A 288,358-nucleotide genomic window follows, 5' to 3' on the forward strand; every position below is an offset into this window, starting at 1 on the left:
CAGTGGGTGGGGAGTGAGGGCGGAGGGTGGGGCGGGAACTGGGAGGAGGGGAGTTATGGGGGGGAAAAAAGAGGAACAAATGTAATAATCTGAACAATAAAGATTTAATTAAAAAAAAAAAAAGAGAGAGAGAGAGAGAGAACACAGTGTATCCACTTGGCCTTTCCCACCAAACACAAAACACAAAGCAAAACAGTGTAAAAGTGACATTTCAAATCAGGGGAAAATGTTAGCCACATAGAGAAAAGAAGGTGGGTCCATAGCTCACATCTTACACCAAAGTAAATTCCAGGTGAATCTGAGAGTTAAATGGGGTGGGAGTGGGTGAAGAGAACCTTTAAGTACTAGACTAACACATGGGAGAAATTGGTTTTTATAACCTTGGAGTGGGGGAAGTCTAAGTATGTCACAAGGCAAAGAAGTCATAAAAGAAAGGACTTGGAGCCCTAACCGGTTTGGCTCAGTGGATAGGGCGTTGGCCTGCGGACTGAGGGGTCCCAGGTTCGATTCCGGTCAAGGGCATGTACCTTGGTTGGGGGCACATCCCCAGTGGGGAGTGTGCAGGAGACAGCTGATCGATGTTTCTCTCTCATCGATGTTTCTAACTCTCTATCCCTCTCCTCTCCTCTCTGTAAAAAATCAATAAAATATATTTTTTTTTTAAAAAAAGAAAGGACTTGGAAAATTTGATGACATAAAATTTTAAAATTTTGCATGACATAAGAAAAATCATAAATAAAAGCAGATAAATAAATACATAAATAAAGCCAGACTAAAACACCCAAAAGTGGAAGTATATCTCCAACTCATATCACCCTACTTAGAGTGGCTATAAATAAGAAAAAAAGAAAAAGAAAAAAAAATCAGCTACCCTGCAGAAAATCAAGGGGTATGAATAATTAATTCATTAAAATAAGACAGGTAGCCCTTAAATATATAAAAATAATCAACTTCACTTAGAATAAGGGAAGTATATAGCGGTCCCCCTCTTATCCATGGTTTCACTTTCCACGGTTTCAGTTATCCAAGGTCAACCTCAGTCCAAAAATATTAAATGGAAAGTCCCAGAAATAAGCGATTTGTAAGTTTGAAATTGCACGCTGTTCTCTGTAGCGTGATGAAATCTCTCGCCGTCCCGCTCGGTCCCAGCAGGGATGTGAATCATCCCTTTGCCCAGCGTCCCCACGCATATGCTCCCTGCCTGTTAGTCACAGTAGCTGTCTCGGTTATCAGATCGGCTGTCAGAGTTGCAGTGCTGGTGTCCATGTCACCCTCTTCCACTTAATAATGGTCTCAAAGCACCAGAGTAGTGATGCTGGACATGCCAAAGAGCAGCCGTCACGTGGATCTATGTATAGGAAGAAACACAGTATCTACAGGGTTCAGTAACCGTCCATGGTTTCAGGCTCGGGAGGAGGCGATTTGGGATGTTCCCCTGTGGATAAGGAGGGAGGGGAAACATAAGTAAATTAACATTACAATGAGATGCCGTTTAGTGTCAGGTAGCAAAGAGGAAATTAGATTGAGAACTATGCTGGTCAGGGAGCAGGGAAACAGGAATGTGTATACCTTGGTAGTGAGAGTGTAAACCCATTACTACAGAGAAGCAAGTTAGCAATATCTTTCAAAATTGTAAGTGCACACATCATTTCACTCGGCAAAGCTATTTCTGGGTGTTAGTCCTGCAAATACTCTTGCACCTGCGGATGTGTGTAAGACAATCCAGTGCTCAACCTTGGTGTAAGACTGTCATAACAAATGCTTTTGTTCTCTTTTATATATGCTTCTCTGTTCAGTGTCTTCTTCCAAAAACACAACCTAGTGAAAATGATTAATAAGTTAAAACTTTAGACTTAGCCAATTGGCTCAGTGGTTAGAGCGTTGGCCTGCGGACTGAAGGTCCATTCCAGTCAAGGGCACGTACCTCGATCCCCACACTGGTCGGGGCATACGCAGGAGGCAACCAGTCTATGTGTCTCCAATTGATGTTTCTCTCTCCCTCTGTTACCTCCCCCTCCCTTCCATTCTAAAAAAGTCAATAGAAAAAATATCTTCGGGTGAGGATTAACAACAACAAAATTTTAAAAAAATACCACCAAGAATCAATAGGCTATCTTATCAACATAGAAAAAAAATCTACTGACATTTGCTTTAGTTGTATTAATTTAGTATAGCATTAGTACATGCCAAAATTTTCCAAACATTTACAAATTTACCTTTAAAAGATATTAAGGTTATGCCAGAAGGGTACTAAACTTATAGGGGTGATCACTTCGTAAGTTATATAAATGACAACTCACTATATTGTACTATTGTATACCTGAAACTAATGTAATATTGTATGTCAACTATAATTGGAAAAAAACAAGGATGCTGAGGTTACAGGGGGACCACTGAGAAGCTTTGTTGAAGCAGTCATGAACTGTGGAATGGCTGCCTTCTCCAGAGCCCTGTGCTCTCTGCCTGAGTTACTGAAGGCATAATGAGCGGTAAGAACTTTTATTTTTTTATTTTATTTTTTAAATATATTTTATTGATTTTTTACAGAGAGAAAGGGAGAGAGATAGAGAGTTAGAAACATCGATGAGAGAGAAACATCGATCAGCCGCCTCCTGCACATCTCCCACCGGGGATGTGCGTGCAACCCAGGTACATGCCCTTGACCGGAATCGAACCCGGGACCTTTCAGTCCGCAGGCCGACGCTCTATCCACTAAGCCAAACCGGTTTCGGCCAGAACTTTTATTTTTATCTACAGAGTTGCCATTCCCAGTGCTGCTCATTCCTTTGAGTATATCCAGATTTCCATTTGGTTTCATTTTCCTTCTCATGAAGGATTTCCTTTAATATTTCTGTGCTGCAGATGTACTGGCGATGATTTTTTTCTGCTTTTATATATCTAGAGTGTTTATTTTGCCTTCATTTTTCAAATCTTTACCCAAGGATATGTTTGTTTGTTTTTTAAATAGATTTTATTGATTTTTTACAGAGAGGAGGGGAGAGGGATAGAGAGTTAGAAACATCGATGAGAGAGAAACATCAATCAGCTGCCTCCTGCACACTCCCTACTGGGGATGTGCCCGAAACCAAGGTACATGCCCTTGACCGGAATCGAACCTGGGACCCTTCAGTCCGCAGGCCGACACTCTATCCATTGAGCCAAACCGGTTAGGGCCAAGGATATGTTTTTACGGATTTTTTTTTAAGAGAAAGGAAGGGAGAGAGAGAGGGAGAGAAACATTGACCGGTTGCCTCCCATCTGCGCCCGCCTGGGATGGAACCTGCAACCTAGGTATGTGCCCTAACCATAATTGAACCGCAACTTTTTGGTGTATGGGACACCACTCCAATCAACTGAAGCACCCAGTCATGCCTGCCTTCATTTTGTTGTTGTTGTTAATCCTCACTGAGGATATTTTTCCATTAATTTTCAGAGAGAATGGAAGGGAGGGGGAGAGACAGAAAGAGAAATAATCGATCATTTGGTTACCTTCTGTGCATACCAACCAGGGCCAGGAATCCAGCCTGCAACCAAGATTCATGCCCTTGATCGGAATCAAACCCAGGACCCTTCAGTTCATGGGCCAACACGCTTTATTCACTGAGCTAAACTAGCCAGGGCAGGGCTGCCTTCATTTTTTTTTTTTTTTTTTGGCCTTCATTTTTGAAATGTACTTTCCTTGAGCATATAGTTCTAGATTGAATTTTTTTCTTTTCTTTCCGTTCATAAAACTATTGCCACACTGTTTGCTTGCATTATTTACAGAGAGAAGTATGCCGTTATTCATATATTTGTCCCTTTGTACATAATAGGTCTCTCCCCTCCTCGATGCTGTAAAGAGTTTTCTCTTTATCACTAGTTTTTAGCGATTTTATTGTGATATGCCTTGGCATAGTTTTCTTCATGCTTTTTGTGCTTGGGATTCATTAAGCTTCCAGGATCTGTAGGCTTATAGTTTCCCTCCAATTTAGAACAAATCCAGCCATTACTTCATATATTTTGTGTCCTCCTTTGGGGACCCCAATTACATGTATATAATGAGGTGCTTGAATTTGTTCCATGGCTCAGTGATGTTTCTTTGTTCCCCCACAGTCCTTTTATCTCTTAGGCTTTCATTTAGAAGTTTCCATCACTGTGTCTTCAAGTGCACTAATCTTTTCTTCTGCTGTGTCTAATTTGCTATTAATCCCATCCAACGTATTTTTATTTTCAAACATTGTAGTTTTCATCTCTAGAAGTTGGGTCTTCTTTTTTTTTTAAATCCTCACCCAAGGGTTCCCTTTCCATTGATTTCCAGAAAGAGTGAAAGGGAGGGAGGGGAGGGGAAGAGAGGGAAAAAGAGAGAGAGAGAGAGAGAGAGAGAACAACATGAGAGAGACACATTGATTGGTTGTTTCCCGCACAACTGGGGCTGGGGATTGAACCTACATCCCAGGCACAAGCCCTTGACTGGGAGTCGAACCTGCAACCGTTTGGTGCACAGGCTGATGCTCTAATCACTGAGATACTGGCCAGGGCAGAAGTTGAGTCTTTTAAATATCTCCCATATCTTTACTTAATATATTAAATCTTTCCTCTACCTTCTTAAGCGTATGCAAAATATTAATAACATTTGAATGTTCTTCTCTACTAATTCTATCATTTGTATCATTTCTGGGTCTGTTTCTATTGACTGATTTTTCCCCTCTTCATTATGGGTAGTATTTTCCTGTTTCCTGGTAATTTTTGATTAGATGACAGACACTGTTAATATTACATTATTGAGTACTAGATATTTTTGTATCCCTAGAAATATTTTTGAACTCTTGAGGCTTGCTTTTAAACTTTGTCTATCTTTAGGCTAATTTTGCCCTATACTGAGGCAATAGCCTTTTGAGTACTTCACATGAAATGAAGTGCTAGCCCTAACCGGTTTGGCTCAGTGGATAGAGCGTCGGCCTGCGGACTGAAAGGTCCCAGGTTCGATTCCGGACAAGGGCATGTACCTTGGTTGTGGGCACATCCCCAGTGGGAGGTGTGCAGGAGGCAGCTGATCGATGTTTCTCTCTCATCAACTCTCTATCCCTCTCCTTTCCTCTCTGTGAAAAATCACTAAAATATATTAAAAAAAACAAAGAAATGACGTGCTAATTTCATTGATTTTACTCTTCCCTGCCCTGTGTGAGCGCCAAGTTTTTGTTTTCTCTAATCCTCTGCTTCTTCCCAGGACTTGGGTAGTTTCCCCGCAGACATGCACTCATCAGCTATCAGATGAAGACTCGAGGGAGACACTGAAATCTCCAGGTCTTTCTCTCTGTACAGCTCTCTCTTATCTTCAGTCGATGAAAAGAATATCCATTATTTATTTAGCACCTACTGTGTGCCAGGTACTATATTAAGGGCTAATATCAAATGAGTACAATGTGCTGGGAGTTTTAGCCTCTTTCACCTCTCAGCTACATCAGCTCAACTCAGGAAGATTCCTAGACTCCATCTGGCTTCCCCTTCCCTATGCTGCGGCTGGAAACTCTCTCCAGACAGTAAGCTGGGGCAATTATAGGGATTACCTCATTTGTTTTCCATTTCTCAGGAGTCACTGTCCAGTGCTGCCTAATACCCAATGTCTAAACACCATTGTTTTATATATTTTATAAAATTCAGTGTCTCTTACTCCATCTTACAAAAAATATATTTTTTTATTGATTTCAGAAAGGAAGGGAGAGAGAGTTAGAAACATCAATGGTGAGAGAGAATCATTGATGGGCTGTCTACTGCACATCCTCCACTGGGGACCGAACCTGCAACCTGGGCATGTGCCCTGACTGGGAATCGAATCGGGACCTCCTGGTTCATAGGTCGATGCTCAACCACTGAGCCACGCCTGGCTGGACCATCTTACTCCATTTTTAAGGTTAAAAATAAATCACTCTCGGACAGTGATTCTCAACCTTGGCTGCACATTAGAGTCACCTGGGAATCTTTTTAAAATCCTGATTTCTGGGCCTCATCCTCCGAAAATTCTGTTTCTTTGTTACTAATGTTGTGGCCCCACCCCATAATAAAGAAACAGAATTTCCGGAGGATGAGGCCCAGAAATCAGGATTTTAAAAAGATCCCCAGGTGATTCTAATGTGCAGCCAAGGCTGAGAACCACTGCTCTAGGAGGTAAGAAGAGTTTATATGAGTTTATTAGCTGGATTAAAGGATCAAGTATCCTGAAAGAGGAAGGAAAGGAGAAAGGAAAGACAGTTTTATCCCATGCCTCTTGTTTTCTACCCTGAAGAATAGCTTATGGAACGGGGAAAGCTGCTTCTTTTTTTAAAAAAATTTTTTATCCTTACCTGAGGATATTTTTCCCATTGATTTTTTAGAAAGAGTAGAGGGGAGAGGGGAGGGGAGGGAGAGAGACACATTGATTGGTTGCCTCCTGCAATGCTCCCCAGGGATTGAGCCTGCAACTGTGCAAAAGCCGCTTCTTTAATTTCTATCTATATATGAAAGCCTAAGTGATCATTGTGGCCAATCGACTGAACGACTGTTTGACCGGTTGCTATGACACACACTGACCACCAGGGGGCAGATGCTCAATGCAGGAGCTGCCCCCTGGTGGTCAGTGCGCTCCCACAGCGGGAGCGCCACTCAGCCAGAAGCCAGGCTCACGACCGGTGAGTGTAGTTGTGGCAGCAGTGGGAGCCTCTCCTGCCTCCCCGGCAGTGCTACCAAGCTGCGGCAGCAGCAGGCACAGCGGGGCCAGGATGAGTGTAATAATAAATATAATACCCTTAATATTTTTGTAGAATTGTAAAAGCAAGACTGAAAAGTGAATTACTGGTTTAAGCAAATAATTTTCCAATGAGTTATTGCGATCAAAAAATTATGCTGTAAAATAGCCCCTTACCCAGGGCAAGTAACTATTATGTCAATTAGGATATAAAATCTCTCATTTACTCCTTTTACCATATCCTTTTTTAAAAAATCCTTTTTACCATATTCTAATTGTTATGGGCTGGTAAATTTTGTAATTTTAAGACTGTGTGAAGCCTTCTGGCATGGTTCCTGATCTTAAGGAACTCACTTTCTTTTGGAAGAGAGACATGTAAGAATTCGTTACAATGCAATCGTGAGAAGTGCTAGTTTCTGGCAGGGGTTCCCAAGATTCTTCAGGTGAAGCAACTGGGCATTTTTGTGAAATAATGACATTTTAGTAGAAGAAACATGACTATATTTTCACAGTTATACCCATTTGCAATAAAATGACAGGCTCTGCATTTTTTAGTTATTATTCAACCAAGAACTTCATTTTGTCACCAACTAGAGCCTTCTAGCAGCAAGAAAGTGAAGGTGGAAAACACTACGAAACATTATTAGGAGAAAAATTTAGGAATTAAAAAATTCCTCATAGTCAGAAAAGACGAGCATTAATGTCGGCAGTATCAGTTCAACTTATGAAATGCAGAATTTGAAGGCCTTTACGCTGCTTTATATCCTACTTAGAATGAGATGGAGTAGAAATAAACCTAACGCATTAAGCAATCCAGCTGGATAAACAATGGAAAAGTGACCAACCTCAGGGGTGGGGAGAAGTCTGGCAAGGCTTTCCAGAGGGTAGGGACGCCTGGGGGGAGAGCACTCAATTTGAAAGTCAAAGGGCTTGTTTTGGATACTGATATTGACTAACCTTGTGATTATTGACAAGCTCCAATCTCTCAGGGCTCATTCTCCTATTCCTAAATGAAGTCAGTTGCCACATCAGTGATTTTTAAACAAATATATATTTTATTAATTTTTTACAGAGAGGAAGGGAGAGAGATAGAGAGTTAGAAACATCGATGAGAAAGAAACATCGATCAGCTGCCTCCTGCACACCCCCCACTGGGGATGTGCCCGCAACCAAGGTACATGCCCTTGACCGGAATCGAACCTGGGACCTTTCAGTCCGCAGGCCGACGCTCTATCCACTGAGCCAAACCAGTTTCGGCCACATCAGTGATTTTTAAAAAAATATGTTTTTATTGATTGAAGGGAGAGGGAGAGGGAAATAGAAACATCAATGATGAGAGAGAATCATTGACTGGGGATGGAGCTCGAAACCCAGGCATGTGCCCTGATCCCGGGCCAACTGTGACTTCCTGGTTCATGGGTTGATGCTCAACCACTGAGCCGCATGGGCTGGGCCACATCAGTGATTATTTAAGCTTTGTTGCCTGGGGACCTAAGATTCTCCAAGGTGTACAAGAGATGTCTTGAAGGCCTAAAAGTCGTTGGTAGAGGCACTCAGACATTCCCACTACTCCCCTTTAACTGAGTGACTCAACTCATTCAACTAGGAGGAAAAAAGTTTGAAAACCATTTAATTTACCCAACTCCCAGAACTCAATGGTTTGCTGTGTGTTAGGAAGGAATGACTATCAATGGTGGTCAATCTGAAAATGGAAATACAAGGATCCACAGAAGTCAAGACATTCCTGATTTTAGCAAGCTAGAGAATACAGTAGTCCCACTTACCCATAGTTTTGCTTCCCAAGGTTTCAGTTACCCATGGTCAACCTCAGCCCAAAAATGTTAAATGGAAAATTCCAGAAATAAACAATTCATAAGTTTTAAACTGTGTGCAGTTCTGAGTATCATGATGAAGTCTAGTGCTGTCCTGCTCCCTCTGGCCCATGACATGAATCATCCCTTTGTCCAGAGTACCCACACTGTATTCACTACCTACCCATCAGGCTCTTAGTAGCTTCTTGGTTATCAGACTGACTTGTGGTATTACAGTGCTTATATTCAAGTATCCCTTACTTCCCTTAACAATGGCCCCAAAGCACAAGAGTAGTGATGCTGCAAATTCAGATATGCCAAAGAAAAGCCATAATGTGTATGTGTGTATAGGGGGAAAAAAGTATATTTAGGGTTCAGAATGATCCATGGCTTTAGGCATCCACTCGGGGTCTTGGAACAGATCCCCCTTGGATAAGAGGGGGCTACTGTGGTGATAAATATTGTCTGATGAATATATCAAACTTCTTTAAGATAAATTCCAGGGGGTGGGGTGGGTGGGAAGAGATTAATGAAAGAGCTTATATGCATACTAGTGGCCTGGTGCACGGATTTGTGCACATTGAAAAGAAATTAATTAGAAGAAATATTTTAATATTGCTATTCGCCCTTCATAATAGAAGTGTCAACCAAATTCATGATTGACAATGACTGATCAAAACACACGTGTGCGATTGGCGCCAGCGAGAGCTTTATATGTGTCGCACATGAATGAGTCAACGTTTATTTTTAAATTGCCAGTGTGCATCATATGTACCGGCTGGTTGGTTGGCTGGTCGGACAGTCGGACATATGTACGGTGGTCACTTAGCCTTTTATATATATGGATATGCATAACCCATGGACACAGACAATAGTGCAGTGAAGGCCTGGGTGGGGGTGTTGTGGGGTGGAGGGAGTCAATGGGGAATAAAGGGGGGACATCTGTAATACTTTCAACAATAAAAATAAATTTTAAAAAAGATACATTCCAGAACAGTGTTAATGATCTTTAGTTTGTTGACTATAGAACCATTAACCATACAGTTTGAATGTTTCTCAAACTGGGATCTGAGGAAATAGACTTGGGTGGTTTGAGTTCTCAAGTTTGAAAAACATTAACAGATTCTAAAATCATCCTGAAAATTTTCAGGGCTCATTAAAATCTGCTAAACCTGATTGCTGAAGGCCTCTCAAAATCTCGAGACCCCATAAGAATCTATGGACAGACCTGTGTGTGCATGTGTCTGACTGAGGCAAAGACGGCCCTGGGGAAACACTTCCAGGCCACTCTGCTTCATCCTCCTCTAATCCAACCGCCAATGTTGTGTGCCAGGCTAGGTGGAGGGGTGGGCCCCAGGTTTAAACCAGGAGGGCATCAAAACAGACGGTTGTTGAGTTCCAAAAGTCTTTGCTGGATCTAGATTCAGACCTGTGGTGGTTCAATGAGATACCAAACTCTGAAATTAGCAAAGGCCTATGGGCGTTGGCAGATGCACTGAACTATGCCCATTCACTCACACTGCCAGCCAGTAGTGGGAAAGAGCTATGGGTATTAATTACAACTCCGTGATAGTGGACTAAAAGACTGACTTCAAATATAAATAGACCATCATCTAGAAATTAAGAGTATAAGACAATATTACAGTGCTACCCTCAAAGCAGGAATCTTATCACATTCATCTTCATATCCCCAGCAAATAGCACATAAACAGGTGTAAGAAATACTGAATAACTATCCAGAATTTAAATATAGGGCAGCTTCCCTGGCAGATTTGGCACAGTAATTACAGCATTGGCATGCAGACCAAAGGGTCTCAGGTTGAATTCCTGGTCAAAGGTTCCCCAGCCCTGGTAGGGGCGCATGTAGGAGGCAACCAATCGATGTATCTTTCTCATATTGATGCTTCTCTCTCTCTCCCCCACTCCTCCCTCCTTTCCACTCTCTTTAGAAATCAATGGAAAAAATACCCTTGGATGAAGATAAAATATATATATATATATATCAACTGTACTGTATGCAAAGATTGTGCTCCTAAAGTCCTTGCATAATTAAAAATGCACATAATTCTAGATTAATCCTGACAAAGGTTATAATTTCTGAAACTCCATGACTATTGAAATTTAAAAAATATATAGAAAGATAGATACATAGATAGATATAGATATTTCAGAGAGGAAGGGAGAGGGAGAGAGAGATAGAAACATCAATGATGAGAGGGAATCATTGATCGGCTGCCTCCTGCATGCCCCACACTGGGGATTGAGCCTGCAACCTGGGCATGTGCCGTGACCTGGAATGGAACCGTTACGTTCTTGTTCACAGGTCGATGCTCAATCACTGAGCCACGCAGGCCAAGCATCACTATTGAAATTTTACAATTTCTGATGACTTATAAATATATTAAATTTTTTATGTCTAAAAATTTTGTTAAAAAAATTTTAGATGTAGTAATGAAATTGGGACTTATTTTTTAAAAGGACTCTATCTTTTAGAGATCCATACTGAAATAGGTATAAATGAACTAACATAATATCTGGGATTTGCTTCAAAATAATATAGACTGGAGTTGATTATATATTTTTTAATAACTGAAGAATTTTACTTTTAAAAAATGTTTTTTATTGATTTTAGAGAGAGGAAGGGAGAGGAAGTGTTAGAAACATCAATGATAAGAGAGAATCATTGATTGGTTGCTTCCTGCACACCCTCTACCGGGGATCTAGCCTGAAACCAGGGCATGTGCCCTGACCTGTGACTTCCTAGTTCATGGGTCGATGCTCAACCACTGAGCCAGAATGGCGGGGCACGGAGTTGGTTATTAAAAACATGGAATTCTGTCTCCCACACCCTCCAGAGATTCTGATTCACCAAAAATCTGGGGCTCCTCTGGGGTTTTCTCTCTGACCCCTGAGGTTAGTCACCCTTTTGTCCCAGGCGATAGTACACACCCAGGCAACTTTCAGGCAACTGGGAACCTGTCCCAACTGCAGTGAGGTGCGACCTGCAAACATGGCCTCTGGTAAGTTCAGAAATACAATTAGGCTGTCAACTCTCCAAACTCAGGGGGAGGGTTCAGTTTCTCAGTCATCTAACTGAAGAAAAATGCTGGTTCATAGGTTGATGCTCAACTATTGAGCCACACCAGCCAGCTATCACATTTCTTTATCCACCATCCCCTGACAGACACTCAGCTGTTTCCCTATCTTGGCTATTGTGAATAAAGCTGCAGTGAACATAATGCTGGGGTGCAGATATCTCTATGAGATAATGATTTCATTTCCTTCTGGTAGATATCTGGAAGTGGGATTGCTGGATCATATGGTAGCTTTAGTCTTAATTTTCTGAGGACTCTCCAGGCTATTTTCCTTAGTGGTTGTACCAATTTACATCCCCTCCAACAGTGCGCTAGAGTTCCATTTTGTCCTCATCTTCACTTGCTATCTCAGGTATGAGGAGACATCTCATTGTGGTCGATGAATATTTTAAAAAACGAAACTATGATTCTAGGTCAGGGCACATGCCTGGCTTTGGGCTCGATCCCCAGGAGGGGGTGTGCAGGAGGCAGCCAAACGATGTTTCTCTCTCTGCCCCTCCACCTCCCTTCCTCTCTCTCTCTAAAATCAATAAAAAAATATTTAAAAAAATAAAAATAAGAAACAAAACTATCGCCCTTTCCAATATGTTGGCCACAAGATGGCAAGACCTGGGACAGGGTCAGGCACACCGGGAAAGCGTGCTTGTTCCCTTTTAGTTGAAACCTACTTCAGTTTCCCAAGGAAGCATGCTCATTGTGGAGACCAGGTTATTCCTGCGGGAGAACACTTTCAAGTGGAAAATAAAGAATCCTATTTAAAACTCGAATGTACAATGGGCTACAGTTATTCCCCACTATTCCCCTACACTCTCTTCTGGCCAAACCACCACTCTCCCGGCCCCCAAACCAATGCACACTTTCCCAGCCTCTGTCCTTGTCCAGGTGACAATTTTCTTAACTAAAACGCTCTTCTTCCTCTTCTGAATCTACTGAAATTCCATCTATTACTCAAAACTTAGCTTGAATCCACCTCTGTGAATCCTTCCCTGACAACCTTGCGGTCTTTAGGGTTCTCTTACCCAGAATTCTAAAAGCAACATGTGTCTTTTCACAGTAGCCAGACACTGCTCTGTCACTGATATCATTACTTTATATCTTCTGTTCCCAACTAAAGCAGAGCTCAGATTTCAGTAAGAGCAGTATAGAGTGCCATGAGTACTGATGAGAGAGCAATTAATTCTTCCATTGCAGCAACTGTATGATTTTTTTGGCATCAGCGAACTGAAAACACTGGCCCATTATAATAGGCTCCAGCCTCCTTTTGTACCTCTATCTACCCCACCCTCCTCATAAGGAACCCTTGGCTCTTGGCTATCTTGACCATTAGATGTCCCCAAACCTTATCAGACCACTTATTCAACCCTTTGGCTTTGCACTTACCCTTCTACTTAGGAGACAGAAGACTTTCTACCCACCTCCAAGTGCTCAACTGACAGGGCCTAACTTACCTTTTAAGGCTTTGAGTAAAGTGATATTGCCTTTCTTTCTTTTTTATTAAAAAATATTTTAAATATATTTTTTATTGATTTCAGAGAGGAAGGGAGAGGGAGAGAGAATCATTGATTGGCTGCCTCCTGCACACCCCCTACTAGGGATCAAGCCCAAAGCCCAGGCATGTGCCCTGACCGGGAATTGAACTGTGACCTCCTGGTTCACAGGTTAATGCTCAACCACAGAGCAACACCAACTGGTCTCTTTTTTAATTTTTTAAATCCTCAAGCAGAATTAGTTGTTCACGTACTTGTATTCATAGAGCATGTTTGCCATGTTACTAGCATGACACATGTATGACAAAATTTTGTTTTTCTGACCCCCCAGTTAGCTTACAAATTCCACGAAAGCAGAATCACTTTCTTTCCAGCTTTGTGTTATTAGCATTTAGTGCAATGCCTGATACAAACATGCCCAGTAACTGAGTTTTACTCCACTGAATTACTTTTGTAAGATTTTGGTCTGTAGGAGTAACTTTTTCCAGTGGTGCTGTTAATTCCTTCCCATTTAGTTTCCAAGAACATGCAGCGAGGCTACACTTGAGCACTTTTTCTCAACCATAAAGCACAGGACTTGGGATACAGGATAGTTCATCGTCCAGGATCCGCTGGCTTATGTTGGGCCTTACGTATCTAGCCACGCACTCCTGCTGTGCAGAAAAGCTATGAAAAGTCAACTGATTCCCCGTCTCTGCTCCAGATCAGACGGCTCAACTCCCTGAGGCCTAAGGAAATATTCTTTACGATCCATAGGACAAAGATTGTGTATCCTTCCATGACAATCCATTTAATATTTAATGAACTTTCTTAAAACAGGGGTTTTACAAACTGAATATAAATATAATTCCTTGGAGTCCCCAAATATTTAGCATAGTCATTTATTACATTAATAATAGTCATGTTCATTAAAAGGCTCAGAAGCAAGACTCTAAGTTAGAGACTCTCTGGCATAGCCATGTATGGCGTTTTGAGGGGACCAACACTAGACCTTACAGAAAAGAAAAATCAACTCTATAAGATAGAAAAAAACAGATGCGCTGCCAAAATGTCTTTAAAATGTTTTTATTGTGTTTTATAAGACTGAACATTTTAATGACTATGGTAAACAATACATAAGATATGATTGAGAAATGATATAAAGTGCTATTATGATTGCTATTAAATATTAAGTAAAATAAAATTGAAACTATCTTTGTGATCATTCATACTCTTTCGGTACATAGGATAATTGTATTAAAAAGATGTCAGTTCTCTGCAGTTACACTACTAAATTTCATTTTATTTATTTATCTATCTACTTACTTATTTTATTGTTTTGAGAGACAGAGAGAGAGAGAGACATCAATTTGTTGTTACTTACTTATGCATTCATTGGTTGTTTCTTATATATGCCCTGACCAGGGATCAAACCCACAACCTTGCCATATCAGGATGACACTTTAACCAACTGAGCTACCAGGCCAGGGCTACACTACTGAATTTTGATGAAAGAATTCTTTTATTATATGGGGTGCGGCGACAGTGTTATGGCCAGGTTCAAGCCTCAGACTAATGCAAGGACAGGGTCCTCTCATTGCCACGTGCAAGTCCCAGCTGCAGAACAGGGCCCTCCCAGCACAATTATAGCCAATGGCTGTGGTTGTAAGCTTGAACCTATGCTCCAAACACGTGGCCCCACGTGCCTTGTGCTAGAGTTCAGGTGCCTGTAGTTGAGTAGGGTTGGAGCTCACGAGAATGCTGTAAACAACGTGATCACGCCCCTACTTTGCCTCGTGGCATCTGCTATAAAATAAAGACACGGCTTGTGGGCGCTGGCGCTGTCTCCTCATCAGGGAGCAGCGTCCCACCGAGACCCAGCTTTCATTCATTATCTGTCTTTCCTTAATCCTTTCACCCCCCCACTCAGTTTACCTTTGACCGCAACAGTATTATATTTCAAAATAAAAGGTGATTTTCTGTTTTAATCATGATTGACACATTTATTATTTTTCTTCCACTAAAAATGATCAGTCAGTTAGAGAATCAGCTTCCATGACAAGCAGACTCGGCAAAAGCAAGTAATGCCAACATGAAAGCTAACCACCCAAAGGCAAACCTGGCTGTGTATCAACCAAACACAGAAGCAAAAATTTTAGGAATAAGAATGAAAAACTAGAAGAGCCCAAAGTAAGTCCTACTTGCATCCTCTCCATAAAAGCAGACTATCTGAATATTAAATTGAAGCTGCTTTAACACTATTTTGATTTCTAGTTTCATTCAGAAAAATATATCTTTTATTAAATGAAATGGAGATTTATCTGTCGCTTGTGTTTTTCCTAATAGAAAGGAGGTTACTTTTAGAAAACATTTTAAATGAAGTAAAAGCAAAAATCCTACCAATGTAACTTTACTTTTAAAAATGATGGATATTGTTGCACAATATCAGTCATAATTAGTAAACAGAACTGCCGTTTGCATCCCCATTCCTAAAATTCACTAAAATATAGTATGGTAATAATTAAGCTAATAAAATAAAAACTGCGTGAAATTTTTTTATATTTCCTCAAATATGATAGGACACCACTGCTCTCCGATAGTGTCGTTTGCATGCTATTATCCTTATATATGGAACTGCTTTTAAAAATACTTTGAGCCCTGGCCCGTGTGGCTCAGTTGGTTGGAGCATCGCTCCGTGCACCAGTCTGGGCACAACCTAGGTTGCAGGTTTGGTTCAGGCGTGTATGAGAGGCAATTCTCCTGTCCTCCCTCTCTCCTCCCCTCCCTCCCTTCCTCTCTAAAACCAATTTTAAAAATACTTTGAAATGGCAGTAATTCTAAACAATTTTTTTTTCTTTTACTAAGCATCAGTAATAGCAATCTGGTTAAAGTTATTATGCAAACTCTTGACTCTCTTTGCTCTCTGTCAATGAGTAACGTTCAAAATATGTCGGTTTTATGGCATGATCCAAGAAAAACAAGCCACATAAAAACAACTAACAATATTAACAAAGAAAATTCCATTTTACAAAGTTAATGTTACCGAGGAAGAAAGCCGAGGACTCCCTTTTATAATAGCAGATGCAAAGGAAAATATCTGGACAAAATCAATTATTTAAGAAGGAGAAAATGAGAGGAACTTGTGTTAAGCTTAAAAATGATTAAAGAAAGAATATGGACAAATATATATGTAGCAAATTACTCCAACCACGGTTTCACAGTTTCTACAAAAAAACTTTAAAGATGAATTAATATCACCTTTCTAAACTCCAATTAAGAGACACAGACTTCTATCTAGTGTGAAGTCTTTTACAAACCCTAAGAAATACCATGTGGGCTGAAATTTACATTTATAGTTATTTCTATCAAAGACCATTAAGATGCTGAGTTTCAGTGAGAGAAGATGAAAAAGTTCTGGAAAAGAATGGTGATGATTGTTGCACAACAATGTGAATGTACTTCATGCCACAAACTGTACTTAAAATGGTTAAAATGGTAAATTTTATGTTATGTGTATTTTACCGCAATAAAAAATAAAACATCCATGTGATTCTTCATCAATGCATTATATACAAGATTTAGTGGTGAGTCTAGTAGTTGCTATCATTTGGAAGATAGTAATCTTTCAAGATACCTGCAAATGTAATGTGAGAAAAAATATTTCCACTGGTAACAAATCCCAGGCACTGTTAATACCTCTATGGTTTGTGGCCTTCATTCATAAAGTTAGGAAATGATAAATTTTTATTGGAGTCTAGTGTAAGTAACATGCAATTTTTTTCGTACACAAGTTCATGGGTACTCCTCTCCCAATTCTATCTGCAGATCCTTTAGGGGTCTGTCATGGAGCCCTTCCACTGTTGGGATCCAGGGCAGCTGTTCAACACATGAAATGAATAAACTCAATCCAGTAACAAACAACAGAATTCTAAACATCTGAATATAATCCACAAGATATTTTTATACTAGCTAAGCACACGATGGTCATTTCCATGGACTGTTTTGATGCACTTTTTTGCAATGCAAAGGAATTGAAGGTGCTGCCACACGCACAGGTAGGTGGCTACATCTGCCGTTTTAACAGTGCAGAGAGGACACTCTTCAGTATCACCAGGGTTCAAAGAATTCCCTGCGTGAGGAAGGTCAAGTATGCTAATTTTCTGTAAGCTTAGTAGAGAGCAACAGAAATACAACCTTGGACCAGAGTAGGCACATTTCAATCCTCACCAAGGACATGCTTAGAGAGAGGAAGAAAAAGGGAAAGGGAGAGGGAGAGAGAGAAATATCGAGTGGTTGTCTTCCGCACACACCCGACCAGGGATGGAACCTGAAACCCAGGTACGTGTCCTGACCGGAAATCGAACAGGCAACCTTTCAGTCACAGGATGACCTCAACCAACTGAGTCACTCTTGCTGAGCTACAAAGGCAAATTTCATCTGATAAACATGCAACAGTCTTTTCAGGAAAACTTAGTCAAAATGCACATCTTCCTTCTCCCAAATATCCCCTGTGGAAAACAGTCACAAATCATGTACTTTTCCACTTTTTACATTAATGCTAGGAATTGAATAGACCTCTAAATGGACACCTTTTTCTATACTCCTGTGCTAGCCTGCTACAGATTACTGAACCCTCATAAGAATCGAGTAACTGAAAACAGCCTCCAGTGGCCTAAAAATACTAGATTTCCTTTTCAAGGCCAACTCAGTATAATTAAATTTTTTTTTTTTTTTTTTTTTTTTACTTAAAACCACGTCATTTTGAAGGTGGCAGTCCCATGTGCCAGAACTGAATGGTGTTAGGGTAAACTGTATAACTGATTTAGAAAACTGTCCCATCTTCTGAGAGATTCATGTCTACAACACAGCCCTTTTCCTTGGGAAAGAGATAAAGACTTTTCATTTAGTTGATTGGTTGGCCCTATCTTATATCACTTCTGGGTCATTTAAAATAGGACAGGCCCAGCTCAGCCAGTGGTTCAGTTGTTAAGCATCAATCCACGAACTAGGTCACGTTTCAATTCCTGCTCATGGCACATGCCCGAGTTGTGGGCTCCATCCCTAGTAGGGGGCGTGCAAGAGGCAGCCAATCAATGATTCTCTCTCATCACTGATATTTCTCTTTCTCTCTCCCTTCCTCCCTCTGAATCAATAAAAATATATTTAAAAATAAAATAAGCCGAAACCGGTTTGGCTCAGTGGATAGAGCGTCGGCCTGCGGACTGAAAGGTCCCAGGTTCGATTCCGGTCAAGGGCATGTGCCTGGGTTGTGGGCACATCCCCAGTGGGAGATGTGCGGGAGGCAGCTGATCGATGTTTCTCTCTCATCGATGTTTCTGACTCTCCCTCTCCCTTCCTCTCTGTGAAAAATCAATAAAATATATTTTTTTAAAAAAATAAAATAAAATAAATTAGGACAGATCCATAGTTCCATTATCACCATTATTCAGTATCATCCTTTTGGACATATTAGAATAATATTTTCTTTTTGTTTGTTCGTTGGTGGTGTTTACAATATTTTCTTGCTTCATGGTGTCTTAATAATCTTTCCTTAAGAACACCTATTTCCCTCTCTGAAGACTTAAGTTCTTAGATTTTTGCCTCAGTAAAATTAACTTCTATGGAGGTTTGTCATTATTTAACTTTTTCTTAAACTTCTAGTGATAGCTTATAACTTCTGTTGATGCTGCTCTTAACAATATCATAATTTTTCTTTAAGAAAGCACTTTGAGCCCTAACTGGTTTGGCTCAGTGGATAGAGCGTCGGCCTGTGGACTGAAGGGTCCCAGGTTCAATTCAGGTCAAGGGCATGTACCTTGGTTGCGGGCACATCCCCAGTAGCGGGTGTGCAGGAGGCAGCTGATCGATGTTTCTCTCTCATCAATGTTTCTAACTCTCTATCTCTCTCCCTTCCTCTCTGTAAAAAATCAATAAAATATGTTTTTAAAAAAGAAAGCATATTGAAGTATTGTTATAATTTATCATAATGATAACAAAGACTCGATTCCCTGATTATCTATTGAAATAAGCCTGTGCTGGAGGGGCGTGTAAAGGATTAAAGAAACACAGAAGACCCACACAAGTACATAAGTGTCCCAGCTCTCAAGGAGCTGATTACCTTATTGAAAAGGCAAGACACCTACATCTGAAATAACTTCCAATCTGCAAGAAAGCATTATTAATGTGCATACAAATAAACATATGCTAGTAGGGATATTACAGTCATAGTAACCCCCTTTTATAATTAGCTGATATACCAAGGCACAGGAGGCGCTGAAAACTGTAACAGCAGCTAACATTTCCTGAATGCCTTCCCTCTGCCAGGCCCTTCACATGGTTCTAATCCTTCTAACACACTCCTTCCTGCCAGGGGTGTATTCTTACCGCTGTTTTTATAAAGGATGTAAGACACTTGCCCAACACTGCGGAGTTGTGAGTAGTTGAGACAGAGGTTTGATCTCAAGTCTCTAATTCCCAAGCCCTGCTGCTTCTCATCTCTGTGGGTGAAAACATGAGTTTTGGAAGGTCTGACTTCTATAAATGTTCCCATGCCGAAAGATGGCAATTGAGAATCTTACAACACGTCCTCCCAGAGCAAAAATCCTCAATCCTCCATCAATTAAAATTCTGAAAGTTTGATCAACTTATCACAAGACATGTTTGCTGAGAAAAGCGAAGCATATTATTTAATTTAATTAATTTTTTGTTAATCCTCACCCGAGGATATTTTTTCCATTGATTTTTAGAGACAGTGGAAGGGAGGGAGGGAAGGGGAGAGAGAGAGAGAGAGGGAGAGAGGGAGTGGGAGGGAGAGAGAAAGAGGGGGAGAGGGATGTGGGGGACACACATGGATTGGTTGCCTCCCCCACGCACCCCGACTCTGCCGGGGATCAAACCTGCACCCAGGTATGTGCCCTAGACTGGGAATTGAACCTGTGACCCTGAGAACTGGGGCCAAGACTCTAACCACTTAGCACACCGGCCAGGGCAAAGCACTTTAAATCTACATTTCAAGTGCTAATAGTCGCACGTGGCTGGTGGCCACCATATTGGACAGTTCAGGTCTACAGACTTAGAGAACTTTTTTCCCCCTGAATTTTTGTGGGAGATTTTTTTAAATATAGTTTTTATTGATGTAAGAGAGGAAGGACAGGGGGAGAGAAACAGAAATCAATGATGAAAGAGAATCATTAATTGGCTGCCTCCACACTGTGGGTGGAGCCCGCAACCCAGGCATGTGCGCTGACTAGGAACTGAACTGTGTACTCAACCACTGAGCCATGCCAGCTGGGCCTGCGGAAGATGTTTTTAAATTGATGTTAAAGAGAGGGAGGGAGGGAGGGAAGAAGAGAGAGAGACAGAGAGAGAGAAGAGAAACATCGGCTGCCTCCTGCACGAGCCAGGCCCCAGGATTGGACCCAAAACCTGGGTATGTGCCTTGACCGGGAATTGAACCTGCCACCTTTTGTGTATGGGATGACACTCCAACCAACTGAGCCCCACAGGTCAGGCCTGCAGGAGATTTTTTAATGCTAAGAAAATAATATGTACAACTTGATAGACTTATAGAACTTAATTCAGGAAAAACACAACCTAGAGGTTTTCTCCTTGCTATAGCCCTTACAGATAGCCACAAGGTAGAAATCTTAAAGAAGATTTAAGAACAGTTAACACATTGTGAATAATATTTACCCTAATTATTTATATAAGATTTCCCAGAGATTTTGTTTGTGGGATTTTTAGTGGGAGAGGGTTGGAGGGAAGGGAGTTGCCATAACTCTTATTTTCACCAGAATATAGCCCCTCATCCCCCCCACACACACACACACAGAGATTTAATTTAGAAAAGGAAAAAAATTTAAAATTAGTTCCAAAGATAACCCTAGTCTAGCCATTAGACTAAAATAATCATAATTTTCTAAGAAAGTAAGTTAATGTTACATGCCTCTTACATATTTAAAGATTTTAATAAATGTTTCTAAAAATAAGTTATTTCTTCGTGTTTGTATAAAATGGCCATAATTACATGGGGGGAAAATCCAAAAGTAAAGTATTTGAAAATAAAAGCAAGGCAACTCTTTGCTAATGGACAGGAAGCTGATGCTAAGAGCTTCTGGATCAGGCACTCACAGAGCCTCACAGCAGCTCACAGACCCATTTCAATAAACAGGGAAACCAGGGATTCCCAACCACCTGGGAGCTTGTTGAAAATGCAAGTCCCAGGTCCATCCCAGACTTGCTGGATCAGGAGCTCGGTGTTAAACAAGCCCTCTGGGTGATTCTGATGCACACTCGAGTTTGAGAACCATGAGATCAACACAGAACTGGTCTTAAAACCTGGTCTAACTCCAAAAGCTGTGTATTTTTTAGAATATTTTTTAAGGGGGGCTGGGAATTTTTATGTGTGTGTGATAAAATTCACCATCTTAATCATTTTTAAGTGCACATTTCAGTGGCATTAAGTAATTCACATTATTGTGCGACCATCACCACCGTCCATCTCCATAAGTCTTTTCATCTTGCAAACCTGAACCTTTATACCTATTAAACACTAACTCTTCCCTTCCCTCTCCCCAGCCCCTAAAAATCACCATTCTACTTTTTCTGTCACTATGAATTTGACTACTTTTGGTACCTCACATAAGTAGAATCCAGAAGTGCTTTTCACCCAACACCCTCAATTGCGTAAAGTTTGGCAAGTACAGAAATGTGCAGAAAATGAAGATGACTTATGATTCCATTGCCTAGAGGTGGCTGCTATGGACTAAATTGTGCTCCTCCGCCACTCATGTTGAAACCCTGACTACCAATGTGGCTGTCTTTGGAGACAGGTCTTAGGAGGTTATTAAAGTTAAATGTAGTCACAGGGTAGGGCCCTCATCCAATAGGGCTGGTGCTCTTATAAGAGAAAGAGAGCCCAGCTGGTGTGGCTCAGTGGTTGAGCATCAACCCATGAACCAGGAGGTCACAGTTCAATTCCCGGTTGGGGTACATGTCCAGGTTATGGGCTTGATCCAAGGTGGGGGTGTGCAGGAGGCATCCAATCAATAATTCCCTCATCATTGATATTTCTGTCTCTCTCTCTCTCCCTTCCTTGTTCTGAAATCAATAAAAATATATCTATACTAGAGGCCTGGTGCATGAAAATCCGTGCACTTGGGGCGGGGGTGTCCCCTCAGCCCGGCCTACGCCCTCTCGCAGTCCGGGACCCCTTGGGGGATGTCCTCCTGCCGGCTTAGGCCTGCTCCCCACTCCCCACTTACTTATTTATTCATTCATTCATTCGGACATCCTTAGCACTGCCACAGAGGTGGGAGAGGCTCCCACTACTGCCACTGCGCTCTCCAGCCATCAGCCTGGCTTCTGGCTGAGCAGCGCTCCCCCTGCGTTGAGCGTCTACCCCCTGGTGGTCTGTGTGCATCATAGTGACCAGTCATTCAGCCATTTGGTAGATCTGCATATTACCCTTTTATTATATAGGATATATAAAAACCTAAGCAACCATTTGACCAGTAGCTGTGACATGCACTGACCATCAAGGGGCAGATGTTCAATGCACAGGCATGGAAACATGGAACAGACTGATGAATCTCAGAAGGAAGGGGGGAGAGGGGGAGGACGGGAAGAGATTAACCAAAGATCTTATATGCATACTAGAGGCCCGGTGCACAGATTCGTGCACCAGTGGGGTCCCTCGGCCTGGCCTGTGGGATCGGGCTGAAACCGGCAGTCCAACATCCCCCGAGGGGTCCTGGATTGCAAGAGGGTGCAGGCCAGGCCGAGGCACCCCACTGGTGCACGAATCTGGGCCTCTAATTTTAAAATAAAGAAGAAGAGGAAGAGACACCAGAGCTCATGTAGGGATGGGTGAGAAGGCTGCTGTCTGCAAAGCAGGAAGAGGACCTTCCCAGCAACTGAATTGGCAGGCACCAGATCTGGGACTGCCCAGACTCTAGAACTGTGAGAAAATAAATTTCTGCTGTTTAAGCCACTGGGTCTATGGTATTTTGTTACAGCAGCTTGAAGAGACTAATACCTTGGAACATTCTGAGTCTTTTTCTTTAGTATGTTTTTATTTGTTAAGGTATGTTTTATATTTAAATGAAACCAAAGCCCTTGCTCTATTTTTCTTCACTTTCCAAGCAATTTCTAAACCTGTGTTCTACTGAACAGTGTTTATCAGGAAAAAACACTGGGTTAATTTTTGGAAACTGGGTTTTAAAGTGACATCAGGTTTCTACTGCTAAATATCTCAGAGCCTTTTCTGTTCTAAACTGGGAATATAAGAGGGGAATCTGTTAGATTTGATCTCTAAATATGTTGTTGGGGGGAAACTCTGTGTTACATTCCTTGCTGTTATGATAAAACTACTACTGGACAACTAACAAGAATTTCAAGGGGCATGCCCAGTCCTGGAAGGAAATACTGGCTGACAAGAAGAGTTCACTTTATTTTTTTTAATATGCTTTTGTTGATTTTTTAGGGAGAGAGGAAGGGAGAGGGGGAGAGAGAAACATCAATGAGAACTATCAACTGGCTGCCTCCTGCATGTCCCCAGCAGGATCGAGCCCTCAACCCGGGCATGTGCCCTGACCAGGAATTGAACTGGTGACCTCTTGGTGCATGGTCAGATGTCCAAACACTGAGACAGACTGGCCGGGTAAGAATTTAGTTCACTTTAAACTAAATAGTTTTATTTTTAAAATATATTTTTATTGTTTCAGACAGAAAGGGAGAGGGAGAGAGACAGGAATCATTGATCAGCTGTCTCCTGCACACCCCCTACTGGGGATCGAACTCAAAACCTGGGCATGTGCCCTTGACCGGAATCAAACCTGAGACCCTTCAGTCTGCAGGCCAACACTCTATCCACTGAGCCAAACTGGCTAGGGCAGTTTATTTTATTTTCTAAGGGGGCCATTCATTCATTCACTGTTAGCAGACTAAGTGTAATTAAACACTGCTTTAATATTACTTTTTTATAACAGTAATAATTTTTAAGTGATAGTCAAGACCCAAATAGGTAAAGCGCTACGTTTACATTTTATATGCATGATCTCACTTAATTCTTACCAACTCCCTGTGCAAGGTAAATCTCAATCCAGACGAAGAAACTGAGGCACCCTGCCTCCAAGGCTGCACAGCAAGGAGAACGAGGATGGGAACTCAGGTCAGTCTGGTTTCAAAGCTATTAACTCCAATGCTTCTTTCTCTTTAAGTCAAATCACTGCCTTGCTGGAAAGCCTTTATGATCTGTTAGTAAGCGAGGGACAATTTCAAATACTTTGGCCTTGCATTTAGAGCGTTTCACAAACTGATCCCAGTGTCCCTTCCCAGCCTTCCTTTACTTTTCCTCCCTCCTTTTACTTCTCACTCCATCCAAAGACATTTCCTCACTGTCTTACCCCCCTCCTACACTCCTCACCTAATTTAGTTCTTTCTGACCTAATTCCTCTGCTTATTGCTATCTCCTTTTCAACCCATTCCTTTGGGCTTCGATTCAAATTCCATTTCCTAGATGTATCCCTTGACTGCTCATTCTCTTATGCCCCAAACCCCATCCATCAAGAAATGCCATGGAGGCTTGGTTAGTTAGAGCATCAGCCCGTACACCAAAAGGGTTTCAGGTTCGGTTCCTGGTCAGGGCATGAGCAGGAGGCAACTGACTGATGTTTCTCTTTCACACAGATGTTTCTCTCTCACATAGATGTTTTTCTCTCTCTCGTCCCCCTTCCTCTATAAAATCAATAAAGAATATCCTCAGGTGAGGATTACATTTTTTCTTAAATGCCATTGACTATACTTTCAAAATAGATCCACATTTCAACCACATACAACCACCACCATCTTCCTACTCCAAGCTATCATCTCCCATCTGGTTTCTCTGCTCTTATTCTTTTACTCCCTACAATCTATTCTCAACCCAGCTTCCAGAGTAATCTCTTTAAAACACAAGTCGAAACCCTCCAGTGTATCCCCATTTCCCTCATGGTAAAAACCCAAATCCTTTTCTAGCCCTGGCGGGTGTGGCTCAATTGGTTGAGTGTCATCCCATGTACTGAAAGGTTGTTGGTTCGATTCGCGGTCAGAGCACATGCCTGGGTTTCGGGCTCAATCCCTGGTAGGTAGTGGTAGGCAGCGTGCAGGAGGCAGCGATCGATGTTTTGCACTTGCATCGATGTTTCTTTCTCCCTCTCCTTTCCTCTCTTTCTAAAAATCAATTAAAAAAATCTTTTAAAAAACCCTTTTCTATGTGAAGCCCTACACAACTGTGTCCTACCCCCGCCTTTCTGACCTCTCTAGTTCTAGCCCTGGCTGACTTGCCATGCCCTGACCTCACCAGGCATGCTCATGTCTCAGGCCCTTTGCACTGGCTGCTCTGCCTGGAATGTTGTTCCTTTGGATAGCCTCAAGCTCACCCCTACTTTCTTCGTCTCTGCTCAGATGATCATGACCTACCATGACCACCTTCCCACCCCCAGCACCCCACATCTTCCTTATCCTGCTTTATTTTCCCCTGTAACTTACTACAAAGTTACCTAGGGTTACTGTCTGTCTTCCCGTGAAAATAGGGCCTTGGTCTCTCGTTCACTGAGGCATCCTAGAGCCTAGAGTGGCACCTGGCACACATTCAGTGCTCAACAGTACTTGCTGTATGAATGATGGATGGATGGCCTCAAGCATCCATCCATCATTCATACAAAGACTGTCTCTCCTTTGCTCTCACTTGTACCACAGTGCCTTGAACAAACTGTCAAACTACAGCGGGAAGGCTGGGGAGGGTTGGGGGGCAGGTGGAGGGCGGTAAGAGATCAACCGAAGGACTTGTATGCATGCATGTAAGCATAACCAATGGACACAAGACACTGGGGGGTAGGGGAGGCCAGGGGATTGTCAAGGGCGGGGGAAAAAAGGAGACATATGTAATACTCTTTGTAATACTTTAAGCAATAAAACAATTTAAAAAAAAAAGAAAAAAGAGAGAATGTGCAGTGATATATTAGTACTCATAAAATATCATAAAAAAGGTAAACGCATTTTCTCTGGTGTACAGTAGTAGTTTGTGCAGCACAATGTCCATTTTACATGCCCAAGTATTTCCTTCCAAGACTGGGCATTCCCCCTTGAAATTCCCATTAGGTGTCTAAATTCATATTAATACCTTTGTTTGCCAAACTCTAATATAATATTTTAAATTTAATCTCTCAAAATGGCATTCAGCTTTCTCTATTTCTATTATTTATTAAGAAATGATTTCTGGCCCTAATCGGTTTGGCTCAGTGGATAGAGTGTCGGCCTGCGGACTCAAGAGTCCCAGGTTCGATTCCAGTCAAGGGCATGTGCCTTGGTTGCGGGCACATAACCAGTTGGGGGTGTGCAGGAGGCAGCTGATCGATGTTTCTCTCTCATCGATGTTTCTAGCTCTCTATCCCTCTCTCTTCCTCTCTGTAAAAAAAATGAATAAAATATATTTTAAAAAATGATTTCTGGCCCTAGGCGGTTTGACTCAGTGGACAGAGAGTTGGGCCCACAAACTAAAGGGTCTCAGGTTCGATTCTGGTTAAGGGCAGGTACCTCAGTTGCAGGCTCAATCCCCTGCCCTGGTTGGGGCATGTGCAAGAGGCAACCAATCAATGTGTCTCTCTCACATTGATGTTTCTCTCTCTCACTCTCCCTTCCTCTCTCTGAAATCAATAAAAACATATTTAAAAAAGAAATGATTTCTGAAAAGAGTAAATTATAAACTACTCTAAGTTATTTTATACTTATAAACTTTCATGTACATTGTACTAAAACTGTCAACAAATAAAGCTTTTCTTTTTAATTCCGGGGAAATACTTAAGGCTTTAAAAATTATTGCTGAGGGATAGGGCAGTGATCGGCAAACTGCGGCCCCTTGAGTGTGGCTCTTCCACAAAATACCATGTGCGGGCGCGCACGTACAGTGCAATTGAAACTTCGTGGCCACACTCAAGGGGCCAAAGAGCCACATGTGGCTTGCGAGCCGCAGTTTGCCGACCACTGGGATAGGGGGAATGAGAAAAAGCGAAAAAACTCATGGACAAGACAACAGTGTGAGGATTGTGGGGGGTGGGAGTTGGGGAGAAGTGGAAGAGCTTATAGGGGGATCAATGGTGATAGGAGACTTGACTTGGGGTGAACACACAATACAGATGATGTGTTGTGGAATTGTGCACCTGAAATCTGTATAATTTTGTTAACCAGTGTCACCCCAATAAATTCAATAAAAAGTAAAAAACATTATTGCTAAAAATCCACTGATGGGATGGCTCAAACACTATAAAATATTTTCTAAGGAATGCTGAATACTAATTCTGTAATAAAAAATTAACCAAGAAATCAGATAAATTGATTTGTCTTTTTAAAAAAAATTACCATAAAAGAAGTCCTATCTAAAATATACTGCAAGCATTGGAACTTAAGAATGTTGGTTCCTGCTGGACATTTTCCACCATGTCTGTGTCTAAACTTAAAGGTCTGAATGTCCTTGTTTTCATCTAGTGGCCATATTGTGGATTTCTTCTCTGTATCAAAATATTTACCTCTGCTTCTGTATAATAAATATTGGCATAAGATTAAAAAATAAACTATACTGCAACTTTTAAAGATGGTTGATTTCAATACATACAATAGCTGCCCCAACACTCCTTACTCACATTCAAAATATTTAAGTCCTCATAACAAATTTTGAAATTTTCTCCAATACACTTCCCACAAGATTTTGAAATTCTTCATCTCCCTAAATTAGGCTCACCACTAGTAAGTGGTGAAAAAGTTGGTTCTCACTGGGCAAGGAGGAAAATTCAAGTTCGTTCTTGTAGCCTGGCATGAAGAACTAGCTCAGGCTGTTCAGTAAGCGCCATGATACTCAAGATCTGAGTCAGCCCAAGTGAACTCAAGGATCCTCAGTGAGAATGTGTCTAGAGACCTTTTGCTACTGTTGCCCATCAAGGCTAAGCTTTCTTGTAGAGTAAAAAAAAATTATTCATTTTGACATGTTGTCTTACTGGCCACAACTGAGCAAATATGCCTTATAGTCAACCTACAATATGGCCTCTTTAAAATAACGTTTCTTTAAAGCAAATTACAGTATATTTCAAGTACTTTCCTCCCAAATCTGTACCATGATTACTGTGCTTATATTGACAGTATTTAAAACAAAAGGATAACATGAGCTATGCAGTATCAATCTTAAAGGTCTTATTTTAGAGTCTCTTCCAATTAAGATTTTTTAAGTGAAAGATACGACTCATAATCCATGATTGCTACCAAAGATGGAGCTACAACGGTCCCCAAGTTCGACTCGCCATATTATGCAAATAAAAACTGAATTATCTGCAGAAGGGGCAGAATAACTGCTTTGACATAAAATTTGACTATCCACCTAAGAGATTAGGGTTTTTTTGGTCACAATTTTTATTTAGCCATTAAATCACTACTTTTCCCTGTTCCTCCTACTGAAACAAAGGTTATCCAATTTTAAGACCTCAAAATGTTTGTTTACCTGGTAGGCAGTTATTTGTAGATTAAATTTATACATGGGATTAACACCAATGGCAAAGTGTATGATGCATGGGTCTGAAGTATATATTCAAATTCCAGCTCTGCCCCACAATAATGTAATCTTGAGCAAGTTATCCTTTCTAAACCTGTTTTATTATCTAGAAAACGAAGACAAAACCAATCTACAAAGTTGTTGTGAGAATTTAATAATATTAAACCCATTAGTGCTTGAAATAATATTAAGGTTTAACAAATATTATTTCTCTTTCCCCTATTTTGTTTTCCTTGTGAATTGTTTCAACCACAGGTTAGGACACAAAGTTTAATTGCCGATGACACAGTGAAGCATCCTGGATTTTGCTGAGCTGAAATAAGCCTTTTCTAGAAAGGCAATACCTTTCCTCCCTCATTCCCACACACTTAGGGTTTTTATTCGGGTAATATAAGTGTTTGTGTTTCCAAGATAGTCAAAGAACCCACAAAAACAGAAAATGTTCAACTTTACAACTTTATTTAAAAGAAATTTATAACTTAAACATCACAACTATATACATTAAAGTTGATTAGGATTAAGGGGACCTGCACAGGGAGGTCTCAGGACCTTTTCCTGAACTGAAGTACAGAGGAGGAGGTAAGGACAAACAGGTCACAGCCCCCAGCTGCTTCTCCCCAAGACTCTTCCGTTCACCTTCCCTTACTACATATGTCAGTGATGGCGAACCTTCTGAGCTCGGCGTGTCAGCATTTTGAAAAACCCTAACTTACCTCTGGTGCCGTGTCACATATAGAAATTTTTTGATCTTTGCAACCATAGTAAAACAAAGACGTATATTTTTGATATTTATTTTATATATTTAAATGCCATTTAACAAAGAAAAACCAACCCAAAAAAATGAGTTCGTGTGTCACCTCTGACACGCGTGTCATAGGTTCGCCATCGCTGACATATGTTAACAACCTCCCACCTCTCGAACTGCTCTCCAAATGGGCCAGCCGCCCCAGCAGAGCCACATCCTGGGCTCCATCCCCGTTCAGCAAGATACTACCTACAAGGTTTCCAATGTAGGGCTTGCCTTTAAATCCACACTCATTCCTTTCCTGTGAGCCCTCCCACTCGCCACACTTGTTTAACCACTTTCTGCCAGCCCCTCACCGACGGTACCTCCCCCTTCTAATACAGAACGTTATCACGTGAGAAGTTTCATGCAGATGGATGGATGTGGTGCTACCGGTTCACACTGCCTCATCACAGCTAAGGGCCATTTCTTTTATCCATTTCCCCCGCATCTGATACATTCTGCAACTTTACTCCTCCTTCCTTAAACTCAAAACTTTTGCCTTTGCCCTGACATATGCCCTTGCTACCTTCTCAGTGAAGATTGCAGACGTGTTCTGAGTCCCTTCATCTACCCCTCTCCTGGCCTCTAATTGCACGTTACTATTACGTATCCTGTAGACAACTGGAGAACAGAGGAACCTCACAAATGACAGCAGTTGCAGAGGAAAGAATGGAAAAGGGAGGTTAAGAGCGCCACACACTCCCACTTGTTTGAATCTTTAAACAATGATTTCCCAATGCTCATTTCCATTGTACCCCTGAAACCTGTATGATTTTATTAATCACTATCACCCCAATAAATTCAACTTTTAAAAAGGGGAAAAAATACTTCTCTCTCCACTCCCCAAATATTTTGATTTTTCTCATCACCTGCAGAGATCAGAATGTCAAATGCTGAAAACAATCACATCAAATGGTCTTGCTTATTCTTTTTCTCACACAGCCTTCTAATGGGATAAGACATTGTTGGCCTCCACCTGTCTCTAGAACAGGGGTGGGCAAACTTTTTGACTCGAGGGCCACAATGGGTTCTTAAACTGGACCGGAGGGCCGGAACAAAAGCATGGATGGAGTGTTTGTGTGAACTAATATAAATTCAAAGTAAACATCATTACATAAAAGGGTACGGTCTTTTTTTTTTTTTTAGTTTTATTCATTTCAAACGGGCCAGATCCGGCCCGTGGGCCGTAGTTTGCCCACGGCTGCTCTAGAACCTGTTTCCCTTTGGTTCCCATCATTCTACTCTACCTGCATTCTCCAATATTTAGTCAGAAAATGTGTACTGAGTGGCCAGCTTGTTTTATTTATTTTTTTAAATATATTTTATTGATTTTTTTACAGAGAGGAAGGGAGAGGGATAGAGAGTCAGAAACATCGATGAGAGAGAAACATCGGTCAGCTGCCTCCTGCACACCCCCCACTGGGGATGTGCCCGCAACCAAGGTACATGCCCCTGACCGGAACTGAACCCGGGACCCTTGATTCCGCAGGCCGACGCTCTATCCACTGAGCCAAACCAGCCAGGGCTCCAGCTTGTTTTAAATGCTATGCTAAAGGCCTAAAATCAGTGAACAGAGAAACAAATAATGTAAGATTCCTGGGCCCCACCCCCACTCAAGTTTGGGACCATGATATGAGGGAATAGTGCCTCTTTGGTCTCAGTAAGTTGAGGTTTGGTTTCTAAGGCTACTTTCTTCCCTAGAAAATATAGTACTTTGCAAATAGCCCAAGGCAGTATGGAAATAACATGTACCTGCCACAATGTTCACATGGTATTTTTTTTACTGTGGTAAAATATACAGACAAGATTTACCATTTTTAAGTGTACAGTTCAGTGGCATTAAATTCACATTGCTGGGCGACTGTTGCCACTATCCAGCTCCAGAACTTTCTCATCATCCCAAACTGAAATTCTGTGCCCATTAACTGATTTTCAACCAAGAATGATTTTCATGGTGAAGATACATGGCTCCACCCCCGTAGCGCCTCTTGCTTTGCTTCCTGGCTAGCATTCCAGGGTTCACCACTGCAACCAACCTCCATGTCCCATCTCCTCTCTTCCTGTCACACCTGGGAGGCAAAACTCCACTCTTGGTTGAACTGATCACTGCCAGCTTTGTTTCCTTCCTAACAGCTGAACGGTGCTGGCAGAAAACCATGTATTAACATGTTGATTGGTTTCACCTTAAATTCAGACCCAAGCCACAGCCACGCATTCAAAAATGCCCAGCAATCCTACCTCAGTTTCCAGTGAGTTCACTGTCCTGCTGTCCCAGGTGAGGTGTCCTTCTCACCTCAAACCACCCACCCCTTCTTCCTGTAAGTTGCTAGCCTTGCCCCAGACTTCACTAAGAAAACAGAAACCATATATTCGACTTGCAATTCATAAATCCTGCATTTGTGTCCACATTCTCTGCCTTCTCTCTTGCTACTGCAAGTCTTCCTGCTCCCACCAAAGGCAGACCCTCCTCTTGTATTTTCAATTCCTTCTCACCTTCCCAAGAATTCTGCTCAGTAGTTGGGTGTCGACCTATGAACCAGGAGGTCATGGTTCGATTCCCTCAGGGCCCATGCTCAGGTTGTGGGCTTGATCCCCAGTATGGGGTGTGCAGGAGGCAGCCGAATCAATGGTTCTCTCTCATCATTTATGTTTCTCTCTCTCCCCCTCTCCCTTCCTCTCTGAAATCAATAAAAATATATTTTTAAAAAAAGAAAAAAGTCTGCTTTTTTGGTAGTCTTATCTCTCTTCTGCCTTAGTCTCTCCCTACTGGCTATTCTCATTAGCCCATTTGAATATGCTCTTCTATGTCCCATCAATGTTTTTAAAGATCTTCTTTGACCTCACTTCTCCCCAATCACTGCTGTGCTGTTTCTGTCTTCACTTTACAACAAAACTTCCTCAACAGGCGGTACTCATTCACTTCCCTTTCTCCCGATGTGATCCAATCCAGCTTCCAACCCCAACCCCATACGCCAGTGAAGCTACTTGTCAAAACAGCCACGTCCACGTCCACATCCACGTGGCCAAACCCACACGGGCATTTCTCTGTCCTCACGGGTTAACTTCTCAGCAGCATTTGGCAGAGGGACCAGCCCCTTTCTTGAAAGGGTAACTCACTCTCCCACTTTAATGGCCGGACCTTCTCAGTCTCCTTTAGCCACTGAAGTGTTTTATAGCTTGATCTTAAGGCCTCTACGATCACAAATCATCTCAACCAGTTCCATGACGTCCTGTACCATGTGCATGCTACCGAGTCCCAAAACTTACGGGAACTCCTCTCAGCTCCACTTGAGTATGTACTGCCTACTTGACTTTTCACTTGGATGTCTCACAAATATTTAAAAAACATTACAAGTTCAGCACAGAATTCTTGTCTCCCCGACCCTCACCCCCACCCAGCCTGTTCCTCTTCCAGTCTTCAACCAGCAAATGGCACCATCAGCCCCCAAGGCTTAGGCCAGAATCACAACCCATTCAGTAAATATTTCTGGCTCCACCCCCAAAATATCTGAACCCAACGTCTACTCTGCTCCATCTCCACCGCCACTGCACTTGCTAAGATACCATCAACCAAGAGCGATTCCAATAGCCTCCCTGCTTCCTCTCTCGCTTCACAGCAGCCAGAGATCTTTAAAAAGGAAAACACATCACTGCCCCAATTAAAGCCCTTGGAAAGCTTCTCATTCTCATTAAAATAAAATCCCAAGCCCCATTCTGCCTAACACAAGAGGCCCTGAGGGATCTCTCCAACGCCATCTTACTCCTCCTGCTCCTAACACCCATGACTGTTGGCCTTCCGGGTCTTGGCACTGGTTCCCAGGCAGGCATGTCTCCCCAGCTTCCAGGCGGCCAGCACAAGCTCATGCTTCAAGTCCCAACTCAGTGTCACCTCTTCAAAGGGACGCCCCTTGACTCCTACTGGCCAGTCATTTCCATAATGCATTCCTTTAGATTCACCAGCTTTTTAACTTCTAATAATTTTTCTTAATCTGTGATTATCTTGATTATTTGTTTACTTATTTCCTGTTTTCCCCACAGTACTGTAAATTCCCTGAGGGCAGAGATCTTGTCTGTCTTGAATTCCACTAAAGGCTACTTTAAAATAAAGAAGCTACTGTGTCCCTCTCAGCAGGTTTATTTTAGATTTCCCTTCCTTTCAAGCTTCCTTGGATTTTAGTCAAAGAACATAATTACTTTGGCATTAACCATGAAAAGCAAGGGGAGGAAAGCCACAGAGGCAAAGATACAGGTATTCAATAGCTGCTCCTTACAGACACTTTAAAATGTGGACATTTAATTTTTACATTAAGAAGTCAAGGTTCTCGACCATCTCCCCTAGCAATTACTAAACACAACAGTGATCTGAGAAGAAAGAAAGGAAAGCACAAAATAAGCATGTGGTCCTCAGTCCCGAGAAGTTGGATTTCATCACTGACTGCTCCCATTCTGGTCAGGCTGGCTAGTGGTCCCCGCTGGCTCTGCCTCTGCCCGAGCTGCTGTGGCTTCAAGCGCACTCTGCTTGCCAGGCCCATGTTTAGAATGATCTCTCCATCCTGCTTCCCCAACCAAAACCCACAAGATAAAACTCAAAATTCAGAAAGCACACCCCCTTTCTTCCGAGGATTCATCTCTAGGCTTTTACTTTAGGATCTTTTCTAACCTATTCCTAATTCATCAATCCCACGTTCAACTCTATTTTTGTTGCACAATTGTCTTGACTAAGCTAGCTGCCCCATCTAGACCTAGAAGTCTGTTAACTTCTCACTAGAGCAGTGATGGCGAACCTATGACACATGTGTCAGAGGTGACACGCGAACTCATTTTTTTTTATTTCTCTTTGTTAAATGGCATTTAAATATATAAAATAAATATCAAAAATATAAGTCTTTGTTTTACTATGGTTGCAAATATCAAAAAATTTCTATATGTGACACGGCACCAGAGGTAAGTTAGGGTTTTTCAAAATGCTGACAGGCCGAGCTCAAAAGGTTCGCTATCACTGCACTAGAATGAGACAGGCTTTTAAAAATGTACTGAGATTGTAAAGTCACAGGATACACCTAAGCCACCTTTCTGTAAGAAAACAGTTTTGACACTTTGATAAATGGCAGCTACAGGAGAAAAATAAAAATGAGAATGATGCAATAAACTGCTGAAACTCAGAATGATATGGACCAAATCTCATGGTCCAATTACAAGAGCCAGCAGCACAGTGCAGTGCGGCTCTGCATGCGTGTCTGTGGCACCGGAGTCACCTGGAGAGCTTTGTCCTAACACTGACCGCGGCCTATTCAGATGCAGGAGGTACTGGGGGGGGGGGGGGGGGTCCAGAATTTCAAAATCGGAGGGAGTTGGGGGTATCAAGAAGTTGGAAAACGAAGAATCGGCTTAAAACTCAGGTTATTTAACCCATTGGACCTTTGGGAAAGAAACCAATGGCCCTAACAAATGAAGGGGTGATGTTGCAAATCTCTTTCAAAACATCTCCCCAGTGGATTCTATTCTCTCCCCCCCCGCCCTCCGCCCGTCCCCCCCCTCCCCCCAGTGGATTCTATTGCTCCGATGTGGACACCATAGGTGCAGAGCCAACAACACTGGCTTTTTGAATCCAATGTCAATTCTACCTGGTAAACAGGGAATAAAACCATTATTGCTGGGCTGACAGGATAAACAGGAATTAAATACAGCACCGAGCACAGCTCGGAAGGCTAGACGGTATGGTGAAGGACACACTGGTTGCCACTGTTACTTTCTTCACTGGAAATTACCGATCTGCCTTCCATCCCTGTGGGCTCAAGAGAGCAAAGCTCAACACCGTCCTCCTCCTCCCACTCACCCTTCCCGCAACAAGGTACCCAGTCCCATCCTCCCCCCTCTCAGCGCGGGCTCCTTCCAAGGCAGCGGTTCTCAACCTTCCTCATGCCGCGACCCTCATGTGGTGGTGACCCCCAACCATAACATTATTTTCGTTGCAACTTCATAACTGTAATGTTGCTACTGCTATGAATCGTCATGTAAAGATCTGATATGCAGGATGTATTTTCATTGTTACAAATTGAACATAATTAAAGCAGTGATTAATCACAAAACAATATGCAGTTATAGATGTGTTTTCCGATGGCCTTAGGCGACCCGGTCGACCCCCAAAGGGTCGCGACCCACCGGTTGAGAACCGAGTCAGGGCATATTTAATATTCCTATGGATTTGAGAGGAAGGGAGCGGAGGGAGGTCTAGGCGCTTCATTCCGGGCGGATGGGAAGAGCCAACAGCAAAGCCAGCAGAGGTTTCCCATCGCGGCCCCGCTGCGGCCCAGTGCGATGGCGGATAACCGTCCCTCCAGGCGGTTCTAACACCAGCAGCCACACACCGAGCGGAGTCGCCGGAGCCCGCACTGGGCCGGCCGACACGGCCCCGGGCTGCGCGGTAACCGGGCCGCCCCGCTCGCAGCCTTCACCGGCCCGGGAGGAGGAGGAGGCGGCGGCTCAGCGCCGGAGCCGGGCCGGGGAGAGGCCGGGCCTAGCCGGTGCCGGCCGCGGGGAGCGGGCCCGGGAGGGACCCAGCGGCCGCCGGGCGTCACCCGCGGCGGTGCGAGGCGAGCGGCCTCGGGGCCTCGGGCCCGGGGAGAGACAGCCACGCAGGCCCGGCCCCACGGCAGCTCCCGGCCCCCGGAGCGCGGCGGCCCCGAGCCCGCGGCCCCGGGCCGGCCAGGTGCCCACCGAGGCCGCCGCCCGCGCCGCCGGGGAAGATGGCGCCCGCGGAGCAACTGCGCCACCAGCCCTGGCGACCGGCCAGGCCCAGCGCCATCTTAGCACCTCCAACCGCCGCCGCCGACCCGCGCCAGACCCCGCGCTCGGGGCGCCTCGGGAGCCGGCCCGCGCCCTCTCGGCCCACGAGGGCCGCCGGGCTCCCCGCTCCGGCCGCCGCGGTCCCCGCAGGAGGCGCCCGGCCCGGCCGCGGGCTGGTGGCCGGCGCGGGGCTGGCGGCGCTCGGGGCGGCGGGGAAAGGCCGGGAAACGGGCCGGGGAGCCGGGCAGCCCGGCGGCCCTTCCCCGCGGCCGCCCGCCCGCCCGGCGGCGAGAGGAAGCCGGGGCGCCACGCGACCCTCCCCCGGCCGCGGCGCGGGGTCCATTTTGCCGAGAAGAAAGAAAATGCGATCCACACCCCGGAGCTTCCGAGGGAGACGGGCGCTGAGGGGGGAGCCGAGGGGAGGAGATTGGGGCTGATTTTCCTCCCCGCCGCCCGGCCCGGCCCCGCGCCGCCCGCCCGCCTTCCTGCCCGCGCCCGGCGGCCCGGGGGGCGGACGGCACTCGCACCACTAATGTCAAACCGGCTCCATCAGTGAGTCATTAGGCGCCCTCCCCCCGCGCCCGCCCGCGCCCGCGCCCCTGCCCGGCTCTCCTCTCCCCGCTCCAGAAATTTGCATCCGCGGGAGGAAGAAAAAAAAAAGGCGCGGGGCCCCCTCCGCCGGCGCCCCCGGCCCGGCCCGGCCCCGCGCCCCCGCCCGCGACACTGAACTTGGTCCTGCCGGGCCGGGCCGGGCCGGGCCGGGCGGCGGGGGCGCGGCGGCCCCACTCGGCGCCCCGTCCTCCGTGTCCATTCACCATCCACCCACCACCCCCATCACCCACCCGCAAACCCACCCCCCACCCCCCCAGAAAAAACACAGCCGTAGCCAATAGCTCTCTGGGCTGAAACCTAATATCCTGGTTTTGGCAACTCGGTGTTTAATTTGCTCCTCTTTCTTTTCCGCCGGCGGGAGGGAGACCTCCGGGCCCCCTCCCGCGCCGGTCCCCTCCCCGGAGGGAAGAGGCAGAGGAAGGAGGTGGTGTGGTTTTTTTTTCCTCTCTCTCTCTCCTCTCTCTCTCCTTGAAATTTTTATCACAAAATTATAATACACTCAAAGGGAAACTCACCGTCATGAAAAAGCAGTGCCTTGTCAACGGGGTTTCTGCGCCATCGCACCAGGGGCGGCGGCGGCGGCGGCGGCGGGCGCGGGGCGCGGGGCGCGGGCGCGGGAGCTCCCGGCCGAGCGGCGCCGGCCACACGCGCTCCGCTCTCTCTCTCTCGCTCACCCCCGCGCCGGGCGGCGGGCGCCCGCTCCCCGCGCCCGCCCGGCCTTCATGCTCTGCGCCCGGGCACAGCTCTCGCCTGCTCGTCTGCCTCCAAACTTCGGTTCTCGCCTATAGCAAAAAAAAAAAAAAAAAAAAAAAAAAAAAAAAAAAAAAAAATTAGGGAAGATTTAGGGTTCTTTTTTAATTAAGAAAAAAAAAATTTTTTTAAATCGAGCTCCAAAGATGTTAATTCCTGTTTCCTTTGGGATTTTTTTTTTTTTTTTGGCTAACTTCAGAAATGTACTGGTTTACTTAAGAAACAGGTTTATTTGGCTCTTTAAAAAAAAAAAAATTTAAAATCTACACGATAACGTGCTAGTCTCTGCAGGCGCCCAGCACACACACACACACACACACACACACACACACACACACACGTTCACTCGTTTTAGCTGGGGGTGGGGTGGGAGGGGGGTAAACACAAAAAAACAATATTTGTTTAGAACTCCAATTAGAACAAGCCCAATAAATACTTTTTTGCATATGCTTTTTTAAAAAAACACACAACTAAAACGTCACTCTTAACAGTTATTTGGCAAATAACCCATTTATCCTAACTTTTAAATGTAAGAAGCTTTCCTTTGCAACATCCTCTTTCCATTCCAAAATGTTGTCAGACCTCCTCTGTGAAGCCTGTATGCCAACATTAACCAGGAAGAAACAAAACAAAACAACTTTAGTGGCCAAGATGAAGGTGTAGGACTAAGTCGCCCTCAAAACATCCCATTCCCTTCTCTTTATATGTAGATACCCTTTATCACCACATTTGTGGAACTTTCCTTAAGGAACCCCCCCAACCTTTAAAAAGCTACCCAACCTTTTGAGTGTAATTAACACCCATTTTAAATGGCGGATCTCATTGTTGAGAGTCTCCATAAACCACCTGGCACACTGAGAGGGTTTAAGTAAACGTTAACTGGGACAGTGTGGATTGGGGAGCATGCCTTTGTGGCCTAGATTAACTGCATCTATTTTTGCTGCAAATTCCCCCGAAAATACAGTGGGGGTTTTGTTGTTGTCTTTTAGTTTAAATAAACATCAAGGATAAAGGATGAGTTGCATAAGCATGTGATTAAGATTTTTTTTTAAATATATTTTATTGATTTTTTACAGAGAGGAAGGGAGAGAGATAGTTAGAAACATCGATGAGAGAGAAACATCGATCAGCTGCCTTCTGCACATCCCCCACTGAGGATATGCCCGCAACCCAGGTACATGCCCTTGACCGGAATCGAACCCGGGACCCTTCAGTCCCCAGGCCGACGCTCTATCCACTGAGCCAAACCGGTTTCGGCAAGATTTTTAAAAATACATACATAAGCCCCAGAAATGTTTCAAAATTATTTTAAATTACTTTGGAATACCTACAGCCATGAGGTCCTGCGATAAACAGAATGTTCAAAGCCATGTTCCCCAAATATTTAGTGAGTTCTAAATAAAATTATCCCTAGATTTAAATTATTTACATGAAATTATTGTTTGGTTTCTGTATTCGCTTAGCATCAAAAAGGTAATGGTAGCGCACCTTGCTTGCTTACATAAGGGTACTGTAACTATACTATTTTGTACAAAATAAATGTCAAGGTTAGCATACAATGTTGTCATACTCAAGACAGAAAATCTTAACAGAAAAACAAACCATATCTTGTTCTAGTAACTGCCACTCTATCCTTTACAATGTATGTGCTATATTTAAACTTTCCTTAAAAATACATTCAGTGATTTTGTATCACATAGTATCACTGAGGTGTTTTCTCAGTGTTTCACAGCCAGCCAAGGCCTTCCTGGAACAGTAGTCTTTGCATAAATTATCATATTTCTCTACACTTGACAGTTGGACCAACCAGTTTTCTAATTGGCTTGGGAAATTTTTAAACATATTTTAAAGTGCCTTTGGATTGGTTGGAATTTAATTGTAATACCCATTTTGAAGGATTACATTTCAAAAGAGTCCATTATTCACTGCAATTAGGACCCACCAAGCAAGTTTTACAGCTGTTGCTCCATAGCTCCAATGAAATATTAATGGATTTCAGAAAGCTATTCTCCTAAGTCAGCCAAAACCCCAAAGAAACACAAATCTGACTTTGAAAGATCACCAAACAAAACTGAATTCATAGACCCATAGAGTACGGATAGTGCAGGCTTTTTGAAGAATGACATTTTCTGAGAGCCTCCTGCCTCCTATATACTTATACACATTATTGACTGAATCTCCATGAAAGCCTATACTAGTAGAATAAGGCTTAGTTATCCTGATTTTGCAGATGAGGCTCCTGATGATATTAGTAATTTGCCTGGAGTCATCAGTCTAGTTAGGGCTGGTGTGGGAAACCCAGGTCAGGTTGATTCTAAAACTCGCCCTTCTCTTCAGTCCCTGAAAAGGACTTGGAAACAAGCAGTCCTTGCTGTTTGACTATAAACAGGGCTCAGTGCTGTGGCCTAGGCAGAGGGACAGCCCTCCACTTGGTGAAGGCCGACTTTGAGAATGCCAGTTGTAATTTTAAAATTGGGGGGGGTGGGGTTGCAAAATACTGGGACAGCAGTGGGGAGAATTTCAGGTTCACCAGGCACCACCAAAATTGAAATCATTTAATATTAAAAAGAATAAACAACCTTTTCATTTCCCCCATGTGATTAAAAAACATTTTAAACAAGGAATATTCCTGTGTATGTAAAATATAAGTTATGGTTTATATAGACAGGATTTGGGTGTCTAAATGTAAGATTAGGAAACTTTTTAAGAGGAACGTTCTTTTTTGTTGTTGTTGTTAATCCTCACCCAAGTTTATTTTTCAGTTGATTTTTAGAGAAAGTGAAAGGGAGGGAGAGAGACAGAGAGAAACATGTGAGAGAGACACATTTAGTGGTTGCCTCTGGCACAGGCCCCGGGACAAGGCCAGGGGATCAGGGATGGAGCCTGCAACCAAGGTACATGCCCTTGACTGGAATCGGACCCAGGACCTGTCAGTCCACGGGCCAGTGCTCCAACCACTGAGCCATACTGGCTAGGGCAAGAGGAATGTTCTTAAAATGGCTTACCTATATGCAAATAACTTTAATTGTACTGACTACAATTTAATTATGTACAATTAAATGGTCACTCCTATGGTTCCTACCTGTGTAGGTGGCCCAGAAAGAAGGGCAACTGGACACAGAAAAAAAAAAAAAAAAGAGGATGTAATTATAGTTGAAATGTTCTAGCAGGCGTCTGGGCCTCCACATAAGCAGGTCCAATGTCCACGTAACAATTAAAAGTGAAAATGCTTCTGTTTTTTATGTTCTCCCTCCAAATGTTTCCCTCGTTGGCTGGCTATTCTCAGAGGGGGGTGCATGCAAATGCCAGAGCTGAGGTGGCCACACACAGGACCAGGTGTGCCCTGACCACAGAGATACCAAAATACACCAGGTGAGCTAGCAAGTGCTCCATGCCGTGTTTGTGAAATAAAAATGTAAGCATTCTCCATGGGCAGAAATAAGGTGCCTGCCTTCACCTGAGCCTCAAGAGGAACTTACATGCTGGGCTTTAGTGCCCTGGCTCTGTGCTCCGACTGCCCTGGGTTCAAATTCCACCTTTGTCACTCACCAGGTATGTGGCTACGGGCGTCACTTCGCCCCTCAGCACTTCAACTTCCTCATCTATAAAAAGGGGATAATTATAGTGCCCATGTCTGCAAGTTATTTTAAGGATTTAGGAGCTAGTGCTTGTGAAATGTTTATCACGGCGTCTCGGTTTAGTTGTGTGTCAGGCTGAATCATGTGAAATCTTCCCATGTAGATTCCCAGTGGCAATCTCATGTGATCCAACCTTATAGGTCTCTCTCATGTCCCCTCCAGAGTTCTTTGTAGGGAGTGAGCTCACAGCCAGTACTCGTATGATAGAAGAGAAACAGCCCTGTCCACAGGGTGTATAAGAATACAAGAAATGCCGAAACCGGTTTGGCTCAGTGGATAGAGCGTCGGCCTGCGGACTGAAGGGTCCCAGGTTCGATTCCGGTCAGGGGCATGTACCTGGGTTGCGGGCACATCCCCAGTGGGAGATGTGCAGGAGGCAGCTGATCGATGTTTCTCTCTCATCGATGTTTCTAACTCTCTATCTCTCTCCCTTCCTCTCTGTAAAAAATCAATAGAATATATTTAAAAAAAAAAAAAAGAATACAAGAAATGAATGTGTCTCTACCTAGAGACCTATAGAGAGGGGTGGGCAAAAGAAGATGTACAGTTATGAGTATGCAAAAAACAGAGTTTATTCTCGTATTATTTATTAATTATTGTGCTATTTTCCATACAAACAATTGTAAACTGACTTTTGCCCACCCTATATTAAGGGAGTACAGTAAGTCTCCTTGAACCACATAAAACCATTATCCAGTTGATCACAGGCAGCACAGCCTTATGGTTTAGAGTGGTCCCCAGCCCCCATCAGTTAGAGCTTCATCATTGCCACTTTCTAGCTTTGTGATCTTGGCCTCCTTTTTTCACTTCATTTACCTCAGTTTCCTCATCTGTAACGTGCAAGTAACAATACCTGTATCTCAGGTGGCAGGGGGACAGTTAAATGACATTAGATATACAAAACCCTGGCTTTGGTGCCTGGCATGTAGTAAATTACTCACTAACAGTTGGCATTACATTATTGTTGTGGTTAACACTGGCATTAAGAAGCAACGTGGAAATGTTTTCAAATCAGTGGTAAACAGTTCACTTGCAGTGGTCACAAATGTTTCAATACTTCGCCCACGTTAGCATTTTATTTGATACATGAATAAATCATCTTTGTAGAGACCGAGGCTATTCTAGTCATGACACATTTCAAGCTGGTCATTTTCCTTGACAGATTTAAAAATAAAAATCTGAACTCCTACAAGCCTCTGGAACAAGGATAAGGAGGATAAGCAGAACTGTTGTTTAAAAAAAGAGGCATTCAGCACTCCCCTGGCCTTGCCGTGTCACACATCCAGCCAGTTTCCCTAGAGTGAGGGGGAGGACGGCCATCAGGTTAGGAGGCCCAGCTGAGCTGCTGGAAGGCAAGGGCTGGAGGCGGTGCTCACCAGCTCCCAGGCCCTGCGGTGCTCTGCCCCAACTCCTAACTCTCCGGGGCAGAGCCTTCCTTCCACCCCACCGGGCCCCGGGAGGGGGGCTTGCAGAGGCAGCAGAAGAGGACTCAGAGGCTGCTGGCTGCTTCTGTACAGCACCCTCGGGATTTGGTGAGAAAGTCAGCCTCTAAGACAGGTCTCCGTGCAAAGGGACTTGCCCATAAATGTCAGTGTCCTTTCCAGAAACGACACTGCCGGGAGGTGAGGCATCTGGAAAGGAACCACCCCTGAAAGGTGACGTGAATAGAAGTTGGAGCAAAGAAACAAGTAGATACCCAATAGGCATCAAGACACAGCTTCAACATGAAGGAAAAAAAGGCACCCAGACAGTATAACCTCCACTAGCATTCTGATAACTAAAGAGACACCTCCTTATTTATCTGAGCACAGGAAAGTGAATCCGGCATTTTAAGAGTCCACATGAAATACTCACCAGAGCATACAATTCTCTCTCCTAAACCTTTTAATTACTTTTAGTTCCATTTCCCAGGTACTCTGGTACTGTAAAGGTGGCACCCTCAGCAAAGGTACAAGTACCCTTGTACCCAAAAAGGTTGATGCCTCTCCCTCACTGTAAATCACACCGACCAGCCAGCAGTTGGGGTACTGATCAGTACCTTGTGAGTTAGATTGACATGCGTCGGGTCTGAGACCATCAGGGGGTTGTTTAGAGATGGGCAATCTGAGCAAAGAACATGCACATTCTTTTTGTTGTTGTTGTCTATCCTCAACTGAGGACATTTTCCCATTGATTTTAGAGAGAGTGGAAGGAAAGGGGAGAGATACACAGAGAGAAATATCCATGTGAGAGACACATCGATTGGTTGCCTCCCGCATGCACCCCGACAGGGGCCAGGGATTGAGCCTGCAACCCAGGTGCATGCCCTTGACCAGGAATTGAACCTGAGACCCTTTGGTCCATGGGCTGATGCTCTATCCACTGAGCCAAATCAATTATGGCGGGCATGTACATTCTTGAGGTATAGTTCACATGGGGCATGGCAAAAACTTGATGAATTATTCCAGCCCACCATGGGCACAAACCAAAAGTCAAGTAATCATCTTCCCTTCCCTCTAGTTTCTGTGTCCACAGACCAGTCCCCTAGATATATTAGGATTGTCCATGCTTCCTTCTCATCCTCTCATCTGCCTCAAACCATGCAACCCACTCAAGAAACTCCCTTAAATCCAATCCCCCTTTAAAAAAAAAAAAAAATCCAATCCCTCTTTCCCACCAACCACCTTCACCTAAATCCAGGTCCTCATTGCTTGCTGGTCTCCCAATTTTATTTCCAGTCAACCAATTTTCTATCTAAATCACCTTTTTAAGACCTGTAGCTGGTGTGTCACACCTGTCAGCACCTCACAGCCTGAGAAAGCTTATTAGAAATACAGATTCCTGCCCTGGCCAGTGTGGTTCAGTTTGTTGGAGCATCATCCCTACACATACCCAGGTTTAGGGTGCGACCCCCAGTTGGGGCACGTTTGGGAGGCAATTGATTCACGTTTCACTCTCACGTCAATGTTTCTCTCTCCCTCTCCCTCTTTTTCTAAATCAATAATAATAATATTGCCCTAGCTGGTTTGGCTCAGGGGATAGAGCGTCAGACTGAAGGGTCCTGGGTTCAATTTCAGTCAAGGGCACATGTCCGCGTTGCCGGCCCGATCCCCAGTAGGGGGTGTGCAGGAGGTAGCAAACCAATGATTCTCTCTCATCATTGATGTTTCGATCTCTCCCTCTCCATTCCTCTCTGAAATCAATAAAAAATACTTTAAATAAATAATAAAAAGCATGTTCTCAGGTGAGGATTAAAATAATAATAATAATAATAATCTCTATATATAAAAGCCTAAGCGACCGTTATGACCAGACGACCAGCAGGTAGCTATGACGCACCCTGACCACTAGGGGGCAGACGCTCAGTGCACCCCCTACTGGTCAGTATGCTCCCACAGCCAACCTCCCGTGGTCTCTCTCCCCTGGCCAGCCGGCCCCAATCGCCGGCCAGGCCGAGAGACCCCCACCCATGCACAAATTGGTGCACTGGGTTTCTAGTAATAATAATAATAATAGAAATAGATTCCCAAGGCCAAAGCCATCACCAGGGAAATGGAATTTCTGGGGAGAGTTGTGGTACAGACATAGGTACTTTTAAGGTGCATTAATTAGCTCCACCTGCCTCCCCAGGGGTTCTCTGCTGCTCCTCCCAATATGGGCATGCCCTTTGCCCTCTGCCCAGAATGCCCTTCTTCCTCTGGGGCAAGTCCACTATTCTCCAAGGCCCAGCACAAACGCCACCTCCTCTGGGAAGCCTTCTGTCATCCCCTACAGTCGTGGCTTTCAAACATCTTTCCTGAGACTCACTCCCAAGACACAGGTTTCCCATTGCTATGCAATAAACACATCACTGAAACAATGGCTTAGGAAAACACTCCCTAAACGTACTGTAGAGAATGCAACTTGATATATTTCATTCTATCCTATTTCACTTTAAAAACGCTGTTAGCCACCTTATAAATGGATTTCATGATCCAATCCTGGGGGCGGCCCTCATTTAAAAACACTGCTGGACGTGAGTCAATGACTCCCTCTCTGTGCACGTGACACATAACCTGTTACAGTATTTATCACACTCTACAGTAATTATCTGCTTACAGCCTGTCTTCGCTTCCCTCCCACCTCTCCCCCAAACACACACACACCACAACCAAGTCAGCAAATCCTGTGGCAGTCACACAGCCACCGACAAATGCAGAAATGAGAATATTGGTGAAGGAATCATTTGAGTGCTTTGGCTCGTGTGGGTTTTTTTTTCTTTTCCGGTTATGGTTCACAGCATAATCTATCAGCGGCTCCCAAGAGGCTGGGCCTGGGAATCACACTGGCTTCAACCCTTAACGGCGATTTTAAAAAAAACAGCCATTGCATTTCAGTACAATTTAACCGATTCTTTTTTTGCCCTAAAAAAATAAAAACCACAGACAGGCAAAACCAACCAGAAAATATTTTGTCGGCTTGTTCGCTTGGCAAGGGAGTGCACATGTGGGCAAACAAATCTCTTACTTAGATACTTAGAAGCAAATATTCAAAAACCTCAAAACCCTCCTTCCTACCACTTCAGAAAGGAAACCCCCTCCCGCAGGGCGGGCGCAGATACACAGGCCTCTGCGCCGCCTGCGCCCCGTTCCTCACCGGGTTGTCCCCATCAACACAAACAAATGAAAAAGTAGAAAAACCCAAGAGAAGCCCGAGGAGCTAGAATGAACCGCGGCCATGCACCGAGGCTGCAGGTTCCGGTGCGAAAGGTACCTGTGATGGATGCGCGGGCGAGACAGCGGCCCGCAGGGGAGGGAGCCTCTTTCTGCAGCACGTGGCTCCCTTGACAGGAAACCTGCCCGCGACACCCGGCCCCCGCCCCCCACAACTGTGCACACCGCTCATCTGCAGCTTCGTCATTTGTGTGATGCTAATGTGCTCCAAGTCCTCGGAAGCGGACTAAGAGGGACTCAATGAAAATATATTGTGGGAGGGGGGCTGGAGGGTGGAGGGGGGGAGGGGGCGGGGAGGGGGGGTCAGGAGGAAGCAGGCATTTCTGGCCAAGGAGAGAGGGAAGAGGAAACACTTTACAGCTGGGTTTTAAAGGCTGAGTAAGAGTTTTCCAAATAATGTGGGGCAAGAGGGGAGAGAGCTCCAGGCAGAGGAACTTGAAGCGGGGCTGGAGGGGGAGAGGGGGTCACAGGAGAAAGAGAGGTCAGTCAATATACGTGAGGGGGAGCGGCTGATGGCTGGATGGTGAGGGGCTGGTAGCTCATGGCAGGGAGTCTGGGTGACCCTTTAGGCTGCTTTGCACGCTGCAGGGCACAAGGCAATAGGCTGTGAGATTCATGGGCCTGTGACCAGCTTTCATAAAAGCCGAAACAGCCTAGGATAGAAAATACCAGCTCCACGGCAGGCAGTGAGGGTGTGAGCTCTTTTGCGGAATTTGTTTCTGTTATAAATGTGTGTATGCATGCATGTCCTGGTTTGTGATATGAAATGTAGTTCTTACTGAGGAAGGTTAAAGAAGAGATTGCTGAGAACAGATGTGAATTTCAAGAGGATGAGTGTGGTGGCGGGGTGAGTGATGCCCTGACGGAGGTGGGGCTCAGGGACATAATGGGGTGTGTGTCTGTAAGGCTTCCCCACACTGGGTAGTGTGGGGGGCTCCATAGCAGAAACCCATGCCACCCAGCTCTCAATGCCTGGTGCCTGGCACGCAGAACTGTGAGCTAATCAGTGCTTGCTGTTTCCAGCTGCGGAGTTTTGGGGGACTTGGTTATACAGCAATAGACAACCAACACCCCGAGTTATTCACCAAGTCTGGAAGGGTTGAACAATAATGCTAACATTTTAGAGTGATCCATTGTTTACTACCATTTTTTTTTTTCCAAAGAATCTGCTCTATCACATCTTCCGCCTGACTTGATTAAGGAAAGGCCCCAACCCAACCTGCACCAATCAGATTCTCTCTTCTGGCATCGGTACTTGGGAAGCTGGGTCGGCTGTGGGGAGCAGACTAGAAGGCTGGGAAGACTAGGGGTCAGGCCATCCTTCTGGAGCACTTACCATGGGACCCTGCGGCTGATGGGAACGGAGAGGCCAGTGTGTCAGGGAGAAGAGGCTCTCACTGGGTGAGGGAGGGGAGGGAAGAGGAGAGGGCAAGGCACCTGGTGCTGTTCCTTTGGAGATGGCTAACATGGGGGCTATGGAGTGAGGCTGGACGATGGAATGGCATTGATCAGAGGTGGAGGAAGCAGGGCAGGATGCAGAGATGTGGGGGACGGAACCCTGGGGCTAGGAACTTTCAAAGCCCAGAAACGTTTTAGGGTTCTGTAACCCGGCCCCTGTGAGGGACCTGAATCCTACTCGGGGACCAGCAGGGACAGGGCCCTGAGCAGTTTATGCTGCTGTAAGAAGGCACATGCGTAGGCCTCTTAGGAAACAAATTAAACAGTAAAAGGCACCTGTGTCTTAGATCAAGACTATGTTTTTTCCTGAAAAAGTAAGTTTGCTTTTCAAGTTCTCTGGCCCCCAGAAACTCATCTGCTTCACCACTGGCTAACCCTCCCCCCGCAGTCCTCCCACACAAAGTGAGGAAAATCTGAGAAATTATTTCCAGATTAATGACGTTTTCACAAAGGCCAAATCTAACATTTCATAAAGTTGACATATTATGTATAGAAGCATTTAATTAAACATTCATCGTTATTCTGCAGCCTTCCTCCTGTGAATTTTTCAGGACCTGCCCATTTGCACATGCCCTGGACTACGGGGGACTACTGACAGGGTGTTTGGGGAGTTTGGGGCTTCTGATTATGAATTCGGGACATTCTAGGGTGTCCTGTCTCCATGGGCCCAAGCACATGGACCCATGGGCCAGAGGGTGGAGTTGCCTTCCACTCCAAACATTCAGACAGAGGAGGTTGGAGAGGCCTTAATTTCACCCATCATTTTGGAGAGGGGTAAACTGAGGCCCAGAGAGGCAAAGGGCATCCAGGAGGGCACCTTTGGAAGTGCCCTATGAGCTAGAGGCAGGCACTGGCCAGAAAACGAGTCTTGCCTCTCTGGATGGGGTCTTGCTTGCTGCCTCTACCCGGGCTGGGACCATTAAGCCAGAGGGTTGGGAGTGATGGCAGGAGGTCCAGGCCCAGGACTTGCCCCAGACAGTCACCCCCACCCCCACCCCCCCACCCACCCAGCCTCCCTGTCAGGGGACAGCTTGGCACCTGGTATTTTTCCACAACGACTCCCATCCCCCCTCTCCCGCCATTGGGTGATGGGGGATGCCCGTAGCAGGCGCCTACAGTGGGACCCTCAACTGAGCATCTTGGTGTGCACCCCATCCCCCATGCTGGGAAAGACCCTCGGCCCGGGTGTACCTGTCCTGCCCAAACAGTACCCGCTGGGGCACCGTGTGTCCTCCTGGCGGCCCCGGTGATGTGCTGAGCACCACATGAGGCCTGGCTGCCTTTCCCGTGTTTGGGTTGGAAGGTTCCCCTTCCTTAGAACTCATTCCCCATTTGACTTGCTCCTCTCTGAGGAGTTCCCTTTCTTGCAACCAAAAGATCCTCGAATACACCCAGGTGCCGCCAGCGAGCTCCTCCCGCGCCGGCCAGGGCAGCGGTTCCTCCTACGGGCAGGCCAAGTATCTCTCCAGAGAAGAATAGCAACTGCCGGAGACTGAGCTTTACTGTCACTGCTGTGCAAGAACTGCTACCGACTGGGAAAAGGCCTTCAGCCATCCCACTCCTGCCTTATCTCACTTCCCTCGAGTAATCCTTTGATTAGCCACGCACGTCCATTTAAAAACTGACCTCTGTATTTATACCAGTTAATTGAAAAACACACACACACACACACACACACACACACACACACACACACACAAAAACTGTGTTCTGGCCAGCCGACCTCATCACCCCGTGGGTGGGTAATTCATGGCCATTATAACTTCACACACTGGCTTTCCAGTACTTATCATTCTCGAGTGACCTCCACTTCATTTCCACTGCGCTCGGTCGAGCCCTGTCATTTGTCCAGGGAACCCCTGCCGCAGCCTCCGACAGCGCGGCCCAGCTCCAATCCACTCTCTCTAACTGCTCCCCCCAAAACACCAACCCCGAGGGCGTGTGGCTCCTGCTCAGAACCCTCTGCTGGGTCGGGCTTTGAGAATGACTGCAGGCTGCAGCCCACCTCCACCCTCCCCTCCGCCCCTCCTGACTCCCCTGTGCTCTTGCCAGGAGGCGTTACTCCAAGCTCCTCAAATAGGACTGGTGCCTTCCAGCTCTGCTTCTGTCCCTCACTGCCTGGCATTCCTTTCCTCTGGGACTGCCCTCACCTTTCCTTCCTGTTTGCCCCTCTTCGCCCTGTCCTTTGTGCTTCCACAGAACTTCCTCCCTCCTTTAAAGCTCACACACTCTGCAGGCGGCTTGACCTACAGTCTCCATGTCTATCCTGGGACCATGAGCCTCAAGAAAACAGGACTGTGCTTTGTTCATTTCGATGCCTCCCCTCACCCCAGGGCTGACTACAGCATCCTCATCAATACATTAAACCAGCCCTAGCCGGTTTGGCTCAGTGGATAGAGGTTGGCCTTTGGACCGAAGGGTCCCGGGTTAGATTCCGGTCAAGGGCATCCAGGGCACATACCGAGTTGCAGGCTCCTCCCTGGCCCTGGCCCAGGCCCTCGGGGCGTGTGCCGGAGGCAACCAATGGATGTGTTTCTCTCACATCGATGTTTCGCTCTGTCTTTCCCTCTCTCTTCCACTCTCTCTAAAAATCAATGGAAAATATCCTCAGGGGAGGATTAAAAATCAACATTAAACTAGCATTTCTTGAGGTTGACTGTACCAAGGACTCTGGCTGCTGTTGGAGGTAGAAGGCACTCAACACATGGCCACTGAGTCTGTTACAGTCGGATGGCTGGCACAGACAAGTTTCCTGTGGACGGACTGGTTCAGGTGAGTGTCCCCCTGGCCTCCACATGTGCAGAGCCGAGACAGCAGACTTATAGTCCTGATGACACACACGGTACCGCAACGAGTCTCAGCCTAACTTGCTTTTTAAATGAAAGGAAGGCCCTGGCCGGATGGCTCAGTTGGTCCAAGCATCATCCATACACCAAAAGGTTTGGGGTTCAATTCCCAGCCAGGGCACATGTCTAGGTTTCGGCACGTATGGAAGGCAACCGACTGATGTTCCTCTCTGACATTGATATTTCTCCTGGTAAATTACATGCGTCTCCCATTTTCTTCCCTTTCCCCCACTTTCTATAGCTGAAGTCATGACTCACAGGCACTTTACAGAACGCTACTTCAGGTAAACAACTCTGGGAGAACGGGGGTGGGCTGAGCCCCTCTCCTTCTCAGTTATCCAGCAACTTTATTGTAAGTCTTTCAAAGAGTCAGCATCTACCCGTGAAGGTGGAAGCAGAATCTGGTCCTGGTTTGTCCACTGGCAATCCCTCTTCTGTCCCCAGTCTTCCTCTCCCTCCCAGACGCATGGAAAGGACTCAGCTCTGGGCGAACCCGAGAAACACAGCACAGCGTCCTTGAGAGCGTAACTACCCAGATAATATCAGACTATATAGTAATTCCTAAAGCTTTGATCAAGAAGTATGGGAGCCCGACCAGTGGTTGAGCATCGGCCCAGGCACCAGGAGGTCATCGGCTGATTCCCTGATTCCTAGTCAGGGGACATGCCCCACTGTGGGCTCGATCTCCAGTAGGGGATGTGCAGGAGGCAGCCTGTAGAAGTTTCTATCCCTCTCCCTTCCTCTCTCTCTAAAATCAATAAAAGCATATTTTTAAAAAGAAATATTAGAATAAGCAAAAACACAAACAGAAACCCATACACAAAGGTTTTCTCCTCTTTTTAAACAAACATGAAGCCGAAACTGGTTTGGCTCAGTGGATAGAGCGTCGGCCTGCGGACTGAAAGGTCCCAGGTTTGATTCCGGTCGGGGGCATGTACCTGGGTTGCGGGCACATCCCCAGTAGGAGATGTGCAGGAGGCAGCTGATCGATGTCTCTCTCTCATCGATGTTTCTAACTCTCTATCTCTCTCCCCTCCTCTCTGTAAAAAATCAATAAAATATATTTTAAAAAAAACACAAAAAACAAAAAAACATGAAGATTTCCATTTTCCGGAGGCCATGCAGGGTGGGGCAAAGGTAAGTTTACAGTTATGAGTGCCTCACCCAAAGGTATTTTCCCATTGTTTTTCGAGAGAGTGGAAGAGAGAGGGAAAGACACAGAGAAATATCGATGTGAAACGCATCAGTTGGTTGCCTCCTGCATGAGCCCCCACCAGGGCCTGGGAAGGGGAGGAGCCTGCAATCAAGGTGCCCGCCTTTGATTGTAATCAAACTCAGGACCCTTCGGTCTGCAGGGCAACGCTCTATCCACTGAGCCAAACTGGCTAGGGCTATTCTTATATTATTATTTATTAAGCTGGGAGCCTGGTGCACGAATTCGTGCATGGGTGGGGTCCAGCTGGCCTGCCTCAATGGGGGTGTGTGTGTGAGGAGTTGATTGGGGGTGGGGTCAGCCGGGGGAGGGGTCGTGAGTGGTTTGCCCGCCCCCCTGGTTGAACTCCCGGTCAAGGGGACAATTTTCATATTAGCCTTTTATTATATAGGATATTGTATTATTTTCCATACCAACAACTGTAAACCTGATTTTGCCCACCCAGTATAATAAATGAATGCTGCCTCAAATCAATGCTCACCCCAGGTCCTAAAAAGGCAGCAAAGCAGACTACACAGGCCCCTGACAGCCACCCACAGACAGCTCCAGGGATCGCCGACTTGAAGAATGCAGGACACCTGCAGCAGCTCTGGCTTCCTGGGGAACCATCACACCTTTGTTCAGGGCCTGTCCTTTCAGCATACCCTCACATCCCAGGTTGCACTCAAGCTTCACCCTTCACTTCATGGTCGTTCTTCCGACAGAAACAAGCTTTTCATTACTATAAGGAGTTATGCTCTTAAGACAAAGAAGAGAAAAACTGCATGCAACGCTGTGATGCAGAAGGAGGTGTGGCTCACTCATGAGCTAAACGACTACCTGTCCCCACCCATGGGCCTCGCCTCCTAGGAGGCACTTACATCTGTGCCTCAGCAAATTTCAAATTACTACGTCATGGACCACCGATTCCCCCGGAGAGGAGAGCTCACAGCTGTTAGGGACGCCGGTGCCTCATACTGCAGCCCCCAAACTCACCCACATTCCTAAACCAGATGTGCCATAGTCCCCTCATCCAAGCCGGCATCTTTTACTTTTCATAAGCAGCCTTTCGTTATTCTTACAAAAGGAGGAGAAAGCATCTGCAACACGAACAGGCTCCCACTTGACATTTTGCAAGGATGGGCTCAGCATCCATATTTCCTTTTTGCGATCACGGATGACACAAAAGACATCCCTTTACCCACGTCACTGAACACGTCTGAGAGCCATAATATGCAAGGCCTCACTCCCAAACCATTTTCCCAAACTTTTTTGACCATCACCTACAAGAAGAAATACATTTTATCTCACAAGTCATGTTCGTGTACATATAAAATACGTACATCTAATATCAACCTATTTAGGCCACACAATGTACTCTGACACCTTCTATTCTATTTATTTTAGCATTTTTTCTTTGATCGTTTTTAAAATGCAGACTGCCATCCAGCAAATGGATTTCATGACCTTACTGGGTTGGAACCTGTGGTTTGAAAACCTGTGCTTTGTAGCGTTTCACAGAAAAGTGGCGTCGCGTCGCACATAATGAAATCCGACCCAAGGAAGAAACCTTAAAACTAGGCAGAAGAGTGGGAGAGGAAGAATGTATTCCTTCTTATTTAACTTTCAACTGCCAGGATGCATTTCTACAAAAGCCTTTAAGAGTGATCTCAAAACCTGGGCATCATTATTCCCCTTCGCCTGAAGAAGGACCCTGAGGCAGGAAAGACCCGCCCGCTCCCCCCATCTTTATTAAAAACTCACATCTGCTTGGGAATTTTAATTTGGCTGGGTCTTTTAAAGAATCTTAACACTGCTGCTGCTTCAATCGCCCTCCTGGCAAGGTTACCGCCGAGATTAAATGAGATAATATAAGGGAGGTGCCCGGTGGCTCCTGCTATCATTAGGTTCTTGGATTATCTTTTCCTCAACCTGCCTGATTTCTGTGTGACCTGCAGACTCACTCAATCACTACGGGGCAATAGAGAACAGAGGGTCCCCTCAAGGAATTCACGGACTAAATATCATTACAAACTAGGATTCTGGAATGCCTGGGCTGAGAATTTCATTTATTCCCCCAACAGGTAATTACTGTGAGCCTTCTACACTGGGCATGATGTCATATGCTGGGATTATCTATAACAATAAAAGCGTAATATGCTAATTAGACCAGACATCCTTCCGGACGACCTTCCGGATGAAGCTGGGGCTGCCAGGGAAGCCCGGGTCCAGGGTGCCTGCTGGTGGCTGGAGGGAAGCCCAGGTCCCGGGTGCCAGAGGGAAGCCCAGGTCCCAGGTGCCAGAGGGGAGCCGGTGCTGGCAACTGGGGAAAGAAGGCCTACTCTTGCATGAATTTCATGCATCGGGCCTCTAGTGGGGTATAAAAAATAGTAGACACAACCAGAGCCCTCATGGAGCCTAATATGAGAACCATAATATGCAAGGCCTCACTCACAAAACCATTTTCCCAGTCAAATAAGAGCTTACTCTTTGTGACAATGCTGCACATTCCATTAATATTACATGACATTGACTGTTTTACACTCCCTTATCTGTAAAGTGAGGCAAGATTAGGTCAGTGGTTCCCAAAATGGAAGATCCCACAGATAGAAAGGCTTCTGTAAAGAAACTAGAGTCCCGGTGCACGGATTCATGCACGGGTGTGGTCCCCTAGCCTGGCCTGCACCCTCTCGCAGTCTGGGACCCCTCGGGGGAATGTGGGACTGCTGGCCTGGCCTGCGGGGATGGGGCTGAAACCCAGCAGTCCGACATCCCCCCAAGGATGCAGGAGGTGGCCAGGGAGGAGCCCCAACAGGGGCTGGGCGCAGCTCCACTGCTGCTCATCCTGGCCCCTCTGCACCTGCCGCAGCCACTCGGTAGCGCCGCCAGGAAGGCGGGAGAGGCTCCCGCTGCAGCTGCACTTGCAAGCTGTGAGCCCGGCTTCTGGCTGAGCGGCGCTCCCGCTGTGGGAGCGCACTGACCACCAGGGGGCAACTCCTGTGCTGAGCACCTGCTCCCTGGTGGTCAGTGCATGTCATAGCGACCGGTCGTTCCAGCCGGTCGTAATGGTCACTTAGGCCTTTATATATATAGATACTTTAAAAAGAGAAAAAGAAAAGAGAGAAGAGGGATATGATCTCACAATACAGTTCTCTAAACTGAATGAATCATGTCATTTAAAAAAATCCCTCCACATCCTTAGTTTTTCCTTTTAGTAGAAGCCCATTTTTGTGCTGGTATTAAAGGGTCCCTCAGGGCTTGCCCAGCTCAGTCTTCCCAGGGTTCTTTGTGGGGTTTTTGTTTGTTTGTTTTTTTCAGTACAATTTACCTTTCAGTTCTGCCCAATTACCCGCCAGAACTGCAGAAAGGCCAGAGCCCAGTTTCCAGAAGAATCATTGAAGGGCCCTTTCTGGGAAGGTCAGAATGACACTGTGAGTCCTGGCTCCACCACTCACTCCGAGGGCTGGGAAGCGCAAAGGGATGCAGGCCCAGCGACTGGAAGGCAGGAGGAGACCTGGCGGTTGTTGAGGGTCTACTACAGGTCTGGCCCAGTACCTGGCACTGTCCACCCATTATTTACCATCACAGCTGTCCCAGGAGAAATACATATTACTTTATCCCCATTTTACTGTTGGTGGAAACTGACCTCAGAAAGGTTAGGTATCACGTGCAATGCCACACGCTAGTCATCAGCATTTAAACTCAGATCTGTCCACTTATTACCACCAACACACCTCACCGGCAGGAAGAGACACAGAGAAAGAACAGGTGCAGAATAGCTGTAAGAGATTTATGTGCCTTTGACAGGAAAAGAATTTTAAACTACATTCAAAAGACAATTTAGATAGCTGGCTACCTCTCACTCTTTTGCAGAGTCAACAGCATAGGCACCTCTTTAACTTGGTTCCGCGGTTACTCCCCTTTCCCCCAGACTCCTCTCTCCGGTTACTCCCCCCCCCCCCCCCAACTCCTCTCTCCTACGCTAGAAATGAGAGCAAGCTCCCGATTCACTTCTAATCACAGTCCTAGGAGAGGTCTTACTTCTGGCCCAAGTCTTCATCCACTAACACAGCTATTTAATGAGCATTTATTATGCACCCGCCATGGGCCAGGCCCTGTGCCAAGCATCCAGTTGGAGCTGCAGAGAGATGATCTGGAAATGGATACTGTCGTCACAAGCTGATAAACACTCACCCAGAGCTAATGGAGGGAAGAATCCAGGTAGGCTTCCCAGAAGAGGAGATGCGTAAAACAGGTTTTGTAGGAGGCAAGTGATGAGGACGAGATAAAGCACAGGCAAGAGAAAAAGGAGCAAGCATAGGTCCCAAACGGTCCCACAGCCGCTCTGCTCCTCCTGGCTCACTGTCTCAGGCATCAAGATCAGCTCCTCAAACCAGGACCTCCTGCATACCTTCCTTCCCATGAATCACCTGGTGCTGTCTAGCCTCCTAAACCTCTCAGTCATCTCTGCCTTTATCCTCACTCCCATCCCCGAGCCCAACACCGCCACTTCTCCTTGGCTCCTGCAACAGCTCCAAACTGGCATCCGTTTACTTTTGCTGCATTTGAGTCCATTCCACACAGCACATCCAGGCTGATCCTTTGGAAAGGGGGAAAGGGGGGAAGGATAATTGATTCTGTCATTATCCTGTTCAATCCTTCAGTAGTTCCCAGTGCCTTCAAGATTAGGCCAAAACCTCCGAAAGGGATTTATGAAACTCTTTGCGGTCTGGCCTCTGCCCACCTCTCTAACCTCATGTCTGAGCGCCACTCCCAGCCTCAGTGTGCTTCAGTTCCTCTAACACGGTGGCTCAGCCCCTGGCTGCCCATTAGAACCACTTGGGAGCTTCAGCAAATACGAATGCTAAGGCCCCACTCGGAGAGATCCTGACTGAGTTACCCAGGAAGGCCTGGGAAAGCACCGTCCGCCGCCCACGCCCCCCCCCCCCCCCCCGCCCCCAGCCCCATATGAATGTGCAGCGAGGCTGAGGACATTGCTCGAGTTTCACATGTATTTTTCTCATGTCCAGGTTTGCTGCATATGCTCTGTCTGTTGCTTGCTGGCCATGAAGCCAGAGACTTTTTGTCTGTCTTGTTCACTGCTATAGTTCCAGCACCTAGAACAGTGCCTGGAACATAGTTGGTGTTTCATAAATATTTGTAGGAAGAAATGAATGAATGCCTAGCTGGTTTGCCTCAGTGGATAGAGCATCAGCCCTTGGACTGAAGGGTCCCAGGTTCGATTCTGGTCAAAGGCACGCACCTCAGTTGCAGGTCGATCCCTGGCCCAGGTCGGGGTGCATGCGGGAGGCAACCAACCGATATGTCTCTCTCACATTAATGTTTCTCTCTGTGTCTCAATGTCCCTTTCACTCTCTCTAAAAATTAATGGAAAAATATCCTCAGGTGAGGATTAACAACAACAAAAATGAATGAATGAGACTCTGCTTTCTCCCATCATCAGGTTAGATCGCAGTCGCTCTTTATCCATCTTAGATTTCCTAAGACACCCGGCCACCAGCCAGCCCAGATCCCCTGGCCTGGGTTGGGTAATCTTTCATGATCTCAGCACCTAAGATCCCTCCCAATATAGCATCTATCACACCCCCTGTAACTGTGTCCCTCACTTAGCTGTGAGCTCTGCGGGAGCCCTGTGTGTTCATCAGTGTCCCTCCACCACCCGGCAAAGGCCGAGCATATGGTCGGTGCTGATTAAATAAGCGCATCATGAACAGATAGGAGTGAATGAGCCCGGTGTGCGGTGAGAGGGCAGAGCATGGAAGGGCTGGAGTAACAGTGAGGGCGGGAGAGGAGGCTGGAGGGGCACACAGGTTGCCAAGGGCCTGGCATCCACACTGACGAGTCTGAACAGTGTTAGACAACAGGGAGCCAGCACCAGTGTTAAGTGACACGATCAGCTCGAATTCTAAGGCAACAGGTTGCTGAAGCGTGCAGGCCTGGGGGACTCAGAGAAACACAAGGGTCATGAGTGTGTGGGGAAGATGAGGAGGGGCCGAGGCCTGAAGAGAGGGACTAAACCTGAGAGACAGAGAGAGAACACTTCCTGCAGGCCACGTGGACCAGTGAGGGAGACTGAGGTGCTGGGATGACTGGTTTCCTGCTTGGGAGACTATGCGTGCGGTATGGGGAGAGGATCAGATGTGGTATCAGGGGCAGGTGGAGTTAAAAGCTGGGGCCCAGCACCCGACCGGAGCGGCTGAGCGTTGACCTATGAACCATGAGGTCACAGTTCAATTCCTGGTCAGGGCACATGCCCGGGTTGCAGGCATGCAGGAGGCAGCCGACCAATGATTCTCTCTCATCACTGATGTATGTTTCTCTCTCTCTCTCTCTCTCTCTCTCTCTCTCTCACCTCTCTCTCTCTTGTTTTCTCTCTGAAATCAATAAAAATAAGCCCTAGCCAGTTTGGCTCGGTGATATCAATAAAGATATGAATAAATAAATAAATAAATAAATAAATAAAATGAAAGCCTGGACTCAGCAACAAGACTGCCTCGATTCAAATCTTAGCTCCACCACTTACTAGCTCTCAGTCCTAAGGGAGTCACCTTCACCTCTTCAGTTCACCTGTCCAATGGGGATAGTGGTACCTGCATCGCAGAGATGTTGTGAAGACTGAATGAGGTAAAACTTGTAAGTGCTCAGCCATTGCCTGGCACGCAGCAGACGGCATAAGAGTTAGCGAACTCTGCACTCACAGCACGGTGCATTAGCTGCAGGTGGCTGCCAGGGCTCTTCCCATCCCTTTAAGCGCCTGCTGAGGAGGTGGGGTCTGCTTCTTGAATCTGGGCTGGCTTTGGGATTTGCTTTGACCAAACGCACGCACCGCGCGGTGACATTGCCCTGTGGAGCCAGCCCGCCCGCGGAGAAACTTGAGCTTGGCTCCTGAATGTTGAGACCAAGGGCGCGAGAGGCCACACGGGGAGCGAGGGGCACCCGCTGACAGCCAGCACCAAGGCCCCAGACCGGTGAGTGAGGCCACAGCCTCACTGAGCCACAGAATTGTGAGAAATCATAAACTGTTGCTGTTTTAAGCCGGTAAGTTTGGGTTGGTTTTCTATTTTTATTTTCATTTTTTGTTGTTGTTGTTAATCCTCACCCGAGGATATTTTTCCATTGATTTTCAAGGAGAGTGGAAGAGAGCGGGAAAGACAGACAGAGAAACATCAATGTGAGAGAAACACATCGATTGGTTGCCTCCTGCACGCGCCCTGACCAGGGCCCAGGCCAGGAAGGAGTTTGCACCCTAGGTACGTGCCCTTGACCGGAATTGAACCCAGGACTCTTTGGTCCGCAGGCTGACGCTCTATCTGCTGAGCCAAACCGGCTAGAGCTGGGTTGGTTTGCTACACGGCAGTAAACTTGTGTACAGAAGAAAAAGGACATCACTGGGGCAGTAAGGGCTTCGTTTTAGGCCATCTCAGCTAGGAGGCATTGTGGACAGGAGATCACTACATGGATAGTACATAGTCATGTGCAAATATCAAGATCACTACATGGAAATGTCTAGGAAGGTGTTGGAAGTTCAAGTTTGGGCTCAGGAGACAGGTGGAGGGAGGAGACAGAGATTCAGGAGTCAGTCAGCATCGGACAAGACTTGGTGCCCTGGGAGAAGGTAAGCTTTTCAAAGGAGGTGACAGGAATAAGAAAAGAGGTACCAGGATACAATTCTGGCCTCATGGATATTTAAGGGGTGGATGGAGAAAAGTCTGTAACGGAGACAAGAGGTAATGATCAAGAATGGACAGAGAATAAGACAGAACAGGGAGCTGTGCATTGAGTAGGGAGAAGAGCTTACAGCTACAAAGAGCAACGGATTTGAAAGCTAGGAGGGAATGGCGATGACAGAGCAATCTGTTTCAAATAAAGTGGCAGAGGTGGAAGTCAGATGATGGGCTAAGGAGGGAATACACCTGAGAAACTGGACACAGCAAATGTAGATTCGTTTTTAAAAGTCTGTTGTGGCCCTAGCTGGTTTGGCTCAGTGGATAGAGCGTCAGCCTGTGGACTGAAGGGTCCTGGGTTCGATTCCGGTCAAGGCATATGCCGGAGTTGTGGGCTTGATCCACAGTAGGTGGTGTGCAGGAGGCAGCCAATCAGAGATTCTCTCTCATTATTGATGTTTCTATCTCTCTCTCCCTCTCCCTTCCTCTCTGAAATTAACTTAAAAAATATTTTTAAAAGTCTGTTGTTAAAATGGAACTCATAGAAACAGAGAGCAGGTTAGTGGTTGCTGGGGGTTGGGGGATGTGGGAAATGGTAAAGGTAGTCAAAGAGTATAAACTTCCATCATAAGATGAGTAAGTTTTGGGATGTAATATACAGCATGATGACTATCCTATATAACAAAAGGCTAATATGCAAATCGACCGAACAGCAGAACAACCGGTCGCTATGACACGCACTGACCACCAGGGGGCAGACACTCAATGCAGGAGCTGCCCCCTATTGGTCAGTGTGCTCCCACAAGGGGAGCACCATTCAGCCACAAGTCAGGCTCACAGCTGGCGAGCCCAGCGGCCCCGCCTCCGAGGGGAGCAGGCCTAAGCTGTCAGTCGAACATCCCCCAAGGGCTCCCAGACTTTGAGAGGGCGCAGGCCAGGCTGAGGGACCCCCCCACTCCCAAGTGCATGAATCTCGTGCACCGGGCCTCTAGTAGTGACACTTGAAAGTTGCTAAGAAGGTATATCTTAAAAGTCTCACCACATAAACAAAAAAAGGTACCTATGTGAGGTGATGAATATGTTAACTTTATCATGGTAATAATTTCACAATATATACATATATAAGATCATTTTGTACATTTTTTAAATTTAGTTTTTATTGATTTTAGAGAGAGGAAGAGAGAAAGAGAGAGAGAGAAATATTGATGTGTGAGAGAGAAACATTGATTGGCTGCCTCTTGTACACACCCCGACCAGAGATCGAACCTGCAACCTGGGTATGTGCCCTGATGGGGAATCAAACCCGCCACCTTCTGGTGTACAGGACGACACTCCGACCAACTGAGCCACAGTGTCAGGACTCATCATATTGTACATCTTAAACTCACACAATGTCGTATGTCAATTATATCTCAATAAAGCTGGGAGGAAACAAACCGAATTACCGTCCCTCCAATATTAAAAAAATAGAATAAAATTAAAAGCCTGTTGTTAATTGAAGTAAGAAACTTAGAGCATTCACTTGGGTTGAGGGACCTTTCTTACTGAGAAGAGATGCCAAATAAGACAGATTAAAGATCCCCCAAAAAAGAGAGGATGAGTGGCGGCCGGAGGGCCCAGGAAATGGGAGGGGAGGGACATGGAACTCGGTGGGAAGCTCTTCTTTGGGTGAGAAGAGAAAGAGAGAAAGGCAGAACTTCACAGACAAGTTGTAAGTGAGGTGGGAGGCAAGGTGAGGTTCACGGCTAGTGGCCTTTCTCCTCTGTGAAGAGCAGGCAAGGCCACCTGGCGACAGGCAGTGCGGGTCTTGGGGAGAGGGAGGTAAGTTTCTGAGGAGTTTTGCAGGGAATGCCTGAGGGGCTGCAGGAGTCAAGACTCCAGACTCTTAGGAGGACTTCCTGCCCCTGAGGGCCAGGCGCTCAATACGCTTCCTCCTCGGCCTGTGCCCGCTCCATCCCCTCCCCGCGCTGTCCCCAGCCCAGACTGCCCCCTGGCCGGTTCTCAATCCCTCGCTCCTTCTCCAAGCATTTGCTGAACAGCCACACCACTGAGCCCCATTTCTCAGCGCAACATACTCCCGCTCTCCCCGCCGGCTTTCAAACCTTCCCACACTTCTGACACCCCCAGTGCCTTCCTCCCACACCCGGTAGGGGACCTCACTGCCCACTTCATAAGGAACAAGGAAATCATAAACTCATCGGTCAAGTATCAAACACAAATGCACCTGCAGCTGCACCCTCGCCTGCGGATACAGCGTTTTTAAACGGCAGCTTAATGTAGGGGGTCTTGATCAGCACTTTTTCTTTTTTTAATCCTCACATGAGGATATTTTTCCATTGATTTTTAGGGAGAGTAGAAGACAGAGGGAAAGACAGAGAGAAACATCGATGTGAGAGAAACACATCGGTTGGTTGCCTCCTGCACGAGCCCCAACCAGGACCCAGGCCTGGGAGGAGCCTGCAACTGAGGTACGTGCCCTTGACCGGAATCAAACCCGGGACCCATTGGTCCAACGCTCGTCCGGTGAGCAAGCCGGCTAGGACTTGACCAGGATTTTTAAAGCAATAAGTAAAACAGAAAATCGTCTCTTGCACAGAGTAATTTACTGTTTCAATTATGAGGCACCTGTTACTATGGGTTGAGGTAAAAACATTTGTGCATGTTGGAAAACTTTCATAATAAAAAGTTAAAGCAACAACACTGCAAGAGAGAGGCGGTCCCTCCTCCTGCCTCAGCTAATGCTTGTTTTAGGTCCCCCCCTCCCCTTTTCAGGACCCTTATATTCTGGACTTTAAGCCTTCTCTTTCTGTAAAAATCAAAAACACCTCAGTGGCCTCCTCCTACCCCCAAGTTCCTCTCCCTTCCCCTTCTCAGTCAAATTTCTCCAAAGAGTTATTTATCTGCTTGCCAAAGGCTCCCTTACCCCACTGCCACCCCTCCGTCACCCCTGCAGTCTGTCTCCTGCGCACTGCACCCCCCTGACACAGCTCTCCCTAAAGTCCCAGTGACCCCAGGAGCCCATACATCTAGAAGACACTCTTCAGTGCTCACTCACTTCTTGTTAATTCCTTCTCATCCTGCCAGCCCCTGGGGAAGCCGGCACTGACCTCCCTACAAGGTCAAACCACCCACCAGTGGCACTCTCTGTTCCTCTTTCCTTTCTAACCGTTGTTAGTTGTCACTGTTAAAATGCCACATGTCTGCCCTAACGGGTTTGGCTCAGTGGATAGAGCGTCGGCCTGCGGACTGAGGGGTCCCAGGTTCGATTCCGGTCAAGGGCATGTACCTTGGTTGTGGGCACATCCCCAGTAGGAGGTGTGCAGGAGATCAGCTGATCGATGTTTCTCTCTCATCAATGTTTCTAACTCTCTATTCCTCTCTCCTCCTCTCTGTAAAAAATCAATAAAATATATTAAGAAAAAAATACGTTTAAAAAAAAAAGTCACGTTTGTGCCATTATTTGCCTAGATTAAGCGTCCTCAAAGACAGTGATTAAGTCTGTCTCTATTCACCATGGCAGCCGAGGGCCTCCCTGGCCCAGCATGGGTCACAGTAGGTGCTAAATAAACTGATGTTAGATAAATATTCGGTGCCAGTCTGTGCTAGGCCTTAGGTGTCTGACGATGAAAAAAGTTCCCACAAGTGAAGGTGGCGGGGAGGAGGAGAGCCAGGGAAAGGCGGGAGGAAGGGCTGCTCCTCTCCTGCTTCCCAGACCAATTTGGAGATTTTCACAAAGAGCACATACCCCCACAGCTGCCACCATTCACGTTCCTCGTGTCAGAAAAGCCAGCGACCAAGGTAGGAATATTTGCCTACCATTTGGTAGTGGCATATAGAGCTCTTTAGTGAATGCTTTATATCACTATGGGTGACACCTCTTTCTGGCATCAAGCTACTAGAATTGAGGTCTGGATCTGTTTCATTGTGCCTACGTGTGGCTGGCATCTTCCACAGCACCGGTCCCTGACGGACTCCACAGAACAGCAAAAGACCTTATTCTTTGCTGTATTGCCATAGCCAAAGGCCATTTTATTGCGCTTAAATGCTTTCACTACTTGGTTGCTGACTTCCTGTGGTATATCAGTACATAAACACTCACTTTTGACATTACAAGATCAAATACATATGACAAATATTTAATATCTAACAAACACAGTATGGAGATGCAGCCAGCAAAATACAGACTATCAGAAACTCTACTGAACAAGTGACCAGGTTTCTTCCAACAAAACAATTGGGGGAGAGAGACAGAGAGAGAGAGAGAGAGAGAGAGAGGCTGGGGGGGGGGGGGGGAAGAGGATTAAAAAAAAAAGTGATTTAAGGGACATATTAACTAGACAATTGAATGGGATTGTTTGGATCTTTATTCAAATAACTTGAAAAGGAAATTATAGGATAATTATAGAGAAATGTGAATATAGACCGGAACTCTGATGATAATAAGGATATATCACCACTTTTTCTGGAGTGTGGTGATAGTTGATAATATTGTGGTTAGGTTTTAAAAGGGTAGTCCTAATCTCTTTGAGATACATATTGAAACACTGATAGATTGTAAAACATAAAGTAATATAATGTATGGGATTTGCTATAAAATAATCAGAGTGAAGTGGGGTGGGGAAGAGGCCAGGGTTTTAGAAGGAAGGAAATTGTCAGTTGTTAATGGTTGAAAGCTAATGTAACGAACAGAACCCCAAAGTACCCCCCTTTTAAAGTAGCTTTTAAAGTCTGTAATAACTTAGAAGTTTTACACTTTTTAACATGTCGAAAGAGAGCAGTACTTTGATTCACAAGCCTCTTAAGGTATCTTTGAACAAAGGGCTCAGAGCTCCTGGCTGCTTGCCTTTGTCACGGTTCTGTTGTAGGGCTCCCCCTCTTTACCTCCGTCACCACAGGAGCTGGTCTGTTTCAAGGCTGCACACTGAACTGCCTGCCCTCCAGTTCCGTCTGGCAGCGCCAGAGGTTTGCAGCCTTCCTGCTGCTTTCGAGCTCAGGCATGTAGCTGTCCATCCACGTCTTCACCAGCAGTTAGTTTGCTGGGGGCTGGAAAACACGGCCACGCCAATGCTTCCAGGCCACAGCACGCACCCTGCCCGTTCCCACTCGGCTTTCCATCCGTCTCTGACACACCGGGTCACCGGGTAACCTGCCTGTTTTTGCCCGTGACTGCTTCTTTCTCAGAAAAGTTTGAACTAGCCAACTTAAAAATATTCAGAAACGTCTAAGGTCTACTGGACGCTGTGCCAAAATCGGAAGTCGGGTAGAAATGAAATTCCTGCAAGAGTTTAATGGCATTCAACTGCCTGCTGACACAGACAGCACGAAGCACCGCTCACAGACGCACTGTGGCTAACACGGAAAAGCTGCCTGGCCCGGCCGCTGTAACTCCCAAGTCCGATAAGCCTTGCTTGGCTACAAACTTTCTTAATTCACGCGAGACAGATGCAGTTGCTGAGAAACTGGAGACCGATCAGGGCTTCCCTCCCCCCAGTCCTCAGCAAAACAGATCTTCCCTAAACCTTCCTTGGTTAAATCACAACTAAAATAAAGCAGCTATTGCATTCCTCCGTGTGACTCAGACAAGATAAACAGCTAGATTTCATTCACCAGCCTCAAAAACACACCGCACGAAACACCGAAAGCCTCGTCTATCTTGTCCATGAACAACGCGAATGAAAACAAAGAGCAGTGAATACGAGCGTAAGCACAGGAATTTTCCAGCATTCTCATCTCCATCGGTGCACGGACACACAGACGCCCCCCCGACCCCCCACTCCCATCCCCCTCCACCCCTACCCCCCTGCGCGGAATTGGCCAACGGGTAACCTGCACTGACATGCAGTAGAGAAATACAGAAATGTATGTGTTTTGTCTTTGGGTTTTTGTCTGTTTTGTTTTAAATGGGAAGGAAGGGAGGAGAGTGGGGCGTTAAAAATTGGAGATGTCTTAATTCTCCCCTCTCCCCCCATCTTTCTCTGCATGACAATGCAGGCACATCGGTGAGATGTCCAGTGACAGTTTCCTGGGCAGTTAAATACCCCAATGAAAACCGGGAAGCCGGGAAGTGTGTGCGCGCCGGGAGGGAGATGAGGGTGAAACCCCAGACGGGGAGGGCGGGCCGGGTCAGAGCCCTGCGCTCCGCCGGCCGCCGCACGGAGCAGCCGAGGTCGCGCGCGCCCGCAGCCCGCAGCCCGCAGCGGGCACGTCCAGGGTCTCGGCCGCTCGCTGCCCCGGGTTTTGCTGGTGACGGCGCCGCCTCGGCCGCCCACTCACACCCCGGGCTGGCCGCGGCGGTAGGCTAGGCTCATCCGCTTCCGGCGACAAACCCCGCCCACCACCTCTAGAAATAATGTGACATTCCCCACCGCTTTCCCAAGACTGACAGCCCCAGGGAGAGCCGCGGAGCCGGGGGCTGGGGTCTCGCCCGTCACGCCCAGCGGCGCCCAGCTGCGCAGGGAGTGACAGCGAAGGGGGGGGGGGAGGGCGTGGGAGGAAGAGGAAGGGGGTGTGGAATCTCACTCTCCCGCCCCCACCCCGCCGACTGCCGCAATTGGCCAAAAAAATAGTAATTCGTTTTTAGGCTCCCCCAAGGCCCCCTGAACCCCGTTGCAATGAGGAACCCAGTCTCTCCCATCCGGGTGGCCTTCGCCTTCTCCCGCCCCCGTAACTGCCTACAGGGACCCTGGAGCCCCAGGCCACGCCGAACTGCAGAGGCTGGGGCGGGGGGTGGGGGGAGGGGTTAGGATAAGGGTTTTGGGGCGGCAGGAATGGGTTGGGGGAAGGGGTGGTGGAAAAGGAAAAAAAACAGAGGCATGCAAGTGGCTCCCTAGCCAGCTGTTCCAGCTGCCGCTTCCTCCGACGCGGGCCGGGCGGTGCAATATTCCACCCCCCCTCCATCTTTCTTACCACTACCTGTCCCCCCACCCACCGCACGCACACATTCCCCCCACCAGTAGCAGATCTCTGGCCTGTAAGAGGGAGGTAGGGAGGAGCCGGGGGGGAGGGGGAGGCCTGCGAGTTTCTAACCTTGTTCTTATAAACAAACCCACATGTGCAGCTGCCGCTGCTGCAACTCACCCCACAATCCCGGATATAAGTCCTGCCCCTTTAAGAAGAAAAAAAAGGCTTCCCCCTCCTGCCTCCCACCCCACCCATCCACAAGGACCTTTGTTTCTCCACCCCCTTTGTCAGTCGGCCCCGCCCCTCCGATGTAGAGGAACCAATGGGATAAGGGAATAAGGCCGGTCTTCTGACGTCATCGTATCTGGCCAATCAAAGGACGCGTTGGTGGGACGCCTCACGGAGGGCGCGCCCAGAGGAAGGAAGGCAGGAGAAAGGAAGCTTGCAGTCAAGATGGAGACAGCTAATTGCTCCGCTGCCGTCGTAGGTAACGGGGACCTGGTGTCCCAGCGGGAGCGGAGCCTGCTGCCTGAGCGGCTTCAGAGGCGAGACCAAGAGAGGCAACTGGAGGCGGAAAGGCGGAAGCAAAAGCGGCAGAACCAGGAGGTGGTGGAGGAAAAGAGCGACTTCTTCACGGCCGCCTTCGCCCGGGAGCGAGCAGCGGTGGAAGAGCTCCTGCAGGGCGGGGAGTCGGTCGAGCGGCTGGAGGAGGCGGCCGCTCGGCTCCAGGGGCTCCAGAAACTCCTCAACGACTCGGTTTTGTTCCTGGCCGCCTACGAAGTGCGGCAGGCCCAGGAGGCGCTGGCGCAGCTGCAGGCGGCCCTGGCCGACCGGCGCCAGCAGCTGCAGCCCAAGAAGCGATTCGCTTTCAAGACCCGGAGGAAGGATGCTGTCTCGGCCCCCAAAGCAGTAGATGCGGCTCCCGGCGCCGCGGAGGCGGAAGGCACCCTGGCCTCCCCGCCCTCCCTGACCGAGGAGGGAGCCGTGGGCGCTAGCTGGCTCTGCGGCTTCTCCAACCTCAAGTCCCAAGTCTTGGAGAAGAGAGCGGAGGAGTTGCACCAGCGAGACGTCCTTTTGACCGAACTGAGCGATTGCACGATCAGACTGTACGGCAATCCCAACACCCTGCGGCTGAGCAAGGCGCGCCGCTGCACGTTGCTCTGCGGGCCGGTGTCCACGTCGGTGTTTCTGGATGACTGCAGTGAGTGCGTGCTGGCCGTGGCCTGCCAGCAGCTCCGGGTACACACCACGAGGGACACCCGCATCTTCCTGCAAGTGACCTGCAGGGCCATCGTGGAGGACTGCCACGGCATCCGGTTCGCCCCTTACACCTGGAGCTACCCGGGGATCGACCGAGACTTCGAGAGCTCTGGCTTAGATCGGAGCAAAAATAACTGGAGCGACGTTGACGACTTCAACTGGTTGGCGCGGGATGTGGCCTCCCCCAACTGGAGTGTTCTTCCCGAAGAAGAGCGAACGATCCAGGACGACTAAGAAGTGGTTACTCCTTTCTTCACTGACACCAAATTCTCCCCGTGTGGGAGGACTCCCAACCCACGGGACCCCACGGGTTACTTATCATTGTCACAGAGTATGTGGTTTCAGTAATTAAGACTTAAAGTTGTGATAGGCGATTTGTGATTTCCATTAAATTCGCGACAGGTATAACACTTTTATTTTTGCTACTTGGATAACTATTGCTAGTATTTGCCTGTGACAGTTTGAAGCCGTAAGCGGGGAAAGAGTGTGGTTCTCTGTTTTTGTTTTTATTGGTGGTATTTATAACTTACTGCATGATAAAGCAGGCCTTCAATAAATATTTAATAAATGAATGCCGCAGGGCGCTGGTAAGAGGCAGTGAATGTGGAATGATGGTACCGAACCCGTGCCAAGTACCATTAAGGAGAACCTTTCGGGCTGAGTGTTCTCAGCAGGGTGCTCCTCTGTGGTCTTCAGCTACACATTAGCTTGAGCTTCTGGAACCCAGCTGGTTATTGACTTGTTTGGGTCCAGAAGTCCGGCTTGGACCTCCAGAGGCTCATGAGTTTTCCCAACTGTAAAGCCAAAACTATTGTAGCTACCAATTTTCTGTGCATTTAAAATGTCACAGACACTGTGCTAAGTACCTTACTCAAATACACTTACTAAGGCCTCAAATTCGTATGAGGTAGGTCCGCATACACTGTTTTTCAAGCGGGGAAACATAAGTGTGTTGCCCGAGGTCACGCGTGCTGGTGGACTGGAATCTAAACAGTTGGCTCCAGCGCCCATCTTCTGAACCCGCTACGAGACAGTGATTTTGAATTGTGCTGTGTTGACAAGAGGCGTGCAAAATAATTAAAAAGGGCAAATTGCTTTTTAGAAAAGTATCTTTTTATTGATTTCAGAGAGGGAAGGAAGAGGGAGAGAGAGAGAAACATCAGTGATGAGAGAGAATCATTGGTTGGCTGCCTCCTGCACGCCCCCCACTGGGGATCAAGCATGGAACTGGGCATGTGCCCTGACCATTGAGCCATGCCAGCCAGGCAAATTGCTTTTTTTTTTTTTTTTTTTTTTTTAACAGGCATCATTATGGTAGGTTTCCTCATACAAAGAAATGGAGACAGCCCTGGCAGGGTCGCTCATTTGGTTCAAGTGTTACCCTATATGCCAAGGTTGTGGGTTTGATCCTGGGTCAGGGCACATACAAGAACCAACCAGTGCATACGTAAATACGTGGAACAACAAATCAATGTTTCTCCCTTCCTCTCTCTCTCAAAAAATAAAAAAAAAATTGAGGCAAATATCTAGTTCAGTCTGTTTTTTAATGGTGTTATCTATAATCATGTGATGTTATATGTAACATGACATTGACAGACATTAAATGGCTATCTAAAGAGAAGAGGGCATGGAGACAAGATCCAGCTCAGTTGTCATTTTTCCACTCATTTTGCTATGATTATGGTTACAAACTTGGCTTTTTGCTCTAGACACTACCATTCATTATTCTTAAATGGCTAGTTGAAAGATTTTTAAAAAGGTTTTTTGGGGTCTAATGGCCTGTAACTAATTGCTTTTTATTTGATAATTGCCACAATTATTAATGTGCTTGAAGTACCTGAAAGTACCTGTATGTTTAATATTTATATGTTCTATCTGGTTCCAAAAAAGGATTTAAAGTGGTTTCTAGGCTATGTGAAATGTAATAAGATAACAACTGAGGAAGAGGAGGAACAGAATAGTCACAAGATGGAGGCAGAAAAGAGGCCAATGAAAGTGTAGCCTGCTGTCCTGGCTGAGTGGCTCAGTTGGTTGGAGCATCGTCCTGTACACCAAAATATTGTGGGTTCAGTTCCTGGTCAGGGCACATACCTAGGTTTCGGGTTTAATCCCTGGTTGGGAAGGCAGTCGATTGGTGTTTCTCTCTCACATTGATGTTTCTCTCTCCCCATCCCTCTATCTTTAAAATCAATAAAAACATCCTCGAGTGAGGATTAAAAAAAGAAGAAAAACAGCCTGCTGAGCCCTATTCCTTAGTCTGACATTAATCCAGAGTTTTCCCCTCTATTAGCTGACTTGAAAAAGGATCCTAGTCAGTTTCACAATTTACAACATGCACAAAGAAGGGGGGGGGGGGTAATTAATTGCTTAGGAGGAATAATCCTGATAATAAAAGTTAAATATTTTGTAATGAAATTCTCAACCATATCTTCACATTAGTAACTATGATTGGTATCCCAAGACTATGCCCCTGAACACTGATAGTTTAACACAGGGGTGGGCAAACTTTTTGACTCGAGGGCCACAATGGGTTCTTAAACTGGACGGGAGGGCCGGAACAAAAGCATGGATGGAGTGTTTGTGTGAACTAATATAAATTCAAAGTAAACATCATTACATAAAAGGGTACGGCCTTTTTTTTTTTTTTTAGTTTTATTCATTTCAAACAGGCCGGATCCGGCCCGCGGGCTGTAATTTGCCCACGGCTGGTTTAACACCAAGTATACTAGAGGAAAAACCCTGCTTGTGGTACTAATAGGCTTGCAAAAATGGAATGATCATTTTTATAAGAAAGTTAACTACATCTAAAAAATGAACCTTCTGCAAATCTGCAGTTTGTAATCCTATATAATAAAACCCTAATACACAAATCAATCGAACGACAGAAAAACCAGTCGCTGTGATGCACACTGACCATTAAGGGGCAGACGCTAAATGCAGGAGCTGCCCCCTGGTGGTCAGTGCATTCCCATAGAGGGAGTGCTGCTCAGCCAGAAGCCCGGCTCACAGCTTGAGAGTGCAGCAGTAGTGGTGGAAGCCTCTCCTGCCTCTGCTGCAGGTGGTTGGTAAGGAGCGAGAGGTCCCGGATTACGAGAGCCCCCGACTGTGAGAGGGATGTCTGAATGCTGGCTTAGGCCCGGTCCCCCCAGGGGGATCAGGTCTAAGCTGGCAGTCACCCCTCAAGGGGTCCTGGACTGTGAGAGGGCACAGGCTAGGCTGAGGGCCCCCCCCCACCACCACCAGTGCACTAATTTTGTGCACCGGGCCTCTAATAGATAATAAACTCACAGAATTATGGCAGTTTGAACCCTAGTTAATGCTTGCTAATCTCAGCTGAGCTTTCCTTGCTGCTTAGCAAGCCTGTCCTGCCTTCCTGAATGGCCCACACCACATTACTTATGCCAACTATCCCAGACTTTTTCTTCCTTCCTAGAATTCAAAATTGAATGGCTGTAACTGCTGACCTCACCTAACATATCATAGGCCATCCAACTAGCATCCCCTTAACATTCCTCAATATTTGAAAAAATTTCCAGAGCTACCTCTTCCACTTGTGCCCATCCCCTCCTACTTCCTATAGATCCTGCTCCCTTCCCATTGGCCTTTTTCTTTTTCAAAATACCAGATCCCGAGATCCTCCACCCTGCATATCACTGAATGGTGTTCCAGCTCCTTCCCTCTGTCGGCCATCTTTTTAAAAAATACATATTTTTATTGAATTCAGAGAGGAAGAGGGAGAGAGAGAAACATCAATGATGAGAGAGAATCATTAATCGGCTGCCTCCTGCACGCTCCCTACCAGGGGTCGAGCCTGCAACCCGGGCATGTGCCCTTGGCAGGAATCGAACCCAAGACCCTCCAGTCCACAGGCAGATGCTCTATCCACTGAGCCAAACCAGTTAGGGCTCTGTCAACCATCTCAAAGGAGTAGCTGTGTCCACCTACATCTACATCTGCTCCCTCTTTATGTCTGTAATCTTACCTTGTTTTCTCGGCTGAACTGGCTCATTGATGGTATCAACAGCCTAAGCACCAAATCTAACAGCTCCCCCCTCCCCTCCGTCCTATCCTTTCTCTCTAGGTGCAGTTTACCACCTGACCCTTGAAGCTCTCTCTCCCCTGGCCCTCCATAGCCTTGCTCTACCCTGCTTCTCTTATGGCAGCCTCTTTCCCTTCATTGGGGTTCTGGTGACTTACAGCCCTTACCGTAAGTGTGAGTGATACTCCAAGTTTTGTCTTTAGCTTCTTGTATTTGGTCTTTTCAGAATCTCAACTCTCAACCTTATGTGCACAGTCCTTGCCTGTATTCCCAGCCTCCACCCTCAGTGGGCTCACCTGCCTTTCAAATTCCATATATTCTTTAAAATCTCCATTTTCAACCTCTTTCCCTCCCAAGTTCCATGTTTCACTTAATGCTGTAACTGTTCTCCAGACACTTAACTGCTTACCGGGGCCAAGCAGGTAAACTCAGTGAGGAAGCTGCTGGAAATAGTCCAGAGGGAGGAGGGGACCAGATGACTTGGCAGACAACGTCAAGCATTTTGAAAACACGGTAGGAGCCAAGCGAAGCTTTCTGCAGTCTGCATCTGGTCCCTGCGCTGTCCAATTTGTAACATCAGGTTTCCAAATCATATCAGGTCCACCCTCAGCAGGTCCTGCCCACCCATCCTGTCCCTTCAAGTCTCTCTGCCATTTCAGAAAGTTAGACCTTACTGTGTTTTCCCGAAACTTAAACTGCCATGGATTTTTTAAACCAAGACAGCAACAATAAAAACCCCTCCAAACCTATGTTAAAGTCACATCCCTGAATTTAAGTGTTGAATAAGGTAATTTAGTTTTTATCAAGCAAAACTAATGATAATGTCAGTACAGTGAGGGCCTAGAGCACCCAAAGTGTAATGACCTTACAGTTTCATTAAAGTTAACTCTGGCCCTAGCCGGTTTGGCTCAGTGGATAGAGCATCAGCCCAGGACTGAAGGGTCCAGGTTCGATTCCAGTCAAGGGCACATACCTAGGTTGCAGGCTCAATCCCCAGCCCTGCTCCGGGCTTGTGTGGGAGGCAACCAATTGATATGTGTCTCTCTCACATTGATGTTTCTCTCTCTCTGTCACTCCCCCTCCCTTCCACTCTCTAAAAATCAATGGAAAAATATCCTCGGGTGAGGATTAGTAACAACAAAAATTAACTTTGGAAAAGCAATAAAATAGCACATTAGTCGAGTGATTAGTTTCTTAAATTTCATTTATGAACAGATATTACTTATGGTATAGTATATGGTATTGTATGAGTATTGTATAATTATAAAGGATCACGCCAGTGTCTCAACCCAATAAAAATAAGCAATATAGTCATTTCCCTTGTAAGTTCCAATGCTGAAATTCTGATTACAAGAGTCATTATTGAAAAAAAAAAAGTTTTATTTTTCTTGATCAGGCAGAAATGGACAAAAACAGCAAGATGTAAAGATTCAATACACTATGGCTAATGTTACATGATAAAACAATGTTTTATAAACATCATGCCAATTACTCTAGTACCATAGAAATTAGACAACTACATTGCATTTAATTCAAAATCTCATCACCAACTTAAAAACTTAGTCACACTATTTAATTCTTTTCTTTTTTTAAAAAAATATATTTTATTGATTTCTTACAGAGAGGAAGGGAGGGGAATAGAGAGTTAGAAATATCGGTGAGAGAGAAACATCGATCAGCTGCCTCCTGCACACTCCCTACTGGGGATGTGCCTGCAACCAAGGTACATGCCCTTGGCTGGAATCGAACCTGGGACCCTTGAGTCCGCAGGCCAATGCTGTGTCCATTGAGCCAAACCGGTTAGGGCTAATTCTTTTCTTATAAAGAAAATAAAGTGGCCATGACAATTAAGATGAGGGTCAATTATTTACCCAGCTTTAAATTTCAAGAGGGGCAGGGACAATGTGACACAGAAAGCCACACTCAATTCAACTGACCAAATATTTTAGCCTCCACTATGCACCTGTTTAGTGCTGAATGCTAAGATCATAATGATAAACAAAGCAAGCCTGGCCTTCTCCTTCATGGAGGTTCCAGCCTAGTTGAAGGTCAAATGAGAGAAAGAACAATCATGATGGAAACATTCTGGGAACTGAGAGGGGAGTGCCCGCTCTGGCCTCTCCAGGTTAGAGGGACCATAAGTAAAGCATCGCTGGCACCACCACTCCAGGGCCTGGACTCCCTGGGAGACACCCTGCCCTCTGCCGACTCAGAGCAGCAGCGTCACAGGAGGAAGGAGTTACTCAACCGCCTTCCTTCCGACCTTTCAGATACCGTACTTGCCCTGAACGTTAAGAACTGACTAAACCAAGCAAGACGATTCAAGGCCTTTTACTCACCTGGTAACCAACCTCGACGTTCTGTTCAGCCTTTCGAGTACATTATTATAAACGAGGCCCAATCCGAAATTAGTACAAGGTGCTTGGCCCTTGCAGCCACGGCAGCTGCCTCAGCCCTCACAGCCCCCGCTTTGTCCGGAAGGTCGTCCGGAAGGTCAGAAGGTCGTTTGGCTGTCCGGTCCAATTAGCATATTACACTCTTATTATTATAGATATTTTTTTTAGTTTAATACCTTTCAGTTGTGTTGGTTTCACCAAGAAAGCTATCCATAACCTAATTTTTACAACTAATATCAAGGTACAGGTTTGATTCTAAGATGATTTTTAGAAAAAGATAAGTCATGCACAGGTACAGGAAGATCAGAATAAAAAGTAATTCTCCCTCCTTCCTTTAATCCCAACCATTCAGTTCTCTTCTAAGAATAGCTGCCCTTTACCTGTTTCCTTTGTACTCTTCTGGCCTATGCATCTGCAAACTTATGTACAAAATATTCTTCTATCCTTATAGTGGGTACCTTGCCTTTGTCACTAACATTACAGTAAGTCCTTGCTTAATGTTGCCAATAGATTCTGCGACTTTAAGCAAAATGATGGATAAGGAAACCAATATTACCATAGACTAATTGATACCAACAAGAGTTAAGTTCCTAAGGCATCCCATCAATGTTATAATGAAATGACATTGAATGAAACGACAGAGTCCTCTCATTCTATTTACCTGCTGAATAGTATTCTGGTATATGGGAGGAATGTGCCGTACTTACTTATCCAGTCTGTGATGAATATTTAGGTTGTTTCCAATCTTTAACCATTAGAAAAACCCTACAATGAATATCCACATACATAAGTTATTTAGCATGTGTGTGCTGTTATCTGTAGGCTACGTATCTAGAAGTGGAATTGCTCAGTCCACAGGCTATAAACATTCCTAATTGACAGATCTTATGTAATTGCCGTCCAAAGAATTTACACACTCTCTAGCCATGTCTGAGAGTGCTATTTCTCCACACCCTTATCCATATACTTTGCTATCAAATTTTTGGATCTTTGCCAATCTGATGGTTACAAAATGTTACCTTCCTGTAACAGTAATTGCAATCATCTAACCTGTCACCCACCTCTAATTTCTAAACCATTCTGCATGTAGCTCCCAGACTAGTTTTCTTAACGCCTGTCACTCCTGGCCTAAACCCTCTCAGGTTCCACTGCCTGCTGGACTCCCTGGCCTGACAGACAACCTCCTCCACCATCTGCTCTTCCCCAGCTTCCTGTTCCTACACGATGTTTCATCACACACACTTCATGCTCCAACTAGTCTGAACTAATACCCATTAATCAAACACTGTGCCGTCAGGGACCTGGCAGGAAACAGATGGCACACTCAGAATGGGTAATTTGAGAAGAGCTTAATACAGGAGCTACTCACAAAGCTGTGGGCAGGGTTTGGGAGACGCATGAGGGATGGTGCAATAGCTGCCACATTAGCGGACCAACTCCAGAAGCACATAAAAAGATAATATATCCAAGTTTATTCTAGGAAGGCCAGGACAGTCCAACGTTAGGAAATGACATGTAATGTATCACACTAAGAGACAAAGGGAATCCTTTATGATTAGCGAAATGGAGATAGAACAAGCCTCTATGCATTTCAGCTTCTATTCATGAGAGCACACTTTTGGCAAGGAAGGGAACTAACCTCTTTAACTTGTTAAGGGTACAGCAACCATGATCCTTAATGGTGAGTCATTAAGAAGTTAATTAATATCAAGACCAAAACAACAACAACAAAAAACCCCAAAACAGTCCTGACCCTGTAGCAGTTGTTTGGAGCGTCGTCCCGATATGCCAAGGTTGTGGGTTCAATCTCTAGTCAGGGCACAGACCAGAAGCAACCAATGAATGCATTGTTCATTGCATTCTCTCTCTCTCTCTCTCTCTCTCTCTCTCTCTCTCTCTCTCTCTCTCTCTCTCTCATCAATAAATAAAAATTTTGCCCAGCTGGCGTGGATCCGTGGTTGAGCATCGACCTATGACTCAGGAGATCACGGTTCAATTCCTGGTCAGAGCACATGCCTCAGTTGCAGGCTCGATCCCCAGTGGGGGCCTGCAGGAGGCGGCCAATCAATGATTCTCTCATCTTTGATACTTCTATCTCTCTCTCCCTCTCTGAAATCAATAAAAAATAATTTTTTAAAAAATAAAAAGATTGGGGGCCTAGCCAGTTTGGCTCAGTAGATAGAGCATTGGCCTTCGCACCAAAGAGTTCTTGGTTGCAGGCTCCTTTCCAGCCCGAGAGGAGGCAACCAATCAATGTGTTTCTCTCACATTGATGTTTCTCTCTGTCTTTCCCTCTCTCTTCCCTTCTCTCTAAAAATCAATGGAAAAATATTCCTGGTTGAGGATTAAAAAAAAAAAAAAAAAGACTGGAAAATTCTACTAAGAACTTATCACCCTGGACAGTGTGGGTCAGTGGTTAGAGCATCGGCCTGAGCACCAAAGAGTCTCTGGTTTGATTCCTGGTCAAGGGCACGTACCTGGATAACAGGTTTGATTCCCTGAACCCAGTTAGGGTGCGTGCAGGAAGCAACTGATCAATGTGTCTCTTTAACATCCACGTTTTTCTCTCTCTCCCTCCCTGCCTCCTTCTGCTCTCTCTCTAAAAAATAAAAATAAAAATAAAAATAAAAATAAAAATAAAAATAGGGGACTTAGCATGTTAAGTTCTACTACTAAGAATCTATGATCTTCAAAAGATGCCATGAAGAAAGTGAAAAGTCAAGTCACAAATTGGGAGAAAATAATTTTTAATACATGTAATGCCAAATAAATATTATATAGGAAATATAAGAAAGGTCCACAAATCAATCAGAAAAACACTAACAACCCAAATTAAAAATGGTCTAAAGACTAGCACATTCATTTTACAGGGGGAGCACAAATGCAAATAATTTATGAAAAGGTACAACAACTCATTAGTAACCAGGGAAATGCAAATTAAGGCCACAGTTAAAACCAAGGAGATAAACATTAAGAATATCTATTCAACAGTAAGAGCTGTGGATCATATATTCACTGCCAGTGGGAGTATAAATTGGGCTGATCACTTTATTTATTATTTTTTAATCCTTACCTGAGGATATTTTTCCATTGATTTTTAGAAAGAGTGGAAGTGAGGCCAAAACCCATTTGACTCAGTGGATAGAGCGTCGGCCTGTGGACTCAAGGGTCCCAGGTTCGGTTCCGGTCAGGGGCATGTATCTGGGTTGCAGGCACATCCCCAGTAGGAGATGTGCAGGAGGTGGCTGATTGATGTTTCTCTCCCATCGATGTTTCTGACTCTCTATCTCTCTCCCTTCCTCTCTGTAAAAAATCAATAAAATATATTAAAAAAAAAAAAAAGAGTGGAAGTGAGAGGGAAAGACAGAGAGAAATTTTGATGTGAGAGAAACACATCCATTGGTTGCCTCCTGCATGAGCCCCCAACCAGGGCCCAGGCTGGGGAGGAGCTTGCAACCGAGGTATTTGCCCTTGATCAGAATTGAACCCAGAACCCTTTGGTCCACAGGCCGATGCTCTATCCACTGAGCCAAACTGGCTAGGGCTGGGCTGATCACGTTAGAAAACATTTGGTATTACCCCATAACGGTGAGGATTTACACACCCCACTTCTCAGCAGTTCCCCTCTTAGGGACCCCAGAGAAACTACTGCTCCGCAGGAGACATGACAAAATGTTGAGAGTGGCTCCCATACACCGAGAGGCTGCAGGCTCGATTCCTGGTCCCGGCACATTCCTAGGTTGCCCAGTCGGGGTGCATACAGGAGGCAACTAATGTTTCTTTCTCACATTAATGTTTCTCTCTCTCTCTTTCCCTTCCTCTCGCTCTAAAATCAATGAAAAGATATTCTCGGGTAGGGACTTAAAAAGAAAAAAGCAACACTAGAAATCATCTTTAAACACCCACTGGGAATCACCCATAGACCTACCAACAGGAGAACACGTGGTATGATCCGTAGGTGAAAATGAACTGTGGCTACAGGAAGCAGCATGCATGAATCTTAAAACATAGCGTCCAGGCCCTGCCCGGGTAGCTCCGTTGGTTGGAGTGTTGTCCCAATATGCCACAGGTTTGGGTTCAATCCCTGGTCAGGGCACATACAAGAATCAACCAATGAGCGTGTAAATAAGCGGAACAACAAAAATCAATATTCCTCTCTCCCTTCCTCTGTCTCTCTGAAATCAGTAAAAAACAATGTTATAAAAAACACATAATGTTGAGTGAAAAAAGGAGATCCTGAAGACTATGTATGGTATGATACAATTTTGTGACTCTTGAAAACAAGCAAACATAGATGTGTAGGGAAATAAATACCACATGATTGTTATGTGAAAGAAAAGCTAAGGTATTCAGAATCATGGCTACCTCGGGCTGCCACAACAAAATACCACAGGCTGGGTGGCTTAACTCTAGAAATGTATCTTCTCACAGTTCTAGAGGCTGGAAGTCCGAGAGCAAGGTGCCCACTGATTCGGTTCCTGGTGAAAGCTCTCTTCCTGCTTTCCTGCTATGATCCAAGTGTACATTTACGATTTGTGGACCTTTCTGTATGTATAAATGTTTTAAAAGTAATGTGTGGGGCCCTGGCTGGTGTGGCTCGGTTGGTTGGCATCGACCCATGCACTGAAAGGTTGCCAGTTCCACCCCCAGTGGGGGGTGTGCAGGAGGCAGCAGATCGATCAATATTTCTCTCTCACATTGATGTTTCTATCTCTCTAAAAATCAATAAAAATATTTTTTAAAAGAGTAATTGGGGGGGGGGGCAAAGCAAAAAGAACACCTAGATGATTCTATTCATGTCAAGTTCAAAAATCATGCAAAACTAAACAGTGTATTGTTTAAGGGTATATGTGTAGGTGGTAACATTAAAGAAAGTCAAGAGAAGGATAAATACCAAATTCAGATGACCTCTGGCTGTAAAGAAGGAGGGGCATCCGGTACTGGGGACAGTCCATGTCTCATGCAGGGGAGGAAATATAGATGTTCACCTGAGCCTCTTCTCTCTATGTCCGACATATTTATCAGGAAAAGAAGTGGGAAAAAAAGCAAGAAGGAAGGAGGGCGGAAAAAGAACAGAGGGTAAAGGAAAGTCAGGGTGACAATCAAGGGAGAGAGGTTAGGAAACGAAACCAGTTAATTACTCAAAGACCCTGCCTGTGCCTCGTTCTTCCTCGGATGGGAGGTCCAGAGAGATGATCTTTTGGGTTTTTTTTTTTAAGAATTTTTTTTAATTATTATTTTTTTAGAGAGAGAGGGAGAGAGAAAGAGATAGAGATAGAGAGAGAGACAGACAGACAGATTTGTTGTTCCCTTATTTGTGCATTAATTGGTTGCTTCTTGCATGTGCCCTGACCAGGGATCGAGCCCGCAACCTTTTGGTGTACAGAACGACACTCCAACCTACTGAGCCACCCAGCCGGGGCTTTTTTTTTTTTTTTAAATCCTCACCTGCCAAAGATATTTTTTCATTTTTTTTTTAAGAGAGAATGGAAAGGAGAGAGAGAGAGAGAGAGAGAGAGAGAGAGAGAGAGAGAGAGAGACATTGATGTAAACGAGACACATTGATTGGTCATCTGCACGCGCCCTCACCCTGGCCGGGGATCTTACCTGCAACAGGAGTGCCCTTGAACGGGAATTGAACCTGAGACCCTTTGGTCCCCAGGGCCAACACTCCAACCACTGAGCCAAACCGGCCAGGGCTTGGGTTTCTTTATTTTTTAAAAAAATGTATAATTTCACTATTTTCATCCCATTATTATATTAGCATTAAAGGGATTGCTAAAGAAAACCACATCACCCCTAATTCCATGAACATATTTATCATTGATTTACAGCATCTGGACTCACCTCCATTGGCCCAGTGGGGGAGGGAGCCAGCTGTCCATCAGAGATTCCGTGGTCCTTCCTCTGCCACCCACTTTTCTCTGCTTGTTCCTCACCACATCCTGCCTGTTCATAACCTTGAAAGGTTTGGCCAGGGACATATCTGATGTGTCTGTTCTCTTACCTTTCTAGATACTTCAAGGATTCTAGCCAAGAGGCCCAGTCCCCCTTTTCTCTTCACGGAGGCCATTCTATTTCTGGCCACCAGGGGGACCCCACGGGCTTGCGAGGGCTCAACTCTGCCCCTTAGGTCATTTGAGGAATAGAAGGTCCTTGACTCATCTGGTTATCTTAGAGCAGCGGTTCTCAACCTGTGGGTCGCAACCCCTTTGTGGGTCGAACGACCCTTTCACAGGGGCCGCCTAAGACCATCGGAAAACACATATATAATTACATATTGTTTACAGTAGCAAAATTACAGTTATGAAGTAGCAACGAAAATAATTTTATGGTTGGGGCTCACCACAACATGAGGAACTGTATTAAAGGGTCACAGCATTAGGAAGGTTGAGAACCACTGTCTTAGAGCTATTTTAAGATTTTTGTTTCTCATTTCTACGTCGAATCTTTCTTCCTTTCCTTCCCTCGTATTTTCTGTTATTTGCATGCATCTCCTAACAGGTTCTCTGAGAGCTTCTCAGCCTTTCCATCCCTTTTCTGCCAGGGCACTGGCTTCGGATTCTGTGCATATGCGTGAGGAGTCGGTCATACTTGTGAACATCTTCTCCTGTGGGGAAAAAGGCTCCAGAAACCAAACCACATTTCCCCCCAATGTCTTTGATGGTGAAAGGTTGAGATCCTTTGAAGGTCCAAAGCCATTGGAAACCAAGTCTGTCGTTTGGGATCTAAAAATGTCATCTAACAATAAAATAACAAGACTGATTTCCCCATGTGGCCCAGGCCTGGCCTTGGAGATCGATCCCAAATTGGAGTCCAAACTTAAAATGGAGGTTGAGCAATGGAATCGTGTTCCTTTAACATGGCCCTTTTCACTTTGTCCGTCCATTCCCCTCCTTAATCACTAAGCCCTTAGGACATCAGATTTCCGTCAGCGTCACACTGCCCAAGGAAAAAGCCTCAGGCCCAGGCTGGTGTGGCCCAGTCGGTTGGAGTGTCATCCCATACAACAACGGGAGCGCACACACCAGGTTGGGGGTTCGATCCCTGGGGGGCGGGGGCGGGGGCGGGGTGCATACAGGACATCAATGTTTCTCTCTCCCTTCCTCTCTCTCTAAAATCAATTTAAAAAACAAAACAAAACAAAACATATTCTTGGGAAAGGATTTTATAAAAAAGCCTCAGGTCTGTTGAGTCCAGGAGCAGAGTTTTGGTCAACTAAAGATAACGTCTTGACTTCAGCTGGGTTCCAGCCCCAGGGCCATGGAACCAGAATGACCTACAGACCACCCCTCAGGAAACCAGACAGACCATCCCATGGTACGTCAGGACCTGAATCAGCAATCAACGATGCCTTACCCTGGCCCCACCCCGCAGTCGAGCCTGGGACCCCAACTTCTTCAGCCACCAGGAGGAGTAATTGTTCGCTATACAACCCCTTTCCTGGAGGCCACTGAGGAGACAGGTCTTTGAGCACCAGCTTGCCTGCGACTCTGGCTTGGCACCATTTCCTCAAATAACAAACCTGTACTTTCTTGGCTGCCAATTCCTGTTCACTTTTAATTGGCTTTGATGCGTACAGGCAAATGGATCCCTTTGGCCAGGCAGCTCGCTGGAGGGAAAAACCCCTCTGGTCTCATTGCTTTGTTCTCACCCTCCATCTGTGGAGAAATACGCTTTGCTTTTACTTAGGGACTTGGAGATCTTAAAGGGGGTGTGCAGGCACTGAATCTAGTGGAACCAATGTGCATAAGGGAAGAAAGGTTCCAGGTTGGAGATTTGACCCATTTGCTGCCTGAGCCTTTTATTCTAATTATGAAGATTATTTGGTATTAAGTGCACATGAATTTGAAGACAACATCGGTTTGTTATTGAAACTTCTTGTGCTGCCCTGGCCGGTATGGCTCAGCTGTTGAGCATCATCCCGTACACTGAAAGATCACTAGTTTGATTTCTGATCAGGGCACATGCCCAGGTGTTGGGTTTGATACTCGGTTGGGGTACATGCGGGAGGCAGGTGATCCATGTTTCTCATATCAGTCTCTCTCTCTCTCTCTCTCTCTCTCTCTCTCTCTCTCTCTCTCTCTCTCTCTCTTTCTCCCTCCCTCTCCCTCTCCCTTTCCTCTCCCTTTCTCTCAAAAATCAATAAAAACATATTTAAAAATTTTAATAGAGATAAATTATTCTCCCAAAAGGCTATAAAAAGTGCAGACTAAAGAAAACTACCAACCTAATTAAAAAGTGGGCAAAAGTGCTGGACAGACACCTCATCAAGAGAGATATACAGACGGCAAATAAGCATATGAAGAGATGCTCCACATCGTATGTTCTCAGGGAAATGCAAGTTAAAACAACAACGAGGCCCTAGCTGGTGTGGCTCAGTGGATAGAGCTTCGGCCTGCGGACTGAAGGGTCCTGGGTTCAATTCCGGTCAAAGGCACATGCCCGGGTTGCGGGCTCTATCCCTGGTGGGGGGGGGGGGCGTGCAGGAGGCAGCTGATTGATGATTCTCTCTCACTGATGTTTCTCTCTCTCTCTCTCCCTTCCTCTCTGAAATCAACAAAAATACATATTAAAAGCCACAATAACAACAATGAGATACTACTACACACTCATCAAAATGGCTGGAATAGTGAACACTGACAACACTGCAGGCGGGGTGCAGAACAGCAGGAACTCGCATTCATTGCCTGTGGGACTGCAAAATAGCACAGTCACTTTGGAAAACTGCAGTTTCTTACTAAGCTAAACACAGTCTTACCATATAATCCCGCAAGTACGTTCTTAGGTAATTCACACAAAACCTGCAGGCAAATGTTCAATTTATAATTGCCAAAAACTACTCGATGCCCTTGAGTAGGTGAATGGTTAAGCTAACAGTGGCACATCCATATAGTGCGGGGGTGGGGAATGTCCGGCCAGAGGGCCGTATAAGGACCATGGAATCACTGGGTCTGGTCCTGCCAAGGCATAGGGGTGAGTTAATTAAATGTTCGACCAAACAGAACAGGCTAATTTTCAAGTTGATAATTTTGTATGGCCCGTGAATGGTGTTAAAAATATCCAAATGGCCGAAGCCGGTTTGGCTCAGTGGATAGAGCGTCGGCCTGCGGACTGAAGGGTCCCGGGTTCGATTCCGGTCAAGGGCATGTGCCTGGGTTGCGAGCATATCCCCAGTGGGAGATGTGCAGGGGGCGGCTGATCGATGTTTCTCTCCCATCGATGTTTCTAACTCTCTATCTTTCTCCCTTCCTCTCTGTAAAAAATCAATAAAATATATTAAAAAAAAAAATATCCAAATGGCCGCTGGCAGAAAAAGGTTCCCCTCCCCTGAGTGGAATACTATTCAGCGAAAAATGGAAATGAGCTATGAAGTCACAGAAAGACATGGAAAACCAGTAAGTGCGTGTAGCTAAGGAAAAGAAACAAGTCTGAAACGGCTGCATACTTTATGATTTTAACTACAGGACATTCTGGAAAAGGCAAATTTATAGGGACAGCAGATGCCTGGGGTGGGGCAGGGAGAGGAAGAGCAATGAGCAGGTGGAATGCAGGGACTGCTGTTAGGTCAGCGAGACCATTCCGCCTGAGACGGTGCGATGTGGGGGATACATGCAATCGTGCATTTGGTAAACACCATAGCGCCGTACCACACAAGGAGGTAACCCTAATGTAAACCATGGGCTTTAGCTGGTAATAACGATGCTGCATCAATATTGGCTCACCAAAGTTTCAAATGTAGCACGCCACCACAAGATAGGGGAAACGGGTTGGAGAAAGGTGTGTATTGGAACTCTGTCCTTGCTGTTTAGTTTTGGAGGGTTTTTTTTTTTTTGTAAGTGTAAAGGTGTTTTAAGAATAAAGTTTAGCCCTGGCCGGTTTGGCTCAGCGTTGGCCCTCAGCCCGAAGGGTCACAGGTTCGATTCATGGTCAAGGGCACGGGCCTCGGTTGCAGGTTCCCCGGGCCCAGAGGGGGTGAGTGCAGGAGGCAACCAATTGAGGTGTCTCTCTCATGGGGATATTCCCGCGCCCCCTCCCCGACTGCTCTCTCCCTTCCACTCTCCCTTGAAATCAATGGGAAAAATATCCTCGGGTGAGGATTAAAAAAAAAAGTTTGTTTATTAATTAAAATAATAATAACAATTTACAGACTCAGCAAAAGTATCTAGCTCCCTTTAGACGATCTTTGTTTTCACTGTTTGGTGACAGGTGCTCAATCTGATGGATCCAGTTTGGTATTTTATTAGTTTTAAATTGCATTTCCCGGTGTTCTCCTCAGCTTGAACATCTTTTCCAGATTGTTGGACATTTCAGGTTCCCTTATTATAACTGTTACTACTGACTGATTGATTTTTAGAGAGAGAGGAAGGGAGAGGGAGAGGGAGATAGGTAGGTATCGGGATGACGCTCTAACCAACTGAGCTGCTCAGTCAGAGCCTCAACTGCCCTTATACAAGTCGCTTGTTCCTGTCCTTGGCCTGTTTATCCAGTTGGCTGTTGATCTTTTGATTGTGGAATTATGGGAGTTTTAAAAATTTGCTTATTCATTCTTTTTTTGTTTGTTTATGTGTTGCAAATATTTTCTCATAATCTGTTGTTTTTCAACTTGAATAATGATGTCTTTTGCCCATAGAAAGTTGTTTTTTGTTTTGGTTAATCCTCACCCGAGATATTTTTTTCCATTGATTTTTATTTTTTTAATATATTTTTATTGATTTTAGAGAGGAAGGGAGAGGGAGAGAGAATAGAAACATCAATGATGAGAGAGAATCGTTGATCAGCTGCTTCCTGCACGCCCCCTGCTGGGGATTGAGCCCGAAACCTGGGCATGTGCCCTTGACGGGATTTGAACCGGGGACCTTTTAGTCCGCAGGCTGACGCTCTATCCACAAAACCGGCTAGGGCTCCATTGATTTTTAGAGAGAGTGGAAGGGAGGGAAGTGAGACGCATCAATTGGTTGCCTTCTGCACATGCCCTGACAGGGGCAGGGGATCAAACCTGCAACCCAGGTAAGTGCCCATGACTGGGAATTGAACCCGAGACCCTTCAGTGTGCAGGCCAACGCTCTAACCAGTGGCTCTCAACCTTCCTCATGCCGCGGCCCTTTAATACAGTTCCTCATGTGGTGGTGACCCCCAGCCATAAAATTATTTTCGCTGCTACTTCATAACTGTAATGTTGCTACTGCTATGAATCGTAATGTAAACATCTGATATGCTATATATGTTTTCCAATGGTCGCAACCCACAGGTTGAGAACCGCTGCAACCACTAAGGCAAACCAGCCAGGGCATGGCCATAGAAAGTTTTACATTTTGAAGGCGTTTGGCCTGGAAATGTGCTCTGTGATCCGAGCCCGACCTCAGCTGGAGCGCATCGCTCTGGCCAGCCTTGTCCTTTTGCTCCTGACTCTCCAAGCTGAGCCCAGGGTTCTGCTCCAGGCTGTCCATGGAGGCGCCTTTGGGCAGGTTTTGAAGCGGGCATGGCTTTATCTAATGGGATGAACCTGGCTAAAGAGATTAGCAAGGTGTCTTGCGGCTCCCACTTCTAATCTGCACCTTCAGGCTGTCCCTTCCTGGCTGGGAAGGAGCTGCAGAAACGGCCGGAGGACTGGCCCCTTCAAGGAGCCGGGACTGAGCTGAGCGGTCCCGGGCGAGGGGGCGTCACCATGGGCAGCCCCCAGAGCCGCGCCCTTCCCGAGGCCCTGAGTCCTCGGCCCCGGGCGCGCTAAGGTCACGAGTGCGAGCTGCGCGCGGGAGGCTGCCCGGACCGCACCCTGCACCATGGCGCTGCTGAAAGTCAGCTTTGACCAGAAGAGGCGGGTCAAGTTGGCCCAGGGGCTCTGGCTCCTGAACTGGCTCGCGGTGCTGGCCGGCACCGTGGTCTTCGGCCTGGGGCTCTTCCTGAAGGTCGAGCTCCGGAAGAGGAGTGATGTGATGGGCAACTCGGAGAGCCACCTGGTGCCCAACTCCCTGATCGGGGTGGGGGTGCTGTCCTGTGCCGTCCACGCTCTGGCCGGCAAGGTCTGCTACGACGCCCTGGACCCGGCCAAGTACGCCAAGTGGAAGCCCTGGCTGAGGCCGTACCTGGCCGCCTGCGTCCTCCTCCAGGCGGCCCTCCTGCTGGCGGCGCTCTGCTGCCTCCTCCTGCGCGGCTCCCTGGAGGGCGCGCTGGCCCTGGGGCTCAGGCAGGGCCTGCGGTTCTACCGCGACACGGACACGCCCGGCCGCTGCTACATGAAGAAGACCATCGACCTGCTGCAGATCGAGTTCAGATGCTGCGGCAACAACGGCTTCCGGGACTGGTTTGAGATTCAGTGGATCAGCAACCGCTACCTGGACTTTTCCTCCAAAGAAGTCAAAGAGTGAGTGGCCCCCGCCCCGGGTCGGCGCCGAAGGGGCCTGGAAGCCGGCGTCCTGTCCCCCCCGGGGGTGGTCGCTGTGCGGCACTTCTCGCTGTGCCCGCCAGGCTGTGCTGGGGGCACCTATGGAATTGCTGATGTCCTGACAGGTTGTCTATAAAGGCGGCAACTTCCTCTGGTCCAACCTAAGGTTTGGCTATGGTGGGAGGAGGGTGTCGGCTATAAAGGGTGTCCCAAAATTCACGCAAGAAGTAATTTCGATAGAAAACACAGGTTTATAATTAAAAATTGTAAGTTTTTTTGTTGATTCATAAAGTATACAGTATAGGGTTAGGTATGGAATAGCATATTGGGTAAATGGCCTCCGCGGCTTTGCTGGCACACACGCACTCTTTTGTTATTGCCTGAGCAGCCGCATTTTCGAAGAAGAATGGTCCGATGATGCCTCCAGCCCAAAATCCGCACCAAACAGTGACACGTTGTAGATGCATTTGTTTCTCAACAATCACTCGTGGATTTTCTGAACCCCACATGCGACAATTTTGTCGATTAACCAAGCCATCAAGATGAACATGAGCCTCATTGAAATTCAGCCACATTCATGCAAAACGGTCATGGAAAATTTCAACAAAAGAGTGTGTATGTGCCAGCAAAGCCGTGGAGGCCATTTACCCGATATGCTACTCCATACATAACCCTATACTGTATACTTTATGAATCAATAAAAAATTTACAAGTTTTAATTATAAACCTCTGTTTTCTATCGAAATGACTTCTTGCGTGAATTCTGGGACACCCTTTATAAGCTGTGGGACAGGCGTGCGGGGGCTGTGGCATTCGTAGAGCACATGTACTGAGATGCTGGCCAGCATGTCTCCTTCACTCAAAGTACCTGGATTCAGTCCCGGAAGCTCACATTTCCTGGTTGGTTCCCTTTCTCCAGCCTTTGGGTCCTGAGCACCTACCTCAAGGTGTGTCCTTGGGCGTGGAGGGAAGAGCGGGGGACGGGCAGTCAGGGAGTCGAGGCTGTGGCTTTGGCTCTGCTGTTAGCTGGCTGGTGACTGTGGGTAAGTCACTTGCCCTGGGCCCTCGCTTGCCCAACAGTTAGATAAAGACACTGGAATAATCTTGGAGGTCGCCTCCTGGCTCTGTCTAGAGCAGCGGTTCTCAACCTGTGGGTCGCGACCCCTTTGGGGGTCGAACGACCCTTTCACAGGGGTCGCCTAAGACCATCGGAAAACACATCTATAATTACATATTGTTTTTGTGATGAATCACTATGCTTTAATTATGTTCAATTTGTAACAATGAAAATACATCCTGCATATCAGATATTTACATTACGATTCATAACAGTAGCAAAATTACAGTTATGAAGTTGCAACGAAAATAATTTTATGGTTGGGGGTCACCACAGCATGAGGAACTGTATTAAAGGGCCGCGGCATGAGGAAGGTTGAGAACCACTGGTCTAGAGCCTGGCATACAGCAGGTGCTCATTAAATGTTTCCTTCTTAAATCATAGCAGTGCTACCCGGTGACGTGTGTCTGAAGTGTTGTCGGTGCAAATATAAAAGCCTGGGTGGGAAGCTGGGAAGTGCTGGTGGGAGAGAGTCTCGCCTGGAGCTGCAGTCCCCACGCGTGTGACGCCAGCACATGGCTCTGCCCGTGTAAACCCCCCCCCCCCCCCCCACCGCCGCAGGGAGAGGGCAGCCTGCTCGAGCCTCTCCCCGTGTCCTGGCTGAGCGAGAGGTCCGTTATCATCCAGGCGAGTTTCCTGTAAGGCTGGCGAGTCCAAGGGACTTGCACAGAGGGTGTGGGGCACATGGGCAGCGGGGAATGGTTGGAGCCCAGACCGCAGCACCAACAAACCCCGAAGGCTGCCCCTCGGATGGAAGGGAAGGCAGACGGAAGGTCACTGCTGGGATGCTGTTTTCTCTGCGGCTGGGGATTACTGCTACAAATCCTAGTCAAGGAGACTTGCAAACTGCTCTGCCCTCCCTCAGTGACAGGTCTGCAGGGACAGCACGGGAGGCGTGGTCTAGGGAAGGTGCCCTGGGAGGGCATGGAGCCAGAGGGACAAGCAAAATTCCTGGGATGGGGTAGGGGGAGAATGTTGTAGAACCAGCCCTTGTGAGCTTTGCAACCCTGCCTTTTCCTGTCATTTCCCTTGATTGCCTTCTGCACAGGGTCAGTCCTTGGAGACTGTAAAACCTCTCTGTAATCCCCAAATCCCCTTCTGTCCCAAAGCGGAGAAATTCTCCAGGCTGTTCCACTCTCGTGGTCAGCATGGCCACGTTTCCAGGCACACATTAAGCTCAGTGCTCCACACCAACTTGTTCAGATTGTTAAAAGGTGTTGCTGTTACGCAAAAAAACAGGTGAGAAACAAAAACAGGAAAAGAAATTCAGGTCAGGTTCTCAGTCACAACTAAGCATCACTCGCTTTAGTTTTTCACGTTTCACTCTGGTCTCGTTAACATCCACATAACAACTCAGCGTAACCAGGCGTAATGCAACCGAGCGCCCATTTTGCAATTTGATAGTGTAACTTTCGCATAATGTTCCAAATGGCCATTTCCTCCCAGCATCACTGCGATATAATTAACAAATAACATGATGGAAGGTTACGTGCACATTGTGCTGATGTGATACATTCACATGTTGTAAAGTGATTACCACCATGGCCTCAGCCGGCTCCTTCGTTATGTGACATAATTAGAATCTCCCGGCTGTAGTGAGGACATTTAAGATCTACTCTCTTGAGCAACTTTTTTTTGCAATTTTCAAGCATGTGACACAGTATTGTTAACTGTAGTCACTATGATGTGCATTAGATCCCCAGAACTTGTTCGTCTTATAAATTGGACTAGAGGCCCAGTGCACAAAATTTGTGCAGGGGAGGTAAGGGGGGCCCACAGCCCAGCCTGCACCCTCTCCAATCCGGGACCCCTGTGGGATCAGGCCTAAATCAGCAGTCAGACATCCCTCTTGCATTCTAACCACTCGCCTGCCTGCCTGCCTGCCTGCCTGATTGCCCCTAACCCCTCTGCCTGCCTGCCTGATTGCCCCTAATTGCTCCCCTGATGGCCTGATCGCCCCTAACTGCTCCACTGTCTACCTGATCGCCCCAACCGCCTCTGCCTTGGCCTCTGCCACTGTGGCTTTGTCTGGAAGGACGTCCAGAATGACGTCCAGAAGGTCGTTTGGCTGTCCAGTCTAATTAGCATATTATGCTTTTATTAGTATAAATGTTTGTGCACTTTGACCAATAGCGTCCCTGTCCCCAAAGCCCCTGGCAACCATCAATCTAGTGTCTGTTCTATGCATTTGGGTTTTCCGATTCCACATATATGTGATATGAAACAGTATTTGTCTAAAACGATTATGATCACCAATTGTGTAATATTCCACTGGACAAATGGACACACTTAAGTGGTCATTTAGGATGTCTTTCCCCTGCCTTTCCCTCTCTCTCTCTCCCCCCCCGCCCCACTTCCCTTCGGCTACATTTCTAGAACTGGAACTGCAGAACTGAAATCCTTTCTCCTTTCCACCCCGCCCCCCACAGTGACGTCACACCCGTGTTGCCAAGGGAACAGCCTGATAGGTTCCCTTGACAGAGAGGCGACATCATCATTTCCCACAAACTTAAATTAATGATCAGTGGGTGAAACCGTGAGGAGGTAAGCTCCTTGGGGCTGTGACCAGAAAGCTTGGTGGGGCTGGATTTGCCTGAGGGCCAGCACTAGCCGCCCCGTGCCTGTTGGTGGAAAGAACAAAGGCATGAACGAGAGAACTTGAGTGGCACCTCTCCTCCCCCCAACCACACACACTAACATTTCTTTCTGTTCGAATTTTGACTGCTCACTTAGAAAGATTACTAAGTTTACCTGACAAAGCTGGATCCCCAACACAGAAAGTGCGTTTATGTGTTTGAGATGACAAAGCACGGAGATGTGGTGAGCATTCGCCTTTTCCTTCTTTCTTTCTTTTTTTTTTTTTAAATATATTTTATTGATTTTTTACAGAGAGGAAGGGAGAAGGAGAGGGATAGAGAGTTGGAAACATCGATGAGAGAGAAACATCGATCAGCTGCCTCCTGCACACCCTCTACTGGGGATGTGCCCACAACCAAGGTACATGCCCTTGACCGGAATCGAACCTGGGGCCCTTCAGTCCGCAGGCCGACGCTCTATCCACTGAGCCCCACCGGTCAGGGCAGCACTCGCCTTTTCCTGGCTTTTCTCAGCAGCATCCTCGGGGCTGGACTTCTGAGGCCACAGAGGCGAAGAGAAGCCAGGTCTCTGGAGGGGCATTTGTGGTTCTCGGCCAGTGCCTTTATGTTTTGCGTTTTCACCTTTCCTTACAGAAAACTCAGCAGCCACAAAAGCAGAGAGATTTAACGAACTCCCGTGTGCACATCACCCAGCTGCAACAAACATTTTGCCTTTCTGGTTTCATTAACGCAAATCCTGGCCATGGTTTCCCTTTACTTGTAAATACGTTAGGAGGCATTTCATAAGGAGGGTGGTGGTGTGTTTTTCTTTTTGTTTAACGTAAGTACAATTAATCATCTCAACAAAATTAGCATTAATATTATCTAATACCCAGACTGTTCAATATTCTGATCGTCTCAAAATGTCTTTTCCGGCTGGTTTGTTCAGATCAGGATCCCAGCCGAGCCCACACTCTGCACTTGGTTGCTTCTCTGAGTCTCTCTCCTCTATATCAGTTATCTTTTTCTGAAAAACAAACAAACAAACAAAAAACATTTGTATTGATTTCAGAGAGACAGGAAGGGACAAACATCCATGTGAGAGAGAAAATGGGCTGGTTGCCTCCCGCAGGCACCCCAACCTGGGATTGAACCCACAACCTGGGCATGTGCCCCGGCCGGGAATTGAACCAGTGACCTTTTGGTGCACCGGGCGACGCTCAGCCGAACGAGCCACTCGGGCCAGGGCGGCGGTTACCTTTTTATGCCACGAGGGTCTTGGAGAAAGGGCCGCTCGTCCTGCAGAATTCCCCTCGCTCTCGAGTTAGGCAACGGCAGCCACGCTGTCTTCCTGTCCTGCCCGCTCTCCCGTGAGCCAGCTCAGGGCTGAGGGCCATCGGACTGAGGTTTGGTTTCGGCAAGAGGTTCAGAGGGTGCTGCGCTGGGCACCTGACCGCATCGCACCAGGAGGGCGGGGGGTCCCCCGCCTGCGTAGAGCAATTCCTTCGCCATTTCCTGTTTTCAGGATGAGCAGAGCTTCGGTGTCTTGGGGTGAGGCAGACGGGAAGGAGCTCAGAGGTGCGGCACCAGGAACGCTTAGCCGGGAGGCCTGGCCTGGGCTCCAGAACAAGGGGAGAAGTTGGCACCAAACTCTCACTTTACTGTCCTGCAAGGGGAGCCGCTGGCTATAGGCATCCGTTCCTCTTCCTGAACAATTTATAAACATCTCAAGCAGTTCTACACGTTGGCTAGAAGCTCCCTGAGGACAGGCTGTGTCCCCCCCTCCGACGGGGGCTCCCTGAGGACAGGCTGTGTCCCCCCCTCCGACGGGGGCTCCCTGAGGACAGGGCTGTGTCCCCCTCAGACTGGGGCTCCCTGAGAACAGGGCTGTGTCCCCTCAGACTGGGGCTCCCTGAGGACAGGGCTGTGTCCCCTCAGACCGGGGCTCCCTGAGGACAGGTCTGTGTCCCCTCAGACCGGGGCTCCCTGAGGACAGGGCCGTGTCCCCTCAGACTGGGCTCCCTGAGGACAGGGCTGTGTCCCCTCAGACTGGGGCTCCCTGAGAACAGGGCTGTGTCCCCTCAGACTGGGGCTCCCTGAGGACAGGGCTGTGTCCCCTCAGACCGGGGCTCCCTGAGGACAGGGCCGTGTCCCCTCAGACCGGGGCTCCCTGAGGACAGGGCCGTGTCCCCCTCAGACTGGGGCTCCCTGAGGACAGGGCCGTGTCCCCTCAGACTGGGCTCCCTGAGGACAGGGCTGTGTCCCCCTCACACTGGGGCTCCCTGAGGACAGGGCCGTGTCCCCCTCAGACTGGGGCTCCCTGAGGACAGGGCCGTGTCCCCCTCAGACTGGGCTCCCTGAGGACAGGGCCGTGTCCCCCTCAGACTGGGGCTCCCTGAGGACAGGGCTGTGTCCCCTCAGACTGGGCTCCCTGAGGACAGGCTGTGTCCCCCTCAGACTGGGGCTCCCTGAGGACAGGGCCGTGTCCCCTCAGACTGGGGCTCCCTGAGGACAGGGCCGTGTCCCCTCAGACTGGGGCTCCCTGAGGACAGGGCTGTGTCCCCTCAGACCGGGGCTCCCTGAGGACAGGGCCGTGTCCCCCTCAGACTGGGCTCCCTGAGGACAGGGCCGTGTCCCCCTCAGACTGGGGCTCCCTGAGGACAGGGCTGTGTCCCCTCAGACTGGGGCTCCCTGAGGACAGGGCCGTGTCCCCCTCAGACTGGGCTCCCTGAGGACAGGCTGTGTCCCCCTCAGACTGGGGCTCCCTGAGGACAGGGCCGTGTCCCCTCAGACTGGGGCTCCCTGAGGACAGGGCCGTGTCCCCTCAGACTGGGGCGCCCTGAGGACAGGGCTGTGTCCCCTCAGACCGGGGCTCCCTGAGGACAGGGCCGTGTCCCCTCAGACCGGGGCTCCCTGAGGACAGGGCTGTGTCCCCTCAGACTGGGGCTCCCTGAGGACAGGGCTGTGTCCCCTCAGACCGGGGCTCCCTGAGGGCAGGCTGTGTCCCCCTCAGACTGGGGCTCCCTGAGGACAGGGCTGTGTCCCCTCAGACTGGGCTCCCTGAGGACAGGCTGTGTCCCCCTCAGACTGGGGCTCCCTGAGGACAGGCTGTGTCTCCCCTTCTTATGACCCCCCTCACCACCTGCAGGACGTTATACTCTGCGGCGACCCAGAAAGGAAATGCGAACCCTGCACTGGCTGTACACCAGGTGCTCTGTGTGTGCACCCCGCCCCGTCTCCGCCACAGGCCCGTCAGGAACTATATCGCCATTTCTCAGATGAGGAAATGAGGCTCACAGAGGCCGTTGCCAAGGCTCGATGGGGGTCAGGCGGGGACTGACTCTTAGCAGCTACACTCCTGCCTCCCTCCTCCCCTGGGGTGCTCGTTTCCGTTCGGCTTTCCTCACTGACTTATGGACTCACTGACTGAATTATGTGGGTTTCCCCAGGGAAACTGACGCGATGATTTTCCCGTCAGAGGTGGCTGGGCCATGGGGCAGTGGGCTAGCACAGCGGTCGGCAACCGGTGGTCTGCGGACCCTGGTGGTCCGTGAGGCCCAAAGATTGGCGACCGCTGGGCTAGAACACAGGCTCATCAATTAAACCTCAGGAGCCTGGAGCCCTGAGCAGAGCGCGGTTCGCAGCCGGGGCCCGGATATAAACAGCCCCCCCGCCCCCCCAGGAGCCTCTGCCGGCTTCGTCTTAAGAGGGTGAGTGGGGCCGTCACCTGTGGTTGGACCAGGGCCAGCGCCGAGCAGACAGACGTGCTTCTGGGGAGGGAGGGTTCCAGAGCTGTGGCCCCAAGGGGTCCCCGGCTGGGGGGACACACAGCCCTATCCTCAGGGAGCCCCAGTCTGAGGGGGACACGGCCCTGTCCTCAGGGAGCCCCAGTCTCAGGGGGGGGGGGGGACACGGCCCTGCCCTGTAGGGACCAGCAAGGTGGCTTCTCCACTGGGGTCAGTGAGGTGAGGGAAGGCGCCGCCCAGAAGGCCAGCTGCAGGCTGCAGGCGGCTCCGCTGGGTGAGGCCGGCCCTGCCTTGGCCCTTCTCCTGCTGCAGAACCACCTGGTGGCGGGCCAGGTCCCAGGGAGCGGGCCCTGCGTGGGGGGAGCCCCCTTCTCCCCGGCTGCACCCCGTGCAGGTCTCAGCTAACCCACAGCCGCTGAGAGGGCAGGGTCCCCCACCCCCAGCTCCGGAGAGAGGAGCCAGTGCTGCTCACAGAGGCAGGCCGGGGCTGACGCGGCTCTCCGGGAGGCGCTGGGACGGCCCAGGGGGACGCTGTGCTGGTGGACGGGGTGCCAGGGCCCCCCGGCAGGGAGGGCGGCAGCAGCGGAGCTGAGCTCCTCCCGGGGAGGAGGCGAGGAGGAGGCCGGGCTGGTCTTGGGGTGGGAGACACTGTCTGCTCCGCCTGCTGGGCTGCTCACCCGCGGTCAGTGGGGTTGGAGCGAGAACTTCTCCAGCAGCCGCTGCTTCGGCCACAGGTGCCTCCTGCTCACAGCAGCGCTCACAGCCTCGCACAGTGGGCAGGGCCCATGCACCCTCTCGTCTGTCCCCGGCAGTGTGTCCCCTTGTCACAGAGGCTCCCTGGGAGCGAGGAGCCTGGCTCACGGCTCTTCGAAGCCTTTCACGTGGATCCCTTCGTGTGACCCTTGTGTCAACCCCACTTCACAGATGAGGGGGCTGAGGCCCAGGGAGGTGAGGGGTTCCCCGGGGGACGGACGGGGCAGAAACCCAGGCGTCCTGCTCTTCTCCGCGGGACCACCTGTGCACCCAGGGCCGCCCCCTCCTCGGGCAGTGGGTCCTGTCCATGCAGGAAAGGTCGGTGTAGAAATATGATCGCCGTTACCCAGGCATGGATTGTTCTGGAGCCAAGGAGGCCACCTTGTACAGAGTTTTCTTTCTTTCTTTTTTTAAAATATACTTTATTGATTTTTACAGAGAGGAAGGGAGAAGGATAGAGAGCTAGAAACACCGATGAGAGAGAAACATCGACCAGCTGCTTCCCGCACACCCCCCACTGGGGATGTGCCCGCAACCAAGGTACACGCCCTCGACCGGAATCGAACCTGGGACCCTTCAGTCCGCAGGCCGATGCTCTATCCACTGAGCCAAACCAGCTAGGGCTGTACAGAGCTTTCTTAGTCTTACTCAGACGGACAGCAAAGGACAGTTCACTGAAAAGGAATTACAAATGGATCTTTCCAAATACATATATATATATTATGGCTTTCAGAGAGGAAGGGAGAGGGAGAGAGAGGGGAACGTCAATGATGAGAATCACTGATCGGCTGCCTCCTGCACACCCCCTACTGGGGACTGAGCCCACAACCCAGCATGTGCTCTGACCGGGAATTGAACCGTGACCTCCTGGCTCATAGGTCAACGCTCACTCACACCAGCTGGGCTGGATCTGTTTTTCAGTCTCAAGTTTTATTAAGTGAAAATATGAACGCTTCAGGACTTCGTGTGTCATCCTCGCGCAGGCGCCCCGCGAATCTCCGTACGTTCCCGTTTAGTGTATGTGCTGCAGAGGGAGCACCACAGATGGCCCTTCAACATGTGAGACACCAAACTCCGCTCATGAGAGAAGTGGAAATTAAAACAACCACGAGATACTATTTTTTTAGTCCTCACCCAAGGATATGTTCTCTCTCTCTCTCTTTTTTTTTTTTTTGAGAGAAACATCGATGTGAGAGAGAAACATGGGTCAGTTGCCTCCCGTACTCGCCCTGACCAGGAATTGAACCCACAATCTTTTGGTGTACGGACGACACTCCAACCAACCAAGCCACGGAGACGGGACCCAAGACACTCACTCTTTCCATGGGTCAGCTTTCACTATCCTCTATCAGACCCGTGTGGGCTTGGCTGTGGGGAGGGGCTCTCGCAGGTGTGGCTGGTGGGTGTGCCTGCCCAGCCCCGAGGAGAGAGGCAGAAGGCATCTGGTGTGGTCACAGACGGACCCGCCTCTGGCGCAGGAATGCGTCTTCTAGGAACTTACCCTCTGGATAAATTTACACATGCAGGATGACATGTGCATGTTTGTATTAGCAGGAGACTGGGAAACCCCAAGCGCCCCCCACGGGAACTGCACAGTACCCCCGGAACCATCTGCACAGGGGGGACACCATACAGCTCACCCAACACCTGAGCACACTCTCCACTGGCAGATATAAATCATCTTCAAGACATCGTTCAGGGTAAAAAGACAGTAGGATAGTTGTAGCCGGTTTGGCTCAGTGGATAGAACATCGGCCTGTGGAGTGAAGGGTCCTGGGTTCGATTCCAGCCAAAGGCACATACCTCGGTTGCAGACTGGGTCCCTGGCCACTGGTCAGGGTGTATGTGGAAGGCAACTCATCGCTGTGTCTCTCTCACATCGATGTTTTTCCCTCCCTCCCTCCCTCCCTCCCTCCCTCCCTCCCTCCCTCCCTCCCTCCCTCCTTTCACTCTTTAGGAAAAAAAAACAAACCAGTAGTATATAATGCTGCCACTTAGGTTAAAAAAAAAAAAAGCAAACCAGGAAGAGTAACATTTATGGAACCCGTGTTTGCTTGTCCCTGCATGAAGCCTCCCCAAAGGGTCAGACACGTTGGCCAAGGGGGGACTGGAGGGACGAGAATGAGGGGGAGTTTTATTGCACGAAGGAGATTTTACTTTGAAGCTAAATATGAAAATCTACTTATGTTGTCTTTATTTTTAATATATATATATTTTTAGTTATTGACTTTAGAGAGGGAGAGGAAGGGGAGAAACACTGATTTGTTGTTCCACTTATTTATGCATTCACTGGCCGATTCTTGTAAGTGCCCTGGCTGGGGATCGGACACAACCTTGGCGTCCTGGGATGATGCCCTAACAAACTGAGCTCCCCGGCCAGGGCGAAGGTCCTTTTTTAGAGTGCAATGATCATTTCAGTGGATATTGTTGAACACGATTTTTATTTTAAACAATTACAGGCTTTCTATTCTTGTGTTGTAAAAGTCTGCTATTATATGAAATGCACTGTTCATGTGCAACTTTAACAATTTTTTTAAAACTCAAGATAACATGCATACAGTCAGGTGTGCAAATCTCAATGGCGTTTGACACATACAGACCTGGTCAGGTAGGGCATAGCCAGCCCGCCTGATGGGGAGGGGAGACCCGTCACTATGGAGACGTCTCCTCCTCTTGAATCTGAACCCACACGAACGTATGGTGTGCTCCAACCCAATACATACACAAATATAGAAATGTGGAGTTAAGTGGGTGCATCCGTCAGGTGAGTAAGGAGTACCCACCCAGCTGGCAGAGTTCATGTGGACGGTGAGCAAACGGTGAGCAAAGCGAGGGGCAAGCCTCATCCCCTGCACAGGCCCTGACACATCTGTTGGGAAGAACTGATCTGGCCAGAGGGGGTCTTGGTCCCAAAGGGGGAGATGAAGTTGGAGAGAGGCCGGGGGCTGAAGTCTGATGGTCACGAATACAAGGCAGAGCCCCGCCCTCCTGTTGCTCTGACCAGCCTGCCATGGTTCTAAGAGATCATCGCCTGCCAGGGACGATGGATGACCTCTACCCTCCCCAATCTCAACCCCCTTGAGCAGGGGCGGGGAGCGTCCAGCTGTGGGCCAAGGCCCGGGAAATCGTTTGGTCTGGCCCTGCCCAGGCATTAGGGGTGAGTTAATTCAATGTTTGACCAAATATAACAGGCTAATTTTTAAAAATAACTTTCTTTTTTAAAAAAGTATGTTTTTATTGATTTCAGAGAAGGAGAGGGAGAGAAAGATGAAAACATCAATGATGAGAGAGAATCATTGATCGGCTGCTTCCTGCACATCCCACACTGGGAACTGAGCCACATGCCTTGATCAGAATCAAACTCGGGACCTCTCAGTCCCCAGTCCGACATTCTATCCACGGAGTCAAACCGGCTAGGCTAATTTTTAAGTTGATAATTTTGTATGGCCCGCAAATGATGTTATAAATACCCAAATGGCCCTTGGCCAAAAAAAAGGTTCCCCACCCCTGCTCCAGAACATAAGTTCCAGCAAGGCAGGGGCAGCGGCTCCCGGGGGTCACTGCTCCATCTTCAGTGCCTAGAACACTGGCCGGCACATAGTCTGCACAGCAAATATGACCGAGAGTGCACATGCATGAATGAATGGGACTGTGGCGGGGCCGGGAGGGACTGGCACCGGGTAAAAAGTCCGCGAAGCCCTCTCAAGGTGTTTATTTTTCCTCCAGCCGCATCAAGAGCAACGTGGATGGGAGGTACCTGGTGGACGGTGTCCCCTTTAGCTGCTGCAACCCCAACTCGCCACGGCCCTGCATCCAGTACCAGCTCACCAACAACTCGGCGCACTACAGCTACGACCACCAGACGGAGGAGCTCAACCTGTGGGTGCGAGGCTGCAGGGCCGCCCTGCTGAGCTACTACAGCAGCCTCATGAACTCCATGGGCGCCGTCACGCTCCTCGTCTGGCTCTTTGACGTAGGCTCCTGGCTCGGGGAGGGGGGCAGGGGAAACGGGAGCCATCTGCCCATTTGGATTTACTGTATTTTCATTTTTTTAATCCTCACCTGAGGATATTTTTCCCATTGATTTTCAGGCAGAGTGGGGACGGGGGGAGAGAAACATCAACGTGAGAGAGACACATTGATTGGCTGCCTCCCGCACCTGCCCTGACCAGGGTCAGGAATTGAACCCGCAACCGAAGTACGTGCTCTTGACCAGGAATTGAACCCACAACCCTTCGGTCCATGGGCTGATGCTCTGAGCAACCAGCCAGGGCCTATTGGATTTAAAGGGAAGAAACTGGGCCTGGAGCACATGCTTCCCTCCCTCCCCGGGCCCCCTCCCCCCCGCCTCCCCTTGGAACCAGCCCTCTGCCTGGCTGTGGGTCAGGAAGGCCAAGGCTTGAACCCCAAGACCTCCACTTTCCATTTGTTTGTTTCTGTCCTGTTGCTTAAAAAATAATTTATTGAGGTGAAATTCATAGGACATAAAAGCAACCATTTTAAGTGAATACAGGGGCATTTAGAACATTCACAATGTTACGCCGCCACCACCTCTACCTAGTCCCCAAACGCGTCCATCACCCCCAAAGAAAACTGCATACCCGTTAAGCAGTCATTCTCATCCCCCAGCCCACGCCCCAGGCAGCCCCCAATCCGTGGTCTGTCCTTGTGGATTTACCTATTCTGGGCACTTCATATAGATGGAACCATGTAGTAGGCGGCCTTTGGTTTGGCTGCTTCCACTTTGCACGTGTTAGAGGTCCAGCCTGTGCCTCCACTTTTTGGTCTGAGGTCTTGGAAAGTACCTCACCTCTCTGTTATATGGAGCTGACAGCACTTAGCTCGGGGACCACTGACCAGGTATGGGTGAACGTTCAGCAAATGCGAGCTCTTTGGATTCATGCTTCTTTTGAGATGTCGATCACTGTTTACCTGATATTCTAATGATCTGTGGCTTCATCTTATCTCGGCTGTAAGGCTGAATTCCTCTCTGTAGCCACAGGCCTTGGCATGTAGTAAGCCCTCAGTGAATTCCTTTATTGAAGAGATTTCACAAACCTACCATGGGCGCTGTCCTGGGTGCTGAATGGGGTGTGCATTAACCCTTTGCGCTCCAATTTTATTTTTGGAATTCAAACAGTCTGGTCCGAATTGGAAGTCCTTCCTCTCTTGGTTGCAGTAGTTCCCTGGCGGAAATTGCTAATTAGCTCGATCACCAACTCAGCTTGACGTTGGACCTGCTACTAGCGCCTGGTCTGTCGAGTCAGCCTCGATGTTGGAGCGCAAAAGGTTAATGAGTGGCAGACCACGGTGGCACAGAGGGTGACTTGGGCTCCTGCTTTGAGCCGACAGCAGAAAATCCAGACTCCAAATTCCAAGTGTACAAAATCAGAAACATTGGGTGGGGAACTTTGTGTCAGAGAAGATTCACCGAATGGTTTAGTCTCTGTCTGTCTGTGGGAATTATCATGCAGCGGTGCCCTTGGCTGACACCCCACTAGCCAGTTACCGAGAGGGGCTGTGCTCCCTGAGGTGGGTGGGGAGGGGGGGCTTCCTGTAACGTTGAGGCAGAGTCCTCGGAACAGTGGGTAGAATTAGGGGAGAAGCTTACTGCTGGAAGGCTGGGCTCACTGGCTGCCTCTCAGTGCAGCACCTTTTCAGGAACCAGCTCCCTGTGGACAGGGGCTCGAATGCCCCTGACGTTTACTGGAGGTCTTCAGTGGGCAGAGCTTTGTGATGGGCACAGGGTGGCTGGGTTAAGATAGGATGCTGCCCTGAGCCTTGCCCTCCCGGACTTCACAACCCAGTTAGCAGATGACATCTGAGCCGTGAACCTAAGGGAACCATTGCCAAGTGCAAAACTCAGTGCAGCGTGGGCCGCCTTCAGGAAAGCAGGAGGGGTCACAGTGGGTTACAGGCAGGAAGAGGACTTCCAGGAAGAGGTGTGTCCCCACTGCTAAAACTATTAAACTTTCAGTGGACCGTAACGATAACTTAAACTCTATTAGCTACTGTTATCATCTACCTTAATTATAAAATGCTCCCAGAGTAGCCATTTTCAATCTTTTTCATTTCATGGCACACATAAACTAATTATTAAAATTCTGTGGCACACCACCCCCCCCAAATTTTTCTGATCGGACAAAAAAAAAGTGTAATTTTGATTCACTCACACCAGACGATGGTTGTGTAGATGTTGTCATTTTTTTATTTGATAATCTAAGGGGAAAGAGGTCAGTGCCCCTGATCGAATAGTCAGATGTCACAGCATGTTTTATACATTCATGCAACATGTGGGTTGAATATTGCTGCCCCATAGCATTCATTCAGCAGATGTTTACCGAGGCCCTCCACCAGCCAGTGCGGTTCCAGGGCAATTCACTGGGTGACGAGATGGAACAGGGTCACCCCTGCCTCGGGGGGCAGACGCTCTCCATTAGCGAGCCTAGTCCCCTCACAGAGTTTGCTGTACCCTAAAAGGAGAAGTATGTGAGAGCAAACCAGGATTGTGTAGAAACGGGTGGCTAACACAATGCAACAGACAGCTGAAAACAACACTCACCACACTAATAACCGATTACAGCCGACACCTCTGTTCACCCTCTCTGTGCACCAGGTGCCACGGCCTACACATACTGAAGTGTCCCAGCACACACATGGGGCAGGCGATACTGATCTGAAAACCTGCAAACCAGATGAGTAAACGGGTTTCCTCATCACATGGCTAAGTGCCAGAGCTGGGCTCGGACCCTAGACGTTTTGGCACCAGTGTCTGCCCCAGTGACGACTAGTGAGCAAATCCAAACAAACCACCCACTCACCCCCACACTACTGAAGATAACAGAAGTAGAGAAAAACACATAGCATATTGTTTGCAGAAAAGGAAAATTTAAAATTCCTTCCAGCAAATAGCTACTGAATACCCAATGTGTGCCAAACAATGTGCTAGGAACTGGGGCGGGGTGGGGGGTGGGGGCACAGGGAGAAGGAGCCCAGGCCTAATGCCCCCAGGACAGGAGAGACCTGAGAGGATGGGGGAGGGGGAGGAGGAGGAGGAGGAGGAGGAGGAGGAGGAGGAGGAGGGACAGGCACCACGGAGGGCGGAAGCTGAATTAACAGGTGAGTGTGGAGAGGAACAACATTCGAGGCAGAGAAAGTAGCAAATGGTACAGACTGGGGAAGAGAAAGGCTGGGGTGCGGAGGACCCCAAAGAAGCTCAGGGTGGCTGGAAAGGGAGAGAGGAGAGGTGATGAGGTTGGATAGGGGCCAGTATCTTGGGTGCCCCAGCAAGACTCATCAGAGCCCGCCTCATTGAAGGGCCCCGGTCATGAACAGGGCTCCCCTGGTTTCCTGACAGCCCCAATCCCCCGCTACTCCTCCCAGACCTCCACTGAGTCTCCTCTCCCCCAACCAGGTGACCGCCACGACTGGGCTGCGCTACCTGCACACGGCACTGGAAAGTGTGTCCAATCCCGAAGACCCCGAGTGCGAGAGCGAGGGCTGGCTGCTGGAAAAGAGCGTGCCGGAGACCTGGAAGGCCTTTCTGGAGAGCTTGAAAAAGCTGGGCAAGAGCAACCAGGTGGAAGCTGAGGGCGCAGATGCAGGCCAGGCCCCCGAGGCTGGCTGATGGCCCCAGGTCCCCTCCCTCCAGAACACTGACAAGTAATGGACTCCAAGAAATGCGGACACACACCCTTGTTCAATCTGAAGCTCCCAAGGAGGACGGCCACCTCACAGACTCTCCCTGATGGTGGGATGGAAAGTTTAGGGTCCCTAAAAGCATCTATCAAACATTTGTTGAATGAATGACTCAAAATGTGAGTGAATGAGCCCCTTCAGGCCCACTGCTCTAGCACATGGTCTCACGGTGGCCTCAGGGGTCTCTGGGGATGACCAGCCCACAACCTGTCTCTCTCACGGCACCCATCTCAGTTCCACCCTGAGACTACTGGCCACACCCGAGGGCTGCTTCCCTTTGCTGCGTTTGCCATTCTAAGCTCCAAGAGGCTTCATTCTACATCCAAATGTCACCAGGTGCATAAGCACAGGAGTCTGAACAAAAGCACTGGCCATGTTATCCTTTTAAAAAATGCCAAGATTGACAGGTCAGCCACTGTATTTGCTTAATGGCAGAAAGTGGGGGACAATTATACTCTTCTAAGGGTACCGGACTCTCCAAAGCAGGGAGGGCTCAAAAGAAGAATTCTCTAATGACGGGGCAAGAGCATTTAGAGACAGAGGATTGTTTCTCCCCACCAAAAACGCAGGTCAAGGCCTGCTCCGTCTCAGTCACGTGCCCTCACTTGGCCAGGAGCGAGCTACGGGTGGAGGAAGTCAAGCTGTTGTCATGTCCCAGCAGCATCCCGCCCCGAAAGGTCTGGGTGGGCTCCTCTGGCTCTGGGGGAACGGCTGCCCTTCCGTGGGAGAGGAGCAACCGTCAGACGGGAGTCTACCCTTCGGAGACCAGGCCTCCCCTCGCGGTGGGCCCAGGGATGCCCGCACAGGTGGGCGTGCCAGCCCCCGTGGGCAACACTCATTGTCTACAGTGGAGGGCAGAGTCCTCCGGGAGCTTCTTCCTGTTTCTATCCCCAGACAGCCATCCTTCAAAGCAATATTCCTGGGATGCCTCTGCATTAAAGAGGATTCTTCGAGACAGCCCGTCTTCCTGAGCTAGCACTGCAACAGAAGTTCCCAGTTCCTTCAGGAGAGAGAGAGGAAGCCTGTTTAGTTGAAGGAGAGAATGATTTCACTGCCGCCCTGAGTTTCCGGGGTGGAGAAAGCAAGGCTTTTGGAGCTGCCTGGGTGTGTTTTGGGCTCTAACCTCCCCAGGCTTAAGACCCAACAAAGATGTTTGGACTCTGTCAGATTTTGGTCCCAGGTTTAATTTGACTCCTGATTCCTTGGGCCCCCCTTCCAGAGCCCTCTTTCCTCTCAGGAGTGCTGAGAACCATGGGGAAAGTGCTGCTCTAGGCCAGATGTGTAACTAAGCTGTACAATAGACATTAAAATTATATTGTATGAAAACCACTTTTGTGTATCGTATGAAAATGCCTATCTTAGCCCATTCAACAGCATGTATTACAGGATCCCCAACTTTACCTAGTATATATATATTTATATTTAATATATATTAATTTATATTTATAAATATATATATATTTAATATTTTTGATTTCAGAGAGGAAGGGAAAGGGAGAGATAGAAACATCAATGATGAGAGAGAATCACTGAAAGGCTGCCTCCTGCGCGCTTCACACTGGGGATCGAGCCCACAACCCGGACGTGTGCCCTTGACCCAGGACCCTTCAGTCCGCAGGCCGGCTAGGGCTCTACCTAATATTTTTTAACAAAACCAAACCTGACACGAAACAGAAGCATTGTTCATGACCAGGGTAGCTGTGTTTCAACAGCATGGGAGTCACCTCCTTCCTGCCTTCTTACTCTCTTACCTGCAAGAACAGTGACTATCAATTTATCCAAATAATTGCAACATTTTGCTAGAGTCTGGACCACAGCTGAATTTACCTACTATTTCAATGTGTGGTATCTTACTTTAGTGATTTAAGTAAAAATTCCAAAGCGTTTTCCCCCTGCTCTGGCCAAAACGTATTTCCCCAAACAGGGAAATATGGATCTCGATGGGTCCAGGTTATAGGGCAGATATAAGCAACTTTAGGGTCTGAGGACAAAGGACTAACTGACCCTCCAATAATGATCCAGTTGGTTCAGAGCAGACTTAGAAGAGCTGCATCTGAACAGATCTCCTCAGGGAGCCACAGTTGCCAGAGAAAGCTGGCCCACCTCGTCTGGTCACCGACCAGTGCCCAGTGGAACTCTGGCACCAGGTTCTTCCTGGTGTCTAACCTCAGTCTTTCCTTGGGCCAGTGCAAATTCATCTCACCCAAGGGAGTCCAAGATTTCAAAGTCCTGCTAGCCTAGCCCTGGGGTAGGGTGAGAGGTAAAGACAGTGCCTTAGGACTTCTATTTTCTTATTTATTTTTAAAAATATATTTTATTGATTTTTTACAGAGAGGGAGGGAGAGGGAGTTAGAAACATCGATGAGAAAGAAATATCCATCAGCTGCTTCCTGCACACTCCCTACTGGGGATGTGCCCGCAACTATGGTACGTACCCTTGAATGGAATTGAACCTGGGACCCTTCAGTCCGCAGGCCGACGCTCTATCCACTGAGCCAAACCGGTTAGAGCAGGACTTTTATTTTTAAAACACTCCCCAGTGCAGAAGTATGCAATGCTTATTCTGAACATTTAGGAAGGTGGATTTCCTAGAATTTGTGGCCTCAGCTCAATAACCCAGTCTGTTGCAATACATTGAAACCAGGACTGAGCCACCAGCAGCAAATAAACCCCGAGTGACCTCAATACGGATTAATAAGATTAGCTGCTTGCTCTGCACGCGGCCCTGCCCCTCCTCTTCTGGGACCTGTGGTGCTACAGCAGGTTTGCAGCTTAGCCTGGTGGCAGGGGGGACCAAAGCAATTAGGGCCTCTGACCTGCACTAGATAAAAAGATGGCTGATGACAGCATGGCCAGCCAGTTGTGCTGTGTGTTGGGAATAGGGACATGGGGGAGAGGGGATGCCTTCCCAGTCCTCAGTGGACTTGAGATTGGCTTCAAGGGAGGATTTATCAGTCCTTAACTCCTGATGCACTGTCTTTCTTGTCCTCCAGAGGATGAGTATAAATAGCAAAGTTAAAAGAATGTAGTACAAGGACGGTGTGGATTAAGTTATATATAAAGGAAAACTCCTGTTTACCCAAGTGGAATGAAAACTTAGGTCCAAACAAAATCCTGTACATGAATGTTTATAGTGGCTTTATTTATAATCACCAAAACTTTCCCAAATGTCCTTCACCTATTAACTGCACAAGCACTACCTGGTGATGCAAACACTTGAAGATAAAGGGTGTGTGTTGTTATTTCATGTAAATTCATCTGCTGTGTGTGCACAATTCAACAGCATGTATTACAGGACTCCCAACTCTTTGGCGACCAAAGGAAATATGGATGGCCCTCAAACACATACCTTCTTCTTTTTTTTTTTTTAAATCCTCACCTGAGGGTATTTTTCCATTGATTTTTAGAGAGTGGAAGGGAGAGGGAAGAGAGAAACACTGATATGAAAGAGACACATCAATTAGCTGCTTCCCACATGTGCCCCCAAAAGGGCTGGAAGCCTGAAACTGAGATATGTGCCCTTGACCAGAATTGAACCTGGAACCCTACAGTCCACAGGCCGATGCTCTACCCACTGAGCCAAATCGGCTAGGGCTGCATGCCTTCTTTGTGAGAGAAGCAGTCTCAAAAGGTTACATAAGATAGTTATAAAACATTATGGAAGCTCTAACTGGTTTGGCTCAGTGGATAGAGCGTCAGCCTGCGGACCGAAGGGTCCCAGGTTCGATTCCGGTCAAGGGCATGTACCTTGGTTGCGGGCACATCTCCAGTGGGGAGTGTGCAGGAGGCAGCTGATCGATGTTTCTCTCTCATTGATGTTTCTAACTCTCTATACCTTCCCCTTTCTCTCTGTGAAAAATCAATAAAATATATATTAAAAAAAAAAATTATGGAAGAGGCAAGGCAAAGGGATGGGGAAAAAAATTAGTGGTGGCCAGGGGTCAGGATGGGAGAGCTTGGGTGATGGAACTATTCTATTTCTTGATTGCGGTTGTTGTTAAACAAACCTCAAAAACCCTGACTTGGAAAACAAGAGTAGCAACAGAGCAAGGAGTGTATCACAGGGCTTAATGAGCCCTGGACCTGACGACACTACGACCAGGGAAGGGAGGAAGCTGAAAGTAGCATTAATGATGGGGGGTAATACAATGGAAACTTGCTTTTTCAGTGTGATCCTTTCCTTTGAAGAGGATTTTAAAAAGTATAGCAGAAAAAAAAAAAAAAATAAGAGTCAGCCAAGTTCTCGTAGGCAATGCTTTCCTGGCACTGGATGCCACTCCTCTCCTACCTGCCTCTCTCATAAGCAGAAAGTGTCTGGGAGTGTGTAAGAACAAGACTAGGATCAAGTGAAAAGAGTTTACACCTGGAGACAGGTCTCGGCGTTGGGAGAGACTCCCAGTGCCCCCTTTTCTCGTGCCTTGAGGTCCATAATGGTTTAGAAAGGTCACAAGCTGTCATAGCCAATTAACAGGGAAATTAATCAGCTGAAATGATGATCAAGCTTTCTATGGGAAGGTCAAGACGTCTGGCTAATGGCCATAACAGACACTAATAACATAAGCATCTTAAATGCCAAGCTAATACACATGTCCCACTTTACTTGTAGCAAGGTGACATGGGGAACACTTCCAGGGTATTTCAGTGTGAAACAAAATGAAAATGTAGACAGACCCAAAGTAATGTCAACACCTAAAGCATTTATTTGGATATCTTTAAGCTTTTTACATATGATACATTCCAAATTTTACAAGTTTTCCACAGATATTAAAGTTATAGCCAATTTATTAAACATATATGATTTTCCCTGATATAGAAAGCATGTTACATAAACATTTCTACAATAAACATAATACATGCGGAACAAATCATAATACTAAGATGATTCATTAGATAGGGAAGACAATTAGCTTAGTGATGCAAACATTATTTCATTTTCTAAATTTATCTTCTCTCAGACTCTGACATTCTCAGAGAGTGAAATCCAGGGATGACACCCTCAGTCCTAAAAGCTGAAAAATGCTCATGATTTGGTGAAAACGTCCATAATCCATTTATGAGGGAGAGACCAGACCTGGTCTTTTAAATTGAATCTTGGTGAACATTATTGAGAAAAGCCAAAAGAAGCTGGACTTAAAAGCTAAAGGAATGGGGATGTGACAAAAGCCAAAATAAACATTAATATCATTATGCCACCCATAGTCCAAACCATCCCATCTTACCAATGGCAAAACGGCCAGAAAAAAGGGGAGAGCACGAGGGTCTAACCTGGATTTTCTTCCTGTTGGGTGCGAAGCGCCTCCTCTCCTCTGGATGAGTCAGTCCCAAGCAAGAAGGGTCAAGGTCATCCTTTCAGAAGACTACCGTGGAGAGGAAGCAGTGACTGCAGCTTCTGCACCCCCACTTATTTTAGCCTGAAGCCTGGATTCTAACCTTCCTCCTGGGTACACTGTGGTGTGTGTGAAGTTGAGTGTGATGGAACTTTTAGATGCAGTTCAAAAAAAAAACCGAGTGAAAGGATTACTTGCATTGGCTAAAAAAAAAATCCAAGAGCCTTTCATTATTCATTTGTCCCTTAGCCTCATCTTAGAGAGGCTCCGAATTTATCCCTCCACAAAATCTGCCATCAATCTGTGTGTATCCAAGCTCTTGGCGCATGTACATCAAACAGAGTGGCCATGTGGTATATAATAGTTATAATGAATTTTACTAAGCGGCTATCATTCTAGGAAGGCACCTCTTAGTAAAAACAGTAATGTTTAGAAAGAATAAAAACCCTGGGCACACAGGCTGTCCCAGGAATGTACTAAGTGAGCCAGCACGTAACCAGCAATCCATCTTTCCAGGAAATGCGAGTAGGGAAGGGGGGACGGGAACTTCAAAACAGTTCTTCTTTTTTTTCCCTGCTAGTGTGTGATTCTAGAGGCATACGCTTCTCCATTTAGTCTTAGAAATAAAAGAATATATTGTCTGAAAAATAAGGATACTCTATAACTTTTCAAAAAGCCCTTTAAAATGAGTTTTTCTCTCTCAAAGCCAGAAGTCTTGCCAAAGAAAATAAAATAAAAAATCCAACCTTTCACAGCTCTGAAAACCACCCAGCATTTGAAGAAACAACTGCCTCCCCTTCCTCACAGGGGTTCCTCATGCACAAGTGCCCTCGTCCACTGACAGCCGAAGCAGACAAGGGAAAGCTGCTTTCCAAATCCACTGCTTTGCTCTTAGAGGTGGGCCCGTCAGCAGAGGGGACGCCAACCCGGTCCATGCCGAGTCACTGAACGGGACTAGGACATGTGACCCCAACAGACCAGAGGCTTTGTTTCCTCCTGCTGGTGAGTCAGCTTCAGGCGCACAGGCCCTGCCATCAGTACTGTAACCTGGCTCAGAAGACTGGGAACGGTCAAACGAAGTCAGGTTCCCACAGAGGGGCTGTGTCCAGCCCAGGAAGAGAAGCTTCTTGCAAGAAGTTATGTTTGAGGGATACAGCAAATGGTGCAAGAAAATATGCTGATGGAAGATGATTTTCATCAGTCCCTAGAGCCAGAAACTATAAAAATAAAACTGGGAAGAAAAGCTAACTAAAGAATTTATTTCCAAATCCAGTGGAATTGATTTCCTATTCTTTTTCTTGAAAAGCTGCTGGGTTACAAAAATCCGAGTTTATGTTTTTGGTAGCGCAGTGACTATAAATGTTGCCAGTCAATGCCAACCAGTGTCTGATTTGCTTCCTGTGCGTGTCCGATTTCCTCCGTGATACTGTGCTGGTGCCAGAGCTTCTGAATCTTCTTAAATCGCTCTTTGCACAAATGTAAAGGATTTCCCCGTCTAGAAAGAAGACAGATGTCACTCTGGATGCATTCTGTTTATTCATCTATTTTATCTCAGCCTTTCCTGGTTTAGGAAAAGTTATAAGTTATTGCTTTTAGATCCTCTGCAAAATTTCTGTTTGGCAGGCGACTGTGGTTATTAAGACGTTAGTTTTGCAGGTTTGCTAGGAGGAGCTGAAAGGGAGTAAGTGCTGAAAAAAGAGGGAAATGCACACGAGCTATACTTCCTCAGTCAGGGCTGAAGGAACAGGGCAGGGCTGAGCAGGAGGGTCTGGGTTGAGAAGCTAAAACTACCAATTCATTGTCCATTTCATTGGTTGAAGGTAAACAGAAGGGCGGGGCAGGGGAGAGGGTAGAAGGAAAACCACAGGGGTACATGTGTTCCTCAGAGTACTATCTTTCAGCCACAAAGTCTAAGCAAAGCAGCCAAATGTGAATAACATCTGGGCCTAATGTAACTAAGCACAGGTTTTGGTGAGTTCATGCCTGGGGCCTCTGCTCCCAATTCACAGGACACACTCCCCTCACTCTCTGACCAGGGCCCCTCCTAAGAGCCCACACTCCTTAGGGAACAGGAAAAACCATCACCAGGGGGCATGTGCCTACAACCTCACAGCTAAGCACCTGGGCAGCCCATCTACTTATTCTGCCTGTTTCCAGACCCTGAACTTCTGAACTTCAAGGCTGGATGGTTATATCTAGGTTAAGACTTACCTTCTTTGGGCAAAAGGAGATGGTCTAACAAATTTTGAAATAGTACTTGAGGGAACTGCTGTTAGCGTTTTGCTTATAATGGAAGATATCATAGAAGTGATTAAGCCTGTTGTGTTGCTCTATATGTCCTAAATCTTTGTCCCCCAGATTCTTACGTAATAAGCCCATTTCTTATCAATGAAGATTTGCTCTCTTTAGATCACGTGAAGAGCCCGGGTCTCCCCATACAAAGCCACACCAGTTCCAACGGGCTCTCCCTACAGAGCTCTGATGCCGTGGGTGCCACATGGCAATTCAAACAGTTCTGACTCTCTGGAGTGAGAAATGGGAACAAGCTGCAACCTGTCTTGTTCTTTCCTTTATCCCGATGGCCCTCATGACAGTCTAAGGGCTGGGAAAGGGAGTGCCGACCGGGAGTCCACAGATACCAGCCATCTCTGCCAGAGCAGAAGCCCTGTGGCAGCCTGGGCTGTGAGCAGACTGGCTTCCGAGCCACATGGCTCACCATGCTCACCATGTACTGAAGGCTCTGGAGGCCCAGAGTCAGTGAACCCAGCCCCCCAGGATGGGGGCCCTTACCTGAGGAGCTGGTCAGTCTCCCCATAGTCATCAAGGTATGGAGGAGAATAAAAACAACCTTTGGTTCTGCCGGCTAAAAATAGCACCTGACATTCCCGTACTCTGTAGAGAGACCATTTACATGTTATACATTACAACCAAGGTTTGGCTTCAGCTCCAAATGGGTTGAAGTCTTATAAAAATAAACAGACAACAGCATTTACAGCAGAGACAGAAGAGTATCAACACATCATTAAAATCACTGAAATGACTGTACTGTAAGTCAATATACTGAGAAAGTGGGACACTGTGGAATAAGAATTGACAGCTCCCATAATAGCAGCATTTAAAAAACTGTTAAGTGTGAGAAAGTTAACTTCTAAACATAAAATAGTTACTGGTATTTTTAACCACTATCCTGAGAAAATTACCCATTATAAAATGGTATACAAACATTCTGAATTAGGCTGACTTGAAACACAAAGCAATACTGTACATGACAAAAAGAATTTTGAAATATGACAGACTGGGGAAAATGCTACTTGCACATTTCTCCCTAAGGGCTATTTAAAAAAGTGTCTCTTGATCCCTGACAGGTTTGCTTGACTTTTTAAAAATTGAGCTCAATTCAATAGTTATTGAGAACCTATCACATACAAGAAACTGTCAGGCACTGAGATGACTAAGATATGGAGATGGTCTATGCTCCGAGGAGCTCACACTCATGTCCCTTCTCTCCTTCAAACCCTGAAATGGCTTTCATCTCCCTCAGAGACGACACTGGGACATGCCAGGAGCCACGAGTCTCCCCATGATTCCATCCACCCCAGTGACGCCAGCCTCCTGGCTCTTTCTAACACACGGCAGGCACATTCCCCAGCCACTGTGTACTTGCTGCTCCCTTTCTAGAATGCTCTACCACTTCTTTAGGTCTTTCTTCAAGTTACCTTTTCAGGGAACCTTCCCTGGTTCCCCATCTAAAATTCAACCCCCAGCTGCCATTTCCGATTCCCCTCCTTTGCACACAGCACTTTCTAAATCCTTACCAGTCTTGTTGTCTCCTGTCTCCCTCACTAGATGAGCCCAGGAAGGCGAGACTTCGGTCTGCTTTGTTGACTACTGCATTCTCAATGCCCAGGATACACAAGTCATAGTAAGTATTTGTTGTATGCTGTTGAACACACACAACTATATACATTGACCTGTAATATGTCCGAATCCAAAAGCATGACGATACAACAAAAGGAGTAATTGTGACTAAATCTGGGTAGAAAATCTAGTCAGGCTCCCCATGTTCTTCAAATGAATACAGTACATGCAAACAGCAGTCTGGGAATTCTTGGCAATGCGGCAGTTTTAGTGCCACCCTTTGACAGGCATGCACCGCAGTAGATGCAAAGCTAACAAGCTCCCTCAGGGCTCACCTACCTCAGGAAGATGCACACTCCAGAACCACAGGAGTAGGTGTGAGCCGTGCAAGCACCCACATCCTCCCCGTCCAGTTCAGCCTGGCAGCAGTAGCTCTGGGAGCACAGCAGAGTTCCACACACAAGGCACAGAGTTGGGGTTCTGCTCTTATCACCGCCTGATTTGGGGCACCTCCATGGAACAACAACAACAAAAAGCACAAGTCATTGCTCTGCAGGAGAGGGGCTGAAGAGCTGGCGGTGGTAAAACCACTGTGGAGCCAAACTGTGCAACAGCAGGTAGAGCTGAAGTTGCCTGCACCCTATGGTCCAGGAAAACTATTTCTATAATTGGGAACACCTCACACACATTTACACAAACACATGTACTGGAAACAATCAACAATTAGAGAAAAAAAGAAATAAACTCATCAATAGGAGGAAAAGTATAAATTCTACTACTATTCAATTATGAAATACTACATACAGTGAAAAGTGATGAATGAAAAGTTATATATGTCAAGTGTATAAATAAATCTTACAAACAATGCCAAGTGAAAAAGGTGTAGGATATGTACAGTGCAATGTCATTTTACAGCTTAAAACATGCACAATAATAATAATAAATAAGAATGCTGCTTAGGAATATAAACATTTGCAGTTAACATGTAAATGCCCAGAAATGCTCCTATTCCATTCAGAACAGTGGATCTCTGATGCACTAGACAAGAGATACATACACAGCTTCAACTGTCTAGGTAACACTTAATTTTCTACACTACTGATTATTCTTTATGTTACTGGCTTATTAAATATATAATCATCTATTAAAAATTACTAAGGGCTCTTATTACTTTATACCAGGTGGGGCAAAAGTGGGTTTACAGTTGTGAGTATACAAAAGACAGTTTCTTCTTATATTATTACTTATTGTATTATTTTCCATACAAACAACTACTTTTGCCCACCCTGAAGTGCAAATTATTATTTAGATAATCTTTAATGAACCAAACTTGTTTCCCATCAGCCCCTTTCCCAAATCTTATTCTAAAACATGGTGGGATGATGCTTTTACAAGTTAACTAGTGTAAAGAACACTGGTGTTACAATTTCCCTACCCAAACAAAACAAAACAATGAACAAAATCCCTTAATTCCGTGTAGTGTTTCCAGTGGTAGGAAATGCTCAGTTTTCTAATATCAAAACTTACGAGAAATTAGAGGCTTGATTAATGAGGCTGCTGTAATCCTCTGGAAGATCTATCAATTTGTTAGATTCTCTTGGATAGCTTAAAAAAACACAAAGATAAAACCAATTAATATGAGGTCATATCACAGCAATGACAGGATAACTCATTTGTAACTTAGTCGAAACAAATAAAGGTAGATTGAACCCGAGTGCTGAGAGCTACCACAGTGGTACATGAAGCCACAGCAAAAAATTTAAAAAGTTATACTTAACCTAAGACCTTAGGGTTAACATTTTTACTTGAAAAGCTCAGAATAAATCATTAGGACAGTAGATAGTATGTAGATCCTGCCCCATTTAAGTGAAAATGTGGTAACTCTGGGGAGTTGGGGGGAGGGACAGAAAAGGATGTTCATTCCCAGGCTTCTACCAAAACAACCCGGTAATTGAGCCCAACCACAGAACCTAGGAGAGAGAAGACAGAAAAGATGTGTTTATTAAAGGTGATCTTAAGGCACAATGAGTGGGAGGAGAGAAGAGAACAGGTAAGTTGAGGTACCATGTCATGTTGGCAAGTTAATTCAGATACAATTTAGAACCAAATTCAATTGGTATTTGAGAGCACACTCTCAGGGTTCACACCTGCCCGAAAGGGCCATGTGGTTTAGCCCTTCCCTACTTTACCTCTGGCAGAGATAGGAGTGGACTGACACCAGGAGGGAGCTACTTGGACCACAGTAGTTATACCAAAATCGCTTGAGGAAAATTTGAGGTAGAGGGACATACATGCTAGGAACCCAACTTTAGAGAAATAGATTTGGTAGGTAGGGACCTGAGTATGTGTTCAAGTTTCCAGTGTTGTTCTGATGTATACCTCAAGTTGAGAACTACTGTTCCACATCGTAAGTTCTGACCGCAGGGTTGAACCAAATGAAACTGGTGGTACTGAACCATTTTTACTTCCAAAAACTTCAATTTCATATTGTTCAACCTAAAAAATTGTGTATGGTCTCTGGATTTGGGGCAGACTGTGTATAAAATCAAAGAAATATAACACATAATCTCCTCTAGCCCTCCGATTTTTATGAATATAGTCAGCAGAGCCAAGGAGATATTAATAGATGAAATACATCTGTTATGACCTGGTAGAGCATACTGCAGAATCAGAATAGAGCTAATGTCAAAGGAATGAAAAAAATGACTGGTCACCACCTGACAATTAGTGAAGCTGAGTAATAGATATGTGGAGTCTTATTATGCTATTCTTTTATTTTTCTTTCAGAACTGCTTTTATTTGGATAAATGAGCCAAGGAGTCTCATTTGTAACCAAGACGGAATTCACAGGATGTTGTTACATTCACACTTAAAAAATATATCTCTATGTACAGGAATTTGCAGATAGATGTAAACATATGTTACTTTCCAAGTACATTCCTCCCCTTCTTCTCGGAGGAAAAAGAAAAAGCCATCCAACCAGGCAACTCCTTCAAATTAACTTTAATATAAAGATGCAGATATCTCAAAACAAAAAAAAAGGGGTTCTTCTGACTGACTGGGTATCACAGGAGAGAACACAGAATGAAGTGATGACAACAGCTTGACTTCAGATAGAACTGGACTGTTTAAAACTGTATCTAGGAAAAACAGGCAGATTTCTAGAAGGAAATTCACTCCTTATGGAAGCTATTTACTGAGCCAATATGGCTGGTTTACACGTTCACTAGTATAAAGTCACCTAGAGCAGGACTCTTGGCCTCAGCTGACACCAGCACAGCCGGGTGGCCATGGGCACTGCCGAGGCTGTCCCTACTCTAGGTATGGAGGCCCACCTGAGTTCACCTCCTGTGCTTGGTTCATGCCTTCCCATGCTGCAACTGTCTGGCGTTATACAAGATACTCTGCTGCTTACTCATTTCAACTACCCTTCAAGTTAATTAGAAAAACTTTTATTAAAATAAAGGGGGGAAAAAGGCATCAGGTTATCTCATTTAGGCTGTGCGCCCCAGTCCCGACTGGAGGCATGCTAGGTGGGAGTATGTGGGGGGTATGGCCAGGGGGGACAGATGGAGGTGGGTAGCTAGCTGGGGGGCAGGCCCAGGCCTGGAGGAGGGTGAGGTGGGACAGTGTGGGTGGGAGGCAGGAAGTTTGGGTTGAAGATGGGTGGAGGTGAAGGGTAGCTTGAAGTGGGGGGTGGAATGGTTGGTGGGGTAAGTAAAGAGGCTCGGGGAGGGTACACTAGCTGTGGGGGTGGTTGGCGGGGGTAGACATGGAAATAGTAGAGCAGGTGAGCTGGTGGGCCATAGGCTGGGGGCAGGGTGCTGTAGGAGGGGCCCTTGGTCTTCATCATGGACTGCAGGCTCTGGGAGCCCTCTCCAGACATGTAGGAGCTGGTGGTGGACATTCAGTTATGTAGCTGGAATGTAGTGATGGCAGTGACTATGGTGGTAGCTGGTGCACAGGGGTTCGGTGGGCCGGGGGAGGAATCTGGATTTTGGGGAGGTCAGTGGAAACCATAGGGCCTGGTGGCTTGGCCTTGTGTAAGGAGCCAAGCGGGGAGGCTTCCAGTTTGGCAGTGGGTGGGCCGGAAGCAATGGAGGGTAAGAAGCTTCATTTAGTGGTGGTTCTGCTGCTTTGATCTTCTTTGGGAGAAACAGCCGTGGCTCTTTTCACATGGCAGGGAGGACTAGGCTACTGGGATGGCTTCTTGGGCTGTTGGGCTTGCTGTGGCGGTAGTGGTGGCTGGGCTGATGGCTGCAGGTCCTTGGGGGATGGTTCAGAGCTGACTGTGATGGTGGCACTGGTGGCACTTGTAGTGTAGGGTTGAGTGATGGGGCTGTTGCAGCTGATGGGTCCTTGACGAGTAAAGATCCAGGATTTGGTGGCAGATGTCTTCCAGAACATCCACAAGGCCATCTTGCACATACTGCCCCCACCATCTCCAATATATGGGTTTCGAGGTTCATTCTTGTATTTCAAATTTGCATAAACATCCCGCAAGATATATCACTGCTACTGCTATGATCTCTGGTTCCCACTGCAGTGACAAGGATGTGCAGGAACTGTCATTTACAGAGGCCCATGCCATTTGAACCAACTTTTGAATTTTATCACCTTTGAGTTGTTTTGCATATTTGAGTAGGAACTAGTATAATTGTACTACCTGTAAGTCAAACTATATAGTCTGTAGTAAGATTTTCTCCAAACCCACTACTTCCTTTGGGTCATCTCCAAACTGGCCAAATTGTCCATCATTTAATAGACTACAAGCTGTTTTGATGATATCTTTAATTTTTTGTGAGTTTCTTCTACTTTCCCAGCCAGAAAGAGACAACAAGCTCCTGTTACGTATCGTGGGAATTGTTTGAAGGAATGAAACACATACAAGTGATGAAAAGAAATTATTCCAGTTGCCAGAGCATTGTAGTTAGCCCCAGATGTGTGTCCACATCAAAGATGAACTCAATCCCGCCTTGGCAGTACCGGTCTTCAGTGGCTGGAGTCCTTCTAGCTGAGAGGGTGTACGAGCTAAGTCTTTCTTAAATCCCAGTACCAGCATGGATTTGTGCGGTTCAGGTTTGCTGAGGTTACTGAAGGGCTTGAATTTTCTCTGTTCTCCTTCATTTATTTAAGGAGAATGTTCTTTTCAAAAGATTCCCTGAAAATGTTAGAATCCCCTTGCCTCGGGCCCCTCAGACCTCTCTCCCTGCCAACTTCGGCCACTTTGGACGAATATTATACTATTCTTTAAGCTTTTGAATAGGTTGAAGTTTTCCATAATAAAAGAAAAAAAATAAAGCTAAGAAAAAAGTAAAAGAGGACCCACATTTTTTAAAGCAAATATTTCAAAAGATAATTTTGTTATTTGCTTCCTCTGCCAAAAATAATGCATTATATTTATGTTCCTAATTTTGATTTTTTTTACAAACTGTCACCACCACTGGACTAAGAAGAAAAAAATATGAGGACACGATGGCCTACATCTTGGATTCACTGAAGGTCAGGAAGCCAGTGTCGAAGGAACACAGTACCTGCCTCCCTGCTTCCCGCCCCACCATGTATTTGACAAAATTTAACTTACCTAATAGCATCTCTTTCACCTTCCAGATATCTTTTAACTTCAATGTGCTGACACCAACTTTAATGTAATCGGAAAAAAAGAAAAGTTTTTATTTTTGAAAGGTTAGAAATAGAAGTTTTTCTTCTCTAAATCCAGTAAGAGGGAAAAATCTTCTTTGCTTAATATATTTAACAACTCAAAAAGAAGTTTGGAGGAATACCATATTTTGTCTGCATCTTTTAAAATAAAAAATATGACCCTATAATTTTCTAAAAGAATGCTAAATATATTAAAACTTGTGGCTACAGACACAGTTACCCTAATTTGGACACTCTGGAAAAACCAGTATGAATTAATGACAAGCTCTTATTATGTGGAGATAGAACACTTATATTAAAAAGTTTTTTTATTGTAGTAAAATATACATAACATACAATTTATCATTTAGCCATTTTTAAATGTATAGGCCTGTGGAATTAAGTACATTGACATAGTTGGGAAACTACCACCACCATCCATTTCTAGAACTTTTCCAACTTGACAAATTGTACTTGTTAAACAGTAATTCATTCCTCTCTCCCCAGCCTCTGGCGATCACCATTCCATTTTCTGTCTCCATGAACTCGACTACTCTGGGTTCCTCAAATAAGTAAAAACAAATAGTGCCCTTTTGTGACCGGTCCATCCATATTACGGCTTATATCAGAACTTTATTTATCCATTCATCTGTTGATGGATATCGGCTATTGATGGATACTGGCTCTGAACGTGAGTGTACAAGTGTATATTTAAGCCCCTACTTTCAATTCTTTTGCAATATATATCTAGAAATGGAACTGCTGGATCATATGGTAATTCTATGTTTAACTTTTTGAGGAACTACCATACTGTTGTCCAGAGTGGTTACACCGCCTTCTATTCCTACCAGCAATGTACATGGATTCCAATTTTCCAACATCCTCATCAACACATATTACTGCTGCCTGCCCTTTTAATTACAGCCGTCCCAATGGGCGTGAAGTGGTATCTCACTGCTGTTTGGATTTACATTTCCCCAATGACTAGTGGCTTTGAGCACGCTTTCATGTGCTCATTGGCCATTTGTACATGTTCTCTGGAAAAATCCTTTGTGCTTTTAAAAATTTTTTTTTGAAAAACTTTTTTTCTTTGGTCATTTTTTAATGGGTTGTTAGCTTTTTTCTTGTTTAGATATAGGAATTCTGGATATACATGTTCTGGATATTAATCCCTTATCAGATATATGATTTGAAAATATCTTTTCTCATTCTGTGCATGAAATAGCCAAATTTTACTTTAAATACTGATCGGCTGCCTCGCATATGTGCTCTGACCAAACACCAAACCTGAACCTTTCAATGCACGGGGTTGAAGCTCCAACCAACTGAGCCACACTGGCCAGGGCAAAGCAGCCAAATTTTATTTTGTTTTAAAACAGCCACATTTTAAACTAAGGGTATTGGACTAGGTAATCCTTAAGGTACATTTCAGTTCCCCAAATTTATGGAACTGAGTCCTTAATAAGTAAGTTGATCAGAGGAAATAACCATGTCTACCACTACTCTCCTGGAGTATTATTTGTTACAATAACAAACCTGCTTATGTTATTTACCAGCGTGGCAAAAACCTTACCATAAAGGTAAGTCATTAACTAAGAGGCCTAATCATTATCGTTTAAAGTACACGGGCTGAATTCTTCCAAGCTCACTACTTGAGAATTTTGCAGTATCTGTGATAAATTGAAGTTTGTTTCCATATAATTTCGTTCAATGTAATTTTTAAAAAGTGTATAATTATTACCTTTCAACCAGTAATTTCGTTATCTCACTATTTTCTTGAAAAAGGCAAATGAGGTTGTTTGGCAGGGAAAGATAGTTACATAAATGTTCAAAATGGCTTGTTCCAGAAACTGTAAATGGAGAAGAAAAGAGTAATACATATAACAACTAGGAGTAGAACCTGTATTGGAGTAAGCAATAGCAGAGCTTAAAAACAAAAAGCATGAAGAAAGTTCAAAATTGCTAGGTACATTAACTTGTAGGAAGTTAACAAGATGGCACATGGACGGGACCCACAAAAAATGACACAATTCAGAGTGGAGTCAGGTGACTCCTAAGTCAAATTGGTTATAGTTCCTTGGTGTCTGTTTTACCATTTGCAAAATGGTTTACCTGCATGACTACTTCTTGGGGTTAGTTATAAACATTAAATCACAAATCAACATCTGAGTGCTCCAGAAAAGTGTAAAGCAGCACAGGAATATAAGATGATTTCACCATGGGAGATGGATTGAAACACTTATTCTAATCACCCCTGTAAATGATTAGGAAGTCTAAATCAGTCTATATGGGGCCTGGGCAACTAGCTGAATGGAGATGCAAGTCAACAAACTTAGAGAGCAGCATTACATGCAGGTACCCTTTGCCAGGCTCTATAGATACAGTAAACTTTAAATCTACATTTACACTACTTTCATGAAATGAATCAAAATAGAACACAGAAAACAACCATGAAATAGCAAACGAACTCCTACATTAAAACCAGATTTATATGCAAATATGGATGTTCTGAACTTGAAAGTTAAAAAACACTTGAAATAGTTTTCACTTTTTAAAAGCCAAAGAACCCAGTTTATGAATAATATATAATTGGACATTTTAACATATGAAAGCAAAATTAGTATACTTTAGAACATGTAAACATACAAAAAGCATATTACTGAGATCAAATAAAAGCAGACATATAACCCTGGCTGGCGTAGCTCATTGGTTGAGCATTGACCTGTGAACCAGAAGGTCATGGTTCGATTCACAGTCAGGGCACATGCCTGGGTTGTGGGCTCGATCCCCAGTGTGGGATGTGCAGGAGGCAGCCAGTCAATGATTCATCATTGATGTTTCTATCTTTCTCTCCCTCTCTCTTCATCTCTGAAATCAATAAAAATATATTAAAAAAAACCCCAGACATATAAATAGACATTTTTATTCTATAATTGTGTACATCACCATAGTCAATTAGTTATATTCTAAGTTTTTAATCTGTTTTCAGTTTTGCAAGTTACCTTAATTCTAAGCTGCTAGAGTGAAAGACAACATACATTTCCTACATTTTGAAAGAAATTAGAAGTTACCTTGAATTTCAGGTGGGGAAGGAACTCCATTTAAGTAATGAAAAAACAAAGCAGAACATTTCAGGAAGGGCATGATGCCAGCTCTGACACTCCTCCACAGGTGCCAGCCAGAGGGTATTTCTTTCAAAGCACTAAGAGAAAAATGAAAATAGAAAAATTTAAAAGGTCATTCTAGCTACAGCATAATGTGGGTAGCCCTGACTATAACAGAATGTCAGTTATAAAATGGTGATATCGCCCTGGTTGGTTGCTCCATGGTTAGAGTGTCAGCCCATGGACCAAAGGGTCTCAGATTCCATTTCCGGTCAAGGGCACTGCAGGTTTAATTCCCTGGCCACGTCAGGGCACAAGCAGGAGGCAACCAATCAATGTATCTCTCTCATGTCAATGTTTCTCTCTCCCTCCCCCTTCTCCCTCCCTCCCACTCTGTCTAAAAATCAATGGAAAAAATATCCTCGGGTGAGGATTAAAAAGTAAAAATGAATAATAAAATAACATGGTGATATAGCTTCAAATGCTGTTATTAAAATTTATAATAACATAAAAAGAAAAATCAGAAAATAAAAACTATCCACTATTCTAGAATTTTTATCAGCAGGCACTATTTTGGCAAACTATTTTCATACTAATTGGTCTTAGTTATAATTTAATATATGAAATTTAAAATTAACATGCTTTTCAGAATATCATAAATGCTATATTCTGGAACACAGCAATCATAACTGATACCAAATTATTCCCCTGGATGTGAGGGCGATCTGGCTGCGACATCTGTCACCCCATTGATCGCCAGGGTTGATTCGGCTGATCTGGCTGGCTAGGCGGGTGTCCCCCTCCTCCCTCACCGATCCACGTGCGTCCCTCCCGAAGCTGCGCGCTCGGTCGAAGAGGACGACCTTCCCCCCCGAGGAGAGGACCGGTCTTCGGTCAAGGGTATACGAGTAGCTGCGCTCCCCTGCTAGAACCTCCAAACAAGCTCTCAAATTATTCCCCTGCAAGCAAGTACTTAGACTGTTTAAATTCTTTGCTAATATAAATAATATCAGAGTGTATACATTTATGCCTATAAGTTTTTAATATAAATATATATTTTTATTGATTTCAGAGAGGAAGGGAGAGGGAGAGAGAAATAGAAACATCAATGATTCTCATTGCATGCCCCACACGGGGGTGTCGAGCTTGCAAACCCAGGCATGTGCCCTGACTGGGAATCTAACCATGACCTCCTAGTTCACAGCTCAATGCTCAACCACTAAGCCATGCTGGCTGGGCAGGTTTATCCATATATTGGATTATTTTGTTAGTGTAGATTCTCAGAAATGGGATATCTTGGTTAAAAAACAAAAGTTCTTGACATATACTGTGAGGAAGCTAAATGAAGTTGTTGTACCAATTCAAAAGGACTCCAACAATATGTCAGGTTCGAATAATTTCACTGCATTCCTGCCAGTCTTGATATTGCCTTAAAAACAGATTAGGTCAATTTAATTTGCACTTTTAAATTCCTAGTGAGATAATGTTTTAGAATAGTACTTTGCAAAATAAATTCCATGTCTCCATGTACCATATCCTAAGCAAAAGAAGGGTTCCATGGCCAAGTAAATGTGAGAAGCTCTGAGAATTCTTTTGTAAAACATCAACTGTCCTGGCTAGTGTGGCTCAGTTGGTTGGGCGTCAGCCTGTGCACCGAAAGGTTGCAGGCTCCATTCTTGGTCAGGGCACATGCCCATGTTGTGGGTTTGATCCCTGGAAGGGGGCATGCAGGAGGCAGCCAATCAATGTTCCTCTCTCTCCAAAAATCAATAAAAACAACAACAATAAAAACATGTCAACACACAGCACTTTCCCCTATTTACAAATAAGTGCCTTTTTCATGCTATCATGTAAAGGTTATGATCCCACCTTCCTGTACACTGGCGAAGTGTTTTATACAAAGCAAGAACTGCTAATTCTTCTTCACCAGCAGGAGTTTCTTGATCCATTCCATTCTCTTCTGAAAGAAAAGGAAATAGTACTCTGTATTTGCCTATTAAGTGGATTGGTGACCACGTCATTTAAGCACTCAAATATAGCATGAAAATACTCCCACAAAACACACAGAACTTAAATTCCTCAGGTGTGAGCACAGTATTGCTCTCCATCATAACAAGGAGCCTGCAGGCTTTGAGAAGAAGCTGTGCTGATTCAGGGTGCCAGGTAGCATGCAGTGAGCTAGATCAGCTAAACATACAGTCTATGGTACTCAAATATGACTAAACTTATAAAATAAAAATGACTCACATTGTTAAGGAATTTTAATAGGAGAAAGAAATTTGTTTCAAAGTTTGTCACATTAAATAAGGACAAGTAGCCTAATTATAATTTATATACTATTCTCATCCAAGTACCTTTTCCTTTAATACTTCCTTCAAGAAGCTGACAAAAAGGAGTTACCTGTACATGAGGTAAGTAGGATCTGGATGATGTGTGCCATAGTAACCAGATGGAAAATATGGAGGTCTCCAGTGCCAAGGCTGATCCCTGAAAAATCCTGACACTGCAACGCAGGAAAAGCAAGCACCAAGCCCACCTAGATACCAAATATAGAGTGTCAGACAGCTTGCCATTCCCTTCACACCTAAACGTGTTTCCATCTTATTGATATGACCCCCTTTGGAGCTCAGCTCCTCCCTTTAAGAAATCTTTGTTCTTAAATAGCACATACATTAGAAATCCCACTTGAATTGGCTAAATGAAATTCCTTAAGAGTAGAGTCTTGATGGGTACTATCATTTCATTTATCCAGTGATTCCCCTCTATAAAACTTATCCTACCTAATAAAGAGGGAATATGCTCATTGACCCTTAAGCCATTGCAAAGATGGCGGTGCCCACAGCCAATAAGGAGGGAATATGCTAATTGCTGCCCCACCCTCAAAGGTGGTGGCGCCCACAGCCACAAGATGGCCAGCATGGGTGGGCAGTTGTGGGTGATCAGGCCAGTAGGGGAGGGCAGTTGGGGGCGACCAGGTCTGCATGGGAGGGCAGTTGGGGGCAATCGGGCTGGCAGGGGAGCAGTTAGGCGTTGATCAGGCTGGCAGGGGAGTGGTTAGGGGGTGAGTAGGCTGGCAGGCAGAAGCAGTTAGGGGCAATCAGGCAGGCAGGCAGGCGAGCAGTTGGGAGCCAGCAGTCCCGGATAGTGAGAGGGATGTCCGACTGCCTAAACCGGCAGCCAGACATCCCCGAAGGGGTCCCAGATTGGAGAGGGTGCAGGCTGGGCTGAGGGACACCCCCTGCCAGTGCACAAATTTCGTGCACCGGGCCTCTAGATGTAAATAATCCTATATAATAAAAGCCCAGCAACTGAATGATGGAACAACCAGAACGACCTATTGACCAGTCGGTATGATACGCACTGACCACTAGGGGGCAGACGCTCAATGCAGGAGCTGCCCCATGGTGGTCAGTGCGCTCCCATAGTGGGAGCACCGCTTGGTGACTGTGAAGAGCAGTGCTCCCGCAGCGGGAGCAGCAGCTCAGAGGGCGGATCCACAGCTGCTTGAGTGGCTGTTCCCGCAGCAGGCTGATCCCCTGCAGGCCATGCCCCCCTGCCCCTGCCCAGTACACGAATCTCATGCACCAGGCCTCTAGTAATAAAAATAATAGCCTTGGCTGGTGAGGCTCAGTTGGTTGGGTGTCGTCCTGTGTACCAGGAGGTTGCTGGTTCAATTCCCAGTCAAGGGCACATGCCCGGGTTGCAGGCTCGATCCCCAGCGGGGGGCATCAGGAGGCAGCTGAACGATGCCTCGCTCTCACATCGATGTCTCTTTTTCTCTCCCTCTCTCCTCTCTCTCTCTAAAAGTCAAAAAACTATTCTAATGAAAAAGAAGCAAACAAAAAACAGCTGAAATCTTTCTAGGAGCAAGCAGTGGAAAAAGCAAGGATTTTGGACCTACAATGATCTAGCTATGAATTCCAGCTCCTCTTATGAGCTTTTTAGACAAGTTAACACCTCTGAGTCTCAGTTTCCTTGTTAGTAAACTACAGATGATCTACATGTGTTTTTAATACTTCAGTAGCCAGGCTGTAAAGGACTAAATAAGAATGCATGTGAAAGCAGTCAGGTCTACAATAAGTGTTAGCTCTCCTATTACCTCCTGCTGCCTATACGATGGTGGTTTCACAGGAGCGATGGGAACAGTCACAAAGGCTAACACTTACTAGGGACACAGTGCTCTAAGCTCCTTACACTGACCATCCCACTGAGTTCTGACACACTGTATGAGGTAGGTACTAACCAACTTAAAGGTACAGAATCTGATGGCCAAAGCAATTAAGGAAACAGCACTTGAGGCTGCCCCCTGTGGCACTGCACTCAATGTCCTGAGGAAGGGGGCCCTTTGAGGTGGGGCTGAAGTTCAGCCAGTGGTGTGTACTGGCACCAGCTTGCCCAGAAGACATACCTTTCCCTAAATCACACAAAGGAGATTTCTATTGCTAAGTAGTGTGACCACAGACAGGGCTGTATCTGCTCAATAGCACTGTATGGGTCAGCAGCAACCCTTAATCACTAGTATTATTTTTACGTCTCTGTAGGCAAGAAGCATAGAGAGGTGAAAATTATTTTTTTTAAAATATATTTTTTATTGATTTCAGGGAGGAAGGGAGAGAAATATCAATGATGAGAATCATTGATCAGCTGCCTCCTGCACACCCCCAATTGGGGATCGAGCCCGTAACCCGGGTATGTGTCCTGACCAGGAATCAAACCATGATCTTTTGGTTCATGGGTCGATGCTCAACCACTGAGTCACACAGGCCAAGCAATGTTTTCTTTTTGAGGCCCCTCAGAAAGAACTACATTCAGAAGTGGTAAGATGGTAACTCCTCCTGTCTGCCTCTATAATTTTCACTAAGTCTAAGGTAAAGTTCTATAGTACAATAAAGGAAATGTCAAACACAAATTACAAGATACTCACCAATAAATGAAACATGTCAATGTCTAATATGCATGGAAGGTCTCCATAATTGTCATTAGGTACCAATGCTGAATATTTAAAGAAAAAATACATTAGCACATTTCATATGCCAACATAAGTATTATTTTTAAAATGTATATAACCTAGTTTACATTTATCTTTTTGCAAGATATATATGAATTTATAAGCTAGAACTTGTATATAAAACAAACAGTATTACCAAAATATTTCTCTTGTAATGGAGAGAAGTTGCATGACTAAAACCAAAATTATAGAAGAAAAATTACCATAACATCTATGGTACATGTATTAATACTCACATGCAAAAAGTTTACAAAAGTGCCCTTGCACCACTGAAAGTAATGCCACTGTCCAATGCGCTGCAGCGAATCTTGTTAGTGACCTAAGACAGTCATCCTGAAATAGATTGACACAAAGAAGCCAGCATAAGAAGTAGTTCTCTCTTTTGAGGACTGTTAGTTCAAAGTACAGCCAATTGAAGCAAAGCTAGATGCACAATGAAATCTCTCTAAATGGTATGCAACTGAATTTATGATATCTTTTTTTATTTTATTTTTCACAGAGAGGAAGGGAGAGGGATAGTTAGAAACATCGATGAGAGAGAAACATCGATCAGCTGCCTCCTGCACACCCCCTACTGGGGAGGAGCCTGCAACCGAGGTACATGCCCTTGACCGGAATCGAACCTGGGACCCTTGAGTCCGCAGGCCGACGCTCTATCCACTGAGCCAAACCGGCTAGAGCTATGATATCTTTTAAAAAATGTTTTTTATTGATTTTAGAGAGAGAGAGGAAGAGAGATATTGATAGGTTGCCTCCCATACACACCCCAACCAGGGTGATTCTACATGAATCAAATTACATGATTTTACTCGTAAGGACAATTTTATGATGTACCTGACACTAGCTACACAGTAAAAATTAGCTATCTTTGACTGTATATTTCCCTTCCTCATTTTTCTAGGCATAAAATGTACTGTTTTGACATTAGTGTGTACTTAATTTAAATGTCGCTTATGAAAGGTAGTCACATGTGGAGAACAAGCACTCTGTTTTTAGTTTTTTTCCCATTTTTTCATGTGTTTAACCAAGAACTCTAGATGAAAAGAGCTGAAGTCTATTTAAAAGAAAAACTAGAAATTAAACCACAAACATTACTTCTTCAATATCAGTATAGAAAATGGGTTTACTATGAAATGAGTAAAGCTATGCCTAAATAACCAATTCAGTTTTTAAGCTTTAAAAAAAGCAGAACCAAAGAATTTTCATTCTACCATTCTATGAATTGAGTAAATTAATAACTTACCAGTCTGCAAGGCAAAGGACCAAATAATGGTTTATCTTCATCACTTAAAATTCTTTCTGCAGATTAAAAGTGATTAAGATGGTAAATTTTGTATGTATATTTTATCATGATTTCAAAAAGTAGTATAAACATTCTTTTTGGAGAGAGCACAATACTGTCAGGTTTTGAAATTTCCAAGTCATTATACATGAATGAACTTTGGATGAAAAGTAAAAATTAAAACACATTCCCTCAACTGACAAGAAGCTAAATCCTCACCAAAATGAATTCTCTGTTGCTGGTTAATTTACAACCTGTCAATCTAATATTTTGTCAGTATGTTGCATTTCCTACTTCAAGGTCTTCATATTGTTGCCCACTTTAAACATGTCATGTAAATACAAGCTTCTACACATAACTCATGTCCATGTATGCTTGTGACGTAATGAGAGACTTTAAATCTCTTACCTATGCTTTGGATGGTGTATGCACAACTACCCCAACACATTATGGGCACACGGGGATCTTCTTCATTGGGATGAACCTTTAGTCCCACCTTGTAAGTAGCGGTTCCAAATGTTGTTAGCATTTCTTTTATGCTATCAGAATAAGGGTTCCTGAAACGAACACAGAGAGGATTAGCTCAAAACAATGTGCTCACATCAAATGTTTCAGATTCTTAACAGCTATTTGCTATGCTAGAACTGAACCACTTAAACTACCTAAGGCAGTTGTATGCAAATTAGTAACGAGGAGAATAGGAGATCTAGACAAATAAGAGGAACATAGCCAGGAGAATTGCTAGGCATCTGAAAGATCTATTGTAGCATTTGGGGGGCGGGGGGCGAAGTGACACCTATAGAAAACCAAGTACATGAAAAAAACAAGGCAATTATTAACCACAGGAAAGACAAAATTGTAAAAGAAAAAATATATAATTATAACCCGTAACATGTATCTGTAGCAACAATTATAATGTAAACAATGCCAATGGATTTAACCAAAAATTGTGAAAGAACTCTACTGGGAGACTGGTAAGGAGCAGTGGGTAGGGTTGAGGTAACAGCTGAATACTAAATTGCTAGCCAGTCAACACAAATTACTGTTTAGAAATGATAAATCAAAACAGAAGCTAACTAACTGTTGTAACTAGAAATATGGAAGTAAACAGCAGGACTGGGGATAGTAAGGGGAATGTGGGAGGCATAGGACTGATGTTTTTTCTACTTAAGCGCTATTTTTATTGTGTTACTTAGTACAGGCCAGGAATAATGTCCAGGTGGCTTTACATGTATTATGTCACTTTAACCTCATAATACTTTACAGATGAGGAACCTGAGGTACAGAGAGATCAAGCAATTTGTACAGCTGCATAGCTAGTAGGCAGTGCTACTAGGAACCGAACCAAGCAGTCTAGCTCTAGAATTTATGCTATACTTTATAACTAATTGGCTACGGGGTAAAAGAGGATAAAAATATTCTAGATTTGATCTTGGGTTACTAACAAGTTGGTGGGGCCATAAATAGATGTAGGGAGATCAGAAGTTAGGAAAGCACAGGGTGTGGGGGGAACTGAGCAGTTTGGATTTAGATGTACTGATGAGGTGTTGTTAAGGAAAGCCAGATAAAGGGGTATAATAGGGAGTCAGCAATTCGAACTAGGAGAGGTTGGTGAGAAACATGCCATGTAATTCTTAGGTTCTGATCAATATACTGGCAATAAATATCATCATGCAATGCTTAAATCTCAGAATTCAAGATCAATGTCCTATAATATTTTGCTTCCAGCTTACAAATCATATTCCTACTAACTGCTAACTTAGCTTTCATTTCAAGTGGGCCAAGCTTGAAAGGAATAAATAATGTACTCACTTAGGATGAAAATCAGGCCTAAACCCTTCAGGAAGCTGCAATTCATCCATATTTTCTGAATTCTTTGAAGAGGCAATATCTATAGAAACAAGTATTTTATATCATTATTCATCAGTCCACAATATTTCTGTGAAAGTCCAACATAAATTTCATTCTAAATATAGGTCAAAGAAATTAGAAACTACGGGAAAAATTTCCATTAATAAAAGCTGCATAACACGCATTCAGAGCATGTGAAATCCCACTGCTCTGATTGATCAAGGCACCTTCTTTAGTAATCTGTGCTTTTCCTAATAGTAGAACCACTAGAACATAGCTAGGGAAGGTAGGAAAAGGAGGAGTTTGCTGTTTTGTTTTTTATAAAAATCAATGATATAAATTCTGCTCAGATTGCTCTCCCTGCGTTACAACTGCAGTGCATGCTGTGAAACTTGGGAAGCCTTTGGTAATGCCAACAATAAAATTAATTAGGCCACTGAGAGCTGAAGCTAGCTCTGTAAGAGACAGTTATATTCGCCCACCCTCAGAAGTTCTTCAATAACATGGGGAAATATATGAATAGTATCCTATCTAATAAAGAGGAAATATGCAAATTAACCATCATGTCATAACAAAGATGGCTGTGCCCACAGAGGAGGCCAAGTTCCCGTAACAAGCCTTAATGAGCAAACAGCAGGGGCCTGAGGCTGCGTGGAGCTGGACCAGGGTGGGTACCTGAGGCTGTGCCCCCGGCCTGGTGGGGCTTCACGGGGGACCTCAAGCTGCACCCCCTACCCCGGTGCCAGGCTGGGGGACCCGAGGCCGCAACCCCCCGCCATGCAGGGCTTGACGGGGGACCTCAGGCCATGCCCCCTGCCTGCGGGGCTTGACGGGGGACTTCAAGGCGCGCCCCCCCGCCCCAGCCCAGGGGACCTGAGGCCACGTCCCCTGCCCGGCGAGGCTTGATGGGAGTCTGGATCTAGCCCAACGGGGGTGGGGCCGGCCGGGTCTGGGTCTCGTGTGTTTTCAAGGCTCACGTGGGCAGGGACTTGACTCTGGTTCCCGTGGTGCACCCCAGACTCTGACAGGAGGAAGACTTTCATATACATTTTACTAATTTTCTTTCATCTCTGACACTTCCATTATAGAGAAAGGGCATATAGCAATATTAAAATAGTTCCTCTAATTAATTACCATTTAATGTGCATGAATTTCTTGCACCGGGTCACTAGTTTATTATAAACCTCACATAAGCCAGTGGCTTTTCAAGGAATAAGAAGTAACACAGTCAAGCAAATGTAGTTCATTAAGACAAAGAAAATTAAAGTAAGCCAAATTTTAAAATGAGAGGTTTCATTTAAAAAATATTATGCTGCCTGGCCAGCATGGCTCAGTGACTGAGCATCAATCTATGAACCAGAAGATCATGCTTCAATTCCCGGTCAGGATACATGCCCAGGTTGCAAGCTCAATCCCTCATGTGGGGCATGCAGGAGGCAGTGGATCAATGATTCTCATCAGTGATGTTTCTATCTCTCTCTCTGAAATCAATGAAACATTTAAAAAAATATTATGCTAAGTGAATAAGTCAGTTAGAGAAAGACAGATATCACATAATCTCACTTATAAGTGGAATCTAAAGAACAAAATAAACTAATAAAATACGTCTCGAGACATGGATGCATAACATAGAATAAAAAACTGGGGTTGGGGTGGGAAGAGACAAGAAGAGATTAACCAAAGAACATATATGCTGCCGGAAGCCAATGCCAGCATGTCATAATTGCAAGAGTTTCATCAAAAGGTTGATGGAACTTGGGGACTCAACAAGGGCTGAGTCACATATGTTGTCACCTGTTGGGAATGACTGAAGGCATTTCCCCAAACCTGAAAAGGATGCATTAAATTGACTGTTTGCTGCCAGACAGCTCAAGGCATCTTAATCTACATGTTATTGCCTCCTACTGGCCAAACACCTGAACAGCCGTAGGCTAATAATTCCAATCTGACAATGGACTCTGTATACAAAACCCTACCCTTTGAAGTGTATATCTCCACCTCGCCTCAGGACAATTTGTGTTAATAAAAAGCATGGGGTCCTGAGATGAGGAGATCTTAGTTTCTTGAGCTAGGCTCCTCTGACCCCCAAATGCCTTTCAAAATTATATTTCGTCTCTGGACTCTTAGTTAAATTACACCAGCCCCTTTTCCAGATTGCTGAACCCTTCTTAATGCTGGAACAAGCACCCTGGCAATATGTATACATGCATAACCTATAGACACAGACAATAGCATGGGGAAGGCCTGGGGTGGGGTGGGGGTTGAATGGAGAGGGGCAAAAAGGGAGAAAATGGGAGACATTTGCAATACTGTTAACAATAAAATAAAATAACAATCTTAAACAATTCTTTCTGGACTTTAGGGAAAAATGAAAGCAGATTATCAGAACTTACTAGGAATACTTTCTTCTTTCCTAAGAATCTGTAATGCTTTTATTTGCTGAGATATGGTTCTAATCCACTGAGTCAGATTTGGTTGGTCTGAAAAATTTAACCTGCTAGAAAAAATTATAAAAAGTATTTAGTAGTTTGTTGTTGTTGCTTAGTTAAGATATAAAGACTCAGGTGCATCCTGCCCGGGCCAGGTGGCTCAGTTGGTTGGAGCACCATTCTGTGCATCGGAAGGTTGTGGGTTCGAACCCCCGTTGGGGTGTGTACGAGGGGCAACCAATCAATGCTTCTCACGTTGACGCTTTTCTCTCTCTCCCTTCCATTCTCTCTAAATATCAATAAGAAAACATATCCTTGGGTGAAGATTAAAAAAAAAAAAAAAAAAGATGCGCTATCAACTATAAAAATAAAGGGGGACATCTCTATATATATAAAAAAAAGATATAAAGACTCCTTAAATGATCATGAGCCTAATATTTTAAATATATTTTTGCCAATGGAAATAGAAATATATTATTTGTTACTATGATGCTAATAACATTATTTGTCAAAAACTTCACTTTTTTCAGTATTGGAATTTGCAGGTATTTCTGAAATATCACAGTCCTCATACCACCACCATTATTTACTGAGTGCTTATTATGTGACAAGCACTTAGTAAAGCATTTAACAATATTAGATTCAATCCTCAAATATTAATGAAACTGGTTATATTATTATCCCCATTTTACAGATGAGGAAACTGAGGTTTAGCACTATCTAACTTGACTAGGCCATCTAAGGAACAGATCTGGCATTCAAACCCAGTCATATCAGACTCCAAAGCCTTTATTCATTATTATGCCAAAATTGGCTATTATGGAAAAAATACAAAACCTAAACCACAAAAGTGAGGTGAAATCCAACAAAGGTGTTTTTTTTTCCTCCTTCTATGTAGTGAATCTTTAATCTAACAGTGATTAATTTATCAGTTCAACTACAGATAAGTCAATACCATGACTTTCTTTTGTGATTAAAAAGCATGAGCTTGCAAGGCTGGCCTGGCTCAGTGGTTGCGCATTGACCTATGAACCAGGAGTTCATGGTTCGAATCCCAGTCAGGGAACATGCCTACTTGGCGGGCTTGATCCTCAGTGTGGGGCCTGCAGGAGGCAGTCAATCAATGATTCTCTCATCACTGATGTTTCTATCTCTCTCTCCCTTCCCCTTCCTCTCTAAAATTAATAGATTCATATTCATAAAACTCAAATTAGTATTTGTTCATGTAGATACCATAAGTCTAAACTGAGAAATGAAAATCAGATTTAAATAGTAGACAGTATTAAATCCATATTTTGAAATAAGTCACACCTATTAACTAGAAGCACCCCAAAATTTTTGAAATGACAAAAATTTTCAATTTTAAATACACCAAGGGATTTTCACCGTTTTGGCCCAACTCCTGAAGCTATTATCAGCCAGTAATTTGCAAAAAAATGATATTTAATTGTTAGAATATTCAATAAAGTCCATTTGAGCTTCTGTTCTCTCCCCTATCAATTTACTGAGCATCTCTTGAAAAGTAAGCAGGATCCTAGAAATAAAGACAGTTTTCATGAATACATAGGAATTTTCTATAGTGTCTATGGAAAAACAAGAAATTGTTAATTTTTGGCCTATTTCTTTCTAAAAACCAAAATATTTTATAGGCCTGCTAGAAGAAATGACTAAATAAAAAGTTTGGAAAGTATCTGGAAAACATTATACAATTACCTAGATTCCCCCCTCTGGGCTTATTATTTCATTATCTTCAAAGGCAACTATTGCTTTGATATAAAGATTTTATGAGCCAAAACTTACTTGTTAAAAATATTTCTTGGAGGAAGCAGCAGTGGAATAACAGTGTTACTCAAGCACTCACAAAGGGGACAAAGGAATTCTCCATTTTCTACATCATAGCTTGTATGTAAACGTAATCTCTGTTGCCTTCGCTGTTCTTTAGCTTGAACGGAATCAAAATACCTTTACAATTAGAAAACATGAGGGATCAAAAACAACGGTAATTTTTTTCAGTAAGTACCATAAGCCTCAATATTTTAAATAATTTGTTTTCACAAATAATGCAAAAATAAAAATCTTAACATGAACAGAATTATTTTTAATACAGGTGCTTTAATTTCTGAGTTGCTTTAATGATCAGAATGGGTTCTAAGAGTTCTAAAACAGGCAAATGTGTGCTTATCCCAAGTTAGCGTAGGGAGCCATGGCAACCTCAGGAAGTAACTAGTACACTGTAAAAATATTTTCTTCATCTAGTTTGTTAGTGGACATAGATCCACACATTAAAAAATATAGCTGATATACTATGAAATTTGTCATTCCTTTATATGTATGACAAAGCAACTCAATTTTAATTGTTATTTATTAGGCAGTGATGTGGAGTTTTTCTTTAACATTTTTAGTTCTTTTTCCCCTTTTCTAGAATGGAATTTCCTATATATAAAAATTCAATTTTGAACCTTTGAATAAGTTTTTCTTGACCAATATTAAGAACATATTACCTTTGCCAACAATGGGCATGCATAACGTGTCCACAGCTACCAGTGTGTGTTCCACAAGACAGATCAGGGTGCATGAATAATGGATCGTATTTTTCTGCATTACAAACAAACAAAACCCAAGCTTTTAGTTTTTGTGAAATCCTTGATAAGGGCTTGTAAACTTGAAATGAAATGCTAGTTTATTCCTTTCCTTTGAGATACCAATGATTTATGCAAGACCCTGGATTATTTAGAAAGCAGGACCCTTTAACTTTCATCACCCTGGGCAAATAAAACATCCCTGAATTGTTAAATAAAATTGGAATTCTGTATTTAAGCACATCTAAGCTTTTGAACATTTCATACTCTCAGGGCACTGAGAGACTCCCATTCCCTCCAAAGCCCCGCGCTCAGTAAAGGAACATTCTTCATGGGCTGCACTTAACGCCTGCGGGGCAGCTGGGTCACAGTGATCCCTAGCAAAACAGATGCTTTGGCAGCAATGGGCGCTCCCTAGAGAAGACTCTGCCGAAGGACAACACATGCAGAGAAGAACCCCAATCACTGGACCAGGGTCCAAGTAGCAGCAAAATATCCAGGACAGCGACCCAGACCAGAGGTGGGGAAAAGGGAAAGTCAGTTTCTGCTCTGGTGCTAATTTTTAATATTCAAAGGAAATGAAAAATAAAGACAACCATAATATGGGTGCCTGGTTTCTTTTGGAATATTTCGAGTTCTCTGTGTACAGTAAATTAGTATTATCCTAGAAATTCTATAACATTATAGAAAGAATTACTCAATCTTCAATTTGATTGATAGAACAGTGAAAATATTACAGCATAAAGAAAATCTGCTTACAGCCAGCCAACGTTTTTTTTCTTCATGAAATAACAAAATAAATAAACTTGGAGACTTTATCTTTGATCTGGAATGAAATTATATATCGCCTGGTTCAAATGACCATTTCAAAAGATGAAAACAGACCAATCTTTCCTAACTGGGTGCTTGACAGTCACACTATGCAGACTTTCCTTATAGAGAAAAGGCAATCTTAACAGTGAGTTTTCAAACCTCCTTTCAGTCCTACAGCGTGAAAGGCACTTGCTGCCTAAGTGCTTTGGCAAGTCCAAAGACAGTTTCTACTCTCAAGAAATTTACTGGTATTGCTGAAGCATATGCACATATGAACAACTCTAAGAGGAGAGACAAAAGTGTTTATGGTGGACTCAATAACGTGCAGCTAGATGCCTCTGCAGGAATGATGACTTACTCCCTCAGCAGTGGGAAGACACTCACTGTCATTCCTCTTTAAGGGATGACTGCTTTGCTCAAGGTCACACCTCTTTCCAGAGGACGCCCAAAGCAGTCACTGATCAGTCTCTCCAGGTACAAAGACCAGCCCCCTTGCCCTAGCTCAGCATGCCTCTGGAGGGCCAACCAGCTCAGAGCTCCCATGGGACTGTGAGGGCTTTTGTGACAGCTTAACTTCTCCCTTGCCCAAACTTGCTTCCTTCTCCCCGTCCCACACATGTTGATGCCAAGGCTCTCCCTAATAAACGTCCCAAACGGCAATCTCTATCTATCTCAAGAATTTTTCTGGGGAGAAAAAAATAAAAAAAATCTTTCTGGGGAACCCGATCTGAGATACAATCACTACTCTAAGCCAGAATCTGACTCAAGGATTGCTTCTCACATAGGTAACTCACACAACTGTTCCCAAGACAGTACACTTTGGATCTATCCATGAGACAAAATAATTGTTATTTCTGTGTGTCAACTAATATACAAGCGTGCTGAGGAATGGGAATGATTGTTAAGTAGCAAAGGTGTTAATGTTATATTACAAAGAAAAACGTTCCTTTGAATCCCTGCAATTTACGAGCTGTGTAATTCAGAAACAATATTTAGCCTTCTGCAATGTTTCCATATCTGTCAAGTGGGGAATTTCTGCCTAAGTTACCTGTCTAAGATACCACCAAGCCTATGGAGTTATTGTTAGTTTAATAAAATTTCTGTGTATCACCACACACACTAGGTGGCAGTCATTATTATTTTTTTAAAATATATCTTTATTGGTTTCAGAGGGGAAGGGAGAGGGAGAGAAACATCAATGAGAGAGAATCATTGATTGGCTGCCTCCTGCACACCCCCAACTTTGGATGGAGCCCATAAGCCAGGCATGTGCCCTTGACTGGAATTGAACCAGGGACCCTTTAATCTGTAGGCAGATGCTCTATCCACTAAGCCAAACCACTAGGGCGGCAGTCATTATTAAAAGGAGAGGATGAAGCTATGACTTACCTGGATCCTGAATGACTTTATTTCTGTTTTTTGATAATACAGTTGATCTTTGAACAAATGCTGCTAGTACCATTGCCTTGCTTTCCACCTTCACCTCTTGCTCCTCTTGACACAATATACAGGTAACAAATTGTCTTTGTTTAGGGACCTGAGTTTGTGCTGGGCCCAATGCTGTAAGTGTTGTATCTGACACCATAGGGCTGTAATGAAAGGTCATGAATATAATTAACGAGCCCAAGAAGTTTCAATATAATCGCAAAACAGTACATGCCAGGTATGCACACATACGGTTTTGATGACTTAAAATGCCAGAAATCTTTCATATTTATCAAACTATCTCCTTTAATCCTTAGAGCCTTCAATATGCAACACAGAAGCCATACACTCAGTTAACTGAGCCTAGTGTACTCACTCTTGGTTGTTTTGTTTTTGTTAATCCTCACTAGAGGATTTTTTTTCCATTGATTTTTAGAGAGAGTGGAAGGAAGGAAGGAAAGGAGGGAGGGAGAGAAACACTGATGTGAAAGAGACACAGCGATTGGCTGCCTCCTGCACATGCCCTGGACAGGGGCCGGGGGATCGAATCTGTAAGCCAGGTACGTGCCCTTGACTGGGAATTGAACCCACAACCCTTTGGTGTGTGGCTGGTGCTCTAATCACCGAGCAACACCTGCCAGGGCACTGCGTACTCATTCTTTTGTGAATGACAAGGGTCTCTGTATAACATTTGAAGCATACACATTTATTATCTATAGTTAGAGATACACTCATATACTAAAAAACTCAGATTTATAAGATTAATTCCTGTAACTAGAGGCCAGAGAATTTACCTATCAATCTTCTAAATTACTTTAGGATAAAAAATGTACTTATAAGGAAAAAAATTCTTTCACAGTTGAGAATCAATGGTCAAGAGATTAAAAAATTTTGATTTTTAAAATTCTTACCTATTATCAAGAACAGCAAAGTTAGAGGCTTCCTCCGCTACTGTCTGTTGGAAGAGGTCTTTGTTCTCATCAATGAAGTTCCGCTGCATCTCAGACATCTGGGCCATGACCTTTTCCCGGCGCAGTCTGGCAATCTCAGCTTTTCTCTTTCTCTCAGCCTTGTCTTTGTCTCTTGAACTCTGAAATTATGCTTCATTTAATTAGACCATTAAATGCTAAAGAAAATCCCACCCCCCCAAAAAAACCCCAGAAATATCTTTATTGTAAATACTAATTAAAAACTATTCTACAATCTCACTTTTCTAAACAAAAGATTTATCAACCTAACATGTTAAAAAAAAAAAAAAAGCAGACCATAACTATTAAAAATAGACTAGTGGCACCTTTCTTGGAATTTACATTTTTGTGACTAATATCAACTATCAACTTATTGCAGATAAATTTAAATAGTGAACTTGCTACAATTTTTTGGTGTTACCACACTCTACTTTTTATACCTCTTCCGTTATGGTTCCTTCTGCCTCTGCCACAGAACTGGCGGATGAACTCTCCCTCATTTTCTTAATAGCATTAAAAGTCTACAAAAAAAAAGAGCATCAGTTATTCTGAAGCTATGAAACATTATCAAAATTTAAAATAAGCATTTAATGTTTCTCACAAAAAACAAGAGTGATGTAGAAAATTGTACCTTTAATATCCACCTAATCATGTCTTTGTGGACTTCCAGGTAAGGAGCATTCTGCAGTGTTTCCAGCATTGCTAGTATGCTGGGGGAGTTGTTTGGTGCTTCACCAGGTTCTAGGGCAGAAAAAATAAAAGGCACAATAACAACAGCTAGGACTTTATAGCACATATTACTATGCACAAGATAAGTGAAGTTGCTTATAACATCATGAGCCTATCAGTTGATTTCAGCTCTACTTATTAGAGATTTTCAGTACTTAAGAATGTGACATATTTGTACTTTACAAATAAATTAACAACTAGAAAGCTTTAATCTTTCAAAACTGACATCTTATACCAAAATGATTATTTTAATTAATTGAAGTCCAGCTAAAAAGTCTTCCTGAGATTCTATAAGTCTAAGAAAATGAATTGGGATTACAGGGGTGCATTTGTGTTTAAATATACCAATTTGCTGTGACCTTTTCTTTAATAAAACCTAAATATAGCCCTGGCTGGTTTGGCTCAGTGGATAGAGCACTGGCCTGCGGACTCAAAGGTCCCAGGTTCGATTCTGATCAAGGGCATGTACCTTGGTTGCGGGCATGTACCTTGGTTGCGGGCATGTCTCCAGTGGGGAGTGTGCAGGAGGCAGCTGATCGATGTTTCTCTCTCATCGATGTTTCTAACTCTCTATCCCTTTCCCTTCCTCTCTGTAAAAAATCAATAAAATATATATTTTAAAAAAACGAAAGACAAGTCCACAATTTTAAAAAAAGGTTTTTATTGATTTAAGGGATCTGGGATTGAACCTGCAACTCAGGTACATGTTCTTGGTGGATAATTAAACCCATGACCCTTTGGTGGGCAGGCCAATGCTCTAATCACTGAACAACACCCATCAGGGCTCAAATCTATATTATTAAGAGTACATTTAATCCAATGTTAGCTAATTTAGTTTTATATTAAGAAATGCCCAATTACTGAGTTTTCTTACACATGTCCTTTTTATTTTTTAAAATCTTTATTACTGAAAGTAATACATATTTCTCCCTTTACTCCCCATTATAATACTGATTTTCTTGATTTAAGTGTTACCATTCTAGCAAACTGTTCCTCTTTCCTAAAAGAAGATATTGAACTATGTGATCTTTCATATTTTTCCAGACCTAAAATTCTGTGGCTAGAGATTAGGGATCTGGCTTTAAATAATGTGTTTTAATTATTTGAAATGTTTAGAGAGAAATATGAGGAATGTTCAGAGAAAATGATTGTTGAGAGGAAGAAAAGAGAGGAGGGCAGGGAGGGAGAACCTGAGATCGTCAAAAGATGAGTTAATGAAATTAGGAAGTTATCTATGTGGTTATTTTAAAGTAAAAGCACTGGTGATAAAGAAGACAAAAGGCAATGTTAATACATAGAAAGAAATACTGGCAGAGAACAGTAGGGAAAGGCTGGCACCTAAGACCACAGTTTTCAGTGAAAAGAGGCAGTTTCCTCTCTTCCTCCCACTTAACTGGATGAAGGCAAAGGGGGAAAATAGAGATCTATGAGCACACAGGACTATTCCTGCCCACCTCCCAGTAGAACCTGATATTCTCAGTCATTATCTTTTAGGAGGAAATGGCAGAGAACACATTAAACAAAGTTATAAATATAATCCCTTGCAATCAGGGAATTCATAGACTCCTATTTGACCAACTCAGCATTTAAACACCTCAGCAAATGGTTGATGGTGGTCTGGGGCAGAAAAAGTACAAGATGAGCCTGGGGCAGTCATCTTTTGTACCCAAAAGCAACGTGATATTAACGGGTTGGGTCAAAAGGACAAAGAAGCCAACTGAACAGACTCCCACTGTCCAAATTTGGCACAGTTTGAGGATCAAAAGGAATACTCATTATAACTGACTATAAAACACTGAATAAAGAACAACCCACAAGTAAGATGAAAACAAAGACAACCCTAAGCAAAAAGAGTCACAGTTAACACCCCTGCAGGTAATTATAAGACCAGCTGCTTATTCTGAAAATTATAAAGAAAAAGCTTCTCTTTAGAGGTAAAATGGTATGATGTCTGAAATAAATGGTTCAAAAAAGTGTGCAAATGTAAAAGCAAATATAGCAAATATACTGAATCCAGGTGGTAGGTATATGATTATTTACAACTCTTTCAATGTAAGTATGTTTGATATTTTGAATAAAAAGCTAAAAAAACCTCCTTGGCCTTTTAAAAAGTCACATTACTTTATATAAAATAATATAATCCTTTAAAACTAATTTTATTATCTTCAATATATTTTTATAAAATAACATCAACAATTTAGAGTGAAGTCTTGATATAGCATACTTTGTGTTTTAAAAAGTATATCTTAAGAGTTTAAGATGTGCCGAAACCGGTTTGGCTTAGTGGATAGAGCGTCGGCCTGCAGACTGAAGGGTCCCGGGTTCGATTCCGGTCAAGGGCATGTATCTGGGTTGCGGGCACTTCTCCAGTGGGGGATGTGCAGGAGGCAGCTGATCGATGTTTCTCTCTCATCAATGTTTCTAACTCTCTATCTCTCTCCCTTCCTCTCTGTAAAAAATCAATAAAATATATTTAAAAAAAAAAAAAAAAGAGTTTAAAATGTATGTGCTACACTCGATTTAATTTTCCTGTTTATGAATGAAAATTCATATATTTTAAGTATATATAGAGTCTAAATATTTTTATAAAAAATATATCAGGATCTGATTCAGTACCTTTACTACATAAATGAATATTATATATAGCCTCAAATATATATTCAAATTTGGATTTCCTATAAGATCAAATAAAAGGCTATCTTACATATTTAAAATCACTGCTATTTTGAGTTAGTTTAGTAAAAAGTGTATACATACTTGATATCTTCTGAGCAAAGGTAAATGTTACTACATGCTCCTCCATGACATTCTCCAAATGCTGTTTTTCTTCTTGTAGTGCCATTCCAATTAAATGTAACACCTCAAATAAATAGGTTTTGTAACTTTTAGTAAACAAAAGTGCATATTTTTATCAGAAATAACAAAAAAGAATTCAGTATTGAAAAAAAGAAAAATCAAACTATTAATGATTAAGTGCAATAAAAAACAATTCGAAGTATTAATTTTTATTAAATTCAAACTTTACGGTTCATTTTGTAATAAAGCAAGGGAACAATTTCTATTTTAGCTAAGAAGAAAATTCAATTGCAAATGCTTAGGGTAAGTTAAAATTATTTCCATATGTGACCAGCAACTCGAATAACATAATTTTTGGTTTTATTCTTTCCCTACAGTCTTAAAAAATCTTCTAAGAATCAATGGCCAAATGATTATAGCTGCAAACATCTACCATGTAATTATCTAGTCTACAATACTACTTAGTTTAATTTCTGTATCTAAAAATCTTAATCATCTCAGAAAGACACATACTTTTATCTCTAATATCATACAATTTATAAAGATATTCAGAGTTCTTCAGTATATCTCAAAAAATTAATTACCAGACTTCTAAGAAAACATGTTACTACACTGACTCTACCTGTATTTTTATTGCTCTTAGCGTGCTTTCCAATTTTTGAAGCAGATATGTGCGTGGTGTCTTTGCACCTGTCCTCAGACAGAGGGCTCTTGTGGTTGTCAGATGTGCTAGAACTTGGTTAGCCTGAACGACAGGCAGCAAACGCTATAGTAGGACCAGTCAACGAGAGACAGACTGGCCAACAGGACCAAGAGAATCACAACCATGTGGTCTAAAAAAACCTGTCAGGCTTGTATTTTACTGGCAGCCACAAAAGCAGTAACAATATATTTTAAATTAAGGTAACTAACACTAAATTTGTCCTAAATGTTCTGTGTACAGATACTGACAAAAGTATTTTGGCTTTTACTACAAAAGATATAAATAATAAATGTCATCAAACCTACCCTTTGCAACATGGACTCAGACCAGGCATATCCATTATGTTCTACAGCCCAGTGCAGTATTGTTCTTATGATGTACAACATGACATCTGACTGCAAAATGTTAACCAGGCTTGCAAACAGAGGGCAGAATGGAGGCAAAACTGGAGGTGGAAGTGCTGAAAATAAAGTTATTATTGGTTTCTTTTGTAGAACATGCTTAAAAAACTATTTCTTTATTAGATACTGTTGATAGTCTTCACTCAAAGAATTATTCATTAACATGCATCTTAGAGCTATATTTTACCTTAAGGATAGTCAAATGCCTAAAAACAGCTTCATAAATAGCAGTACAAAGGAAAGCCTTTCTTTTCTCTAGAAATTTCTTAAAACCTGAGATAAAACCATTAAGCAAGAGATGACTCAGTATAGGTGATTTCTATATTAATATATTTATTAGTCCTGTGAATGTTCACTAGGGAAGCTTATATTTAGATCTTCCACTTCACCAGGATAAACATCAGTGTCAACAGAAAACAATTTTAATAACTAAGAGACTGACATGAGATTTTTGGAAAAATTAAAAATACCTGTATCTTCCCTATTTTGTCTTTTTAATTTCCGTTGAGCTTCCTCTGCCTAATAAAAGAAAAGTAAGTTGGACAGGAAATTAGTAATACAAAACAGCCTAATATCTGAAACTACTGACATAATCTTTGTCATATTATCTTCTGACTTCAGAAGATTTTTATCTTTAGTTTTTCAATTCCCCCATTGATATATCAAGGTTAATCCCCCCACTCCCACAATGGGTTCTGTTTTGCTTTACAATGGAGGAGAAACATGTACAATCAAAAACTATTTAGGTTTGAACGCTATGACATGCATCAAAAACCAAACAAAAACTTCATGTTTAAGTTTTATTTAACGCCATTTCTTGAAAAAGTATTTTAAGAGTAGACTGCTAAAAGGCAAAATTTAACTAGCTAAGAATAATTAGGAAAATTCCTAACTCACTCTGGAAAGGCGCAATGCTAAGTTGTAGCAATTCTGAAATGTGTATAAAAGAAGCTGATTATAATACAGGTTGACAATTTGTCTTCAAAAGCCAATAAAATACAGTTATATGTGTGTGGGTATGTATATAATCATATAGATCTTATATGTCTATCACAAAACACTGGGGGGCGGGGAAGCCCAAAATGTTAGGTGGTGTTATAAATAACCTGTATTTTCTTGTTTGTATCTTTTTATATTTTCCAACTTTCCTACAATAAAAATGTATCCCTTTTTAATCTGTGAAAAGCACTAAATTTTGCTTAGACTGAAACAATAGGAAAACCCAACCCAACTCAACCCTTCCCCAGTACACTTTTAATTTTTCCAATTACCTTGGACTGCTCTGCCCTTGAAAAGTGATAGAAATATAAGTTGAACTCTTTGGCACATTCTGGTTTCAGTTCATACATGCCTCTTCCTGTTAATCCAGGTTTCCTAGGGGGGAAAAAAGGTCCTTAAAATATTATTACTAAAGTCATACTAATGACTAATTCATGAGATAGTCTTAGATAACAGAATAAAAAATCAGAACTATTGCCCTAGCTCAGTGGTCGGCAAACTCATTAGTCAACAGAGCCAAATATCAACAGTACAATGATTGAAATTTCTCTTGAGTGCCAATTTTATTTTTTAAATTATATTTTATTGATTTTTTTACAGAGAGGAAGGGAAAGAGATAGAGAGTCAGAAACATCGATGAGAGAGAAACATCGATCAGCTGCCTCCTGCACATCTCCTACTGGGGATGTGCCCGCAACCCAGGTACATGCCCTTGACCGGAATTGAACCTGGGACCCTTCAGTCCGCAGGCCGACGCTCTATCCACCGAGCCAAACCGGTTTCGGCCCGATTTTTTTAAACTTAAACTATGTAGGTAGGTACACTGTTATTAACTTAATTAGGGTACTCCTAAGGCTTAGGAAGAGCCACACTCAAGGGGCCAAAAAGCCGCATGTGGCTCGCGAGCCGCAGTTTGCCGACCACGGCCCTAGCCGGTTTGGCTCAGTGGTTGAGTGTCCAACTATGAACCAGGAGGTCCCAGGTTTGATCCCAGTCAAGAGCACATGCCCGGTTGCAGGCTCGACCCCCAGGAGGCAGCCAATCAATGATTCTCTTTTATCATTGATGTTTCTATCTATCTCTCTTCCTCTCCCTTCCTCTCTGAAATCAATAAAAATATATTAAAAAAACAACAACATAACAACAAAAACCAGAACTCTCATATATTGCTGGTGAGTGTAAGCTGGTACTCCTTACCTTTTTTAAAAATATATCTTTATTGATTTCAGAGAGGAAGGGAGAGGGAGAGAGAGAGAGAAACATCAATGATGAGAGAGAATCATTGATTGGCTGCCTCCTGCACGCCCCCTACTGGGGATCGAGCCTGCAACCCAGGCATGTGCCCTTGACCGGAATCGAACCCAGGACCCTTCAGTCCCCAGGCTGATGCTCTATCCACTGAGCCAAACCAGCTAGGGCTGGTACTCCTTTCTGTGGATGAAATTGGCAATCTACATTCCACGTTTTACATGCATCCATTTTATCTAGCACATCCACATTGAGTTTACCCTAACTGGACAAGTGAATCTGATGGTGGTGCAGTGGCAACAATTCAAAGTCTAACAGGGAATAGGTCACACACATAATGACATTTCCAAACAATAGAACACCATTAAAAATGATGTCAACTTCTATATTTTGACATGTAAAGATGTGTGCAATACCAAGTAGAAAAAAGTAGGTACAATTTTAGGATTTAAAGAATTATTTTCTATATATGTATTTTATATTTTTTCTTAAAGTGTGTCTTGTCTTCATAATTGACAAAAATAAAGACATTGCCATTGGGATGGGGAACCAGGAAAAAGGAGGATGAAGACACTGCCTCCACAACCTTAAGGGGATAAACTAGTTTACTGATTGGGCCACACACTGGACACTAGAGACGGCAGCACTCAGAGGCCATTCCACAGCTTAGGTGGCACATTCAAATGGGACAATGAAAGCAATTTTAAGGAAGCTTAATGCATTTATTTACATCACCTGCTCAGGTTAATTTTAATTATCTAAAGCTATGAACACCGATTCTGAATACAATGAAAATCTTCATAATGCTACTTTAAGTTGCTGAGCACAGGGCTAGATAATAAAAAGTCAGTGAGAAATATAGTTGTGAATTATGTATTTGGAAATGTTACTCTCTGAAGGCAACAATATCATTCTCAGTTCCATCAAATGAAGCACTCTAAAAAAAAATGAATGTATAAAAAAAAATGAATGAGAAAAAATATAAAGTAAACTCACTTGAAATGGGCAACTGCTTCAATGACACTCTCCATGCCAGTCTCCTTGTTCTCCTAACGGTATAGGAAACAAATTAAAAAGAAGTCATTACCATAGGGAATCAAGGTGACAGCTTTCAAAAGGAATTAAATGAAAACAAAGTACACACAATATTTAAATAAAATTTGTGTACAATACTGTAATGTTTTGTGAAGTAATTATACTAATTTCTTATCTATGTTCAGTAAAATAACATTTCCTAAATCATATCCCATTCATGGTAAGAAGTTACTAAGAATACTGTGAATAAAGAATTTTCTGGTGAAAAATGTTTGGTAAGAATAGTTACAAGGCATATTCACTTTTAAAATGCCATTTTAAATTTTATTACTCCTTATTCTAAAGTCTAACTGAAATTAATTGCTTTATCTAGTAACTCAGGATTCACTTCTTGCATTAAAAAGTACAACTAATTTTCTTTTTAAGATCAATAAAAAATTTTAAAAAAATATATCTTTATTGATTTCAGAGAGGAAGGGATAGATAGAAACATCAATGATGAGAGAATCATTGATTGGCTGCCTCCTGCACGCCCCCCACTGGGGATCAAGCCTGCAACCCGGGCATGTGCCCTTGACCGGAATCGAACCTGGGACCCTTCAGTCCGCAGGCTGACACTCTATCCACTGAGACAAACCAGCCAGGGCTCAATAAAATTTTTTATTGATTTTTAGAGAGAAGAAGGGAGAGTAAAAAACATAACATCAATTGCTGCATGCCCCCTACCAGGGATCAAGCCAGCAACCCGGTATCTACGTGCCCCGACCAGGAATAGAACTGGCAACCTTTCAGTGCATGAGCAATGCTCGACCAACTGAGCATCACTGGCCAGGGCTAAAGAACAATAAAATCTTATCTTACCTCGATATTTAGGGATATTAAAAAATTATAATTATTGTTGTTTTCTTTCCGGTGTGTTAATGACATATAGACAGATTTTCTTAAAAGCCCTTCTCTTTTAGATCAGTTTCTCAACATTGGTACTCTGACCTTTGGACCAGCTAATTCTTTGTTATGGTGTGTGTGTGTGTGTGTGTGTGTGTGCGCGTGCTCACACGTGTGCACGCACATATCCTGTATACTGTACAATGTTAAGCAGTATCCCTGGCCTATGCTCACTGGATGCCTGTAGCAACACACACCCTGCCTGAGTACCAAAGGTCCCCTTGGGGTCAAAATCGTCCCTGGTTAAAAACCACTGGTTTAGGTATGTACAGTTCTATTAATAGATGAAATGGTAAATCTCTACAAAATAATCCAGTGGGGTGTAGTGACGAGGGGTTGGGTAAAGATAAAACAAGACTGGCCATCTGTTGAAGCCAGTGATGGGTTCTTTGTGTTTTCTATTTCTACAGAGCTTCAGAAGTTTTCATAATGCGAAGTTTAAAGGAAGGATTACTATGCAACAGTACAGGTTTAAATCCTAGAAGAATGAAACTAGAGTTCAAAGTTTCTATCTATATTTAAAATTTGGGAAAACATTTTGAAAAGACTCAATGAAAATTAAGTCCTTTCCCAACTTTAAGTTTGGGGTTTCTAAAAAGCCCATGGCTGAAAAATAGGTGGCTTAGCACTTACGATCCTGGGAGGGAAATCATTATAATTAACCTATGAAAGCCCATGTGCATTACCATTTTACATTCACTGAAAAGAGAAATGGTTCACTAAGGAATCTTCAGAAGGAAAAGGTTCTGGAAACTGTTAGTTTACTCAACACAGCAGAGTAGGTTTTTCTTACTCCCTTCTTCAAAATACTCTACCCATGTCAACTTTGTACTAAAGATCCTATAATAACCTCCCTCTAATGGATATCATTTTTGTATAACATACAAAAATTCATTTCCAAGGACTAGATTTACTTTTATTCAGCTACTTACCTCTTTCAAAGCTTCACTGTAAAATATTCTATTCCTATGCTGCTTTCCACTCCCAGTCCCTAGTATTCTCTTTTTCTGATTATTTCTAGTAAGAGTGACTCGAGTTATACATTTCCTCGAATTGTGGAAAAGGTATATACAAGTAAATCTATAAATACTAAGACTGATAGGTAGGAAAAGACTGTTATAACTTTCTTTTTAAAAATGTAGGTACTTACATCTTCAGGTAAAGACTTTACCAATTCACTATGAGCCATAGGTTTGATGCACAACTGATGGATAATCTCTCGCTTAATTTCATCTGTAGCGTTTACCTGTCCAACTCCAGGACTAAATCTCTCTCCTGTTAACAATGAAAAAGTATACTCATACACACACATTTAACATAAATATAATACGTGTGTGACATATACTTATTCACACAACACAATGTATTTTTCTTTCTGTACAATGGAAAAGCCATGACTGGCCTAGCAACGAGCTAGGGGAGAGGAGCTCCCAATTGTACTTCTGAGTCTCAGGAACAACTGGGAGTGCAGGTTTTAGACAGTGGCGAGAACTTTGGTTGCAATTTTGAAAGAATAGAATCAGAAGGTAGGACGGGATTAGGTATAGTAAAGCCTTGGTACAGCAATAGTTGTACCAGTAGTCTAGGGAATGCTTTCATGCCACCTGCCACATGGTAGCAGGGAAGGAGTGCCGGAAGCCGGTCCATCCTTGCTGCTTGACACAGTCGCTGCAGGAAAGAAACATCTGCACAGCATATGTTTCAAGGGACCTGGCGTATATAGCATACTGTTCTTAATATGTTTGCTCCCCTTAGCGCTGTGTGTTTTAACCAAGGTCACCTCTCCGAGAAAGGTTGTTTCCCCAGGTAGGAATTTTTCCCTGAAGTCAGGGAGGGGATGCCTCTCCTAGAAAGGTTGTTTCCCCAGGTAGGAATTTTTCCCTGAAGTCAGGGAGGGGATGAAACTCCTTAACTAAGTGCCAGGTGGGCAGTTAATCACTACAAACAATCATGCTTAAGCTACATAATCTTTACTCCCTGGAATGGAGATAAGAAACGCCCTAACCTTTGTAATAGAAATTGACAGGATTAAAATCAACTGGGATAAATACGGATGTAACAAAACAATAAACAGCAGAACTTGGCTGGAGATCCAGACCAGAACTTGGCTGGAGATCCTGGCTAGAGATCCTGGCTAGGCTGCTGATCAACTGAACGTTGTCTCCGTGTCATTCCTTCTTCGCCGACTCCGTCTACACCTTTGGGGACCCCTGGACCTGCTGGGGTTGGACCCCGGCAAAGGAGAGCCTTCCTCTGAGTCCTGTCTAGTGGCAAATGAGATATCATCTTCTAATACCTCCTTCACTGGTATCTCCTCCTGACAGTTGCCAGGAGTCTCTGCGATATAGACTTTAGAGTCTGAAATACCAGGGGAGGTAGAAGAAGGTAAAGAATAAAAGAATAGCAAAGATGGAGGCAACAGGACTGAAAATATAGGCAATAAAATATCTGCATCGACTAGCTATAGGTCTCTGTTAACTCGGAACTGTTATGTCTGAAGTCAATATGTCACTTTTGCACCACAACCATGGAGGGAAATACAGCTAAGATATAAAGTAACAGTAAATGGCTCCTAACTATCCTATTCTTGCTAGCTAAATTCCCCTGCTCCTCCACTCCACAACACCAAGAGTCTTTCACTGTATTCTGCTTCAGCAGTTGCACTCTCTTCTTCCCGAAGCAACAGCGTTGTTACTCTCACCATTACAGTAATCAGAGGGGAGAAAAATCTCCTGCCCCTAAAACTGAGTAACCACTCAAACAAAAGAAACATGGTTTAGAAACTCTGAACTATATGCTACCACAATAGCCAATATCATTTACAAAGGTCTCAAAACAACTCAAACTTACCAACCAGCATTATAATGAGGTACAGCATTTCTTCTATTAGAGTATTGTTTTGCTGGACTACATCCTGTAACAAGTGGTGGGGGAATAAAGTTCAGAGATAAGAATAAAGATACTGTATTATTTCAATGATTAACATAAAAAAAAGAAAGCTGTTTCTTTAATGATGTGTTGTGGTCTCATGAAACATACTCTTACCTTATGGGTAATTTCAGAACTAAGTCTTTTTCCATAGTCTGGAGTACTGAAAATCTGATAAAGTTCAAAGCGACTGAGCATTATCATCAGGAAATGATTTGGATCCATCATGGAGACACCTGTCTTTTTTTTTTTTAGATGAAGAAAAAGAGGAAGGTCAAAAGCCCTATTAGTGAAAAATATTTTGGTTTGTACAAGAGAAAGCTGCTTACTTGTTCACCAATCCCAATAAAAGATAGAAACCCATTTAACCCCATTCCCTACTTGTGGTAGCTTTAAGTGTGGACAAGAACCTAAGCTAGTAAAACAAAACAAAATAAAACAAAACAAAACAAAACAAAACAAAACAAAACAAACCCCTAAATCCATACATCAGAATAATGTGGATTTTATGTTCTCTTTTCTCTTAATGCTTTGAATTAATTGTATCCCTCTGGATTCTATTCTAAAGTTTTATTTCAGGGTTCCCCCATGGCAAATTCAGGGAGTTTTAACATAGTTAAGTATCACAGTTCTTGGAAATCAATTTGAGGGGTTGGGTTTTTAGCCAGAGAAAAACGAAGAAAGGATAGCTTTCAGGTTACTTACTTTAACAATTATATGATAGTTGAACATTTCACCAAGGTAGAAAACCCAAGAGATGAAGAAGGTATGGAGGAAGTAAGAGTTATATTTTGAATATGTTCATGTTAAATCTGAAATGTGTCCAAAAATCTCGATGGAAATGTTCTATAGCCCATTAGTCATATAAGTTTGGAGTTTAGTAGATGGGGCTAGGCTAGAGTTATTAGATCTGGGAGTGATTATAAGTGTTTGGGTTCTATGGAATTAATAAGAAAAAAAATACTCCCCATACCTTTAAGTGTAATGTTTTTAATTCATTACCTGAAGCATTATTATATCCTTGTCAAACATTTCACGTCTGCATTTCACATTATGGTAGTAATAAATCTAAAATAAAAATTGATTATATTGGGTAAACAGGTTTTCATTTGTGCAGCTCCATCCTCTCCCCACATTCCGACAGAGCAAATGGGTGTTGGGCAGGTGTGCATGTGCACACAATGTGGTTTCTGCAACAATACTCTTAATAAAGATTAATGAATTAAAAATTTCCATATTAAACTGGTCACTTCATGGTTCACATTTTGGATCCAACTTTCTGAATTTCTCAACAAAGTTATTTCTATAAGGTTCATAGCTAAGAAAAATGGGGGGGGGGGGCAACCTATATCAATCCTTGGTGAGGTTTAAAAATTAAAACCTCAATTTTGGAGTTATACTAACAGAAATTTTATCTTTAAACCTAATTTAATTTAAGTAGATAAAATCTGAATTTTTATTTTTTTAAATATCTAATTTTGTCCTAAAAATGATTGCAAATAAAGAATCAAGAAAAGTGCACTCCTACCTTAATATTGTTTCTTGACAAAGTATAGATAAAAGTTTTAAAAACTTTTTTGGTTTAACATATTTATCTTCTCAAATAATTTTAATATAGGTACAACTTTTAATGACTAAGTACATTGAAAATTACATCCTTCACAGAAGCCAAGGAATGAATTGAAAAATCTCCATAGAATTAAGACACTTACCTGGTTTACCAGAGAGAACCCATTTCTTCTCCACATTCCTGCATGTACTTGGGCACATAAAACAAGACATCTAAGAGGGTGTTCTATCAACATGGGTGGGCTAAGTTCACTCTGTATATACAAAAACAAAAACACAAAGGTCTCAACGCTGAAGAATACTGTTTGATAGAGATTGAAGTTTTAAATAAAACACAACTTAAAATTCTTTCAAAGTATGTTTGTGTGATGGTTAATTTTATGTCAGCTTGGATAGGCCATGGTACCGTTTTTTAAGACCAGTCTAGATGTTTCTCTGAAGCTATTTTGTAGATGTGATTAATATTTAAGTCAGTAGTCTTTGAATAAAGCAGATTATTCTTCATAACAGGGGGTGGACCTCATCCAATTAGCTGAAGGTTTTAAGATAAGAGACTGCGGTCCCCCCAAACATGAAGAAATTCTGCTTCCAGATTGCCTTTGGGCCTCAGACTGCAATATCAAAGTTGGGAATCTGGCCTGGCCTGTCAAACTGCCCTGCAGCCATATTTCAGACTTGCCAGACCTCATAACTGCATGAGCCAATTCCTTACAATAAATCATTCTAAGTCTCTTCCTCTCTCCATACAGAAACACGTGGGCACGCATACACACACTCTCCTTTTTCTCTCTTTATTGATTCTGTTTCTCTGGAGAACCCTGACTAATAAACTTTGTTTCAAAATGATTTCAAATACATGAAGCATAATAAATAGGCATTTACTTTTAAAGTTAGTACTACTTACTAGAGGTAGGAGCTCTGGAAATTTATATGCCACTTCACTTTTGCTTAATAACACGTGCAAACCTACATGGAAGAACAAACAAAAATGTATTTTTATAAGTGAAACTCTTTAGGAGAAAAAAACCCCTAAATAATCACTTCCTTTAGATAACTTCTTTTCTCCCTGAGAACCTGTCAGGCTACAAATTATGATATAGAATGAATTACACTAATAAATAAAGCCTTATCTCATGAACCTCTGCATCAAAGGCACACTTGGAAGTCGCCTTAATTACATGCACCAACATACACTGATGACATTTTCTAAGTAAATGTTAGGCATAGAAACATAGCAAGAGCAGACATATAACTATCAAAGTAACTTATATATGTTTGCCAACGTTAACAGTCATATTTCACTTGGTAATGGAGTTTCTTCCCATTTAAAGTATTGTAGTGCAAGATCCTTCTAGAAACTGAACAGAGAAACTGGCCCTGGGATTCACTATATTGATGCTAACCTCAGAATTAAGTTCTACAGAACTTCCAGTTTAGGATCAAAGCTCTTTATTTCCTAAATGCAAAGGGCTCATTCATAGTCCAACCTTAGGTAATTCTGTTAACTAAGAATTAATTGTCCTGTTTATGTTGTATAAACAGAGAATGCTTTTTACAATTTTATTAATAAACTAGAGGCCCGATGCATGAAATTTGTGCAAGAGTCTTACCCCCCTCTCGTGCCCCCTCTCCTCCCCCCCGCCACCGCCGCAGCTGCCTCTGCCTAAGCCCCTGCGGCAGCCATGGGCCGCTGCTGCTCAGCCCCCGCCTATCATGGCTTTGTCTGGAAGGAAGGACACCCAGAAGGACATCTGGTCTAATTAGCATATTACGCTTTTATTATTATAGATATTGGCCACTTGGTCAAGCCTGGTTTGAGGCTTTCCTCATCAAAGAAGACTTGCATTATGAATCTCATTCTACTAACATATACAGTACTCTCAGCATTTGCCACTCAAGCTCCATTAGCACACACTCCAAGTTGTTCTTGAACTGTTTTGGGTATGCTTACTTAGCTCTCCAATTAGATTATAAGCATTCAGGCCAAGGCTTGTCAAACACAGTGAGACAGAATGCTCAAAAATGTTCAATGACAGCCCTGGTCAGTTTTGCTCAGTGGTTAGAGGGCCACGGGTTTAATTCCCAGTCAAGGGCACATACCTGTTTCAGGTTCCCCAGCACTGGTAGGGGCGTGTGCAGGAGGTAACCAATTGATGTATCTCTCTCACATCAATGTTTTTCTTTCTCGCCCCTGCTCCTCCTTCCCTTCCACTTTTTTTAGAAATCAATGAAAAAAAAAATCCTCAGATAAGGATAAAAAAAAAAAAGTTCACTGAGAGAGCTGAGGGAGGTTAATAAGGTAGGCAGAAAATGGTACATTTCAGAGTATTGACTATTTTCTCTGTGGATAACTATCAGCATCAGTTACCACTCATATAACCAGATTTTTAAAGGCAGAAAAATCAGCAGCTGAGTCTGAACTAGGACTCACTTTCCCGCATTCCAGTTGAATACTTTTTCACAACACTATGGTGATACTTGCCCATGTTGAGAATCAAGTTCAGTATGCTCAAAGCACTTTCAAAAAACAAAACCAGGCCTGAATAAGTTACAGGAATTAAGAGATTTCTTCTTACATTCTCAACTTCAGTCTAGGTACTTATTTGTTGTACTACTGATATGTCTAAGTTATCTTATATCACTATGATTGCAATAACAATCCAAAAGCCTTCAGAAATGAAAGAGGAATCGGATTATTACTATCGATCCCATGGACATTGAAAGAATAAAAAGGAGTACTATGAACAACTCTATGCCCACAAGTTTGATACTTCAGATGAAAAGGATCAATTGCTTGAAAAATAAAAACTACCAAACTCACACAAGCAGAAATGGATAACCAGAACCAGCCTATATCTATTAAAGAAATTGCTTCAATAATTAAAAACCTTCCAAAAAGGGAAGTATCACATCCATATGGTTTCACTGGTGAATTTTACCATGTATTTAAAGAAGCCCTAGCTGGTTTGGCTCAGTGGATAGAGTATTGGCCTGTGGACTGAAAGGTCCCGGGTTCTATTCCAGTCAAGGGCACATGCCCAGGTTGCAGGCTTGATCCCCAGTAGGGGGCATGCAGGAGGCAGCCAATCAATGATTCTCTCTCATCATTGATGTTTTGATTTCTCCCTCTCCTTTCCTCTCTGAAATAAAGAAAGGAAGGAAGAAAGAAAGAATACCAATTCGCCACAATCTTTTATACACACAACCACTTTCACATCATATTATTACTATTACTGAGCTAGCTACACACTTAAGATAAATCACAAATTCTGCAATGAGTAAAAATAGCTAGCTTCAGATCTTCTCTTTTCTAATCTGGAACTAAAGGAAATAATAAATACTATGTGAGTAGGACAAGCATTCCTGCAATTGAGAAATATGAAAGGAAGTATACTGAAATGAGTCTGCAGAGATGGACAAGTACGTTTCAAAGTTTTTGGCTGCTGCAAGGTGGCAGCTTCAAATATTCTACCAAGAATAAATGGCTGTAAATCAACTATTTACAATGAAAAAAACCAGCACCCCAACTTGGGGCTCACTCTTGACCTGTTGCTTAAAAAAGTTATCAATAAATGATTAAGAAACAGCTTATATGAGATAAAATCTAGGGTGGTTTCAATTTGTCAGTAATCACTTAAGCAAACTTAATTATAATATCTACCTCATGGACTGATGTGATGATTAAATAAGTTGACACACATAAAACTCTCAGACTAATGTGAGGTAGATATTCAATAAACATTAACCACACAAAAAAATTTAAAATATATTTTCAGGGTTTTCATGGGGGAGAAATGCTTTACCTGCAAGTAAGCGAGAAATGGGGAGGTGAATGCTAACTTTTTCTTGAGAAACACAGTATCTGATAGTTTCCACTGAATGTCCACAAATGCTTAATGTGACTGGCTGTTCACCATCAGTAAAACCACCATGACACTGCATCAATACAGCAAGGCATTTCTTGTAAGCTTCAATTAACACTTTTTCCTTAAAAAAAAAAAAAAAGGGTATTTTGTAAGTTACTCCAAAGTTAAGTTTTTATAACACTGAATAAGCACATCAAATTCAACAATGAGTAAGTACCTCAAATATTAATACAGGCAAAATCAAGCCCAATCATCCCTTCCCAACCTGGTCCCTCTTCCAGTGCCCTGTCTCAGTGAATGACATCTCTGTACAGCTGTGGAAATCTAGAAGTTATTCCAATACTCTACTTTCCCTCATTCTCAATTGTCCAATCTATCACCAAGCTATCAATTTCATCTTCTAAATTTCTCTCAAACCTGGCCACTGATTATCTCCAGTAACTCAAAGGAAAGCCAACTCTATTATAAATTCACTATTATAAATTCCCTACTTCTACTCTTGCTACCCTCCATCCACTCTCCATATAAACAATTTTTTAAAATGTATAAATTAGACCATGTCACCTTTCTCCTTGGTAGTCTCTAATGGGTCCCCACTTCAATTAGAATAAAATCCAAACTTCCTTCCATGGCCTCCAAGGCCCTGAAAAATTTACTTAAAAATCTGTCCACTTCTCTACCTTTAACCTCTACGCTCCAACCAGAGACTTCTCACAGCTCCCCTAACAATTACATTCCTCCGAACAGAGCATGATTCAACTGTCCCTCAGTCAGGAATATTCTTTACTGTTTGATCAGTTAACTCTGACACATAGCTCAGATCTAATGGAAGCCTCTATGACCTCCCAACTTAAACAAGCTCTCATCTAGACTTTATAATCAAAACAAGAACAAAATAGTTTTAAGATAGGACAAATGTACCAATAGTAAAACTTTATTTTTTGATAAATTTAGAAATTATTCTATTTATATGCTCAAAATCTAGATGGGATAATGGAAGAAACAAAGACAGTAACATAAGAGAAAGACAGTATGGATTATTTCCTCCTCTATATATTTTCCAAGTTTTTTTAAAAGACTGTAAAATTTTAACTTTTACTGAATTAATAGGTGGAAGAGGAAAATATGCTGTTTTATGAGCTAAGTATCACCACTATCCTCCCCAAAGTTCCTCAAAATTTACTTAAAAATCTATTTATTCCCCCCTCCACCATCTTTCTCTTATCTCCTACAGCTAGAAGAAACTCACATCTAAAGCACACCAGTCCTGCATCATTGAAATAACATGTGTTAATTTCATTTGCAATGTGAAGGCTGCTTCCCATTCTGGTTCCATTTCAATATGCTGTCCTACTTGACGTGTAACTGGATCCATTCCCTTAAAGAAAGTGAAAAGATTTTAAATGAATTAAAATTATATTTGTTCTCTTACATGGAAACTTAAAAATGATGTAGAGGAAATATATACTGATTACAAAAACATATAAAGTAAAAGGCTAAATAAGAAGTTTCAAGTAGTATGAGAAAGTTCAACTTCGTAAATTATATGTTTATTTAACATTCTCTAGAATATAAATTAAAAATCCCAGTAAAGTACATAGCAAATTATTTTAGAGGCAATCTTCTATATGTTTTAAACAATAAAAAGAATACTTTACTGCAACAATCCTTCAAATTCTGTTTTAGGTCTGTTATCTATAGGAAAATTATTAGAAGAAATCTGATAAAATGTTACTGAATTTATAAATGTATTTTATTCAAAATGACCAAAATAGATATTGTTTCTATAGATACCCCAAACACCACAAAACATAGAAGTCTTATTATAAATTTAAACACCAGAGAAAAATTTTAAATAAACAATCTAACCCTACACCTAAAAGAACTAGATAAACAACAAGAAAAGCCCAGAGTAAGCAGAAGAAAGGAAATTACAAAGAACAGAGCAAAAATAAATGACATAGAGACTGTAAGAAAATACTATGAATAACTATATACCACAAATTGAACAACCTGGGCAAAACAGACAAATTCTTAGGAAGATTAAATCTTCCAAAACTGAATTAGGAAGAATAAAAAAAAACCAGAACAGACCAATAACAACTAATGATATTGAAGTAGTAATTAAAAAAAACACCAGCAAAAAATTTTGGACCAGATGGCTTCACAGGCAAATTTTACCAAATATTCAAAGGAAATCTAACACCTATCCTCCTCAAATTATTCCAAAAACTTCAAGAGGAGGGAAGACTTTCAAGCTCTTTTTATGAGGACAGCATTATTCTAATTAAAAAACAACACAACAAAACAAAAAAAACAGATAAAGACAAAGAGAGAATCTTAAAAGCAGCAAGAGAAAAACAGTCAGTTACCTACAAGGGAGTACTCATACGACTGTCAGTTGATTTCTCAACAGAAACTATGCAGGCCAGAAAGGAGTGGCAAGAAATATTAAAAGTGATGAATAGCAAGAACCTACAACCAAGATTACTTTATCCAGCAAAGCTATCATTCAGAATTGAAGGTCAGATAAAGAGCTTCACTGATAAGAAAAAGCTACAGGAGTTCATCACCACCAAACCAGTATTATATGAAATGCTGAAAGGTATTCTTTAAGAAGAAGAAGAAGAGGAAGAAGAAAAAGGTAAAGATAAAAATTATGAACAGCAAATACATATCTATCAACAAGTGAATCTAAAAATCAAGTGAATAAAAAATCTGATGAACAGAGTACACTGGTGAATATAATAGAACAGGGGCATAGAAAAGGAGTGGACTGACAATTTTTGGCGGGAAAGGGGTGCGGGGGGTGCAGGAAGAGACTGGACAAAAATCGTACACCTATGGGTGAGGACAGTGGGAGGGGTAAGGGCAGAGGGTGGGGTGGGAACTGGGTGGAGGAGAGCTATGGGGGGAAAAAAGAGGAACAACTGTAATAATCTGAACAATAAAGATTTAATTTAAAAATATATTCTATTGATTTTTTACAGAGAGGAAGGGAGAGGGATAGAGAGTTAGAAACATCAATGAGAGAGAAACATCGATCAACTGCCTCCTGTACACCCCCTACTGGGGATGTGCCCGCAACCAAGGTACATGCCCTTGACCAGAATCGAACCTGGGACCTTTCAGTCTACAGGCCGACGCTCTATCCACTAAGCCAAACCGGTTAGGGCTGAGTGGGGCATTTTTATACACCAATAAAGATCAGAAAGAGAAACTAAGAAAACAATCCCAATTATTATTGTAACAAGAAAATAAAGTACCTAGGAATAAATTTAACAAAAGAGATAAAAGACCTGTACTCATAAAATGATAGGATATTGAAAAAAGAAATAGAGGAAGACACAAACAAATGGAAGCATATACTGTGTTCATGGATTGGAAGAATTAACATCATTAAAGTGTCCATACTACCCAAAGCAATGTATACATTCTGTGCAATTCCCATGAAAGTACCAATAGCGTTATTTCACAGATTTAGAACAAATATTCCAAAAATTTATATGGAACCCAAAAAGACCCTGAATAGCCTTAGCAATCTTTTGAGAAAAAAGAACAAAGTTGGAGGGAACACAATACCAGGTATCAAACTCTAGTACAAAGTCACTATAATCAAAACAGCCTGGTACTGGCACAAAAACAGGTGTTACAGATCAATGGAACAGAACAGAGCCCAGAAATCAACCCATGCCTTTATGGCCAATTAATATTTGACAAAGGAGGCAAGAGCATACAATGGAGTCAAGATAGTATCCTTATTTATTTTTACTAAAAAAATTTTTTTTTACATATTTTTATTGATTTCAGAGAGGAAGGGAAAGGGAAAGAGAGATAGAAACATCAATGATGAGAGAATCATTGATCGGCTGCCTTCTGCGCGCCCCACACTGGGGACTGAGCCCACAACCAAGGCATGTGCCTTTGTCCAGAATCAAACCCGGGACCCTTCAGTCTGCAGGTTGACGCTTTATCCACTGAACCAAACCGGTTAGGGCAAGACAGTCTCTTTAATAACTGGTGTTGGAAATATTGGACAGATAGATGCAAAAAAAAAAGGAAAGAAAGAAAAGAAAAGAAACTAGACCACCAACTTAACATCATACACAAGAATAAACTCAAAATGGAAAAAAGACTTAAATGTAAGTCGCAAAACCATAAAAATCCTAGAAGAAAAGAGGCAGTAAAATCTCAGACATCCCTTATAGCAATATTTTTGACAATATATCTCCTAGGACAAGGGAAATAAAGGAAAAATAAACAAATGGGACTATATCAAACTAAAAAGCTTCGGCACAGCAAAAGAAAACATCAAAATGAAAAGAGAACCCACTGTATGGAAGAAAATATCTGCCAATGGTATATCTGGTAAGGGGTTAATTTCTGAAATATATAAAGAACTTATACAACGCAACACCAGAAAGATAAACAACCCAATTAAAAAATAGGCAAAGGATCTGAATAGACGCTTCTCCAAAGAGGACATACGGGTTGACCAAGAGACATATAAAAAAATGCTCAAGGTCACTAATCATCAGAGAGATGCAAATTAAGACCACAATGAGATATCACCTCACACCTGTCAGAATGGCTACCATCAATAAACCAACAAACAACAAGTGCTGGCAAGGACGAGGAGAAAGGGAACCCTAGTGCACTGTTGGTGGGAAGGCAGACTGGTGTAGCCACTGTGAAAAACAGAATGCAGGTTCCTCAAAAAATTAAAAATGGAACTGCCTTTTGACCCAGTGATCCCACTTCTGTGACTATATCCTAAGAATCTCAAAACACCAATCACTAAGAATATATGCATCCCTATGCTTATAGCAGCATTATTTACAATAGCTACGAGCTGGAAACAGCCCAACTTCTTGTCAGTACCAGTAACTGAGTGGATAAAAAAGCTGTAGTTGCCCTGGCCGATGTAGTTCAGTTGGTTGGTTGAGCGTCATACATGCACTGAAAGATTGCTGGTTCAATTCTTGGTCGTGACACATGCCCAGGTTGCGGGCTCAAACCCTAGTAGGGAGCATGCAGGAGGCAGCTGATTGATGTTTCTCTCTCTCCTTCTCTCTTTCTATCCCTCTCTCCCTCCCTCCATCTCTCTAAGCATGTACTTAGGTAAGGATTAAAAACAAACAAACAAAACAAAAATATTTTAAAACAAAGTTATGGTACATTTACAAAATGGAATACTATGTGGCTATGAAAAAGAAACAATTCTTACCCTTTGCAACAGCATGGATGGACCTGGAGATTATTATGCTAAGTGAAATAAGTTAGTCAGAGAAAGACAAATACCATATGATCTCACTTACATCTGGAATCTAATGAGCAAAATAAACTTCTGAACAAAACAGAACCAAAGGCATGGAGCACTGAAACAGACTGAGGGATGTCAGAGGGAAGGGTGGTGGGAGGGACTGGGTAAAAGAAAGCAAAGATGCCCGGCAGGTGTGGCTCAGTGGTTGAGTGTCAACCTATGAACCAGGAGGTCACAGTTTGATTCCCAGTCAGGGCACCTGCCCCAGGTGCGGGCTCCATCACCAGTGTGGGGCGTGCAGGAGGCAGCTGATCAGTGATTTTCCCTCATTACTGATGTTTCTCTCTCTCTCCCCCTCTCCCTTCCTCTCTGAAATTAATAAAAATACATTTTTTAAAAACGTGATGGGATTAGCCAAAGAACATATATGTATAACCTACGATCACAGACAATAGTGTGATGAAGGCAAGGGGAGGAGAAGGGTCAGGGGTTGGAGGAGATGGACAAAGAGGAGGAAAATGGAGGATTATCTGTAATAGTGTGAACAATAACAAAAAATTAAACATCCAGAAATCACTACCCAACATGGAACTCGAGTATTTTCTTTTTTAAATGTATTTTATTGATTTTTTTTACAGAGAGGAAGGGAGAGGGATAGAGAGCTAGAAACATCGATGAGAGAGGAACATCGATCAGCTGCCTCCTGCACACACCCTACTGGGGATGTGCCCGCAACCAAGATACATGCCCTTGACCAGAATCGAACCTGGGACCCTTGAGTCCACAGGCTGACGCTCTATCCACTGAGCCAAACTGGTCAGGGCTCAAGTATTTTCTAAAAACAGTAGGTCACCTCTGTGTATTCCTTTCTTAAGAAAAGCCAGACAGTTACTAAAAGAATCATGACAACACTGCTTAAATTTATTGAGATGTTATCCATCTTCTCGAAGTTAAAACTAGTTATATATGCCAGTTTGTTTCTGCTTCTAGATTCTATTTTGTATATGAGGTGTTTCCAAAGGAGATCATTAAACAGAGGGGGAAGAGTTATATACTATATTATATAAATATCTAAAGGAAAAAGAAATATGGGAACATTAAAAAAATCCAAACATTATGCTGGGGTCCAACCCCAGCAGGTCCAGGGGTTCCCAAAGGCGTAGACGGAGTCGGCGAAGAAGGAATGACACGGAGACAGCGTTCAGTTGATTAGCAGCCTAGCCAGGATCTCCAGCCAGGATCTCCAGCCAAGTTCTGGTCTGGATCTCCAGAGAGGTTCTGGTTAGGATCTCCAGCCAGGTTCTGTGTCCATGTTCTCTTGCTAGGTTCTCCAGCCAGGTTCTCCAGTTTCTCCAGCCAGGTTCTGTAGCCATGTTCCCACACTAGGTTTTCCAGCTAGGTTCTGTCCAGGTTCTCCAGCCAGGTTCAGTCACCAGGTTCTAGTCAGGTTCTCTTGCCATGTTCTATCCAGGTTCTGTAGCCAGGTTCTGTCTCTAGGTTCTTCAGCCAGGTTCTCTCGCTAGGTTCTGTGGCCAGTTTCTGTCCAGGATCTTTTGCCATGTTCTCTCGCTAGGTTCTGTCTCTAGGTTCTGTCTCCAGCTTCTGTCCAGGCTCTTTTGCCATGTTCTCTCCAGCGAAGTTCTTCTGTCTCTAGGTTCTGTGTAGGTTCTGTGTAGGTTCTGTCTTCTAAGTTCTGTCTTCTAAGTTCTGTCTTCTAAGTTCTGTCTTCTTAGTTCTGTGTCTTGCTGTCTTGTTACATCTGTATTTATACCAGTTGATTCAATCCTATCAATCTCTATTCCAAAGGTTAGGGCGTTTCTTATCTCCATTCCAGGGAGTAAAGATTATGTAGCTTAAGCATGATTGTTTGTAGTTAAAGTGATTAACTACCTGCCTGGCACTTAGTTAAGGAGTTTCATCCCCTCCCTAACTTCAGGGAAAAATCCCTACCTGGGGAAACAACCTTTCTCGGAGAGGTGACCTTGGTTAAAACACACAGCGCTAAGGGGAGCAAACATATTAAGAACAGTATGCTATATAGGTCCCTTGAAACATATGCTGTGCAGATGTTTCTATCCTGCAGCGACTGTGTCAAGCAGCAAGGATGGACCGGCTTCTGGCAACATTATAGTTTCTTAAATAACTGACAACATTTCCATATAAGCATATTAAAAAAACTTGCAACCTCCAAAGAAAGAATGTTAATGGTGACCAAAAGAAATACCTAATACAAAAGAACATGAGAGACCTGGTTGGATGGCTCAGCTGGTTGGAGCATCATCCCATGCACCAGGAAGTTGCGAGTTCGATTCCCAGTCAGCGCACATACCTAGGTTGGGGGTTCAATCCCTGGTTGGGGCGTGTAGGGGAAGCAGCTGATTGATGTTTCTCTCTCACATCAATGTTATCGATGTTTCTCTTTCTCTCAAAACAAACAAACTAACAAACAAACACAATAAACCTGTACTGGGGTAAGTATTAAAAAAGAAAAAAAAAGAAAAGAAACAGCAGATACCAGAACCTTTGCTAGGATTTCATTCATTCTACACCTTTCCAAGAGTAGTCAATTAAAGAGGCACTTCTTGGTCCAAATTGCAGCCATACAAATCATTCTTTTGGAGATGTGCCCAAAAAGGAAATAAAAGCATACACAGAAAGGTGTTCACTTCAATGAACAACAACAAAACAAAACAAAACAAAAAAAAACACACAAAAAAGGAAGAAAGAAAAGAAAAAGGAGAGTGTTTCCTTTTAAAATGTATCAGTTTATACACACCTGCATACATTTGAGTAATTCCAAAAAGGCATCAAATCCTTCTAGGAACTTCTGCCTGAGATCATCTGACCATTCAGTTGGTTTGCTAATCAACACATACCTAAAAAAGAGAAAAATATCAATGAATATATAGATAAACGCTGACATTTTACAAGTTGCAACTGGTTTGATAATTAAACAAAAACTTACTTGAGGTCTAAAATAAGGCTCTGAACTCTTCTAAATTTGAAGGCTTGTAAAGCAGTATATCGTTCAAACTGAAATCTACCCTGGGCATCTCGATGTCTCAAATGATCCATAAAAGTCTTAATGATAATGGTCAGTAGGTTTTCTTCTGTGATAAGCATCCGAGCCTAGAAGGAAGTGTAACAGAGCACATGGTAATCAAAACCTATTTACTAGGAATCTAAGAAAAAGTCACCAACATTGGTTAGAATTTCAGTTTAAAGCTTTTCAACACAACTAAAGTATAATAAAATAAATAAAGCATTACTGTGTATTTCTAAATAACAATTACTTACTCCAATTGGCACTTGTATGAAGCAACAATTATATCACGGAGAAAGAAGCCAGAATGTTAGGAGACACATCCAAGGCTCGTTATTCAAAGACAATTCAGGGTGGGGGGTCTGAACCAGGCTGCAAATTTTCCTTAACTGAGATATTTAGACACCTATAATGGTATGGTATAATTACGCTAGAATCCAGAGGTTTATTATCAAAGATTCTGTAGAACTTAGTATATATATATATATATATATGCCTAAGCGACTGTTACGACTGAAATATCAGAACACCTGGTCGCTATGATGCACACTGGCCACCAGGGGGCAAATACTCAATGTAGGAGCTGCTCCCTGGTTGTCAGTGTGCTCCCACAGCCAACCTCCCCCACCGGCCAACCTCCTGCAGTCCCTGCCCCTAGCCAGCAGGCCCTGATCACCTGATCAGGGCCGGGCCCCAGACTGAGACGGTGAATCAGGGGTGGGTGGCAGCAGACACGAGCCCTTTCCCAGGGGGGTCAGTGGCCAACCTCCTGTGCCCTGTCCTTGCCCCTGGTTGGCAGGCCCTGATCGGCCCACTGCCTGCCCACTGCAGTAGCGGTGTGGTGGAGAGGGAAGGAGGAGGGGGGAGGCGGGGCACCGCGTGGTGGCGGGGCACCGACAATGATGGCATCAGTGTCTGGTGTCTGTTCCTTCCTTGCCCAGTCCGACGACTGCTGCCTCCTCTCCTGACCCCGCCAGGGCCTTAGGCCCCGATTGGCCCTGATTGCCGGCCAGGCCTAGGAACCCCACCTGTGTACGAATTTCAGAGAGAAGGTATACTGGCTAGGGACCTCAGAATCCAAGGAATGACATGGTAGAGTTCTTTGTTTTCACTTCAAATATCCCAGAGCTGAAGAAGCTGACAATCTGCAAATACTAATGGGAACAGACTTAAAAAATTTCTTTTTAAAAACGCCCTGATAAAAGCCTGCTCTCTCTAGCCACAGGAAAGGAAAACTTAACAAAACTTTCAAATAATAACCCTTCCACTCTAGTCAATCACCACAGAAATAAATTGAGGCTCTATTCCCATTGACACCCGCAAAAGCTGAGTGAAGAATATAGACTTCTACTTTTAAGAGGTAGAAATGTGGTGCTTGACTACAATTAGGATGCATGTCATAACCTCCAGGGCAATGCTACTCAAAATATGGTCCACAGACCAGCAACCCCAAAACTGCTTGCGCCAGTTGTGATGAGAAGATGGCAACAAGATAAAATCAACTACTTATAACTGTTCAGTTGACATTACTTTTCATAGCAAGATTTTTCCAAAAAAAATATTTTAAGGAGAGAAAGAAAGACAGCAAGAGAGGGGAGGAGGGATATATTGATTGGTTGCCTCCTGCATGCATTCCAGTTTTCTGGGGATCTAACCTGAAACCCAGGTATGTGCCCTTGATCTGGAATTGAACCTGAGACCCTTTGGTCTTCGGGCTGACCAGTGAGCAATACCGGCTAGGGCCATAGCAAGATTTCTGCTGAAAGCAGTAATGTGTGTTTCACGTTCTGGTACAAATTGTTTATCTTTTCATAACTGACACTTTGAATAAAACTGCTCTAGAGAGACCCTTAAAAATATTAAATGAATGTACAAGTAACAAATTAATAAAAGGAAAAATAAAAAATAAATATTTAATACAAAAGAAGGTAAAAAAGGAGAGAAAAAGAAACAAGATAGGTGGGTTAAACAAAAAAACAATCATAAGGTGGTAAATATAAATCCGAATATATGGGTAATTATATTAAGTGTGCAGAAAACTAAAATATTAAGAGTGTCAGATTAGATAAACAACAAAACCCAAATACATGCTTTTTATAAGCAATTCAACTTAAATATAAGGGTACAGAAATGTAAGAAATATAACAATGGAAAATATACACTATGCAAACACTACCCAAAAGAAACCAGTTGATGCTATAATATCAGATACATTAGACTTCAAGGCCAGAACTATGGTTTGAGATGAAAAGATATAATCTATCTATATATATAAAAGGCTAATATGCAAAGTGTCCCCTCAGGAGTTCGATCACTCACTATGATGTGTGCTGACCACCAGAGGGCGGTGCAGAATGAAGGCCACAGCTGGCAGCTGGCAGCCGGCAGCCAGCAGCCGGGGAAGGGAGGCCCTGATTGCCGGCCAGGCCTAAGTACCCTAACTGTGCACGAATTTCATACACCGGGCCTCTAGTTCATACATAAAAGGCTCAATTTGGAAAGTATAATTCCAAATTTGTATATATTCAATCAATCACACTGCTTTAAGATATACAAAGCAAAAAGAAGTAAAAGGAGAGAAATGAACAATCATTGTGGGAGATTATTAACATGCTTTGATAGTTCACAGAACAAGTAGATAAAAAAAGTGAGTATATAAAAGACTTACACAATGAAAATGAACAAACTTGACCTAAGTGACATATATAAATACTATGCCCAATAATAAGAGAATATTCTTTGCTTTCAAGTCCACATTGAATATTTACCAAAGCTGACAACATTCTGGGCCATAAAGTCAAGTCTCAACAAATTCCAAAGGACAAGAATCAGAGTATGTTCTCTAACCACAGTGAAATTAAGTTAGAAATTCATAAGAAAATTATTAGAAAATGCCCAAATGTTTCAAAATTTAGCAATATACTTCTAAAAAGAATAATCACAAAGAAGAAAAAAATAGGTTAAAGAAGAAATCACAAAGGAACTTGGTTTTATGAACTAAGTAATAAAAATATGACATAAGATTGTGGAATGCAGCTCAAAACATTGTTTAGATGGAAACTTAAGCCCTAAGAGCTTATCAGAAAAGAAAGGATGAGTCAATAATTTAAATATCTTAAGAAATAACAAAAAGCATGTTAGTCACCCTGAAAAGCAAAATGTTTTCACATTCCTGATCTCAGGGGAAAGCTTTTAATATTTCACCATTACACAAAATGTTTGCTTTGGATTTTTACTTTTTGTTTTGGCTTTAGATCCTTTATCAGATTAAAGATTTTCCCTTTCATTCCTAGTTTGCTATGAGGTATTTTTATTTGTCTTAATTCATGAATAAGTGTTTAATTTTCATGAATTCAGGAAAAGCATTTGATATTTTTTCCCTCCTTTTTGTTTGTTAAATAAGGTGAATTATTTCAATTGATTTTTTTCAAATGTTATACACTACTTCTGGTTGTGATGTATCATCTTTTGAAAAAAATGTTACTTGATTCAATTTGTGTGACCTCATTTGTGGTAATTTTCTTTTCTTATAATTGCCTTGTTGGGTTTTGGTATAAAGATTACAGAGGACTCAATAAAATTGGCAAGTACATTCTCTTTCTCTGTTTTCAGAAAAACTTATGTAAGACAGATGTTATTTCTTTCTTAAATATTTAGAAGAATTCCCCAGTGCAGCCATTTTAGCCTAGGAATTTCTTTATGAGATTTTTATATTAATTAAAATTTTCAATTTGTTTTTTTTCATAACTTGTGTTTTTGCTTGGGAATTTCATCTCATTTCATCTAAATTTCTAATTTTATTAAGTTGGTCCTCATTTTATTTTCTACTAGAGGCCCAGTGCACAAAATTCATGCACGGCGGGGGGGGGGGGGATCCCCTCAGCCTGGCCTGCACACTTTCCAATCTGGGACCCCTCGGGGGATGTCCAACTGCCTCTTGCAATCTGAGGCCACTGGCTCCTAACCATTCGCCTGCCGGCCTGATCGCCCCTAATTGCTCCCCTACCGGCCTGATCGCCCCTAACCCAGGATTCCCTCCTCTGGCTGGTCGTAGGCATCCAGGACCTGGGCCAGCTTCACCCGGCCGCAGCCGCAGGTGCCCAGGACTGCGGGGCAGGCAGCCTGTCCCTCTCCCAGGCCAGGAGCAGGTGTAGCCACTGGTGCCCGGGACCGCGGGGCAGGTGGCTTGTCCCCTCCCGGGCCACAGCCTGGCTGGTCCCCATTCCTCTCTCCCGAGCTCATTTGTGCCTGGCTGGTGCCCATTCCTCTCTTGTGAGCTCATTTTGTGCCTGGCTAGTTCCCATTCCTCTTTCCCCAGTGTTGAGTGTCTGAGCCATTATGGCGTGAAGGTGTGAGAACCATTTGCATATTAGCTCTTTATTATATAGGATTCAATATCTGTAAGATCTAGTTTTGTTTAAATTTAAAATTTTCTGTTTTTCTTATTAGTCTTAATAGAGATCTAGCCCTCTTTTCTGGTCTTTTCAAAGTACCAACTTTTGTTGTTTTGATTTTTCTCTTTTGAACATTTACTTTGTTTTATTAATTTCTGCTCATTACTTCCCCTTTCCTACTTTCTTTCTTCTTCTTTTTTGTCATCATTGATTCTATTGCCTTATCTTAATAAGGGGTAGGGACTTCTCAAAATGTAAGATTATATACATACGCTGTCTGTTTCTAATGGATAAATTTGCTAGACTAATCAGCTTAATTTTAACTCCTCAGTTCAAAACCTCAGGGAAGTACTATGAGATAGTACAAATTAAGGTAAATTACTTTTTCTCTCCAGATTACATATTTGAGGATATGTTCTAGTATGGTTGAAGGTATCTGAAGTCTCATCACCCACTAATAAAATATTATTCTACTCAGCAACATACAAATCTTAGTTCTCTATTATTTTAAGGCTTTACTTTTAGTAATGAAAAACAAAAAAATTCTTCTTCGTCTTTCAGTACTTACAAGTGAAGGAACTGTGAATATCTGAACCGAGAGGTCTGCGACTGAAAACTCTCTGTCGTGGTCATCTGTCACATAATCACTCTGCAAACGCTCATAGTTCTATTAAGAAGGCAAAAAAAGGCAAGGAGTGCCAGCTATCAGTTACAAAGAAAAGGCAAGCACTACTCACCAGAGTAGGTGCGGTGAAGAACTGGACAGACAGAGCAGTCACGGACACTGCTCGCTCGTGATCATCCTCCATAAAATCTCTCTGCATCTGCTGGTAATTCTAAACAACAAGGGGAAGATTCACCTCTAATCCACATTGACCAAATGGTTAAGGATAATAATGAAAATTCAGTGCTGGAGGTGTCAATGAGATAACACTCACTGACTCGTAAGAATGATAACTGGAATAATTTCTACTAAATAAAGTGTGTATAAATATTGACTCACTGGACAATCCGTTCAAACACAAATGGCAGTTTATGAGCTGAAACAGGAGTAATATCCTGGGATATAGTGGGGCTACACCATAGCGCTTAGCACCATCACTGATAAAACCAGACTTTATTACTTCTGGATGTATATCAGAATCACCTGATGGCTCTTTCAAAGTAAAAGTGCTTGGGCCCCATTCTTGGTGAGTCTGCTTTAGCAGATTTGAGAATAGAACACAAACACATATATTTTGAAAAAACTTCCCAATGATTCTTACACACTTCCTTGGTTAAGAACACCTAATTTAGATAAATAATAAAAAGAAATAGCCGTTAGCTTAATCACATGCTGTTAAAAAGAAGAACAGAATTCAACAATATCAATAATCTAGAGTTCATGATTTTTAAATTACATCCATATATACATATGGTTTCAACTAAGATGAGATCTTTCTTGTATAAAATTTAATAGAAATAATCCCATAATTCACAATAGGATAGGTTTAAATTTTCATTTATCGTTTCATATCATACATACAGTATAGGTGGATATTCACATTACCATGGCAGACAATGAACAAGAAAAGCCTCAGTGAATTTTATTCTATTGATAAAAGATAAAAAGATCATTTATGAAGTTTCTTAGAATTTAAAAGCAACACACTGACATATTACTTTAGCTGCCAATTTTACGAAGGCTAGATATAATCATGGGCAATAGTTACTCTGTATACAACCTGATGATTTTGTTAATCTTCAAGTCTGAGAAACGACTTACCTTTGCAAATCGAACAGCAAACAGTTTCTTGTATTTCAAATCCATAAGTAGACTGCTCATGAACAACTGATGATACATGCTCCTAGCACCTTTTACAAAGGGAGCAGATATAAGAGAAGGATATATAAAACAAGCCAAAAATTACATTCCCCAAGTTTTATATGGACAACTGTATTTTAAATCTCAAGAGCAAAACTGCGTGTTCCTTACTGTAAAATATTTATAACCTGCTTCTTTAAAAAAAAAAAAAAATCGGCTTTTCTAAATATAGTTTCTAACAAAATATAAAGGCTATTTAATTTGGGTCATGGACCCCAGAATCTGTTTGTTTTTTCCCAAAGAATAAGATTGCATATGCTAATTTGAAAAACCATACTTATTTAAATACTTTCCCAAATGAAAAAAAGAAAAAAGAAAAAGAGAACTTAACATCCCAGTTACCGCTATACCTTAAAAGTTGTTAAGAGACTCACCTTTCCACAATTTGGAATCATTGAGCATCAATCTATCCACGAGAGAGGAATTTTCACCATCTGGCCCTTCTTGTAAACCAACTTGACATAAAATTCGGCGAAGGCCATCTTAAACAGGAAGAAAAGTAGTCATGAAACAGTAACTTCCAATATTAAACTAAAATTTTAGTAAAAATGTTCAAATAAATCTATGGAGTTTTACGTGTTCTTATTAAAGGTCAAACTAAATCAGAAAAAGTAAACATATTAACAATTTTATTAACATTTTCATAAAAAGGAGAAAAATTCCAAATCTTGCATTATACACAGACTCTTATCAGGAACATCAAAATATATGCCTATCAGAAAGGCAATGACCTCTGATGCTGTAAAGAATTTAAAGAGTAGCCCAGCTGGGGTTGCTCAGTGGTTGGAACGTCATCCTGTGCACTGAAGGGTCTCAGGTTTGATTCCCAGTCAAGGGCAAGTACTTGGGTTGCAGGTTCCATCCCTAGCCCCAGGACGCATGCAGGAGGCAACCAACTGATGTATCTCTCTTACATCAATGTTTCTCTCTCTCTCCAAATCCCCTCCTTCCCTCCTTTCCACTCTCTCTAAAAATCAATGGAAACAATATCTTTGGGTGAGGATTAACAACAACTAAAGAATTTAAAGAGCAAAGAATACAAAAAAACAAAAACAAACCCCACTGAAATAATCATAGTTCTTCAAACACCAATGTTAATTAAATCATATTATAGCAAAATTGTACTGCCAATTAAAAGAGATGACTTCAGTGCTGTAACATATACCAGTTCTTTTTATTAATGCCATACGAAATGTTCATCATTAAACAAAAATTCACTGTGTCTGTGTACCTCTCTATGTGGACCTACTATGTGACAGGCCCTGGAAAAAAAATTCCTACATCCTCTAAATACTAAACTTAAAAAAAAAGTTGCTCAAATATTGATATAAGCATTAACATAACCAAAACTTTAATACCTTTTTGTTTCATATTTTATAATTAAAATGACTATTTTCAGAATTCTACAAGCATGCAAATAATTAGAAAAAATAGAATTTTTACTATAGCACCTACTTGGCATAAAGGTATCCAATGCAAAACATCAAAACTTAAGAAATGAGGGCAAGAGCTCCGGCCAGGTAGCTCAGTTGATTGGAGCATCATCCCATGCTCTAAAAGGTTGAGGGTTCAATCCCAGTCAGGGCACTTACAGGAGGCAACTGATGGATGTTTCCCTCTCACATCTATGTTCCTCTTTCTCTCTCCCTTCTAAAATCAATAAACATAGTCCAGCTGGCATGGCTCAGTCATTAAGCATCGACGTATAAACCAGGAGGTCACAGTTCAATTCCAGTCAGGGTACAAGCCCAGGTTGTGGGCACAATCCCCAGTGGGGGCTTGTAGGAGGCAGCCAATCAACGATTCTCTCTCATCATTGATGTTTCTCTCTCTCTCTCCCCCCCCCACCCCCTTCCTCTCTGAAATCAATTCTATCTAGTAATAGAGAAACATGGTAATTAACCATAACTTCACTACCCTTCCCATTGGCTAATCAGTGAGATATGCAAATTAACTGCCAACCAAGATAGCGGCTGGCAGCCAGGCAGCTGAAGCGAACAGGAGGCTTGCTTGCTCCAGTGAAGGAGGAAGCCAAGGTTCCCCACCTGCCGCTGCTGGGCTCTGAGCTTGCACTCTAAGAAATGTTGCAATTATAGAAGCTAAACAAACCCCAGAAACCTGCTTTCAGCTGTCAGAGCTGGAGCTGCAACAGTGTTTCCATTATAGAAGCCAAATAAACCCAGATACCTGCTTTCAGCAGCCGAGGTCTCATAGCTGGAGCCGAGCCTCAGAGCTAAAGCCAGCTCTCAGCTCCAGTGACAGCCATAGAAGGTAAATAAATCCCAGAATAAAAACAAAAACAAAGGAGAGGTTGGGAGCTTCAGTCACCTGCCAGCCTGAAAACGGCCCTCAGCCCCTCACCAAGACTGGCCAGGCACCCAAGTGGGGTCCCTCACCCTGAAGGGGTTGTGACCAGCTGCAAACAGCCATCATCCCCTCATCCAGGCTGGCCAGGCACCCAAGTGGGACCCCCACCCTGATCCAGGACACCTTTCAGGGCAAACCAGCCGGCCCCCACCTGTGCATCAGGCCTCTATCCTATATAGTAAAAGGGTAATATGCAAACTGACCCTAACAGCAGAAGGACTGGGAATGACTGGTCACTATGACACACACTGACCACCAGTGGGCAGACGCTCAATGCAGGAGCTGCCCTCTGGTGGTCAGGGTGCTCTCACATGGGAGGAGCTCTGTTCAGCCACAAGCCAGGCTGATGGCTGCCAGTACAGCAGTGGTGGTGGGAGCCTCTCCTGCCTCCTCAGCAGCGCTAAGGATGTCCAACTGCAGTTTAGGCCTGCTCCCCGCTGGCAAGTGGACATCCCCCTAGGGCTGCCGGGCTGCCAGAGGGATGTCTGATTGCCATCTTAGGCCCAATCCCCCAGGGAGCAGGCCTAAGCCAGCAGGTGGTCATCCCCTGTGAGAGGGCACAGGCCGGGCTGAGGAACCCCTCTTCGCCCCCCGAATGCACAAATTTTTGTGCACCGGGCCTCTAGTAAAAGTATAAAACAATAAAATCAATAAACATATCCTCAGGTGAGGATTAAAAAATGAGATTAAGAAAAATAATTGGAAAGGGCGGGGGATAAAAAAGGACACATATATAATACCCTTTGTAATACTTCAAGCAATAAAACAATAAAAATAAAAAAAAAAGCAAAGTAGGGCCTACCAGCCAAAAAAAAAAAAGAAAAATAATTGGAAAGATATTTATAAGTCAAGCAAACATGTTCTCTTAAATATCCACACCTTGTTTTTTCACCTGTCAGTTCAGTGTGGCAATGCTCTTTTAAACAACATGTCAATACATGTTTCAGAAATTTTCTTTATAGTAATACATATCAGAATGTCACTTATCTAAACCTCCTCTCTTGCCTGAAGAACAGTATGTAGATAGCTCTCATCTATTCCTGTTTTACTCTTTAATGTTATAAACCAAATTTGTATTTTTGGCATTGAACAGAGGGCTCTAATTCTGTTACCATTACATCAAAAAGATTATCTAATTTGTATACTGTGGAAAAACAAAAAACTAAATTAGTAACTTCAAATTTGCAAATTTTCACAGTTGCAAATTACTGGTAACCAAAAGTTGCAGGAGTTAAAACAAAGATATCAAGATTGGTATATTATCCTTTAAACTGCTAACCATTTAGGTTTTATTCACAGTAGCATTTTCCAGCTTGCTAAGTGCAAGAGTTCCACAGGTACTCCTTTTTTTTAAAAAAAGTTTCTTTATCAAGTTGTGAGATTTAGATTTCATTAGCATATTAAAGTCATTTATAATTGTTAAAATACATGTGTCCTGCATTAATTTAAACACAAAATCCTTTGTATGCATATAAAAAGAATCCTGTGGATCAAAATTTGGGAAACAAAGGTTTTTCTGTGCATAAAGATATCCTGAGATGGTATTTTAAAATGTGAAATTAAAGCAAAAAATTCTTTCACTTGGTATTTTTTTCAAAACAGTTTTGCAAGGGCACACATGAGCTCATTTTTCAGTCAAGTAGCACCAGTTTTTCTGAACCTACCTGAATATCCAATAATGCTTCCCAGCCAAGACAAAAGTTTCAAACCAAAATTCTGATGCGCAACAATAGACGAATGCATAACTTGAACTTTAAGTGGCTTTGTCTGTCTACTGGTATTCCTCTTAAAAAGAAATGGCAGGATGAAAAAACAAACTTAAAAAGGCTATTTTATAGGAAAAAAGTTAATATTTTTATCTCATATAACGACAAACTGTTATTTTATTTTGTTTATATTAACCATCCTAATGGGTATGAAGTGGTATCATTGTGGTTTTCATTTGCATTTCCCTAAGGATTAGTAATGTTGAGCATGCTTTCATGTGCTTATTGGCAATTTGTATTTTTTTTTTTGTAGAAATGTCTCTTTAGGCCATCACAACTTTTTATTTAACATGTCCCCCTTCACTTCTGTTTAAACCATTTCTTCCCATTAATTCCATCTCCATAACCCACATCAATACAGTAGATCTTTGCAAAGTTTCTCCATCTACACATATTACATATGTATACATTAAAAAAGATTTTTGATTTTTGATTTATAAAACTGGGATACTATATATAGTCTTGTGCATCTTTGTGTTAACTGATATTTTTGGTTAATGACTCAATATTCTGTGGTGTGGATTTATTCAAACATCCTCTAGAGAAGGGCAATCATATTCCATGTGTTTTCAGTCTTCCGTGACTACAAAAAAAGCAGTACGAAGGATCTTTGTACACACACTTACTGGTATTTATATTCTATGGGATAAATTGCTAGAAGTAAAACTTTAATAGATGCTACACTGTTTTCCAAAAATGCTGTTGCAATTTCTTTTTATACAAGTATTCCTATTCTCTGCATCTCTGCCAGCAAGGTATTTTATCACTCTAATTTCTCCATTCTGTTGGGTATGAAATTTCCCTGTCATTTCACTGATTACTGCTGTGTTTGAGTCTTGTTTCATATATGTAGACCACCTACATTTTCTCTGTTGTGATTACTTTTTTCTATCTTATGAGCATTTTTCTACCTTATTTGTTCCCTACTTGATAATCTATGAGTGCTGTTTATCATAAACATTAAATGTCTTCCCTATTTTAGAAATAATTTTTCTAAATCTACTATTTGTCTACTGATTTTGTTTATGGAATATTTTGCAATGCAATTTTTTAAAAATATTTTTTTATTGATTTCAGAGAGGAAGGGAGAGGGAGAGATGGAAACATCAAGGATGAGAGAATCATTGATTGGCTGCCTCCTGCATGCCCCTACTGGGAATCGAGCCTGCAACCAGGGCATGTGCTCTTGATGGAATCGAACCCAGGATCCTTCAGTCCGCAGGCTGATGCTCTATCCACTGAGGCAAACCGGCCAGGGCTGCAATTTTTTTATGTAGTAAAAATAAAATGTTTCTTTTCTAACTCCATTGGGTTCTAGTCTTGGTTAAGAATATCTTTCACCCTAGCTAGTTTGGCTTATTGGATGGAGGATTGGCCTACAGACTGAAGGGTCCCGGGCTCAATTCTGGTCAAGGGCACATGCCCGGGTTGCGGGCTTGATCCCCAGTAGGGCTGAGCAGGAGGCAGGCAAACAATTGTTCTCTCTCATCATTGCGAGTCTCTCTCTCTCTCCCTTTCCCTTCCTCTCTGAAATCAGTAAAAATAAAATTAAAAAAAGAAAAAGAAAAAAAGAAGCTCTCCTTCTTCCTTAAAATGTATCTGGGGTTTTCTAGATTTTCCTCATATTAGTATCTATTTCTGGACTTTCTATTTTATATTATGACTGTATCTATGCAAACACCACCAGAGATTACAAGCACTAATATTTTTAAAAAAGAAAATATTTAGAAGATAAAGTATAAAGGTATGCATGAAAAAATGAATTCATAGAAATAATTATATCCAGGGAAAAAGTAAGGGGAATGGGATTAAGGGATAAGACAGGGGCCACTATACTATTTTATTTATTTAAAGTAAGTATAAAAAATGTATATAATGTGGACACACAGGTGTTCATCATATTATCTCTATTTGTATCTGTACATTAAAAACATTTCACAATATATAAAGTTATTTTTAAAAAGGAGTTTTGCATAAAATGGAGTTACATGGAATAGTTAAAAACAATAAATGCTAACTTTTAAAATAAATTTAAATGTGGGGATGCTTTCTTTTAGAGAAATAATACATGTAATAAATGCTATTAAGATATGCAGCATACCTTGCTATAAGGTACCAAGAAACAACTTCCCTTGAATTCTAATCTTGGTGCTAAAGGCCAGTTTAATTCTTAAAAAGTAACGTGAAACCCTATCAAAAACAAAACAAGACAAAAAGCAAAAAACTTTCTAGAGATGTCGATGTCTCTGATGAAATAAGAAGGCAGAAAATATATATCATCTAAACATTCATTTTCTATATTAATCTTACACAGCTTTAAAAAATTAGATAAAGCAATAATGCAATGCTCAAGAAACTTATCTTCAAATGTAATTTTTGGCTGATGTTGGCTTTACATTAATGAAGGCAGAAAAATGTTTTCGTAAATGCCAAAATATGAAACTAGCAGACATGTCTTAAAATTACTTACCACAATTACTGATTTTGCTTGTTCACAATACGCGAAGTCTCCATATCGAACAGACCTACGCCCCTATAAACAAAGATATTTACATTTGTGAAAATATTATATTCAGTATTAATAACTTTTGGATCAGGAAACAAATAAACATATTTGAGCATACAACAACTCTGGTCATTTTTTAATATTTATAACATTCATTCTATTCATTGATAAAAAGTAAATGAAAATACTTTCCTTCAAAGCTATCTCAACATTTTTTTTTTGTTGTTTAAAGTATTACATGTCTCCTTTTTACCCGATTGACTCCCCCCCCAACTCCTACCCCTGAGGGCAAGCCCCCACCACCCCAGTGTCTGTGTCCACTGGTTATACTAATATGTATGCATACAAGTCCTTTGGTTGATCTCTAACCCCTGTATCCCAACATTTTCAAGGCATTAATAAATATATTTTCTTGAATAAAGCAACATTTATTCTTTCAGGCTGCTGTAATTTCTTTTTTTAACCAGCTTTAAAAAAACAGTTTATTTAGAATCATGGAGGCAAATATTGTTAGTGTTTCTCTCTGGAGATACAGAATAATGCTTGGGCTTCTATAATTTTTATTTTCATAACTGAACATTTTGAATCACTGGGTAGAATGAGGATAACTGTATCTACATATATTTTCTCCTAAACTTCTTATCTAACAATAATTTATAGTTATACCCAATATAAATTTGGGCCAATATTTGTTTTTTATTTTATTTTTTCCTTTTTTTTTTTTTATTGCTTAAAGTATTACAAAGGATATTACATACGTGTCCTTTTTTTCCCCCCCACCCTTGACAATCCCCTGGTCTCCCCTACCCCCCAGTGTCTTATGTCCATTGGTTATGCTTATATGCATGCATACAAGTCCTTCAGTTGATCTCTTACCCCCCTCCCTCCTGCCCCCCAACCCTCCCTGGCCTTCCCGCTGCAGTTTGACAATCTGTTTGAGGCAGCTCTGCCTCTGTATCTATAATTGTTCAAAAGTTTATAATGGTCTCTATTATCCATGAATGAGTGAGATCATGTGGTATTTTTCCTTCATTGACTGGCTTATTTCACTTAGCATAATGCTCTCCAGTTCCATCCATGCCATTGCAAATGGTAAGAGTTCCTTCTTTTTTACAGCAGCATAGTATTCCATCGTGTAGATGTACCACAGTTTTCTAATCCATTCATCTACTGATGGGCACTTAGGCTGTTTCCAGATCTTAGCTATGGTGAATTGTGCTGCTATGAACATAGGGGTGCATATATCCTTTCTGATTGGTGTTTCTGGTTTCTTGGGATATATTCCTAGAAGTGGGATCACAGGGTCAAATGGGAATTCCATTTTTAGTTTTTTGAGGAAACTCCATACTGTCTTCCATAGTCGCTGCACCAGTCTGCATTCCCACCAGCAGTGCAGAGTGTTCCTTTTTCTCCACATCCTCTCCAGCACTTGTCGTTTGTTGATTTGTTGTTGATAGCCATTCTGACAGGTGTGAGATGGTACCTCATTGTTGTTCTGATTTGCATTTCTCGGATGATTAGTGACTTTGAGCATGTTTTCATATATCTCTTGGCTTTCTGAATGTCCTCTTTTGAAAGGTGTCTATTTAGGTCCTTTTTGGGCCAATATTTAAATGAAATTTAAAAAATAGCTTACACTTATATACCTAATTCTATATAACTTATCTGTGTAAAAGTTCTATTTTATTATGTGACATCAATTTAATAAAAAAATTACTTACATCTCGATCTACTGTAGTTGCAAAGCCAATGGCTTCTTTTTGTGTACAGTTAACAGCTTTCTGAAGAGTATAAATAACTTGTTCGTAGGTATGAACCTCATCATTAAACAGCATGCAATAGTAGGTGTCAGTCTTCTCTCTGTGGGATCAAATATTAATGATACATTATTTATTTGTATATTCCTTGCTCAAGGCTAATTTACAAAGAGCATACTTTGTTCTAGGGAATGTGCTAGTACTAACTACACCAGTCATCCATGGTCCCCATGTTCTATGACACTACTATCTGGTAAGGAAGATAGATATTGGACATATAATTCTATGTGAACTGCTTTTATTGAAGTTAGGATGCTAGAGCAGGGTAAAACAGGTCTGGGAGCTCAAAGAGGAACTGCCAGAGAAGTAATCTGAGACCCGAAGTCACAATTGGCTATCAGTGGCTCTTAAAAGGGAATAATTCTCCTCCACCCCCCACAGTTGACCATTTGACAATGTCTGGAAACAATTCTGGTTATCATGATTAGGACGGGAGTGCCACTAGCATCTAGTCGCAGCGGTTCTCAACCTGTGGGTCGCGAACAATGAAAATACATACTGCATATCAGATATTTACATTACGATTCAATTCATAACAGTAGCAAAATTACACTTATGAAGTAGCAATGAAAATAATTTTATGGTTGGGGGTCACCACAACATGAGGAACTGTATTAAAGGGCTGCGGCATTAGGAAGGTTGAGAATCACTGATGGGTAGGGCCAGAGATGCTGCTAATTATTCTACAATCCACTGGACAGTCCCCATAATAAAGAATTAATTTGACTTCAACTGCCAGCAGTGCTATGATTGAGAAACCCTGGGCTAGAGGAAGGTGTAAGCAAAGGCCACAAGGTGGTGAAGGTAAATATCAGGATCTGGAGCACAGAGAAGAAGGGGGAGATTAATCTGGAAAGAGGCAGAAATCTAAAAAACTTTCTAATTAATTTGATTATGCCATCCTAAGGGCAATCAAGAATTTGAAAAGGAGATATGGTCAGTTTGCCTTACAGAGTGGAAAATGAACCGTGAGGGACAAGAGTGGCTATGGCAATCCAGTTAGGAAGGCCATATTGTCCAAAAATGAAATTAATGTAATTTAGACTATGATAGTAGTAATGGAGATGAAGAGTAGAAAATTTTGATAGAAGGAATGCCATTTACTAAGAAGCGAAAACAGTACAAAGAAGCAAGATTCTTTCTCTTCTATGCTGGTATCCTGAACTTAAAAATGAACAAAAAAATCCCCCCCAAAAAACAAAACCTCTTCTAGTCTCTTAGATCAATGAATGGTTCCCAACTTGAAGTACATGAAGATAAAGTCATGAGGTACTAATTCATTTTCAACATTTTATTAAAACACTTAACCCGCAACTAATTATCTGAATCACTGTTGAGAAAACAAAAAAGAACTAACACCAATGTCCTTCAGACTCTCATTCCATCCAACTTGTATTCAACTTTAACTATGAAAACAATTCTGACAGCCTGGTTACAGTTAAAAGTAGAAGAGAAGACTGCCTAAGGCAAGCACACTCACAGAAAAAGCAAGCCTTTAGCCGTAATAGAGCTACGGCAGAATACAGTTTCCAGTCACAAGTCTGTGACCTCCTCAATAATCTAAGTACAAATGGTAAATATGTTAGATGTACACTAAAGAAGCTCAAAGTGTGGAATATATTTTATAAAATTTTAGAATAAAAATGAGTTTGAGCATTTAGTCAAACCAGAAAACTCACATCAAAGAGCTCATTTCCTAATCTTACCTGACAGACAAAATAAAAGGAATTGTAGAATTAACTTACCAGTTTTACCACACAAAGAAGAGAAAATTGCTTATGCCTGAGCTTTGACATAGCTTAAATATGGCTATATACCAACTAAGCCAACCAACCAACAGGGAGAAACTGCTACCAATTAAGAGGATCACACATATTTTAAAAGTATAAAATCAAGATTACTGTTCTGCTGAAAATTAATTATTGCAAAAGAAAAGATTATGTTCTGCCAGAACCGGTTTGGCTCAGTGGATAGAGCTTCGGCCTGCGGACTCAAGGGTTCCGGGTTCGATTCCGGTCAAGGGCATGTACCTTGGTTGCGGGCACATCCCCAGTGGGGGGCATGCAGGAGGCAGCTGATCGATGTTTCTCTCTCATCGATGTTTCTGGCTCTCTATCCCTCTCCCTTCCTCTCTGTAAAAAAATCAATAAAATATATTAAAAAAAAAAAAAAGATTATGTTCTATCCTAGCTATATTAAAGTTAACATGAGGAATTAGAAGAAAAATGGTTAAAACTGAGTGTGAGGAAATACAAATACAAAAAAATAAGTGGTTGTACTTACACCATCTCTAAATCTGCTGGTAATTCACTTTCTTTTTCCCAGGTTAATATCTCTACTGCATAATGAAACATAATAGCAAAAATGTTGTAAGTTCTTGTTATCACATCTTCTGGTAAATGAATGAGAGGATCCTGAAAAAAGAACAGAAAAAGAAAATGCAATTTTGTTAAATGCACATTAATTTTCCTCTTTCCCATTCTTCCTCCACCTCTCAAAATATTACTGTAAAAAGCTGACTGATTTTTCAGCTTAAGCTTCTCTTCAATATTACATCCTACCAAATCAAGCTTCCTAAAATGTTTTATTAAATTATAATCCCAATTCTGAAATCAATTGAACCAAAATATTCAATGGCACGCCAATGTCTAATGAATAAATCTAAAAACTTTAGAATGACATTCCAGGATCTTTAAAACCTAACATCAAACCGTCTTTATAGCTTCCTAATCCCTAATTTCCAGAATAAACAAAGGAATGTTGTCCAAGGACAAAAAACCAACTTAGTTTTACAGGATAAAGAACCTGATTTTGAGGATTACGAAGATGAGAAGTCAACAAGGTCAGAAAATTGCTTTGAAGTTATAAAAATCACTCATAGGTTGTGTATGCATGTAACAGGTTACCTCCTTCTTTAGATTTAACAGTAAGTTACTAAATTTCTAGGTTAATGTAAAAAAAAATTTCTATAAACATATATGTACTAAGTTTATCATGGTATCTTTCAGTCATGGTTGGCAAAATGTTTTTAATCTTAATGTTTTATCTTAAATCTAAACACATTATTTAGCTTAATGGCTAAATAGTGTTATATTCATGTCTCATATAAAAGATTAGTATGTTCTAACATCACGGAATGAGAATCAGCACATTCTTGCAAATACACATAAGGCTACACAAAGATAAGCCTAGTGGAACTGATATAAAACAAATGGAGATGGGAGATAAAAAGAATGGAGGGAAAAGGACAAAGATTCCTAGGACTTGAAGAATGTAAGGAAAAGTAAAAAAAAAGTAAGGAAGGTCCTGGCCAAATTGCATCTGTTGGTTGGAGTGTTGTCAGTACACCAAAATGCCGTGGGTTCGAATCCCTGGCAGGACACATTACCCAGGTTGTGGATTTGATCCAGGATTGGGGCAGGTGCAGTAGGCAACCAATCAATATTTCTCTCTCCCTCTTTCAAAAAGAAAAAATATTTTTTGAGGTCTTACTTTTTACCTCTATTTCTTCTCAACAGGCTGCTTTTTATTTTATTTTTGTTAATCCTCACCTGAGGATATTTTTCCAATGATTTTTAGAGAGGGTGGAAGGGAGGGGAAGAGACGGAGAGAGAGAAACACTGATGTGAAAGAGACACTTCGATTGGTTGCCTCCCACACGAGCCCTGTCCAGGGCCAAGAATGGAGCCTGCAACTGAGGTACATGCCCTTTGACTGGAATCGAATCTGGGACCCTTCAGCCCGCAGGTCTACACTCTATCCACTAAGCCAAATGGGCTAGGGCTCAACTGGCTGCTTTTTATGTCTCAAAAAAAAAAAAAAAATCTTTTTTTATCCTACTGGCAAGGGTTACTACTATTTCCGATAAAGACTTTAGAAACTGTTAACATATTGCAACCACCTGTACAAAAAGAAACTAGAACTGGTACCTCCTGCGGATTCATAAAAGAGTGGATATTAGTAAAAATATGAGCCTCAAACTACACCAAAATAGAAAACAGAACCTTAAGAATAGTATCTTACTATATAGTCACTCCTTTTCTTACAATTCTGTCCCATAACATTTAGAAGATTGAAGAATTACAATAAACAGGATTCATAAAAATTAAATGATCCTGGGGAAGAAACAACTGCCAATTCTTGAGAATCCAAGCCAGTAGTACCCAAACTCTGTTCTGCAAAATCCCAAGGCCTGGTAGAGCTGTTTCCTATTTAAATTACACATCAATTGTCTTAGCTGGTGTGGCTCAGTGGACAGAGCGTTGGTCTGCGGACTGAAGGGTCCTGGGTTCAATTCCAGTCAAGGGCACATGCCCAGGTTGCGGGCTCCATCTCCAGTAGGGGGCATGCAGAGGCAGCCGATCAATGATTCTCTCTCTTCATTGATGTTTCTAGCTCTCTCTCTCCCACTCCCTCCCTCTCTGAAATCAATAAACATATATATATTTTAAAAAGTGTTATATTACATATTAGGAATCACCGACTGGTAATTTTGTTGCTACATTAACCCCGTTTGAGGCAGGCCAAAGAATATAGATTCCCGTGCTATCTTTGTATGCATATGTTATCTTCTTGCAAAATGGTCACTAAGAATTATTTTTGCAGTGAAGAGATGCTAGGCTGTGTAAATCTACTCATATGTACAATGGTAAACTAAAGATTAGGAAAGATTTCTGCTCAAAGTGCTCGTATCATAACATAAATCAGCTAGAATGAGTAAATAAATGACCATCTTATCCTATGTTGTACCATCAACTATCATTAATAATTACAGTTCTTTGATTATATTTATGTTAGAGAATGCAAACCTTTGTGAATCAACTTTGATTTACTCTTCTTTCAAATTAAAAGAATGCGAGAGGCATACCTCTATCATCAAAAATGTTATCTGTGGTTATTTCTGAGGGTAGTGGAAATTACGGAAAATTTTCATCTTTTATGTAATACACTTCTATAATGTTTAAATTTTTAAAATGTAAACATGTATTATAATAGTTTAACTATTTTCATATGTGAATAAGGCATGGATGAAGATTTTCTCCATACCACCCAACTAAAACTAGAAACAAACTAGAATTATCTTTCCTTTTTTTTTACAGACTAGTTTTTTAAATTTTGTTTGTTTTGTTTTTTTAACTTGATTTTTAGAGAAAGAGGAAGGAAGAGAGACACATCGATGTGAGAGCAGAATATCCACCAGGTGCCTCCCGCATGACCCCCACAGAGGATCAAGCCCGCAATCTGGACAAGTGCCCTGACCTGGAATTGAACCAGCAACCTTTCAGTGCATGGGATGACCCCCAACCAACTGAGCCACACTGGCCAGGACTGAATGATCTTTCTTTTCTTTTTTTTGTTAATCCTCATCCGAGGATATTTTTCCATTGATTTTTAGGGAGAATGGAAGAGAGAGGGAAAGACAGAAAGAAACATTGATATGAGAGAATCACATCGATTGGTTGCCTCCTGCACGAGCCCTGACCAGGGCCCAGGTCAGGGAGGAGCCTGCAACCAACGTATGTACCCTTTACCAGAATCAAACCCGGGACCCTTTGGTCCACAGGCTGTCACTCTATCCACTGAGCCAAACCGGCTAGGGCCTGAATAATCTTTCTTAACAAGTAAATAATATACATTTCAACTTAAAAAAAAAATTTATTAATAATACCACTTTTATCTGTCTTATTATTGTAATTTTAAAAATTAGAATCTTATTTAAAATAGCAATTCCACTGCTAAAAATGTTTTAAAAAACCAGTATAAGGTACTGTCAAAAAAGTTCCATTACTGGAGCCTATACTACCTAAGCTTAAAGCACTGCTCCAGCACTTACTATGTGGGACACTTTGAGCAAGTTTCTTAATCTCTCTTAAAACTCAAGCTTCTGCAGATATAGAATATTGGTACCAGCAATATTTACCTTATATGGCTGTTCTCAGAACTAAATGAGATAAACCAAGTAAAGTACTTAGCATAATATTTAGCTATTAATAATTACTAATCTGCATTTGCTCTGGCTGGTGTGGATCAGTGGTTAGAGCACTGGCCAGTGCACCAAAGGGTTTTGGGTTGGATTCCTGGTCAAGGGCACATACTGGGTTGCAGGTTCAATCCGGCTTGGTCAGGCACATGCAGGAGGCAACCAATCAATGTATCTCTAAAATCAATGAGAAAAATATCCTTGGGTGAGGATATTAACAAAAAACAAAAACAAAGCAAACAACAAAAGATCACTAATCTGCATTCTAATGAGATGAGAGCAGCAAAGTGAAAATTTTAGATTAAAAAGTATTTGCTGAGGTTGCTCATTCAGTTAATATTTGTTATTGAATTAAATTTTGTTCCAAAAAGTATTTATAGCAACTGAAGAATATAAGCAGTATAATAGAATTGAAAAATAGATATACAAAGCAGGTAAAGTGAAAAATAAAGGTAGGAAAATAAACTGAAGTCAAGATAATACCTATTTATAAATTCAGATCATAAGTTTTCATATAGCTACTAAAGACAGGCTCTATTTCCAAACATTTTGGCTCTGTTTTCCAGATGCCTCAACAAAAGGAAACATAATCAATTATTAGGTTCAAACCAAGAGAAACATAACATTTCCTAATGCAGAGATCTAAGAGAAATTTGGTATGATTCTTATGAAGAAGATCAACAAAGGAGACACTACATAGTAGGTCATATAGTATGTGGTAGGTCTCAACTAGAAGAGGTACTATCCCACTAGCCTCCTGACTTACCCTCCACACCCAAGCACAGGAGATGGCATTTAGTGAGTGGGAATCAGGTATAATAAACGCTTCTACTCGTGTATACCTGGTGTCAGAAAACCTTTTCTGTGAAGAGTCAGTAAGTACGTTAGTTGTTGCAGGCTACAGGGTTCTCTGTCTTAGCTACTCAATTTTGCTACTGTAGAAAAAGAGCAGCTATAGATCATACATCAACAATTAAATGTCACTGTGTGCTAATAAAATTTCATTTATGGACACTGCAATTTGAATTTCATAAAATTTTCACATGCCACAAAATACTATCCTATTGATTTTTTCAACTATTTAAAAATAGAAAAACTACTAGAGGCCCAGTGCACCGGGCCACTAGTCTTTTTATCTTACCTTATAATCTTATCCCTGAAGACCTCATTTCTCTTAACTGAATTCTTAAATAGGAATTAAGTGGTAGAGTCCAGAGGTTTTATTCTCTGTCAAGTTTCTGTGGAGTATATATTCTCTAGGCAGGGCCATGTAGCTTCAGCCAGGCAAGTGACCTTGCTGTTATATTCTTAAAATTCAAGAAATTACCCAAAGTCTGCACTTTTTGATAGCTACCCTACTAAAGTATGAGGATAAAGCCAACAGAGTAACTGCAGGCAGATTCATAATTTTTCTTAGAAAACTCTTTTAAGCCTACCTTAAAACAGATAAAAAGCTAACAGAAGTCTTAAAATATTTCTTTTTAAATAATCTATTGAGATGAAATTCATAGAACATAAAATTAACCATTTTAAAGTGAACAATTCGGTGGTATTTTGTATAGACATAATTTGTGCCACTAACACCTCTATTTAGTTCCAAAACATTTTTTTTAAAATCCTCACCTGAGGATATTTTACCATTGATTTTTAGAGAGAGTGGAAAGAGAGAGTAAAAGACCTAGAGAAACACATCGATTGGTTGCCTCCTGCAGGCATCCTGACCAGGGCCCAGGGAGAAGCTAGCAACTGAGATACATGCCCTTGACGGGAATCAAACCCTACCCTTCAGTCCACAGGCTGATGCTCTATCCACTGAGCCAAACCAGCGAGGGCTAGTTCCAAAACATTTTTATTCCTTCAAAATAAAACCCTTTACCCATTAAGAGTTTTTCCCCATTCTTCCCTTTCCTGTTCCTGGCAACCACCGTCTTTACAATATTATCTATTCTGGATATTTCATATAAATAGAACTATACAATATGTGACTTTGTATCTGGTTTACTTTACTTAGCATAATGTTATGGAGGTTCATTCATGTTTTAAGATGTATTGGTATTTTATTCATTTTTTATGGCTGAGTCATATTACATTGTATGTATATGCCACAATTTATTTATCCATTTAATGCTAGATATTTCAACAATTTCCACCTTTTGGCAATGGTGAATAATGCTGCCACAAACATTCATGTTCATGTACTTATTTGAATACTTGTTTTCAATTCTTTTGGATATATACCTAGGAGTGAAATTAGTTTCATATGGCAATTCTATGTTTAAAATTTTGAGGACAGGCTCCTATAGAAATTCTATGCTTAACATTTTAAGAAAAGCCAAACTTTTCCACAGCATTGAAATAATTTTGCATTTCCACTGGCAATGTACAATGGATTACAATTTTTCTACATCCTCACCGACACTTCCTTTTCTAAATTTTTATTACAGCCATCTAGGATAACTCATTGTGCTTTTGATTTACATTTCCTTGACTAATAATGTTGAGCATGTTTTCATGTGTCTACTGATCATTTGTATTGTATCTTCTTCAGACAAATGTTTATTCAAGTCCGTTGACCATTAAAAAAATATGTTTTTATTGATTTGAGAGAGAGAAAGGAACATCAACAATGAGAGAGAATCATTGATCGGCTGCCTCCGGCTTGCCCCCCACTGGGGATCGAACCCATAACTGAGGCATGTGCCCTGACTGGGAATTGAACCATAACCTCCTGGTTCACAAGGTGGCGTTCAAACACTGACCCACACTGGCTGGGCATCATTTGACCATTTTTAATTAGGTTGTCTTTTTGTTGTTGTAAGATATACATTTTGGATATAGACCCTTATCAGATATATGATTTGCAAATATTTTCTCCCATAGTCCTAATGTTTTATACTGGTTTTCATTTCTTTTTAAAGCAAACCCCTTTTTTTCCAAATATATATTCATTTGTCTTGTTTATAATTTTACATACAGAACTCCAATCTGATATCTATACTAAGAAAAGGATAATATGCTACTTAGAGCAGACGTCCATGTAAACAAAGCCACAGCGGCTGTGAGGGCCTATGGCCAGCGGCAGCATGGGAAAGGAGGCAACACCTCCCCGGGAGTGGGAGTGGGAGTGGGAGCAGAGGCAGGGCCACTGCAGGAGCAGGAATGGGACCCTCTGCCTCTGCTCCTGGCACCATGCCTCCACAGAGGCTAGATGGGGTGCGACCTGCTCTGCCTCAACCTCCCACAGCCCCTCCCCTTGCTGGCCTGGCTCCACATCGCCCCCCTGCCCATCAGTGGGCAGGGGGGCGGGGCCAGCACAAAGAAGCGAGGGCCTGCCGGAGCGGCCGGCAGTGGCAGCAGCAGTGGGTTGATGGGGGCAGTGCCTTCCCATGATCGGCCCAGTCGCCTCCCACAGAGGGAGGCCAGATTGCTGCTTAGGCCTGCTCCCCATAAGCTGTCAGTAGGACATACCCTGAGGGCTTCCGGATTGTGAAAGGGGGAAGGCTGGGCTGGGGACCCCCTCCAGTGCAAGAATTTTCATGCACCGGGCCTCTAATATGATAAAAATGAAGCTGCTCTAAAAGGAGTGAAGAAATCCAAAACCCTGGCCACTTGTCTCTCTGTAGCAAATTCTAGATCGCTTAGACAAAGCACATAAAACACACGATATATGTTTTCTATACCATTGAATAATTGTGCACAATTTTATCTGTCCAAAACATGGTGGAACACAGTCTAAAAGACATTGTCCTACACCATAAAGTCTTGGTTGTTCTGTTAAAATATTTGAGACCTATAAGGTATGAGCACCAGGAAGGATTATTATTATTTTTTTTAAAAATATATTTTATTGATTTTTTACAGAGAGGAAGGGAGAGAGATAGAGAGTTAGAAACATCGATCAGCTGCCTCCTGCACATCCCCCACTGGGGATATACCCGCAACCCAGGCACATGCCCTTGACCGGAATCGAACCCGGGACCCTTCAGTCTGCAGGCCGACGCTCTATCCACTGAGCCAAACCGGTTTCGGCCAGGAAGGATTATTTACGCCTCAAATCTGTATTAGACCTACTAATAACACAGAAGTACTTCGAATGTACCCATCTCTCAGCCATTTAAAAATAAAATTTGAAATAAGGATCTTTTTTGTTGTTTTTTGTTTTGTTTTGTTAATTCTCATCTTTTCTCACACTCCCTAAATAGACTTCTTTGAAAAGAAAGGAAGCTCAGGAAATACAAAAGTGGACTGAGGATATTTTTTCCATTGATTTTTAGAAAGAGTGGAAGGGAGGAAGGAAGGAGGGGGAGAGAGAGAAAGACAGAGAGAGAAATAAACACACACCAACCATTGATGTGAAAGACACACTGATTGGCTGCCTTCTGCATGCACCCCACCAGGGCAGGGATTGAACCTGCAACCCAGGTATGTGCCCTTAACTGGTAATCAAACCCATGACCCCTCAGAGCTCAGGCCGCCGCTCTAATGACTGAACAACACTAGCCAGGGTTGAAATAAGGATCTTGACTCAAACATCAAATTGTCACAAGCAGCAGCAGAGAGTCAAGTACTTATTTACCAGTAGTATAAATATATCCTTATAAATATCAGGGAAATATAATACAAGATCAACAATTTATTAGAGATGGAGTGAGTATAATTTGTTCTGAGCTATCACCTCTACACTTGGTCGCATAACATCCAATATCACTGATTTACCAGATGACAATTAGAACTGGCTGCCAGATATGGCTATAGAAAAGACTAAAGATAGTTACAACACAAATATACAAAAACCAACTAAGTGGTCTACACATATAGGAAAAGTAATCCCTTCAATAATAAATGAGAACTTAAAGAAAGCTGAATTAAACTAAATTTCCAAAATTTCAAGTGTGTACTATTAGCAATGGTAGAGCATCATTAAATGCAAACAACTTTTAAAGTATACCTGGTCACTATTAGTGACAGGACTATTTTTCTTATCCATTGCTCATATTATAACCTTATTCCCATGTCTCAAAGTATTTTAAACTCATGGTTAAATAGTATTTCCTTAAAAAACACACACAAAACTTTGAGAATTGTTTTTACCTCTTCCTCCTCAATTTCAGAGGTGTTAAGTTTGTGTTTTTCACAGTAAGGACCCTCTTTCCAAGCTTCAATATCACCACAGTCACAGAAACCTCCACCTCCTGACGTTGTCATCTTAAAAAAAAATCATAAAGCATCTTGTCAGTAAATGTTTGCTGAGGGCTCTCAGATTATAAGAAAAGCAAGTTAAGGAAATAACATTGCTAGAGTGTTTAAATTTCTTTGGAGGGATGAAATTTAAAAAATGGCAAACCTCTCAATAGTTTAAAGCTTATTTTAAATATGCCTATAAGCTAATAGAAGTGATTCAAAATAAAATAAGCTACCTTGTAGTGAACTAGTAAACAATAGATATTTTAAAGAGATAAAATATGCTCACATATGTAAGTTTCTTAATTAGGGAAATCATGAGGGTTTGGGGGCTGGATTTTGGCTAAATTGGTATAATGCTGGCCTTTATGCTAGCAGGTTACAGTGCTATAATGTAATATGCCAGATTCAAGAGTTATAAGAACTAGAATAGTCCAATAAGAGTGCTGCATCTGCATTAGAGGAAGTAAGCAATAAAAACTAGAAAGACCGTTTATTTTTCTTTTCTTACACTCCCTAAATATCCTTCTTTGAAAAGGAAGCTCAGGAACTACAAAAGTAGACTGCCTGGTCACAAAAAACCTTTGCACCACTTGCAGTGTTCAATATTTATACTTCTTTTTCTTCTTCTTTTTGGGTAAAGACAGTTTATTCAATAAATGGTGCTGGGAAAATCTGACATGTACAGGCACAAAAATGAAACTAGACCACCTTCTTATACCATACACAAAAATAAACTCAAAATGGATAAAGGACTTAAATGTAAGTGGTATCAGAGTAGTGGCATCCTGAAAGATTCCCCTGATCTCTCCCCCTGAAATTTCAAGAATTTGAGCAGCCATATCACAACAAAATATTCCCTGTTCAATGCACAAATACACCTGAGCGATCTGTGCACTGAAACATCTAAAGGTGGTAGATGGAGCAAGGGAGGAGGGCAAAAGGGGGTGGGGCTAATACAAACCAGGGAGACAGCCCAGAGAGGAGAGGAATCCTGCTGCTGCTGACACCCCCTCAGCCAGGAGAAACAGGGGGGCTGGGTGGCCAATCCTGCAGGCGTGAGCAGGACTAGTTATGGCTGAGCTGAAAGACCATTTGCAAAAAATGACTAGGCAGTATGTCTGGGGTAGCTTTAGTAGCTTCTGGTCAGGGAAATTAGGAGCCATTCTGGAAGTTGGGAAGTCCAAAAGAAAGGTGCCAGCCAGAAGGTTTCATCCTGAGGCCTCTTCTCTTGCCTTGGAGATGGCCACCATCTTGCTTTGTGCTCAGATGACCTGTCTTTGCATTTCCACATAAGGAATGGGGAGGGGCAAAAGAAGCTATTTATTCTTTTAAGATATGGAAATGATTCAAGAAATCTGGCAAGACAGAATCTATTAGTTAATCATTGGTAGACTGGAAATTCTGCTCTTTAAAAAATTCTGAGAGTTTAGAAATGGTTAAGTACAAATTTTAGATCAGCCTTAATATATTTTGCCCAAACTATCTGTGTGTTATATATCACAAATAATTAATGTAAACCCACAAAAGACAGTTATTCTAAGGGACTGCAAAGATATATGTCAAGATACATGGGCAGGCAGGCATCTGAAAAATGCTAACTCCACCCTATAGTTTTCATGCACATTCTATTACCGAAGATAGGTAGAACAGCTTAAAGCAGTGGTTCTCAACCTTCGTACTGCCGCGACCCTTTAATACAGTTCCTCATGTTGTGGTGACCCCCAATTTCATTGTTACAAATTGAACATAATTAAAGCATAGTGATTAATCACAAAAACAATATGTAATTATATATGTGTTTTCCGATGGTCTTAGGCGTCCCCTGTGAAAGGGTCATTCGACCCGAAAGGGGTTGCGACCCACAGGTTGAGAACCGCTGGTTTAAAGAAAACTGGGATTCTCTTACTGATTTATGAAAATAAAGAGAACACAAACATACAAGGAGTTCAATTTTATAGCTGTTTTTAGTTCGTTATTATCAATATTTGGGTACTATGAATAAATCAAATAGGAGGAAAAGTCCTGAACCAACAGGGCTCCTGAAATAATAAGACTGCAATATTTTCTACCATTTTATTTGAGATTAGGGTAGAAAAAGCTCCAGCTACTATCAGTTCCCTAATTTCTGAATGTTCATGGATCTGTTTTTAACTTTTAGTAGAGAAACCAAGACAGGCTTAATAATAATCTGCCTTTGTCATATCCTTGACTTAAAAGCAAACAAACCTGATTTTTGTAAAAATACTGATTGCATTATAGCAGAGAAAAAAATAAAAATAAAATTAGTGGGTCTTATGTTTTGGAGTTGAGCCCTCTTCTACACTGTAGTAGCTGCCTCTTTAATATTAAGAAATGACAAATCTTCTGTGGAAGATGACAAATAAATAGAACATTTCTTAAATGTATAATCCTATCACTTTTCCTTGTCTCACACAAACCCCTTTAGGAACCTCCCTCTCACACTTTTAACTCAACTTTAGCCTCTGATTTTTGATAACCCCTTTCTTAAACCTAGAGTTTTGAAGATAATAAACATAGAAAAACATCAAGATAAACTAACTGAAAACTAATATGGAGGAGCTGATATCTGTGTTGTCTTTCTTAAACCACATGTTCCAAGAAGTCTGGATTCATAATTCATATCTATACTGCCATTGTATGTTTAATGGTGTTTAAATAACACATTTCTTAAACCACTCTCTCCTATTTTAGTGTTAAACCTTGGAATTTTAAAAAAGCAGAAAAGGTAGGTAGTATAAAATTTGATACTAGGTATGGTTATTATCTGGACATTACTAACCCTGTATCGATGGTCTCTGTGAATACTTCCCAAAAAGCACTCCATGCATAAAACACAAGTTGGATCAACTGCACAGTCTCTGTAAAGTTAAAGAAAAAATAAAAATGAGTGTCATAAAATTACTGCATATTTCACAACATAATACTTCATACTGGGTTCCATTCTAGAAGAGCAATAATAGTGAACTGTCTTAATGTTAAAAGAAAGGAAATATTATTCCCCAAAATCTCTCAGATCTTTGATCAATGATGTCAGTCAGCTTAAGAACCTGTTTCTCATACTGGATATGTACTAGTGAGTTTCTGAAGGCACGTATTACTAGAATGGTAATTTCCCCCAAAGATTCAGGGAAATCACATTTTATATTAAAACACACAGATGTTATGGAATCGATTTTAAACTTTATCTTGCAATTTCAAGTAATTTCCTTCAAACAGGTGTTTCAAATCAATGGTCTTCAAAGTGGTATGTGTACACCCCCAGAAAGAAGAAAATATTAAAACTTGTATTTCTATTTAAATTTTAACTAATTTAAAAGGGAAATTAAACATTCTAAATGATTAAGTACAGACTGACATGGGTCTCCTCACTTGGCCATTATGTCTGATAGTCACACAACACATATGGCTTCTAAGATATCCTGACGGGAGAATAAGAATTCCACAAAGCTGCCTTGCCCGGTTTGGCTCAGTGGACAGAGCATCGGCCTGCAAACTGAAGGGTCCCAGGTTTGATTCATCAAGGGCATGTACCTTGGTTACAGGCTCCTCCCCAGCCTGGGCCCTGGTCAGGCCTCAAGCAGGAGACAACCAATCAATGTGTTTCTCTCACATTGATGTTTCTCTCGGTCTTTCCCTCTCTCTTAAAAATCAATGGGGGAAAAAAAATCCTTAGGTGAGGATTAACAGCAACAACAACAACAAAAGAATTCCACAAGGTGGATGGGTTGTGACAGTGGTGTCCTCAGTCATTTCATTTGCTTTCATCATACTGCCAGTTCGATATATCTACAGATCATATCTTCTCTCTATATAAAAGCCTAATATGCAAACTGTCCCCTCAGGAGTTCGACAGCTTGTTATGACGTGAGCTGACCACCAGGGGGCGGCATGGAATGAAGGAAGGCCCTGGCCAGGAGTTGGCAGCCGGGGAAGGGAGGCCCCGGCTGGCAGCCAGAAGTAGGGCCCTGATAGGCCCTGATCGCCGGTCAGGTCTAGTGACCCGAATTTCGTGCACCAGGCCTCTAATCTTAAATAAGAGAATCTCTCTAATGCCATGAAATGAGATGGGGAATGATGAAAAATCTTTAAGTTTCCCTTATCCTTGGTTCTTATATCCTCATAAGCAAACCACTCTAATGTGCTTATTGTACTCCTTTTTATTTGTAGCATACTAGAGGCTCAGTGCACGAAATTCCTGCACAGTGTGTGTGTGTGGGGGGGGCATCCTCAGCCCAGCCTGCACCCTCTTGCAGTCTGGGACCCCTTAGGGCAGTGATGGCGAACCTATGACACACGTGTCAGAGGTGACACGTGAACTCATTTTGGGTGACACGCATCGACAGAGACAAAAAATTGCATAATTCAAATATCTGTCTCTCGCAACGGCCAGAGTTGGGCATCACTCGAGTAATATTATTACTCATGTTACTCATGATCAATAATGCAATTCTAAAACCGAATGTAAACATGTACATCGGTGTTGCGTAGCAAAGATACATAATGAAAACATCCAAGATACATTGTTCCAATATTGACATTAATATAAAAAGGTTAAGAATTGCACTATAAAGAGATTAATCTTTACTCATGACATTTTATTTTCACTCGAGTGACAAAATGCCCAATTCTGGAAACAGCCTCGTTATTGTCAACATGTGCCTCGGGTAAGCTTCCCGTGCGTTCGGGTGCATTCGGCAAACGGACGCACTTGATCGCCATGTTCGTTAGGAGACAGGAGTGGGAGGGTTAGAAGAAAAAGATATACAGTGCAACAGTGCTCGACATTCTGCATGTTGGATAATTGATTACAGCACCATATATTTGTTGGTTATACATACTATCTTTGAATTGTTTTGCATCAGGAGTCAGTGCAACAACACTGCAAAAAGTTAATAGGTAAGAAACCTATCAACCTTTTATAAAAAACGCCGTGATTTATATTTATTTATTTTTGTAGCCTTGTGATGGAGAATCAAAAAAACAAAAAAGCAAGATTGAATGATAAAGGAAGTGGAAGTAGCAGTAGCCGACCCTTTCAAGACATATGGACCGAGATGTACGGGATTGTTGACAGAAACAACAGATCATTTTGCATACTGTGTAATGAAACGGTAGTAAGCAGAACGTGGAATGTAAAGAGACATTTTGAAACTAATCATTGTCAGCTCTTGAAAAAAAGTATCCATGAAAGGAAGGAATACATTTCTATGCAGCTACACCTCTATAAAAGTCAATCAAATTCCATCATTAAATTTGTAAGATGCTCTACAAATTTAACATCAGCAAGTTTCTGTATTGCTCACTCCATAGCTCAGCATGGAAAAGCCCTCAGTGACAGAGAATTTATTAAGGAAACATTTCTAAGATGTGCACCAGCTCTATTTCACAATATGAAAAATAAAGATATTATTAAAAGAATTTCTGAGTTACCACTCAGTAGAAATACTACCAAAGACAGAATAATAGATCTTAACAAAAACGTACAACATCAATTAAAAAAAGACTTAAATAGTTGTAAATATTTTTCGATTTCTCTTGATGAAACTACTGATGTCACATCAAATGCTCGGCTGGCCATTATTGCTAGATACTCTGATGGTCTCACAATGAGAGAAGAGTTGATAAAGTTAGAATCAGTGCCAATAAGTACATCAGGAAATGAAATATGTAAGGTTGTTATAAAAACATTCAGTGACCTAAACATTGATATCTCTAAAATTGTGTCAGTCACGACAGATGGGGCACCAAATATGGTGGGAAAAAATATGGGATTCCTGAAATTGTTTATGGAAGCTATTAGACATCCACTTGTACCTTTTCATTGCATTATCCATCAGGAGGTGTTGTGTGCCAAATTGGGATTCTCAGAATTGAATGATTTAATGTCAGTTGTAACAAAAATTGTGAATTTTATAGCTTCTTGACCCCTTCACAAGCGAGAATTTTCTCCACTTTTACAGGAAGTTGATTCAACCTACAGTGGACTACTGATGTTCAATAATGTGAGATGGCTGAGTCGAGGTAAAGTACTTGAGCAATTTGTAGAGTGCTTTGAAGAAATTATGGTATTTATTGAGAATAAGGATCTGGCAAACTTTACTCAGATCAATGATCATAAGTGGGTCAGCAATTTGATGTTTTTTACAGATCTCTCTGTTCATATAAATGAACTGAACTTAAATTTACAAGGTTTTGGCAAAAGTATTGACGTTATGTTTGGATACATCAAATCTTTTGAAAGTAAACTTAAAATTTTCAAGCGAGATATTGAAACTAAAACTTATAAGTATTTTCCTCGGATAAAAAAGTATTTCGAGAAGGCCACTACAACGAGTGTAATCCATACTATGTACCAGAATATAGTAAATTCGTTATTTGAACAGTTCAGTGAAAGATACGGCCAATTTAGAAGCCTAGAACAGACCATTAAAATAATTAAGTATCTGGATATAGTTGTTTACAGTACTTTGGAATTAAAGGATTTCCAATGGATGCAAATTGACGATTTAGAGATGCAACTTGCAGATTTTCAAGGTAGCATTTGGACTCGTGTTTGTCGACTTAAGGTTGAAACTTGAAAATCTGGAATGAAATCGTTTGAATAATGAAGAAGAGTGCAACTACGAACAAGAAATTTTGAGTGCTTGGAACAGAATACCTGCCACTTTTAGCGACATAAAAAATCTAGCGATGGCTTTGCTAACCATTTTTTCATCAAGATATTTTTGTGAGACTTTGTTCTCAGCATTAAATAATATTAAAACGAACAAAAGAAACTGGCTAACAGATGAAGTTAGTGGCGCTTGCTTGGCCTTGAAGTGCACCAAGTATGAACCTGCAATCGAAGAATTAGCAAACTTCAGCACTAAAAAAGTCACTAATTTCTAGTTTTCGTACCATTTGATTATCATTGTTTTTATTATTATTTTTTCCTAAATGTACATTGTTTTTCTGTTTTTGTTCATTTTATACATATTTTTTGGTTGATTTTTCTTTGTTAAATGGCATTTAAATATATAAAATAAATATCAAAAATATAAATCTTTTTTTTACTATGGTTGCAAATATAAAAAAAAAAAATTATGAATATTTCTATATGTGACACGGCACCAGAGTTAAGTTGGGGTTTTTCAAAATTTTGACATGCCGAGCTCAAAAGGTTCACCATTACTGCCTTAGGGGATGTCCGTCTGCCGGCTCAGGCCCGCTTGCAGTCCGGGACCCCTCGCTCCTTACCGCCCGCCTGCTGGCTGCTCCTTACTGCTCAGCTCATTGCTCCTTAGCGCTGCTGCGGAGGTGGGAGAGGCTCCCACCACCACTGCTGCACTCGCCAGCAAGGAGCCTGGCTTCTGGCAGAGGGATGCTCCCTCTGTGGGAGTGCACTGACCAGTTGTTCTGGTCGTTCTGCTGTAACAGTCGCTTAGGCTTTTATATATATACTAGAGGCCCGGTGCACAAAAATTTGTGCACTCTGGGGGGGGGGGTCCCTCAGCCCGGCCTGTGCCCTCTCGCAGTCTGGGACCCCTTGGGAGATAACGACCTGCTGGCTTAGGCCTGCTCCCGGGTGGCAGAGGGCAGGCCCAATCCCTAGGTGCAGCCCCTGGTCGGGCTCAGAGCAGGGCCAATTGGGGAGTTGGGGCGCTGCCCCCTGTCATGCACAGAGCAGGGCGGATTGGGAGGTTGCGATGCCACCCTCAGTCACACTCAGGGTAGGGCCGATTGGGGGGTTGGGGCACCTTCTCCTGTCACACTCAAGGCAGGGTCGATGGGGAGGTTGCGGTGCCACCCCCTGTCACACACAGAGCAGGGCCCATCAGGGGGGTTGGGGCACCGCCCCGTCACACACAGAGCAGGGCACATCAGGGGGTTGGGGTGCCACCCTTTATCACCCACAGAGCAGGGCCGATCAGGGGGTTGGGGCGCCGCCACTGTCACACTCAGGGCAGGGCCGATGGGGAGGTTATGGCTCTACCCCATCACACACAGAGCAGGGCCCGTGGCAGGGGGGCGGGGGGCGGGGGGTTGGGGCACCGCCCTCTATCACCCACAGAGCAGGGCCGATCAGGGGGTTGGGGCGCCGCCACTCTCACACTCAGGGCAGGGCCGATGGGGAGGTAATGGCTCTACCCCGTCACACACAGAGCAGGGCCCGTGGGTGGGGGGGTTGGGGCGCCACACCCTGTCACACACAGAGCCGCAGGGCGATCAGGGGGTTGAGTTTCCATCAACCTGGCTAACACTGTTAGCCGTGCCCTGGTGATTTCCTGAAACCCTGCCACACAACTTTTGGGCCCAAATATGCTGTTTCCAGTGGCTTTTCCATATTAATGGCCTGTCTCGACTCATGCTTCTGACTTTCCTACAATCTCTCAAACAAGTAGCATCTGGCCTAACCATGCCCCATGCTTCTCGTAAATGACCCCAGAACAGGCACTAGCAGCAGCTGGCCTTAGTTTGCAGCTTAGCCTCTCCTCCACACCTCTAAGCCCAGCACAAGTAGCAGCCATCTGCAGATTGCTTTGTAGCTCATGCCAGGAGGCCCCAGGCAGAATATAGGCAGTGGCTGACCTTGGCCTGTACCTCCCAGAAGGCCCCAGAGCCAGTGCACCTCGTATACAGCATCAGACCACATTGAAGATGCCCAACCACTTCCATGAGATGCACTCAATGGGCGGACTCAGAGCCCTGCTGAAATAAGTCCTATACTGTGGGGTGGGCCCCTGCACATCTGATCTGTTGCAGCCAGTACTTCCAGCTAATCAGCCTGGGGGTCAATCCTTCCTATTAACGTGGCAAAAGCAGTCAAGGCTCAACTACAACAGGAGGGTGTACACAGTCCACAGGGTGGGGAGGAGAGCATCTAGAGTGCCCAGCTTGGAGGAACAGGGAGGCTTTGCCATTTGACCCTACAGAACATCTACTACATACGGCCACTCTACCAAGCCTGGGAGACACAACAGCTCTATCTAATACTAACAAACACAGAGAGGTTGATAAAATGAGGAGACAAACATGTGTCAAATGAAAGAACAGAACAGAACAAAACTCAGAAAAATTAAATGGAGATGAGCAATCTACTAGATGCAGAGACCAAATCATTGGTTATAAGGATGCTCAAAGAATTTAGTGAGAACTTCAACATCATTAAAAAGGACATGGAAATCATAAAAAAAAAAAAGAACCAGTCAGAAATGAAGGATACACTAAAAAATTAGTTTGCGATGGATCATAGACCCAGACATAAAATCTAAAATTTCAAAGTTTGTAGACAAAACAGAGAGAATATCTTTGCCACGTGGGAGAATGCAAGACATTTCTGAAACACAGGATATGATCATCATAAAAGAAAAGATTGGTAAAATGAATTTCATCAAAATATAAAAACTTCTGTCATCAAAGATACCATATAAGCAAGCCACAGACTGGGAGAAAATATTCATAGAAATGTCTGACAAAAGACTTGTACCCAGAATATACAAAGAATTCCAAAACTCAATAAAGACAAACAATAAAAAAAAAAAAAAAATGGACAAAGGACTTGAACAAAACTTTGGAAGTTAGATGATGAGCAATGACCACGTGTAAAATTCCACCAACATCATTAGTCATCAGGAAAAAGTAAAATTAAAACCAAGCGCTGACTAGTGGGGCTCAATTTTTTGGAGTGTCAACCTGTACACTGAAAGGTTATGGGTTCTATTGCCGGTTAGGGCACATACCCTGGTTGTGGGTTCAATCCCCAGCGGAGGCATGTGCGGAGGCAACTGATTGATATTTCACTCTCATAACAATATTTCTCTCCCTTTTTCTCTAAAATTAATTTTCTAAAAAGCATGTCTTCAGTTGAGAATTTTTAAAAAGAAAATTAAAACCATAATGAGATACCATAGAATGGCTAAAATTGAAAAGACTAACATTAAATGTTGGTGAGGATATGGAGCAAGTGGAACTTTCACGCATTATTGGTGGGAACAAAAAACCATTTTGGAAAAAGTTTTGCAGTTTCTTATTAAGTTCATCATATACCTGGCCCTTTGACTGAGCAATTCCATTTGTAGGGATTAATACATGAAAAATGAAATGTATGTCCACAAAAAGACTTGTTTATAAATGCTCATAGCCAGCAACTAATGTATCTGCTAATAGTGTTCACTGTAGGAGATTCCAGTCTAGAAGACCTATCCTGTAATAGTGTCTTTATATTACTAAAATGTGTCATGAAAAGCTGAAGATTTTAAAATAATGCAAGATTTATGTTTTTGGTATATTAAACACAGAAGTACAGAATAATAATGCCTAATACTTTAATACTAGAGGCCCAGTGCACAAATTCATGCACTAGTGGGGTCCCTTGGCCTGGCCTGCGGGATTGGGCCGAACCCGGCTCTCTATCATCCCCTGAGAGGTCCTGGATTGCGAGAGGGCGCAGGCCAGGCAGAGGGACCCCACTGGTGCACGATCAGGACCAGGGAGGGATGCAGGAAGTTGGCCAGCCGAGGTGGGACTGTGGGAGGGCTCCAGGGTGTGTCTGGCCCGTCTCGCTCAGTCCAGATCGGCTGGACCCCAGCAGCAAGCTAACCTATCAATTGGAGCATCTGCCCCCTGGTGGTCAGTGCACATCATAGCAACTGGTGGACCGGTCGACTGCCTGCCCCCTTGTGGTCAGTGTATGTCATAGTGAGCGGTTGAGTGGCCTTTATCATTGGCATATTACACTTTGGTTACACGGACGACTAAACACTTAGCACATTAGGCTTTTATTATATAGGATGTTGCATTTAAAATATTGGCATAAGCTAATATAAATATGAAATAAATTATCGTTTTTCTTTCCTTTAAATTTTAAAAATTTGCACTAAAGAAAGAGAATGAGTTGTTCAAACAAAAGATCATAGAAGCCTTGTTCATGGTAGCCTCAAATTGGAAACAACCCACATGTTTATCAACAGGACAATGAATTATGGGCAATTACAGTACATTCATACTATGGACTAACACTCATCAATTTAAAAAGGAACCTATTTCTAATAATCATAACATTGTGGGTAAATCTGACAGACATTTAAAAGCAAGCCAGAAACAAAAAGAATATGATTTCATTTTTATGAAGTTTTAGAACAGGCAAAACTAATCTAAAGAGAAAATATCTAAGAATAGTGGTTATGTAGGGGTTGAACCTTTAAACAAGGAAATTTCTAGTCAGATGGAAATGTTCTATATCTTGATAGAATATGAGTTACATGACGTTAACTATTGTTAAAAATGTACAATTAAACTTGTGTCTTTCGAAATGTGTAAATTTCCCCTAAAACAACAAAAACCACAGATAAGGTACCAATAAGAAAATTTTGGTAATATAAATCCGAGTTTCCACACTTGAAAGGATTCCCATAGTAATATATTTTAGTTCTACTATTTCCTAACATCTAGACAAAAGCATGCATGTAAAGTTGATGTTGTACCCCATGTAATTCTATGCTTGATCTCGAACCAAACTGGTGCAGAATTAATAAAATTGATCACAAATCTCTAAGCAAAGAACATACGACTCACTTTAGACAATTATAGGAATCCACACTAGGTTATCTAGGAAATATCAACAACAACTTACTTTCATTTTCCCAGGTCAGAGACTAGGGTAAATAAGGGAAATTTCCATATATTGTAGGCCACAGTGACAACACATAGCATTGCAATTCTACTTCTAGGTATTTACCTTGAAAAATACTGAAACGTGTACAAATACAGGGCTTGGCAAAAGTAGATTTACAGTTGTGAGTACGTGAAAGTTCATTCTTGTTGTATTAGTATTTATTGATTATTGTATTATTTGTACTATAACTACAAACCTACTTTTGCCCACCCCTTATGTACAGGGTGTTCTTTGCAGCACTGTTTGCTATAGGGGGGAAAAACTTAGACATTCCCCATTTCTGACTTGATAAATAGAGCAATCAAATAAATTATGGCCTGTCCTTATTATGGAAACACAGCAGAAAAAAAGAATAATAAAGACTTATATATATTGACAGGTTGCTATTTCCAAGACAAATTGTTAAATGAAGGGGGGGAAAGCCACAATTACAATATGCACAGTAGAATTTCATTCATGTATCACCTCCACAATTAAAGGTAACTAATATTTTTTAAATTAACACAGCATTGATTTTAACCTCTGGACTATTCATGTTAAAAAGAAACAGTCTTAAAATAGAACTCTGCTTAAAAAAAAACCAAGTGTTTAAAAACTAAGAAGCCCTAGCCGGTTTGGCTCAGTGGGTAGAGCGCCTGCTCTTAGACTGAAGGGTCCCAGGTTCAGTTCTGGTCAAGGGCACATACCTGAGTTGCATGCTGAATCCTTGGCCCCAATTGGGGCACATGTGGGAGGCAACCAATTGATGTGTCTCTCTCACATCGATGTTTCTCTCTCTTTCTCCCTCCCTTCCACTCTGTCTAAAAATCAATGGAAAAATATCCTCAAGTGAGGATTAATAACAAAAAATAGTAAGAAACTGAATAAACAACTCTTCTTACTGGAATTAAGTGGTTCTTCCATATTAGAGCTTTATATTTCCATTCAGAAAAGGAACAAAACTATCTCTACCCCTCTGATATTACTCATGGCTCAATATCTTATTTGAAAACCAAGTATCTGGCTTAAAAAAATCTTACATACACAGAATGGAAAAATGTCCTGTATATAATAACTATTAGTTAGTCCTAGAAAGTAGCTGGTTTACAATATTGCCACTAAACGAGTATGGAAATGTGGAACAAATAGGAATACAAAAGCAATTTAAAGTAGGAACAGCAAAATAACATCTTTCAAACTGTCCTCTGTATTTTTAACAATATAACAGGCATTTGCTCAACAAATATTTGCTGAGCACCTAATTAGTATGAGGCACTATTACATGTGCCAAACATATGCAATTGGGAAACAGTAACATATGGAGTCGTCTAATGAGATAATGAGGGAAAAAGGAGCTCAGGCCAAGTCCACAATTCTGTCACCAAAAGCTCTTTCTCCAGCCTAATTATGATTTTTATTTAATATTCTTTGCATTACTTCATGGTACAGAAAATAGTACTGCAATGTAACTTGATTTTCTGGTTAGGAGTCAGAGTGCTACTCTGTTGTAGTTCCTGTATTTCAGAGTTTCAGGGATGAGTAGAATGAGCAAAAAAGGGAGCTGCTAATTATTTTTTGCAAGAACATTAAAATACAAAACAAAACTACCTAATTGTCTTTATTTTAACAAACTACCTAATTGTCTAATATTTTAACAATAAAGAATATCTCTCAGAATTTAGGAACTAAATAAATTTAGCCACAAGAAAAGCTCAGTCTTTTTCCCCAGTTTTTTCCTCATTTTACTGAGGATAAGTGAAAAATTCATGAGACCAGTATGTGAGATTCAAAAAAAGGTAAAATGAAAAAAGAAAAACACAGACTTTAGAATCAGAGCGCTCTGGTTTCAATTTTCATAACTGCAGGTGAGTCCCTTAAACTATTCTGCACCCTTTTCCTAAGAAGTTTATAGAAGGATTAAATGTGAGTATATAGAAAGAGCGTAGCATTAAATTTAGTGCCTAGAAGGTGCTCAACAAACTTAAACAATTTCCACTGTTAAAATAAATTGTGGGACTTCAATTTCTGATTATGACAGAAAACTGGTACTGAGCTAACCCTCCCACTGTACACAACCATAAAACCAGATGAATACACGAGGCAACTACTTCCAGGCATTGAACAGGCAGCACTAGGATACAATAACTAAGAGAGGGGAAATTCATGAGCTGAGCCCTATAATGGCCCCGCTCTCACCGAGGGGGTAAATTCCCACCTGGGGCACAATAAGCTAGAGTCTAAGCAGAGTGGGAAGGTTCTGCTGAGCTGAGGCTAGATCAGAGTTTGGGGCAAGTGAAATAGCGGAGGGCCAGGACACCAGAAAGATGGAATGTGTGAAGGATGGGGGGCGATAGGGGCAGAAGTCTATGTGGGGGTCACCAGTGAATGAGTTCTTGGCTGATGGTTGGGCTACACATGCATAGGGAGACACTTTCTAAGTTTACTAGAGAGTGGCTGCTATGGAATTGAGAGAGCCACAGAGAAATCTAGCAAGAAGACTTTGGGAACTCCCATTTGACCCAGTAATCCCACTTCTAGGAATATATCCCAAGAAATCAGAAACAAAAATCAGAAAGGATATATGCACCCTTATGGTTTTTTTTATTGATTTTTTTTTTTTTACTGAGAGGAAGGGAGAGGGATAGAGAGTTAGAAACATCGATGAGAGAGAAACATCGAGCAGCTGCCTCCTGCACACCCCCTACTGGGAATATGCCCACAACCAAGGTACATGCCCTTGACCGGAATCGAACCTGGGACCCTTCAGTCCACAGGCCGACGCTCTAGCCACTGAGCCAAACCAGTTAGGGCAACCCTTATGTTCATAGCAGCACAATTTACAATAGCTAAGATTTGGAAACAGCCTAAATGCCCACCAGATGAGTGGATTAAAAAACTGTGTTACACCTACACAATGAAATACTACGCTGCTGTAAAAAAGAAGGAAATCTTACCATTTGTAACAGCATGGATGGACCTGGAGAGCATTATGCTAAGTGAAATAAGTCAGTTGGAGAAAGGTAAGTATCACATGATCTCACTCATTTGTAGACTATAATGAACAACATAAACTGATGAACAAAAATAGATCCAGAGACATAGAAGCATCTAATAGACTATCCAACCTCAGAGGAAAGGCAGGGGAGTGAGGGGGTGTAAGAGATCAACCAAAGGACTTGTAGGCATGCACATAAGCATAACCCATGGACACAGACAGTAGGGGGGTGATCGCATGTGCTTGGGGGGTGGGAACGGCTGGGGAGAGGTCAATGGGGGAAAAAGGAGACTTTAAACAATAAAGAATTAAAAAAAAACTTTGGAATTCTGATCAAGATAGACATCCAGTTGAGGTAACAGAAAGGCCAGATTTGAATTAAGGACCATGCATTTTAAAGTAAGATTTATTTTATATCTGCCCTAATAAGGAATGTGGGGAAAGCCACCAAGGCCCAGCACAGAGTGTAAAGTTCAAATGGGGTAAAAGAGGGCAACTATGCAGAGCTGGGTGGCAGCTGCAACAGCAGCAACAGCAGCAAGAGAATGGTTACATACCATGATCAAATAAGTATTTTCAGGATGGGAATCACGCTCATCAGAGGGAGTTTCAAATATGCAAAGGAAGAAAATGAGAAAGAATATTGTGGTGTTGGACTGGAATTGGAAAGAGATCACTGTAAATGTATGGTCTTCAGTAACTTTTTCAATATGTATCTACAGATACAGATCCACTGAGAGGGTCTGGGATTAGTAGCATACCCAAAGCAACAAGCACACCTTATTTCTAAACACCAGTCTCTACTAAAAAAGAACTAAGCTTCTTGGAGAAATGTTTGCTTTCAGGGCTGGGGAAGGGAAAATTCCAAAATGTGCCCAAACATCTTGTGTCAGAAAGAAAAATGAATTGCTCAAAGAATGATGGGGACATGAAAAAGAACAAAGAAGACAGCTTTGAAGGGCCTCCCTCGGGTCAAACCTAAAACAATTTGAGCACAAGAATAATTGGACTCCATGAATACATACCAATATAAATAAATGGATAAATTGAATGTTTGGTACGAAACGGGGGATTTAATAGTCTCAAAATATCTTCCCATAAAATACTTACTGATTACAGAGGGTGAAAGAGTAACTTTACAGTGAAGTTTACAGCATCTCCTTAATCAAGTGATCTAAGTTAACATCACCAGTTACCAAACAAATCAAAATCATATGCTATTTGATAGGGTATTTGAACAGGTGACTTCTGTGATATTTCTGTGAAAGATACAACCTGACTTTCATCATTAAGTATATCAGACAAAGCCAAATTAACAGACATTTACAAAATAACTGGCCTGTGATCTTCAAAAGTGTCCAGATCATGAAAGTAAAAGAAAAATGGAGAAAATGCTCCAGATTGAAAATTAAAAGACATGCTTTGAAACTGGTTCCTTTGGCTACAAAAGACATTACTGAAACAAATGAACCTCCGTTTCCTTGTCTGTAAATCATGAGGGCTAACTAGCTCTATTGCTCCAAATATCAATTAAGGACTCAAAGATGTTTTTGTAAAGACAGACAAAAAATGAGATCTAACAGTCTATCTCTATTGGTTGGTATTCTAATCACGCTGATAAAGATGACCACTGATACCCAGAGGCCTTCCCCCAAATTACAAGAACTTTTACAGAAAAAAATGTTATACAATGGCTCTATTAATAGTATATCCACACAATGGGTTATCTGGTTATATCAGCTAATATGAACAGATGTCAATATTTGTTAAACAGAGAAGGGAAAATTTAGCCGAGTATCTATAACATACTCTCTTTTGTATGTATGTTTGCATATATGTATGTATTAGATAATTATATTTACACTAGTGCCCCAGTGCACAAATTCATACACATTAAAATTAATCAGAAGGTGGCCAGCGGGGTGGGAGACAGGCTGGACATGCCCTGGAACCAACCTCCCACAGTCCCTCCCTGGAGTGGTGCAGCGGCTTGAAGGGCATCTGCAGAGTGAGCGGGGTCCCTCCGGAAGGTGGGGTCCCTCGGCTTGGCGTGCAGGGATCGGGCCGAAACTGGCTCTCCAACATCCTCCGAGGGGTCCCATTGCTAGAGGGTAGTTCTTGGGTGACACACCCCAGAATTGGGTGTCTTCCTCTCTGATTCCGGGGTGTATCACCCAAGAACCGCCCCTGCCAAGTCACCACAGCTTGGCATCTCCTGCGTTGAGTGTCTGCCCCCTGGTGGTCAGTGCACATCAGAGCTACCAGTCGGAGCATCTGCCCCTGGTGGTCACTGTACGTCATAGCTACCAGTCGGTCACTTAGCCTTTTATATATCTACTAGAGGCCCGGTGCACAAAAATTTGTGCACTTGGGGGGGGGGGTCCCTCAGCACGGATTGTGCCCTCTCACAGTCTGGGACCCCTCCGGAGATAACGACCTGCTGGCTTAGGCCTGCTCCTGGGTGGCAGAGGGCAGGCCCAATCCCTAGGTGCAGCCCCTGGTCGGGCTCAGAGAAGGGCCGATTGGGGAGTTGGGGCGCCACCCCTGTCATGCACAGAGCTGGGCGGATCGGGAGGTTGCGATGCCACCCTCAGTCACGCTCAGGGTAGGGCCGATTGGGGGGTTGGGGCACCGCCCCCTGTCACACTCAAGGCAGGGTCGATGGGGAGGTTGTGGCGCCACCCCCTGTCACGCACAGAGCAGGGCCAATCAGGGGGTTGGGGAGCTCCCCCCTATCAGGCACAGAGCAGGGCTGATCAGGGGGTTGGGGCACCTTGCCTGTCAGGAAAAGAGCAGGGCCGATAGGGAGGTTGTGGCCCCGCACCCTGTCACACACAGAGCTGCAGGGTGATCAGGGGGTTTGGGCACTGCCCCCTGTCACGCTGATCCCGGTGCCGGGAGGCCTGTTGGCTCCGCTGATCCCGGTCCTGGGAGGCATATTACCCTTTTACTACATAGAATAGAGGTCTGGTGCATGGGTGGGGGCTGGCTGGTTTGACCTGAAGGGTGTCCTGGATCAGGGTGGGGGTCCCCACTGGGGTGCCTGGCCAGCCTGGATGAGGGGATGATGGCTGTTTGCAGCTGGTCACACACCCTTCATGGTGGGGGTCCCACTGGGGTGCCTGGCCAGTCTGGGTGAGGGGTTGAGGGCTGTTTTCAGGCTGGGACTGAAGCTCCCAACTGCTCCTTTTTTTCTTATTCTTTTTAATTCTGGGCCAGCTTTAGCTCTGAGGCTTGGCTCCAGCTCTGAGGCCTCAGCTGCTGAAAGTAGGTATCTGGTTTGTTTAGGTTCTATAATCGAAACTCTGTATCAACTCCAGCTCTGAGATCTCAGCCGGCTGAAAACTGGTTTCTGGGGTTTTGTTTAGCTTCTATATTTGTTACAATGTTTCTTAAACTGCAAGCTCAGAGGCCGGCAAGGCAGGCGAGGAACGCTGCAGTCCTCCGTCACTGAAGCAAGCAAGCCTCATGTTCAGTTTAAGCTGCCTGGCTGCCGGCCGCCGTCTTGGCTGGCAGTTAATTTGCATATCACCCTGATTAGGCAATGGGAAGGGTATCGGTCGTATGCCAATTACCATGTTTCTCTTTTATTAGATAGGACTAGTAGCCCCGTGCACAAAAATTTGTGCACTCGGGGGTGAGGGTGAGGGTTGGGGCCAGACCCCTCAGCCCGACCTGCACCCTCTGTCATGTTCCTGGACTCCGGCCACTCCTGGCCTAGGCACAGGCCTACAGGCTTGGGGTGGCCTGGCTCCCGAGGCCCCATTTTATCAAGAGAACAAAGTCGGCGTTAGTTACACCCTCACCGAATTCAACAGTGCATCCGTGCATACAACTGCCTCATTCATGTGCCTGCTTCGCCCTACTGAATTACTAACATCTTGGGAGCATAGCTCTTTCTTATCCTGCTTCACTTTCAGTGCCTGGCCTGGTGCCAGGGACCTGAGAGGGTTTGCTGAGTGAGTGAATGAGTGAATGAGTGAGCGATTAAGTGAATTAGCAAGCAGCTAAGGGGCGGGAACTTCTGCCATGTTGCTATGGCAACACGGCAGAACTTCCAGCCCCACTCTCGGCTGCCTGAAGCCCACCCCGGGAAAGTTCCCACCCTGCTCCCAGAGGCCCGGTGCCCTTCTCCTGGCTGCATACTGAATTACTAACATCTTGAAGGCAGAGCTCTGTCTTATCCTGCTTCACCTTCAGTGCCTGGCCTGGTGCCAGGGACCTGAGAGGGTTTGCTTAGTGAGTGAATGAGTGAATGAATGAGCAAGTAAGTGAATGAGCAAGCAGCTACTGGTCGGGATAGTTTGCACTCTGCTCTCGGCCGCCTAACACAAACCCTGGGCAGTTCCCGCCCTCTCCCAGCTGCATAGTATGCACAGGGCAAAGGCGGCCCGGGTATGCATTAGCACCCGCCAACCCGGGATCCCCACGGGAGGGCCGTTTGTGGGCGTGGCCAGTGGAGGATCGGTGCATTAGCACCCGTCAACCTAGGATCCCTGCGGGAGGGCCGTTTGTGGGCGCAGCCGGTGGCTGATCGGTGCATTAGCACCTGCCAGCCATGGATCCCCGCGGGAGGGCCGTTTGTGGGTGTGGCCAGTGGCTGATTGGTTCATCAGCACCCACCAGCCAGGGATCCCCACGGGAGGGCCGTTTGTGGGCGTGTCTGGTGGCAGATCGCTGTGGTCCCGCCGGCCAGCCCTGGATCAGGTCCCATACAGGCTGCTGCTGCCCGGGTCGCAGATAGCAGGTCCGGATGGCAGCGGGGCAGGTGGGATAACGCTGTACCACCCTGCCTGTAGTATGCAAATTAGCCGCCATCTTGGTTGGCGGTTAACCGCCATCTTGGTTGGCAGTTAAGTTGCATATCACCCTGATTAGCCAATGGGAAGTGTGTCGGAGGTATGGTTAATTACCATGCTTGTCTATTATTAGATAGGACTAGAGGCCCTATGCATGAAATTCATGTGCGGGGGGCAGGGGGTCCCCTCAGCCCAGCCTGCACCCTCTCTCCAATCTGGAACCCCTCAGGGGATGTCCGACTGCTGGTTTAGGCCTAATCCCGGGGACCGGGCCTAAACCGGCAGTCGGACATCCCTCTCACAATCCGGGACCACTGGCTCCTAACTGCTCACCTGCCTGCCATCCTGATCACCCCTAACCGCCTCTGCCTGCTGGCCTGATTGCCCCTAACTGCCCGCCCCCTGCCAGCCTGGTCACCTCCAACTCCGCCCCCCCCCCCCCCACCTGCCAGCCTGGTTGTCCCCAACTACCCCTCACCCGCCGGCCTGGTTGCCCCCAATTGACCCCCCATCTCTAGCCTGGGTGCCCCTTACTGCCCCTCCCGCTGGCCTGGTCACCCCACGCAGCCTGCTGTTCAGTCATTTGGTCGTCCCTCACTAACCCTCCATATCTTGGTTCCTACCTACCATTCCCAACTAAAAGGAAACACTGCCTCGAATAACCTATGACCCTGACTAGGTCACTCTAAAATTTATAAGGTTTGTGCAACACTATCTTTAAAGTTTGCTGAAAGTTTCACAGAAAAATCAAAACTTAGATGTTTATCCATACCTATACAATCCCTGATGTTGGTGATTGCTACTAATGTTTTTCAGGATCAAGCCCAGGATATTTTGCAGGACCAGGGGGTGAACCAGCTAAAATCACCTGAGACTGTCTGGAGCAGCCTGAAGAACCCTTCAGTGACCTCCATGTGAACTTTCCTCATTAAAACACAAAATCTCCACCCAGGGGTAGATTTGCAGAGATTTCCCATCATTTTTGAACGTGCAATGTATGTTTAAGCATGTTTCCTAACTGCACAAGCGCTGGCATGTCCCTACCTATACATACAATTACTAAGTCTACCTTGATGCTAGTGCATGATTTCCCCTAATAAATATGGATTATATACTTGTCCTTGCTTGCTGGCTCACAATAAAGTTCTGCCGGGAGCCGGTCTGGCTCCCGGCAAAGTTCCATCTCATAAAATCATCTTTTTGCTGGCAACTACTGAGCATTCAGATCCAGTTTGGTCGGTAACATGATTCTGCATATGGGTCAGAGTAATAAATGGTGGGTTGTTTGGATATCTTGAGACAGAAATCAAAGAAGTATTCAAACACTAATGAAGGCATTTAAAAAGGATAAAGATGCTAGTGTGATGGGGCTTCCACATATCTGGGATAATACAAACATCAAAAAGAATCACTGTAACTGAAAAATGATCAGAAAAGGACCACCCTAGTCAGTTTGGCTCAGTGGTTGAGCGCCAACCTATGACCAGTAGGCCACAGTTAAATTCGCAGTCAGGGCACATGCCTAGGTTGCAGGCTCAATCCCCAGTGTGGGGCATACAAGAGCAGCCAATTAATGATCCTTTCATCATTGATGTTTCTATCTCTCTATCCCTTTCCCTTCCTCTCTGAAATCAATAAAAATATATTTAAAAGAAAAGCAAGAAAGTGATTATTACAAGAGTCAAGGTAGCAGTTAATTATGGGGTAGGAAGAAAGCATACAGTGGGTTTCTAGGATGCTGGAGATGTTCTACTTCTTGACCTGGAAAATAATTTCATGAATGTTTGTTTCATAATTACTTATTATACTGCATATACCTGCTGTGTACACACACGCACATATTATACTTCACAATTTAACACAAAGATATAAGTTTTCAGGAGGAAAAAAAGTCAAATAAAAACAAGAGCCTTTTATAAAGAGAATGACAATATTTTACCTGCAAGAGTAAGTAGGCTCTCCTACTTTAAAAACACGACCACAAAGATGAGAAGGTTTGTTTGCTTGTTCAAGTTTTGGAAATCCAAATGCAGGATCTTCACCACAAATGTACCATTCCATTGGTCCCAATAAGACAAGCTGTGCCAGCATGTCTTCTCTCTGTGGAAAAGGGTTGGGACCCCTGCAGTAGATTTTGGGTACATAGTGGGCTAAATGCTGGTATACTTCTCTAGTGAGGTCAGTAGACTGCAGCCATTTCTGTAAACAAAGAAAAAAGAAAAAAATGTTTTAAACAATGTCAATAAACTACTAATTTGAATAAATCTACTCTATTTTCTTTTAGGTACAAAAATAATGGTAAGAGTCTTATAAATTATTCTGTTGACAACACTCATCACTGAATGTCTTCTTTCCAAAAAAGGGCAAAATTTAAAACCAAATCCAAACTATTTTAGAATTCTACTTAAAGTGAAAGTAAAATTAAAGTGAAAGTAAAATTAAAGTGAAAGGAGCCCTTCTTCCTCAAATCTAGAAGCAATCTTCTGTAGGCAGTACAGGAAAATGACCACATCAAATTGTCATATAAATCACTAGCTACTGAGCCCATTCATTTCTAATGCTTTGTTCAAAAAAATTTTTTTCAATTTCTTTAATAAATTATTTTCAATTACATTCAAGAGACATTATATTAGTGTCAGGTCACAACATAGTGATTAGGCATTTATATACCTTATGAAGCGATTACCCTGATATTATGACTGTGATTTGAATTCTCTTTATCAGTTTGCCGACAGGAACAGCATGTAGTGAACATCAACAGCCAATACATTACTTATATTTTCGATTGATTAATATGAGATGACATGCCACTCTTATGAATATCAGTCCACAAGAGACTTTGTTTCACCGATATGGCTTCTTTCCCTGATCAACCTCACTATAAGCCCTTTCCTCTTCCTTCTCCCTGCAATAAACAAACCAAAAACAGCCACGTTTTTGTTCCCAATCTTTTTTAAAAAAATACATTTTATTGATTTTTTACAGAGTGGAAGGGAAAGGGATAGAGAGTCAGAAACATTGTTGAGAGAGAAACATCGATCAGCTGCCTCCTGCACACCTCCCACTGGGGATGTGCCCACAACCAAGGCACATGCCCTTGACTGGAATCAAACCTGGGGCCCTTCAGTCCGCAGGCCGACGCTCTAGCCACTGAGCCAAACCAGTCAGGTCTGTTCCCAAACTTTTATGTTCAACTACCTTTGATAATTATACTGATAGCAAATGGGTACTGTGATATTATTATTTATAATATACTAGAGGCCCAGTGCATGAAATTTATGCACTCAGGGTGGGAGGGGGTGGTCTCTCAGCCTGGCCTGTGCCCTCTCGCAGTCTGGGAGCCCTTGGAAGATGTCCAACTGATGGCTTAGGCCCGCTCCCCACGTGGGCCTAAGCCACAGTTGGACATCCTTAGCGCTGCCATGGAGGTGGAAGATGCTCCCGCCACCGCCACTGCGCTTGCGAGCCCTGAGCCCGGCTCAGAGCTTCTGGCTGAGTGGCGCTCCCCCTGTGGGAGCGCACTGACCACCAGGGGGAAGCTCCTGCATTGAGCATCTGCCTCCTGGTGGTCAGAGCGCATCAAAGCGACAGGTTGTTCCGCTGTTTGGTCGATTTGCATATTAGCCTTTTATTATATAGGAAATTTGGCCTTTTTCCCATTGCTGGCAGATCTTTGATAAAACTCTTGAAATTTCCAATCTACAGACCTCACTAGAGAAGTGTACCAGCATTTAGCCCACTATGTACCCAAAATCTACAGCAGGGGTCCCACATTTTGTAAGGGAGATAAAGGTGAAAGGAGTGTCTTTTGTTATTTATCACAAGCCTCTTTGAGGAGCTGGTTGCCAGGGGAGCCAACCCAGTGATTAGAAGGTTGAAACTTACATTCTCCACCTCCAACTCTGGGACGGGAGAGGGCTGGAGGCTGAGTTAATGGCAATGATTTCATCAATAATGCCCACATAACAAAGCTTCCATAAAAATCCCTAAATGTTGGCTTTCAGAGTTTCTGGGTTAGTAAACACACTGGGCTGCAGGCACAGGGCATGGAAGCTCCGCACCCCTTCCCACATACCTTGCTCTATACATCTCTTCCATCTGGCTGTTCCTGAGTTGTATCATTTTAAAATAAACCAGTAATCTATATCCTACCTAATAAAAGAGAAACATGGTAATTGGCATACGACCGCTACCCTTCCCATTGGCTAATCAGGGTGATATACAAATTAACTGCCAGCCAAGATGGCGGCCGGCAGCCAGGCAGCTTGCAACTAACATGAGGCTTGCTTGCTTCAGTGACGGAGGACTGCAACGTTCCCCGCCTGCCTTGCCAGCCTCTGAGCTTGCAGTTTAAGAAACATTGTAACGAATATAGAAGCTAAACAAAACCCCAGAAACCAGTTTTCAGCCGGCTGGGATCTCAGAGCTGGAGTTGATACAGGTTTCGATTATAGAACCAAAACAAACCAGATACCTGCTTTCAGGAGAGGAGGCCTAAGAGCTGGAGCCCCAGAGCTAAAGCTGGCCCAGAATTAAAAAAAGAAAAAAAAGAAAAAAAGGACCAGTTGGGAGCTTCAGTCCCAGCCTGAAAACAGCCCTCAGCCCCTCACCCAGACTGGCCAGGCACCCCAGTGGGGACCCCCACCATGAAGGGTGTGTGACCAGCTGCAAACAGTCATCATCCCCTCACCCAGGCTGGCCAGGCACCCCAGTGGGGACCCCCACCCTGATCCAGGACACCCTTCAGGTCAAACCAGCCAGCCCCCACCCATGCACCAGGCCTCTATTCTATATAGTAAAAGGGTAATATGCCTCCCAGCACCAGGAACAGCGGAGCCGCGAGGCCTCCGGGCACCGGGATCAGCATGACAGGGGGCAGTGCCCAAACCCCCTGATCGCCCTGCGGCTCTGTGTGTGACAGGGTGCGGGGCCACAACCTCCCTATCTGCCCTGCTCTATTCATGACAGGGGAAGGCGCCCCAACCCCCTGATCAACCCTGCTCTATGCCTGATAGGGGGGAGCTCCCCAACCCCCTGATCAACCTGCGGCTCTGTGTGTGACAGGGTGCAGCGCCCCAACCCCCTGATCGGCCCTGCTCTGTGGGTGATAGAGGGTGGCGCCCCCCCCCCCGCCCCCATGGGCCCCGCTCTGTGTGTGATGGGGTAGAGTCATAACCTCCCCATCGGCCCTGCCCTGAGTGTGACAGTGGCGGCGCCCCAACCCCCTGATCGGCCCTGCTCTGTGGGTGATAGAGGGCTGCTCCCCAACACCCTGATGTGCCCTGCTCTGTGCGTGACAGGGGGGAGCTCCCCAACCCCCTGATTGGCCCTGCTCTGTGCGTGACAGGGGGTGGCGCCACAACCTCCCCATCGACCCTGCCTTGAGTGTGACAGGGGGCGGTGCCCCAACCCCCCAATCGGCCCTACCCTGAGCATGACTGAGGGTGGCATCGCATCCTCACAATCCACCTTGCTCTGTGCATGACAGGGGGCGGCGCCCCAACTCCCCAATTGGCCCTGCTCTGAGCCTGACCAGGGGCTGCACCTAAGGATTAGGCCTGCCCTCTGCCACCCGGGAGCAGGCCTAAGCCAGCAGGTCGTTATCTCCTGAGGGGTCCCAGACTGTGAGAGGGCACAGGCCAGGCTGAGGGACCGCCCCCCCCCCCCCCCGAGTGCACAAATTTTTGTGCACCGGGCCTCTAGTATATATATAAAAGCCTAAGCGACCGTTCGGCAGTTCACTATGATGCGCACTGACCACCAGGGGGCAGATGCTCAACGCACAGGCATGGAAACATGGAACAGACTGATGAATCTCAGAGGGAAGGGGGGAGGGTGGGAAGAGATTAACCAAAGATCTTATATGCATACTAGAGGCCTGGTGCACAGATTCGTGCACCGGTGGGGTCCCTCAGCCTGGCCTGTAGGAATCGGGCCAAATCTGTGCACTGGGCCTCCGACATCCCCCGAGGGGTCCCAGATTGCAAGAGGGCACAGGCTAGGCTGAGGGACCCCACCAGTGCACAAATCTGTGCACTGAGCCTCTAGTCTAGTAAATAAACTAGATGTTCTACCAAATGATTGAACACAAAGAAAGGATCATGCAAACTCCCGATTTGTAGTCAACTCAGACGAAACTGTGGATAACTTGAGGACAGTGGTGAAGCAGGAAGTCTTGTGGGACTGAGCCCTTAATCTGTAGGATCTAATGCTAACTCTAGGTGTATAACATCAGAATTGTAGGCCACCCAGTTGGTGTCTCAGAGAATTACAGAACTGCTTGGTGTAGGGAACCGCCCCCCCCCCCCCCCCCCACACACACACACACATTGGGCAGCCAGAGTATTGGTTTAAGTGTAGAGAGAAAAAGAAGAAATAGAGTTTCTCCTTTCAGATACCAACTCAACATGTCCAAAACTGAACTAATGATCACCCCCCACACACACCAAAACTCTGCTATTACCATTACTTCCCTATTTTAGATACCAGCATACACCTAGGTATCTAAACCAAAAAAAACCCCCTGAAAATATTCCTCTTTCTCACCCCAATGTCCAATGAAGTCTTGTCCATTTGGCTTCTTAAATCTTTATTGCATCCATCCATTTCTTTCTCTCCATCTCCACAAGCATTAACTCCACTTAGTCCAAATCCCCCATTCCTATCTTTCACCAGAATTAGTGCAACAATGTCCTAAATGGTGATCTCCACACCTCTTACCCCTCTACAGTCCATTTCCCAACCTCACTACCAGAGTGATTCTTGAAAAAGTCAGCTTCTCCTGGTACCGAGAATCAAGTCAGCTCTCCCAACATGATTTACAATGTCCCTGCCTTGTATCAATACCTTCCGGTCTTCTCCTCCAGACCCATATTGGCTCCTTTCTCTGCTTTAGGCTATTTTCTACTCATTTTTCAGATCTCAGCTTATGTTTCACTTTTTCTAAGATGCCTTCTTTACCCATTCCTCTCCCCCATCTCCCATTTCCATATACCCCCAGGTCTAAAACAGAAGTTGGCCTCAGTGGGCATTTAGTAAAATCTGCTAACTGAATGACTATAAATACGTTTACACTACTTACTGTCACATTACACTAATATTGTGGAAAGACTCTCTATGTGGTTTCAATGAAAGCAAAGACAGAGCAGATCCAGGCCTGCAGACTCCAAAAACTAAACCAAATAAGCCCTAGGTAAAGCATCTTTTAAACCACTTCCTTTCTGTTCCCTTTCTATTTCCTGAAGTCTTTTCCCTGCATTCTGTCACTTACCCCTGCCTTCACTGCCAATTGAGTTGGTATGTTTATTTGCCCTCCATACTACTGTTCAAGTGATGTCTAACACAGTAAAACAACAGTATAAGATCTTCATTTTAACTATTTGTACAATCTTCAGCCCACGTCCTTCCAAAAATAACATATAAAAAGAGATTTTAAGTATTCATGAGGTGTTATATATTAACTTTCTAATCAATTTCACATGGCAGATAACTTTTACTAAAATGTAAAAATCCTGTTCATAAGTTACGGGGCTGTATGGAAGCTCTATGCAGGTAGGGAAGAGACTAAATTATTCTTAAAATAACAGCATTTCTTGAGAGACAATCCCACAGGTTTAAGAATTTTTTCTCCATTTATTTATTTGTTTGTTTATAAATCCTCACCAGAGGACATGCTTAGCAAGAGGAAGGGGGAGAAAAGGAGGGGGGGGGGGCGGGGGGAGAGGGAGAAAAGGCCAACAACATGGATGTGAGAGAGAAACAATCCGTTGCTTCCCATATGCTCCCCGCCTGGGGATAAAACCTGCAACCCACGTATGTGCCCTAACTGCAGCCTTTCAGACTACGCTCAACCAATTGAGCCACCAGGCTGGGCTCTTTCCCCTTTAGAGCAGTAGCTCTAAATAAAAATTACATACATACTTCAGTAATTATAAAAGTGACAAGAGCCCTAACCGGTTTGGCTCAGTGGATAGAGCATTGGCCTGCGGACTGAAGGGTCCCAGGTTCGATTCCGGTCAAGGGCATGTACCTTGTGATGTTTCTCTCTCATCGATGTTTCTAACTCTCTACCCCTCTCCCTTCCTCTCTGTAAAAAATCAATAAAAATATTAAAAACAAATAAATAAATAAAAGTGACAAGAAAAAAAAAGTTAAGGCCCTGGGCTGGGGTAGCTCAGTTGGTTAAAGCATCATCCTGATACACCAAGGTTGCAGGTTTTATCTCTAGTCAGGGCACATCACGAAGCAACCAATGAATGCATAAATAAGTGGAACAACAAATCAATGTGTGTTTTTTTCTTTCTCTAAAATTAATTAAAGGCAAACTAGAACCTAATTCTTTGAACTAAAAACCTTTTCTTTTTTTTTTGGTTACATCCAAGGGTACATGTCTAGTTTTTCACCCATTGCTAGTAAACCCTATTTAAAATATGAATATAGAGTCAAATTATCCTAAGCAATTTACTGTTCATGAATGAAAAATTAAGCATTAAGAGTTAATGGATTCCCAGGTGGGTACTAGAATTAACGAGGGTGGGGGGAGGTCACTTCATAAATCATATAATTGTCTAACCACTACACTTTATACCTGAAACTAATATGAAATAATATTGAATGTCAAATGTAATTGAAAAAAATATTCAAAGAATTCACCTCCATGATCCTGGAAAATTATGATTTAGGCAATCTTACTTTACAACACATTTAAAGATTTTGTTTTAAAAGCAACTTTTGTTTTTATTTTTATGTTCCCATTTCTCTTAAAACTTCACTTGCAGCCCTGGCTGGTGTGGCTCATTTGGTTGAGCGTTACCCTATGGACTGTGAGGTCCCAGATTCGATTCCCTGTCAGGGCACATGCCTAGGTTGCAGGCTCAATCTCCAGTAGGCACATGCAGGAAGCAGCTAATTGATGTTTCTCACATCGATGTTTCTTTCTCTCTCTCCCTCTCCCTCCCTATAAAATCAATAAAAGTATATTAAATGTATATTATTAATAAGAACAAGCATTTCATTCTAAATATTATTTATCACACATTATTCCAAATTATTAAAAAGATATAAAATCTGATTCAAGAAAGGCAGGCATAGCCCTGGTCAGTGTGACTCAGTTGGTTGAGCACTGCCCCTTGCACCAAAGGGTCACTGGTTTGATTCCCGGTCAGGGCATCTCTCTCTCTCTCTCTCTCTAAAATCAATAAAAACATTAAGAAAAATGGCAGGCATATATTCCAAATTCAAAACCATGCAGCCAATTAGCGATCCTTTACAGGCATTTTAATGTTTTTAATTTAACAATATATAAATCAAAGTACCTTCACATGAGACTTCTATACCAGAGATACTGAATCAGTGATTTGCAACAGTATAGATTAAAAGGGGGGAACAGTTGCAAAGAGAAAGTGAGCAGGAAGAAAAACTTTCTGGCTGCCTTTCAAAATAATGGCTCATGTATTTCTCTAAAGAATAAAATTTACAGCTTTTCATATTAGTTCTCACTAATATAAGCTGATTAGGTAAGTGTTTAACATGAAAAACTATTGAGATTTCTAATTGGCTGCATGTTAATTTGCCTTTATTTCAGACACTTGTGGCTGTCAAACCACTATGCACAACAGAGTAATAAACACTATCTTATTAGGAGCCCTCCATAGGGAAGTAAAGAAACTGTCAACTCATTCCACTAAAGTAAACATGTTATGACAATGTTTCCAAGAGCTTTCCTTTTTTGAATGCTATATTTAAACCTGGGGATAGAGAGCAACTACAAACACAACAATAAAAGATTCCCTAGAGGTTAGCTTCTTATTACATTATCTAATTATTATTCGATATCCAATTAAAACTGTATCCTTTAACCCCATTTGATTTTGCTTTCAAGCAAGGGTAACCAACGCGTAAATTAATTGTAAAGCGACAATTGCTAGTCCTGAAATGGAGTTTTCTGGACTATAAATTATTAAGAAATATTTAAACAAATCATATTATGAGTTGTAAAAATGAAGTAAAAGCAGTCACAAATAAAAATAATATGCAAACTCAATAATAAAAGACAAAAAAATCTAATTTAAAAATACACAAAAGATAGGAACTGAAACTTCTAAAGAAGATATACAAATAGCCAAAAAACTCAGGAAAAGATGGTCAACATCATAAGTCACAGGGAAATACAAATCAAAACACACCCAACAGGATGGCTATAATAAAAAAAGACAGTAACAAGTGCTGACAGGATGTGGAGAAGTCCACATCCCTCATTTTCTGTTGGTGGGAATGTAAAATGATGTAGCCACTTTGGAAAACAACTTAGGGGGTTCCCCAAAACATTAAGCATAGAATTACCAGGTGACAGAGGAATTCCTCTCCTGGATAAAAGCGCAAGAGAAATAAAAACATATGTTCCTACAAAAAAATTGTACACAATGTTCATAGTAGCATGATTCACAATATCCAAAAAGTGGAAACAACCCAAATGTTCATCAAATGATAAATGGGTAAGTAAAGTATGGTATATGCTTACAATGCAATATTATTTTGCAATAAAAAGGAATGAAGTATTGATATATGCTACAATACAAATCTTGAAACACTGTTAAGTAAAAAAGCCAGAAACAAAAGACAACAAACATACTGTACCATTCTATTTATATGAAATTTCCAGAATAGGAAAATCAATGGAGACCAAAAATAGATTAGAAATTGCCTAGAGTTTGGGAGTTTAGGTGAAAAGGGGGACTGACAGCTAATGGGCATAGGATTTCTGTTTGGAGGTGATGAAAATGCTCTAAATTGATTGTGGTGAGAGTTGCACAACTCTGTCAATATAGTAAGCACCATTAAATTGAACTGTGCATTTGAATTATATGTGGAACTTACAAATTTTAGAGCAAAAAATAACCATAATGAGTATGTTATACTTGGGGAAAATATATTTACTTTTTAAGTCATGATCATCCATCGGAACATCCAATCAGATCAGTGGAGCATGCAACATAGCAGACTCAAAAAGTGTTGAGAAAGTGATGCTTGTGGAGCCAATTCTACCAAGTAAAGGAGAAGACTGAGAAGGGAGGCCTCTTTAATATCCTAAACGTAAAATTATTGAAGATAGCATCTACATGCGTTATTTATGAAGCATACTATTCAGGATAGATGGGAGATCACAAATAGTGATCTCATAACAGGAGAAGCTGTGCGTAAACAAAGCGTGGGAAAGATGACACTAGTGCTTATTAAGTAATTTGAAATGGATGTGATCCCAACAAACTGTAGTATCAGAGGTCTGAAGGCTGCAATAGCTGCTTTCTAAACTTGTTTGCCCTCTCTAAAATTTACTTCTAACCTGAGAAAACTTTATCAATTCATTTTAGTTTGTCTCTGTCACCAGTTTTGTAATTGGCTTCCCCAGGAACCTCAACAAACTGAAGCTCTAATCTTCTTGGAAAGACTGGGAAAATAGAGTACATACATAGCCTGTAATTCTGGGCCAACAGATACAAAGTTCGGTGGGAGTAAAAGAAAATACGACTTTGGAGTAAATAACAGATTAGCTATCAATACGGATAATAAGATGACATGGAGACGGAAAGTCATGATGACCATTTTGCTGTTTACCTGTAACACTGCTTTTTCTTTTTCAAATCTCTTTGATAAACGAAGGCCAATGGGGGCTGAAAATCCTTGGTGGTTGTAATATTAAGCAGAAATGAAAACTGCCCAAACAAGTGGGTTAAAAAAAAAAATAATGAAAAAAGCGAACACTTATCATTCAACAGTGTCGTCCTTTAAACTCTTCAGCTCTACCACTCCTGCCATGTATTCCATCCACTCTGACTTCGGTGTCCTCCTCAATTCACCCAAACAGCCCCCACGGTGCTCTGCCAAAATGCTGTTTCTAACACTCGGGGTGTTGACGTTAGCTTTCTAAAGCGAAGGCCCCAGAGGCGGGGCCCGCGATGTTTTGGTCCATTCATAATCAGTCGGGACAATCCGCTCTAATGGGTGTTCCCTGTCCTTGAAGCAAGATGCCCACGAGCCTATGGACGTAATCAATCGCCTTACAGCCCTGCTGCCGGCACGAGCGCATTCCCCTTACAGTTTCTGCACAAACCCGGGCTGGGATGGTTTACGTTTGGGGCATAACTGTCCCCACTGTGCTATGGCCCAACCCAACGCTATTAACTTCTGTGTGTTGACAGCTGCTCTCTCAACGTTACATAACGTCTGTTCTCCACCCCACTACCCCAACTCCTAGAAAAATTATTATTATTTTTTTTATCTCCCGGCCTCCACCACTACTTTCTCACACTCAGTGCACAAGTCGAAACACTACTTTCCGCACATTCATCAACACTGTCGACGGGCCAACCCGTGTAAAAACGCACCGAGGAGAGGGAGGGGGAGGGGGAGGGGGCACGGTACCGTCGGCATCCCTCGGCGGGCGCGCACGGCGGTCCCGGGAACAAAGTCGGGGCTCGCGCAAGGGGGCATTTCTCGGCGGAGGAGCCAATGCCCCGCTCAGCTCAAGAAGCGGAACCGGGTGGAGAGAGTGGGGCGATGACACCTCCAACACCAAGAAGGCTCTTTCCTCCGCTCTCGCAAGACCTGGCATACGCGGCAAAGGCGCTGATGCTGGGGGCTTCATGGGAGTTGGGGGGTGGGGGGAGGAATGGTGAAGAGCTGTTGGTTCTGGGCAGGAGGGGGACGTAAGAGGTGGCCGGTGCACAGCGCAGCCTTCGGGCTGTTTGAGAATAAAGAGGGGAGGGAAGGGGCCGCTCCCCGCTCGGGGAGGCCGGAGAGCCGGCCGCTCCGGGATTTCCGGGAGTCGGTCCTCCCACGGGGCTCGGCCTGCGACGGCCGGACGTCCCGCCCGGGGCCGGCACTCACCCCCGCGGTCTCCTCAGCCGAACATTCCAGCAAACTCTGGTCGATGGCCGGCACCTCCGGCTCCAGCTCCGACGCCATCTTCCCTCGTCCTCTTCCCCAGCGCTAACGCCGCTGCCGCCGCCCCAAGGGCCGCGGCCTCGCTACAGCCCGGGGGCCAAGCTCGCCACCCCTGCCCCGGGCAGTCGGTCCCGAGCCGTCCAGGCGGCGGCGGGCGTAGGAGACGGAGAGTAGCGTGAAGGGAGCGGGACAGGAGGGATCGCGACCTCCGGTAGCTCCCTGCCGGGCTCGGCGCCCGAGTCCAGTCACTGCCTCGTCCCTGCGCTGGGGAAGGACACGGAACACCCCCGGCCTGGCACGGTCGCTCGCTTCCACCGCGTACCGGACTGGGAGAGGGGCAATACCACCCGAGAGCGGAAGCAAAGCTCCCTGGGAAATGTAGTCATCCCTCGCTAGGCCTTGGAGAATTGTGCCCTTATAGGGTAGGCACAGGGGCATTGTGGGAGTTGTAGTCCGTCTGCTAAGGAAATTAAGCAAAGGGCAGGTGAGTGGGCGGGGCTTCTCTGCACAAGCGAATCATGGGAAGAGAATATTGGCAAGAAACGCCCACCTGGCCCTAGAATAGAGGCAGGTGGATAGAGCCTCAGCCTGCGTACTGAAGGGTTCTGGGTTCATTCCGATCAAGGGCACATGCCCGTTACCGACTTGATTCCCCCAGTTGGGGGCGTGCGGGAGGCAACCAATCAATGATTCTCTCTACCTCTCCCTTCCTCTCTGAAATCAATAAAAATATATTGAAAAAAGAAAAAAGAAGCACCCACCTGGAAAGGGGCGGAAGAGCATGATATTGTGAGAACTGTAGTTTTATTTCCCCAATCCCATTTGTTCATTTTTGTATGGGCAGATTCTAGAACAGTGCCTCGCACGTGGTACACACCTAAGTACTTTTCAAAGCCTTGCGGCCAATGAATGAATGAATTACATTCTATTCCTATAGTTCTATGGCCCTGTCATTTATAATCCCATCCTTTAGACTAGTAACGGGTGTGAACATTACCCAGGCGTTTGAAGCTTTTACAACATGTTTAAATACTATTTTAAAGGAAACATTTCCAAGCAAGTTAGTTATGACCACTTATCAGAATTTATAACAAGTCTTGCTGCAAAGGAAAAGGAGTCTACCAAGCCAATTCAGAGATTTACTCTTGATAGGGACATTTTACAGAAACAGATAATCATTAGATTAGGTACAACATAAAATTATGTTTGGTTAGAGACAGGCATTTGACTGACAATTGAAGTGAATGGGTTTCTTAGAACAAGTCTTAAATTCCCTTAGATTTATCAGGTAATTGCTAACACATTTTATCAGGTATGCTAGTTTATTCTCAGAAGGAGATTGTGAATTACATTAGGGAAAAAAAAGTTCTGACTCAGTCTAGGTTTGGGACATATTTTTGTTGTTTTGTCGTTGTTAACAATACTATAATATTAAGTAAGATTTTTTTAAAAGGAAATAAAAATTGCCCATAACCTCATAGTCCAAATAAGCCTTGTGATCACTTTTAAAAATAAGTTAGCAATTTATAAGGTTAGAAATGTATAAGGTTAGAAATTTAAACTCAATAGAAATATTTTTAAATAAAAACTACCCCTCTTACCACAAGTACCTCTCCCCAAAGAAAAGAATTTTTAATACTTTCTTATGATTCTATCCAGAAAAATGTATGCATACATTTGCATAGATATCTAGAATGAGATATCCTCAAATGTTCTTCTGGGTATTACTTTTTTCTTTGCCCAACTTCCTTACACTGATGAACTGCCTAGTCAGAATGAACCTGGCAGTAAATTGGGATTGTTACAATCCAGAAGCAAAGATAATATCTTTCTAAGGGTCCTAACACAGAATTAAAGACAGTAAAATACATAGATTATAAATAATTTTATGCTCTTAACATTATTATTTTCTTAATTCTATTACTTTTGGATTGATTTTAATGTTACTTTTCTAAATTTTCAAATTGGATGTTTGCTATTAATCTTTTTCTTTCAATATGTACATCTAAAGCAGTGGTTCTCAAACTTGAGCATTTACTAGAAATGCTGGGAGATCCTGATAGGATACAGATTTTTGGCCCAGCCAGCGTAGCTCAGTGGTTGAACGTAGACCTATGAACCAGAAGGTTACGGTTCAATTTCTGGTCAGGGCACATGCTCAATCCTGTGTGGGGCAGCCGATCAATGATTCTCTCTCATCATTGATGTTTCTCTCTCTCTCTCTCCCTCTCCTGTTTTCTCTGAAATTAATAAAAAAATATATATTTTTTAAAAGTTAAAAAAAATTATGGAGAGTGAAGGTGAAGATGAGGAGTAGGAGCAATGGATCGGTTGGTTAGGGGGGCATATCTGAGGATGGGAGAATTGAACTGAGCCCTGAGTAAAAAGAAAAGAGCTAGTCACCTGACGATGCTCTGGGACAAGAGCATTCTAGATAAAGAAAACAGTGAGTACAAAGGCCCTGGGGCTGGAACAGACTTGCACTGAACCAAGGGCAAGAAGAAAGCTATGGCTTTATGGCACAAAGTTTTCAGATAAATTAGTAAGTGCTATGCTCACTAGTAATAGTAACAGGTATATTATTTCTATTCTTTATTAAAACCCTTTCAAATATGTGTTATTTTCAGTTAAAACACAATGAAACCGAGGCTCAGAAAGATAAGCTAACTTGCCCAAAGTCACTGTGGTAGATTGATTGCAGTTTTATGGCCCTAATTAATGGCCTTCTAGTACCCACTCTCTTTGCTGTGTGACTTTTCCAGTCTTTGAGTGGAGTCTACTTTCTTCCCAGCCTTTGAATCTGAGCTGGCCTTGGGTCTTGCTTTAGAAAACAGAATGCAGGTGGAAGTGACAATGTACCACACCTATATCCCTAGATGTGGTCTTGCACACTCCACCCTCCTTCTTGAACCTTGCCTTTTCCATGAGAACAAGTTAGGGCTAGCCTACCGGAGGATGAGAAACCACAAGGAGAACAGAGGTACAGGGGTTAACAGACAGCCTGCCGAAGCCTAGAAACAGAAAAACTGAGCTGACCTGTGGGTAGCTGTGGGCACCTGAGGGAATGCAGGGAGACCAGAAGAACTGGCCTAAATTGCTGACCTGCAGAATTGTGAACTAAATGTCATTTGAGCCATTGAGTTTAGAGGTAATTTTATATGCATATGTAGCTAATTAATTCAGTCACATAGTTAGATGAGAAGCAGAGCTGGCATTTGAGCTAAGGTTTCTCTAAGTTGAACACTCATATTCCTTCCATGCCATTGTCGTTCCCCCTATATACCCATTTCTAGGGAAATAAATTTATTCTTTCATAATTAAAATAACCAAGCTAATATATAATAGGCCAAAACCCAGTCTCACTTTTTCTTGAGAAATCCCCCCAAAATCAATTGGCCCTGGGTGCCTGGGTATGATAGGTGGCCCACCCAAATGGGCCTTTTCCATAGTCTTGTCCACTCTGAGCCTCACTTTCCTGCTTTGGCTCTCACCATTTATATTATTCCTTCTGACCCAATAAACTCCCTTATAAGAATTTATCCTCTGGCTATCCTTTTAGAAGTCCGTTAATCGATATGAATGAGGAATTTCATTCAGTATTATTTTAATCACACAATACAGTGGAAAGAGCCAATGAGTTGATCAATAAGGTTAAATACGTTTATATAATGGGATACTGTGCAGCCATGAAAAATAATGAAGCATTATTAGGTTAAAAATCAATGTGGAATTCTGGCATCTAATATGCTGTAGACACAGGAACATGAATAAATGCATGAACAGGGTCCTTACCTTTATTGGACTCAGGTTTTAGCTCTTCTGGAAATAAGACAAACTGTATTAACTAAACCACCATCACTCCCAACACAAATACCTAGAAATGTTGGCTAAAAATATGATTGTAAATGCATATTTTAAAGATTGACACATCCAGTGCCATTCTGATGTGTTTTTGTGATTTTTCTTTCTGGAAGTTTGTAGTATTCTCTCTTTGTTCCTGATGTTCTAAAATTTTCCTATGATTTGCCATGATAATTCTGAAAAAAATGAGAAATTAAAAAACACTCATATCCTGTAATCTAGGGATTCCAGCTCCAAAATTTTATCAATCCCACAGATGTACTCATATAAGTGCAAATTTAAAGAGTTACAATGTTGTACAAATTTGTTTTCAAAAAAAGAAGGAAAAGAAAAAGAAGCCCTGGCCAGTATGACTCAGGTGATTGAGCATTGTCCTGTGTGCTGGTTCGATTCTGGGTCAAGGCATATACCCAGGTTTCGGGTTCAATACCCGCTCACGGTACATTCGGGGGGCAACTGATCAATGTTTCTCTTTCCCTTCCTCTCTCTCTAAAATCAATGTTTTAAAAACTTAAAAAAAGAAAGGAAAAAACCCCCTAAAGCTGCTTCCATTATCTCAAAATAGCTTCCTGTATTGCTTCTTGGTTGTTTTTCCATTTTAGGCCTTAGTTATGTACTTCCTGGTATGAAAGATAAGGCTTTCACTCTCTTTCGGCCACTGTCCCCACCACATACCACTCTCCCATTCCTCTATCTTCCGAGTATGGTTATATTGTCATGCAGTTAGGTAACTTTCCAGAGTTTACATTGTCAAGCTGATAAAAGTTATTTATAGCTGAGTCATACCGTAAATTATGATGACTTTTGTTTTCCTGAACAACTTTTTGTTTTCCATGGAGTTAATAATTGTCTTATTTTTTATTTTTATCATTTCCTCCGAGCACACCAGGATATTCAAGACCCAATTCTCCAATTGCTACATCTCTCATTATACTGAGACACATCCAGTCATCTATAAACTTTACCCTGTAGAAACCTCTCCTGGAGTTTTCCGCCCTCCTCCCAATGGACTGGGTGCCCTGTTAGCCAGCAGTGGATTTCCTGCGAAGCTAATGAATCTTATGCTTTAAGCAATGTATCCACGTGACCCTGAGTTTTGTAAACTTCGCAAAGTAAGATAATTTAATTGTGATTGGTTCAACTGACTGTCTCTTCCCTACCCAACTTTCCATCTATCGCTTCTCTTTCACAGTGACGTTTGGTGATCCAATCAAGGGGAGGTAAGTTGGAGATCCACTCGGTTTAGATTTAGTTGAGTTCATTTATGTAGTTTGCATCACATCTGTATAAAGTTAGATCAGTGTCAGCGAACCCCTGTAGGAATAGCTTCAGGAATATTCCTCCCTCCTACTGCACCAACTCACCCTGGGTTGTAACCTGAAGTTGCAGGGTCAAAGGTTACAATAGGATATGAGCATGTCCTGTGGTGTCTGGCAGCGGAAATAGATGAGTAGGGGAGGAGAAACAAGGTCTGAATGTAACGGAGCCGGAAGCTAGTCTGTGGAATTTTTTTGTCCTTTCATCAGAAGTAAGAAATTTTAAGTGTTGGATTCAGTTCCAGCAATTCAGTTCTCTCCCGGCAGAAATACACTGGATAATGTAACACATGCAATTATAAACACACTGTACATTTTTCGTTTTTGTGGGAAACACATAAAAAGAATTTGTCAGAATTCTGATTAACCTGTAGCAGTATTACATACAGTACTATGCATATGTGAAGCTGTTTATTTTATACATCTCTGCTCTCAAAAATAAAACAACTTTTGATTAACCGTGCTCAAGGAAAGACTGAATAATCTCCCTACCCTCTCTACAGAAAAATATTACAGCCGAAACCGGTTTGGCTCAGTGGATAGAGCGTCGGCCTGCGGACTGAAGGGTCCCAGGTTCGATTCCGGTGAAGGGCATGTGCCTGGGTTGCGCGCACATCCCCAGTGGGAGATGTGCAGGAGGCAGCTGATCGATGTTTCTCTCTCATCGATGTTTCTAACTCTCTATCTCTTTCCCTTCCTCTCTGTAAAAAATCAATAAAATATATTAAAAAAAAAAAAAGAAAAAAAAAGAAAAATATTACAGAATGATTGTCATATGAAGACATGATAAAAAAATAGACAGCTTTCACTCAAGATTTTTACATTCCATCTTATTTTAAAAGGCAAACTTGTAAAAAAATATTGATCTCCTATTAATGATAGGCATGTTGAAGTAGTTGGCAGGAAATGTACTGACATCTGCAACTTGCTCTATCTGTACTGCATGAAAAAAAAGATGAGTTGATGGGTGGTTAGAGGAGTAGATAGATGGTTAGATATGTGGTAAAGTAAGTATATTAAATGTTAAAGGTAGAATTTAAGTGATAGTATATGGCATTTCTTATAAAGTTCTTGCAACATTTCTATAGGTTTAAAATTTTCGTAGTAGGGAGGTAAGTTATGCAGCTGAAAAATATAGAGGGAAAAAAGCATTAGAAAAAGGATCAAGCAATTAACTCATAAAATATTCTTTTTTCTGGATTTGGGGATATTTGTGGTACTTATCAACCTTTTAACGTAATTTCTTATTATTTCTTTTTAATTCTACATAAATATTCATTATTTTTTGTAATTTTTTGTTTTCTTTTCTTTTTTTTAAAGAAGAATTACTATAGTTTATTGTTTTTTAAAATTCCTTTTTCAACATATTTTTATTGATTTCAGAGAGGAAGGGAGAGGTAGAGAGAGATAGAAACATCAATGATGAGAGAGAATCATTGATTGGCTGCCTCTTGCACACCCCTACTGGGGATTGAGCCCACAATCTGGGCATATGCCCTTGACTGGAATCGAACGTGGGACTCTTCAGTCCACAGGCCGACGCTCTATCCACTGAGCCAAACCAGCTAGGGCATATTTTATTTTCTTAAAGAGGATCCCTAAATTGTATAAAACTGAGACCCCACAAAGCCTGGATCTACTCCTGCCTGGTGCACAGCAGACATTCTGAAAACTCCACTGTCTCTTTGGAATCTCCATTATCTTTAAGATTCCCTTCATCCCTCCTATGTTAAAGTTCATGATTACTGGATCCTATGCCTTCTTCTTTTTTTTAAAATCCTCACCCAATGATATATATATTTTTAAATTGGTTCTCATCAATGTGAGAAACATCTATTGGTTGCCTCCTGCCTCCTGTATTTGCCATGACCGGGGATTGAACCCTCCACCTTTTGGTGTATAGGGCGACACTCCAACCAATTGAACCACCTGGCCAGGGTCCTGTGTCTTAGCTTCTATATTCTTGGATTCACCCTCATTATGGTGAAACGTATATTCCAGTAGCTTCCTGAGAAAGGTTGCATGAAAAAATTAACTTTTGAGACCTTGCAATTATGAAATTATTTTTAATTTACTCTTTCACTTGATTGATGGGTTGCCTTTAGTAAACAATTCTAGATTGGAAATAATTTTCCTCCAGAATTGTTTTTTAAAGATTTTAAAATTGATTTTTAAAGAGAGAGAGATGGGAGAGGGAGAGAGAGAGAAAAGTCAATGTGAGATGAGAGCATAGGCTGCCTCCTGCATGCCCCCTACCAGGGATCAAGCCCGAAACCTGAGCGTGTGCCCTGACCAGGAATTGAAACCAGCAATCTTTTAATGCACAAGATGACGCCCAGCCACCTGAGCCACACCAGCCAGGCTTCCTCCAGAATTTTGATGGCAGTTCCAGTTGTCTTCTATCTTCCAATGTTTTTATTGAGAAATCTAGCACCATTCTGATTTCTGATTCTTTATCTCTGATCTTTTTCTATTTCTGGAAACCTAAAGTATATTCTTTTTATCCCTAGAGTTCTGAAATTTCACAATGATGTGACTTATGTGGATCAGTATTTTTTGTTGTATGTTTGTTTTTTATTTTCTTTATTGATTAAGGTATTACATATGTGTCCTAATCCGCCCCCCCCCGCCCGCCCCCCCCCCCCCCCCGCTCATGCCCTCACCACCCTGGTGTCTGTGTCCATTGGTTATGTTTATATGCATGCATACAAGTCCTTTGGTTGATCTCTCCCCCTTACCCCCACCCTCCCCTACCTCCCCTCTGAGGTTTGATGGTCTGATCGATGCTTCTCTGTCTCTGGATCTGTTTTTGTTCATCAGTTTATGTTGTTCATTATATTCCACAAATGAGTGAGATCATGTGATATTTATCTTTCTCTGACTGACTTATTTCGCTTAGCATAATGCTCTCCAGCTCCATCCATGCTGTTGCAAATGGTAGGAGTTCCTTCCTTTTTACAGCAGTGTAGTATTCCATTGTGTAGATGTACCATAGTTTTTTAATCCACTCATCTGCTGATGGGCACTTAGGCTGTTTCCAAATCTTAGCTATGGTAAATTGTGCTGCTATGAACATAGGGGTGCATATATCCTTTCTGAATGGTGTTTCTAGTTTCTTGGACTATATTCCTAGAAGTAGGATCACTGGGTCAAATGGGAGTTCCATTTTTAGTTTTTTGAGGAAACTCCATACTGTTCTCCACAGTGGCTGCACCAGTTTGCATTCCCACCAGCAGTGCACAAGGGTTCCTTTTTCTCCCCATCCTTGCCAGCACTTGTCATTTGTTGATTTGTTGATGATAGCCATTCTGACAGGTGTGAGATGGTACCTCATTGTCATTTTGATTTGCATCTCTTGGATGATTAGTAACTTTGAGCATGTTTTCATATGTCCCTTGGCCTTCCTTATGTCCTCTTTCGAAAAGTATCTACTTAGGTCCGTTGCCCATTTTTTGATTAGGTTATTTATCTTCCTTTTGTTAAGTTGTATGAGTTCCCTGTAAATGTTGGAGATTAAACCCTTATCAGAGATAACATTGGCAATTATGTTCTCCCATGCAGTGGGCTTTCTTGTTGTTTTGTTGATGATTTCTTTTGCTGTGCAGAAGCTTTTTATTTTGATGTAGTCCCATTTGTTTATTTTCTCTTTAGTTTCCAATGCCCTAGGAGCTGTATCAGTGAAGATATTGCTTCGGCATATGTCTGAGATTTTGCTGCCTGTGGATTCCTCTAAGGTTTTAATGGTTTCCCATCTTACATTTAAGTCTTTTATCCATTTTGAGTTTATTTTTGTGTATGGTGTAAGTTGGCAGTCTAGTTTCATTTTTTTTGCATGTATCTGTCAGTTTTCCCAACACCATTTATTGAAGAAACTGTCTTGATTCCATTGTATGCTCTTGCCTCCTTTGTCAAATATTAATTGAGCATAGTGGTTTGGGTCAATTTTTAGGTTCTCTATTCTATTCCATTGGTCTATATGTCTGTTCTTGTGCCAGTACCAGGCAGTTTTGAGAACTGTGGCGTTGTAATACAGCTTGATATCTGGTATTGAGATCCCTCCTACTTTTTTCTTCTTGGTTCAGTCTTTTGTTGTTGTTAATTCTCACCCGAGGATGTTTTCCCATTGATTTTCAGAGAGAGTGGAAGGGAGGAGAGATGGAGAGAGAGAAACATTGAAGTGAGAGAGACACATCAATTGGTTGCCTCCTGCATGCACCCCAACCAGGGCCAGGAATGGAACCTGCAACTGAGGTAAGTGCCTTTGACCGGAGTCGAACCTGGGGCCCTTCAGTCCACAGGCTGATGCTCTATCCGTTAAACCAAACCCGGTGGGGCAATGTGGATCAGTCTTGGTGCTGTGCACTAAGTGGGCTCTTTCAATATGAAAACTCATGTCCTTAAGGTCTAGAAAATTTCAAAGAACGTGTTTCTAAAAAGAATGTTCCCCATATTTTTCCTCTCTCTCTCTTTTTTTCTTTTCTTCTCCTGGAACTCCTGGGCCAATCTCTTTCTCTTATCTCTCCTATTTCCACTAATGTGTCCTTTTGCTTTTCATTCTGGGAGATTTCCTCAACTTTATCTTTAATCCTTTTAATGAATTTTAAATTTCTTCTTTCCATTTTTAATTTTCAGGAACTCAATTTTATTCAGTGACCATTCTTTTTAAAAGAACATCTGCTTTCGATAGTTTGTCTCTGAGGATCTCAATTATAGGTGTGGTTTTTTGTTTTGTTGAAGTTTTCTTCCCTCTTACATAGTTTCTGTTTTATCCTACTTCTTTTTCTTTCCAGCTAGTTTTAATCTTTATTTTTTATATTAGAGGCTTTAAATGTTGTCCTTGGCTCATTTTTAAGACTGGGAAACTAAAAGGTGATGAGATGTCCTGAAAGCATGCGTAGGGCATATCAATGGTGAAATTTGCTATAGGATGATCAGCCTGGGATGTTTTGTTGGGAAACCTTTGATGTCAATATCTGTAGGTCTTTCCTCTTAGTCGGGTCATGTTTCTCACAGAAGATCCTTGGTCTTTAGCCTGGATGGCAAGATGGCCCTATCTTTTCCCACTTTCAAGGGAGAAGTCCAATATGACACCCACTGTCAGAATTTGCAGGAACAGAATTGGCAGCCTCCTGAGTTGAGGCACTTAAATTCATAGTAGACTAGAAGGGATGAATGTGTTCCTCTCTCTATATAAAGGCTAATATGCAAAGTGTCCCCTCAGGAGTTTGACAGGAGATTGGGAGTTCAATTGCTCTCTATGATGTGCGCTGACCACCAGGGGGTGGCATTGAATGAAGGAAGGCCCCAATTGGCCCTGATTGCTGGCCAGGCTTAGGAACCCTACTTGTGCATGAATTTCATGCACCAGGCCTCTAGTTTTTTAAAATATATGTATTTTATTGATTTTTTACAGAGGGGAAGGGAGAGAGATAGAGAGTTAGAAACATCAATGAGAGAGAAACATCGATCAGCTGCCTCCTGCATATTCCCTACTGGAGATGTGCCCACAACCAAGGTACATGCCCTTGACCGGAATTGAACCTGGGACCCTTGAGTCCGTAGGCTGACGCTCTATCCACTGAGCCAAACCGGTTAGGGCCAGGCCTCTAGTTTTTACATAAAAGGGCACTAGTATACTTGTGTTAAAAATCATTCCCATGGACTTAGGGTCTGTGTACAGAAGTTACTATTGGCATTTGTTTCAGTCCATTACTTATTTTTGCCAATAGTTGAATCCTTTGATGGTTGAGCTTATATGCATCTGGTCTTCTATCTGCAAATACTGTATAATCCTATATAATAAAAGCCTAATATGCTAAGTGTCCAGTCATCAGGTCAGCCATTCAATCAATGAAAGCATAATATGCTAATGATATGATATGGCCACTCAACTGTTCGCTATGATGTGCACTGACCACCAGGGGGCAGACTCTCTGACCAGTAGGTTAGCTTGCTGCTGGGGTCTGGCCAATTGGGACTGAGTGAGATGGGCCGGACATGCCCTGGAGCCCTCTCATGGTCCCTCCCCTGCTGGCCAACCTCCCGCGTCCCTCCCCAGCCCCAATCATGCACCGGTGGGGTCCCTCGGCCTGGCCTGCACCCTCTTGCAATCCAGGACCCCTTGGGAGATGTTGGAGAGCCAGTTTCAGCCCGACAGTGGAACAATCGGTCACTGACCATCAGGGAGCAGACGCTCAATGCGGGAGCTGTCCCCTGGTGGTCAGTGTGCTGCCCCCTGGGGAATGCCACTCAGCCAGAAGCCGGACTCACGGCTGGCAAGCACAGCAGCGGTGGCGGGAGCCTCTCCCGCCTCTGTGGTAGTGCTAAGGATGTCTGACTGCTGGCTTAGGCCCTTTCCCCATGGGGAGCAGGCCTAAACTGTCAGTCAGACATCCCTTGAAGGCTCCCAGACTGCGAGAGGGTACAGGCTGGGCTGAGGGACCCCAACCTCTGAGTGCATGAATTTTGTGCACTGGGCTTCTAGTTTAAGTAATAATAGAGTATGTGACTATTCTCATCCCATCCTAGTTTGGGAGGTTCGCATGTGTTCAATCTGTCCAGAACTGATGTCTGAGGAGCCACCTCATGTTATAGGTTGTGCCGCTTCCCAATGGAGGGAACAATCCCACACATATCAAGGTCTGGCCTTTGACCAGTAGGGATAATCATGAAATGAAACACAGCAGCTATACTAGAAAAGGAAAATTCAATTAAAGATCTCCTCATATGATTTGGGGATATGAATTTATGTTTATGATCATATTCAATGTTTCCTGGGCCTCCTTTCTTCTTCCCTTTGTTATTTGAGTGCAGATAGTAAGTTAATAATCTGTCTACCATTTGGTTAAAAGGAGTGTTCATTTTTACTTTAGTCTTTCTGGTGAATTGTGAAATCATAAGTTCCTGTATCAGTATACGCAATGAATGAGCATCAGATTGTTTGTTCACATTGTGTAAAACCCACAAGGTGGGGGGAAATTTCATTTCAGATTGTTTGTTCACGCTGTAAAACCCAAAAGGTAGGAGGACATTTCATTTCAGACTCACATGTTTAGTTGTTGTTTTTTCCCCAACTCAAATTCTCTCCCCACTCTTTTCACCAATCCTTTGCTTGTGCTTTATCAAAGCAAAGTGTAAAGCTCCTTATTTATATTTTTTAGGTCCCTTCATTAGTGGCGTCATCAGGTATACCTGGGGGTTTGGACCTTTTATTGGCAGAACTCTTACATATACCCTGTGATTTTTACTCCTCCCTTGGTCCTACCACCATGGAGGTACATGATAGAGAGCAATTGTCACCTGAGTAAATGGCTTGTGCCAAGACTGTAGGCCTCCTCGTGCATGTTCTTGAGCTACTGAACAGCCTCAGTGACAGAATGAGGGGTCAATTCCTTTCTATTTCCTGACCCGCTGCTTGGGAGAGATGGGCATGTTGGAAGGGCTACTTTACATTTACATGACAAGCTCATCCTTGAATCACATTAGCTGTAAAATTGTGTTTCCAAATTAGATGCTAAGGCAGCAGGAATGCCATTTTTCTGCACAGCTTTCTAAGCAAGCTGAGCTGATTCCATAATGGCTGTTTTGACCTAATTGAGCATTAATCATTGTGAACATACTTTTGGTCTTGGCGGGTTGGGCAGCAGTGAAAGATAATCCACCTTTCAGCAGTGGGTTCGGTGCTAGCTCCAGGCACAGCAGCAGGCAGGGAAAGGCCGCCTCTCTGTGCCGCTGAATGTAACCTGCCGGCTGCTAATTGCCTTGGCTGCGGTGTTCACTTGCCTGCTCTTAGGCCTATCTTGTCAGAACATCTGCGGCTTTGTTCCAACGAGAGTCCTCACCAGGGATTCGGTGGCATCTATTCAAGGAACCAGGAGCTTAATTTTGTCAGAATTGCCCGCCAATTGAATCAAGCAGCCAAGCCCGTGGGGTAAACACTAATCCCAGGAATTTTAATGCAGGAGAGAATGTCTTGTTTTATCTCTAGAGCCCAGGTTCATGTCGTGGGTACTGCCCTTAATCTGCCCCCTGGGACGAGGCCCTTCCTTCTCCTCTCCAAGTTGCTCCCCCAGGCTAGGCGTGAGATGACTGCCATGCTTGGAGGTTTGGGAAGTGAAGGAGACAGCGCCATGGGCACTCCTACTGGCTCGAGTTACGAAGAGCGCGCTTTTTCGACAATGATGCTGGGTGCCTGCAGGGGGCGCTCTTGCCCAGGGCTGGTCTCTGCTGCGCCTGGAGGAGGACCGGCTTTCCTATCCCTGCCTGGGGTTTCTCTTCTGTAACAATGGAGCTTGCATTCCCTTGAGTCCTGTTGGGACGCTGAAGTGCTTGATGTCCCTTTGCTGTTTTGGATCCAGTAAGCAGTAAGTAACTGACATTCAAAGGGAGGTGTCCTCAGGACCGGGAAGCCTGAAGCCAATTCCCTCCCCTCCCTCAGGAATCCCAAAGAGGCTCTAGCCTCCATCAGTCAAGAAGGCACCTCCTATTCTGATCTGTGGTATGGACCCAGAGGAAGGGTGGCATGAGCTGTCTGTAAGGCTTTCGAGGCGTGTGATTCGGACTCTGTATAAATTCTGATGCAATACCCAGATGTGGGGTTCCTGTCCCCAGGGCCCCATATGCCCGTTGATATCTATGGCTGCTTTTTGGAAGTAGGGCGCTTGAAGAGCAAAAGCTTCTGCCTGGTCCAGGGTGAATCCTCTCGGTGCCAGAGATAGAGCCAAACTGTGTCTTGGAGGACCCCGACCCTTCTCCTGATTGATACTGCATTCCTTTTCAGTCACAAAAAACCAAGGGAAGGCAGAGCTCTATGCACAGCTGTTTCTGAACCATCCCTAATTAATGTGTGGTCATTGAATGGCCTAACTTCAATGTCTGAATTAGGCCACCTGCTGAAATCTGGCCTTATCAAATTATGGCAGATTACTGGAGAATTGATATTGCATTGTGCAGGACCAAGGGAGTTGCTGGCCTTGTTAAATGAAGGCTCATTATAAATAGGTTGTCAGATTTTGCAAATATAAATATGAGACACCCCTATTTAAATTTGAATTTCAGAGAAACAACTACTTTTTTTTTTTTTTGGTATAATATGTCCCAAATATTGCATGGGAGTACTTATACTAACAATTTGTTCTTTCTCTGAAATTTAAATATAATGTAAGTGGGTGTCCTGTATTTTATCTGGCAACTCTGTGGAAATAAAAAAAGAAGAAGAAGAAGAAAGTTCAAACAATCTAAAAGACCTTAGGTTCTCAACCTCACTGTGCAGATACCACCATTGATAGTTTTGGTTCTATTTGGACATACATAAATATTTATCTGTGTGTTTAAGTCCTGGCTCTTCCAGTTATGAGCTGGGTGACCCTGGAAGGGTTACCTAATTTCCCTGGATCTTAGTTTCCTATTTGTGGTAGTAATACTAATAATAGTATCTGCCTCACAGTGTTCATGGGGGTTTAATGAGTCTGGCACATAGAAGGCACTGAATTATTATCATTAATATTATACATTATGTCTTCAAAATTCAAATGGAGACATACTATATGAATTGTTCTATACATTGCCCTGCCTTTTTGTATCTTGCTTATTCTTTTTTTTTTACAGATGCATAGAAATCCTTTTTAAAAAGTTAACTAGTTTCTAGTGATGGTGATTTCAACCTTCTTCTATCTGAATACTGTTTCAGTGAACATCTTGCGGTACAATGATGGTCCAAAAGTGCTTCTTCTAAACAGTTTAGTCTACTTCTCCCAGTGGGCAGGGCTGCGACTGAACTCGTCAATGGAACTGGGGGGCTCCTTCATCCAGGTGCTGGCAGCTGGCTTTCCCAGGCAACACAGTAAACATGGTAGCAGAGCTGAGATTAGAGTGCCTGGATGCAAAATTTAATAGGGCACTTAAATGTCAGTAATCAAGAAAGAGGATATTTAATGTAGTATTTTAAAAAAATCAATATTAATGCAAATAAATCTATGATGAACACTATATCAAATAAAATTTGAAATAAAGACAGCATCGGTAACGGCACTATGCTGAGTCATATTGAATTATACAGTAATTTTTATTTTAAAATATTATATTAATATATAATTGATTACTGACTTTTTGTTTCTCTCTTAAATTTTGCACAGACATGAGTGCCTCATGCGCCTCACACTATGTCTAAATTCTGGCTGCCACCTTACCCAGATGGCACGATGTCCATCTGGTGCTTCATTGACAAGGTGGTTCTCACGCTTGCCCTAAAAGAGAAGGGCCCCTCCAGGCATGGGGTCCTAGCACACCGATCCAGGGACAAGTGGGTTGATAGAGATCACGGGCCTTTTCTTGTTGACCTTGGCCTTTCTTCCTTAAAGCCTATTCTTTGACCCACGCCTTGGGTGGCCTGTGGAATTTCTGTTGAATCCTGTCACACAACAAGAGTTATGTTCGCTGTTCTTCCTGGAACTGCTGTTATTTGGGTATTGGATTTCCTGGACCAGGCTTCTCATGTTCTCCCTTTTTCTTTCCTATTTCCCATCTCCTTGTGCTCTACGCTCTGGGAGATGTTCTCAACACCATCTTCCAAACCCTCTGTAGGTTAAAAACAAGTCTCTGATGTCATTCCTTTAAATTGCAAGAGTGCGCGCACTGTCTGTTCTCTGAATATTTTTTCTTTATAGGGTTCTATTCTTATTTTATGGATGCAATATCACAGTATCTTTTTCTTTTTCTAAAGATAGCAATGATTGTTTCTTTTTTGTTTTCTTCTCGGCAGAACTGTTTAGTCCACTTCCTCCAAGTTCCCTTTTCTGTTTGCACATTTTGGTTTCTATGCTTCCTGTTAGAAGTTTTCCTCGGATGCCTGGTGATCTTGGGTCATCTGCTCCTGTTTAACCTGATTGGGAGCTTTGACAGTGTAGGAAAGGATCGTAGGGTATCCTGCCTGGATGGTATCAGTGGGGGAACCGAGATATCTTTATGTCTTTCCTTGGGAGCCGGCCAGATTCCCCAGATAAGTCTTTTCCAATCTCCTTGTGGAAGATGAAAGCCAGGCTGCCATCTTCCAGCGGAGAGGTAGGCATTTCAGCATCTAACACAGGTGTTTGTGTCTGGCTCCTCGGCCCTCAAGTGTTTGTAGTGTCCTCCAGACCACAGATGCCCTGGGTCTGCCTTTTTCAGAGAATAAACTGTGGTGGGGCAGAGAATAGGGAAGGTATTTAGGGCTCCAATTGCCTTATTATTATTTTTTAATTAAAAATTTAAGAGAGGGGGAGAGAGAGAGAGAAACATCAATTTGTTGCTCCACCCATGTATGCACCCACTGGTTGATTCTTGTACTGTATGTGCCCTGACCGGGGATGGAGCTCACAACCTCGGCATGTCAGGATGACACTCTAACAAACTGAACTACCCGGCCAGGGCTTCAACTGCCTTCTGAACAATATTGCAAGCAGTTCTTTTTGTTTATCCCTCTTTTATTTTCAAAGGTCCCTGGTTCCACCGATTCCTAGCATTGGATTTTGTAGTATAAATGGGGTTGATTCTTACCTTTCCCACTGCCGTCTTAGTCTGTTTTCTCAGGTCTGCGTCATTTACGTATAGGGCAGCTGTTCATTTTTGTATATTTATTTTGCAATTGTCTTATGTTTTCAAAGTATACACTCATAACATCTGCAATCAATGAAAATTTTCTTTTCTTTACTAATTTTTATACTTCCCGTTTCCTTCCCCTCTGTAATTGCATTGGCTTATACCTTTAGTACAACAGAAAATAATAGTGGCAATGTGGGCATCTTTGTCTTTTTATTAGATTTTCTGGGTGTCTTTTTAGTGTTCCTTATGCGTGATGCTGCTTTTGGTTTGAATGTATACATTTATTATGTCAAGGAAATATTTATTTTTTTAATTAAGTAATTTTATCAGAAATTAATGTTGAGTCTTTCTGATTTTTAAAAGCTATTATTCGTGACCGAACTTGGCCTGTAGTTTTCTTTGGCTGCTATATTTTTCAGGTTTTGGTATCAATACAGTAACGGTTTTGTAAAAAGGAGTCTGAAAGCTTGCTTTCTCTCTTATGCTTCTGCATAGTGTAATAATATTGGAACTAGCTGCTGAGTAAATGTTAAAAATGATAGTGTCCAGTCCTTGGACAGATTACCTCTTACTGTCCTTTACATCAAATCACAGCTGTGGGCCTGCCTCTAAGCAGACATCCACTGTAATCTCAGCAGGCTCAGAAGGAATAGTGAATGAAAGATGAAGAATTTGCTTTCTGAGGCTTCGGGGAGCCGGAAAAGGAGGAGAAGGAAGAGGAAAAGGAGGAGCAGGAAGTTAATTGTATTGTTTGGACAAGAATTGAGTTCGACAGACCATGTTTCCCTTTAGCAGGCCTGATAAGCCAGGGCAAATAAAAGGCATTTCTACTGCCCCTTTCTCCACAGTCCTCAGGCTTGGCCCCACAGCCCTGTGGTTGCCCCAGTCTCCTTATAGAAGCTTCCCGGGGAAACACGCGGCCTCTCTGTGCCACGGGAATGGGTTGGGGGTTGTCAGTTGCCCTGTGTTGGTGCAGGGACTTGCTGATCCCTTTCTCTGTTGAGACAGGTGATCGATTCATCAGACCCACTTTGATTTGCCTGTCTAATTCAAGACCTAATGGCTTTTCAAAGTTTCTCTACCACCTGGAGAAGCTGAGGGAGAAGACTGTAGAGAGAGTTTAATACGCTGTAAGTGAGAAACTTCTGGCTGTGTTTGCAAATGGTAGTTGTTGCCTCTGGAGGCTTGATTTCACCATCAGGGGCTGAACAGGAAGATTGGGTGACCCTTAATTTTCCAAGTCTACTGCTCTGTGAAACAGGGAGATTTTTGTTTTTGTTAAACTTTTTTTGCTTAATCCTGAGCATTTCCTCCCGATTTATTTATTTATTTATTTATTTATTTATTTATTTATTTACTAGGGGCCCAGTGCACGAATTTGTGCACCTTGAAAGGAACTGTGGGCCGAAAGGCTGCTGTGGGCACAGGGACAGGTCTTGGCCCATCCTCCACCCTGGTCTGGCCCCTCCCACTGTGGCAACCCTCCTCCTCCCCCCCCACCCCCCCACCGGTCCCCTGTCTGCCAGCAGCCCCACCACTGCTGCTCCCATGTGCTGACGGTGCCAGCCCTGCTCGTATCCACTGACGGTGTGGAGCAATTGGGGCGGGCGCTAGCAGCAGGTGTGAGCAGGGCTGGCACCATCAGTGGGTGTAAGAGGTGGCTGCTGGCCCGATCACCCCTCAGGAGCAGGGGGAAGTGGAGAAGCCCTCAGGGGCAATTGGGGCCCTCAGCAGCTGCCATTCACGTCCTCTGACAGTGCCAAGTGATCGGGACCAGCCCCAGGTGCCGGCAGCGGGTGCGAGCGCTGGGCGGGACCTCAGCGCACGGGAGCAAAGTATTTTCAGTAACCACCAGGGGCTCACCCCAATGACAGCAACCGGCGCCCTGCCTTGGTCTGGCGGCCCTGCTCACCTGCTTCACCATCCTGCCGCAACCAATGTCTGCCATGTTCCACACTCTGCTGCCTGCTGCCAATGCCCGCCATGTTCTGCGTGCACCGCCTGGTGGTCAGCACACGTCATAGTGACTGGTTGTTCAGTTGTTCTGCTGTTTGGTCTATTTGCATTTTAGCCTTTTATTATATAGGATGGTTAATCCTCACCTGAGGATATTTTTCCATGGATTGTTAGAGAGAGTGGAAGGGAGAGGAGAGACAGAGAGAAACATCGGTGTGAGAGAGATACATCGATTGGTTGCTTTCTGCACACACCAGGGCCAAGGAACCTGCAACCAAGGTATGCGTCCTTGACTAGAATCGAACCTGGGACCCTTCAGTCTGTGACTGATGCTCTATCCACTGAGCCAAACTGGTGAGGATGAAACAGAGATTCTGAAGATGTTTTCATATTTTATTTTTTATTTATCTTTTAAAAATATGTTTTTGGTTCATGGGTTGATGTTCAACCACTGAGCCACACTGGCCAGGCAGAAGGTGTCTTCATATTTTAGATGGGGCTTTGAATTGAGATAATCTCTACACTCCCTTATAACTGTCATAATGGATGAGAGAGGCAGTATAGCTCAAGTGACCAAAAGCATAGACTGTGGATTCATACTGACACAGTATGAATTCCATTTCTGCTCTAATTACCTATATGACATTGGTCAAATTAATGAGCCTCTCTGGGGACAAGCATAGTACCTATGTCATAAGGCTGATATGAAAATGAAATGAGATTTTGGGTATAAGGCTTCTGACATGGCATTTGGGCCATATCAAAGACTTATTACATAGTAGCTATTGTTATTGTTCTTACTATTTTTCAACAATACTAAGAATAATACTTATTTTTATTTTATAATAAGAAGTATAGTACCTCTCAGACTGATATTCATGTCATTAAATTGGAGCTTTTGGAAAGATACTGATAAAATCCAGTCCTATTTGGGAGTTAGATGGTAGTTGAGGACTTATATAAACCAGTGGGCCTTCTGGTCAACAGGAAGACACTGACCCCTGACTCTAGTTCTTGCTTTTGTGTTTCTTTCTTAGAGGAAATGGTGGAAACTTTTTGAAAGTAGGTCAGAATCTTTATTTTGGTTTTGGAGGGAGAGACTGGACTCCAGGTTGGCAAATTTGGTTGCTACTTCTGATTGGTCATCAACAGAGCTAAGGGCACCTCGGGGGAGGCACGCGCTCCCTGCACCATCTGAGCCTTCCCTGGTCATCACACCATCCTTCACAGGACCTTCTGGACAACACCGTGTGCCGGGAGCCGGTCCATCCTTGCTGTTTCAAGGAACTTGGCATATATGGCATACTGTTCTTAATATGTTTGCTCACCTTCTTGGCACTATGTGTTTTAACCAAGGTCACCTCTCTGAGAAAGGTTGTTTCCCCAGGTAGGGATTTTCCCCTGAAGTTAGGGAGGGAATAAAACCCCTTAACTAAGTGCCAGGTGGGTAATTAATCACTTTAACTACGAACAATCATGCTTAAGGTACATAATCTTTACTCCCTGGAATGGAGATAAGAAACGCCCTAACCTTTGGAATAGAGATTGATAGGATTGGAATCAACTGGCATAAATACAGATGTAACAAGACAACAGGACACAGAACCTAGACACAGAACCTACACAGAACTGAGAGACAGAAGAACTTCGCTGGAGAGAACATGGCAAAAGATCCTGGACAGAAACTGGCCACAGAACCTAGAGACAGAACCTAGTGAGAGAACATGGCAAAAGATCCTGGACAGAAACTGGCCACAGAACCTAGAGACAGAACCTAGCGAGAGAACCTGGCTGAAAAACCTAGAGACAGAACCTGGCTACAGAACCTGGATAGAACATGGCAAGAGAACCTGACTAGAACCTGGTGACTGAACCTGGCTGAAGAACCTAGACAGAACATGGCAGGAGAACCTGGATAGAACCTGGCAGAAGAACCCGGCTATAGAACCTGGAGAACCTGGCTGGAGAACCTAGCAAGAGAACATGGACACAGAACCTGGCTGGAGATCCTAACCAGAACTTCGCTGGAGATCCTGACCAGAACTTGGCTAGAGATCCTGGCTAGGCTGCTGATCAACTGAACGCTGTCTCCGTGTCATTCCTTCTTCGCCGACTCCATCCACACCTTTGGGGACCCCTGGACCTGCTGGGGTTGGACCCCAGCAACCGTGCAGCTCAGCTTCCTCCCTCTGACTGCAGCCACCAGTTGGGTCCTCTTTCTGACTACTTAGTCCAGGTTCCCAGGAGTAGTCTAGAGTCGGACTAGGTACCAAATGAAGAAGTTTGCTCCCTTCTTGCCACACTCTACCCTCTCTCTTGCTTCGCCAGAGACTCACCAGTCTCTACCTCCACCAGTTACTCTGTTTCTATCCTTCTTCCCATTAAAGTCACTATTTTATATCTTTTATTCACACAATTTAATAAATTAATCAAATTACTCGGAGTGTGTGTTGGGCTCTGTTGCTTGTAGTAAACAGCCTTCCTCAGATCAGCACCGAGAGAGGCTTCCCAGCTGGGCTTCATTGGAACTAGAACCCGGCTCAGAAACCAGGAGGCGGCCAGGACCCTGAGCTCTAAGCACAATGACTTGTCCCCACTTTGGCAGATTGCCCACTCTGCGCTTTCAGCTCCCCTCTGCCTCTGCTTCTCACACTTCTATTGCTGCCAGCCCACCTCTCACTTTTTCCCTCTAGCTCATGGCTTCCCCTCTCTCTAAGCTTCTGCTTATCAAGAATTCTGGGCCTTGCCCATTTGGCATGGCTGAGTTGGTTGAGCATTGTCCCATGCACCAAAAGGTCACTGGTTCAGGCACATGTCCAGGTTGTGGGTTTGGTTCCTAGTAGGGGGCATGCAGGAGGCAGCCAGTCAATGGTGTTTCTCTCATCGATGTTTCTCTCTCTCCTCCCTTCCTCCCCTCCGCCTTTTCCTCTCTCTCAAATCAATAAAAACATTAAAAAAAAAAAGAGAGAGTTCCAGGCCTCTATGGCTTCTACTGCCTCCGTCTGATAAGCAGGTGTTTCTGTAGCAGAGCCCCTCTTAGGCTGCTGCCTGGGCCACTCACGGGCTGACCTTGCATTGTTTTCCCACCCTTGGTCCCTTCACCTGTGGCCATGGGAGAAAGACAGGCAGCTCTTATGGAGCTTCGCCTCAGCACAAGGATACGGCAGGGCTGTGTGTGTGCCCAGAACGCTGAGCTTGGCTTTATCCAGGGATCTATCAGTCCTAACAGATCACAGATAACACTATTATCGCTCCCCAAAGCACAAAAGGGTTAAATTGGAATTTCAGTGATTCCCAAGTCAGGTGAAGAGTAGAATCTCATGGACAAATTGTCACACATGCAGATTTCTAGGAGCCACTTAGCGATAAAATGAGGCAGTAATAGCACCTCATAAGGTTGCTGTGACCTTTTTTTTTTTTTTAGATTTATGTATTTATTTTGCTAAGCTTGCTATGAAAAGCAATGGAAGCCTCATGATCCTGATTAGGAACTTGGTAAGTCAGTGGTTCTCAAGGTCTGGGAGGAGGAGAGAGGGACCACATATCTGAATTGCTTGGGGAATCCCATCCTGTCAGCAGAATGAATGGAGGCAGAGGTTGAATTTCCCAGGTGATAAGATATACCAGCTGCAACCCGACCCGCAGAAGCCCTGCACGGAGTGGCCTACCCTTGTATGCCCTGAAATTGGGATCTCATGGGGCCAATCGAAATGATCTTGCAGAGTGTCTTTTTTTTTTGACATGCAAAGGAGGTCATGATAAATCATTGAATAAAAAAGATTATCAACAGGACTATGGTAGGAATTTTTTAAATCCTCACCCAAGAATATATTTTTATTAATTTTAGAGAGAGAGAAAGGGAAAGAGAGAGAGACATTGATAGGTTGCTTCCTGTAGGTGCCCCAACTGGGGATCAAACCCACAATCGTTTGGTGTAGGGGACGATGCTCCAATCACCTGAGCAACCTGCCTAGGGATATGATAGAACTTTATATATATATATATTTCTTTATTGATTTTAGAGAGGAAGGGAGAAGAAGAGAGAGAGAAATGTCAATGAGAGAGAATCATTGATCGACTGCCTCCTGCATGCCCCCAACTGGGGATTGAGCCTGCAACCCAGGCATGTGCCCTTGGCCGGAATCGAACCTGAGACCCTTCAGTCCGCAGGCTGACACTCTATCCACTGAGCCAAGCCAGCTAGGGCGATAGAACTTTTTAGAGAAAAAATACATATAGCTGTCTATAAATAGCTAAGGCTCTGGAATATTGAAAGTATGGGTGGCAGACTTGCTGCATCAGCAGCCTTGTGAGAGAAATGTAGAAACGGGGGGCCTTACTCCAGACTTAGAATCTGCCCTTGGACGAGATTGCACATTGACCCCTGAGACCCACTGCTCTGGAACACTGGTTCTTGTCCTGGGTGTTCATTAGAATTCACACAGGGAGCATTAAAAAAATCTCGATGCCCAGGGACACCCAGACCTATTAAATCACAGCCTCTCGGGGTGCAGCTGGGCATCGTATGGCGTCCAACTCCCAGGTGATCCTGATGAGCAGCCAGGGTTGGAACAGCTGCTATTTGGCTTGTGGATCGTGGGAGCCTGGTGGTTCCGATCTACTTCTTTCTGCTTCACTATATTTTCTGACTTTTTAAAAAGGAAGCATGTGTTGTTTTTGTAATGATAAAGAGATTATTTTTCACTTGAAAACCCTAAATGGATGCCAGGCTCATGTGAAGTTTAGACAGCAACCTTGAAATGAGGAAGTTGTTCCAGGACAGGATTCACAACAGAAAGCGGGGTGGGGGGCACACGCTCCCAGCTTAGCGGAGGGAGAGTGAGAACAACACCACCTTTGTGCTATTTCTTTTGTTTTCAGTCATGGGATCACATTGTTATTGTATTTTGAAGTGAAAAGCATCACAGAAAGAAAGCATGAGCTTTTCAGGTTCAGCAAAAGGGAACATGGGTGAAACGTGCTGAAAAACCCTGTTTTAGAGGAAAAAGAAGAGTCATCCCACCCAGCACAGGACCTGGTACATCCCTTCCCCTTAAGACAAAAGAAACCAAACAGTGTTGAGAGCTCACTAATCACCCAGCATTGTAATAGGCATTTCATTGATCCTTGTAATAACGCCAAGGAGCAGCACTACTGCACCCCCTTTGTAGGGGAGACTGAGCCCTAATTACTTAATTTGCATTTCACCCCTCCCCCGGGCTGTCCCAATGGTAGCCACTGACTAGCCACATATGGCTACTGAGCGCTTAAACTGTGGCTGTTCTGAATTGATATGTGCTGTGAGTGTAAAATTTGCACCAGATTGCAAAGACCTACTGTGGGGGAAAACAGAATGCAGACTAGCTCGTTAATAATGTTGCATATTAATTACACATGGAAATGATATTGTTTTGGATATATCTGGGTTAAATAAAATGTATCATCAAAATTGTTTCACCTGTCTCTTTCCCCCTTTCTGAATGTGGCTACTAGAAAGTACCGATGCGGTTTGACTTGTGGCTCAGACTTTATTTCCAGCGGCGCAGTGGCACCAAGAGGTTAGAGCCAGAGGGAGTATTCATATTTGCCGCTTATTCTCTTTGGAACCCTCCTCAGAGCAGAGGAAGTGGTGAGAGAGGAAGCAGCGTCCCCCTGGCCTGTCTGATTGATGTTTGGACTGAAACGAGGTTAAAATGAGTTTGAAGGCATCCCGGCCTGCCTTCCTCAGCCCAGTGGTTCGCAGCCTCCGCTGAACATGGGAATTTCCTGGAGAGCTTTTTAAATCCTGAGGCTCAGCCACCCTGCTGTCTGATTAAATCAGAACCTGGAGAATCCTTATTTTTCCACTGACAACTTTTAGAAAGCGGAGACCGAAGATGATCTTAAGGGGTGTTACTTGGGTCATTTATAATATATATTTTTTGAATTGAGGTTGCTTTATTTCCCTTTTGTGAATTAACCTTGAAAGAATAGGGTTAGTCATCTTGAAAATTCTGTCTTGGCCACCAGGGGGACTGGATTAAAACTCCTGCCGAGGGATAAACTGTGCCATTGGGAAAACAGCTCCGAGTCGAGGTAAGTTGGCCCTGTCATCCTGGCGGGCTAAGGATCAGTGCACTATGCTACTTTTTAGCTTTTATTTGAGTCCTAACTCCCTAAAAGGACTTGACCTTTGTATGAATGACAATTAGTACAATCTTTTTGGAGATCACTTTGGCAATATAATTATAGAAAATGTTTATTGAGTGTTCAGCCAGTGTCAGCCTCTGTGCTAAGTGCTTCACATCCTCTATCTCATTTAAATCCTCACAACAAGTCTATGAAGCAGGTGCAATTATTATGTTGATTTCAGTTGAAAAACTAGGCTCTGGCCGGGTGGCTCAGTAGGTTGGAGCATTGTTCTGTACACCAAAAGGTTGTGGGTTTGATTCCCCGTTAGGGCACATACTTAGGTGGCAGATCTGATTCTTGGTTGGGGCACATACTGGAGGCAACCAATCTCTCTCTCTAAACAAACAGACAAACAAACAAACAAACAAAAAACACACAAACAAATAAAAAATAAGGACTGGAGGGATTAAAGAACAGATCCATGGCCACAGAACTGGAAAATACGGGATTTGTATTTTCTGTTCCCAGAACCTGCCCCTTAACCTCCAAATGATCATAGAGAATAGACTTTGCTCAGTGACTTTAGTTCTAGGACTTTATTCAAGGAAGCAATCAGACAAGTGGATAATCCAGAACCAAATGATACCTAAAAAAATCTCAATGCTCCTATTCTTTAGGAGACTAGTTAAGTAAATTAGTCTATTACCATAAAATAAAGTAATATGTAACAGCTAAGAGTGCTGATGGAGAAGCCATTTATTGAAAAGGGAAAATCTTCATGAAGTATTATTACGTTAAAGAAGCAAGTGAGAAAACATATTCAGTACAATATCCAGAAAGAAAAAGTCTGGGTGTGGGAGGGAACACTAAAAACATTCACTGTGGCTATATTTAGAGGGAATAGCAAGAACTTTAACTTTCATCTTTACATTTTCCTGTATAAGATACATGAAGTATCTTTCAAGCAGTATTTTTTTTTAAAGCGATGCAAGCTAAGATATTTCAGGATATGAAAGAACAATGCCCGATTAAAGGAAGTGGAAGAAGCAAATGGGAACTGGTTCTTGAAGTTGTCCTGGGCACTAAATTTAGCCCTAAAACTCTGGCAGCCGAAGGAAAAAGAGAAACATATTGGTTGTATAAATTTCATATTATTCATGTAGTGATTTACTTATTTATTTACTATTTGGACAGTATTACAGATGTCTCCCATTCCCCCCTCCGCCAAACCTCTACCAATTCCCCCAGGTTTTCACCACCCTATTGCCCGTGTCTGTGGGCTATGCATAAAGTATATAAGTTCTTTGGCTTATCTCTCCTTGCCCCCCACCCCCACATGCCTCCATGCTTTTGATCTTATTCTTTTGGTCAATTTATTTTGTTCATTAGATTCCATAAATAAATGAGATCATGTGATATTTGTCTTTCTCAGATTGGCTTATTTCACTTAGCAAAGAAGTCTCCAGATCCATCCATGCTGTCCCAAAGAGTAAGAGATCCCTCTTTTTTACTGCTGCATAGTATTCCATGGTGTAAATGTACCACAGCTTTTTAATCCACTCATCTACTGATGGGCACTTGGGCTGTTTCCAAATCTTAGCTATTGTAAATAATGCTGTATGAACATAGGGGTACATAATTCTCTCTGATTGGTGTTTCGGGGTTTTTAGGATATATTCCCAGAAGGGGGATTGCTGGGTCAAACAGCAGTTCCATTTTTAATTTTTTGAGGAAACTCCATACTGTCTTCCATAGTGGCTGCACCAATCTGCATTCCCACCAGCAGTGAACTAGTGTTCCCTTTCCCACATCCTGGCCAGCACTTGTTGTTTGTTGATTTATTGATGATAGCCATTCTGACAGGTGTGAGGTGATATCTCATTGTGGTTTTAATTTGCATTTCTCTGATGATTAGTGACTTTGACCATTTTCTCATATGTCTCTTGGCCATTTGTATGTCCTCTTTGGAGAAGTGACTATTCAGGTTCCCTGGATTGTTTGTCTTCCTTTTGTTGAGTTGTATGAGTACTTTATATATTTTGGAGAGTAACCCCTTCTCAGATGTATCATTGGCAAATATGTTCTCTTGTACAGTGGGTTTCCTTTTAATTTTGATGGTGGTTGATTTAATGTTTTAGGGGACAGCCTCTTAGGTGATTTTCTGCATTTCTGATTGTTTATTCTTGGGAACTTAGAGTGTACGACACAAAATAGATGCTCTATGCAAATCCTAGTTCTGTGTTACCAGGTGTGTTGAACTCCACTGCACCTGTGTTCATTGAGTACCTCCCTGGTGCCAGGCTGAGGGCCAACAACACTTGCAACAACACTCTGACTCCTACCTCCTGCTCAGCCCCCATCTGGAAGCCCATCCTACTCAAATGCTTCTGGTTCCTAAGTCTAGTTCAAGTACCTCACAGGAGTCTGTGGTCCAAACCAATCTTCCCCTTTTGAGAGTTTGTACACATTCCTTCATCATTTCATAGGCATCCACTATGTCTCCACTGTTAGACTGGAACACCTTTCGAACATGGGTCTGTTCTCTCTTCTGTACAGAATCCTGAAGTTACAGCATTTTTGAGTTTGAAGGAGGTGCTTGACAGCTAGGAGAGCCAATGCATCTTGGTTTGTCTGGGACTTCCTTGGTTTTAGCCCTGAAGGCACCACATCTGGAAAAACCACAGACTCCTGGTAAGACAGCTGGGAACTTTATGAGTTCTCACTAATTATTTCTTGATTGGTTAGATTGCTTTATATGGTAAAACTCCTACTGGGCACATTCCCATTTTTAGCTATATACTGACAAAAAACAACTCCTGTATTGGCATGGGTGCTTGTGTGATCCTCAGGCAAACTCTGAGAAAAGGAAAAGGCGGGGTTATTAGTCTAGTTGAGAAAATTGAGGCTGGGATGAGTTTTATGAACTTTTCTAGGTACTAAGTGATGAACCAAAATAGTGAGTTAGGTCTTTGATTCCTCATTGGGGTTCCCTGGAATTTGAAAATATCCACCATGGAACTTCAAGACATGTCTTCCGTGATTTAAAATAAATGCACAAGAGTTTTGTAAAGAAAAACATAAATTGTACTTTGAGATCCAAAGGGCTTATCTGTATGAAACATGGAATATCATAATCCTGAATGGAACAAGTCAATATTGCAAAGACGATTTCCCCCAAATTAGTTAATAAATTGAATGCAGCTTTAACAACAATCTCAACAAGATTTTTCTTGGATTGTGACAAATGAGTCTAAAGTTGATCTTCTAGAATACCTACTGAAGAAAAGTTAAAAATTTTTTTGAAAAAGAACAATTATGAACGTGGGGGGATTGTACTACGAGGTATTAAGAGTTATGAAACCACAGTACTTTAAACAGTGAGGTATTGGAACGGAACTGATTAATCAATGCAACCAAATAAAAAGCCCAGAAAGTGAACCCCAAGCATGTAAGAAATCTGGTGTAGGATAAAGGTGGCTCAAGCCACCTGGGGAATAATGATTTACAGAGTAAAGGATGTTGGGCAAGACATATATAGGGAGAGCAACTAAGATGGCGGCATAGGTAAACACCGGGAAATTGTCGCCTCACACAACAATTGAAAATTACCGCAAAGGACTGAGCAAACATCATCCAGAACAACAGGAAGGCTGGCTGAGTGTAAATTCTACAACTAGAAGGAAAGAAAAGCACGCTGAGAGCCAGAGGCGCTGCGGAGGTGAAGTGCAGAGGTACCGCGGCTCGCGCGTGCGCAAGGAAAGGGGGTAGCACCTGAGGACGCGGCTGCCTTTTTGAATCACAAGCTCCTGACTGCTCTGAACTCCGGTTCCGGGAAGTCTCTGGGGACCCAGGTCTCACACGGGGAGAGGCTGGTCTGTCCGGCAGCAGGCGAACTTGAGGGCCGCTTTCCCTCAGAGGTGCTTGCAGCCGTTACCGGGACACTGAGACGCGCGACTCCGGGCGGAGAATCGACCATAGGGGCTTTCTCCGCCCTTTGACTCCCTGAGACCCCGCCCCACCCAGGCTGCGGCAGAGGCTTTTGCATGTGAATGTACCTAACTGCAGCCGAATCAGGCAGACCCTGAACTTCCAAGAGAAGGCCCAAGGCCCCGCAGCGGCTTGCATTGCTTCACAGCTGAGCCTCTTCGTGGCTCCTGCTGTGTGGCCTCAGGCAGAGGCTGAATTAGCACCACCTTAGATCCAGGAGCCACTGTACCCAGTGGTCAGAGGGGGTCCATCCAGACTGCAACTCCTCAGATCCATAAGGGACACACTCAGGGAGCAGACTCAGTGAGCACCAAAGCCCCACTGAAGCAAGTCTTGCCCCAGAAGGGTGTCTTCAGCACAGAAGTTCTCCCACTTTAGACACAGCTGATTCTCACAGCCAATTGGCCTGGAGGTCAATTCCTCCCAGTGATTCTACAACAACCAAGGCACCAAGAGTGCACCAAGAGTGTCCACCCCAGGTAACTGGGGAGGCTGAGCTACTGGGCCCTACAGGACACCTGGCGCACAGGGCCACTCTATCAACACAGGGAAGCTGCCAAAATGCGGAGACAAAGAAACAGGTCACAAATGGCAGAAATGGAGGAAAGCAAACGATTGGATATAGAGTTCAAGGCCACGTTTATAAGGTTTTTCAAGAATTTTATGGAAACCGCCGATAAATTTAATGAATCCCTCAATAAGTACAGTGAGACCATGGAGGACATGAAAAAGGACCAACTAGAAATTAAGCATACACTGACTGAAATAAAGAATAATTTACAGAGATCCAGCAGCAGAAAAGAGGATCCCAAGAATCAAGTCAAAGATTTGAAATACAAAGAAACAAAAAATACCCAACCGAAAAAGAAAAAAGAAAAGAGATTCCAAAAATATGAAGATAGTGTAAGGAACCTCTGGGACAACTTCAAGCGTACCAACATCAGAATTATAGGGGTACCAGAAGGAGAGAGAGGGCAAGATATTGAAAACCTTTTTGAAGAAATAATGACAGAAAACTTCCCCTACCTGGTGAAAGAAATGGACTTACAAGTCCAGGAAGCGCAGAGAATCCCAAACAAAAGGAATCCAAGGAGGACCACACCAAGACACATCATAATTAAAATGCCAAGAGCAAAAGATAAAGAGAGAATCTTAAAAGCAGCAAGAGAAAGACAGTCAGTTACCTACAAGGGAGTACCCATACGACTGTCAGCTGATTTCTCAACAGAAACCATGCAGGCCAGAAGAGACTGGCAAGAAATATTCAAAGTGATGAATAGCAAGAACCTGCAACCAAGATTACTTTATCCAGCAAAGCTATCATTCAGAATAGAAGGTCAGATAAAGAGCTTCACGGATAAGAAAAAGCTAAAGGAGTTCATCACCACCAAACCAGCATTATATGAAATGCTGAAAGGTATTCTTTAAGAAGAGGAAGAAGAAAAAGGAACTCTTACCATTTGCCACAGCATGGATGGAACTGGAGAGTGGATAAATACCACATGACCTCACTCATTTGTGGAATATAATGAACAACATAAGCTGATGAACAAGGACTGATCCAGAGACGGAGAGGCATTGATTGGACTGTCGGGACTTGGAGGGAAGGTAGGGGAGGGTGGGGGTAAGGGGGAAAGATCAACCAAAGGACTTATATGCAAGCATATGGGCCTAATCAATGGACATGGACAATGGGGGGGTGGGGGGTAGAGGGTAACGTGGGGACAAGGACACATATGTAATATCTTAATCAATAAAAAAAAAAAAGGATGTTGGGCAAGTAGCCTGGTTATTTGAATGCAAATAAAATTAGGCCCCAAGCTCTCTCAAAATACCAAAATAAATTTCAGATGGCTTACAACTTTTAAGGTTAAAAAGTAAAGATTTCAAAGAATCAGAAGAAGAACCAGTGAGTGTTTATGTAATCTTTGGGTGAAGAAAACCTTTCTAAATATAACATGAAGGGCAGTTACCAGAAAGGTAAAAACATATTAAATTTGACTACAGGGGAAATATGTTTTAAAAAGTAGACTAGAAATGACAACGTGGGAAAAACTTTTACTGCATATGTGATAATTTAAAAGAGTTCTTACAAAGCATTTAAAAAGACCAGCATACTACTAATACAAAAATGGCAAAGTACACAATTTACTATGGAAGTAAAATTGACAACAAAATTATTAAAAGTTCTGTCTTCTTAGTAAGCAAATGAAAGTAAATACAAACCAAAAAGATATCCCCCTTTTTTTTTTTTTTTTTAGCATAAAATTAAACAATAATAACCTTTGCTGATGGGAGAATAAGTCAGCAGTCATTCTATAAGGCCTATAGTAATAAGAATCAAAAACCTTATCCATGTACATTCATTTTGATCCAGCAATTTCACATTTCCATATATTTTAAAGTAATAATCAGAAATATGTGCCAATATCCTCTGATAATTATGTGCATGGGAATTTTATTTATTGTAATTAAAAGAAAGGAACAACTTAAATGTCTAGTTCTCCAGAGTTGGTTGCATAACTGATAGTATATTTATTGCTTCAGTAAAATTTGAGGCAGTTATAGAAATACTAGAGGTCCAGTGCATGAAACTCATCTACTCAGTGGGTGGGGTCCCTCAGCCTGGATTGTGAAAGGGTGCAAGCCAGGCCGAGGGATTCCACCAGTGCACAATTGGGGCAGGAGAGGGACGCAGGAGGTTGGCCAGCTGGGGAGGGACCACAGGAGGGCTCCCGGGCGTGTCTGGCACATCTCGCTCAGTCCCAATTGGCCAGACCCCAGCAGCAAGCTAACCTATCGGTCGGAGCATCTGCCCCCTGGTGGTCAGTGCACATCATAGCAAGCAGTTGAGCGGCCTTGGCATAACATTAGCATATTACACTTTGATTGGTTGAATGGCCGACCTGATGACTGGACACTTAGCATATGAGGCTTTTATTATATAGGATACATACCATGCAGTTAATTTTGTGGAAAAATGTTTAATGACATGAAAAATATTCATGACCATGTATATTGCTAAATGAAGAAAGCATGTGTTACCAGGCTGTGTTCAGAGTATGATCCTATGTTTATACACACACACAGAGCATAACTTGTGCATTACAAATGATTTTTAATTTTTAATTTTTACTTGTCTGCTTTTGTACAGTACATGTTAATTGGTTTTATAATAAGAAAAATAAATAATTACTATTAATTGTTATTAAAGAGCACTTAGATGCTGGTCTTTTGAAGGTATGGAATTACAGGGATGTTCATGTTTTATGATATATATTTCTGTAATGCTTGAATTTTATTTATTGAATCTGATCATGTTAATAGTCAAAAGGAAACAATTTTAAAATAAAAAAAAAAAGGCTTAGGGGACAGAGAAGTTCATACTCTTTAATTCAACAATTTTATTTTTAGAAATGTTCTTAACCCTGAATATAAGCAAATATTTATCCAGAGACTGCCCATCACAACATTATTTATAATAGAAACAAAACAAACATCCTATAAATAATGTGTAAACACCATTTAAATGTTTAACTATCAGGAGCATTGTGAAGTCAGCATGAGTCCAGCCTGCCTGGATTCAAATCTCAGTTCTGCCACTTACTTACTGTGTGACCTCGTACAAGTTATTTGACCTAAGTTTCAATTTCCTCATTAGTAAAACAGGGATAACAATAGTACCTTCATCAGAGAATGGTGATGAGAATTTTTAAGTTAGAGTCCATGCTGGAAACAGGCGACACACTCAAATTGGGTATTTTGAGGAGAGTTTAATAAAGGCGCCCCCGCCCCCCCCTTTTTTTTTTTTTTCAAAGACAAATTTTATTTATTTAGTTTTTCAATTACAGTTTGCATTCAATATTATTTTGTATGCGTTTCAGCTGTACAGCATGATGGCTAGACAATCATACTTCCAGTACCCACCTGGCACCATATCTATATATATAAAAGCCAAAGCGACCGAACAGCTGGTTGACTGGTCGCTATGATGCACACTGACCACCAGGGGGCAGTCGCTCAACACAGGTTCTGCCCCCTGGTGGTGAGTGCACTTCCACAGCGGGAGCACTGCTCAGCTGACCAACCCATCCTGGTGGCCCACCAGCCTGATGGCAGCCATCCACTCCCTCAGTGATCATGTAGGTCCAATCTCCGGAGAACAGGCCAGGCACCGATGGACCAGCACCACTTCTCCTCCCGAGATGCTCCACAAGGAAGAAATGATGTAAAAGCAGCTGCCAGGTGGCTTCCGACAACCGGCACAAATGTAAGTGGGGCAGGCCCGCCCGGAGGGCTGATAGCATCCCGCCCCACCCCCCTGGGGACCCCACCCATGCACAAATTCGTATTATTGACTCTATTCCCTATGCTGTACTTTACATCCCCATGACTATTTTGTAACTCCTAATCTGTACTTCTCAATCCCTTCACCTTTTCACCTCCTCCTTCCTCCTCCCTGAAGGCACTTTTTTCAGGGTTGTGAGCAGGGTGTAGGGAAATCACCAAGGGGAGCGCAGCACTCTGGGCTAGTAGCAGCAGGAAGTCATAGGGAGAAGTTGAGCAGTTATTGGAAGCTGGAGAGGGGGACAGAGAGCCTAGGAGGAGCTGTGCCCTTTAGGAGAGCCCAGCGACCCTTCATAAACACCCTGACCTCACTCTCCAGGCCCCTTCTGAACACCTGTGATCAGCCTCCCACTGTTGCGACGATGGTGCAGAGAAGCCACCTCAAACCTCAGTAGCTACCACCTGTGAACATTTGGTTTTTCTCGCTCCCCATTTGACTGGGGTGGCTCTGCTTCAGGCTTTGCGTTGGTTGGGTTCAGGTCAGCTTCGTGGGCCTCTTATTTTGTTACCACCAGCCAAGAGGCCAAATCAAACAGGGAAGTCCATTTCAGGCCTCTGTTCATGCCAAGTCTGCAAACATTCCATTGGCCAGAACATGTCACGTGACTGAGCCGAAACTAAATAAAGTAGATATATTACATATACTCTCGTAAAAGGCAAACTCCCATGGCAAATCCTAAGACAGGGAGAGAGGGGAGCGTGCAGTCAGGAACGATAGTCCAATCTACCACATGTTGTCACGGCCCAAACCCAGGAGAAGTGAGGGCACACAAGCTTATTGGAGGAGTCCATACAGGTGAGTGTTCCAGGGCACAGGGCAGGGTGGAGCAGGGCAGAGGTATCTGGAGAACAAACAGGAATATCTGTGCAGGATTACACGAGTTAATATTCTTAATGACTTTAGGACTGAGACTGGCACACAGAAAATACTACATAAGCGGCCTCTCTGGCTCAGTTATTGAGCTTGGGCACATGAACCAGGAGGTCACGGTTGGATGCCCAGTCAGGGCACATGTCTGGGTTGTGGGCTTGATCCCCAGGAGGGGGTATGCAGGAAGCAGCCAATCAATCTTTCTCTCGTTGATGTTTCTATCTTGCTATCCCTCTCTTTTCCTCTCTCTAAAATCAATAAAAAATATATTTAAAACACATTATATAAGAATTTGTTAAATGAATTATAAAACATATTGCCATTGAGAATGATGTTTTCAAGGATATTTTTAATGAAATATTTTAATTGTTCATAATTCATTATTAAGTAAAAGAGGTTTAAAGCAGGTGTACATTATAACATCACTTAAAAATACAATATACCTAGAAGGAAGACTGGAAGGAAACTTAGCAAAATGTGAATGTTGTTGCTGGGAGGCAGAATTATGGGGGATCTTTCCACCTCTTGCTCTGTGTTCAGAATAAGGTTGCCACATATGGTCTCCGAGGCTGTGGACTGCACAACTCCAGGAGGCTCACTTGTCTCTCTTCACACCTTCAGCTCATACAGACTCCTTTATTGCCCAGAGCTTCTAAGATGCATGTGTATTACTCTTGTGTAATCTAACAAATAAATGCAGTTTTTAAAACTGCAACCTTGCTGCTTCTTTCTCAAACATTTCAAATACATTTGAAGTTGATCTAGTTTGGCATTTTTATTAGAACGAGAGAGAAATTATCTCTGTACTCTAAAACAGTTGTTTTACAGGCTCACCACTGCAGAGCTGGAAGGCATCACTTCATGCGCGTGGCATAAATAAAGGAAACATTTTTGGCCTGAGTGAGTTATTAAAATTAAAAACGTAATATATTTTATTCACTGGAGAAATCCAGAACTAATGGATCAGAAATGATGAATATAAAAGTGGGGCATCCTATATAATAAAAGTGTAGTATGCAAATTGTCCCCTCCACCAGGAGTTCGTCTGGGAGTTCGACCAGGGGGCGGGGCCAGCCGGGGGAAGGGAGGGAGGCCCCAGCTGGCAGCCGGAAGCCACTAGGAACCCTACCAGTGCATGAAATTCATGCACTGGGCCTCTAGTTCATAATAAATCCACAACGGAGAAGACTTAAAGTAAAATGAAGGCTTCTCTCCCCATGTCAAGGATGAGAGGAGTCTGGTTCTTTTTTTTTTTTTTAAATCCTACCCAAGGATATGTTTTTATTGATTTTTAGAGAGAGGGGAAGAGAGAGAGAAACATTGATGTGAGAGAGAAATATTGATCAGTTTGCCTCCTGTACATGTCCCGACTTCAGAGCAAACCCGCAACCAAGGGATGTGTCCTGACTCAGAGTCGGATCTGCACCCTCTGATCAACTGAGCCACCCAGCCTGGCAGGAGCCTCATTCTTAATGGCATCCAGACCAAACCTGTACTTCCTGCCTTCATACTTCTTGTTATATGAGATAATAAATGTCTCTACTTTTTAGGCCACTGTAACTGCATATTCTATTACTTGCAGCCAAAGATTACGTATGCTCTTTGAAGCCTTCCCTTCCCATTTCCTCATCTCCTGCCCACAGTCTCTGGAAGCACCTCTGTTCTAGCATATCGTGGGATAGTCATTGCCGTGACTTGTTTATGGGATCGTCAAAACAATTCATGGATTTTCTTTCATTTTGTAACCTCAGTATTCTTCTTGGTACTTAACACAGAAGCATTGGTTTCACAGTGGTCAAGACGTCATATATTCCCTGATCTGGGGGGGGGTGGAGGGCACTCTTCCTTGAGAAAACTGGTGGACCCAGCCCGTATGTACACACACACACACACACACACACACACACACACACACACACACACGATCTCAGAGCCCCGCGAGGCTGTCAGCAAAGGCTGAGTCAGAAGCGAACTCGCCCTGAGCCCTGAGCCCTGGCGTGCACTCCTAAGACCTGGTAAATGGAACCAAAGCCACTCTAGATACAGGGCGGGGCAACCCGGAAGAGTATGTCTCTCCTCCCGTTCGGATTCTGATTAGCTACTATTTTAATTTTATTTTTAAAAATTATTTTTGGAGCCGAAACCGGTTTGGCTCAGTGGATAGAGCGTCGGCCTGCGGACTGGAGGGTCCCGGGTTCGATTCCGGTCAAGGGCATGTGCCTGGGTTGCGGGCACATCCCCGGTGGGGGATGTGCAGGAGGCGGCTGATCAATGTTTCTCTCTCATCGATGTTTCTAGCTCTCTGTCTCTCTCCCTTCCTCTCTGTAAAAAATCAATAAAATATTTAAAAATAATTATTTTTGGAGATTAAAATGTTGGCTTTATGACAGCGCTAGATCGGAGGATGTGGTATGGTTGTGAAGTCAAATAGGCTTACTAATCCTCTCCTATTCAGAACTCTCCCTCCAAAATGCTATGCTCCGCCCCTGCTGGGCCAGAGCTGTCCTTTTTGACGTCCCCACGCGGCTGGAGAAAGAGAACAGAACACACCTGCATCCCCAGACCAGGCTGCCAACCACTGACTCAAGCAAAAGTGTGTTCAGAAAACGAGGCCTCAAGTGAGTTCCGAAAGCCAGGCCCGGTATAGGGGGAGGGTGGGGAGTGAGTGTGAACTTCTACTGGATCATCCGCTACTCTGAACTTTTAAAAATCTTTCTCACTTTCCTCTCCTGGTTTGGATCACGGAGAGGCCACAGTCTTTGAACATTTCCCCCCAATGTTGGTTTGGCTTTTGCTCTCTTACAATATGAAGAATATAGCCTCTGAGCTGAAGAATGCGGGCGGTGAAGCGTGGACTATGTTTTGTTTCTCCTCATCTCATTTTGATGCTTTATACACAAAGTTTCAATGTGACGGCTGGAATTATCATTGGCAGAATTACGCAGGAATCCGAATTTGACAATTTGGGCCCCAGGCTGCAGTAACAGTAACCAGTCCAGCCCTGGCTGGGTGGTTCAGTCGGTTGGCACATCACATCGTCCCTTACACCAAAAGGTTGTGGGTTTGAGTCTCATCCAGGGCACATATTTAGGTTGTGGGTTTGATCCCCGGTCAGGGCTCGTTTGGGAGGCAACTGATCTACGTTTCCCTTTCACATCAATGCTTCTCACTTTCTCTCCCTCTCCCTAAAGATCAATAAAACATATCCTCAGGTGAGGATTAAAAAAAAAGTAGCCCTAGCCGGTTTGACTCGGTGGTTGGAATTCAGCCAGGGGACTGAAGGGTCCAGGTTCAATTCCAGTCGAGGGCACATACCTCGGTTGCAGGCTCCATCCCCGGCCCTGGTCAGAGTGTTTGCGGGAGGCAACCAATTGATGTGTCTGTCTCACACTGATGTTTCTCTCTGTCTGTCTCTCCCCCTCTCTTCTACTCTGTCTAAAAATCAATGGGAAAATTATCCTCAGGTGAGGATACACACACACACACACACACACACACACACACGCACACACGCACACACATGTAAGCAGTAGTCCAGGGTGCTATTTTCAGAGTTCACCTGTCCCAGTGGTCAAATCTGATCAACCTACCTGATTAACGTGTTCATAGCAGAGGAGAGGTTTATATGTGAGGCCACCCAACACTCATTTGCTTTGTCACAGCCCTTTTAATGCCTTGACTCAAAGGTGGGTGTCCTGCAGGAGTGTTAAGCCATGTGGCAGGTCTCCTCAGCGAGGGGCGCTTCATTTGGCACCCCCAAATCATGGCATATAGGGAGCTCCTGCTTTATTCTCCCACACACAGGCTGGCAATTGTAAGAATGTGGTGGGAAAGGGGGGGCTTATCCAGATTTGATTCTGAAGGAGCAAAGCACAGGTCCAACCAGAGCAGCCCCGCCCCATCGAGATACACTTCACCAGCTTGGGCAGAAACAGGAAGTAGGTGCAGGCAACCCAGTGCCCTGGGAAGGTGACTAGGGCGCCATTCCTAGGTTCTGTAGAGTAAGTTGATCTGATCAGGCTCCCTCCAACCACTCTGAGAGGCAGGCTGTCCTTGCAGCCTCCTCAGCCTAATACTGCCATGGGCCCCAAAGGCCAGCTGCCCGGCCCCATCCACAGCCACAGGCCTCGTATTGCTAACACTGGTGATTCTCAAGTAAATGACTCTTCTGGGTCCTCAGGGGACTGGGCAAGAGGGTGGATGACTCAGTGGGGCCCATCCCCACTGTTAGCGAAACAGCTCAAAGCAAACAGCCTGTGACAGTGAGTGAGCACCGTCCGCTTTACGGGAGAATACTTTATGGAAGGTGCAGCAGCGAAGAGCATTTGCAAACCTTTTAAGACTGATTTTTGTGCCATGAAAGGGGAAGTTAAATAGACTGAGACTGAGATGATTTATTTCTCAGTTTAGACTTGTGTGCTTCGTTCACTTCTGGGACGCTGCTTCTCGTCTATGGGCCGTTGGGGACCAGCATCGAGAGAGGAGTGAGTCATCGTTTGGCCTCGTCTTATTTTCTGGTTTAATCCCTTAATGTAAAAGAGAATTAGGCAAGAGGATTAAAACAGATTAAACAAGATTCATTGCTGAATTATTAAAAAATTAAGCTCTGGCTTAAGACAACCTAAGAGGAAACATGTACAACAAGGTGAGGGACAAACCCCCCCCCCCCGCCCCCCACCCCTGCCCCCCCCCCCCCACACACACATACAGAAGAACTCCTTACTTAAGCACGAGAGATGTTATCCATTTGATTCTTGGTAAAAAGAAATAGTAATTAATAATAATATGCTCAAAAGATGTCATAATGGTTCCTCATCCACAAAGAGACCCTCTGACCCACCCTAGACCCAGAGGGTAGCTCTAGTCCTGAGATGGGTTAACCTGGCTTCTCCGCGTCGTCCGGAGGACCAGCCTTCTCACCAGCCTTCTCACCCAGGGGCACTCAGCTTCAGCTGCTCCGCCGGCAGATAAATGCTCTTCGGATGAAGCTCTGCCCTGGAGACACCCCAAACAGGCAAAGCCCCCTTCCTCCTTGCCAGCGACAGACCTGGCTTTCAAGGTCAGCGTCTTCATTTATCCGTGCCCTCCAGGCTCTCTGTGGGAGAACAGAGAGTGACGATGGGGGAAAAATTCTGGGGAAAAAATAAAATTAGGTTTTCCTCAGAGAACTCCAAAAAATAAAAATTTTTGAATATAGAAAGTGAATAAAATGTTTAAAAGATAAGAGGGTCATATGTTGCTTATTCAGTTTTGTTCCCCCGAAGGTATTTCTTAAAAACCACAAAATAAGGCAAGTTTCTGTAGATCCAGCTCACTCTCAGATTACACTTCCGGGCGTCAGAGATGGGCTGAGGATCTCCGTACACAAAGGGTGTGTCTGCCTTCAGAGCTGCCAGGGTTTTTATGAGAGGGAGGTCCCTGCCTTTTCTTTGTGGGCTCGTTGCTGTTGTATTCAGTTTAGCGCCAAGGTTTGTAACCTCCTAGGAGGACCCTGGATGGGCAACTGGGGTCTGTGGACCCCATGAACTTGTAGCAACATTTTCATTATAGTCACATGGGTTGAGGAATGTGGAGGATCCAAGTCTCTCATTAGATTCTCAGAGAAGTCCATGGTCCCTAATTGAAGAATGCTGGTTTCAAGAATGGAGCATCTGCATGCTTTCTAGTTCAGCTGCAGAACCCATACTTTACATGAAGGTAATATATTGTTATCCTCGTGGTGCAGATGAGGAAACTGGCTGACAGAGTTTAAATAACCTGTCCAAGGTCATACAGCTGGTAAATGGGGAAGCCACGTTGTAACCCAAGTCTGTGCGACTTCAGAACCCAAGTAGCTCATTAGTAGGCAATGCTTTGTCTACATTTTACAGGTCTACAGTAATAAGACCTAGAATTGTTAGGGTTTTTCCAATTTACCCAGATCCTTATAGCGGCACCCCTTGACAGGTGACCCAGTTCTGCCTGAACCCCTCTGGAGGTGGGAGCTTCCTGCCTCCCCACAGGTTGGCTCTATTGTTGAGCTGAGTGAGTGCTTTAAAAACATCAAGCCCCAACTGACCTTAGGATTGGATGCTGGTGAGATGCGTTCATATGTTGTAAAATGCAGAACATCTTCAGGTGTGCTGTCCAGGGCTGAAGTTCTGCATCATGGACACCTCTACTGCTCTCCCTCTTCGGCATAGAGCAGATGGGGGAAAGCGGCCTGTGTTGGCAAATACAAGCAGGCACATCAAGAAATAATCTCACATGCGGAGTGGTGGATAAAGCCATCTTCCAGAAGCATTAGAAGGAGGTGAGCTTTGAAAATGAGAACGACCTGACAATTTCCATATATGGCAAAATCTTTATTTGCTGACATTGGTTTTTTGTTTGTTTGTTTGTTTGTTTGTTTGTTTTTAGTGTCTTTTGTAAGAATGATCCTTTTTGTATCTAGAGAATAAGAAATATGGGAGAGGGAGGATGTTTACTTACAGTATTGATGGCTTCTTGTGAGCTTAAGTTTTTCCTACTTCTCAAAAGTCCTGAATGATAGAAGCCTTAAAAATGGAAAGCATTTAACAGTAATGTTAGTAAATTAGAAAATTTATTATTATTGCCTGAGTAAACTCTTCTCTTTTTAAAATCCTCACTAGAGGATATGTTTTTATTGATTTTAGAGAGAAGAAGGGGGGAGGAGAGAAAGGGGGATATGAGAGAGAAACCGATCAGTTGCCCCAACTAGGGATCAAACCTCAACCTGGGTATGTGCCCTGACTGGGAATTGAACCACAACCTTTTGGAGTATGGGACAATGCTCTAACCAACCATCTGGCCAGGGCTAAACTATTCCTTTTGTGTAGCTAGTCTCCAATTATGGTCCCCAAGGGTCCAGGCCTCCCAGGATTCATGTCCTTGTGTATGATTCCTTCATGCAGAATTTAGACAGGTCCAGAATGACTTTAACCAAAAGAATGTGGTAGAGGTGATATCATTCATGCCAGTTCCAGGCCTAAGCTTTATAAAAGGCTCAAAGCTTCCACTTTTACACTTTTGAGGGCTCTGTGCTCCATGTATGAAGTTCAACTACGCTGCTGGAAAGAGAGAAAGAGGCCACGAGACTATGGAGAGAGAGAGTCCCAGCTGCCCAAGCATCCCAGCCTTCCAGCCATCTCTGAGAAGGTGCCAGTCATGTAGGTGAGCCATCTTGGATGTTTCTGTACAGCTGAGCTCACAGGTGACTGCAGCCCCAGCTGATCTCATCACATAGAGCAGAAGAACCACCCCGCTGAGCCTAGTCCACCTACAGAATTGTGGGAGATAATAAAAATGGTTGTTATTTTAAGCCTCTAAGTTATGGGGTGGTTTGTTACATAATAATAGATAACCAAACACTTTTCATATATCAAACCTTACTATTTTTATTAGTAAACAAAGTTAGTAAAAATTAATATGATAGCAAAGTGATTAAAAACATTTATTTATCTTGCAGAGCACCCAATCAGAAATAAGCCTCAGTAAAGCAATATTTGGACCACAATCAAATAACACTTTTCACCTACTAGGATGGTTATAATAAAAAAGACAGACAATGACAAGTGTTGGTAGGCAAGCAGTGGAATTGTGACCCTCATACAGTGCTGGTGGAATGTAAAATGGTGCGGCTATTTTGGAAAATGGTCTGGTAGTTCCTCATAGAGCTAGTATTCAGCCTAGCAATTCTACTACTAGGTATATACCCAAGAGGAATCCAAATCTATGTCCCCACAAAAACTTGTACAGGATTGTTCATAACATTATTTATAATAACTGAAAAGCAGAAGCAACACAAATGTCTATCATCTGATCAATGGATGAATAACATGTGGTACTATCTACACATTATCTATATATATAAAAGCCTAAGTGACCATTTGACCCTTCAATTGGTAGCTATGATGCGCACTGACTAACGGGGGCAAATGCCCAACACACAGGCATGGAAACATGGAACAGACTGATGAATCTCAGAGGGAAGGGGGAGGGGGAGGGCAGGAAGAGATTAACCAAAGATCTTATATGCATATTAGAGGCCTGGTGCACAGATTTGTGCACCAGTGGGGTCCCTTGGCCTGGCCTGTAGTGATCGGGCTGAAACCAGTTAGGTCCCTCCGCCTGGCCTGTGGGGATCAGGCTGAAACCAGCAGTCTGACATCCTCCGAGGGGTCCCAGATTGCTAGAGGATGCAGGCCAAGCCGAGGGACCCCACCAGTGCATGAATCTGTGCACTGATTCTCTAGTTTGGCAATAAAAAGGAATGCAGTAAAGCCCTAGCCACTTGCTCAGTGGTTACAGTCTTGGCCTGCGGACTGAGGGTCCCAGATTTGATTCCGGTCAAGGCACATGACAGGGTTGCAGTCTCGATCCCCAAGGGGGTGTGCAGGAGGCAACCAATCAATGATTCTCTCTAATCATTGATGTTTCTATTGCTCTCTCCCTCTCTGAAATCAATTTAAAAAAAAGGAATGCAGTACTGATAATTATTTTGAGGGAAAAAAAAGAATGAAGTACTAATACATGCTATAACATGAATGAACATTGAAAATGTTTTAAGTCACATATTGTATGATTCTATTTATATGAAATGTCCAGAATAAGCAAATCTACAGAGACTGAGAGTAGATTAGTGGTTGCCTAGGACTGGAGAGCAATGGGGAGTGACTGCTAATTATTACAGAATTTCTTTTGGGGGTAATGAAAATATTCTAAAATTGATCGTGTTTATGATTTCAAATTGTGAATATATCAAAAACATTGAATTGTGTTTTTTTAAAAAGAATCCTCACCCGAGGACATGCTGAGCGGGAGGGAGGGAGAGAGAGAGAGGAAGAGAGAGAGAGATCGATCTATGTGAGATTGCCTTCCATACGTGCCTCAACCAGAGATCGAACCCACAACCAAGGTATGTGCCCTGACTGGGAATCGAACCGGCAGCCCTTCAGTGCACAGGATGAAACTCAACCAACTGAGCCACTATGGCGGGGCTGAAATGTGAATTTTAAATGGGCGAATTGCATGGTATGTAAATTGTATCTTAATAAAGGTATTTTTAAAAAGGCAATCTATAATAATAAAACTGTAATATGCTAATTAGACCAGATGTCCTTCCAGACGACCTTCCAGACGAAGCCAGGGCTGCAAGGGAAGCCCGGGTCCCGAGTGCCAGAGGGAAGCCGGTGCCGGCAGCCAGGGGAAGGAAGGCCTACTCTTGCACAAATTTCGTGCATCGGGCCTCTAGTCTATATATGTAAAACCCTAATATGCAAATAGACCAAACGGCAGAACGACTGAACAACCAGTCGCTATGATGTGTGATGACCACCAGGGGGTGCGCGAAGAACATGGTGAGCGTCAGCAGCAGATGGCAAAGTGCGGAACATGGCAGGAGTTGGCCATGGCAGGATGGTGGAGCAGGTGAGTGGGGTCGCTGTCATCAGGGCGAGCCTCTGGTGGTTACTGAAAATTCTTTGCTCCCACATGCCGCAGTCCTTCCTGGCACTCGCACCTGCTGCTGGTGCCAGAGCTGCCACTCACACCCACTGCCGGCGCCCAGTGCCAGCCCCAATTGCTTGGTGCCGTCAGCGGGTGCAAGGGTGGCTGCCAGCCCCAATTGCTCCTGAGGACTTCTCTGCTTACTCCTGCTTCTGAGGGGTGATCGGGGCAGCAGCTGCCACTCATACCCACTGACAGCGCCAGCCCCACTTGCACCCGCTGCTGGTGCTGGCCCCAATCGCTCCACGCTGTCAGCGGGTGCGAGCAGGGCTGGTGCCATCAGCATGTGGGAGCAGCAGCGGCAGCGAGAGCAGGGCTGCTGGCACTGGAGGCCATGGTGGGAGGGGCTGGGCAGGGCCACAGAGGATGGGCCGAGACCTGCCCCTGTGCTCACCACAGCCTCACGGCCCACAGTTCCTTTAAAGGTGCACGAATTTGTGCACTGGTTATCCTATATAATAAAAGGCTAATAAGCAAGTCGACTGAATGGCGGAACGACTAGTCGCTATGACATGCACTGACCACCAGGGGGCAGACACTCAACCGGGAGCGCTAAGGATGTCTGACTGCGAGAGGGCTCACTGGGCCTCAGATAAGGTCACTCAACCCAGATAGCTAACTATAACAACACTTGGATGGGCTTTTTGGTGGGGGAGTTAATGGAAACAACATATAAAATGAGAATTGAGTGTCAGTTTATTATGCAGTTAAGATAGTGTAATATTACAGTTAATCTTCTTATCTTCCTCTTACCAACAAGGTGAAGATCAGTCCAGAGATTTGGTCTGAGTCCTTACATTCTCTGACTGTGAGGTTTGTTAAACCACCCTTGGGACCTGCTGTGTTCTGATTGTGATATTAGCATGTCAGCATGAAGGAAAGGAAGAGGGAAGTATTGCCCCCCTCCTCCACTTCTCAGAAAACAAAACAATGTTCATAACACTTGCAAGAACCATGAAAAGTCTCTTGCATAGCAAGGAAACCTAAGTTACAGTTCCACTGTCCTACAGCAGCCTGGTAGCATGTTTCTCATTGTCTAATGGTAACTACATGGCTGACTTTTATAGGTATTTTATATGTGTTTAAATTAAATATGTTTGCTCTGTTTGTAGTGAGGTACAGTTCTATGCATACTCCTTTAAAGCAAGCTTATTAATTGTGCATTTATGTCCTCAGTTGCCTTATTAATATTTAGCAACTTTGTTTAAAATTAAAATAATAAATACTTTTTTTATAAACTAGGATGTGTCAGGGTTCTGATGATTCAATCCTGATAGGACACAATTCCTGCCCCCAAGGAGCTCACAATAGATGACAAGAGTCTCAATAATGTCTCAATCCATGAGGATGTAAGACCTGCAACACCAGTTTGTCTTTACTTTGAATTTATATTATACATAACAATGTCCCACTATGGTCATGAAGTCACCAAACCTCATCAAATTCTCGGTGAGGCCTGCCAAGTTTTGCAGTATATTAATATACTTTGAGGCTCCAGTGTTAGGTGCACAGTGGTTCAGGATTGTTATAACTTTCTGGTGAACTTTCTTTTTAAAAAATACAGTTCAGAGAGGAAGAGAAAGATAGAAACATCAATGATGAGAGAGACTCATTGATTGGCTGCCTCCTGCATGCTCCACCCTGGGGATGGAGCCCTCAACCTGGGCATGTGCTCTGACCAGGAGTCAAACCGTGACCTCCTGGCTCATAGGTCTATGCTCAACCACTGAGCCATGCGGGCCAGACGTGAATCTTCTTTTATTTCCTGAGGTGTCTAATCTGCTGTTCACGCCATCTGGTGAAATTTTATCCCAGACATTGTGGTTTTCATCTGTAGAGGTGCAATTTAAGTCTTTTTGATATCATCTATGTTTCCACATAACATGATCAATCTTTCCACATTCTTCTTTTTTGTTGTTGTTAATCCTCACCTGATGATATTTTTCCATTGATTTTTAGAGAGAGTAGAAGGGAGGGAGGAAAGAGGTGAGAAAGAGAAAAAGAGAGAGATCATCATGAAAGAGACACATCGATTGGTTGTCTCTGTACGCTGGGGATTGAGCCTGCAACCCAGGTATGTGCCCTTAACTGGGAATCGAACCTATGGCCCTTCAGTGCATGGGTCGAAGTTCTAACCATGGAGAAACACCAGCCAGGGCATCCTCTCTACATCCTTAAACTTATGGAATATACAGACAATAACTTTTAATGTTCTTGTCCACTAATTCTTTTGTCTGTGCTGTTTCTGGCTGTATTTTTATGGATTGATTTTCCTCTTTTCCTATGGGTCATAGTTTCCTGCTTCTTTGCCTGGTAAGTTTTGATGGGTTGCTAGACATTGTATATTTTACCTTGTTCAACGCTGACTGTTAAGTATGCCTGTAAATATTCTTGGGCTTTGTTCTGGGACACAGTTAAATGACATGGAAACAGTTTGATCCCTTTAAGGCGTTTGTTATTTTCAAACTTTGTGCGGTGGGACCCGAGTAGTCTTCAGCCTATGGCTGATTTTTCCCTACTACAGAGGCAATAGCCTTGTGATGACTCAACGCCCCACAAATTACAAGGTTTTCTACTTTGTCTGATTGGAGTCCAGCTACTCCCAGCCGGCGTCATCTCCTTGGATGGCTCTGAGCTCCTTTTGGGCCAGCCCTTCTCTGGCTTCTGTAGGCTCCTCACACTCATGTGCCGATGGGCACTGAAGACAGGGGGGGACCCTGTGGCGCTCTCTGGAGCTGTCTGTCTCTGAGCACCTCCCTCCTCTCCTGCACTGTGCCTGCCATCTAGCAGCGGTGGCCCTCAGACCTCCACCTCTATCTCTTCAACTCGGAGACCACAGGCTAGCCTGGGCTCCTCCTCTGTTGCTATGGCTCTCCAGGTGCTAAGCTGGAACAACTACAGGGTTTGTATTTATTCTGCTCAAGACTCACTTGCTACTTCAATTAAAGAGACTCATATGGCCCTGGCCGGTGTGGTTCAGTGTTGGGCATCCTCCTGTGCACCAAGAGGTTGCTGGTTCAGTTCCCAGTCAGGGCACATTCCTAGTTTTGGGCTCAATCCCCGGTCGGGGGCCTATAGAACATTCTGAGATATTTTCTCTCTAAATATTAGCTTTCACATTCTCCATTATTTTCTTCAGGGACAGGTACGAAACGCATGTTGAATCTCTTCCTTCTATCCTCCACTTCTTTTATCACTCTCCCCTCCCCCGCCCCCCATCTTTGTCTCTCTCTCTTTGAATGTGCTAATTTCAGCTCCATGTGGCTCTAATTTGCAGTTTATCCTATCTATTGACTTTTACATTTTAATAACTTCCTTCATTTGGCTTTGAAGACACACAGTCATCTGGTTTTCTTCCTGTATTTCTGCTTGCTTTGTTCCAGTCTCATTAGCTGGTTTCTCTTCACCGTCCCTGCTGCTAAGTGATGGAGTCCTGGGACTCGGCTCTCCGACCTCTTCTCCTTTTCACAATCTAAACCACTTTCCAGATTAAGCCAGCAATCTTGGGACTTCAAATGCCATAGATAGGCTGATATCCTCCAAACTTCTATCTCCAGGTCAGATGTCTCCTCTGAACTCCGGACCCACGTATCCAGCTGGCTATGAGACATGCCCACTCAGAAGCTTTAAAACTGAGCTGCTGACCCTCATTCCCAAACGCTGCAGTTTTTCCTGTCTCAGTTAGTGGTAACTATTATTATAGATGTTCAGGCTAAAATCCTTGGAGTCATCTCTTTTTTTTAATTAAAAAAATATTTGTTTATTGATTTCAGAGAGGAAGGGAGAGAGAGAAACATCAATGATGAGAGAATCATTGCCCACAACGCGGGCACGAGCCCTTGACTGGAACTGAACCTGGGACCCTTTAGTTCGCAGGCCGAAGCTCTATCCACTGAGCCAAACCGGCTAGGGCTGGAGTCTTTTTGTTCTCCTCTCTTTGTCTCATATTGCAAATACAGCAAATCTTTTGGGTTTTACCTAAAAAATGGATTGAATTTGACCACTTCTTACAGTCCTCACTGCTGCCTCCCCTGGTCCAAGTCACCATCATTTCTTCACTGGATTATTGTGATGGCCTCCTGACTGGCTGGCCTGTAGTCTATTCTCAACACAACAGCCAGAGTGATCCTGGTAAAATGTTAGTTGAAATCCTTACTACCCTCTGCTCAGAACGCACCAGTGACTCCTTCGTCACATGGAGTAAAACCAAAGTCATTACTGTGACTCCCAAGTCCCTGCATGATCCAGCTCCCTCTTACCTACTGGACTCATCTCCCACTGCCTGCTTTCTCATTCTCTCTCTTTCTCTCTCTCTCTCTCTCTCTCTCTCTCTCTCTCTCTCTCTCTCTCTCTCTCTCTCTCCTTCCACCCACCCACACTGGGGTCCCTGTGTTACTGAAAAACACCAGGCGTGCCCCCACTCAGGGCCTTTGCTCTGGCCGTTTCCCTGCCCAGAAAGCCCTAACCCACACTTCCATGTGGTTTGTTCTCCCACTTCTTCAGGTGCTAAATACAAAGCACTGTTAGTTTGGTTTTGCCAGAGGCCTTATCTAAAATTTCAGCTACTCCCTCTTGATGTGCCATACCCCGCTCCCCGCTTTATGTTTTCTCCTTAGCACTTACCCCCACCTCATATGCTATAGATTGTATTTATTATCCATCGTCATCATTAAAATGTGAACTCTATTAGTACAAGCTTTTTTTGTCTATTTTATTCACTGCAGCATCTCCAGAGCATTGAACTATGTCTGACACATAATATGATCTCGATAAACATCTGGTGAATGAATGAACGGGTGACTCTATTTTTCATTTCTAGAAATTTGATTTCATTCTTTCTTCAGATCTGCCTGTTCTTATTCAATAGTATCCTGTTGCTTTTAATTTATAGTGATGAATAGCATGTGCTCAGAACTCAACGGCTTGGGGTCAAATCCCAGCTCTGCTACTCTGATAGCTGTGTGACCATGGACAAATTTCCTGACATCTCATCGTAAAATGGAGAAAGTAATATTTGTACCTAATTCACAAGGATATAGTGATGATTGAATGAGTTAATATCCCTTAGAACAATGTTATGTGTTTGCTATCTTCATTATTTTTATCGTATTTAAAATCTACTTATTATTTATAACTAGAGGCCTGGTGCATGACATTTGTGCACGGGGGGGGGGGTGTCCCTCAGCCTGGCCTGTACCCTTTCGCAGTCTGGTACTCCTCAGGGGATGTCTGACTGCCAGCTTAGGCCTGCTCCACCCCTGCTGTGTTCCCCAGCCGTGAGCCTGGCTTCTGGCTGAGCAGCACTCCCCTTGTGGGAGGGCACTGACCACTAGGGGGCAGCTCCTCATTGCGTGTCTGCCCCCTGGTGGTCAGCGTGTGTCATAGCGACCGGTCGTTCCACTGGTCGATTTGCATGTTAGGGTTTTATTATATAGGATATCTTTCCGATTTTATATTAGTCTGACTTTTGAGGAGGAGCTAATTTTTCTCTTACTTGCATATGCAAACTCTACTGATAAAGCCTTGTCAGCCACAGACAACTAAGAGCAAGTGTCTAGCCTGACCAGTCACAGTTACTGACTCAGGGAACTGTGGCTCCACAGAGGGAGGAGGCCACCACCTTGGTAAGGTTCGGGTCCTGCTGAAGGGTTCTGAGGGCTCTAAGGGAAGTGGACGTCAATTCTGGATTACTGAAGGGGATTAGGCAAAGTGGGGATTAACCAGAGATTGGGTCATGAACCGAAGGTGGCTTAGCAGCAATTGGGTACCCCAGAAATAGAAAGGGATGGCAAAGCGGTCTGGGGATTTGGTAGGAAAACAGTAGTCACTGAAAGAGGGCTCATTATGGCATTCTTCATCTGCTGCCTGGCCTTGGGAGGAACAAATGTTCCTTATTAACTTTAACTTTGCAGCTGGCTTTACTGGTGCCTGTCCTCCCAGCTTCATTTGGCAAGGCTGCCTTTTCTTTTTTTGTCTAAGCTGATTTTTACTCTTTAAATCCCAGGTAGGATTTTACTCTTTCGCCAGCACAGCAGGATATCTGTAATTTTTTATTGTGAACTTATCTTCAGCAGGAGTTGTTTCTTCCTGTGAGAGGCCCTGAAGTTCTGGACACTGACATATCTTCATGGGGCAGATGCACATTTGCTTCGACTAGAATGCTAAGTGTCTCAATGGCCCTAAGCCATTTTTTTTAATGTCAAATTTTCATCTTGGAATTTGCGCCCCGTCGGCAGCTTAATTAAGATCCCCACCCCCTCCCACGCCTGCACATGGCATAGGCCTAGGGTTTAAATTTCTCATGGGTGACATTTTCTCTCCACATCTAAGAACCTAGATCAGTGATGGCGAACCTATGACATGTGTCAGAGGTGACACACGAACTCATTTTTTTGGTTGATTTTTCTTTGTTAAATGGCATTTAAATATATAAAATAAATATCAGAAATATAAGTCTTTGTTTTACTATGGTTTCAAAAATAAAAAAATTTCCATATGTGACACGGCACCAGAGTTAAGTTAGGGTTTTTCAAAATGCTGACACGCCGAGCTCAAAAGGTTTGCATCACTGACCTAGATAAATGGTGAACTTCCTGACCAATTCCTAGGGCCTATGTGCAGTTTTTCTGCCCCCATTTCAGAGGGAAGAGTTCTTCAAGGCCTTGGGTCTTATGTAGAGAATGTAACCACAGCTCAGTGCCTGCCTCCTGTCTCCTCATGAACTTTATCTTCTGACCCTAAGTCCAGATCCAAATTCTGTGGGCTGCTGTGACATCAGCTCACCTACTGCTCTGTCTGCTATGATTCCCTCCATTCATAGTATTTGGAGATTTCCCTTTACTTTTTTCAAGCTTAGTTGTTCCTTAAACATATTATGGGTTGTACTTTATTCAGCATCTTCTCTGTATTTGTGATAGAATTGGGCTTCCATCCACAGTAGCTCAGGTCACTGAGTCTTGATGCTTGGACTTTAATGGTTATTAAAGGCTTAGGCTCTGAGGTCAGATTTGGCTTTAAATCCCAGAGTCTATTCTTAATTTTTTGTATGACTTTGGTAAACTCTTTAAGCCTCCATCTCCATCTATAAAATGGGAATAATAAGACTTAATTAAATGAGGTAAGGGACACAAAATCCTATATAATAAAAGGCTAATATGCAAATAGACTGAAAGGCAGAACAACTGGAAAAACCTAACAACCAGTTGCTATGATGTGCACTGACCACCAGGGGGCATGTGCAAAATGGTGGGTGTTGCCCATAGTGAGATGGTGGAGCAGGTGAGTGGGGGCACCAGACCAAGGCAGGGTGCTGGTCGCTGTCATTGGGGTGAGCCTCTGGTGGTTACTGAAAATCTGTTGCTCCTGCACGCTGTGGTCCCGCCCGGTGCTTGCACCCGCTGTCAGTGCCAGAGCTGCCACTTGCACTTGCTGCCAGCTCTGATCTCTTGGCACCATCAGCGGGTGCAAGCAGTGGCTGCCAGCCCTGATGGCCACTGAGGGCTTCTCTACCTCCCCCTGCTCCTGAGGGGTGATCAGGGCAGCAGCTCCAGCTTGCACCCACTGATGGTGCCGGCCCCACTTGCACCCACTTGCACCCACTGCTGGCACCAGCCCTAATTGCTCCGCACCATCAGTGGGTGCAAGTGTGGCCAGCACTGTCAGCACATGGGAATGGTGATGGTGGGAGTGGGGCTGCTGGCAGACCAGGAACTGGGGGGCCATGGTGGGAGGGCCTTGGTGGGGGCATGGAGGATGGGCCAAGACCCACCCCTGTGCCTACTGCAGCCTCTTGGCCCACAGTTCCTTTCAAGGTGCACGAATTCGTGCACTGGGCCCCTAGTACATATATACGAACTCAATAGACACAACTATTAGTATTATTATCAACTAGAGGCCTGATGCACGAAATTCGTGCAAGAGTAGGCTTTCCTTCCCCTGGCTGCCTGCACCGGCTTCCCTCTGGCACCGGGACTCGGGCTTCCCTCCGGCCCCGGCTTCGTCTGGAATGACGTCCAAAAGGACGTCCGCTCTAATTATCACATTACCCTTTTATTATTATAGATGTAGAAAGTGAAAGAAGTAGAAAAGAGCAAGAAAGAAAATGATGTGTTCCTTTTGTTAGCAAGACCTCCCTCCTAAAACCAAGAAGCCCTCTATTCACTTCAGACATATTCTGCTTGTGAACATAGAACCCTTACCTATCTTATTGCCAAAAAGTCTTTGATTTCCTCAAGGGGGTTCTGAAAAACCTTCTGGTTATGCTACCCAAGCCATCCATGGCTTATGTCTTTGGCTATAGGTGGTGGCAGATTTGTTTTTTAACATGAGACTTCTGACCAGCTATCTCTGTTATCTGTGTTTTGTGACTTGTTGTGCCCACGGTTTAGCAATTTTCTGTTTCCTCTTCAGTGAAAGAAAAGTTTTCTCTTTGGTGTCCTCTGAAATAGAACCCTTCCACTTCCAACACACACACACACACACACACACACACACAGACACACACAGATACACAGACACACACATAGACAGACACACACACAGACACACGCTCACACACACACACTCACAGATACACACATATAAACACACACACACACACACACACACACACCCTGCCCAACTAGGCCTTTCTTTCCCCGGCTGCCTGCACCGGCTTCCCTCTGGCACCTGGGACCCGGTCATAGTACTTCTTTTGCAACACCATGAAAATACAGTGAAGGTTGCCTCAGCAGTCCAATGCCATGTAGCATTAGATGTATATTTAAATTTCCTCACATGTTCTGATTTTGGAAATCTGACATCTTTTCTAAACACTTGTACCTCTCTTTCAACTCTCACTTTCTCCAGTAAAGATAAAAGAGTCACCACACATACCAAATTTCTGCCCTACCTTGCCCCCTCAGGGAAGTCCAAACACACACACACACACACACACACACACACACACACACACACTCACAGATACACACAGCTATATATATAGTCTCATACCCCAGGACTTCTGAGTTCATATGTTATGAAGATTAAATGAGGAGGCACATATGAAAGCATTCCTTGGTATTCTGTAGGCTCATAACAAATAGATATGGTGAACTGGACACAACTCTAGTCTCTACACACTGATGGCATCTAAGGTAGATGTTTTTAATTTTAATTTTTCATCCTCACCTGAGGATATGTTTTATTTATCTTAGAGAGAGAGGATGGGAGAGACATAGATTGGTTGCCTCCTGTAGACGCCACTGCTGGGGATGGAACCAGAAACCTAGGGGTGTGCCCTGATGGGTTATTGAACCTGCCACCTTTTGGAGTACTGGCTGATGCTCCAACCACTGAGACACCCGGCCAGGGCTAAGGTAGGTTTTTTTTAAAAGAGTAACTTTATTGGTTTTAGAGAAAGGAAGAGAGGAAAAGAGGAAGAGGAGGAGGAGGAGGAGGAGGAGGGGGAGGAGGGGAAGGAGGAAGAGGAGAGAAACCTGGATAGGCCACATGCCCCTGCATACCCCTGCAGGCCCCCTACCAGGGATGAGCCGGAAATCCAGGCATGCGCCCCAACCAGGAATCCAACTGCCAACCTTTTGGTGCAGGAATGCTCAATCAACTGAGCCACATGGGTCAGGGCTAAGTGGAAGGGAGGGAGAGATGGAAGGAGAGAGAGAGAGAGAGAGAAACATTGATGTGAAAGAGACACATAGACTGGTTGCCTCCTGTACATGCTCCGGCCGGGGTCAGGGAGCAAGCCCCAAACCCAGTTAGGTGCCCTTGACTGGGAATGGAACCTAAGACCCTTTGGTTCCTGGGCCAACATTCTAACTACTGAGCAACACCAGCCAGGGCTAAGGTAGATTTTTAAAAATATGTACTTTTATTGGTTTCAGAGAGGAAGGGAGATGGGAAGAGAGATAGAAACATCAATGATGAGAGAGAATTGTGCTCATTTTTTTTAATGTCAAAAGCCACACAGCCAGGAAAGATCTGGGTAAAATAATGCATTTGTTTACGAAGTTTGTCATATATGTAGTATTGGCCTGCCAGTCTGTGAGTCTGTGCTTCTAGTTCTCAGATGAGACAGTGTAAGCTTCCTCGAGCTTTATACTCACTCTGAGTCTCCCCCCACCAGATGGCCTTGTGGGCTGCATGACTTCTCCTTGTACTAGGCTATTCATGGCTGGCCTTGGTGGATGCGCGTGAACCTCCAAATGCCTTGTTACCTTTCTTTCTTCCATGTCAAACATTGCAAATAGGCTCACGCAGCTCCCTTCCAACTCCCTGGTAATATGCCTTGCTAAATGTTTCAGATAAAAACACATTTCCCGCACTCCTTGACAGCTTAAGTTCTCAGTCCATCGAGGAAACGCACTTGGGGATTTGGGAAGCAGGAGTCAGGAGGAGGCCGTGCTTCTGCTGTTTTCTGTCATTTCCGCTGACAGGCGCTCAAGTAGAGATAGGAGTCATGCGGTCCTAGAGCGTCCGATTCCTCAATTTACCGGAGTGGACAGAGTGGTGGTTCCCTTTGGGGGCCACTTCTACCATCTTGTGCTGGGGAGTCATCCTTGGAAGTGCATCCCAGGGCTCTTCCGACAGCCCTTCAATCAGTTCTCTCATGAAAGGCTGTTTAACCCAGCCAGAGTGGTTTCTGATTGCCTGCAGGCCGACCCTGAGAGATGGAACGTACCAAGGCCCCTTCCGCTCACACCCACACATCCCCTCCAAGGCCGGTGACTATAATTCTAGTGTAAAAATACACTCCATTTGCTTGAGACTTTGAATCCTATAAAAGCTTACCAACCCGGGGAATACATGACCCATTGTAGGATATTCTCAACCAATTACAGCTCATAATACAATTAGATTTCTCTGGGTAAAAGATTTTTAATGTGTAGAGAAAAAGGAAGGAAAGAAGGAAGGGAGGAGGGAAGGAAGAATGGAAGGAGGAAGGAAGACTGGCTACAGGTAACAAGGCATCTTTGGAGAGGAGTTGCCACTGATGGGGAGAACCAGATGCTGAGCCAGGAGATAAATACTGCTACCCTCAAACTTTTACCCCACAGCTTCCCCTGATGATGATGAGTTTGGTTTTAGGTCAGAGTCCAAGTAACTGAGAAAGTGGCTGTAAGGCATAGTTGGTTTGGTTCAGTGGATAGAGCATTGGCCTGTGGACCAAAGGGTCCCAGGTTCGATTCCGGTCAAGGGCACTTAACTTGTTTGCAGGCTCCTCCCTGGCCCTGGCCCTGATTGGGGCACGTGCAGGAGGCAACCAATCGATGTGTTTCTCTCACATTGATATTTCTCTCTGTGTTTCCCTCTCTCTAAAACTCCATGGAAAAGTATCCTCTGGTGAGGATACAAAAACAAACAAACCCCTAGCCAGTTTGGCTCAGTGGACAGAGCGTTGGCCTGCAGACCAAAGGGACCCGGGTTCGACTGTGGTCAAGGGCACATACCTAGGTTGCAGGCTCCTCCCTGGCCCAAGTCCTCCCCAGGGTGAGGAAAGAAGAAGAAGAAGAAGAAGGAGGAGGAGAAGAAGAAAAAGAAGGAGGAGGAGGAGGAGGAGGAGGAGGACTAGAGGAGGAGGAGGAGGAGGAGGAGGAAAGAGAGAAAGTGGCTGTAGAAGTCTCAACTGTCCTCCTTGCCTGGGTCTGCATTCATGATGCAAATTTTCCAAAATGCTGTCTAGCAAATAAAGAGTTGGTGATGGGATTAAGAAAAATCCCTGACACTCTGTACCCACCCCGAGTACTCTTTCAGGAGGAAAAAAATTTAAATTTAAAAGTAAAATGTAGTTATTTTTAAAGACTGTTCCCCATCTTGAACACATTTACATATTTTTCTTCCCTCATTTACAGCCTATTTCCTGAAAAACGCTGAGAGGATTTAAGTGCCTAATATTTTCCACGGCCATCTCATGATTCATCAGTTTTTTGTTTGTTAATGTCAGCCTCAAGAAACTGGCTGAAGTGGGTATGTCCATCTGGGTTTTCTCTTCTGATTTACTTCATGGCTGACATGAGGATGAATTAAAAGATTAAGAAGTCAACATTGTGCTGTGTCCCTTGAATAACAGAGAGGCCCTGTGAGAACCGAGGAAAACTACATCAGGCACCCCTCTTCTACCATACAGAATCGCATATTAATAGGGTTTGTAACCGGAAGGAGCCTTAGACCTGTCGCCTCAGTTCACAGGGGAAGGAGCTGGGCCCTTCAGAAGGGAAATGACTAACTCAGGGTCACACCCGTGGCCAGTAGCGGCGCGAGGCCTAGAATCAGGTCTCCTGAGAGTCACCCTCCAGAGCTCTCTCCCCTGCCTTGTGATTCTCGAGTGTGCCCGTTTTGATTACTCGCCTTTCCTACTCTCCAGCGGTTTCTGCTTTGGTAGGAGTCAGACATCTTCCTGAGTGTTTCAGCTTATGAGGAATCAGAGGTCATTTAAGAATTTTCTTCTCACTTAGAGCGCCATAAAAGTCAGGACTGCCACCCCCCGCCCCCTTGTGCAGATGAAGACGATAAAGTTCAGAGACAGAGTTGGACTTGCCCAAAGCCACACAGCCAGGAAGGCTCAAACTCAGGCCTCCCGACACCCAAGCCAATGTCTTTCCCAGCACATTACAATAGGTGGCCTGGTACTTCACATGGATGACTGTGCTTTTGTTTTTAGGAAGTATACAGTAAGCGGAATTTGGTCTCGTTAAAGGCCATTCCGGGGGGAGTAATGAAGTACAAAAAGGACCTCATTAAAAGGGGCCGTCCTCTAAAAAGCAAGCCAGTGGACATTAGTGGACATTAGAAAGGAGTTTCTATGTAATTTCCTAATTAACTCCAAGACTTTTATACAGAGAGTACCCCTAGGTCTGAATGTCCTTTTACTATCAGAGAGTTGCTGAGGTCAATGATCATGAGCTAGTACCTCTCTTCATGTATAATTACTTAAATTATGAAAGTAGCCCGGCTGGTGTGGCTCAGTGGTTGAGTGTTGACCCAGGAACCAAGAGGTCATTGGTTTCATTCCTGATCAAGCACATGCCTGGGTTGCAGGCTTGACCCCCAGTAGGGGACGTGCAGAAGGCAGCCGATCAGTGATGTTTCACTCTCATCAATGTTTCTGTCTCCCTATTCCTCTCCCTTCTCTCTCCCTCAAAATCAATAAAGGGGAAAATTTAAAAAAATTATGAAAGTAATATAAGCAACATTACAGATCTTTGGAAAATTTAGGAAAGGAAAAATATACCCATAAGTCTGTCATCCATCATGTTATTGCTATTATTTTGTATACTTCCTTTCTGCCTTTTTTTCTAGAAGTGTTTTTGCATAGTTTTAAGCGGTCTTCCTCTCACTTCTGTAACATACTTACCACCTTGTATCTTACTTTCCCCTGTGGCATTATATTATAAGTATTTTTCATGTAATATGTTGTCTTCATGAACATTGACTTCAATACCTGCAAAACATCCCACCTTGAGGTCCTATGAAGTGTCTGTGACCCTCTGCAAGATCCATGAACATTATTCCAGAAAATTCCAAGGAATGTAGAACATTATTCCACATTCAGAGACAGCAATGGCATTTAGTTGAGTTTAGAAAAGTAAAGGGTAGTTCAATTAGTCACTCAAATATTTCCCCTTCAAAGCAGAGCAGTGAGAGAGCCTCTGGGTGTGTGTGCAGAGGGAACATGCAAAGCAGGATTAGTGGAGATCACAAACCAGTCCCTCTGGCTTTACTCCTCCTTTTTATTTATTTTTAATCCTCACCAGAGGATAGGTTTTTATTGAGTTTCAAGAGAGAAGAAGGAGGCAAGAGAGCGAGAAACATGGGTATGCGAGAGAAACCTCTATTTGGTTGCTTCCTATACTCGCTCCTACCAGGGATGGAACCTGCAACCTAGGTATGTGTCTCAACCAGGGATTGAACCCACAACCCTTTGGTGTACGGGAGGATGCTCCAACCAACTGAGCCACCCAGCCAGGGCAAGCTTCACCCCTCTTAACACAACAGCATGGGAATACATAACCAACCCTGAGACAATGTTACATTGTCTTTATTCCTTATTAAATTATTCAGTCTATACTCATAATGGATTATAAATTAATGAGAAGAATTAAAATTATAACTCTGAACAGATACACACCAACATGGAGGAACCTTGAAAATATTATACTAAGTAAAAGAGGCCAGGCTCAACAGGCCACCTATTGTATGACTCCATTTATATGAATGTCCAGAACAGGCAAATCCTTAGAGACAGAAGGCAGATTAGTGGTTGCCAGGGGCTGGGGGTGGGGTGGGGCGGGAATGGGGAGTGATTGCTTAATGGTTATGAGCTTTCTTTTTTGGGTGATGAAAATGTTCTGGAACTAGAAAAGTGGTGATAGTTGCACAACATTGAGAATGTACTAAATGTCATTAGTGATAATTTTTATATTATGTGTATTTTACCACAATAAAAAATTATAATTCTGAAATTTTTCCTTCAGATAGTCCTTACCAGATATGTAAGTTGTATTTATAATTCAAAAAACATAAATTCAAACATCAAAACATATTTGAAACTTTAAAATCTGTTTTTGAAAGAAGCAATTCACTTACTGGGAATAATGATTATATCCACACCCAAATTCTGTTCCCAAATGTATTTGTAGAGAAGTATTTATTTGCAAAAAACAGTCTGAAATCTCTCTCATCTCTTTATATTTAAACAAAATAGGAAAATTATAAAAATAAAACAGCTGATAGTTTACGTTAAAATGCAAGAATTCTAAACACTAGGCATTGAAAATAATTTTTGCCCATTTTAAAGTCATCACATAGTTTCTTAAATTAAATACAGATTTTTGTCCCTAAACTAAACACAATAAATGACTCCATTTCAAAATGTATGTCACAAATTATGCTTTTTCTTTTTCTTTTCTTTTCTTTTTGATCTTTATTGTTGAGATTATTACAGATGTACCTCTTTTCCCCCCAGAGCTCCCCTCCACCCGGTTCTGCCTCCCCAGGCCTTCACCACCCTATTGTCTGTGTCCACAGGTAATGCATATATGCATATAAGATCTTTGTTTAATCTCTTCCTGCCCTCCCCAAACCCCCCTCCTTCTGATAATGGTCAGTCTGTTCCATTTCTATGCCTCTGATTCTGTTTTATTCACCAGTTTATTCTGTTCATTAGATTTTTTTATTTGTTTGATATTTATTTATTTATAAATATATTTTTATTGATTTCAGAGAGGAAGGGAGAAGAAGAGACAGAAACATCAATGATGAGAGAGAACCATTGATTGACTGCTTCCTGCACGCCCCCTACTGGGGATTGAGCCTACAACCTGGGCATGTGCCCCTGATGGGAATCAAACCCTGGACCCTTCAGTCAGCATGCTGACACTCAATCCACTGAGGCAAACCGGCCAGGGCCATTTGATTTTTAGATTCAATTGTTGATCGATATGTATTTGTTGCCATTTTGTTGTTCATATTTTTTATCTCTTTCTGTTCTTTCTTTTCTTAAAGAATACCCTTCAGCGTTTTATATGATACTGGTTTGGTGGTGATGAACTCCTTTAGCTTTTTCTTGTCTGAAGCTTTTTATCTGACCTTCAATTCTAAATGATAGCTATGTTGGGTAGAGTAATCTTTGTTGTAGGTCCTTGCTATTCATTTGAATATTTCTTGCCACTCCCTTCTGGCCTGCATGGTTTCTGTTGAGAAATCAGCTGACAGTCATATGGGCACTCCCTTGCAGGTAACTAACTGCTTTTCTCTTGCTGCTTTTTAGATTCTCTCTTTGTCTTTTGCTCATGGCATTTTAATTATGATGTGTCTTGGTGTGGTCCTCTTTGGGTTCCTTTTGTTTGGGGTTCTCTGTGATTCCTGGACTTGTAAGTTTATTTCTTTCACCAGGCAGGGGAAGTTTTCTGTCATTATTTTTAAAAAATATGTATATTTTTATTGATTTCAGAGAGGAAAAGAGAGATAGAAACATCAATGATGAGAAGGGATCATTGATTGGCTGCCTCCTGCATGTTGAACTGAGCACCTCCTGCATCTTGAACTGAGCCCACAACCCAGTTATGCGCTCTTGACCGGAATCAAATCTGGGACCCTTTGGTCTGCAGGCCGATGCTCTATCCACTGAGCCAAACTGACTAGCGCTCATTTTCTTCAAATAAGTTTTTAGTATCTTGCTCTCTCCCATCTCCTTCTGGCACACCCATAATTCGGAGGTTGATGTGCTTGAAGTTGTCCCAGAGGCTCCTTACACTATATTCACATTTTTAGATTCGTTTTTCTTTTTTCTCTTCTGGTTGGTGTTTTTTGCTTCTTCATATTTCAAATCATTGATTTGATTTTCAAAATCCTCTACTTTACTGTTGAATCCCTGTATATTATTCTTTATTTCAGTCGGTGTATGCTTAATTTCTGTCTGGTCCTTTTCCTTTCCTTTTTTTGGCATTCTCACTAAGATCCTTGAAAGTCTCACTAAGTCCCTTGGAGGTTTCTAGAAGATCTTTGAATAACCTTATGACCATGATTTTGAACTCTGGAGCCAGTAGTTTGCTTTATTCCATTTTATTCATTTGTGACATGTTTCTTTGTCTCCACATTTTGGCTGCTTCCCTGTGTTTGTTTCTATGTATTGGGTAGAGCTGCTAAGTCTCCTTGAGTGGTCTTGTGTAGTAGGTGTCCTAAAGGGCCCAGTGGCTCAGCCTGCCCAGTCACCTGAGGTGGACACTCTAGTTGCACCCCTTTGTGGGCTGTGTACAGAGTCTTGTCATAGTCACTGAGAGGAATTGACCTCCAGGCCAATTGGCTGTGGGGACCAGCTGCAACTAGAGTGGGAGAGCTGCGGAGAAGGACTTGCTTCAGTGGAGCTTTGGTGCTCACTGAGTCTGCCCCTTGAGTGTGTTGCTTATGGATGTATAGAGTTGTAATGTGGTACGGTTTAACACTGACCACTGGGTAGACTGGCTCTTGGGTCTCCAGGGAGGTATAAAGTTAGCTACTGCCTAGGGCCATCTAGCAGGAGCTATAGAGAGATCTGCAGATTCCCCTCTTTGTATCCGGTTTGGAAGTGCTCAGATGAGGTCCAGCTGTGAAGCAAGGCAGGCTGGTGCTGGTGCTGGGTCTTGGGCTTTTTATTGATAGGTTTGGGGCTCCCTGACCCAGCTGCAGCTTATTTGACAGGTTTTAGCCTGAGCAAGGACAGGTCATTCATATGCAAAAGCTGCTGCACACAGCTTGGGTGGGGTTGTAAATTGGATGGGGTGGGGTCTCAGGGAATCACCAGGGCTGAGCAAACAGAAATGGCTGCCAGTCAGCCCTACAACTGGGAAGGTACCGGCATGCGTAAAATGACGTTCCAAGCATCTCTGTCTGGGTGAAAGCTGCCCCAGAGTTCCTTCCCCAATGCCAGACAGTCCAGTTTCTCTTCCCATGTGTCTGGGTCCCCTAGAGCCTCACCTGACACTGGAACTCAGAGGAAGCAGGAACTTGTAAGTTCAGTCTGTGTGCTGGCCTTTTAAGAGGAGCAGCTGGGTCTCCAGCAGCCTCTGTGTCACTGAGCCCAAATCTGCACTGGTTTTTACAGTCCGTAGTTCTTACTGCCCATAGGGACTTCTTTTCCCAGCTCTGGGACCCTGGGCTGGGTGTCTGGTGTGGGGCTGGGACCCCTTGCTCCTCCAGGTGGCCTACACAGGGACGATCTCCCTCTCGATTAAAAACGTGGCACACGTCGGTGTCAGACCAGCCCATTCAGTGTCTTGGCCCCTCCTACCAGTCTCAGTGTGTTTCTTCTTTACTTCTCTAGTTGTAGGACTTCCATTCAGCCAGCTTCCCGGTGGTTCTGGATGACAGTTGTTCTGTATTTTAGTTGTAATTTTGATGTGGTTGTGGGAGGCAGCGAGTATGCCTATGCCGCCATCTTGGTTTTCTTAAATTATGCTTTTTCTTTATGTAATTATTTTAAAGTATGTGTCATGTTAATAGGAAGTTAAATTATGTATTAATAGCATGGATATTAATGAAGGTTGTATTAAAATAATCTATCATACAATTTTAATACTATTTTGTTAAAAATTAAATAGTTTATAAAAGATTTAAAAACATATATGAATGATCTAATATTTATAGACATTTTAAATATTTTGAGTGCTTAGAACAATGCCAGGCACATATTAAGCATTATATATGTTGGTTAAAAATAATGTAAAACTTAGCCCTGGCTGGCCCAAAAGGTCTCAAGTTTGATTCCCCATCAAGGTCTGGTACCTGGGTTGAAGGTTTAGGGCTATGTGTGGGAGGCAACCAATTGATGTGTCTCTCTCACATCAATGTTTCTCTTTCTCCCTCCTTGCTTTCCATTCTCTTGAAAACTCAATGGAAAAAATATCCTTGGGTGAGAATTTAAAAAAATGTAAAAGTTATAAAATGATTTTTTAAAATACTATGAATTTTATTAGGTTATATATGAGTTGACAAAGGAGACTTGCATAGTAAAATTTTTTTAAAATCTATATCTATATCTGCATACATAGGGAAAGATTTATGTAATGATTTCCCCATTGTTTGCCAATGTCTTACTTTTGTAAGGGTTACTATGATAAACATTTTTCAAACATAAAGATGGTTCTGTACTTTATTTTTTTGGGGGCATAGTCACAGAATTAGGTTTATTAGTCCAAATGTTAGCATGATGTGTTACTTTTAATATGTCATCATTGCTAATCTTATCTGCTTATCTAAGTATAGGGGGAAATATAATGTTCCCACTCATATAGCCTCTATACTAGTCTTATCTTTTTGAATCTTTATAATAAATCTGTAGGATAGGAGGTATTATATTCCTATTTTATAGATAGGTAAACTGAGACTTGAAGAACTGATTCATTGTACCTGATATTTAGAAGGGCATATTGCATTTCAACTGCAGGGACACCAAGCAGGAAAGAGTATCTTGTATGGTAAATTTCTTTCTCTTGGCTGAAGGGATGGGGTGGGGTGCAGTCAACCTATTGCCATCTACAAGAGAGATGGAAAAGGTTTATGTCATGGAACTGACAATCTTCCAGTTAAAGATTGGAAAGATGGAAAGCAGGTCGAAGAGGGAATCCAGGGTGATTGGTAGGGTTAGGTTGTGTATTAGTTTCCTAGGGCTGCTGTAACAAATTACCACAAACGAGGTGGCTTAAGACAACAGAAATTTATTCTCTCACAGTTGTGGAGGCTAACCGCCTAAATCAAGGCGTCAGCAGGGCCATGCTCCTCTGCAGGATCGAGTGGAGGGATCCCTCCTTGCCTCTTCTAGTTTCTGGTGGCTGCTGGCCCTCTTCACATTCCTAGACACTCACTCTCATCTTGGCCTGTGTCTTCACGTGGCCTTCTCCCTGTGTTTGAGTCTTTGTGTCTGAATTTCCCTCTTCTTTTAAGAAAATCAGTCATATTGTATTTAGGGCTTACCTTAATTCAGTATGACCACATCTTATCTTTACTACATCTGCAAAGACGCTATTTCCAAATATGGTCATATTCACAGGTTCTGCGTGAACATGACTTTTGTATGGGCACTATTCAACCCAGTACACTTGAGTAGCAGGAGGCCCAATGCCAGACAGTCCCTCACTACTCCCACTTTGCACCATGCAGTGGTTAGCAGGGGTATCTGCCCTGGGGGCACAAGAGGCAAGGCAACATTTAGGAAGCTGATGATACCCAGGGACAGAGAGCCTCCCCACACTGAGAAGGCCAGGTGTGGGCCCATCCCCAGCTTCCTCCCCAGCTGTTGCTGATAGCAGGTTTTAATGAATAGCTACCATAGCTCAGTCAGGCCACCTGAGAATCTCAGGAAAAGATGTGCACAGAGACAAAAATCACTAGTACATCATAAAAGAGAAGCACAAAATGCAATACATGACTAATACTTACAAACAGTTAATAGAACTCGCAGAAGGTGATTTTAAGGGAAATATAATTAAAATTATATTCACAGGGATTCAGGAAGATGGCGGCGGTATAGGCAGACGCGTCCCAGGTCGTGTCCCTGAGCAAATGGAGTGAGCAGCTGAAACTAGTAACATCCACCCCGAATTGGCGAAATTCCTCAGCTGGCGAGACAGTTTATAGCCGGGAAGAGCAGAACTCCCCTGGAAAGGTAAAAAAAACCAGGGATTTGGGCAGGAAAGTTTGCCAGACCTCTGAGCCCAGAGAGTCGGAGGGAGACCGCGTGGCAGACAGCCGCGTCCCTTGGGACAGGCACAGCCCCTAACAGGGGAAAGGAGAACCGCGGGATTCCTGGCGCTGCCGGGGGAATTGAGAGCTGGGTCTGTGATCACAGAGGACTGAGCCTAAAGGGGGCAGCCTGAAGAGCTGATCAGACCATGCAGTCCCGGTAAGAGAAGAAGCTTACAGAAACCAAGCCTTCCCCGTTTCCGCGGCAGGCGTTTGTTTGTTTGTTTTCACTGAACCCTGTTCATGGGACATTTCGGATACAGACACTCACCTGTGCTGAAGAGAGGGAGAGTGTGCGGAGGAGTGGAATCTGGGGAGAGACTGAGGAGAGAAGGGGGGCCGGGAGAGGTGGCAGCGAATTGAGTGCTGAGACACCCCTGAGCCCACGTCTGAGGCAGCCATTCTCTCCGGAGAGTGAGACTCCTCCCCCAGCCCCCAGGCAAGGAGCACAGCCACACCCAGATTCCACCCTGTAGGAGATCAAGGATTAAAATAACCTGATCAGTCCCTGGGAGTTAACAGGGTCTGGCCTATAGAGGGATTTTCAATCCCAGCAACAACACAGCACTGGTAACTCTTACGCAGCCAGCTCTGGGCAGTGAACTTCCACTGGACAGAGAGGCCCTGTAGCCTCAGAGGCCAACCCCAGAACACTGCCACCCAGAGGCTGACCCACAAACTGACTCTTTGCTAAACACAAAATAAGGCAGTCTGGGAAACAAGTGCGGCTTGCTTTAAAATAAGGACTGTGGTTTACAACACAGAGGAACAGTGTATCGCAGGGAAACTCAACACTCTCCTGAATACCTGGCAGGTCTAAGGCGAGCCACACTGAAGAATAGAAGAACCGAAGGACCTCCACTACTGCAATATTTTTTTTTTCTTTTTTCACCTTTTAAATAAGAAACCAATTTTTTTTCTTTTTTTTTTGTGTTTTTTTTTTTTTCTTTTTTTTTTTTTTTCTTCTTTTTCCATCACCTGATTTTACCCTTTTAATTACTACCTTCTTATTTTTAACCAGTATTATTACTGCTACCATTTTACCATTTTTTTTAAAGTGCCATTTTATTTTCTCTTTATTTTATTTTGGGATTAGTGTTCTCCATTCTATTTTCATCGTTATATTATTGGTTGTTTCTAGTTTGCATTTATCTCCAGGGAGCTGTTGCTGGAATTTATTGGGATTAATGGCTGTTCTATAGGAGCATTCTCCTCATATAAAAAGTCTCTTCCCCTCTTCCACTTCATTCTCTCTTTTCGCTCTTTTTTTTTTCTTTTCCTTTCTTTTCTCGCTTTTACTTTCCCCCCTCCTTTTTCCCACTTTCATTTTTGCACTCCTTTTTTTGGTCCCTAATTTTCTTTTCTTTTTTCTCTTTTCTCTTTTTCTCTTCCTTCTTCCTTATCCCCTAATTCTCTTAATTCAGGTGGTCACCTTTATTTGGGGTTACTAATATCGTGAATATATTTGTGTATAGTGCCTGGTACGTGGTGCCTTGTTGTGTTGTATTTTGTGCCTTTAAATCAACACAGCAGATCCAAGCAACAGCAACCTCCTGAGCACCACACCCTCTGCTGAGGAACAGCAGCTGTACGTGAAACCTCGCCCCACCAGCCAGAAGAGCCACCACAGCTGTGAACAGCACCCACCAGAGGAGTTGCTGCCAACTGAAGAGCAGCTGCTACCGCAACCGCCCGAAGAGGAACCGCAGACCAAGGAGTCACTGCCACCAAGGGAGCAGCCACTGAACGACTCAACGTCTAGATATGTCAGTGAGATCAAACATGGGTAGACAAAGAAACCCCCAAAGGAAAGAGAAGGAGGACTCTCCAGAAAAGCAGCTAAGTAATACAGAGGCATGCAACATGACAGAAAAAGAATTCAGAATAAGGGTCCTAGAGTGCATAAACCGGATGGAGGGAAAAATCGACAACCTCAGCAAGAAGCAAGAAGAAACAGATGAAAAAATCGATAACATATGGAAGAAGCTAGAAGAAACAGATGAAAAAATCGATAACATATGGAAGAAGCTAGAAGAAACAGATGAAAAAATCAACAACTTAAGTAAGACCCAAGAAGATATGAAGAGTGATATAGCTGCAATGAAAAACTCCATTGAAAGTATCAACAGTAGACTAGGAGAAGCGGAGGACCGAATTAGTGATTTAGAAGACAAGGAAGCAAAACACACCCAAAATGTACTGCAATTGGAGAAAAAAATGAAAAGACAGGAGGAGAGCCTAAGGGAGCTTTGGGACAACATGAAACGAAACAACATACGAATAATAGGGGTACCAGAACAACAGAAGGATGAACAAGGATTAGAAAACCTATTAGAAGAAATAATATCAGAAAACTTCCCTGAGGTGGGGAAGAAAAAAGTCACACAAGCCCAGAGAGTCCCAAACAAGGTGAATCCAAAAAGACCCACACCAAGACACATCATAATTACCATGGCAAATGTTCAGGACAAAGAGAGAATCTTACAGGCTGCAAGAGAGAGACGGAAAGTTACATACAAGGGATCTCCCATTAGATTGTCAAATGATTTCTCAACAGAAACACATCAGGCCAGAAAAGAATGGACGGAAATTTACAAAGTGATGCAAAGCAAAGGACTGAATCCAAGAATACTCTATCCAGCAAGGCTATCATTCAAACTTGAAGGGGAAATAAGAAGCTTCACAGACAAAAAAAGGCTAAGGGAGTTTATCACCACCAAGCCAGCAATGCAAGGAATGCTAAAGGGACTGGTATAAAAAGAAGAAATAAAAAGCTCAGAAAGAAAACAGCCACACAAAAACAGAAATGCCTACAAACAAGTACCTTTCAATAATAACTTTAAACGTAAACGGACTAAATGCTCCAAACAAAAGACATCGAGTGGCTGAATGGATAAAAAAACATGACCCATACATCTGCTGTCTACAAGAAACCCACCTCATTAGAAGGGACTCACACAGACTGAAAGTGAAAGGATGGAAAAATATCTTTCAGGCAAATGGAAAGGAAAAGAAAGCTGGGGTAGCAATACTTATATCGGACAAAATAGACCTCAAAGTGAAGGCCATAACAAGAGATAAGGAAGGCCACTTCATAATACTAAAGGGATCAATACAACAAGAAGATATAACCCTGGTAAACATATATGCACCCAATGCAGGAGCACCCAAATTCATAAAAAAACTCCTGGAAGATATCAAAGGAGAGATCGACAACAATACAATCATAGTAGGGGACTTTAATACACCACTAACAGCACTGGATAAGTCCTATAGACAAACAATCAGCAAAGATACAGCAATCCTAAATGACTCACTAGATCAGATGGACTTAATAGACATCTTCAGAACACTTCACCCCAAAGCCAGGGAATATACGTTCTTCTCAAGTGCTCATGGGACATATTCAAAAATAGACCATATATTGGGTCACAAGCAAAGTATCCCCAAATTCAAGAAAATTGAAATCATAAAAAGCGTCTTCGCAGACCACGATGGCATAATATTAGAAATAAACTACAATAAAAACAACCCAAAATACTCAAACACCTGGAAGCTGAATAGCATGCTATTAAATATTGATTGGGTTACCAATGAAATCAAAGAAGAAATTCGAAACATCCTGGAAACTAATGACAATGAAAACACAACAATCCAAAACCTATGGGACACAATGAAAGCAGTCCTGAGAGGGAAGTTTATAGCTCTACAGGCCTATCTTAAAAAACAAGAAAAAATGGTAGTAAATCATCTAACTCTACAACTCAAAGAATTAGAAAGAGAGCAACAAGAAAACCCCAGAGTGAGCAGAAGGAAGGAGATAATAAAGATTAGAGCAGAAATAAATGACATAGAGACCAAAAAAACAATACAGAAAATCAATGAAACCAAGAGCTGGTTCTTTGAAAGGATAAACAAGATTGACAAACCTCTAGCCAGACTCACCAAGAAGCAAAGAGAGAGGACCCAAATAAACAAAATCAGAAACGATAGAGGCGAAATAACAACAGACCCCACAGAAATACAAATGATTGTTAAAAAATACTATGGACAGCTCTACTCCAACAAACTAGACAACCTGGAGGAAATGGACAAATTCCTAGAAAAATACAACATTCCAAAACTCAATCAGGAAGAATCTAAAAATCTCAACAGGCCAATAACTATGGAAGAAATTGAAGCAGTCATCAAAAAGCTTCCAGCAAACAAAAGCCCAGGACCAGACGGCTTCACAGGGGAGTTTTACCAAACATTCAAAGAAGAACTAAAACCTATCCTCCTCAGACTACTACAAAAAATTCAAGAGGAAGGAACACTTCCAAGCTCATTCTATGAAGCCAGCATCACCCTAATACCAAAACCAGGTAAAGACAACACAATGAAAGAGAATTACAGGCCAATATCCCTCATGAACATAGATGCCAAAATCCTCAACAAAATCTTAGCAAATCGGATCCAGCAGTACATCAGAAAGATCATACACCATGACCAAGTAGGATTTATCCCAGGGATGCAAGGATGGTACAATATCCGCAAATCAATAAACGTGATACATCACATAAACAAATTGAAAG

General features: G+C 43.4%; 4 protein-coding genes and 1 pseudogene across 22 annotated transcripts in view; 2 read left to right on the forward strand and 3 right to left on the reverse strand.

The window, feature by feature from the left end:
- BICRAL (BRD4 interacting chromatin remodeling complex associated protein like) overlaps positions 1 to 37,611 on the reverse strand; it is an 82,237-nt gene extending 44,626 nt beyond the window's left edge. The window contains 1 exon segment of the mRNA XM_036318296.1: positions 37,350 to 37,611. The gene's annotated coding sequence lies outside the window, so the exon portion shown is untranslated.
- Positions 37,612 to 66,386: 28,775 nt separating this feature from the next.
- Positions 66,387 to 67,842, forward strand: TBCC (tubulin folding cofactor C). The gene has a single exon (XM_036317734.1). The coding sequence runs from the start codon at positions 66,448 to 66,450 to the stop codon at positions 67,486 to 67,488; it is 1,041 nt and encodes a 346-aa protein (XP_036173627.1). The 5' UTR covers positions 66,387 to 66,447; the 3' UTR covers positions 67,489 to 67,842.
- A 17,630-nt stretch (positions 67,843 to 85,472) lies between these two features.
- Positions 85,473 to 101,893, forward strand: PRPH2 (peripherin 2). Its single transcript, XM_036315979.1, has 3 exons — positions 85,473 to 86,053; positions 97,993 to 98,239; positions 101,681 to 101,893. The coding sequence occupies exons 1-3, from the start codon at positions 85,473 to 85,475 to the stop codon at positions 101,891 to 101,893; spliced, it is 1,041 nt and encodes a 346-aa protein (XP_036171872.1).
- Positions 101,894 to 106,641: 4,748 nt separating this feature from the next.
- On the reverse strand, positions 106,642 to 229,587 carry UBR2 (ubiquitin protein ligase E3 component n-recognin 2). 19 transcript variants are annotated; one of them, XM_036318133.1, is made up of 49 exons: positions 229,581 to 229,587; positions 216,810 to 216,815; positions 209,038 to 209,300; positions 190,452 to 190,530; positions 187,559 to 187,672; positions 183,234 to 183,329; positions 178,771 to 178,901; positions 176,392 to 176,530; positions 174,635 to 174,697; positions 172,063 to 172,183; positions 168,406 to 168,513; positions 167,933 to 168,021; positions 166,736 to 166,834; positions 161,696 to 161,859; positions 161,507 to 161,606; positions 154,717 to 154,845; positions 153,405 to 153,588; positions 150,506 to 150,567; positions 149,745 to 149,855; positions 149,035 to 149,100; positions 148,150 to 148,272; positions 147,955 to 148,018; positions 146,255 to 146,379; positions 144,121 to 144,173; positions 142,149 to 142,251; positions 141,348 to 141,396; positions 140,782 to 140,936; positions 139,735 to 139,837; positions 136,880 to 136,989; positions 136,689 to 136,769; positions 136,192 to 136,370; positions 135,245 to 135,444; positions 132,965 to 133,058; positions 132,264 to 132,425; positions 130,428 to 130,531; positions 127,996 to 128,074; positions 126,592 to 126,740; positions 126,145 to 126,200; positions 125,138 to 125,234; positions 124,818 to 124,885; positions 122,294 to 122,429; positions 121,763 to 121,853; positions 119,861 to 119,991; positions 118,531 to 118,639; positions 116,734 to 116,790; positions 112,677 to 112,754; positions 111,489 to 111,659; positions 110,082 to 110,183; positions 106,642 to 108,786 (listed from the first exon to the last, which is right to left on the reverse strand). In XM_036318133.1, exons 3-49 carry the CDS (start codon positions 209,187 to 209,189, stop codon positions 108,645 to 108,647), a joined length of 5,178 nt encoding a protein of 1,725 aa, XP_036174026.1. In that variant the 5' UTR covers positions 209,190 to 209,300; positions 216,810 to 216,815; positions 229,581 to 229,587; the 3' UTR covers positions 106,642 to 108,644. The 19 variants fall into 19 exon arrangements, with proteins under 19 accessions (XP_036174026.1, XP_036174013.1, XP_036174021.1 ...); XM_036318120.1 differs by lacking the exons at positions 216,810 to 216,815; positions 229,581 to 229,587 and adding an exon at positions 219,984 to 220,363 and having other exon boundaries at positions 209,038 to 209,297; XM_036318128.1 differs by lacking the exons at positions 216,810 to 216,815; positions 229,581 to 229,587 and adding an exon at positions 218,712 to 219,040 and having other exon boundaries at positions 209,038 to 209,297.
- Positions 112,765 to 116,723, reverse strand: LOC118660559 (annotated as a pseudogene).
- Positions 229,588 to 288,358: the final 58,771 nt, after the last annotated feature.

Source organism: Myotis myotis, unplaced genomic scaffold (assembly GCF_014108235.1).
Source record: "Myotis myotis isolate mMyoMyo1 unplaced genomic scaffold, mMyoMyo1.p scaffold_m19_p_7, whole genome shotgun sequence".
Lineage (NCBI taxonomy): Eukaryota > Metazoa > Chordata > Mammalia > Chiroptera > Vespertilionidae > Myotis > Myotis myotis.

Coding starts and splice junctions, on each gene's coding strand:
- TBCC (XM_036317734.1), top strand. CDS start 66,448: ATGGAGACAGCTAATTGCTCCGCTGCCGTCGTAGGTAACGGGGACCTG.
- PRPH2 (XM_036315979.1), top strand. CDS start 85,473: ATGGCGCTGCTGAAAGTCAGCTTTGACCAGAAGAGGCGGGTCAAGTTG. Junction 86,054..97,992: donor TCCTCCAAAGAAGTCAAAGA/GTGAGTGGCCCC, acceptor TTTTTCCTCCAG/CCGCATCAAGAGCAACGTGG. Junction 98,240..101,680: donor TCCTCGTCTGGCTCTTTGAC/GTAGGCTCCTGG, acceptor TCCCCCAACCAG/GTGACCGCCACGACTGGGCT.
- UBR2 (XM_036318116.1), bottom strand. CDS start 209,868: ATGTATTGGCTGTTGATGTTCACTACATGCTGTTCCTGTCGGCAAACT. Junction 183,330..187,558: donor CTGAAATTGAGGAGGAAGAG/GTAAAAACAATT, acceptor GACTCTTCACAG/AAAAGGTTTTCTGACACCAG. Junction 149,856..150,505: donor TTCCAGAGCTCCTACCTCTA/GTAAGTAGTACT, acceptor TTGTATATACAG/AGTGAACTTAGCCCACCCAT.